The sequence below is a fragment of the Phaenicophaeus curvirostris genome, unplaced genomic scaffold, assembly GCF_032191515.1.
Source record: "Phaenicophaeus curvirostris isolate KB17595 unplaced genomic scaffold, BPBGC_Pcur_1.0 scaffold_69, whole genome shotgun sequence".
NCBI classification, from domain to species: domain Eukaryota; kingdom Metazoa; phylum Chordata; class Aves; order Cuculiformes; family Cuculidae; genus Phaenicophaeus; species Phaenicophaeus curvirostris.
Window position 1 is genome coordinate 126,599 of NW_027206691.1, and position 278,315 is coordinate 404,913.

At 52.6% G+C, this 278,315-nt stretch overlaps 12 protein-coding genes, 2 long non-coding RNA genes and 3 pseudogenes across 16 annotated transcripts; 5 read left to right on the forward strand and 12 right to left on the reverse strand.

Moving 5' to 3' along the window:
- Nucleotides 1-6,815: 6,815 nt before the first annotated feature.
- LOC138734200 (glucose-6-phosphate exchanger SLC37A2-like) lies at nucleotides 6,816-14,250 on the reverse strand (annotated as a pseudogene).
- LOC138734274 (glucose-6-phosphate exchanger SLC37A2-like) lies at nucleotides 10,166-10,887 on the reverse strand (the record flags this gene model as incomplete). Its single annotated transcript, XM_069881878.1, has 4 exons — nucleotides 10,166-10,293; nucleotides 10,385-10,447; nucleotides 10,526-10,616; nucleotides 10,738-10,887. Coding segments are annotated over 4 exons (432 nt in total), but the record flags the coding sequence as incomplete, so codon positions are not given.
- LOC138734270 (transmembrane protein 218-like) lies at nucleotides 14,248-16,624 on the forward strand. The gene is made up of 3 exons (XM_069881876.1): nucleotides 14,248-14,364; nucleotides 14,453-14,555; nucleotides 16,252-16,624. The coding sequence occupies exons 1-3, from the start codon at nucleotides 14,249-14,251 to the stop codon at nucleotides 16,384-16,386; spliced, it is 354 nt and encodes a 117-aa protein (XP_069737977.1). The 5' UTR covers nucleotide 14,248; the 3' UTR covers nucleotides 16,387-16,624.
- An 11,603-nt stretch (nucleotides 16,625-28,227) lies between these two features.
- Nucleotides 28,228-30,826, forward strand: LOC138734265 (transmembrane protein 218-like). The gene is made up of 4 exons (XM_069881857.1): nucleotides 28,228-28,344; nucleotides 28,433-28,535; nucleotides 30,275-30,458; nucleotides 30,683-30,826. The coding sequence occupies exons 1-3, from the start codon at nucleotides 28,229-28,231 to the stop codon at nucleotides 30,407-30,409; spliced, it is 354 nt and encodes a 117-aa protein (XP_069737958.1). The 5' UTR covers nucleotide 28,228; the 3' UTR covers nucleotides 30,410-30,458; nucleotides 30,683-30,826.
- Nucleotides 30,827-36,492: 5,666 nt separating this feature from the next.
- Nucleotides 36,493-59,258, reverse strand: LOC138734202 (glucose-6-phosphate exchanger SLC37A2-like; the record flags this gene model as incomplete). The annotated part of the gene is made up of 24 exons (XM_069881775.1): nucleotides 36,493-38,425; nucleotides 48,890-48,987; nucleotides 49,096-49,174; nucleotides 49,645-49,718; nucleotides 50,004-50,052; nucleotides 50,913-50,998; nucleotides 51,465-51,527; nucleotides 51,606-51,696; nucleotides 51,818-52,000; nucleotides 52,876-52,913; nucleotides 53,326-53,492; nucleotides 53,576-53,652; nucleotides 54,091-54,226; nucleotides 54,424-54,502; nucleotides 54,944-55,017; nucleotides 55,612-55,747; nucleotides 56,214-56,276; nucleotides 56,355-56,445; nucleotides 56,567-56,749; nucleotides 57,625-57,662; nucleotides 58,075-58,241; nucleotides 58,325-58,401; nucleotides 58,840-58,975; nucleotides 59,173-59,258. Coding segments are annotated over 24 exons (2,553 nt in total), but the record flags the coding sequence as incomplete, so codon positions are not given.
- Nucleotides 40,518-47,556, reverse strand: LOC138734188 (glucose-6-phosphate exchanger SLC37A2-like). Its single transcript, XM_069881764.1, has 14 exons — nucleotides 47,374-47,556; nucleotides 47,162-47,252; nucleotides 47,021-47,083; nucleotides 46,469-46,554; nucleotides 44,898-45,137; nucleotides 44,383-44,459; nucleotides 44,133-44,299; nucleotides 43,683-43,720; nucleotides 42,625-42,807; nucleotides 42,413-42,503; nucleotides 42,272-42,334; nucleotides 41,720-41,805; nucleotides 40,815-40,859; nucleotides 40,518-40,526 (listed from the first exon to the last, which is right to left on the reverse strand). The coding sequence occupies exons 1-14, from the start codon at nucleotides 47,554-47,556 to the stop codon at nucleotides 40,518-40,520; spliced, it is 1,422 nt and encodes a 473-aa protein (XP_069737865.1).
- Nucleotides 59,259-59,972: 714 nt separating the features above from the next.
- LOC138734203 (glucose-6-phosphate exchanger SLC37A2-like) lies at nucleotides 59,973-66,247 on the reverse strand. Its single transcript, XM_069881776.1, has 15 exons — nucleotides 66,065-66,247; nucleotides 65,853-65,943; nucleotides 65,712-65,774; nucleotides 65,160-65,245; nucleotides 64,442-64,515; nucleotides 64,302-64,315; nucleotides 63,922-64,000; nucleotides 63,589-63,724; nucleotides 63,074-63,150; nucleotides 62,824-62,990; nucleotides 62,374-62,411; nucleotides 61,316-61,498; nucleotides 61,104-61,194; nucleotides 60,963-61,025; nucleotides 59,973-60,496 (listed from the first exon to the last, which is right to left on the reverse strand). Exons 1-15 carry the CDS (start codon nucleotides 66,245-66,247, stop codon nucleotides 60,351-60,353), a joined length of 1,491 nt encoding a protein of 496 aa, XP_069737877.1. The 3' UTR covers nucleotides 59,973-60,350.
- A 949-nt stretch (nucleotides 66,248-67,196) lies between these two features.
- On the reverse strand, nucleotides 67,197-81,631 carry LOC138734252 (glucose-6-phosphate exchanger SLC37A2-like). The gene is made up of 16 exons (XM_069881840.1): nucleotides 81,524-81,631; nucleotides 73,666-73,747; nucleotides 73,492-73,579; nucleotides 73,112-73,190; nucleotides 72,779-72,914; nucleotides 72,264-72,340; nucleotides 72,014-72,180; nucleotides 71,564-71,601; nucleotides 70,506-70,688; nucleotides 70,294-70,384; nucleotides 70,153-70,215; nucleotides 69,601-69,686; nucleotides 68,692-68,740; nucleotides 68,333-68,406; nucleotides 67,784-67,862; nucleotides 67,197-67,675 (listed from the first exon to the last, which is right to left on the reverse strand). The coding sequence occupies exons 1-16, from the start codon at nucleotides 81,580-81,582 to the stop codon at nucleotides 67,374-67,376; spliced, it is 1,653 nt and encodes a 550-aa protein (XP_069737941.1). The 5' UTR covers nucleotides 81,583-81,631; the 3' UTR covers nucleotides 67,197-67,373.
- On the reverse strand, nucleotides 79,854-145,712 carry LOC138734249 (coiled-coil domain-containing protein 15-like). Of its 2 annotated transcripts, none has more exons than XR_011339543.1 (13): nucleotides 145,611-145,712; nucleotides 116,248-116,369; nucleotides 107,339-107,387; nucleotides 96,844-96,993; nucleotides 95,837-96,019; nucleotides 94,485-94,589; nucleotides 90,607-90,771; nucleotides 89,391-89,510; nucleotides 87,559-87,662; nucleotides 84,613-84,792; nucleotides 84,391-84,539; nucleotides 83,288-83,591; nucleotides 79,854-79,892 (listed from the first exon to the last, which is right to left on the reverse strand). XR_011339543.1 is itself a non-coding variant. In XM_069881837.1 (13 exons), exons 2-13 carry the CDS (start codon nucleotides 116,298-116,300, stop codon nucleotides 83,232-83,234), a joined length of 1,491 nt encoding a protein of 496 aa, XP_069737938.1. In that variant the 5' UTR covers nucleotides 116,301-116,369; nucleotides 145,611-145,712; the 3' UTR covers nucleotides 83,205-83,231. The 2 variants fall into 2 exon arrangements, 1 of the variants encoding a protein (XP_069737938.1); XM_069881837.1 differs by lacking the exon at nucleotides 79,854-79,892 and having other exon boundaries at nucleotides 83,205-83,346; nucleotides 83,474-83,591.
- Nucleotides 145,713-145,912: 200 nt separating this feature from the next.
- LOC138734286 (uncharacterized) lies at nucleotides 145,913-147,616 on the forward strand. The gene is made up of 2 exons (XR_011339551.1): nucleotides 145,913-146,009; nucleotides 147,318-147,616. It is a non-coding gene; the product is annotated as an uncharacterized lncRNA (long non-coding RNA).
- Nucleotides 147,617-149,147: 1,531 nt separating this feature from the next.
- On the reverse strand, nucleotides 149,148-151,272 carry LOC138734182 (uncharacterized). Of its 2 annotated transcripts, XR_011339541.1 has the most exons (3): nucleotides 151,202-151,272; nucleotides 150,924-151,009; nucleotides 149,148-149,403 (listed from the first exon to the last, which is right to left on the reverse strand). It is a non-coding gene; the product is annotated as an uncharacterized lncRNA (long non-coding RNA). The 2 variants fall into 2 exon arrangements; XR_011339540.1 differs by lacking the exon at nucleotides 151,202-151,272 and having other exon boundaries at nucleotides 150,924-151,078.
- Nucleotides 151,273-161,525: 10,253 nt separating this feature from the next.
- LOC138734255 (transmembrane protein 218-like) lies at nucleotides 161,526-164,123 on the forward strand. Its single transcript, XM_069881842.1, has 4 exons — nucleotides 161,526-161,642; nucleotides 161,731-161,833; nucleotides 163,572-163,755; nucleotides 163,980-164,123. Exons 1-3 carry the CDS (start codon nucleotides 161,527-161,529, stop codon nucleotides 163,704-163,706), a joined length of 354 nt encoding a protein of 117 aa, XP_069737943.1. The 5' UTR covers nucleotide 161,526; the 3' UTR covers nucleotides 163,707-163,755; nucleotides 163,980-164,123.
- A 6,256-nt stretch (nucleotides 164,124-170,379) lies between these two features.
- LOC138734204 (glucose-6-phosphate exchanger SLC37A2-like) lies at nucleotides 170,380-181,457 on the reverse strand (annotated as a pseudogene).
- Nucleotides 179,150-179,870, reverse strand: LOC138734189 (glucose-6-phosphate exchanger SLC37A2-like; the record flags this gene model as incomplete). Its single annotated transcript, XM_069881765.1, has 4 exons — nucleotides 179,150-179,277; nucleotides 179,368-179,430; nucleotides 179,509-179,599; nucleotides 179,721-179,870. Coding segments are annotated over 4 exons (432 nt in total), but the record flags the coding sequence as incomplete, so codon positions are not given.
- Nucleotides 181,458-182,493: 1,036 nt separating the features above from the next.
- On the reverse strand, nucleotides 182,494-186,308 carry LOC138734205 (glucose-6-phosphate exchanger SLC37A2-like; annotated as a pseudogene).
- Nucleotides 186,309-188,649: 2,341 nt separating this feature from the next.
- LOC138734264 (transmembrane protein 218-like) lies at nucleotides 188,650-191,204 on the forward strand. Its single transcript, XM_069881856.1, has 4 exons — nucleotides 188,650-188,766; nucleotides 188,855-188,957; nucleotides 190,653-190,836; nucleotides 191,061-191,204. The coding sequence occupies exons 1-3, from the start codon at nucleotides 188,651-188,653 to the stop codon at nucleotides 190,785-190,787; spliced, it is 354 nt and encodes a 117-aa protein (XP_069737957.1). The 5' UTR covers nucleotide 188,650; the 3' UTR covers nucleotides 190,788-190,836; nucleotides 191,061-191,204.
- Nucleotides 191,205-197,067: 5,863 nt separating this feature from the next.
- Nucleotides 197,068-214,125, reverse strand: LOC138734251 (glucose-6-phosphate exchanger SLC37A2-like). The gene is made up of 18 exons (XM_069881839.1): nucleotides 214,018-214,125; nucleotides 206,164-206,245; nucleotides 205,990-206,077; nucleotides 205,609-205,687; nucleotides 205,276-205,411; nucleotides 204,761-204,837; nucleotides 204,511-204,677; nucleotides 204,061-204,098; nucleotides 203,003-203,185; nucleotides 202,791-202,881; nucleotides 202,650-202,712; nucleotides 202,098-202,183; nucleotides 201,189-201,237; nucleotides 200,831-200,904; nucleotides 200,281-200,359; nucleotides 200,075-200,172; nucleotides 198,738-198,802; nucleotides 197,068-197,334 (listed from the first exon to the last, which is right to left on the reverse strand). Exons 1-18 carry the CDS (start codon nucleotides 214,074-214,076, stop codon nucleotides 197,319-197,321), a joined length of 1,530 nt encoding a protein of 509 aa, XP_069737940.1. The 5' UTR covers nucleotides 214,077-214,125; the 3' UTR covers nucleotides 197,068-197,318.
- Between the last annotated feature and the right edge of the window lie 64,190 nt (nucleotides 214,126-278,315).

Here is a 278,315-nt window from a genome sequence, read left to right on the forward strand (position 1 = left end):
AGGGAGCCAAAGGATCTTGGTTGCTGCTGCCCTAAAATAGAAAACTATTGCTCATGCTAGCGCTGAAGGCAGTAGTTGACTCCAATACCTTTCTGCTCGAGGGGTGTGAAATGTTTTTCATGTTGTTCAGCAGCAGCAATGGAGTCAAATCTCACTTTCCCCCTGCTTTGCCCTGCCTGAGCCATCCCTTAATAGCCACGGTTTATTTTCTTGCATGAACTCTCAAGGCTTTTAACTTGCTTGCAGGAAGAAAGCATTTCGCTGTCCCAGGGTGTCGTGCAACAGTTTCAGAGCAGGGAAGGAGCCTTCACCATCCACACTGCGCCAACAAGTGGTTCCCCAGGTGCCCGTGGTAGCTGGGTGAGGTCAGTTGTACTACAGCTTGTGTTTCTCAGCTCCGGAGGGATGAAGCGGCTCGGCCTTTCACGGTTGAGCAGGCAGCAGCTATTGCTGTGAGGTTGAAGCCAAGCGTGAGACGGTGCGGCATCCCTGAGCTGCGTTTGGGGCCAATACAGCTAAAAAGCCAAGGGCAAGGCACTCCACTCTCACAGAGTTTTATTTCTTCCCATTTTAGAGATTATTTTGCTTTTTTTTCATTTTGAACTGAAGTAAACAAAAGAACCAGTCCTGTCCTGCTGGCTGTCAGTGACAAAATATTGCTATCGGAACATGAAAAATGAATAAGGCAGAGCTAGTGGGCTCGGAGATGACACTTGCCCTGCAGAAAATGCCCCAGCACTCAGGAGCACCTGGCTCAGTCAGCCAAAACCATGTAAGTACATCTCAAACAAAAGCAGAGGAGAGATGTCTCTGCTTTTTTGAGCTCCATAAACTCTCAATCCTTTCCTATCCCAAAGCCTATGTCCAAGGGAGTCAAACTATCGTGTTAAGGAACATGCTGAGCATTTATGCAACACAAGCGCATCAGGTCTCCTGGTGATTTTGAAGTTATGCCTGAAACAAAATTCATATTTAATTCATCATCTTAATAACACTGATGAACACGAGGCAGGTCTTGCAGCTTGCTCCAGCTCTGCCGTGCCTCTATTCTGTGTTTGTGTGGATTCAGAGAGCCTCGGTGAGGCTACGACACCAAACCATGCTGGCCAGAGACAGCGGCGTTTTGCCAGGCTTCAAGTCCCACAAATGGAGAAACCATGGCAAAAGCAGCTGGGGCACTAAAGAAAACAGCCCTAAAAGTAGAGGTGTGAATCTTCTTCTAGTTTCACGCTGTAAATTAACCCACGATATTTGCTTTTTCCATCCCCTTAACCTGTTTGTGACTAAAATCACTCACAAGGCTGATCGTGCTGCGGGGGAATACGGGAAGAGTGAAATGCTGTGCTGCAGAAGGACGTGGGAGCTCTGGCAAGAGGAGGCTGTTTCGACACTTCACCCAAAATCCTATTGATGGGGGAAAGAGCCCCATGTGCTCTCGCCCCCCAAGGACATTTCCAGCTCCATCTTCATCCTTCACCATCCTCGGCAGTGCCTGGATGAACGCAGCAGCCTGGCTCTCTCTGTGTATTTATTTATTCTGGGCCATTCTGCTCCTCCCCATGCAGGGGCTTTCCAGACAGTTCCTGTTTATTTTTGGGAAAGGAAAGACCACGTCAAGGAATTGGTATGAGCTGGAGCTGCTCTCCAACCAGCCCCAAACGGTGATGTTTTTGCTGCCGCCCCCCACCCAACCTTTCAGCTCCTTTGCTTACACATCCGCCTCCGTCTATGTTGCCTTCGGAGGGCGTTGCCTTCGGAGGCGTGGCGACCTGGTTCAGGAACAGCACGGTGACCAGACCCAGGTCACTCGGTCCATGAGCTCACAGACACCAATGTGGTGGATGGCAAATGGCGTTTATTGATATGTAACACAGCCTTATATAGCCTGGGCGTACGACGTCACTTCCGTCCGCTTACATCATGAACTAATACGCAATTGGCTCTCCGGAGCGGGTCCTACCTCTCCGTACATCGTGAGATCTTCCGACCGCCGGGCCTTAGCTACCCCCATTTCCCCCTCCCTATGCTTAACGAAATAGCCAAAAAATTATAAAATATAAAAATCTTAGCAAATATAAAATCTTAACAATATATAATCTTACCAAATTTAAATAAATTAACAAATATAAAAATCTTAACAAGTCTCAAATATAACATCAAAAGTCTAAATTTAAAATATAAAGTCTAAAATGTGTAAACAACAGTTTCATAGTAACAAACACTTGGCACACTTGGGCCAATGGTAACTTAAATGTAACTGGGTGTAGCGCTAACCCAATACCTTCTTAAAGCAGCTGCTGGTGTTCTACAAACATAATGTTAACCTTCGCTGGCCAGCTCTTAACAAATGACGCAAGCTTACTCAATATACAGGGTCTAAAGACCAATACCAATATGATTATTACAATCAGCCCTAAAATCAAAATTACACAAACAGATAGCAGCCCCTTCCCATAGAGGCTACGTCGCCGTTGTTTGGATTCTGCCGGTGCGGAACTCCCAGGCGCGGACAGGATGCTTGTCGACTTGTCCCCTCCTGCCACCGGGGCATACGGGTTACAAGGGCATCTGATAATCTGATCCTGTGGACAGAAACTCGCAGTTTTCGTTAGCTTTATCGTGTAAGTCCGGTTTAATAGACTTAAGCGGGCACCACTTAATTTTACCATCTTTCTTGATAGCAGCATACCCTCGCCCTGTCAGGACTAGCCTCCACCCTTGTTCCCATTCTCCCAGCTCATTTCTAATTGTGACCAACGGGCCTTCCTCTAACGCTCGGGTGGCCCAATGTTTTTGGGTGGGGCTATTCACCTCTTCCCCCCGGGGGAACTGATTTAGTGCTAGCAGAGCAGTCGCTAGCAGGCGTGCTTGGTCTCCCAGGGGAACGGCATTAACAAAACCTTCCGGTTTTGCTAATACCTCTAATTTAGATTTCAGCGTTTGATTTGCTCGTTCGACTATGGCTTGTCCTGTGCTATTATACGGGATGCCGTGTATTAAGGTGATACCCCACTTCCAAGCAAATGCCTGGACTGATTTGGAGACAAAGTTCGGACCATTGTCCGTTTTGATCTGATTAGGGATGCCAAGCCATGCCACAGCCGTCAGCCAATGTTGGATGGTCGCTTTGGAGTCGGTCTTAAGGTGTTGCGTAGCTACAATGACTCCGCTATATGTGTCTATGGTTACTGCCAGCCATGCTCGAGGTTTCAGCAACTGACAGAGCGTGAAATCCGTCTGCCACACCTCGGAGGCCTTAAGGCCTCTGGGGTTGACTCCACTGGACCACAATGGTGCTTTCTGACAGTGGGGACACGTGGCTACTATGTGTTTCGCGTCAGTAACTGAAATCCCACACCTCTTTGCTAGCGCTTTAGCTCCAATATGGAGAGACTCATGCAGCTGACGGGCATCTCTTAGCGTCCACAGTCCTTTCGCTGCGGCGTCTGCTTTGTCATTACCGGTTTGGAAGAACCCTTTGATTGGGTTATGGCTATTGACGTGGATGACCGATATGGTACCCTTTCGGGAAAGAAGTGCTTCTTCTAACATTAAAGCTGCTGTGGATGTTGACACGCCAGGCCCCGACATGGCTAAGCAAAGCTTGGCCACGAACATCGAGTCAGTCACTATGTTGAGGTGTTCCATTGGGAACAGTCCGCACGCTAGTACTACGGCCGTCACTTCTAGCTGCTGGACTGAAAGCGCACGATCGGTCATTTTAATGCAGTGCCATTCTCCTTCCGATTGCCATACTGCTGCGACACTAGCTGGTCCACCTGACTTTCTGACGGCGCTGCGATCAAAATATCGTCCATGTATTGAATGATTGTCGCGGTCGGGTCACTGCGCCGAACCGGTGCTAACGCTCGATCCACCGTAATTTGGCAAATAGTAGGCGAGTTGATCATTCCTTGAGGCAGCACTTTCCACTGAAAGCGCAAGTTGGGGCGTTGGCTATTTGGGAACACGACAGAAAAAGCAAACCGCTCCTTATCTGCCTCATGTAGAGGTATTGAGAAAAAACAGTCCTTAATATCAAGGACAGCACAAGGTTGTCCTTCCGGTATCATAGAGTTCATGGGCAACAGCGTTTGGACAGGACCCATTGGTTGAATTTTCTCGTTTACCTCACGCAGGTCATGGAGGAGACGAAACCCCTCGCCGGTTCGTTTGGGTATTACGAAAACTGGGGTGTTCCATGGGCTAGTGGAAGGCTCTATATGACCTCGTTGTAGTTCACGGTCAATTAGCTCAAGAAGAGCATCCATTCGAGGCTTCGACAGGGGCCACTGCTCGACCCATACTGGGTCGGACGATTTCCACTTCAGTTTAATTGGTGGAAGTGGGTATGCGGCAGTGGCCCTTATGGTAAATTTGTCACTCTGGCTTTTAATAGGGCTAGAGCGTCCCTTCCCAGCAGGGGTGGGACTCCCGACACAACATATGGGAAGAGGGTAATAGTTTTCTCCGGCCCCTTTTCGGTGTGAAGCGTTATTGCTGTCGGTTTAGCGCTCTTCCGAGCTCGGGTTAATCCCCCAACTCCACCCACCATAGGGGCGTCTTCCAATTTCCAACGTGGGGGCCAACTCGTCTCGGGAATAACTGTAACGTCCGCTCCGGTATCGATCAAAAAGGGGACACTAATGGTGGTGCCATTTAGGGTATTATAAAGGGAACAAGTCCCCCACACCACTGGTGGGTTATCACACTTCACTGCCAGGGCCACCCTGGGGTCTCGCCCCCAGAGGGTGGTCCTTGCTGTCCCTGAGATAAGGGCAGGTTCGACTGGACCGCTGGTTGAGCCATAAAGTTGGTTGCTTCTCGGGGGGGCTGCAGGTTCGGGGGCGCTTCGCCCCATTCGGGGTTGGCAAGTTGGGCCGCCTGGTGTCCCAAGTGGGAGAGAGCCGTGCGCGGCCCAGGTGCCCTCTCCCCGCCCCGTTTCCCTGAGTTTTAGAGCTGCATTCCTTGGCAAAATGCCCTTTATCCGCAATTGCTTCAACAATCGCTTGTACGTCCTTAGGGTTTATTGGCGAGTGGACCCTCTGTCCCCTCTGTCACCCGGACCGGGAACGCCAGCGTGGCCCATGGGGCCCAATCGGCACATGCCATCTTTATTTTTCTCCAATCCGTGAGAGGGATTTGTCCCCCTCTCGGCTTTTCTTTAATTCGAGTGGGGATGTGTCGGCTTTTAACTCTATGCACCCCCACCTCCTCCTCTGAGCTCGAGTCGGCTGTGACCCCCCCGCCCCGACTAGTGTCCGAGCCGGACCTCGCCTGACCGGCCACTGCCGGGCCCCGAGCTCTTTTTGTCGGGCCCCGGCCCCGCCCACCTCCCTTGCGGAGGGGCCGCTCCCTCCCCCCGGCTCGCCCCGCCTGCTGCTCGGAGCAGACGGACGCTCTGACTGGCTCCCCGCCCCTCGCGCGCACCACCCTTCTCTCTCACGTTCTCCTCCCCCTCACGCTCGCACGCGCCATTCAATTCCAGCGCCTCCTCCCTGTTCCCGCCGGGAACATTCCCGCCCCGCCTTTCCCTTTCCCGCTCGGCGCCATCTTGGGCCGCAGGAGGTGGCGTCTCTCCGAGATTTCCTCGGGCTCTGCTTTTCCAGCGGCGCCCCTGGCCTCCTCGGCCAACCCCCCGCAGAAGGATTCCGCTCGTTTCTGTCGCCGCCGCCGCCGCCGCCGGCAATGAGTGACCCTAAGATGTTGCCAACGGAGGTGTGCGAGTTCCAGATGCCCATGATGAAACAGGGACCAGGACCAGGGTGCAATACGCCGGAGAATCGCTCACTTTCCCTTCCCGAACCAATTCTTGACGCACGCCACGACGGAAGGCCAGCTGGTCGTTTGCACCAGCCCATTGCAGACCTAGCAAGAGACGAGCAGCATCACACGGCACTGTTGGCACCCGGCGAGCACCGACTGGATCCATGGAGCGCAGCCCTTCCGCTGCTTCGGGCAACTGGGCTCAAAACCAGCCCCCCCATCCCAAAGCTGGCCAGAAAATGCTTGGTTTGGGTATTTTTTGGGCAGTAAAATCCAGAGCCTGGGCATCTCTGGCGCAGAGAGACCTGCATGATGATGAAGTACCAGAAGACGTGGACATTCCAGAAGTAGCTGAGGCCGAAGACAGCGGTGAAGAGCCCGCTCAGCACCATCCCCTCCGACGGGTGGTACCGCAGCGGGAGGCGCTCCCCGAAAATGCCGCTGCGGAGAGAGGGAAGAGTGCCGACAGGGGCCGTCACGGGCGATGCTGCCGATGGGCGGCACCACACCACGTCAGTGCCCGAATCCCAGGGGGATCCCAGCACCTAGCTGCTTTCCCATTAGCACGACCTGAGGGAAACCAGTTTGGGACTGCAAACTGGTGTGCAGAGGAGAAGGGGTGCAAAGGCCTTGGGTACCTGATAAACATCCCAATGGCATAGGCCACCCGGAAGGCATTATCCAGCGCCCCAAAAAGCTCATTGTCCCCATCTGCAAAAGAAATACCAGGGCCACATCAGCCAGGCTGCCATCCTGTTTCCCTCGCTGTGGCCACTGGCTGGTCCTCATCCCCCATCCCCAAAACTCTTCTCCCCGGGGAGGGGCAGCTCTTGGGCCGTGGCCAGGCGCCAGCGGCTTTGGCACCCGGTCCCGATTTCACCACTCGCTGCTGCCCTTTGGCCCGGGGACACAGGGCACATTAATTACCTCCGGGTGCCTAATGAGCAGCCGGCCCCCTGCCAAAACCTCTGGCCGTGACCCGGCTCGGGGTGACGGGGGCGCTCAGCCTTACCGAAGGGTGCCCAGCTGCTATCAACATGTAGAAGACATTATTCCAGCCGGTGGGGGAGATGAGCCCTGCAAGCAGTGGCCATGGGAGCGGCGATGACCAGCATCACACAGCATGTGGTGGCTCTGCCGCCGGTGTAGTCAGAGACGAGGCCGGCAAAGATCCCACCTGCAAGAAGGAGTCACAGGGAGCAATTTCCATCAAAGCCAGGGTTGTCCCCAAGCCATCCCCGATGCACCCCAACCACCCAGGCACAAACCTAAAATGCCCCCTACGTCAAAATGAGTCGACAAGTACCCAGCTTCCTTGGCCCCAAAATGAGCTGCAAGGGAGAGAAGAGGGGTGAGAAGATGCTGTCCTTGCCACGCTTGCTCCTGCCTCACCCTCCCCAAGAGCTCACCGACATTCACGATGTAGAGGGGCAGCCAGTAGAGGAAGGTGTAGCTCACCACCTTGGCGAAGAGCAGGCAAAGGGAGAACTCCACCACACCCTGCGAGGACAGGAGGAGACATCAGAGGAGCTTCTTTCTCCCACTGTTGATGGGGTGAGCTGCCCTGGCTTTGCTCTTCCCTCCGTCCCCATCACAACACAAGCAGCATCCCATGACTCACAGGTATCCGGAGCGCCCCGAGGAAGCTGATGGCTTCAGGCTCCTCGGCTGGTTCCTTGGGGCTGTTGGAGTGATCCCCGCTGCTTTGGCCTGAGACTTTCAGTGGCCCCTCGTGGGAGGTGACTGCTTCAGGGTCCTTCTCTTTGGAGAGAAAAACCTCTGGCCGTGACCCGGCTCGGGGTGACGGGGGCGCTCAGCCTTACCGAAGGGTGCCCAGCTGCACCACGAGCTGCTGTTGGAGTCATTGTGGGGGTTCGGACCCAAGGCTGAGCAGTTGGGGTGCAGCTGGCTCTGCGGGGAGAGAGAATGGGTGAATCTCAAGACCCCCCCATCCCCATGTCTCCTCTCCCCGTGCCTCGGGTGAGGTGGGAGCGAACCTTGACGATGCTGATGGGTTTTCGGGAGAGGTGGTAGCTGGTGGTAGCTAGTTTTCTCCGGCCCCTTTTCGGTGTGAAGCGTTATTGCTATCGGTTGAGCGCTCTTCCGAGCTCGGGTTAATCCCCCAACTCCACCCACCATAGGGGCGTCTTCCAATTTCCAACGTGGGGGCCAACTCGTCTCGGGAATAACTGTAACGTCCGCTCCGGTATCGATCAAAAAGGGGACACTAATGGTGGTGCCATTTAGGGTATTATAAAGGGAACAAGTCCCCCACACCACTGGTGGGTTATCACACTTCACTGCCAGGGCCACCCTGGGGTCTCGCCCCCAGAGGGTGGTCCTTGCTGTCCCTGAGATAAGGGCAGGTTCGACTGGACCGCTGGTTGAGCCATAAAGTTGGTTGCTTCTCGGGGGGGGCTGCAGGTTCGGGGACGCTTCGCCCCATTCGGGGTTGGCAAGTTGGGCCGCCTGGTGTCCCAAGTGGGAGAGAGCCGTGCGCGGCCCAGGTGCCCTCTCCCCGCCCCGTTTCCCTGAGTTTTAGAGCTGCATTCCCTGTCAAAATGCCCTTTATCCGCAATTGCTTCAACAATCGCTTGTACGTCCTTAGGGTTTATTGGCGAGTGGACCCTCTGTCCCCTCCGTCACCCGGACCGGGAACGCCAGCGTGGCCCATGGGGCCCAATCGGCACATGCCATCTTTATTTTTCTCCAATCCGTGAGAGGGATTTGTCCCCCTCTCGGCTTTTCTTTAATTCGAGTGGGGATGTGTCGGCTTTTAACTCTATGCACCCCCACCTCCTCCTCTGAGCTCGAGCCGGTTGTGACCCCCCCGCCCCGACTAGTGTCCGAGCCGGACCTCGCCTGACCGGCCACTGCCGGGCCCCGAGCTCTTTTTGTCGGGCCCCGGCCCCGCCCACCTCCCTTGCGGAGGGGCCGCTCCCTCCCCCCGGCCCGCCCCGCCTGCTGCTCGGAGCAGACGGACGCTCTGACTGGCTCCCCGCCCCTCGCGCGCACCACCCTTCTCTCTCACGTTCTCCTCCCCCTCACGCTCGCACGCGCCATTCAATTCCAGCGCCTCCTCCCTGTTCCCGCCGGGAACATTCCCGCCCCGCCTTTCCCTTTCCCGCTCGGCGCCATCTTGGGCCGCAGGAGGTGGCGTCTCTCCGAGATTTCCTCGGGCTCCGCTTTTCCAGCGGCGCCCCGGCCTCCTCGGCCAACCCCCCGCAGAAGGATTCCGCTCGTTTCTGTCGCCGCCGCCGCCGGCGATGAGTGACCCTAAGATGTTGCCAACGGAGGTGTGCGAGTTCCAGATGCCCATGATGAAACAGGGACCAGGACCAGGGTGCAATACGCCGGAGAATCGCTCACTTTCCCTTCCCGAACCAATTCTTGACGCACGCCACGACGGAAGGCCAGCTGGTCGTTTGCACCAGCCCATTGCAGACCTAGCAAGAGACGAGCAGCATCACACGGCACTGTTGGCACCCGGCGAGCACCGACTGGATCCATGGAGCGCAGCCCTTCCGCTGCTTCGGGCAACTGGGCTCAAAACCAGCCCCCCCATCCCAAAGCTGGCCAGAAAATGCTTGGTTTGGGTATTTTTTGGGCAGTAAAATCCAGAGCCTGGGCATCTCTGGCACAGAGAGACCTGCATGATGATGAAGTACCGAAGGACGTGGACATTCCAGAAGTAGCTGAGGCCGAAGACAGCGGTGAAGAGCCCGCTCAGCACCATCCCCTCCGACGGGTGGTACCGCAGCGGGAGGCGCTCCCCGAAAATGCCGCTGCGGAGAGAGGGAAGAGTGCCGACAGGGGCCGTCACGGGCGATGCTGCCGATGGGCGGCACCACACCACGTCAGTGCCCGAATCCCAGGGGGATCCCAGCACCTAGCTGCTTTCCCATTAGCACGACCTGAGGGAAACCAGTTTGGGACTGCAAACTGGTGTGCAGAGGAGAAGGGGTGCAAAGGCCTTGGGTACCTGATAAACATCCCAATGGCATAGGCCACCTGGAAGGCATTATCCAGCGCCCCAAAAAGCTCATTGTAGTTGTCCCCATCTGCAAAAGAAATACCAGGGCCACATCAGCCAGGCTGCCATCCTGTTTCCCTCGCTGTGGCCACTGGCTGGTCCTCATCCCCCATCCCCAAAACTCTTCTCCCCGGGGAGGGGCAGCTCTTGGGCCGTGGCCAGGCGCCAGCGGCTTTGGCACCCGGTCCCGATTTCACCACTCGCTGCTGCCCTTTGGCCCGGGGACACAGGGCACATTAATTACCTCCGGGTGCCTAATGAGCAGCCGGCCCCCTGCCAAAACCTCTGGCCGTGACCCGGCTCGGGGTGACGGGGGCGCTCAGCCTTACCGAAGGGTGCCCAGCTGCTATCAACATGTAGAAGACATTATTCCAGCCGGTGGGGGAGATGAGCCCTGCAAGCAGTGGCCATGGGAGCGGCGATGACCAGCATCACACAGCATGTGGTGGCTCTGCCGCCGGTGTAGTCAGAGACGAGGCCGGCAAAGATCCCACCTGCAAGAAGGAGTCACAGGGAGCAATTTCCATCAAAGCCAGGGTTGTCCCCAAGCCATCCCCGATGCACCCCAACCACCCAGGCACAAACCTAAAATGCCCCCTACGTCAAAATGAGTCGACAAGTACCCAGCTTCCTTGGCCCCAAAATGAGCTGCAAGGGAGAGAAGAGGGGTGAGAAGATGCTGTCCTTGCCACGCTTGCTCCTGCCTCACCCTCCCCAAGAGCTCACCGACATTCACGATGTAGAGGGGCAGCCAGTAGAGGAAGGTGTAGCTCACCACCTTGGCGAAGAGCAGGCAAAGGGAGAACTCCACCACACCCTGCGAGGACAGGAGGAGACATCAGAGGAGCTTCTTTCTCCCACTGTTGATGGGGTGAGCTGCCCTGGCTTTGCTCTTCCCTCCGTCCCCATCACAACACAAGCAGCATCCCATGACTCACAGGTATCCGGAGCGCCCCGAGGAAGCTGATGGCTTCAGGCTCCTCGGCTGGTTCCTTGGGGCTGTTGGAGTGATCCCCGCTGCTTTGGCCTGAGACTTTCAGTGGCCCCTCGTGGGAGGTGACTGCTTCAGGGTCCTTCTCTTTGGAGAGAAAAACCTCTGGCCGTGACCCGGCTCGGGGTGACGGGGGCGCTCAGCCTTACCGAAGGGTGCCCAGCTGCACCACAAGCTGCTGTTGGAGTCATTGTGGGGGTTCGGACCCAAGGCTGAGCAGTTGGGGTGCAGCTGGCTCTGCGGGGAGAGAGAATGGGTGAATCTCAAGACCCCCCCATCCCCACGTCTCCTCTCCCCATGCCTGGGGTGAGGTGGGAGCGAACCTTGACGATGCTGATGGGTTTTCGGGAGAGGTGGTAGCTGGTGTAGCAGAGGAAGGTCAGCACGAGCGTCAGGCCCCGATACCTGCGGGATGGAGAGACCAGAGGGGTCAGGGTTGAGGGATGGGGATGGGTGGCAAAGCCCAGCCCAGTGGGGATGTCTCAGCTCCAGCCTTGAATTATTCATGCTTTTCATTCCCAGATCTAAAATCCATGCTTTTTGGAGAAAATTATCCAGTGAGGGGGATGAGAGGCAATGCTCCCATTAATCTCAGCCAGGATGAATCTGCTCGGGGTACGGATGCAGATTTAGGGTGCACACAGGGCCCCATCACTGTTTAACCTGCAGGGTCTTAGAAACACATTGGAAAAAAACACATAGAATCGTGGAATGATTTGGGTTGGAAGGGACCTCAAACCCATCCAGTTCCACCCCTGCCATGGGCAGGGACACCTCCCACTGGATCAGGGGCTCCAAGCCCCATCCAACCTGACCTTGAACCAGGGATGGGAAAGCCACAACTTCTTCTGGACAACCTGGGCCAGGGCCTCCCCACCCTCAGCGTGAAGAATTTCTTCCTAATGTCTAATCTAAATCTTCCCCCTTCCAATTTAAAGCCATTCCCCCTCATCCTATCATTCCAGATCTCTGTGAAAAGCCCCTCCCCAGTTTTCCTGGAGGCCCTTTCAGCACTGGAAGCTGCTCTAAGGTCTCCCCAGAGCCTTCTCTTCTCCAGGCTGAACAACCCCAACTCTCAGCCTGTCCTCACGGCAGAGAAGCTCCAGCTCTTGGATCATCTCCGTGGCCTCCTCTGGGCCTGTTCCAACAGTTCCATCTCCTTCTTATGTTGAGGATTCCAGAACTGGACACAGCACCAGGGTCATTCTTGCTTGTTTCCCTGACAAGATCCCCCTGACACCGAAGGGGACTCTGGTGCCGATCAGGGAGCCGAACCCTCTCAGCCGAGCCGGGAGGGAGGTGCCCAGTGCGGCCAGAGGCCCAGGATGCGGTGTAAGGGCTGTTGGGTTTCTGTGGGGGCACCGAGTGGTGTTTCCACCTCCTCAAGCTGCCATCCCGGCAAACCACAGGGTGAGCAAGCGCTTTCCCAGCGTCACGGGTGGAAACAGGGCACGAGCCGGTGGCTGATTCATCACGTCTGGTGTTAACCAAAAATAGCGTTGGGGGGAGGTATGGCCTGAGCAACATCCAGTTCCTCCACCTTGTCCTCTTTGCTTGAATAAAATGCAGGAAAATAGCGGGGAAACGGGGCCTGGGCTTGGGGCTGCTGCTCCCAGCAAAGCTGAGGGATAAAGCCTGGAGAATCCCAAATAGGATCCAGCACCTTCCAGAGCGGGATGAGCATCCCCGAGGGATTTAGGGCACTCCTGTGTTTAGGGAAGGGTTTGCAGAGGGTTTTACGGCAGCGCAAAGGATGTGAGCGGCCGGGGCAGCTGTGGCTCTGGGCGATGTCACGGGGTTGCTCCACGTTTAGAAAAAAAAAAAATAAAAGAAGGAAAAAAAAAGTTTTAGCCTGTCCTGCTCTTAACCGCAGCTTCACTTCACAGCACTGCAGGGATTCAAGGTACCCAGTGCAGTGCCCGGCGACTGCGCCAAAGCCAAAGAATTCCTGGTTCCCAGTCCAGAGGGAGAAGAACCTCCCTGGACCTGCTGGTCACACCGTTTCTGATCCAAGCCAAGATGCCATTGGCCTTCTTGGCCACCTGGGCCACTGCTGGCTCGTGTTCAGTCCCTGTCAACCAACACCCCCAGGTCCCTCTCCTCCAGGCAGTTTCCAGCCAGACCTCCTAGTCTGGAGCTGCTCAGGGTTGTTGTGCCCCAAGTGCAGGACCCGGCATTTGGCCTTGTTAAACCTCATCCCATTGGTCTCAGCCCACGGATCCAGCCTGTTCAGATCCTTTTGGAGCCTCCCGACCCTCCAGCAGATCCAGCTTCCACCCAGCTTAGTGTTGTCCGCAAACTTTATGCAGAGACGCTGAGTGCATCGACAAAGCTCAGCCGTGAAGCCCCCAGCGTGCCCGTCTCACAGCAGCACAAAGCTCGGCCACGTCCCGCCGTGTTTGCATTAACCAAATTGGCCCAGTTTTGTCCCTAAATAGCAAAACTCCTTGGATTTGGGGGGTTGAAGCCTGTCTCGAGCAGAGATGCTCCTGGCAGCAGGGTGGACAGGAGCTAGCAGCGATGGCAACGAGCAACGCGGGGTTCGTAAAACACAGACCAGTCTGACACGGGGGGCAGGAGGGTGGGGAATTGCCATTCCATGGGGAGCACCTTCCAGGAGCAGGACAGGGACACTGGCACGAGGGGCTGGTGAGCTCCGTGCTGCCGGGAGACATGGGATCAGGTTCAGGAACGGGATCGGCATTAGGACTGACACCAGGATCAGGACCAGAACCTGGATGGGGATTGGGCCCAGGATGGGATGGGGAGTGGGACCAGGATGGGGACTGGGACTGGACAGACATAGGGATGGGGATGGGGATAGGAACAGGGACCAGGAGCGGGATGGGGACTGGGAGGGAGATAGGGATTGGGACTGGGATAGGAATCAGGACCGGGATAAGGATTGGGATCAGGACCAGAACAGGGATTGGGATGGGGATCAGGATGGAGATCGGGACAGGACTGAGATCTTGATGAAGACCTGGATGGGGACCGGGATAGGGACTGCGATGGGGTCCAGGATGGTGATGGGGCTGGGGCTTGGGCTGGGGCTGGAGATGGGACCCAGGATGGGGCTGGGGTCCAGGATAGGGATGGGGATGTGGTCCGGGATGGGGATGGGGGGATGCGGATGCGGGATGGGGTCCGGGATGGGGTCCGGGATGGGGTCCAGGCTGGCGCTGGGGCTGGGGCTGAGGTCCGGCTCCGCTCCGCGCGCCGCCCGTGTCCCCAATGGGGAGCGCCGGGCAGGCGCAGGGCGGCGCTGATTGGCTGCGGGAGGGCGAAGCCGTGGCCGGGGCAGCGGAGAGCGGCGCTGATTGGCTGCGGCGGGCGGGGCGGTTGCTAGGGGGAGCGGCGGGCGGCGCTGATTGGCTGCGGCGGGCGGGGCGGTTGCTAGGGGGAGCGGCGGGCGGCGCTGATTGGCTGCGGCGGGCGGGGCGGAAGCGGCGGGCGGCATGGCGGGCGGCGCGGCGGGGCCGGCGCTGGGCCCGGGGGTGCTGGCGCTGCAGCTGCTGTGGGCGCTGGCGCTGCTGCTGGCGCTGTCGCTGTTCCGGGCGGCCGGGCGGGCGCGGTGAGCGGGGCGCGGTGAGCGGGGCGGGGGCCGGAGCCGGGGCCGCCCCGAGCCCGCCCCGAGCCCCGTGCCGCCCGCCCGCCCGCAGGTCGGTGGCGGCGGGGGCGGCGCTGGGGGCCTCGGCGGTGACGGCCGCGCTGCTGCTCTGGCCCCGTGGGCAGGAGGGGCCCGTGCCGAGCGGAGCTCGGGAGGTGAGAGCGGGGCTGGGGCTGCCCTGGAACGGGGGGGACAGCAGAGCCCGGGGAAGGGACACCTCCCGCTGGGTCAGGGGCTCCGAGCCCCATCCAGCCCGGCCTTGGGACACCCTAAGGGATGGGGCAGCCACAGCTTCCCTGGGCAACCTGGGCCAGGGCCTCCCCACCCGCACAGCAAAACATCTGAGGTTTAACAAGGCCCCGTGCCAGGTAGTTTTGATAATTTTCCTCCTAACTTGGCAGCTTTTCACTTCCCTCAGCTCTTTTTTCTGCTTTAAAGGCCAGTAACAGCAGATCATCTCTTCCATAGGTCACTACAGCACCCAAGCACAGATCCTGCTTTGTTTTTATCCAGCCCCTTGCCCGCACTGTCAGGCGCAGGATCTCCCCCAGTTGTGGGTCGTATTGGGCTGGCTGTGCACCCGCTGCCTGTGCTGCCATCCTGAGCTTTCCCGGAGCTCATGAAGTTTTGTGGCGTTTTAGGTGCTGTTTCCTCTGTTCTATTATTAATGCACATTAATTATTGCTCTTCTCGGTCCTGATCTGTGTAAATCCCTACTAAAGAGACTTGAAAGTTTTTCCTTTTCCCTGCTTTCATGGGATCTCCTCATGCAAAGGTTGGGAGCAAGATGAAGGGTGCCTGAGCACGTGTTTGTGCCTGGGAGGCCAACAGAAATTGAAAGGTTTTTTTTTTTTTTGGCTCTTCAATTGGAGTGGACCTGCCCTGCCTATCAATAATACATGACCTGGGCTTTCTGCACCAAAAGTCTGCTAATTGGCTAATTAAAAAGCAAAACGTGCAGCAGGAGCCAACGCGTCGGTCGCAAGAGAGTCTTTCTGCAGCAACACCAAGGCTGAGCGTGCGCTAATGTGACTGAGACAGCTGAGCTGGGGGTGGGTGAGGCTCTGGGGCAGCCTCAGGAGCGAAGAGGGTGATTTCATAACCAGCCACCTCCTGGCTGCCTTCTCATTGTGTCTCACGTTGCTACTGTATCTTCTTTTTTTTTTTAATCTTTTGTGTTTTTTTTCTCCCATTTCCCTTCTAAAAGGGGTGAACTGCGCAGTTCCGTGTAGTGCTGGGAGATTTGTGGCTGGGGAGAGCTGCTGCAGGTTTTTACTCTTCTTCCCTGTGTTGCTTCTTCCCTGTGATTCTTCTTCCAGTCATTTGTCACACACCCCGCTTCCCACAGAAAGCACCTGCATCAGGAGTGAAAAGTGATGGGGGAAAACTGGGGAACCCTAAAGATTTTCCTCCTGGGGTAGGTGATTCTCTTTTCCAGGACGTGGCGTGCTCCCTCTAGGCTCCCAGAGCAGACTGAGACTTAGTGCTCTGCACCTTCCTCACATGGGGAGAAGGAGGAGGAGCAGGCACTGAGCTCTTCTCTCTGGACCCGAGGGAATGGCAAGAAGATGCCAGGGGAGGGTTAGATTGGACATTAGGAAAAGGTTCTTTCCCCAGAGGCTGGTGGAGCACTGGAACAGCTCCCAGGGAAACAGTCTCAAGCCTGACAATAGTCCAGAAGCGTTTTGCCACTGCCCTCAGCCCCACGGTGTGAATCGTGGGGTTGTCCTGTGCAGTGACAGGAGTTGGACTCAATCAACTTTGTGAGTCCCTTCCACCTCAGGACATTCCATGATTCTATGAGGTTGTAATGTGTGTTGTGGTCTTTATTTTTTTTCCCACTCTCTGCAGATCGTGGACACTTTCTTGATTGGCCGCTTCGTTCTCCTGGCCGTGATGAGCCTGGTCTTTCTTGGGTCCCTGTTCCTGCTCCTCATTTACTACCTCATGGAGCCAGTCTATGCCAAACCGCTGCACAGCAGGTAGCAGCAGCTGGAGGCAGCAAGCCCTGGGAAGAGGAAATCCCAATTTCACGGTAATAAACCAGGAAGGGAGGCCAGGAAACTCTTCTGGAGGTGAACACGTTGTTTTTTTCTGAGCTCAGAAAGAGCCAGCAAAGTGGCAAAGTGTGTTGCTAGCACCCAGCACTGCGTCTTTCTTCTTCAGAAGCAGAGTTTGGACTGAGCATGAGCGCCTTCTTCTCCAGAGACTCTGCAGACTGCAAAGGTGCTTTTAACCTCTCTCTTTTCTCTTTTACAGGAAAGTTGAAATCTGTGCACTTTGCAGTAGGTTTGATTCAGTGAACTGAACTGAGCTGAGATGGTTTGTTATTACCTACGCGAGATGTCTTGTTATCGTTCCTTTTCCACCTTTGTTTAATAAAACTCTCTGAGAAACTCCTAACTCAGTCTTTTTTCTCCCAGAATGTCACCTTTCAGTGACCATGTCTCTGTGTGGGGCTGTGGATTGCTGGGGACAGTCCCTTTGGCCGTTTCTCCTCTGTTGTCTCTGTAATTGGCCCTGTTCAGGCTTCCTGCAGTATTCCCAGGAACAAGCTGAGTGTTCCGGCTTCATGTGATGGGGGAATTGAAACAGGGAATTATTCCCTGTTACTTGCAGCTGGAGGGTCAAAGGGAGGTATTTCCAGGCTGTCTGGAAACCTGAGGCTTTGGAGTGGGGACAGAACAATATGCAAAATAATGCCAAAATGGGCAAATTAAAATTCCCCCCTCCATAAGGACCCAGGGGAAAGCCAGGTCCTGCCTCACTGCACTAAACAATCCTGCCAGCCCACAAAAAAAACCCTCTTGCCCCTCAGGGACTGTGCTGATAGCTGGGTCTCCTGTGTGTTTCAGGAGCCCAAGGTGTTATCCTGGAGCAGGGAGCCAAAGGATCTTGGTTGCTGCTGCCCTAAAATAGAAAACTATTGCTCATGCTAGCGCTGAAGGCAGTAGTTGACTCCAATACCTTTCTGCTCGAGGGGGGTGAAATGTTTTTCATGTTGTTCAGCAGCAGCAATGGAGTCAAATCTCACTTTCCCCCTGCTTTGCCCTGCCTGAGCCATCCCTTAATAGCCACGGTTTATTTTCTTGCATGAACTCTCAAGGCTTTTAACTTGCTTGCAGGAAGAAAGCATTTCGCTGTCCCAGGGTGTCGTGCAACAGTTTCAGAGCAGGGAAGGAGCCTTCACCATCCACACTGCGCCAACAAGTGGTTCCCCAGGTGCCCGTGGTAGCTGGGTGAGGTCAGTTGTACTACAGCTTGTGTTTCTCAGCTCCGGAGGGATGAAGCGGCTCGGCCTTTCACGGTTGAGCAGGCAGCAGCTATTGCTGTGAGGTTGAAGCCAAGCGTGAGACGGTGCGGCATCCCTGAGCTGCGTTTGGGGCCAATACAGCTAAAAAGCCAAGGGCAAGGCACTCCACTCTCACAGAGTTTTATTTCTTCCCATTTTAGAGATTATTTTGCTTTTTTTTCATTTTGAACTGAAGTAAACAAAAGAACCAGTCCTGTCCTGCTGGCTGTCAGTGACAAAATATTGCTGTCGGAACATGAAAAATGAATAAGGCAGAGCTAGTGGGCTCGGAGATGACACTTGCCCTGCAGAAAATGCCCCAGCACTCAGGAGCACCTGGCTCAGTCAGCCAAAACCATGTAAGTACATCTCAAACAAAAGCAGAGGAGAGATGTCTCTGCTTTTTTGAGCTCCATAAACTCTCAATCCTTTCCTATCCCAAAGCCTATGTCCAAGGGAGTCAAACTATCGTGTTAAGGAACATGCTGAGCATTTATGCAACACAAGCGCATCAGGTCTCCTGGTGATTTTGAAGTTATGCCTGAAACAAAATTCATATTTAATTCATCATCTTAATAACACTGATGAACACGAGGCAGGTCTTGCAGCTTGCTCCAGCTCTGCCGTGCCTCTATTCTGTGTTTGTGTGGATTCAGAGAGCCTCGGTGAGGCTACGACACCAAACCATGCTGGCCAGAGACAGCGGCGTTTTGCCAGGCTTCGAGTCCCACAAATGGAGAAACCATGGCAAAAGCAGCTGGGGCACTAAAGAAAACAGCCCTAAAAGTAGAGGTGTGAATCTTCTTCTAGTTTCACGCTGTAAATTAACCCACGATATTTGCTTTTTCCATCCCCTTAACCTGTTTGTGACTAAAATCACTCACAAGGCTGATCGTGCTGCGGGGGAATACGGGAAGAGTGAAATGCTGTGCTGCAGAAGGACGTGGGAGCTCTGGCAAGAGGAGGCTGTTTCGACACTTCACCCAAAATCCTATTGATGGGGGAAAGAGCCCCATGTGCTCTCGCCCCCCAAGGACATTTCCAGCTCCATCTTCATCCTTCACCATCCTCGGCAGTGCCTGGATGAACGCAGCAGCCTGGCTCTCTCTGTGTATTTATTTATTCTGGGCCATTCTGCTCCTCCCCATGCAGGGGCTTTCCAGACAGTTCCTGTTTATTTTTGGGAAAGGAAAGACCACGTCAAGGAATTGGTATGAGCTGGAGCTGCTCTCCAACCAGCCCCAAACGGTGATGTTTTTGCTGCCGCCCCCCACCCAACCTTTCAGCTCCTTTGCTTACACATCCGCCTCCGTCTATGTTGCCTTCGGAGGGCGTTGCCTTCGGAGGCGTGGCGACCTGGTTCAGGAACAGCACGGTGACCAGACCCAGGTCACTCGGTCCATGAGCTCACAGACACCAATGTGGTGGATGGCAAATGGCGTTTATTGATATGTAACACAGCCTTATATAGCCTGGGCGTACGACGTCACTTCCGTCCGCTTACATCATGAACTAATACGCAATTGGCTCTCCGGAGCGGGTCCTACCTCTCCGTACATCGTGAGATCTTCCGACCGCCGGGCCTTAGCTACCCCCATTTCCCCCTCCCTATGCTTAACGAAATAGCCAAAAAATTATAAAATATAAAAATCTTAGCAAATATAAAATCTTAACAATATATAATCTTACCAAATTTAAATAAATTAACAAATATAAAAATCTTAACAAGTCTCAAATATAACATCAAAAGTCTAAATTTAAAATATAAAGTCTAAAATGTGTAAACAACAGTTTCATAGTAACAAACACTTGGCACACTTGGGCCAATGGTAACTTAAATGTAACTGGGTGTAGCGCTAACCCAATACCTTCTTAAAGCAGCTGCTGGTGTTCTACAAACATAATGTTAACCTTCGCTGGCCAGCTCTTAACAAATGACGCAAGCTTACTCAATATACAGGGTCTAAAGACCAATACCAATATGATTATTACAATCAGCCCTAAAATCAAAATTACACAAACAGATAGCAGCCCCTTCCCATAGAGGCTACGTCGCCGTTGTTTGGATTCTGCCGGTGCGGAACTCCCAGGCGCGGACAGGATGCTTGTCGACTTGTCCCCTCCTGCCACCAGGGCATACGGGTTACAAGGGCATCTGATAATCTGATCCTGTGGACAGAAACTCGCAGTTTTCGTTAGCTTTATCGTGTAAGTCCGGTTTAATAGACTTAAGCGGGCACCACTTAATTTTACCATCTTTCTTGATAGCAGCATACCCTCGCCCTGTCAGGACTAGCCTCCACCCTTGTTCCCATTCTCCCAGCTCATTTCTAATTGTGACCAACGGGCCTTCCTCTAACGCTCGGGTGGCCCAATGTTTTTGGGTGGGGCTATTCACCTCTTCCCCCCGGGGGAACTGATTTAGTGCTAGCAGAGCAGTCGCTAGCAGGCGTGCTTGGTCTCCCAGGGGAACGGCATTAACAAAACCTTCCGGTTTTGCTAATACCTCTAATTTAGATTTCAGCGTTTGATTTGCTCGTTCGACTATGGCTTGTCCTGTGCTATTATACGGGATGCCGTGTATTAAGGTGATACCCCACTTCCAAGCAAATGCCTGGACTGATTTGGAGACAAAGTTCGGACCATTGTCCGTTTTGATCTGATTAGGGATGCCAAGCCATGCCACAGCCGTCAGCCAATGTTGGATGGTCGCTTTGGAGTCGGTCTTAAGGTGTTGCGTAGCTACAATGACTGCGCTATATGTGTCTACGGTTACTGCCAGCCATGCTCGAGGTTTCAGCAACTGACAGAGCGTGAAATCCGTCTGCCACACCTCGGAGGCCTTAAGGCCTCTGGGGTTGACTCCACTGGACCACAATGGTGCTTTCTGACAGTGGGGACACGTGGCTACTATGTGTTTCGCGTCAGTAACTGAAATCCCACACCTCTTTGCTAGCGCTTTAGCTCCAATATGGAGAGACTCATGCAGCTGACGGGCATCTCTTAGCGTCCACAGTCCTTTCGCTGCGGCGTCTGCTTTGTCATTACCGGTTTGGAAGAACCCTTTGATTGGGTTATGGCTATTGACGTGGATGACCGATATGGTACCCTTTCGGGAAAGAAGTGCTTCTTCTAACATTAAAGCTGCTGTGGATGTTGACACGCCAGGCCCCGACATGGCTAAGCAAAGCTTGGCCACGAACATCGAGTCAGTCACTATGTTGAGGTGTTCCATTGGGAACAGTCCGCACGCTAGTACTACGGCCGTCACTTCTAGCTGCTGGACTGAAAGCGCACGATCGGTCATTTTAATGCAGTGCCATTCTCCTTCCGATTGCCATACTGCTGCGACACTAGCTGGTCCACCTGACTTTCTGACGGCGCTGCGATCAAAATATCGTCCATGTATTGAATGATTGTCGCGGTCGGGTCACTGCGCCGAACCGGTGCTAACGCTCGATCCACCGTAATTTGGCAAATAGTAGGCGAGTTGATCATTCCTTGAGGCAGCACTTTCCACTGAAAGCGCAAGTTGGGGCGTTGGCTATTTGGGAACACGACAGAAAAAGCAAACCGCTCCTTATCTGCCTCATGTAGAGGTATTGAGAAAAAACAGTCCTTAATATCAAGGACAGCACAAGGTTGTCCTTCCGGTATCATAGAGTTCATGGGCAACAGCGTTTGGACAGGACCCATTGGTTGAATTTTCTCGTTTACCTCACGCAGGTCATGGAGGAGACGAAACCCCTCGCCGGTTCGTTTGGGTATTACGAAAACTGGGGTGTTCCATGGGCTAGTGGAAGGCTCTATATGACCTCGTTGTAGTTCACGGTCAATTAGCTCAAGAAGAGCATCCATTCGAGGCTTCGACAGGGGCCACTGCTCGACCCATACTGGGTCGGACGATTTCCACTTCAGTTTAATTGGTGGAAGTGGGTATGCGGCAGTGGCCCTTATGGTAAATTTGTCACTCTGGCTTTTAATAGGGCTAGAGCGTCCCTTCCCAGCAGGGGTGGGACTCCCGACACAACATATGGGAAGAGGGTAATAGTTTTCTCCGGCCCCTTTTCGGTGTGAAGCGTTATTGCTGTCGGTTTAGCGCTCTTCCGAGCTCGGGTTAATCCCCCAACTCCACCCACCATAGGGGCGTCTTCCAATTTCCAACGTGGGGGCCAACTCGTCTCGGGAATAACTGTAACGTCCGCTCCGGTATCGATCAAAAAGGGGACACTAATGGTGGTGCCATTTAGGGTATTATAAAGGGAACAAGTCCCCCACACCACTGGTGGGTTATCACACTTCACTGCCAGGGCCACCCTGGGGTCTCGCCCCCAGAGGGTGGTCCTTGCTGTCCCTGAGATAAGGGCAGGTTCGACTGGACCGCTGGTTGAGCCATAAAGTTGGTTGCTTCTCGGGGGGGGCTGCAGGTTCGGGGACGCTTCGCCCCATTCGGGGTTGGCAAGTTGGGCCGCCTGGTGTCCCAAGTGGGAGAGAGCCGTGCGCGGCCCAGGTGCCCTCTCCCCGCCCCGTTTCCCTGAGTTTTAGAGCTGCATTCCTTGGCAAAATGCCCTTTATCCGCAATTGCTTCAACAATCGCTTGTACGTCCTTAGGGTTTATTGGCGAGTGGACCCTCTGTCCCCTCCGTCACCCGGACCGGGAACGCCAGCGTGGCCCATGGGGCCCAATCGGCACATGCCATCTTTATTTTTCTCCAATCCGTGAGAGGGATTTGTCCCCCTCTCGGCTTTTCTTTAATTCGAGTGGGGATGTGTCGGCTTTTAACTCTATGCATCCCCACCTCCTCCTCTGAGCTCGAGTCGGCTGTGACCCCCCCGCCCCGACTAGTGTCCGAGCCGGACCTCGCCTGACCGGCCACTGCCGGGCCCCGAGCTCTTTTTGTCGGGCCCCGGCCCCGCCCACCTCCCTTGCGGAGGGGCCGCTCCCTCCCCCCGGCCCGCCCCGCCTGCTGCTCGGAGCAGACGGACGCTCTGACTGGCTCCCCGCCCCTCGCGCGCACCACCCTTCTCTCTCACGTTCTCCTCCCCCTCACGCTCGCACGCGCCATTCAATTCCAGCGCCTCCTCCCTGTTCCCGCCGGGAACATTCCCGCCCCGCCTTTCCCTTTCCCGCTCGGCGCCATCTTGGGCCGCAGGAGGTGGCGTCTCTCCGAGATTTCCTCGGGCTCCGCTTTTCCAGCGGCGCCCCGGCCTCCTCGGCCAACCCCCCGCAGAAGGATTCCGCTCGTTTCTGTCGCCGCCGCCGCCGCCGCCGGCGATGAGTGACCCTAAGATGTTGCCAACGGAGGTGTGCGAGTTCCAGATGCCCATGATGAAACAGGGACCAGGACCAGGGTGCAATACGCCGGAGAATCGCTCACTTTCCCTTCCCGAACCAATTCTTGACGCACGCCACGACGGAAGGCCAGCTGGTCGTTTGCACCAGCCCATTGCAGACCTAGCAAGAGACGAGCAGCATCACACGGCACTGTTGGCACCCGGCGAGCACCGACTGGATCCATGGAGCGCAGCCCTTCCGCTGCTTCGGGCAACTGGGCTCAAAACCAGCCCCCCCATCCCAAAGCTGGCCAGAAAATGCTTGGTTTGGGTATTTTTTGGGCAGTAAAATCCAGAGCCTGGGCATCTCTGGCGCAGAGAGACCTGCATGATGATGAAGTACCAGAAGACGTGGACATTCCAGAAGTAGCTGAGGCCGAAGACAGCGGTGAAGAGCCCGCTCAGCACCATCCCCTCCGACGGGTGGTACCGCAGCGGGAGGCGCTCCCCGAAAATGCCGCTGCGGAGAGAGGGAAGAGTGCCGACAGGGGCCGTCACGGGCGATGCTGCCGATGGGCGGCACCACACCACGTCAGTGCCCGAATCCCAGGGGGATCCCAGCACCTAGCTGCTTTCCCATTAGCACGACCTGAGGGAAACCAGTTTGGGACTGCAAACTGGTGTGCAGAGGAGAAGGGGTGCAAAGGCCTTGGGTACCTGATAAACATCCCAATGGCATAGGCCACCCGGAAGGCATTATCCAGCGCCCCAAAAAGCTCATTGTCCCCATCTGCAAAAGAAATACCAGGGCCACATCAGCCAGGCTGCCATCCTGTTTCCCTCGCTGTGGCCACTGGCTGGTCCTCATCCCCCATCCCCAAAACTCTTCTCCCCGGGGAGGGGCAGCTCTTGGGCCGTGGCCAGGCGCCAGCGGCTTTGGCACCCGGTCCCGATTTCACCACTCGCTGCTGCCCTTTGGCCCGGGGACACAGGGCACATTAATTACCTCCGGGTGCCTAATGAGCAGCCGGCCCCCTGCCAAAACCTCTGGCCGTGACCCGGCTCGGGGTGACGGGGGCGCTCAGCCTTACCGAAGGGTGCCCAGCTGCTATCAACATGTAGAAGACATTATTCCAGCCGGTGGGGGAGATGAGCCCTGCAAGCAGTGGCCATGGGAGCGGCGATGACCAGCATCACACAGCATGTGGTGGCTCTGCCGCCGGTGTAGTCAGAGACGAGGCCGGCAAAGATCCCACCTGCAAGAAGGAGTCACAGGGAGCAATTTCCATCAAAGCCAGGGTTGTCCCCAAGCCATCCCCGATGCACCCCAACCACCCAGGCACAAACCTAAAATGCCCCCTACGTCAAAATGAGTCGACAAGTACCCAGCTTCCTTGGCCCCAAAATGAGCTGCAAGGGAGAGAAGAGGGGTGAGAAGATGCTGTCCTTGCCACGCTTGCTCCTGCCTCACCCTCCCCAAGAGCTCACCGACATTCACGATGTAGAGGGGCAGCCAGTAGAGGAAGGTGTAGCTCACCACCTTGGCGAAGAGCAGGCAAAGGGAGAACTCCACCACACCCTGCGAGGACAGGAGGAGACATCAGAGGAGCTTCTTTCTCCCACTGTTGATGGGGTGAGCTGCCCTGGCTTTGCTCTTCCCTCCGTCCCCATCACAACACAAGCAGCATCCCATGACTCACAGGTATCCGGAGCGCCCCGAGGAAGCTGATGGCTTCAGGCTCCTCGGCTGGTTCCTTGGGGCTGTTGGAGTGATCCCCGCTGCTTTGGCCTGAGACTTTCAGTGGCCCCTCGTGGGAGGTGACTGCTTCAGGGTCCTTCTCTTTGGAGAGAAAAACCTCTGGCCGTGACCCGGCTCGGGGTGACGGGGGCGCTCAGCCTTACCGAAGGGTGCCCAGCTGCACCACAAGCTGCTGTTGGAGTCATTGTGGGGGTTCGGACCCAAGGCTGAGCAGTTGGGGTGCAGCTGGCTCTGCGGGGAGAGAGAATGGGTGAATCTCAAGACCCCCCCATCCCCACGTCTCCTCTCCCCATGCCTGGGGTGAGGTGGGAGCGAACCTTGACGATGCTGATGGGTTTTCGGGAGAGGTGGTAGCTGGTGTAGCAGAGGAAGGTCAGCACGAGCGTCAGGCCCCGATACCTGCGGGATGGAGAGACCAGAGGGGTCAGGGTTGAGGGATGGGGATGGGTGGCAAAGCCCAGCCCAGTGGGGATGTCTCAGCTCCAGCCTTGAATTATTCATGCTTTTCATTCCCAGATCTAAAATCCATGCTTTTTGGAGAAAATTATCCAGTGAGGGGGATGAGAGGCAATGCTCCCATTAATCTCAGCCAGGATGAATCTGCTCGGGGTACGGATGCAGATTTAGGGTGCACACAGGGCCCCATCACTGTTTAACCTGCAGGGTCTTAGAAACACATTGGAAAAAAACACATAGAATCGTGGAATGATTTGGGTTGGAAGGGACCTCAAACCCATCCAGTTCCACCCCTGCCATGGGCAGGGACACCTCCCACTGGATCAGGGGCTCCAAGCCCCATCCAACCTGACCTTGAACCAGGGATGGGAAAGCCACAACTTCTTCTGGACAACCTGGGCCAGGGCCTCCCCACCCTCAGCGTGAAGAATTTCTTCCTAATGTCTAATCTAAATCTTCCCCCTTCCAATTTAAAGCCATTCCCCCTCATCCTATCATTCCAGATCTCTGTGAAAAGCCCCTCCCCAGTTTTCCTGGAGGCCCTTTCAGCACTGGAAGCTGCTCTAAGGTCTCCCCAGAGCCTTCTCTTCTCCAGGCTGAACAACCCCAACTCTCAGCCTGTCCTCACGGCAGAGAAGCTCCAGCTCTTGGATCATCTCCGTGGCCTCCTCTGGGCCTGTTCCAACAGTTCCATCTCCTTCTTATGTTGAGGATTCCAGAACTGGACACAGCACCAGGGTCATTCTTGCTTGTTTCCCTGACAAGATCCCCCTGACACCGAAGGGGACTCTGGTGCCGATCAGGGAGCCGAACCCTCTCAGCCGAGCCGGGAGGGAGGTGCCCAGTGCGGCCAGAGGCCCAGGATGCGGTGTAAGGGCTGTTGGGTTTCTGTGGGGGCACCGAGTGGTGTTTCCACCTCCTCAAGCTGCCATCCCGGCAAACCACAGGGTGAGCAAGCGCTTTCCCAGCGTCACGGGTGGAAACAGGGCACGAGCCGGTGGCTGATTCATCACGTCTGGTGTTAACCAAAAATAGCGTTGGGGGGAGGTATGGCCTGAGCAACATCCAGTTCCTCCACCTTGTCCTCTTTGCTTGAATAAAATGCAGGAAAATAGCGGGGAAACGGGGCCTGGGCTTGGGGCTGCTGCTCCCAGCAAAGCTGAGGGATAAAGCCTGGAGAATCCCAAATAGGATCCAGCACCTTCCAGAGCGGGATGAGCATCCCCGAGGGATTTAGGGCACTCCTGTGTTTAGGGAAGGGTTTGCAGAGGGTTTTACGGCAGCGCAAAGGATGTGAGCGGCCGGGGCAGCTGTGGCTCTGGGCGATGTCACGGGGTTGCTCCACGTTTAGAAAAAAAAAAAATAAAAGAAGGAAAAAAAAAGTTTTAGCCTGTCCTGCTCTTAACCGCAGCTTCACTTCACAGCACTGCAGGGATTCAAGGTACCCAGTGCAGTGCCCGGCGACTGCGCCAAAGCCAAAGAATTCCTGGTTCCCAGTCCAGAGGGAGAAGAACCTCCCTGGACCTGCTGGTCACACCGTTTCTGATCCAAGCCAAGATGCCATTGGCCTTCTTGGCCACCTGGGCCACTGCTGGCTCGTGTTCAGTCCCTGTCAACCAACACCCCCAGGTCCCTCTCCTCCAGGCAGTTTCCAGCCAGACCTCCTAGTCTGGAGCTGCTCAGGGTTGTTGTGCCCCAAGTGCAGGACCCGGCATTTGGCCTTGTTAAACCTCATCCCATTGGTCTCAGCCCACGGATCCAGCCTGTTCAGATCCTTTTGGAGCCTCCCGACCCTCCAGCAGATCCAGCTTCCACCCAGCTTAGTGTTGTCCGCAAACTTTATGCAGAGACGCTGAGTGCATCGACAAAGCTCAGCCGTGAAGCCCCCAGCGTGCCCGTCTCACAGCAGCACAAAGCTCGGCCACGTCCCGCCGTGTTTGCATTAACCAAATTGGCCCAGTTTTGTCCCTAAATAGCAAAACTCCTTGGATTTGGGGGGTTGAAGCCTGTCTCGAGCAGAGATGCTCCTGGCAGCAGGGTGGACAGGAGCTAGCAGCGATGGCAACGAGCAACGCGGGGTTCGTAAAACACAGACCAGTCTGACACGGGGGGCAGGAGGGTGGGGAATTGCCATTCCATGGGGAGCACCTTCCAGGAGCAGGACAGGGACACTGGCACGAGGGGCTGGTGAGCTCCGTGCTGCCGGGAGACATGGGATCAGGTTCAGGAACGGGATCGGCATTAGGACTGACACCAGGATCAGGACCAGAACCTGGATGGGGATTGGGCCCAGGATGGGATGGGGAGTGGGACCAGGATGGGGACTGGGACTGGACAGACATAGGGATGGGGATGGGGATAGGAACAGGGACCAGGAGCGGGATGGGGACTGGGAGGGAGATAGGGATTGGGACTGGGATAGGAATCAGGACCGGGATAAGGATTGGGATCAGGACCAGAACAGGGATTGGGATGGGGATCAGGATGGAGATCGGGACAGGACTGAGATCTTGATGAAGACCTGGATGGGGACCGGGATAGGGACTGCGATGGGGTCCAGGATGGTGATGGGGCTGGGGCTTGGGCTGGGGCTGGAGATGGGACCCAGGATGGGGCTGGGGTCCAGGATAGGGATGGGGATGTGGTCCGGGATGGGGATGGGGGGATGCGGATGCGGGATGGGGTCCGGGATGGGGTCCGGGATGGGGTCCAGGCTGGCGCTGGGGCTGGGGCTGAGGTCCGGCTCCGCTCCGCGCGCCGCCCGTGTCCCCAATGGGGAGCGCCGGGCAGGCGCAGGGCGGCGCTGATTGGCTGCGGGAGGGCGAAGCCGTGGCCGGGGCAGCGGAGAGCGGCGCTGATTGGCTGCGGCGGGCGGGGCGGTTGCTAGGGGGAGCGGCGGGCGGCGCTGATTGGCTGCGGCGGGCGGGGCGGTTGCTAGGGGGAGCGGCGGGCGGCGCTGATTGGCTGCGGCGGGCGGGGCGGTTGCTAGGGGGAGCGGCGGGCGGCGCTGATTGGCTGCGGCGGGCGGGGCGGAAGCGGCGGGCGGCATGGCGGGCGGCGCGGCGGGGCCGGCGCTGGGCCCGGGGGTGCTGGCGCTGCAGCTGCTGTGGGCGCTGGCGCTGCTGCTGGCGCTGTCGCTGTTCCGGGCGGCCGGGCGGGCGCGGTGAGCGGGGCGCGGTGAGCGGGGCGGGGGCCGGAGCCGGGGCCGCCCCGAGCCCGCCCCGAGCCCCGTGCCGCCCGCCCGCCCGCAGGTCGGTGGCGGCGGGGGCGGCGCTGGGGGCCTCGGCGGTGACGGCCGCGCTGCTGCTCTGGCCCCGTGGGCAGGAGGGGCCCGTGCCGAGCGGAGCTCGGGAGGTGAGAGCGGGGCTGGGGCTGCCCTGGAACGGGGGGGACAGCAGAGCCCGGGGAAGGGACACCTCCCGCTGGGTCAGGGGCTCCGAGCCCCATCCAGCCCGGCCTTGGGACACCCTAAGGGATGGGGCAGCCACAGCTTCCCTGGGCAACCTGGGCCAGGGCCTCCCCACCCGCACAGCAAAACATCTGAGGTTTAACAAGGCCCCGTGCCAGGTAGTTTTGATAATTTTCCTCCTAACTTGGCAGCTTTTCACTTCCCTCAGCTCTTTTTTCTGCTTTAAAGGCCAGTAACAGCAGATCATCTCTTCCATAGGTCACTACAGCACCCAAGCACAGATCCTGCTTTGTTTTTATCCAGCCCCTTGCCCGCACTGTCAGGCGCAGGATCTCCCCCAGTTGTGGGTCGTATTGGGCTGGCTGTGCACCCGCTGCCTGTGCTGCCATCCTGAGCTTTCCCGGAGCTCATGAAGTTTTGTGGCGTTTTAGGTGCTGTTTCCTCTGTTCTATTATTAATGCACATTAATTATTGCTCTTCTCGGTCCTGATCTGTGTAAATCCCTACTAAAGAGACTTGAAAGTTTTTCCTTTTCCCTGCTTTCATGGGATCTCCTCATGCAAAGGTTGGGAGCAAGATGAAGGGTGCCTGAGCACGTGTTTGTGCCTGGGAGGCCAACAGAAATTGAAAGGTTTTTTTTTTTTTTGGCTCTTCAATTGGAGTGGACCTGCCCTGCCTATCAATAATACATGACCTGGGCTTTCTGCACCAAAAGTCTGCTAATTGGCTAATTAAAAAGCAAAACGTGCAGCAGGAGCCAACGCGTCGGTCGCAAGAGAGTCTTTCTGCAGCAACACCAAGGCTGAGCGTGCGCTAATGTGACTGAGACAGCTGAGCTGGGGGTGGGTGAGGCTCTGGGGCAGCCTCAGGAGCGAAGAGGGTGATTTCATAACCAGCCACCTCCTGGCTGCCTTCTCATTGTGTCTCACGTTGCTACTGTATCTTCTTTTTTTTTTTAATCTTTTGTGTTTTTTTTCTCCCATTTCCCTTCTAAAAGGGGTGAACTGCGCAGTTCCGTGTAGTGCTGGGAGATTTGTGGCTGGGGAGAGCTGCTGCAGGTTTTTACTCTTCTTCCCTGTGTTGCTTCTTTCCTCCGCGTTCACTGTTCCATGAGTGGCTTTTTTTTTCAGAGGAAAGAGATTCTTCTTCCAGTCATTTGTCACACACCCCGCTTCCCACAGAAAGCACCTGCATCAGGAGTGAAAAGTGATGGGGGAAAACTGGGGAACCCTAAAGATTTTCCTCCTGGGGTAGGTGATTCTCTTTTCCAGGACGTGGCGTGCTCCCTCTAGGCTCCCAGAGCAGACTGAGACTTAGTGCTCTGCACCTTCCTCACATGGGGAGAAGGAGGAGGAGCAGGCACTGAGCTCTTCTCTCTGGACCCGAGGGAATGGCAAGAAGATGCCAGGGGAGGGTTAGATTGGACATTAGGAAAAGGTTCTTTCCCCAGAGGCTGGTGGAGCACTGGAACAGCTCCCAGGGAAACAGTCTCAAGCCTGACAATAGTCCAGAAGCGTTTTGCCACTGCCCTCAGCCCCACGGTGTGAATCGTGGGGTTGTCCTGTGCAGTGACAGGAGTTGGACTCAATCAACTTTGTGAGTCCCTTCCACCTCAGGACATTCCATGATTCTATGAGGTTGTAATGTGTGTTGTGGTCTTTATTTTTTTTCCCACTCTCTGCAGATCGTGGACACTTTCTTGATTGGCCGCTTCGTTCTCCTGGCCGTGATGAGCCTGGTCTTTCTTGGGTCCCTGTTCCTGCTCCTCATTTACTACCTCATGGAGCCAGTCTATGCCAAACCGCTGCACAGCAGGTAGCAGCAGCTGGAGGCAGCAAGCCCTGGGAAGAGGAAATCCCAATTTCACGGTAATAAACCAGGAAGGGAGGCCAGGAAACTCTTCTGGAGGTGAACACGTTGCTTTTTTCTGAGCTCAGAAAGAGCCAGCAAAGTGGCAAAGTGTGTTGCTAGCACCCAGCACTGCGTCTTTCTTCTTCAGAAGCAGAGTTTGGACTGAGCATGAGCGCCTTCCTCTCCAGAGACTCTGCAGACTGCAAAGGTGCTTTTAACCTCTCTCTTTTCTCTTTTACAGGAGAGTTGAAATCCGTGCACTTTGCAGTAGGTTTGATTCAGTGAACTGAACTGAGCTGAGATGGTTTGTTATTACCTACGCGAGATGTCTTGTTATCGTTCCTTTTCCACCTTTGTTTAATAAAACTCTCTGAGAAACTCCTAACTCAGTCTTTTTTCTCCCAGAATGTCACCTTTCAGTGACCATGTCTCTGTGTGGGGCTGTGGATTGCTGGGGACAGTCCCTTTGGCCGTTTCTCCTCTGTTGTCTCTGTAATTGGCCCTGTTCAGGCTTCCTGCAGTATTCCCAGGAACAAGCTGAGTGTTCCGGCTTCATGTGATGGGGGAATTGAAACAGGGAATTATTCCCTGTTACTTGCAGCTGGAGGGTCAAAGGGAGGTATTTCCAGGCTGTCTGGAAACCTGAGGCTTTGGAGTGGGGACAGAACAATATGCAAAATAATGCCAAAATGGGCAAATTAAAATTCCCCCCTCCATAAGGACCCAGGGGAAAGCCAGGTCCTGCCTCACTGCACTAAACAATCCTGCCAGCCCACAAAAAAAACCCTCTTGCCCCTCAGGGACTGTGCTGATAGCTGGGTCTCCTGTGTGTTTCAGGAGCCCAAGGTGTTATCCTGGAGCAGGGAGCCAAAGGATCTTGGTTGCTGCTGCCCTAAAATAGAAAACTATTGCTCATGCTAGCGCTGAAGGCAGTAGTTGACTCCAATACCTTTCTGCTCGAGGGGGGTGAAATGTTTTTCATGTTGTTCAGCAGCAGCAATGGAGTCAAATCTCACTTTCCCCCTGCTTTGCCCTGCCTGAGCCATCCCTTAATAGCCACGGTTTATTTTCTTGCATGAACTCTCAAGGCTTTTAACTTGCTTGCAGGAAGAAAGCATTTCGCTGTCCCAGGGTGTCGTGCAACAGTTTCAGAGCAGGGAAGGAGCCTTCACCATCCACACTGCGCCAACAAGTGGTTCCCCAGGTGCCCGTGGTAGCTGGGTGAGGTCAGTTGTACTACAGCTTGTGTTTCTCAGCTCCGGAGGGATGAAGCGGCTCGGCCTTTCACGGTTGAGCAGGCAGCAGCTATTGCTGTGAGGTTGAAGCCAAGCGTGAGACGGTGCGGCATCCCTGAGCTGCGTTTGGGGCCAATACAGCTAAAAAGCCAAGGGCAAGGCACTCCACTCTCACAGAGTTTTATTTCTTCCCATTTTAGAGATTATTTTGCTTTTTTTTCATTTTGAACTGAAGTAAACAAAAGAACCAGTCCTGTCCTGCTGGCTGTCAGTGACAAAATATTGCTATCGGAACATGAAAAATGAATAAGGCAGAGCTAGTGGGCTCGGAGATGACACTTGCCCTGCAGAAAATGCCCCAGCACTCAGGAGCACCTGGCTCAGTCAGCCAAAACCATGTAAGTACATCTCAAACAAAAGCAGAGGAGAGATGTCTCTGCTTTTTTGAGCTCCATAAACTCTCAATCCTTTCCTATCCCAAAGCCTATGTCCAAGGGAGTCAAACTATCGTGTTAAGGAACATGCTGAGCATTTATGCAACACAAGTGCATCAGGTCTCCTGGTGATTTTGAAGTTATGCCTGAAACAAAATTCATATTTAATTCATCATCTTAATAACACTGATGAACACGAGGCAGGTCTTGCAGCTTGCTCCAGCTCTGCCGTGCCTCTATTCTGTGTTTGTGTGGATTCAGAGAGCCTCGGTGAGGCTACGACACCAAACCATGCTGGCCAGAGACAGCGGCGTTTTGCCAGGCTTCGAGTCCCACAAATGGAGAAACCATGGCAAAAGCAGCTGGGGCACTAAAGAAAACAGCCCTAAAAGTAGAGGTGTGAATCTTCTTCTAGTTTCACGCTGTAAATTAACCCACGATATTTGCTTTTTCCATCCCCTTAACCTGTTTGTGACTAAAATCACTCACAAGGCTGATCGTGCTGGGGGGGAATATGGGAAGAGTGAAATGCTGTGCTGCAGAAGGACGTGGGAGCTCTGGCAAGAGGAGGCTGTTTCGACACTTCACCCAAAATCCTATTGATGGGGGAAAGAGCCCCATGTGCTCTCGCCCCCCAAGGACATTTCCAGCTCCATCTTCATCCTTCACCATCCTCGGCAGTGCCTGGATGAACGCAGCAGCCTGGCTCTCTCTGTGTATTTATTTATTCTGGGCCATTCTGCTCCTCCCCATGCAGGGGCTTTCCAGACAGTTCCTGTTTATTTTTGGGAAAGGAAAGACCACGTCAAGGAATTGGTATGAGCTGGAGCTGCTCTCCAACCAGCCCCAAACGGTGATGTTTTTGCTGCCGCCCCCCACCCAACCTTTCAGCTCCTTTGCTTACACATCCGCCTCCGTCTAGCACCCTGATTTCTCTTTTCTTTGCAATTAATGTGGAGCAGGAGGGTGGGCTTGGCTGAAATCCCAGCCTCTCAGTCACTGGTGAAGTTGTTGGGAGGTAGAGAGATGTGATAGCCAAGGTGCCCCACTCTGGTCCGGCTGCAAGCAAATAATCCCAGCTTTCCTCTTGCAGCGTGGGAATGCTGGGCGCTCCATATCGCACAGAGCCAGCCCTGTGGAGGGAAAAAAGCCTGCTAAATCCCACTGAGAGAAACCTTGTTGTGCCAAAGGGAGGTGTGTGCAAGATACCATGTGTGCCAGGAGGAGGGCGGCCAGGCTGCTTTCAAGTCAGGTGGGGAAACAGCCCTTTTCCCCTCCTAATTCCCTACCTGGCTCGTTAGAAAGAAGTAGGGATGCTCCTGCACTGGGATGCCAGGACCCGGCTTGTCACAGGCTTGAGAACAGCCCTTTCTCCCTGCTAAATTCCCTGTGTGGCTCATTAGAAACAAGCAGGGATGCTCCCATGCTAGGTTGCCCATCCCGGCCCCAAGCGATCCCAGGACAGCTGCTCCCTCCTGCTGGAGGCCAGGCAGTGAGTGGTGCTGGAGTGGAGATGGAGAGCAAGGGTCTGCAGGAGAAACTCCTCTCTGTGATTTAAGGTCCTTGAATGACAGCAATTCCTCACGCCTTGTGCTGCGCTCTGCCAGCGCTTAATTACCCTCACTGGTAAAAGCTGGCCTCTTATTTCCACCTTGACTTTGCTGACTTCAGCTTCCCTGCTGCTGAGCCCCGCTTTGCCTTTGGCTGCTAATTAAAAAGCCCTTCAGCGTTCGCTGGCTGCTCCTTGCATAGGTAATTACGGACCATGCCCCAGCCACCTCTTCACCTTCACGGCAGCCCAGCGCACCAGCCGTGTTCCTCCATAGCGTATGTAACCCCTTCCCAGGCTGCTTCTCGGCAAAACTCAGTTGAAAGAGCATCACCCGGGTGTTCATTATGGAAAAACAGCCAGGGATGTGTGCCGAAATGCCCACAGGAGAGCTGAGTGTGGGCATTGGGGAATAGGGATGTGTAGGAATCTCCTCGCATATGTCGTTGCCTGTGGAGAAGAGCCCTGGAGGTGGAAAATCACAGAATCATGGAATGGTTTGGCTTGGAAGGGACCTTAAAACCCATCCAGTTCCACCCCCTGCCATGGGCAGGGACACCTCCTGCTGGATCAGGGCCTCCAAGCCCCATCCAACCTGGCCTTGAACCCCTCCAGGGACGGGGCACCCACCACTGCTTCCCTGGAGAACCTGGGCCAGGGCCTGATGACCCTCACTGGAAAGCATTTCTTCCTCAGATCTCATCTCTTTCAGCTTAAAAATCCAGGTTTCCTGGGCAGCATGCTAGGAGAGCGGGGTCCATGGTTACCAAGGGAGCTCCCAATGAGATCATTTGGGGCATGAAATGAAGTTTTCCCACCCCCCAGGACAGCAGCAGACACGTGTTGGTGCTCTCCTGGCTCGCCCAGCCCCCTCGCCGTGATCCGTGGCAGCAGGATAGGCAGCAGGATAAGCAGCAGCCCCTTCTCCAGCAGAGGATGAACGAGACGAGGTGAGGCTCGCAGCCTTCTCCTGGAGGAGCTTGGCTCCATTTCAACAGCCCTTTGGCTGGGGCAACCCCAAGGGATCCCCCCCTGCCTTCCTGCCCGCCCCTCGCTCTCCAAAATCACAGCGAATCCGGGTTTTCTTTGGCATTTGGCTCCTTATTTGTTTCATGTTTCCAACCGCCGTGGGCTGTCTGCCCTTTCTCCTCGCTCCCGGCAACGCGGCCAAGGCTGCTCAGACTTTCCAAACATGAGCAGAGCATGGCCCAGGCCTAAATTTATCCTGGAAAAACTATGAGCAGCTGAATGAGCAGACAGGAGCGACGGTGGGAAAGAGGAAGAATAGGGGAAAAAAAGAGGAAGAAAGGGGGACAAAAAAAGCTAAACCAACTTGGTGTTGCAACGAGCTCCTCTACATGTCATGGGTCGTGGCATTTTTTGCTTGAAAATGTATTTCGATCCCTCTCTCCTCCTCCACAGTTGAGCAAAGTGAAAGCTCGGTCACACATGCACTAAAATAAGCGTTCTCAGCCCAGTGCTTGGGGCAGGGTGGCATCTTGGCCGGCACCATCGACCCTGGTGCCACCAGAGGCTGTATTTGCTGGTGATGCCATGGTGCCAGCCCCAGGGTGGGGATTATTTTGCTGAAAACAAGGGCAGTTGGGGAGTTTGCTTCTCTCTGCCTGCCCCATCATTTCTCCTGCATCTCCCCAGGGACCCGTGCACCACCAGCAAGTTTTCAAGCCCCACTGAGCATCTCCAGCCAGCGTGGAGGGAACCGAAGGCCATCACCATCCTCGCCAAGTGGCCTGTGCCCTGCGAGCCGATCCGTCACTGTGCAGGATTTCCAGGGAGCAGCTCCAACTGCTGCAGGTTTTCTTTTTGGTTTTTTTTTTTATTTTCCCCCCCACCTTTGCCCCTTCGCTGATGAAATCAGCACTTAATAAAATTACATCGGGCCCAGATGTTTTCTCCTCGGGTTAAGATCCAAGGAGGTGAAGTTAAGGGTTCAGAGTCAGACCGGGCATAAACGCTGCTCTGCCCTGGGTGCAGAGCCGGAGCCTGCATGGCACAACCTCTCCATGGCAAACAGGTTGGGAAACACACCCCATGGCTCAGGAATGCCCCGTGTGCCCTGGCTCCTCGCACATCAAAGCGGAGTCGCCTTGTGAGAGCACAGCTGGCCCCTGCCTTAATCCCAAACCACCTCGGCTCAGAGGAGCCTGCGTGGCCGGCAGGTTTAACCTCCCAGGGGCTCCTCAACATCTGTCCAACGGCTCCTCATAATTAGGACACAGCTAATGAAGATTATCAGCCACCCGCGCTGCACTGGACTTTAAGGCCCCTTCCAACCCAACCTATTACATCATTCTATGAAATTATGAAACACAGTAGTCGGGAAAAATGCCACTTTGGGGTTTGGGTTTTTGTCAGTGGGATGAGACAAGGAGCAAAACTATCTTGGTTTGGGCTCCATGGGATCTTCTCTATGTAGAATAAGTGGCACTTTGTTGGTGAGGCTGTGCCTTTAAGTGTTCTCTCAACTGAGAGAGCTGGGCTTGTTCAGCCTGGAGAAGAGAAGGCTCTGGGGAGACCTTAGAGCAGCTTCCAGTAATGAAAGGGGCTCCAAGAAAGCTGGGGAGGGGCTCTGGATCAGGGCGGGCAGGGAGAGGATGAGGGGGAACAGTTTTCAGCTGAAAGAGGGGAGATTGAGATGAAGAAATGTTTTCCTGTGAGGGTGGGGAGGTCCTGGCCCAGGTTGCCCAGAGCAGGGGTGGCTGCCCCATCCCTGGAGGGGTTCAAGGCCAGGTTGGATGGGGCTTGGAGCCCCTGATCCAGTGGGAGGTGTCCCTGCCCATGGCAGGGGTGGGACTGGATGGGCTTTGAGGTCCCTTCCAACCCAAACCATTCCGTGATTCGGCGCCGTCCTCCTGATCCAATATCCTGAAACACCAATTGCTGGGATGGTGCAGGCTTGCAAACAAGAGGCTCCATGTGAAGACAAGCAAGAAGAAGGGAGTGATCACCACCCCCAGGTTCATGCAGGCCTGGCCGAGCCCCACCAGGAAAGGGCACGGAGTGGCAACACAGTTTTTGCATGTTTTTATTAATAAACCGGCTGACGGTGAAGAATCGGCCCAGAAAACCGGCCAGCCGGGGCCCTCGGACGGCTCCTCACTGCTGCCCTCCTCCAAAGCAAACCCATGTTGGCTGTACAAGCCCATGGGGCCGTGCTTGAGGTTGTGCCTCGGCTCTGCCGAGACGAACACGCTCCTGCGTGCCCCAGCCTCTCTCCTCCCTCCAGGCCTTTCAGCTCAGGGCAGCTCGCAGGGGGAATGTCAAAACTCCTTAAACCTGCGGGGAGAGAAGCGGGCGGCTGAGTGCAGCAGGCGCCTTTTGTTGGCATCGGGATCGACGATGGGTGCAGCGCAGCTGCCAGAGGGATGGAAAGGAAGAACGGCTCTGCCGAGAAACCCCATCTGAACCACAAGCCCGGAGGAGAAGAAAGTTGCAAGGAGAAGACCGGGCCACCAATTTGTTTCTGGCCAAAGCTGAAGTGTCCCTCAAACCCCTCAGTGTTTGCGCCTTCTATCCGCAAGCTGCTCCAGAGAAAACGCGCTCCCCAAAGCCCTCTGAGGTGCTGCAGTATTGCTGTAAATGGAACCAGCTGCTTCCCCCAGCACAGGGTTTTGGTGCAGACGAGGACAGTGCCAACCCAGCCAGGACAGTCCTGGCCCCAACCAGCCCCAGCGCAGGGGAGCGGAGCACCACAGCCCTCCACCGGCGGCCGGCAAAGGAGGTTTGGGCCGCACTTACCACAGCGCGAGGCCCAGATTATTGGTCTTTCACCTGCAAACACAAGACACAAAGGACCAAATGTTCCTGGGGGTCCAACACCCCATTGCCAGGGCTGGCGGTGGCCTCGTCCCCTTGGTGCTCCCAGGGGTTTGGTGGCGACTGGAGCTGGGCCAGTGCTCATTAACTGGATGATCTTTAAGGTCCCTTCCAACCTAAACCATTCGACCATTCTGTAATTTCACGTTATTCACACCCTTGATGCAGTGATTTGGCCCACGCATTTGATTAGCGAGCCCACACTCTGCGTAATCAAGCTCATTAGCATGGATGGGCAAAATGCTCAGCCTATACATTTGGCTGTTTCAAGTGCGTTAATCAATGTTTTGCTAATTGGGCATCCAGGCTTATGTCTTGTAAGTCACTCGGAGACAGGGATGTGCTGCCCACCCGCACATCTGCAGTCTCTCCCCCAGCCATCATGATTGCATCCTTTGATTCCCAAATCTTGATCTCAGCCCTTAAATTATCAGCAGAGCAGCCGTTTCTAGGCTGAGCCTGCCAAGCGAAACTTGAAATCACAGTGAATCAGGCTTGCGTTTGCATTTAATCCTCAGGGCTCAAGTAGGGATACTCACATCAAGCTACTTCCCATCCAGCACTGACTCTGTTAGCTGCACGCTAGAGCTACAAAGACACAAGGATGGCTTGTTTAGCATCAAGAGAGTTTCATGGGGTGTGGATGGCTAAAATCCCCCAGGTACTGCCCTGGCCAGAGGTGGGAATGTCTTTGTGCCCACAGGAGGGAGATGTTGGGCAGGCGGTGACACGAAGCCCAGTGTGACGCCCACACGGAGATGCAGCAATGACAGCAAGGGATAACAAACATCTTTCTGGAGTTGCAGCAGTGCCGTGTTTTGGCATCGCGGGGCCAGAGGCCACCACGGGGCAGTACGTACGTACCCTCTCTTCCTCACCATGCAGCCACACCACCCGCGAACCTCTTTGACCACCACACGAACGAGGAGCTGCAGGAGGAAAAGTGGAGGATCATGATGGGACCGATGGCTCTGTAGCCACCAGCCTCGGCATGAGTGTCTGTATTGCTGGGAGATAAGTTTTAAGGCTCTTCCCAGGGAAGATCATAGAATCGTAGAATAACCAGGTTGGAAAAGACCCAACCATTCCTATCAAACACTAAACCATGTCCCTCAACACCTTGTCCACCCGTCCCTTAAACACCTCTATGGAAGGTGACTCAAGCCCCTCCCTGGGCAGCCTGTTCCAGTGCCCAATGACCCTTTCTGTGAAATTTTTTTTCCTGATGTCCAGCCTAAACCTCCCCTGTTGGAGCTTGAGGCCATTCCCTCTCATCCTGTCCCCTGTCACTTGGGAAAAGAGGCTAGCTCCCTCCTCTCCACAACCTCCTTTCAGGTAGTTGGAGAGAGCAATGAGGTCTCCCCTCAGCCTCCTCTTCTCCAGGCTAAACACCCCCAGCTCTCTCAGCCGTTCCTCAGAAGGCCTGTTCTCCAGCCCTTTCACCAGCTTTGTTGCTCTTCTCTGGACTCGCTCCAGAGCCTCAACATCCTTCTTGTGGGGAGGGGCCAGAACTGAACACAGGATTTGAGGAGCGGTCTCACCAGTGCCGAGTCCAGAGGGAGAAGAACCTCCCTGGACCTGCTGGTCACACCGTTTCTGATCCAAGCCAAGATGCCATTGGCCTTCTTGGCCACCTGGGCCACTGCTGGCTCCTGTTCAGTCGCTGTCAACCAACACCCCCAGGTCCCTCTCCTCCAGGCAGTTTCCAGCCAGACTTCTCCTAGTCTGGAGCTGCTCAGGGTTGTTGTGCCCCAAGTGCAGGACCTGGCATTTGGCCTTGTTAAACCTCATCCCATTGGACTCAGCCCAGCGGTCCAGCCTGTTCAGATCCCTTTGGAGCCTCCCTACCCTCCAGCAGATCCAGCTTCCACCCAGCTTAGTATCATCCGCAAACCTGCTCAGGGTGCCCTCGATGCCTTCATCCAGGTCATTGATAAAGACATTGAACAGGGCTGGACCCAGCACTGAGCCCTGGGGACACCACTTGGAACTGGATCTAAACCCATGTGTGAAAGCGGTCGTTGGGAAAAGCCAAGTGGGTGGTGGCAAAGGTTTGGAGTCCATACGGGGCTTTGCAATTTGTCCTGTGCCTGGCTGTCTCCCAAGGGCTATCCCTGCCCTCTGCCAGCAAGCAGGCGGCTAAAATGGAGCCCTCGAGTGTGCAGGGTAGCAAAACAAATCCTGCTGGGAAAGGACGTACCAGGCAAGCCAAGACATCAGCTGCTATCAACATGTAGAAAACATTATTCCAGCCGGTTGGGGAGATGAGCCCTGCAAGCAGCGGCCCTAGTGCTGCACCTGCAAGGGCACATGAGGCAAGTTAGGCGACAGGGAAGAAGGGACCGGGACCCCCAGCACCATGGCACCAGGGGAAGTCAGTGCTCAGCATCCTTTGGGCGTACAGACCTACAGATCCTGTGCCATCGATGATGGCTGTGACGGTAGAAAGTGCTTTGGCGTTCCCTTTGAGAGACTCATGGGTTCCCTGTTGGGATGAAGGACTAAAATGTAAGGAGGAAAAGTGGCTTTGGGGTCCGGCAGCTGGCAAGTCCTAGTGTGAGGCCATTCCCGATAGCAATTCCCAAGTATCGGACCCAGCCGTGGATGGGAAGATCAAACTTGGATGCTGCCTGCAGCCAAACCATGACAAAACCCAGACTGCCACCACTGGGCAGCAATCACAGGTCACATCCCAGTCCATTTTCCCACCAGGATTGTGCATGGAGGGAGATGCAGTGGGGCCAAAGCAGAGTCATGCAGCCAAGGTGGAAAATTAATAGGAGAAAAGCCATGTTTAAAGGAGGGTGTGGACCACAGCCCAGGGTGTGACAGCCTGGCCTTTCTCTGCTGGGCTTTGCAGGCGCTGGAGAACAAAGCTGGAAAGCAGAAACCACAGCAAACACTCCTCCAGGAAAGAGGGAGTGGGCTTTGGGTGGGTACAAGGCACGCTTCTTACCAAATCTGCTGAGACCGCTGTTGTGATGAGAGCATAAGGCCTGTTAACCAGAGCACCACAGACGATCAGCATCGCTGCGAGGAACAAGATGGCCAGAGAGATTAAGTGCAGGGGGCAAAAGGACGTCGGTCCCTCACCCCTGGTCTGTGTGCAGATGCTGCCATCGCACACATCTGCCACCTGCTCATCTCTGTTTTCCCCAGGAGCTCCCACCTGGCAGGCAGCGAATGCTCAACCAGCACCACCCGCCCCCTCATTCTAGACTGAGAGCCCAGCTTGAGAGAAGAAATAAAGGCAGGCGAGTCTGCAGCATCTCCCACCGCCCCTTCAGAGACGGCTGCGCTGAGGAGCCACTTACCTACTGACGTGCCGATGCCCTTCTGGCCAACATGGTTATACAGGAACAGCTGGAAGAGACACGAGATGTACCGGTTATGGCTATCCCAGCTGTTTTCCCAGCTGTTTTCCTTGGACCGGCACCCTGGGGACAGGATGCACAAGCTGGGGATCTGAACTATTGTTGGTGCCAAGGTTTGCGGCCCCCCTCACCTATGCGGGGTTTGGAAAGAAGAGCACCAGCCAGGATGGGAGCCGAGCCCCTGGCTCCGCATCCTGCTGTCTGCCTGCCAGATTAAATACCTGGCAAACAGAGGTGCTGCTGAGATTTATGGCCCGGCAAGGCTCACGCGCTGGCAGGAGCCAGATGGTAATTTGCCCCCCTGGTGCTGTTGGGGGATGTGGAGGCGATGTGGCCTCTCTGCTTTTCAGTGTGCTCCTACTTCAGCTGGTAGAGGTCTGCAACCCAGAGCCAGCCAGGCTTGGCTTACAGGTAATTAGCTGTGGGTTTGTGGCAGCAAAGCCAAATGAGCTCCGTGCGGGTGCTCAAGAAGGATGTCCTGGCCAAAGAAAGTGGAGCACAAGGCTGTCAGCATGAGGGCTTTGGGGATGCAGAGCAAAGAGATGAAAGCTGGGCTGCTCAGTGGGACACCCAAGGCTTTAAGACAAGACAGGGTTATGGCAGGACGGAGGGAAAAAACCCTAAGGGGTTTTACTTTAGCTGTCAGGGACTAAACAAGCCCCTCCGAGCCCCCAGATCTGGAGATCCACCCTGGGAACATCTAGGCACGTGGATTATCCCAGCTCTTATCTCAGCCGAGTGTGTGACCAGCTCATCCCAGGCGCTTGGGAAGAGGAAGGCGGCCGTGACTCAAAGGAACTGGAGGAGAAGAAACCCTTGTGACTGTTTTTTCCCCACATGACAACGCACCATGGGAGCGGCGACGACCAGCATCACACAGCATGTGGTGGCTCTGCCGCCGGTGTAGTCAGAGACGAGGCCGGCAAAGATCCCACCTGCAAGAAGGAGTCACAGGTGTTGCTCAAGCTGCACCAACAGCAAAGCTTTGCCCTGGTTTACTCAAAAATTCTATGGGATGCTGTGCTGTGGTGCTGTTTCATCCCACAGCTTTTGAGCGAGACATCCCCAAGGTTAAAAATAACAATATCAGAGTGAGGAGCTTTGGTTTATTCACACCGCTTTCTCCCTGCAGATGTTTCTATACACCTGCACACAGCTCTCATCCCTTCCGCGCTTCTGAGGTATTATTTAGGAGAAAGCTGAGCCTGAGCAAGCAAGATCCAAGGAAAGCTGTTGTGATGGTCAACGGGATGGCAAAGGTGAGGGGCATTTTATGCCTGCAGAATGCAGCTTGCAACACTGAATAAACCTCACTGCAGTGCTTCATGGAGAGCAATTCCCATCAAAGCCAGGGTTGTCCCCAAGCCATCCCCGATCCACCCCAACCACCCAGGCACAAACCTAAAATGCCCCCGACGTCAAAAAGAGTCGACAAGTCCCCAGCTTCCTTGGCCCCAAAATGAGCTGCAAGGGAGAGAAGAGGGGTGAGAAGATGCTGTCCTTGCCACGCTTGCTCCTGCCTCACCCTCCCCAAGAGCTCACCGACATTCACGATGTAGAGGGGCAGCCAGTAGAGGAAGGTGTAGCTCACCAGCTTGGCAAAGAGGAGGCAAAGGGAGAACTCCACCACACCCTGCGAGGACAGCAGGAGACATCAGAGGAGCTTCTTTCTCTCTCTGTTGATGGGGTGAGCTGCCCTGGCTTTGCTCTTCCCTCCGTCCCCATCACAACACAAGCAGCATCCCATGACTCACAGGTATCCGGAGTGCCCCGAGGAAGCTGATGGCTTCAGGCTCCTCAGCTGGTTCCTTGGGGCTGTTGGAGTGATCCCCGCTGCTTTGGCCTGAGACTTTCAGTGGCCCCTCATGGGAGGTGACTGCTTCAGGGTCCTTCTCTTTGGAGGCCACCCCTCCAACATCCTCCTCATCGGAGGCCATCTAAAAGCAAGGCGAAAGCGGGAGATGTGGCTCTCGTTGCTGCAAGGGGCTGAACCATCAGAGAGGCCAGGAGGTGACCCTGAGGATGCTCAGACCACGGTAGCAGTGAGCATCCTGTGCAATAACTGAACACCACTCCAATTTCTGACATTATAGAATCGTAGAATCATAGAATAACCAGGTTGGAAGAGACCCACCGGATCATCGAGTCCAACCATTCCTATCAAACACTAAACCATGTCCCTCAGCACCTCATCCACCTGCACCTTAAACACCTCCAGGGAAGGCGAGTCAACCCCCTCCCTGGGCAGACGGTTCCGTTGCCTAATGACCCTTTCTGTGAAGAATTTTTTCCTCATGTCCAGCCTAAATCTCCCCTGGTGGAGCTTGAGGCCATTCCCTCTTGTCCTGTCCCCTGTCACTTGGGAGAAGAGCCCAGCTCCCTCCTCTCCACAACCTCCTTTCAGGGAGTTGCAGAGAGCAATAAGGTCTCCCCTCAGCCTCCTCTTCTCCAGGCTAAACACTCCCAGCTCTCTCAGCCGTTCCTCAGAAGGCCTGTTCTCCAGCCCCCTCACCAGCTTTGCTGCTCTTCTCTGGACTCGCTCCAGAGCCTCAACATCCTTCTTGTGGGGAGGGGCCCAGAACTGAACACCGGTTTCGAGGAGCGGTCTCACCAGTGCCGAGTCCAGAGGGAGAAGAACCTCCCTGGACCTGCTGGTCACACCGTTTCTGATACAAGCCAAGATGACATTGGCCTTCTTGGCCACCTGGGCACACTGCTGGCTCACGTTCAGTCACTGTGACACTCGGGTTGCTTTGCTCTAAACTGAGCAACCCGGCCCAGTACGAGCCCGTTGGGAATCAAAGGAACTCACGTGATGCATAGGTGGGTTGCAGCCAACATCCTCGGAATCTGGAGGGAGAAAGGAGATCCTGTGAGAGCCTGGACCAGCCCTGCTCCAGCACCTCATGCGCTGCAAGGGAGAAATATGGGGCTGCAATCCCCCCAGGGCTGGGCTGTGTCTCTGGCGCCCGCTTCCTGGCAGCGAAAAGTCCTGGTCAGATCCCAAAGGGCTTCCCAAATGGTTCCTACAAAGACAGGCCAAGAGGAGCGTGTGGCACAGGGCGCTGGGCCTGCCTGGGTGATCCCAAAGGATACTGAGCATCTCTGTGGTGGCCGGCTCCACATCCCTGCTTGTCACAAGCTGCAAAGTATTTGGGTTGCCCAAAACACTCAGAGCTGGGTCAGGAGAAAAATTATAGCCCTGCCTGCTGATCTTGCTGTTCCACCAGGCATCTGCTGTGCCCCAGATTGTGCCACTCACACTCCACAAGGAAGAAGAAGGAGATGATGCCCATGATAGCGATGACGATGCCAGGCACAACGAAGGAGAAACCCCAGGCAGAGGAAACCCAGACGCCGGCGACGAGTGACCCTAAGATGTTGCCAACGGAGGTGTGCGAGTTCCAGATGCCCATGATGAAACCTCTCCTGGCAGGGACAGAGCTGGGGTTGGCATCGCCAGGGCCAACAGGGACCAGGACCAGGGTGCAATACGCCGGAGAATCACTCACTTTCCCTTCCCGAACCAATTCCCGACGCACGCCACGACAGAAGGCCAGCCGGTCGTTTGCACCAGCCCATTGCAGACCTAGCAAGAGACGAGCAGCATCACACGGCACTGTCGGCACCCGGCGAGCACCCACTGGATCCATGGAGCGCAGCCCTTCCGCTGCTTCGGGCAACTGCGCTCAAAACCAGCCCCCCCATCCCAAAGCTGGCCAGAAAATGCTTGGTTTGGGTATTTTTTTTCCTGCTGGGGCAATCCCGGAGCCTTTTGCATTGTTCCCATGGCTAAATCGGGAGCGGCTGGGGTTGCCAAACCGGCCGCCCGCCCTGCTCGGCTGGACCGGCGCGCCCGGTGGTTTCAGCGCCCACGCTACTCGTAACCGGGTTTTGCGGGGAGTGGAAATGCCCGTCGTGCTCCCGCATGAAACTGGGCCACCCTGATCCCTAAGAGCCACCAGAAAACTGGGATACGGCCAGGGCAGTAAAATCCAGAGCCTGGGCATCTCTGGCGCACACAGACCTGCATGATGATGAAGTACCAGAGGACGTGGATATTCCAGAAGGAGACGAGGCCGAAGAGCGCGGTGAAGAGCCCGCTCAGCACCATCCCCGCCGACAGGTGGTACCGCAGCGGGAGGCGCTCCCCAAAAATGCCGCTGCGGAGAGAGGGAAGAGTGCCGACAGGGGCCGTCACGGGCGATGCTGCCGATGGGCGGCACCACACCACGTCAGTGCCCGAATCCCAAGGGGATCCCAGCACCTAGCTGCTTTCCCGTTAGCACGACCTGATGGAAACCAGTTTGGGACTGCAAACTGGTGGGCAGAGGACAAGGGGTGCAAAGGCCTTGGGTACCTGATAAACATCCCAATGGCATAGGCCACCAGGAAGGCATTATCCAGCGCCCCAAAAAGCTCATTGTAGTTGTCCCCATCTGCAAAAGAAATATCAGGGCCACATCAGCCAGGCTGCCATCCTGTTTCCCTCGCCGTGGCCACTGGCTGGTCCTCATCCCCCATCCCCAAAACTCTTCTCCCCGGGGACGGGCAGCTCTTGGGCCGTGGCCAGGCGCCAGCGGCTTTGGCACCCGGTCCCGATTTCACCACTCGCTGCTGCCCTTTGGCCCGGGGACACAGGGCACATTAATTACCTCCGGGTGCCTAATGAGCAGCCGGCCCCCTGCCAAAACCTCTGGCCGTGACCCGGCTCGGGGTGACGGGGGCGCTCAGCCTTACCGAAGGGTGCCCAGCTGCTATCAACATGTAGAAGACATTATTCCAGCCGGTGGGGGAGATGAGCCCTGCAAGCAGCGGCCCTAGTGCACAAGCTGGGGACCTGAACTATTGTTGGTGCCAAGGTTTGCGGCCCCCCTCACCTATGCGGGGTTTGGAAAGAAGAGCACCAGCCAGCATGGGAGCCGAGCCCCTGGCTCCGCATCCTGCTGTCTGCCTGCCAGATTAAATACCTGGCAAACAGAGGTGCTGCTGAGATTTATGGCCCGGCAAGACTCACGCGCTGGCAGGAGCCAGATGGTAATTTGCCCCCCTGGTGCTGTTGGGGGATGTGGAGGCGATGTGGCCTCTCTGCTTTTCAGTGTGCTCCTACTTCAGCTGGTAGAGGTCTGCAACCCAGAGCCAGCCAGGTTTGGATTACAGGTAATTAGCTGTGGGTTTGTGGCAGCAAAGCCAAATGAGCTCCGTGCGGGTGCTCAAGAAGGATGTCCTGGCCAAAGAAAGTGGAGCACAAGGCTGTCAGCATGAGGGCTTTGGGGATACAGAGCAAAGAGATGAAAGCTGGGCTGCTCAGTGGGACACCCAAGGCTTTAAGACAAGACAGGGTTATGGCAGGACGGAGGGAAAAAACCCTAAGGGGTTTTACTTTAGCTGTCAGGGACTAAACAAGCCCCTCCGAGCCCCCAGATCTGGAGATCCACCCTGGGAACATCTAGGCACGTGGATTATCCCAGCTCTTATCTCAGCCGAGTGTGTGACCAGCTCATCCCAGGCGCTTGGGAAGAGGAAGGCGGCCGTGACTCAAAGGAACTGGAGGAGAAGAAACCCTTGTGACTGTTTTTTCCCCACATGACAACGCACCATGGGAGCGGCGACGACCAGCATCACACAGCATGTGGTGGCTCTGCCGCCGGTGTAGTCAGAGACGAGGCCGGCAAAGATCCCACCTGCAAGAAGGAGTCACAGGTGTTGCTCAAGCTGCACCAACAGCAAAGTTTTGCCCTGGTTTACTCAAACATTCTATGGGATGCTGTGCTGTGGTGCTGTTTCATCCCACAGCTTTTGAGCGAGACACCCCCAAGGTTAAAAATAACAATATCAGAGTGAGGAGCTTTGGTTTATTCACACCGCTTTCTCCCTGCAGATGTTTCTATACACCTGCACACAGCTCTCATCCCTTCCACGCTTCTGAGGTATTATTTAGGAGAAAGCTGAGCCTGAGCAAGCAAGATCCAAGGAAAGCTGTTGTGATGGTCAACGGGATGGCAAAGGTGAGGGGCATTTTATGCCTGCAGAATGCAGCTTGCAACACTGAATAAACCTCACTGCAGTGCTTCATGGAGAGCAATTCCCATCAAAGCCAGGGTTGTCCCCAAGCCATCCCCGATCCACCCCAACCACCCAGGCACAAACCTAAAATGCCCCCGACGTCAAAAAGAGTCGACAAGTCCCCAGCTTCCTTGGCCCCAAAATGAGCTGCAAGGGAGAGAAGAGGGGTGAGAAGATGCTGTCCTTGCCACGCTTGCTCCTGCCTCACCCTCCCCAAGAGCTCACCGACATTCACGATGTAGAGGGGCAGCCAGTAGAGGAAGGTGTAGCTCACCAGCTTGGCGAAGAGAAGGCAAAGGGAGAACTCCACCACACCCTACGAGGACAGCAGGAGACATCAGAGGAGCTTCTTTCTCCCTCTGTTGATGGGGTGAGCTGCCCTGGCTTTGCTCTTCCCTCCGTCCCCATCACAACACAAGCAGCATCCCATGACTCACAGGTATCCGGAGCGCCCCGAGGAAGCTGATGGCTTCAGGCTCCTCAGCTGGTTCCTTGGGGCTGTTGGAGTGATCCCCGCTGCTTTGGCCTGAGACTTTCAGTGGCCCCTCATGGGAGGTGACTGCTTCAGGGTCCTTCTCTTTGGAGGCCACCCCTCCAACATCCTCCTCATCGGAGGCCATCTAAAAGCAAGGCGAAAGCGGGAGATGTGGCTCTCGTTGCTGCAAGGGGCTGAACCATCAGAGAGGCCAGGAGGTGACCCTGAGCATGCTCAGACCACGGTAGCAGTGAGCATCCTGTGCAATAACTGAACACCACTCCAATTTCTGACATTATAGAATCGTAGAATCATAGAATAACCAGGTTGGAAGAGACCCACCGGATCATCGAGTCCAACCATTCCTATCAAACACTAAACCATGTCCCTCAGCACCTCATCCACCTGCACCTTAAACACCTCCAGGGAAGGCGAGTCAACCCCCTCCCTGGGCAGACGGTTCCGTTGCCTAATGACCCTTTCTGTGAAGAATTTTTTCCTCATGTCCAGCCTAAATCTCCCCTGGTGGAGCTTGAGGCCATTCCCTCTTGTCCTGTCCCCTGTCACTTGGGAGAAGAGCCCAGCTCCCTCCTCTCCACAACCTCCTTTCAGGCAGTTGCAGAGAGCAATAAGGTCTCCCCTCAGCCTCCTCTTCTCCAGGCTAAACACCCCCAGCTCTCTAAGCTATTCCTCAGAAGGCCTGTTCTCCAGCCCCCTCACCAGCTTTGCTGCTCTTCTCTGGACTCGCTCCAGAGCCTCAACATCCTTCTTGTGGGGAGGGGCCCAGAACTGAACACCGGTTTCGAGGAGCGGTCTCCCCAGTGCCGAGTCCAGAGGGAGAAGAACCTCCCTGGACCTGCTGGTCACACCGTTTCTGATCCAAGCCAAGATGCCATTGGCCTTCTTGGCCACCTGGGCCCCTGCTGGCTCATGTTCAGTCGCTGTCAACCAACACCCCCAGGTCCCTCTCCTCCAGGCAGTTTCCAGCCAGACTTCTCCTAGTCTGGAGCTGCTCAGGGTTGTTGTGCCCCAAGTGCAGGACCCGGCATTTGGCCTTGTTAAACCTCATCCCATTGGACTCTGCCCAGCGATCCAGCCTGTTCAGATCCCTTTGGAGCCTCCCTACCCTCCAGCAGATCCAGCTTCCACCCAGCTTAGTATCATCCGCAAACCTGCTCAGGGTGCACTCGATGCCTTCATCCAGGTCATTGATAAAGACATTGAACAGGGCTGGACCCAGCACTGAGCCCTGGGGACACCACTTGGAACTGGATCTAAACCCATGTGTGAAAGCGGTCGTTGGGAAAAGCCAAGTGGGTGGTGGCAAAGGTTTGGAGTCCATACAGGGCTTTGCAATTTGTCCTGTGCCTGGCTGTCTCCCAAGGGCTATCCCTGCCCTCTGCCAGCAAGCAGGCGGCTAAAATGGAGCCCTCGAGTGTGCAGGGTAGCAAAACAAATCCTGCTGGGAAAGGACGTACCAGGCAAGCCAAGACATCAGCTGCTATCAACATGTAGAAAACATTATTCCAGCCGGTGGGGGAGATGAGCCCTGCAAGCAGCGGCCCTAGTGCTGCACCTGCAAGGGCACATGAGGCAAGTTAGGCGACAGGGGAGAGGGGACCGGGACCCCCAGCACCATGGCACCAGGGGAAGTCAGTGCTCAGCATCCTTTGGGCGTACAGACCTACAGATCCTGTGCCATCGATGATGGCTGTGACGGTAGAAAGTGCTTTGGCGTTCCCTTTGAGACACTCATGGGTTCCCTGTTGGGATGAAGGACTAAAATGTAAGGAGGAAAAGTGGCCTTGGGGTCCGGCAGCTGGCAAGTCCTAGTGTGAGGCCATTCCCGATAGCAATTCCCAAGTATCGGACCCAGCCGTGGATGGGAAGATCAAACTTGGATGCTGCCTGCAGCCAAACCATGACAAAACCCAGACTGCCACCACTGGGCAGCAATCACAGGTCACATCCCAGTCCATTTTCCCACCAGGATTGTGCATGGAGGGAGATGCAGTGGGGCCAAAGCAGAGTCATGCAGCCAAGGTGAAAAAGTAATAGGAGAAAAGCCATGTTTAAAGGAGGGTGTGGACCACAGCCCAGGGTGTAACAGCCCGGCCTTCTCTGCTGGGCTTTGCAGGCGCTGGAGAACAAAGCTGGAAAGCAGAAACCACAGCAAACACTCCTCCAGGAAAGAGGGAGTGGGCTTTGGGTGGGTACAAGACACGCTTCTTACCAAATCTGCTGAGACCGCTGTTGTGATGAGAGCATAAGGCCCGTTAACCAGAGCACCGCAGACGATCAGCATCACTGCGAGGAACAAGATGGCCAGAGAGATTAAGTGCAGGGGGCAAAAGGACGTCGGTCCCTCACCCCTGGTCTGTGTGCAAATGTTGCCATCGCACACATCTGCCACCTGCTCATCTCTGTTTTCCCCAGGAGCTCCCACCTGGCAGGCAGCGAATGCTCAACCAGCACCACCCGCCCCCTCATTCTAGACTGAGAGCCCGGCTTGAGAGAAGAAATAAAGGCAGGTTGAGTCTGCAGCATCTCCCACCGCCCCTTCAGAGACGGCTGCGCTGAGGAGCCACTTACCTACTGACGTGCCGATGCCCTTCTGGCCAACATGGTTATACAGGAACAGCTGGAAGAGACACGAGATGTACCGGTTATGGCTATCCCAGCTGTTTTCCCAGCTGTTTTCCTTGGACCGGCACCCTGGGGACAGGATGCACAAGCTGGGGACCTGAACTATTGTTGGTGCCAAGGTTTGCGGCCCCCCTCACCTATGCGGGGTTTGGAAAGAAGAGCACCAGCCAGCATGGGAGCCGAGCCCCTGGCTCCGCATCCTGCTGTCTGCCTGCCAGATTAAATACCTGGCAAACAGAGGTGCTGCTGAGATTTATGGCCCGGCAAGACTCACGCGCTGGCAGGAGCTAGATGGTAATTTGCCCCCCTGGTGCTGTTGGGGGATGTGGAGGCGATGTGGCCTCTCTGCTTTTCAGTGTGCTCCTACTTCAGCTGGTAGAGGTCTGCAACCCAGAGCCAGCCAGGTTTGGATTACAGGTAATTAGCTGTGGGTTTGTGGCAGCAAAGCCAAATGAGCTCCGTGCGGGTGCTCAAGAAGGATGTCCTGGCCAAAGAAAGTGGAGCACAAGGCTGTCAGCATGAGGGCTTTGGGGATGCAGAGCAAAGAGATGAAAGCTGGGCTGCTCAGTGGGACACCCAAGGCTTTAAGACAAGACAGGGTTATGGCAGGACGGAGGGAAAAAACCCTAAGGGGTTTTACTTTAGCTGTCAGGGACTAAACAAGCCCCTCCGAGCCCCCAGATCTGGAGATCCACCCTGGGAACATCTAGGCACGTGGATTATCCCAGCTCTTATCTCAGCCGAGTGTGTGACCAGCTCATCCCAGGCGCTTGGGAAGAGGAAGGCGGCCGTGACTCAAAGGAACTGGAGGAGAAGAAACCCTTGTGACTGTTTTTTCCCCACATGACAACGCACCATGGGAGCGGCGACGACCAGCATCACACAGCATGTGGTGGCTCTGCCGCCGGTGTAGTCAGAGACGAGGCCGGCAAAGATCCCACCTGCAAGAAGGAGTCACAGGTGTTGCTCAAGCTGCACCAACAGCAAAGCTTTGCCCTGGTTTACTCAAACATTCTATGGGATGCTGTGCTGTGGTGCTGTTTCATCCCACAGCTTTTGAGCGAGACATCCCCAAGGTTAAAAATAACAATATCAGAGTGAGGAGCTTTGGTTTATTCACACCGCTTTCTCCCTGCAGATGTTTCTATACACCTGCACACAGCTCTCATCCCTTCCGCGCTTCTGAGGTATTATTTAGGAGAAAGCTGAGCCTGAGCAAGCAAGATCCAAGGAAAGCTGTTGTGATGGTCAACGGGATGGCAAAGGTGAGGGGCATTTTATGCCTGCAGAATGCAGCTTGCAACACTGAATAAACCTCACTGCAGTGCTTCATGGAGAGCAATTCCCATCAAAGCCAGGGTTGTCCCCAAGCCATCCCCGATCCACCCCAACCACCCAGGCACAAACCTAAAATGCCCCCGACGTCAAAAAGAGTCGACAAGTCCCCAGCTTCCTTGGCCCCAAAATGAGCTGCAAGGGAGAGAAGAGGGGTGAGAAGATGCTGTCCTTGCCACGCTTGCTCCTGCCTCACCCTCCCCAAGAGCTCACCGACATTCACGATGTAGAGGGGCAGCCAGTAGAGGAAGGTGTAGCTCACCAGCTTGGCAAAGAGGAGGCAAAGGGAGAACTCCACCACACCCTGCGAGGACAGCAGGAGACATCAGAGGAGCTTCTTTCTCTCTCTGTTGATGGGGTGAGCTGCCCTGGCTTTGCTCTTCCCTCCGTCCCCATCACAACACAAGCAGCATCCCATGACTCACAGGTATCCGGAGCGCCCCGAGGAAGCTGATGGTTTCAGGCTCCTCAGCTGGTTCCTTGGGGCTGTTGGAGTGATCCCCGCTGCTTTGGCCTGAGACTTTCAGTGGCCCCTCATGGGAGGTGACTGCTTCAGGGTCCTTCTCTTTGGAGGCCACCCCTCCAACATCCTCCTCATCGGAGGCCATCTAAAAGCAAGGCGAAAGCGGGAGATGTGGCTCTCGTTGCTGCAAGGGGCTGAACCATCAGAGAGGCCAGGAGGTGACCCTGACGATGCTCAGACCACGGTAGCAGTGAGCATCCTGTGCAATAACTGAGCACCACTCCAATTTCTGACATTATAGAATCGTAGAATCATAGAATAACCAGGTTGGAAGAGACCCACCGGATCATCGAGTCCAACCATTCCTATCAAACACTAAACCATGTCCCTCAGCACCTCATCCACCTGCACCTTAAACACCTCCAGGGAAGGCGAGTCAACCCCCTCCCTGGGCAGACGGTTCCGTTGCCTAATGACCCTTTCTGTGAAGAATTTTTTCCTCATGTCCAGCCTAAATCTCCCCTGGTGGAGCTTGAGGCCATTCCCTCTTGTCCTGTCCCCTGTCACTTGGGAGAAGAGCCCAGCTCCCTCCTCTCCACAACCTCCTTTCAGGGAGTTGCAGAGAGCAATAAGGTCTCCCCTCAGCCTCCTCTTCTCCAGGCTAAACACTCCCAGCTCTCTCAGCTATTCCTCAGAAGGCCTGTTCTCCAGCCCCCTCACCAGCTTTGCTGCTCTTCTCTGGACTCGCTCCAGAGCCTCAACATCCTTCTTGTGGGGAGGGGCCCAGAACTGAACACCGGTTTCGAGGAGCGGTCTCCCCAGTGCCGAGTCCAGAGGGAGAAGAACCTCCCTGGACCTGCTGGTCACACCGTTTCTGATACAAGCCAAGATGACATTGGCCTTCTTGGCCACCTGGGCACACTGCTGGCTCACGTTCAGTCACTGTGACACTCGGGTTGCTTTGCTCTAAACTGAGCAACCCGGCCCAGTACGAGCCCGTTGGGAATCAAAGGAACTCACGTGATGCATAGGTGGGTTGCAGCCAACATCCTCGGGATCTGGAGGGAGAAAGGAGATCCTGTGAGAGCCTGGACCAGCCCTGCTCCAGCACCTCATGCGCTGCAAGGGAGAAATATGGAGCTGCAATCCCCCCAGGGCTGGGCTGTGTCTCTGGCGCCCGCTTCCTGGCAGCGAAAAGTCCTGGTCAGATCCCAAAGGGCTTCCCAAATGGTTCCTACAAAGACAGGCCAAGAGGAGCGTGTGGCACAGGGCGCTGGGCCTGCCTGGGTGATCCCAAAGGATACTGAGCATCTCTGTGGTGGCCGGCTCCACATCCCTGCTTGTCACAAGCTGCAAAGTATTTGGGTTGCCCAAAACACTCAGAGCTGGGTCAGGAGAAAAATTATAGCCCTGCCTGCTGATCTTGCTGTTCCACCAGGCATCTGCTGTGCCCCACATTGTGCCACTCACACTCCACAAGGAAGAAGAAGGAGATGATGCCCATGATAGCGATGACGATGCCAGGCACAACGAAGGAGAAACCCCAGGCACAGGAAACCCAGACGCCGGCGACGAGTGACCCTAAGATGTTGCCAACGGAGGTGTGCGAGTTCCAGATGCCCATGATGAAACCTCTCCTGGCAGGGACAGAGCTGGGGTTGGCATCGCCAGGGCCAACAGGGACCAGGACCAGGGTGCAATACGCCGGAGAATCACTCACTTTCCCTTCCCGAACCAATTCCCGACGCACGCCACGACAGAAGGCCAGCCGGTCGTTTGCACCAGCCCATTGCAGACCTAGCAAGAGACGAGCAGCATCACACGGCACTGTCGGCACCCGGCGAGCACCCACTGGATCCATGGAGCGCAGCCCTTCCGCTGCTTCGGGCAACTGCGCTCAAAACCAGCCCCCCCATCCCAAAGCTGGCCAGAAAATGCTTGGTTTGGGTATTTTTTTTCCTGCTGGGGCAATCCCGGAGCCTTTTGCATTGTTCCCATGGCTAAATCGGGAGCGGCTGGGGTTGCCAAACCGGCCGCCCGCCCTGCTCGGCTGGACCGGCGCGCCCGGTGGTTTCAGCGCCCACGCTACTCGTAACCGGGTTTTGCGGGGAGTGGAAATGCCCGTCGTGCTCCCGCATGAAACTGGGCCACCCTGATCCCTAAGAGCCACCAGAAAACTGGGATACGGCCAGGGCAGTAAAATCCAGAGCCTGGGCATCTCTGGCGCACACAGACCTGCATGATGATGAAGTACCAGAGGACGTGGATATTCCAGAAGGAGACGAGGCCGAAGAGCGCGGTGAAGAGCCCGCTCAGCACCATCCCCGCCGACAGGTGGTACCGCAGCGGGAGGCGCTCCCCAAAAATGCCGCTGCGGAGAGAGGGAAGAGTGCCGACAGGGGCCGTCACGGGCGATGCTGCCGATGGGCGGCACCACACCACGTCAGTGCCCGAATCCCAAGGGGATCCCAGCACCTAGCTGCTTTCCCGTTAGCACGACCTGATGGAAACCAGTTTGGGACTGCAAACTGGTGGGCAGAGGACAAGGGGTGCAAAGGCCTTGGGTACCTGATAAACATCCCAATGGCATAGGCCACCAGGAAGGCATTATCCAGCGCCCCAAAAAGCTCATTGTAGTTGTCCCCATCTGCAAAAGAAATATCAGGGCCACATCAGCCAGGCTGCCATCCTGTTTCCCTCGCCGTGGCCACTGGCTGGTCCTCATCCCCCATCCCCAAAACTCTTCTCCCCGGGGACGGGCAGCTCTTGGGCCGTGGCCAGGCGCCAGCGGCTTTGGCACCCGGTCCCGATTTCACCACTCGCTGCTGCCCTTTGGCCCGGGGACACAGGGCACATTAATTACCTCCGGGTGCCTAATGAGCAGCCGGCCCCCTGCCAAAACCTCTGGCCGTGACCCGGCTCGGGGTGACGGGGGCGCTCAGCCTTACCGAAGGGTGCCCAGCTGCTATCAACATGTAGAAGACATTATTCCAGCCGGTGGGGGAGATGAGCCCTGCAAGCAGCGGCCCTAGTGCACAAGCTGGGGACCTGAACTATTGTTGGTGCCAAGGTTTGCGGCCCCCCTCACCTATGCGGGGTTTGGAAAGAAGAGCACCAGCCAGCATGGGAGCCGAGCCCCTGGCTCCGCATCCTGCTGTCTGCCTGCCAGATTAAATACCTGGCAAACAGAGGTGCTGCTGAGATTTATGGCCCGGCAAGACTCACGCGCTGGCAGGAGCCAGATGGTAATTTGCCCCCCTGGTGCTGTTGGGGGATGTGGAGGCGATGTGGCCTCTCTGCTTTTCAGTGTGCTCCTACTTCAGCTGGTAGAGGTCTGCAACCCAGACCCAGCCAGGTTTGGATTACAGGTAATTAGCTGTGGGTTTGTGGCAGCAAAGCCAAATGAGCTCCGTGCGGGTGCTCAAGAAGGATGTCCTGGCCAAAGAAAGTGGAGCACAAGGCTGTCAGCATGAGGGCTTTGGGGATACAGAGCAAAGAGATGAAAGCTGGGCTGCTCAGTGGGACACCCAAGGCTTTAAGACAAGACAGGGTTATGGCAGGACGGAGGGAAAAAACCCTAAGGGGTTTTACTTTAGCTGTCAGGGACTAAACAAGCCCCTCCGAGCCCCCAGATCTGGAGATCCACCCTGGGAACATCTAGGCACGTGGATTATCCCAGCTCTTATCTCAGCCGAGTGTGTGACCAGCTCATCCCAGGCGCTTGGGAAGAGGAAGGCGGCCGTGACTCAAAGGAACTGGAGGAGAAGAAACCCTTGTGACTGTTTTTTCCCCACATGACAACGCACCATGGGAGCGGCGACGACCAGCATCACACAGCATGTGGTGGCTCTGCCGCCGGTGTAGTCAGAGACGAGGCCGGCAAAGATCCCACCTGCAAGAAGGAGTCACAGGTGTTGCTCAAGCTGCACCAACAGCAAAGCTTTGCCCTGGTTTACTCAAAAATTCTATGGGATGCTGTGCTGTGGTGCTGTTTCATCCCACAGCTTTTGAGCGAGACATCCCCAAGGTTAAAAATAACAATATCAGAGTGAGGAGCTTTGGTTTATTCACACCGCTTTCTCCCTGCAGATGTTTCTATACACCTGCCCACAGCTCTCATCCCTTCCGCGCTTCTGAGGTATTATTTAGGAGAAAGCTGAGCCTGAGCAAGCAAGATCCAAGGAAAGCTGTTGTGATGGTCAACGGGATGGCAAAGGTGAGGGGCATTTTATGCCTGCAGAATGCAGCTTGCAACACTGAATAAACCTCACTGCAGTGCTTCATGGAGAGCAATTCCCATCAAAGCCAGGGTTGTCCCCAAGCCATCCCCGATCCACCCCAACCACCCAGGCACAAACCTAAAATGCCCCCGACGTCAAAAAGAGTCGACAAGTCCCCAGCTTCCTTGGCCCCAAAATGAGCTGCAAGGGAGAGAAGAGGGGTGAGAAGATGCTGTCCTTGCCACGCTTGCTCCTGCCTCACCCTCCCCAAGAGCTCACCGACATTCACGATGTAGAGGGGCAGCCAGTAGAGGAAGGTGTAGCTCACCAGCTTGGCAAAGAGGAGGCAAAGGGAGAACTCCACCACACCCTGCGAGGACAGCAGGAGACATCAGAGGAGCTTCTTTCTCTCTCTGTTGATGGGGTGAGCTGCCCTGGCTTTGCTCTTCCCTCCGTCCCCATCACAACACAAGCAGCATCCCATGACTCACAGGTATCCGGAGCGCCCCGAGGAAGCTGATGGTTTCAGGCTCCTCAGCTGGTTCCTTGGGGCTGTTGGAGTGATCCCCGCTGCTTTGGCCTGAGACTTTCAGTGGCCCCTCATGGGAGGTGACTGCTTCAGGGTCCTTCTCTTTGGAGGCCACCCCTCCAACATCCTCCTCATCGGAGGCCATCTAAAAGCAAGGCGAAAGCGGGAGATGTGGCTCTCGTTGCTGCAAGGGGCTGAACCATCAGAGAGGCCAGCAGGTGACCCTGACGATGCTCAGACCACGGTAGCAGTGAGCATCCTGTGCAATAACTGAGCACCACTCCAATTTCTGACATTATAGAATCATAGAATCATAGAATAACCAGGTTGGAAGAGACCCACCGGATCATCGAGTCCAACCATTCCTATCAAACACTAAACCATGTCCCTCAGCACCTCATCCACCTGCACCTTAAACACCTCCAGGGAAGGCGAGTCAACCCCCTCCCTGGGCAGACGGTTCCGTTGCCTAATGACCCTTTCTGTGAAGAATTTTTTCCTCATGTCCAGCCTAAATCTCCCCTGGTGGAGCTTGAGGCCATTCCCTCTTGTCCTGTCCCCTGTCACTTGGGAGAAGAGCCCAGCTCCCTCCTCTCCACAACCTCCTTTCAGGGAGTTGCAGAGAGCAATAAGGTCTCCCCTCAGCCTCCTCTTCTCCAGGCTAAACACTCCCAGCTCTCTCAGCTATTCCTCAGAAGGCCTGTTCTCCAGCCCCCTCACCAGCTTTGCTGCTCTTCTCTGGACTCGCTCCAGAGCCTCAACATCCTTCTTGTGGGGAGGGGCCCAGAACTGAACACCGGTTTCGAGGAGCGGTCTCCCCAGTGCCGAGTCCAGAGGGAGAAGAACCTCCCTGGACCTGCTGGTCACACCGTTTCTGATACAAGCCAAGATGACATTGGCCTTCTTGGCCACCTGGGCACACTGCTGGCTCACGTTCAGTCACTGTGACACTCGGGTTGCTTTGCTCTAAACTGAGCAACCCGGCCCAGTACGAGCCCGTTGGGAATCAAAGGAACTCACGTGATGCATAGGTGGGTTGCAGCCAACATCCTCGGGATCTGGAGGGAGAAAGGAGATCCTGTGAGAGCCTGGACCAGCCCTGCTCCAGCACCTCATGCGCTGCAAGGGAGAAATATGGAGCTGCAATCCCCCCAGGGCTGGGCTGTGTCTCTGGCGCCCGCTTCCTGGCAGCGAAAAGTCCTGGTCAGATCCCAAAGGGCTTCCCAAATGGTTCCTACAAAGACAGGCCAAGAGGAGCGTGTGGCACAGGGCGCTGGGCCTGCCTGGGTGATCCCAAAGGATACTGAGCATCTCTGTGGTGGCCGGCTCCACATCCCTGCTTGTCACAAGCTGCAAAGTATTTGGGTTGCCCAAAACACTCAGAGCTGGGTCAGGAGAAAAATTATAGCCCTGCCTGCTGATCTTGCTGTTCCACCAGGCATCTGCTGTGCCCCACATTGTGCCACTCACACTCCACAAGGAAGAAGAAGGAGATGATGCCCATGATAGCGATGACGATGCCAGGCACAACGAAGGAGAAACCCCAGGCAGAGGAAACCCAGACGCCGGCGACGAGTGACCCTAAGATGTTGCCAACGGAGGTGTGCGAGTTCCAGATGCCCATGATGAAACCTCTCCTGGCAGGGACAGAGCTGGGGTTGGCATCGCCAGGGCCAACAGGGACCAGGACCAGGGTGCAATACGCCGGAGAATCACTCACTTTCCCTTCCCGAACCAATTCCCGACGCACGCCACGACAGAAGGCCAGCCGGTCGTTTGCACCAGCCCATTGCAGACCTAGCAAGAGACGAGCAGCATCACACGGCACTGTCGGCACCCGGCGAGCACCCACTGGATCCATGGAGCGCAGCCCTTCCGCTGCTTCGGGCAACTGCGCTCAAAACCAGCCCCCCCATCCCAAAGCTGGCCAGAAAATGCTTGGTTTGGGTATTTTTTTTCCTGCTGGGGCAATCCCGGAGCCTTTTGCATTGTTCCCATGGCTAAATCGGGAGCGGCTGGGGTTGCCAAACCGGCCGCCCGCCCTGCTCGGCTGGACCGGCGCGCCCGGTGGTTTCAGCGCCCACGCTACTCGTAACCGGGTTTTGCGGGGAGTGGAAATGCCCGTCGTGCTCCCGCATGAAACTGGGCCACCCTGATCCCTAAGAGCCACCAGAAAACTGGGATACGGCCAGGGCAGTAAAATCCAGAGCCTGGGCATCTCTGGCGCACACAGACCTGCATGATGATGAAGTACCAGAGGACGTGGATATTCCAGAAGGAGACGAGGCCGAAGAGCGCGGTGAAGAGCCCGCTCAGCACCATCCCCGCCGACAGGTGGTACCGCAGCGGGAGGCGCTCCCCAAAAATGCCGCTGCGGAGAGAGGGAAGAGTGCCGACAGGGGCCGTCACGGGCGATGCTGCCGATGGGCGGCACCACACCACGTCAGTGCCCGAATCCCAAGGGGATCCCAGCACCTAGCTGCTTTCCCGTTAGCACGACCTGATGGAAACCAGTTTGGGACTGCAAACTGGTGGGCAGAGGACAAGGGGTGCAAAGGCCTTGGGTACCTGATAAACATCCCAATGGCATAGGCCACCAGGAAGGCATTATCCAGCGCCCCAAAAAGCTCATTGTAGTTGTCCCCATCTGCAAAAGAAATATCAGGGCCACATCAGCCAGGCTGCCATCCTGTTTCCCTCGCCGTGGCCACTGGCTGGTCCTCATCCCCCATCCCCAAAACTCTTCTCCCCGGGGAGGGGCAGCTCTTGGGCCGTGGCCAGGCGCCAGCGGCTTTGGCACCCGGTCCCGATTTCACCACTCGCTGCTGCCCTTTGGCCCGGGGACACAGGGCACATTAATTACCTCCGGGTGCCTAATGAGCAGCCGGCCCCCTGCCAAAACCTCTGGCCGTGACCCGGCTCGGGGTGACGGGGGCGCTCAGCCTTACCGAAGGGTGCCCAGCTGCTATCAACATGTAGAAGACATTATTCCAGCCGGTGGGGGAGATGAGCCCTGCAAGCAGCGGCCCTAGTGCACAAGCTGGGGACCTGAACTATTGTTGGTGCCAAGGTTTGCGGCCCCCCTCACCTATGCGGGGTTTGGAAAGAAGAGCACCAGCCAGCATGGGAGCCGAGCCCCTGGCTCCGCATCCTGCTGTCTGCCTGCCAGATTAAATACCTGGCAAACAGAGGTGCTGCTGAGATTTATGGCCCGGCAAGACTCACGCGCTGGCAGGAGCCAGATGGTAATTTGCCCCCCTGGTGCTGTTGGGGGATGTGGAGGCGATGTGGCCTCTCTGCTTTTCAGTGTGCTCCTACTTCAGCTGGTAGAGGTCTGCAACCCAGAGCCAGCCAGGTTTGGATTACAGGTAATTAGCTGTGGGTTTGTGGCAGCAAAGCCAAATGAGCTCCGTGCGGGTGCTCAAGAAGGATGTCCTGGCCAAAGAAAGTGGAGCACAAGGCTGTCAGCATGAGGGCTTTGGGGATACAGAGCAAAGAGATGAAAGCTGGGCTGCTCAGTGGGACACCCAAGGCTTTAAGACAAGACAGGGTTATGGCAGGACGGAGGGAAAAAACCCTAAGGGGTTTTACTTTAGCTGTCAGGGACTAAACAAGCCCCTCCGAGCCCCCAGATCTGGAGATCCACCCTGGGAACATCTAGGCACGTGGATTATCCCAGCTCTTATCTCAGCCGAGTGTGTGACCAGCTCATCCCAGGCGCTTGGGAAGAGGAAGGCGGCCGTGACTCAAAGGAACTGGAGGAGAAGAAACCCTTGTGACTGTTTTTTCCCCACATGACAACGCACCATGGGAGCGGCGACGACCAGCATCACACAGCATGTGGTGGCTCTGCCGCCGGTGTAGTCAGAGACGAGGCCGGCAAAGATCCCACCTGCAAGAAGGAGTCACAGGTGTTGCTCAAGCTGCACCAACAGCAAAGTTTTGCCCTGGTTTACTCAAACATTCTATGGGATGCTGTGCTGTGGTGCTGTTTCATCCCACAGCTTTTGAGCGAGACACCCCCAAGGTTAAAAATAACAATATCAGAGTGAGGAGCTTTGGTTTATTCACACCGCTTTCTCCCTGCAGATGTTTCTATACACCTGCACACAGCTCTCATCCCTTCCACGCTTCTGAGGTATTATTTAGGAGAAAGCTGAGCCTGAGCAAGCAAGATCCAAGGAAAGCTGTTGTGATGGTCAACGGGATGGCAAAGGTGAGGGGCATTTTATGCCTGCAGAATGCAGCTTGCAACACTGAATAAACCTCACTGCAGTGCTTCATGGAGAGCAATTCCCATCAAAGCCAGGGTTGTCCCCAAGCCATCCCCGATCCACCCCAACCACCCAGGCACAAACCTAAAATGCCCCCGACGTCAAAAAGAGTCGACAAGTCCCCAGCTTCCTTGGCCCCAAAATGAGCTGCAAGGGAGAGAAGAGGGGTGAGAAGATGCTGTCCTTGCCACGCTTGCTCCTGCCTCACCCTCCCCAAGAGCTCACCGACATTCACGATGTAGAGGGGCAGCCAGTAGAGGAAGGTGTAGCTCACCAGCTTGGCGAAGAGAAGGCAAAGGGAGAACTCCACCACACCCTACGAGGACAGCAGGAGACATCAGAGGAGCTTCTTTCTCCCTCTGTTGATGGGGTGAGCTGCCCTGGCTTTGCTCTTCCCTCCGTCCCCATCACAACACAAGCAGCATCCCATGACTCACAGGTATCCGGAGCGCCCCGAGGAAGCTGATGGCTTCAGGCTCCTCAGCTGGTTCCTTGGGGCTGTTGGAGTGATCCCCGCTGCTTTGGCCTGAGACTTTCAGTGGCCCCTCATGGGAGGTGACTGCTTCAGGGTCCTTCTCTTTGGAGGCCACCCCTCCAACATCCTCCTCATCGGAGGCCATCTAAAAGCAAGGCGAAAGCGGGAGATGTGGCTCTCGTTGCTGCAAGGGGCTGAACCATCAGAGAGGCCAGGAGGTGACCCTGACGATGCTCAGACCACGGTAGCAGTGAGCATCCTGTGCAATAACTGAGCACCACTCCAATTTCTGACATTATAGAATCATAGAATCATAGAATAACCAGGTTGGAAGAGACCCACCGGATCATCGAGTCCAACCATTCCTATCAAACACTAAACCATGTCCCTCAGCACCTCATCCACCTGCACCTTAAACACCTCCAGGGAAGGCGAGTCAACCCCCTCCCTGGGCAGACGGTTCCGTTGCCTAATGACCCTTTCTGTGAAGAATTTTTTCCTCATGTCCAGCCTAAATCTCCCCTGGTGGAGCTTGAGGCCATTCCCTCTTGTCCTGTCCCCTGTCACTTGGGAGAAGAGCCCAGCTCCCTCCTCTCCACAACCTCCTTTCAGGGAGTTGCAGAGAGCAATAAGGTCTCCCCTCAGCCTCCTCTTCTCCAGGCTAAACACTCCCAGCTCTCTCAGCTATTCCTCAGAAGGCCTGTTCTCCAGCCCCCTCACCAGCTTTGCTGCTCTTCTCTGGACTCGCTCCAGAGCCTCAACATCCTTCTTGTGGGGAGGGGCCCAGAACTGAACACCGGTTTCGAGGAGCGGTCTCCCCAGTGCCGAGTCCAGAGGGAGAAGAACCTCCCTGGACCTGCTGGTCACACCGTTTCTGATACAAGCCAAGATGACATTGGCCTTCTTGGCCACCTGGGCACACTGCTGGCTCACGTTCAGTCACTGTGACACTCGGGTTGCTTTGCTCTAAACTGAGCAACCCGGCCCAGTACGAGCCCGTTGGGAATCAAAGGAACTCACGTGATGCATAGGTGGGTTGCAGCCAACATCCTCGGGATCTGGAGGGAGAAAGGAGATCCTGTGAGAGCCTGGACCAGCCCTGCTCCAGCACCTCATGCGCTGCAAGGGAGAAATATGGAGCTGCAATCCCCCCAGGGCTGGGCTGTGTCTCTGGCGCCCGCTTCCTGGCAGCGAAAAGTCCTGGTCAGATCCCAAAGGGCTTCCCAAATGGTTCCTACAAAGACAGGCCAAGAGGAGCGTGTGGCACAGGGCGCTGGGCCTGCCTGGGTGATCCCAAAGGATACTGAGCATCTCTGTGGTGGCCGGCTCCACATCCCTGCTTGTCACAAGCTGCAAAGTATTTGGGTTGCCCAAAACACTCAGAGCTGGGTCAGGAGAAAAATTATAGCCCTGCCTGCTGATCTTGCTGTTCCACCAGGCATCTGCTGTGCCCCACATTGTGCCACTCACACTCCACAAGGAAGAAGAAGGAGATGATGCCCATGATAGCGATGACGATGCCAGGCACAACGAAGGAGAAACCCCAGGCAGAGGAAACCCAGACGCCGGCGACGAGTGACCCTAAGATGTTGCCAACGGAGGTGTGCGAGTTCCAGATGCCCATGATGAAACCTCTCCTGGCAGGGACAGAGCTGGGGTTGGCATCGCCAGGGCCAACAGGGACCAGGACCAGGGTGCAATACGCCGGAGAATCACTCACTTTCCCTTCCCGAACCAATTCCCGACGCACGCCACGACAGAAGGCCAGCCGGTCGTTTGCACCAGCCCATTGCAGACCTAGCAAGAGACGAGCAGCATCACACGGCACTGTCGGCACCCGGCGAGCACCCACTGGATCCATGGAGCGCAGCCCTTCCGCTGCTTCGGGCAACTGCGCTCAAAACCAGCCCCCCCATCCCAAAGCTGGCCAGAAAATGCTTGGTTTGGGTATTTTTTTTCCTGCTGGGGCAATCCCGGAGCCTTTTGCATTGTTCCCATGGCTAAATCGGGAGCGGCTGGGGTTGCCAAACCGGCCGCCCGCCCTGCTCGGCTGGACCGGCGCGCCCGGTGGTTTCAGCGCCCACGCTACTCGTAACCGGGTTTTGCGGGGAGTGGAAATGCCCGTCGTGCTCCCGCATGAAACTGGGCCACCCTGATCCCTAAGAGCCACCAGAAAACTGGGATACGGCCAGGGCAGTAAAATCCAGAGCCTGGGCATCTCTGGCGCACACAGACCTGCATGATGATGAAGTACCAGAGGACGTGGATATTCCAGAAGGAGACGAGGCCGAAGAGCGCGGTGAAGAGCCCGCTCAGCACCATCCCCGCCGACAGGTGGTACCGCAGCGGGAGGCGCTCCCCAAAAATGCCGCTGCGGAGAGAGGGAAGAGTGCCGACAGGGGCCGTCACGGGCGATGCTGCCGATGGGCGGCACCACACCACGTCAGTGCCCGAATCCCAAGGGGATCCCAGCACCTAGCTGCTTTCCCGTTAGCACGACCTGATGGAAACCAGTTTGGGACTGCAAACTGGTGGGCAGAGGACAAGGGGTGCAAAGGCCTTGGGTACCTGATAAACATCCCAATGGCATAGGCCACCAGGAAGGCATTATCCAGCGCCCCAAAAAGCTCATTGTAGTTGTCCCCATCTGCAAAAGAAATATCAGGGCCACATCAGCCAGGCTGCCATCCTGTTTCCCTCGCCGTGGCCACTGGCTGGTCCTCATCCCCCATCCCCAAAACTCTTCTCCCCGGGGAGGGGCAGCTCTTGGGCCGTGGCCAGGCGCCAGCGGCTTTGGCACCCGGTCCCGATTTCACCACTCGCTGCTGCCCTTTGGCCCGGGGACACAGGGCACATTAATTACCTCCGGGTGCCTAATGAGCAGCCGGCCCCCTGCCAAAACCTCTGGCCGTGACCCGGCTCGGGGTGACGGGGGCGCTCAGCCTTACCGAAGGGTGCCCAGCTGCTATCAACATGTAGAAGACATTATTCCAGCCGGTGGGGGAGATGAGCCCTGCAAGCAGCGGCCCTAGTGCACAAGCTGGGGACCTGAACTATTGTTGGTGCCAAGGTTTGCGGCCCCCCTCACCTATGCGGGGTTTGGAAAGAAGAGCACCAGCCAGCATGGGAGCCGAGCCCCTGGCTCCGCATCCTGCTGTCTGCCTGCCAGATTAAATACCTGGCAAACAGAGGTGCTGCTGAGATTTATGGCCCGGCAAGACTCACGCGCTGGCAGGAGCCAGATGGTAATTTGCCCCCCTGGTGCTGTTGGGGGATGTGGAGGCGATGTGGCCTCTCTGCTTTTCAGTGTGCTCCTACTTCAGCTGGTAGAGGTCTGCAACCCAGACCCAGCCAGGTTTGGATTACAGGTAATTAGCTGTGGGTTTGTGGCAGCAAAGCCAAATGAGCTCCGTGCGGGTGCTCAAGAAGGATGTCCTGGCCAAAGAAAGTGGAGCACAAGGCTGTCAGCATGAGGGCTTTGGGGATACAGAGCAAAGAGATGAAAGCTGGGCTGCTCAGTGGGACACCCAAGGCTTTAAGACAAGACAGGGTTATGGCAGGACGGAGGGAAAAAACCCTAAGGGGTTTTACTTTAGCTGTCAGGGACTAAACAAGCCCCTCCGAGCCCCCAGATCTGGAGATCCACCCTGGGAACATCTAGGCACGTGGATTATCCCAGCTCTTATCTCAGCCGAGTGTGTGACCAGCTCATCCCAGGCGCTTGGGAAGAGGAAGGCGGCCGTGACTCAAAGGAACTGGAGGAGAAGAAACCCTTGTGACTGTTTTTTCCCCACATGACAACGCACCATGGGAGCGGCGACGACCAGCATCACACAGCATGTGGTGGCTCTGCCGCCGGTGTAGTCAGAGACGAGGCCGGCAAAGATCCCACCTGCAAGAAGGAGTCACAGGTGTTGCTCAAGCTGCACCAACAGCAAAGTTTTGCCCTGGTTTACTCAAACATTCTATGGGATGCTGTGCTGTGGTGCTGTTTCATCCCACAGCTTTTGAGCGAGACACCCCCAAGGTTAAAAATAACAATATCAGAGTGAGGAGCTTTGGTTTATTCACACCGCTTTCTCCCTGCAGATGTTTCTATACACCTGCACACAGCTCTCATCCCTTCCACGCTTCTGAGGTATTATTTAGGAGAAAGCTGAGCCTGAGCAAGCAAGATCCAAGGAAAGCTGTTGTGATGGTCAACGGGATGGCAAAGGTGAGGGGCATTTTATGCCTGCAGAATGCAGCTTGCAACACTGAATAAACCTCACTGCAGTGCTTCATGGAGAGCAATTCCCATCAAAGCCAGGGTTGTCCCCAAGCCATCCCCGATCCACCCCAACCACCCAGGCACAAACCTAAAATGCCCCCGACGTCAAAAAGAGTCGACAAGTCCCCAGCTTCCTTGGCCCCAAAATGAGCTGCAAGGGAGAGAAGAGGGGTGAGAAGATGCTGTCCTTGCCACGCTTGCTCCTGCCTCACCCTCCCCAAGAGCTCACCGACATTCACGATGTAGAGGGGCAGCCAGTAGAGGAAGGTGTAGCTCACCAGCTTGGCGAAGAGAAGGCAAAGGGAGAACTCCACCACACCCTACGAGGACAGCAGGAGACATCAGAGGAGCTTCTTTCTCCCTCTGTTGATGGGGTGAGCTGCCCTGGCTTTGCTCTTCCCTCCGTCCCCATCACAACACAAGCAGCATCCCATGACTCACAGGTATCCGGAGCGCCCCGAGGAAGCTGATGGCTTCAGGCTCCTCAGCTGGTTCCTTGGGGCTGTTGGAGTGATCCCCGCTGCTTTGGCCTGAGACTTTCAGTGGCCCCTCGTGGGAGGTGACTGCTTCAGGGTCCTTCTCTTTGGAGGCCACCCCTCCAACATCCTCCTCATCGGAGGCCATCTAAAAGCAAGGCGAAAGCGGGAGATGTGGCTCTCGTTGCTGCAAGGGGCTGAACCATCAGAGAGGCCAGGAGGTGACCCTGACGATGCTCAGACCACGGTAGCAGTGAGCATCCTGTGCAATAACTGAACACCACTCCAATTTCTGACATTATAGAATCATAGAATCATAGAATAACCAGGTTGGAAGAGACCCACCGGATCATCGAGTCCAACCATTCCTATCAAACACTAAACCATGTCCCTCAGCACCTCATCCACCTGCACCTTAAACACCTCCAGGGAAGGCGAGTCAACCCCCTCCCTGGGCAGACGGTTCCGTTGCCTAATGACCCTTTCTGTGAAGAATTTTTTCCTCATGTCCAGCCTAAATCTCCCCTGGTGGAGCTTGAGGCCATTCCCTCTTGTCCTGTCCCCTGTCACTTGGGAGAAGAGCCCAGCTCCCTCCTCTCCACAACCTCCTTTCAGGCAGTTGCAGAGAGCAATAAGGTCTCCCCTCAGCCTCCTCTTCTCCAGGCTAAACACCCCCAGCTCTCTAAGCTATTCCTCAGAAGGCCTGTTCTCCAGCCCCCTCACCAGCTTTGCTGCTCTTCTCTGGACTCGCTCCAGAGCCTCAACATCCTTCTTGTGGGGAGGGGCCCAGAACTGAACACCGGTTTCGAGGAGCGGTCTCACCAGTGCCGAGTCCAGAGGGAGAAGAACCTCCCTGGACCTGCTGGTCACACCGTTTCTGATCCAAGCCAAGATGCCATTGGCCTTCTTGGCCACCTGGGCCCCTGCTGGCTCATGTTCAGTCGCTGTCAACCAACACCCCCAGGTCCCTCTCCTCCAGGCAGTTTCCAGCCAGACTTCTAGTCTGGAGCTGCTCAGGGTTGTTGTGCCCCAAGTGCAGGACCCGGCATTTGGCCTTGTTAAACCTCATCCCATTGGACTCTGCCCAGCGATCCAGCCTGTTCAGATCCCTTTGGAGCCTCCCTACCCTCCAGCAGATCCAGCTTCCACCCAGCTTAGTATCATCCGCAAACCTGCTCAGGGTGCACTCGATGCCTTCATCCAGGTCATTGATAAAGACATTGAACAGGGCTGGACCCAGCACTGAGCCCTGGGGACACCACTTGGAACTGGATCTAAACCCATGTGTGAAAGCGGTCGTTGGGAAAAGCCAAGTGGGTGGTGGCAAAGGTTTGGAGTCCATACAGGGCTTTGCAATTTGTCCTGTGCCTGGCTGTCTCCCAAGGGCTATCCCTGCCCTCTGCCAGCAAGCAGGCGGCTAAAATGGAGCCCTCGAGTGTGCAGGGTAGCAAAACAAATCCTGCTGGGAAAGGACGTACCAGGCAAGCCAAGACATCAGCTGCTATCAACATGTAGAAAACATTATTCCAGCCGGTGGGGGAGATGAGCCCTGCAAGCAGCGGCCCTAGTGCTGCACCTGCAAGGGCACATGAGGCAAGTTAGGCGACAGGGGAGAGGGGACCGGGACCCCCAGCACCATGGCACCAGGGGAAGTCAGTGCTCAGCATCCTTTGGGCGTACAGACCTACAGATCCTGTGCCATCGATGATGGCTGTGACGGTAGAAAGTGCTTTGGCGTTCCCTTTGAGACACTCATGGGTTCCCTGTTGGGATGAAGGACTAAAATGTAAGGAGGAAAAGTGGCCTTGGGGTCCGGCAGCTGGCAAGTCCTAGTGTGAGGCCATTCCCGATAGCAATTCCCAAGTATCGGACCCAGCCGTGGATGGGAAGATCAAACTTGGATGCTGCCTGCAGCCAAACCATGACAAAACCCAGACTGCCACCACTGGGCAGCAATCACAGGTCACATCCCAGTCCATTTTCCCACCAGGATTGTGCATGGAGGGAGATGCAGTGGGGCCAAAGCAGAGTCATGCAGCCAAGGTGAAAAAGTAATAGGAGAAAAGCCATGTTTAAAGGAGGGTGTGGACCACAGCCCAGGGTGTAACAGCCCGGCCTTCTCTGCTGGGCTTTGCAGGCGCTGGAGAACAAAGCTGGAAAGCAGAAACCACAGCAAACACTCCTCCAGGAAAGAGGGAGTGGGCTTTGGGTGGGTACAAGACACGCTTCTTACCAAATCTGCTGAGACCGCTGTTGTGATGAGAGCATAAGGCCCGTTAACCAGAGCACCGCAGACGATCAGCATCACTGCGAGGAACAAGATGGCCAGAGAGATTAAGTGCAGGGGGCAAAAGGACGTCGGTCCCTCACCCCTGGTCTGTGTGCAAATGTTGCCATCGCACACATCTGCCACCTGCTCATCTCTGTTTTCCCCAGGAGCTCCCACCTGGCAGGCAGCGAATGCTCAACCAGCACCACCCGCCCCCTCATTCTAGACTGAGAGCCCAGCTTGAGAGAAGAAATAAAGGCAGGTTGAGTCTGCAGCATCTCCCACCGCCCCTTCAGAGACGGCTGCGCTGAGGAGCCACTTACCTACTGACGTGCCGATGCCCTTCTGGCCAACATGGTTATACAGGAACAGCTGGAAGAGACACGAGATGTACCGGTTATGGCTATCCCAGCTGTTTTCCCAGCTGTTTTCCTTGGACCGGCACCCTGGGGACAGGATGCACAAGCTGGGGACCTGAACTATTGTTGGTGCCAAGGTTTGCGGCCCCCCTCACCTATGCGGGGTTTGGAAAGAAGAGCACCAGCCAGCATGGGAGCCGAGCCCCTGGCTCCGCATCCTGCTGTCTGCCTGCCAGATTAAATACCTGGCAAACAGAGGTGCTGCTGAGATTTATGGCCCGGCAAGACTCACGCGCTGGCAGGAGCCAGATGGTAATTTGCCCCCCTGGTGCTGTTGGGGGATGTGGAGGCGATGTGGCCTCTCTGCTTTTCAGTGTGCTCCTACTTCAGGTGATAGAGGTCTGCAACCCAGAGCCAGCCAGGTTTGGATTACAGGTAATTAGCTGTGGGTTTGTGGCAGCAAAGCCAAATGAGCTCCGTGCGGGTGCTCAAGAAGGATGTCCTGGCCAAAGAAAGTGGAGCACAAGGCTGTCAGCATGAGGGCTTTGGGGATACAGAGCAAAGAGATGAAAGCTGGGCTGCTCAGTGGGACACCCAAGGCTTTAAGACAAGACAGGGTTATGGCAGGACGGAGGGAAAAAACCCTAAGGGGTTTTACTTTAGCTGTCAGGGACTAAACAAGCCCCTCCGAGCCCCCAGATCTGGAGATCCACCCTGGGAACATCTAGGCACGTGGATTATCCCAGCTCTTATCTCAGCCGAGTGTGTGACCAGCTCATCCCAGGCGCTTGGGAAGAGGAAGGCGGCCGTGACTCAAAGGAACTGGAGGAGAAGAAACCCTTGTGACTGTTTTTTCCCCACATGACAACGCACCATGGGAGCGGCGACGACCAGCATCACACAGCATGTGGTGGCTCTGCCGCCGGTGTAGTCAGAGACGAGGCCGGCAAAGATCCCACCTGCAAGAAGGAGTCACAGGTGTTGCTCAAGCTGCACCAACAGCAAAGCTTTGCCCTGGTTTACTCAAAAATTCTATGGGATGCTGTGCTGTGGTGCTGTTTCATCCCACAGCTTTTGAGCGAGACACCCCCAAGGTTAAAAATAACAATATCAGAGTGAGGAGCTTTGGTTTATTCACACCGCTTTCTCCCTGCAGATGTTTCTATACACCTGCACACAGCTCTCATCCCTTCCACGCTTCTGAGGTATTATTTAGGAGAAAGCTGAGCCTGAGCAAGCAAGATCCAAGGAAAGCTGTTGTGATGGTCAACGGGATGGCAAAGGTGATGGGCATTTTATGCCTGCAGAATGCAGCTTGCAACACTGAATAAACCTCACTGCAGTGCTTCATGGAGAGCAATTCCCATCAAAGCCAGGGTTGTCCCCAAGCCATCCCCGATCCACCCCAACCACCCAGGCACAAACCTAAAATGCCCCCGACGTCAAAAAGAGTCGACAAGTCCCCAGCTTCCTTGGCCCCAAAATGAGCTGCAAGGGAGAGAAGAGGGGTGAGAAGATGCTGTCCTTGCCACGCTTGCTCCTGCCTCACCCTCCCCAAGAGCTCACCGACATTCACGATGTAGAGGGGCAGCCAGTAGAGGAAGGTGTAGCTCACCACCTTGGCGAAGAGCAGGCAAAGGGAGAACTCCACCACACCCTGCGAGGACAGCAGGAGACATCAGAGGAGCTTCTTTCTCCCTCTGTTGATGGGGTGAGCTGCCCTGGCTTTGCTCTTCCCTCCGTCCCCATCACAACACAAGCAGCATCCCATGACTCACAGGTATCCGGAGCGCCCCGAGGAAGCTGATGGCTTCAGGCTCCTCAGCTGGTTCCTTGGGGCTGTTGGAGTGATCCCCGCTGCTTTGGCCTGAGACTTTCAGTGGCCCCTCATGGGAGGTGACTGCTTCAGGGTCCTTCTCTTTGGAGGCCACCCCTCCAACATCCTCCTCATCGGAGGCCATCTAAAAGCAAGGCGAAAGCGGGAGATGTGGCTCTCGTTGCTGCAAGGGGCTGAACCATCAGAGAGGCCAGCAGGTGACCCTGAGCATGCTCAGACCACGGTAGCAGTGAGCATCCTGTGCAATAACTGAACACCACTCCAATTTCTGACATTATAGAATCGTAGAATCATAGAATAACCAGGTTGGAAGAGACCCACCGGATCATCGAGTCCAACCATTCCTATCAAACACTAAACCATGTCCCTCAGCACCTCATCCACCTGCACCTTAAACACCTCCAGGGAAGGCGAGTCAACCCCCTCCCTGGGCAGACGGTTCCGTTGCCTAATGACCCTTTCTGTGAAGAATTTTTTCCTGATGTCCAGCCTAAATCTCCCCTGGTGGAGCTTGAGGCCATTCCCTCTTGTCCTGTCCCCTGTCACTTGGGAGAAGAGCCCAGCTCCCTCCTCTCCACAACCTCCTTTCAGGGAGTTGCAGAGAGCAATAAGGTCTCCCCTCAGCCTCCTCTTCTCCAGGCTAAACACTCCCAGCTCTCTCAGCTATTCCTCAGAAGGCCTGTTCTCCAGCCCCCTCACCAGCTTTGCTGCTCTTCTCTGGACTCGCTCCAGAGCCTCAACATCCTTCTTGTGGGGAGGGGCCCAGAACTGAACACCGGTTTCGAGGAGCGGTCTCCCCAGTGCCGAGTCCAGAGGGAGAAGAACCTCCCTGGACCTGCTGGTCACACCGTTTCTGATACAAGCCAAGATGACATTGGCCTTCTTGGCCACCTGGGCACACTGCTGGCTCACGTTCAGTCACTGTGACACTCGGGTTGCTTTGCTCTAAACTGAGCAACCCGGCCCAGTACGAGCCCGTTGGGAATCAAAGGAACTCACGTGATGCATAGGTGGGTTGCAGCCAACATCCTCGGAATCTGGAGGGAGAAAGGAGATCCTGTGAGAGCCTGGACCAGCCCTGCTCCAGCACCTCATGCGCTGCAAGGGAGAAATATGGGGCTGCAATCCCCCCAGGGCTGGGCTGTGTCTCTGGCGCCCGCTTCCTGGCAGCGAAAAGTCCTGGTCAGATCCCAAAGGGCTTCCCAAATGGTTCCTACAAAGACAGGCCAAGAGGAGCGTGTGGCACAGGGCGCTGGGCCTGCCTGGGTGATCCCAAAGGATACTGAGCATCTCTGTGGTGGCCGGCTCCACATCCCTGCTTGTCACAAGCTGCAAAGTATTTGGGTTGCCCAAAACACTCAGAGCTGGGTCAGGAGAAAAATTATAGCCCTGCCTGCTGATCTTGCTGTTCCACCAAGCATCTGCTGTGCCCCAGATTGTGCCACTCACACTCCACAAGGAAGAAGAAGGAGATGATGCCCATGATAGCGATGACGATGCCAGGCACAACGAAGGAGAAACCCCAGGCACAGGAAACCCAGACGCCGGCGACGAGTGACCCTAAGATGTTGCCAACGGAGGTGTGCGAGTTCCAGATGCCCATGATGAAACCTCTCCTGGCAGGGACAGAGCTGGGGTTGGCATCGCCAGGGCCAACAGGGACCAGGACCAGGGTGCAATACGCCGGAGAATCACTCACTTTCCCTTCCCGAACCAATTCCCGACGCACGCCACGACAGAAGGCCAGCCGGTCGTTTGCACCAGCCCATTGCAGACCTAGCAAGAGACGAGCAGCATCACACGGCACTGTCGGCACCCGGCGAGCACCCACTGGATCCATGGAGCGCAGCCCTTCCGCTGCTTCGGGCAACTGCGCTCAAAACCAGCCCCCCCATCCCAAAGCTGGCCAGAAAATGCTTGGTTTGGGTATTTTTTTTCCTGCTGGGGCAATCCCGGAGCCTTTTGCATTGTTCCCATGGCTAAATCGGGAGCGGCTGGGGTTGCCAAACCGGCCGCCCGCCCTGCTCGGCTGGACCGGCGCGCCCGGTGGTTTCAGCGCCCACGCTACTCGTAACCGGGTTTTGCGGGGAGTGGAAATGCCCGTCGTGCTCCCGCATGAAACTGGGCCACCCTGATCCCTAAGAGCCACCAGAAAACTGGGATACGGCCAGGGCAGTAAAATCCAGAGCCTGGGCATCTCTGGCACAGACAGACCTGCATGATGATGAAGTACCAGAGGACGTGGATATTCCAGAAGTAGCCGAGGCCGAAGAGCGCGGTGAAGAGCCCGCTCAGCACCATCCCCGCCGACAGGTGGTACCGCAGCGGGAGGCGCTCCCCAAAAATGCCGCTGCGGAGAGAGGGAAGAGTGCCGACAGGGGCCGTCACGGGCGATGCTGCCGATGGGCGGCACCACACCACGTCAGTGCCCGAATCCCAAGGGGATCCCAGCACCTAGCTGCTTTCCCGTTAGCACGACCTGATGGAAACCAGTTTGGGACTGCAAACTGGTGGGCAGAGGACAAGGGGTGCAAAGGCCTTGGGTACCTGATAAACATCCCAATGGCATAGGCCACCAGGAAGGCATTATCCAGCGCCCCAAAAAGCTCATTGTAGTTGTCCCCATCTGCAAAAGAAATACCAGGGCCACATCAGCCAGGCTGCCATCCTGTTTCCCTCGCCGTGGCCACTGGCTGGTCCTCATCCCCCATCCCCAAAACTCTTCTCCCCGGGGACGGGCAGCTCTTGGGCCGTGGCCAGGCGCCAGCGGCTTTGGCACCCGGTCCCGATTTCACCACTCGCTGCTGCCCTTTGGCCCGGGGACACAGGGCACATTAATTACCTCCGGGTGCCTAATGAGCAGCCGGCCCCCTGCCAAAACCTCTGGCCGTGACCCGGCTCGGGGTGACGGGGGCGCTCAGCCTTACCGAAGGGTGCCCAACTGCACCACGAGCTGCTGTTGGAGTCATTGTGGGGGTTCGGACCCAAGGCTGAGCAGTTGGGGTGCAGCTGGCTCTGCGGGGAGAGAGAAGGGGTGAATCTCAAGACCCCCCCATCCCCACGTCTCCTCTCCCCATGCCTGGGGTGAGGTGGGAGCGAACCTTGACGATGCTGATGGGTTTTCGGGAGAGGTGGTAGCTGGTGTAGCAGAGGAAGGTCAGCACGAGCGTCAGGCCCCGATACCTGTGGGATGGAGAGACCAGAGGGGTCAGGGTTGAGGGATGGGGATGGGTGGCAAAGCCCAGCCCAGTGGGCATGTCTCAGCTCCAGCCTTGAATTATTCATGCTTTTCATTCCCAGATCTAAAATCCATGCTTTTTGGAGAAAATTATCCAGTGAGGGGGATGAGAGGCAATGCTCCCATTAATCTCAGCCCGGATGAATCTGCTCGGGGTGCGGATGCAGATTTAGGGTGCACACAGGGCCCCATCACTGTTTAACCTTCAGGGTCTTAGAAACACATTGGAAAAAAACACATAGAATCGTGGAATGATTTGGGTTGGAAGGGACCTCAAACCCATCCAGTTCCACCCCTGCCATGGGCAGGGACACCTCCCACTGCATCAGGGGCTCCAAGCCCCATCCAACCTGACCTTGAACCAGGGATGGGAAAGCCACAACTTCTTCTGGACAACCTGGGCCAGGGCCTCCCCACCCTCAGCATGAAGAAATTCTTCCTAATGTCTAACCTAAATCTTCCCCCTTCCAATTTAAAGCCATTCCCCCTCATCCTATCATTCCAGATCCCTGTGAAAAGCCCCTCCCCAGCTTTCCTGGAGGCCCTTTCAGCACTGGAAGCTGCTCTAAGGTCTCCCCAGAGCCTTCTCTTCTCCAGGCTGAACAACCCCAACTCTCAGCCTGTCCTCACGGCAGAGAAGCTCCAGCTCTTGGATCATCTCCGTGGCCTCCTCTGGGCCTGTTCCAACAGTTCCATCTCCTTCTTATGTTGAGGATTCCAGAAGTGGACACAGCACCAGGGTCATTCTTGCTTGTTTCCCTGACAAGATCCCCCTGACACCGAAGGGGACTCTGGTGCCGATCAGGGAGCCGAACCCGGCGCTGCAATCAAAATATCGTCCATGTATTGAATGATTGTCGCGGTCGGGTCACTGCGCCGAACCGGTGCTAACGCTCGATCCACCGTAATTTGGCAAATAGTAGGCGAGTTGATCATTCCTTGAGGCAGCACTTTCCACTGAAAGCGCAAGTTGGGGCGTTGGCTACTTGGGAACACGACAGAAAAAGCAAACCGCTCCTTATCTGCCTCATGTAGAGGTATCGAGAAAAAACAGTCCTTAATATCAAGGACAGCACAAGGTTGTCCTTCCGGTATCATAGAGTTCATGGGCAACAGCGTTTGGACAGGACCCATTGGTTGAATTTTCTCGTTTACCTCACGCAGGTCATGGAAGAGACGAAACCCCTCGCCGGTTCGTTTGGGTATTACGAAAACTGGGGTGTTCCATGGGCTAGTGGAAGGCTCTATATGACCTCGTTGTAGTTCACGGTCAATTAGCTCAAGAAGAGCATCCATTCGAGGCTTCGACAGGGGCCACTGCTTGACCTATACTGGGTCGGACGATTTCCACTTCAGTTTAATTGGTGGAAGTGGGTATGCGGCAGTGGCCCTTATGGTAAATTTGTCACTCTGGCTTTTAATAGGGCTAGAGCGTCCCTTCCCAGCAGGGGTGGGACTCCCGACACAACATATGGGAAGAGGGTAATAGTTTTCTCCGGCCCCTTTTCGGTGTGAAGCGTTATTGCTATCGGTTGAGCGCTCTTCCGAGCTCGGGTTAATCCCCCAACTCCACCCACCATAGGGGCGTCTTCCAATTTCCAACGCGGGGGCAAACTCGTCTCGGGAATAACTGTAACGTCTGCTCCGGTATCGATCAAAAACGGGACACTAATGGTGGTGCCATTTAGGGTATTATAAAGGGAACAAGTCCCCCACACCACTGGTGGGTTATCACACTTCACTGCCAGGGCCACCCTGGGGTCTCGCCCCCAGAGGGTGGTCCTTGCTGTCCCTGAGATAAGGGCAGGTTCGACTGGACCGCTGGTTGAGCCATAAAGTTGGTTGCTTCTCGGGGGGGGCTGCAGGTTCGGGGGCGCTTCGCCCCATTCGGGGTTGGCAAGTTGGGCCGCCTGGTGTCCCAAGTGGGAGAGAGCCGTGCGCGGCCCAGGTGCCCTCTCCCCGCCCCGTTTCCCTGAGTTTTAGAGCTGCATTCCTTGGCAAAATGCCCTTTATCCGCAATTGCTTCAACAATCGCTTGTACGTCCTTAGGGTTTATTGGCGAGTGGACCCTCTGTCCCCTCCGTCACCCGGACCGGGAACGCCAGCGTGGCCCATGGGGCCCAATCGGCACATGCCATCTTTATTTTTCTCCAATCCGTGAGAGGGATTTGTCCCCCTCTCGGCTTTTCTTTAATTCGAGTGGGGATGTGTCGGCTTTTAACTCTATGCATCCCCACCTCCTCCTCTGAGCTCGAGTCGGCTGTGACCCCCCCGCCCCGACTAGTGTCCGAGCCGGACCTCGCCTGACCGGCCACTGCCGGGCCCCGAGCTCTTTTTGTCGGGCCCCGGCCCCGCCCACCTCCCTTGCGGAGGGGCCGCTCCCTCCCCCCGGCCCGCCCCGCCTGCTGCTCGGAGCAGACGGACGCTCTGACTGGCTCCCCGCCCCTCGCGCGCACCACCCTTCTCTCTCACGTTCTCCTCCCCCTCACGCTCGCACGCGCCATTCAATTCCAGCGCCTCCTCCCTGTTCCCGCCGGGAACATTCCCGCCCCGCCTTTCCCTTTCCCGCTCGGCGCCATCTTGGGCCGCAGGAGGTGGCGTCTCTCCGAGATTTCCTCGGGCTCCGCTTTTCCAGCGGCGCCCCGGCCTCCTCGGCCAACCCCCCGCAGAAGGATTCCGCTCGTTTCTGTCCCTCCGTGAGCGGGTCGGGGTTTGAGGATTGAGGGGACGTATCACCCTCTCGCAAACATTTAGACTCTGCATGATCATCACCACGTGGGGGGTGCAGAGTCCGCGTGGCCGCCCCGACCCCCAATCCCGGGGTGGCCGGCAAACAGTCCCTGGCCGCCCTCCAGGTCTCCTGCTCCTGCGTGGCCTCCTGCAGGGCCTGTACGACTTTCCCCCACGACTTAAGGCTTCTCCCACAACCCGAGGACATCGCCTCCTCGGCTAACGCTTTGGTGCATTCATCCCGCACCTCGGGGTGGAGAATATCCACCGGCTGGTCAATGACCCCAAGCTCTGAAAGTCTCGCAATGGCGAGAATAAAATCTTTAGGCTTAAAATCTGTCTTATATAATTGCGATACGACCTTCACAAGGGCTTCCACCCTCCTTGCGGGTCCAGGAGCGTCCTCCCCGCCGGGCTGGTCCAGCCGCCCCGGCCGCCGTTCACACGATTCCAAGCGACTTCCCGATTCCCGGAGCTCCTCCCCGGCTCCCGGGTTTCGGCACCACTTGTTGCCTTCGGGGGGCGTTGCCTTCGGAGGCGTGGCGACCTGGTTCAGGAACGGCACGGCGACCAGACCCAGGTCACTCGGTCCACGAGCTCAACAGACACCAATGTGGTGGATGGCAAATGGCGTTTGTTGATGCGTAACACAGCCTTATATAGCCTGGGCGTACGACGTCACTTCCGTCCGCTTACATCGTGAACTAAACGCAATTGGCTACCCGGAGGGGGTCCTACCTTTCCGTACATCGCGAGATCTTCCGACCGCCGGGCCTTAGCTACCCACAAGGCGCTCCTCAACATCTGTCCAACGGCTCCTCATAATTAGGACACAGCTAATGAAGATTGTCAGCCACCCGCGCTGCACTGGACTTTAAGGCCCCTTCCAACCCAACCCATTACATCATTCTATGAAATTACGAAACGCAGTAGTCGGGAAAAATGCCACTTTGGGGTTTGGGTTTTTGTCAGTGGGATGAGACAAGGAGCAAAACTATCTTGGTTTGGGCTCCATGGGATCTTCTCTAGGTAGAATAAGTGGCACTTTGTTGGTGAGGCTGTGCCTTTAAGTGTTCTCTCAACTGAGAGAGCTGGGCTTGTTCAGCCTGGAGAAGAGAAGGCTCTGGGGAGACCTTAGAGCAGCTTCCAGTAATGAAAGGGGCTCCAAGAAAGCTGGGGAGGGGCTCTGGATCAGGGAGGGCAGGGAGAGGATGAGGGGGAACAGTTTTCAGCTGAAAGAGGGGAGATTGAGATGAAGAAATGTTTTCCTGTGAGGGTGGGGAGGTCCTGGCCCAGGTTGCCCAGAGCAGGGGTGGCTGCCCCATCCCTGGAGGTGTTCAAGGCCAGGCTGGATGGGGCTTGGAGCCCCTGATCCAGTGGGAGGTGTCCCTGCCCATGGCAGGGGTGGGACTGGATGGGCTTTGAGGTCCCTTCCAACCCAAACCATTCCGTGATTCGGCGCCATCCTCCTGATCCAATATCCTGAAATACCAATTGCTGGGATGGTGCAGGCTTGCAAACAAGAGGCTCCATGTGAAGACAAGCAAGAAGAAGGGAGTGATCACCACCCCCAGGTTCATGCAGGCCTGGCCGAGCCCCACCAGGAAAGGGCACAGAGTGGCAACACAGTTTTTGCATGTTTTTATTAATAAACCGGCTGACGGTGAAGAATCGGCCCAGAAAACCGGCCAGCCGGGGCCCTCGGACGGCTCCTCACCGCTGCCCTCCTCCAAAGCAAACCCATGTTGGCTGTACAAGCCCATGGGGCCGTGCTTGAGGTTGTGCCTCGGCTCTGCCGAGACGAACACGCTCCTGCATGCCCCAGCCTCTCTCCTCCCTCCAGGCCTTTCAGCTCAGGGCAGCTCGCAGGGGGAATGTCAAAACTCCTTAAACCTGCGGGGAGAGAAGCGGGCGGCTGAGTGCAGCAGGCGCCTTTTGTTGGCATCGGGATCGACGATGGGTGCAGCGCAGCTGCCAGAGGGATGGAAAGGAAGAACGGCTCTGCCGAGAAACCCCATCTGAACCACAAGCCCAGAGGAGAAGAAAGTTGCAAGGAGAAGACCGGGCCACCAATTTGTTTCTGGCCAAAGCTGAAGTGTCCCCCAAACCCCTCAGTGTTTGCGCCTTCTATCCACAAGCTGCTCCAGAGAAAACGCGCTCCCCAAAGCCCTCTGAGGTGCTGCAGTATTGCTGTAAATGGAACCAGCTGCTTCCCCCAGCACAGGGTTTTGGTGCAGACGAGGACAGTGCCAACCCAGCCAGGACAGTCCTGGCCCCAACCAGCCCCAGCGCAGGGGAGCGGAGCACCACAGCCCTCCACCGGCGGCCGGCAAAGGAGGTTTGGGCCGCACTTACCACAGCGCGAGGCCCAGATTATTGGTCTTTCACCTGCAAACACAAGACACAAAGGACCAAATGTTCCTGGGGGTCCAACACCCCATTGCCAGGGCTGGCGGTGGCCTCGTCCCCTTGGTGCTCCCAGGGGTTTGGTGGCGACTGGAGCTGGGCCAGTGCTCATTAACTGGATGATCTTTAAGGTCCCTTCCAACCTAAACCATTCGACCATTCTGTAATTCACGTTATTCACACCCTTGATGCAGTGATTTGGCCCACGCATTTGATTAGCGAGCCCACACTCTGCGTAATCAAGCTCATTAGCATGGATGGGCAAAACGCTCAGCCTATACATTTGGCTGTTTCAAGTGCGTTAATCAATGTTTTGCTAATTGGGCATCCAGGCTCATGTCTTGTAAGTCACTTGGAGACAGGGATGTGCTGCCCACCCGCACATCTGCAGTCTCTCCCCCAGCCATCATGATTGCATCCTTTGATTCCCAAATCTTGATCTCAGCCCTTAAATTATCAGCAGAGCAGCCGTTTCTAGGCTGAGCCTGCCAAGCGAAACTTGAAATCACAGTGAATCAGGCTTGCGTTTGCATTTAATCCTCAGGGCTCAAGTAGGGATACTCACATCAAGCTATTCCCGTCCAGCACTGGCTCTGTTAGCTGCACTCTAGGGCTACAAAGACACAAGGATGGCTTGTTTAGCATCAAGAGAGTTTCATGGGGTGTGGATGGCTAAAATCCCCCAGGTACTGCCCTGGCCAGAGGTGGGAATGTCTTTGTGCCCACAGGAGGGAGATGTTGGGCAGGCGGTGACACGAAGCCCAGTGTGACGCCCACACGGGGATGCAGCAATGACAGCAAGGGATAACAAACATCTTTCTGGAGTTGCAGCAGTGCCGTGTTTTGGCATCGCGGGGCCAGAGGCCACCACGGGGCAGTACGTACGTACCCTCTCTTCCTCACCATGCAGCCACACCACCCGCGAACCTCTTTGACCACCACACGAACGAGGAGCTGCAGGAGGAAAAGTGGAGGATCATGATGGGACCGATGGCTCTGTAGCCACCAGCCTCGGCATGAGTGTCTGTATTGCTGGGAGATAAGTTTTAAGGCTCTTCCCAGGGAAGATCATAGAATCATAGAATAACCAGGTTGGAAAAGACCCAACCATTCCTATCAAACACTAAACCATGTCCCTCAACACCTTGTCCACCCGTCCCTTAAACACCTCCAGGGAAGGTGACTCAACCCCCTCCCTGGGCAGCCTGTTCCAGTGCCCAATGACCCTTTCTGTGAAAATTTTTTTCCTGATGTCCAGCCTAAACCTCCCCTGGTGGAGCTTGAGGCCATTCCCTCTCATCCTGTCCCCTGTCACTTGGGAGAAGAGCCCAGCTCCCTCCTCTCCACAACCTCCTTTCAGGGAGTTGGAGAGAGCAATGAGGTCTCCCCTCAGCCTCCTCTTCTCCAGGCTAAACACCCCCAGCTCTCTCAGCCGTTCCTCATAAGGCCTGTTCTCCAGCCCCCTCACCAGCTTTGCTGCTCTTCTCTGGACTCACTCCAGAGCCTCAACATCCTTCTTGTGGGGAGGGGCCCAGAACTGAACACAGGATTCGAGGAGCGGTCTCCCCAGTGCCGAGTCCAGAGGGAGAAGAACCTCCCTGGACCTGCTGGTCACACCGTTTCTGATACAAGCCAAGATGCCATTGGGCTTCTTGGCCACCTGGGCCACTGCTGGCTCATGTTCAGTCGCTGTCAACCAACACCCCCAGGTCCTTCTCCTCCAGGCAGTTTCCAGCCAGACTTCTCCTAGTCTGTAGCTGCACAGGGTTGTTGTGCCCCAAGTGCAGGACCCGGCATTTGCCCTTGGTAAACCTCTTGCCACTGGACTCAGCCCAGCGGTCCAGCCTGTTCAGATCCCTTTGGAGCCTCCCGACCCTCCAGCAGATCGACACTTCCACCCAGCTTAGTGTCGTCTGCAAACCTGCTCAGGGTGCACTCGATGCCTTCATCCAGGTCATTGATGAAGACATTGAACAGGGCTGGACCCAGCCCTGAGGAACCCCACTTGTCACTGGCCTCCAGCTGGAGTTAACTCCATTTCCCACCACTCTCTGGGCCCGGCCATCCAACCAGTTTTCCACCCAGGAGAGAGTGCGCCTGTCCAGGCCTGAGGTGACAGTTTCTCAAGCAGAATGCTGTGAGAAACTGTGTCAAAGGCTTTGCTGAAGTCCAGGAAGATCCATCCACAGCCTTTCCCTCATCCAGCAGCCGAGTCACTTTGTCATAGAAGGCGATCAGGTTAGTCTGGCAAGAGCTGCCTTTTGTGAACCCGTGTGGACTGGGCCTGATCACCCGGTTCTCTTGCATGTGCTTCATGATGGCACTCCAGATCACCTGCTCCAGTGCCTCTAACCTGGTCCCCTCTCCTGGTCCTCCTATCCTGGTTCTTCTATCCCGGTTTCCCTATCCCGGTCCCCGCTCGCTGGCTGTCCTGGTTCCCATCCCAGTTCCCCTCTCCCTGTTCCCATCATGGTCCCCGTCTCCTGGTCTCGCTCCCCCTATCCCAGTTCCCTTATCCCGGTGTCTCTATCCCGTCTCCTGGTCCCGGTTCCCTCCTCCCCGTCCGCGGTCCCGGTGCCCCTCACCGGCTGTCCCGGGGCAGGGCTCGCAGCAGCCGCACCCCGGGGGCGAGCGGTGCCCTCATGCCGCCGCTGCCGGGGCCTCCGCCGCCCCCGGGGCCCCCGCCGCCCCTTTTCAGGGCTCCGGCCCCGCCTCCCCTCGCGGCCCCGGGGCGGGTCCCGCGGGAACCGCCGGCTCTCGCCCCTCCGCTCCCCAGAAAGGCTCGGCCTGAGCTGCCTGCAGCCCGGGGCTTTGGGGAGCCCCGCTCCCCTTCTCCCTGGGGTCTCACACCGGGAGGGAGAAATCCCCGCTCTCCAACAAGGATCCCGAGGATGTCAAGCGAGGGACAGACCGTGGGCTCGAGGCTCAGCGATGGTTTGATTTTAGCAGTTCCTCTGGACCGAGATGCGGTGCAGGAGCCGCTCGGGCAAGGTGGAAAGTGGGGGGTCCCCAGGACGCGAGCGAGGCCTTGGGGTCCTGCCAAGGAAACGCTTAGACTCACAGAATCACCAGGTTGGAAAGGACCCACCGGATCATCGAGCCCAACCGTTCCCATCGACCGCTAACCCATGTCCCTCAGCACCTCATCCACCCATCCCTCAAACCCCTCCAGGGAAGGGGACTCCCCCCTCTCCCAGGAACAGCTGCCCCAGCAGAGCCCTGCCCTGAAATCAGCTCAAAAACGCATTTGCAGCTTCAGCCTTTCGCTTCCCTGGCCCTGCCGCGTGCAAAAAACCTCCCAGGCCGGATCCTGCCCTGCACGATTCCGCCTCGACGCCCCCGATTCAGTCTGCGGTGCCTTCCCCTGACGCACACGCTGGTTAATAAATAGCACCAGCCACCGCAAATGGGCCGGTGACTAATGATTGTCCAGCGTGAGCGGGGAACAGAGGAGCATCCCTCGCCACGGCTCAGCGCCTCCGCTACCTCTGGACCGGGGTCGCGGGTTTGCTTCGCACCAGGCGGCATCGGAAGAGGGAAAAGAAATCAGGCGGCACACTCAGCCCCCCATCCTTCCTGCCATGGTTAATACTGGAGAGGTGGCAGGAGGGGGCCAAAGAGCAGCAAATATTAATGCTGGGCTAGGGTGCAACTTCCATCCAGGAACACGGTACCCGCACGTGTCATTCTTCCAGGGAGAAATGGGTGGATTTTAAACATGGAGAGAAACAGCAGCATCCCCAGCGCTTGGTAAAAATGACCGTGCTCCAGCAGCGTGCGCCGAGGGGCGGGGGCAGCACAGCAGAGCCCCGCTCACCCCCAGAGCAAACACCTTTTTCCTAGGAAAAAGCTTCTTTCCCTAGTTAAATAGAGGCTGGAGGAGTGCAAGCTGGGTGGAGGGGAGTGGAGGAGAGGTCCTCGCCAGGAAGAAAGGGAAGGAGCAATAAAGAGCCAGCTCTGGAGCGTGACTGGAGCGGCACGGGCTGGTAGGAGCCATAGGGAAATGGAGAAAAGGGAGTGGGAAGGAAGAGTCACCTTCCCTAGAGGTGTTAAAAAAGGGTGTAGATGTGGCACTTCAGGACATGGTTTAATAGGCACGGTGGGGCTGGGCTGACACTTGGACTGGAGGAGCTTAAAGGATTTTTCCAACCTTAACCATTCCATGATTCTAAGAGGTTAGAAACTAGGAGGGTCTCTAACTCTAGGAGCTGTTCACCCCCTCTACCTCATCTCTCCTCCTTTCACACTCCTGCTGAGACAAACAACCCTTGAAAAGAGTTTATTCCACAAAATTCAAGTGCTGGCCTCTAAACCAGCCCCACAATCGGCTCCTTCACACCAACCCTCACCCGTGCATCTGGTCCGGCCAAGCACACGTGGATCAGAGCAGGAGAGGTGCAGCTCAAACCTGAGCAAAGGAGCAGAAACACAAAGGTGCCATTGTGGATGGAGTGGAGGGAGCAGGCAGGACCGGGCTCTCTGCCTCCAGCAGCCCCGAAACCCAGGGGGCTGGGTACTACAGCTGCTCCCCTCACCGAGGCTGCCCCAGGCGAGCGCAGAGCACGGCCAGGTCTCGGAAGGGAAGCCTTGCTGACGGGGTCCTGTCCATGGGGGCGCAGGACGAGATGAGGGACTGCAGAGCACGGCTGTAAGCTGAGGGACACAGAGGCAGCATTAGCAGATCAGCATTTCACTTACGACCTGTGACTGGGGCCAGCTTCAGCCTTTTACCATAGAGCAGCTGTTCTTTTAAGATAAATCAACATTGTTTTAGCTTTCCACAGGCTTGTTTGCACGTTCTGCACAGCCCTGATCACAAAGCAGTATGCCAACCAAAGCTGGAAAGCCAAAGATTCTTATAAAGCCCCAATTTCTCTATTACTTTCCCTCTAAAAGACAAGTCCCAGTTGCTCAGCCAGGTATTTTTCCAGGCTGTGCTCAAGATCAGAGTCCTCAGCACAGATAGGACATGGATCTGGCCAGAGGAACCCACAGAGATCTGAGGGCTGGAGCATCTCCCATATGAGGACAGGCTGGGAGAGGTGGGGTTGTTGAGCTTGGGGAGAGAAGGCTCTAGGGAGACCTTAAGAGCAGCTTCCAGTCCTGAAAGGGGCTCCAGGAAAGCTGGGGTGGGGCTCTTGATCAGGGAGGGCAGGGAGAGGATGAGGGCAAGGCTTTTGAGCTGAAAGAGGGGAGATTGAGATGCGATCTTAGGAAGAAATGTTTTGCTGTGAGGGTGGGGAGGCCCTGGCCCAGGCTGCCCAGAGCAGTGGTGGCTGCCCCATCCCTGGAGGGGTTCAAGGCCAGGTTGGACGGGGCTTGGAGCCCCTGATCCAGTGGGTGGTGTCCCTGCCCATGACAGGGGGTGGGACGGGATGGGCTTTGTGGTCCCTTCCAACCCAACCCTTTCCATGACCAGTGCCTCTTCCTCCTCAAAAGCAGGAGCTCCTACCTTTGTGGTTTTTATAGAAGACACAGTTGTTAGCACAGGTATCCGGGTGGGAGTCCCAGAAATCAGACCCGCAGAAGCACAGTGGGGGCAAGTCGATGTTACAGAGTTTTATCTTCTCCCTTATCTGAGCTCTTAGAGCTTCAATGTACCTGCCAGGGATAAAATGTTCGCACTCTGCAAGTAACGCCCAGCTCTGCGCAAGGAGGGGGGATCCAGCCATACCTCACGTGCTCCTTATTCCGCTGCTGGTTTTCCTTAGTCTTTTTCCCTCTCCTCTCCTCCAGTTTGAGCCGGGCCAGGGTTTCGCAGGCTCCCATTCCCAGGGTGGGCTCTGGCTGCTCAGTCATCTCCTGCATCCTCTTCTCTTCCACTCGGCGCTCATTTTCCTTCTTGCTCTTAATCCTGTGGGCACACACATGCTTAAGGAAGAAGCTTCCCCACCCCAAACCTCCATTCCTCACTAGTCCCCATCTGTAAGATCAGGGCAAGGAGATGGAGATGCTGCTTTTGCCCAAACAACCCCCAGCAGGCAAAATGAACTCTGCACCAATTGCAGCATTGACTTCCTAACAACTTGAAATATAAAATGGTCAAAAATACTTCCCAAGCCTCCTTTTCCTGATATGGAAATATGAGCCTGTGAACGCTCTCCTGCCCTTGACCTCCTCCCACCTGCTACTTTTTTCATCACCCTGGACTTCTCCTTCCAGCTCCCTGCTGCATCACATGCACACATGCTTCTGTTATGAAGTGCCCACTGCAAGTCCCCAAAAGAGCTGCTCCTTCCAAAACCAAGAGCCATGTCTAGACTTTCAATAAACACCAGGAAGGACCAACAGCTCAGCTTCCCCACTTCTAATTTCCCCTGATTTTGGGGCACCCGGGATCCCGCTGTAAGCTGTCCTTGCAGCTTCTGGGATGGGGGCACAACAGAAGAGCGCTGGGTACAACAGAGAAGCTCCAAGGATCCCGCATCTACTCCAAAACAGGATTTAAGAGGCATTTTTAACCAAATCTTCCTCTGTTTCCTCCACCTGCCTTGCACCTACACGGCACTCCAGCCCTGGTGGAGGCAGCTGGGCTGTACAAGCCACGCCAAAGGCACAGCCCATTCCCTTGACAAGCGGCAATTACAGAGCACAAAGGCTTTAAGCTGAAGCATCTGCCATTTCGTTCCCTCTGACAAGTACCAAATGCAATAACACATTACAGTCAAAGGCATTAAAATAAAAAAATCCAGGCTGGGTAGGAGCCAGAGGGAGGACACGCAATCGAATGAGGCATTGGGATGGTCCTCCGTTTATGGGGTCAAATCTTGACATCAAGAAGGAAAGTGCTTAAGCCAAACATCTCCAGTCAAGTTATAAACTCAAAAATGTTTTTTAAATGAAGTGGTAATAGAGCCTTAACTACTCCCCCATAAATCTTCTGCTACAGAAACCAAGGCCAAGGCCAACTTAAGGCTTTACACTAAGTAATTACAAAACCAGCTCTTTTCCATGTACTCTCCAAGCAGCTTTCGGCTCGAGCAGTGCCCCTGCAACCAAGACAACACATGCAATGAATGGTATCGCACTAACTCGGAACTCCCTGGTGTCTCGCCAGCACTTGCAGGGCAGGAGAAGGTCTCTGTAGCTCCCCAGTGCCAATTTAAATGTCAAGAATGCAGCAGGAGGAGCCTTTCTTTAGCCCTGCAATTCCTCTCCAAAAAGTGACCATGAAAATCCTGCCCCTGGGTGCCTGCCCTGCTCCCACAGAGCCTGGAGAGGACGCGGTCAGACCTCCATCGTTTTATTTTATGGCAAGGCAGAGACAAAAAAAACCCAAAACAAGCAATCAAACCAACCCACCCCTAAAGTGTCTTTCCTATTTTGGTGTGAGCTTGCAGAGCTCCTCCTTAAGGAGGTCCCGGAAAGGGAGATGACTGAACACCAAAACAAGGGCTGATACTTTTACACAGATAACGTTCTCAACTCTGGAACAAAAGCTGGGAAATCTTTTTATTACACTATATACGTTTATAGCTGTGAGGGTGAAGGGTCTGGCATTAAAGGACCCAGAGATAAAGACCAGCTTAATGACGTGACCTCGCCTCAAAGTTTCTAAACACAGACTGTAGCATGGAGCAGGAACTGGCTGCCCAGGGAGGTGGCAGAGTCCCCATCCCCAGAGGTGTTTAAAAAGCAGATAGATGAGGTGCCTGGGGACATGATTTAGTAGTGGACAGGTACAGTTAGAGTTGGTGATCTTTAAGGTCTTTTCCAACCTATTGATTCTACAACTCTTTGATAGTAGCTTGGGGTCAGTTCCCAGGGGTCACAGTTTGGTAAGCTAGGACTCTCCCAGCCCAGTGGTTCAGCTCCTAACTCCTATCCACAATGCACTGGGACACAAAGTAAAGAGAGAAGCCCTGAGCACCTCTGAAGGGCTCGACACATCCCAAGGGTTACCCTTGGGCTGCTGGTTGAATAAATCCCACCCCAGGGCTCACAGACTGGGCACTGAAATAAACCCAGGGGACGAGGCAGGCTTTCCACCTGGCATTTGTATGGTGGACCTTCTCTCAACATACTCTCCGATTTCTAAAAAGCTGATAAAAGTGGTGGTTTTAACCCATTGGGGGCAGCTTGCAGCCAGAGGCAGAATGCTGCCCATGATATAGCAGGGTCCTATGAAGCTGGATAGTCTTCTCAGAGCCTCTGCATTTCATAGAATCATGGAAAGGGTTGGGTTGGAAGGAACCTAAAAGCCCATCCGGTTCCACCCCCTGCCACAAGCAGGGACACCTCCCACTGAACCAGGTTGCTCCAAGCCCCATCCAACCTGGCCTTGAACCCCTCCAGGGATGGGGCAGCCACCACTGCTCTGGGCAGCCTGGGCCAGGGCCTCCCCACCCTCACAGCAAAACATTTCTTCCTAACATTTCTCTCATTCAATCTCTCTTCTCACAGCTGAAAACTGTCCTCCCTCATCCTGCCCCTGCACTCCCTGACCAAGAGCCCTTGCCCAGCTGCCCTGTAGCCCCCTTTGGGTGCAGAAGTGCTTTCCAAAACATCACTGCCTGTTCCCACCAGCCAAGCACACAAGACCTTTCCAGCTGCAAGAATGGCCCTGCCAGCAATGACGAAGCCGATACCAAGGGGTTGGTGCTCAGCCACATGTACTCACTCAGCGATTCTCTTCTGCCTCTCCCTCTGCCTCTGCTGTTCCCTCACTTGCTCTCGCTCGATGCTCATGAAGAGGCGCCTGTAACTCAGGTACTCGTTCTTGCGCTGCAGGAAAGAAGAGGCACCTTAGAGAAGGAGGCTGCGATTGATGTCAAGTGACATCAGCCCTCAGCTTGATTTCTGGAGCACATCTGTCAGGACAGAAACCTCGCTCCTTCCCCAGATCCTCAAATGTCTCCTACTGCATGTGCCCTGGGACAGAGAAGCTGAAGAGATGGCAGTTAGCTAGGAGAGGACTAAGACATCTTGGAGTATTAGAGGGCATTGTACCAGCATCCCTCAACTGAACCTTCGTATGGATGGAAGCTCTGCCACCTGAGAAATTTCTGAACACTCACTTTACTGTTGGTAGAAGAGCCAATTCCCACTTGAACCCTCTTTACCAGAGCGCTAAAAGCTACAGGCCCAGGATTTTGACCCACCTTGGGACTGGTGGTCCTCTGCGCTTCACTGGAAGCCTGTACCTCCAGAAAAACCAAACGTACAACACCGAGCTGGACCCACTGCGAGCAGAAGAACCACAGAGGTGGCAGGGTTGCTGAGACAAATCCACAAGCCCTGCAGGGAACAACTCCTATACAGACACTTGAACATGAAGAGGTTTAATGTCTGGGCTTCTACTTAATCCCACAGATGCACAAGGGCAGGGAAACCTCCTGGCTGACACTCACACCTCAAGTCCTCCCATGGGAATCAGTGGGTACGCAGCGAGTCTGAACTCCACAAGGCCAGAAAGCCTAAAGCACAGATTTTTCCTCATCAACACCAAGAGTTTTGGGCTGCGTTCATCCATCTCGCTCAGTGGAGAGAGCCCTGCACAGCTGGAGATAAAGGAGCAGGAGGGATTGCCAGGCTGAAAGGGGAGAGAGCTGGGTGGAAAAACCCAATGCGGAAGAGAGAACTGCAAAACCAGTTATCTCAGTGTGGATCAGAGCCAAGGAGATAAAAAGCAAGGGGCAGAGGGAGCCGCTCAGTGAAGGAACAGCTTGACAGGCCCCAGCTGCTGTCACGCTGTCCAGAAACCACAACCGGATTGCAGATCAGCTGGTTGGAAAAATGCATGTAAGGAACAAAAAAACCAGGCAGTTCCTACAAAGTCCTATGGAGTTTTACAGCGTGAGCTGCAGGAAAGCCGACTAGGGAAGAGGGAAGTGTTCTTCTTCACATCTGAAAGCAAGAGGAAAATAAAAGTCACTTCCTTTACGCATCCAAAAGAAACATCTTCTCTTTCATCACCTACATTAGCACGAGGCAAACAGTCCCTGACACAGGCTGGAAAGCCCTGGTCACTCTCTGTGCTGGAAAGCAACCAGCCTGGTGCCTGCTTGGTGCCGATATGGCAGAAAGCTTTGTATTCTCAGCCTTACACCCAAATAAGATAAAGGGAGGTTTGTTCTTCCCTTTTTTAAGCATTTTTGGCAGCTTCCATCTCTCTCCATGCAACAGAAAGCAATACTTTTGGTTTGCCAGGCAAATTAAATGAAGCCTGTTTCTCCTCCAGCCCTTCCGTGTTATTCAGACCCCGGATTCGGCAGCAGGAGCACGTGATGGTCACTCTTACAGTCACAGCAGACCTTTAGAAAAGAACTCCGTAGCTTTGCCCGTGACCTGAGACACCATCAGCCCCAGCAAACTCATGAACCTAGCAAATGCTTCATACATTAAGGCTGCTCTTGAGGCTTCTTATCTGAGCTGGCAGCTACCACTGTTCTCAACACCTTCCAGTCCTGAAACAGAGACAAAACAAAGAGGACTTGGCTCCAGCAGACAAACCTGTTTCTTGGTTTCCTCTTGGTCTACACCATCCCAGAGTAGGAGGGGAGGCGGGTAATTGGTGTGAGGCCTCTGGGGAGGCTCGGGCGAGCTCGGGTCCTTCACTGATCCATCGCAGAACTGGAAGACAATGCAAAAGAGTAGAATCAGCACCCTCACAAACAAGTTTCTCATCTTCCCCCAGCAAAACACTTCTCCACGCACAACCCCTACAGTCATCAACAGGGTAACTCACCCCCTTTTTCGGGATATAGGTTGGCTACAGAAATGAGAGAAACGTGTGACACCTCCATGTCAAAGCTTGAGCACCAAAGCTTTATCAAAACACGCCCAAAGGTATCCCTGGAGGAGGTTCCCTGTTTAGTTTAAAACTGGATTCATACCTCCCCTCCTCAAACTTTCATTCTGAACTTTGTGAAGTGAAACAAAAATGACAGTAACAGAAGTGTCAAGAGAGCCATGCCCCAAAAGCTCAGTGTAAACCTCTGCCTTCTTCCGTCTGCTCAGTATTTGTGAAGCCAGTATTTCTGCTCCTGGCTGAAATCCCTAGCAAGCCCTACAGGATCTGCCAACTACTCCAGGTAATCAGAGCAAAGCATTTCCACACCTCAGATGTTAACAAAAGAGGAATCAATAAATACATGAGCTCAGTCCTCACAAACAGACAGAATGGGGCTGCCTCAAAGGGAGGTGTTTCCCCAGCCCCTGAGGCACAGGAATCACCACAGCAGTGATTCCCCAGTTTCCCCCTTCTGATGCAGAGCTTTTTGCTCTCTTTTCTAGGAGGTTTCTGGCTGATAGACGCAGCACCCCCAGCTCTCCCACCCGCTGCTGCCTGCAAGCGGGGCAGCCGGAGCAGAGGTGCTGCAGGTCCTGCTGGCTGCACTTCGCGGTTCACAGTTAAGCACACAATGCAATTGCACCCTCACTTTCAGATTTCCGCTGAGTGCCAGCCAACTGGCACCAGGAGGCAGGCACAAATAAAACCCCTTTGGAAGCCAAAGCTGAAAGACGAAAGCAGTGAAACAGAAGCCATCAATCTTGCTTAGCTCCAACATCGCTCTCAAACCTGTTTGGATGACAGTAGGCTCAAGAGTTAACCAGGCCTGAGGGAGGAACTGCTCTACTCCAGCAGCAGCCTCGCCACCTCTGCTGAAATAAACCAAATGATTTAAACCCTTTAAGACCAACTGGCCCAGCCCTGTACAAGTCTTACCTTTTCAAATTCAGTTTTGATGTAGAAGTCATCATCGTGCTCAGCCCGATGCGGGTCTGTCCTCTGGTCCTGCAGTTCAGCTGGAAGATCGTGGTGTCCTGTGAGAAGCAGTTCCTCATTCTCATCTGCTGCGGGCATTGTGGAAGTCTTGCAAGACTCTGGTTTCTGGAGAAGGGAGGAGACGAGTGTAAACATGGAACTGAACTGCAGCTGCTTTGGTGCCTAGGGCAAACTCAACACCCTCGCACACGGGTAAGAGGTAGCTTTAACCCAAGGGCGGCTTGTTCTGCAGAACAGCTGAGATCTGGCAAGCAGCAACACAACGTGTTTGAGTATCACTGCAGGGCACAAGAGCCAGAAAATCACAGTTTAGCAGGGCAACTTGTGATTACGTTCTCATCAACCGCACAAACAGAAGGAGGGATGTGTGGGGCAAAGGAAAGACAAGGAGAAAACCTCTTCAGTTTTGCAACTGCAAGGAGCTGGGGTGTGATGGGATCTCCGGAGCGACGCTCGGGTGGGTAACACACTCCTTCAGATGGTGAGTGGGCAGGCTCCCCACTGGCAGTTAACAATGTTTTGAGATGCAGCAGATTGTTTCCTACAAACTAAAAAACTGAAATGCCAGAAGCAAGCTTGGAGCCAGAATGGTTTTTTTCCTTGCCTGCGTCTGTTCAGGAAGAAAAGAACAGGATTGCAGAGAGAGGGAGAGGATGGATCAAGGGAGGAGAGCAGGTCACGCCAGGGATCCCTCGAGATGGCTCTGACGCCACCAGAAGATGATGGAAGGATGGAGGAGAGCCCAGAGTTAGTCTGAACATGAAATTATTTGACAGGCTTAGAAGAATTCCCATCAACCCTGTTTTGATGGAAACAACACAAAAAGAACTTCTTTGGTGAGGAAAAGGGAATAGAAAAGAACCGTTACTGCTTTGTAAGGATGCGCTGAAGTCCTGAATGTAGAAGGAAATGAAACTGTGGGGAAAAAAAAACAAACAACTTTGGTGAGTGATTAGTAAAAGAAAACAATTTGGGACCTACAGCAGTCTGCCAGCCCCAAAAGGCAAAGCAGCTGAAGACCTGGTGAACAGGATCATCTGAAAAACAGGACAGGTCATTTCCATGCAATGGAAACCTACGTATCCGCTTGGGAAAGGGGGGAGAAACTTGGAATGGTTTTGACCTGAAAAGTCTCTGGGAGAGAGGAAGAGCAATGATTTGGGGAACATGGATCACCAGCTGCAGGGAATGCAACTCTGGAGAAGGGAGGAGGAAAAAGAGGAAGGCAGAAGCTAGGCCTGAAGGAGAAGTAGCAGCTCCTTTACACTAAGCAAGCGAAAACGGCCTGGCCAGAGGGAAGAGACAAGCGGTGCAGCGTGAGAAAGCCCTGGCCGAGCCCCGGGCTCCTTCTGTGCCCATGATTCACGCGAGAACGGAGGAAGTGGAACACAGGTTAGATTATTGAAGGAATCATGCAGGAGACAACACAAGCACGTGGGGACAAAACAACAAAACAAGTGTCAGAAAGGCCAAAGCTCTAAGTAGAATATGAAAGATCAAGGTAACAAGTCAGCTTTAGTAAGAGAGACTAAAGGACACACTCCTCAAGGAGGGTAGCTATCAGAGGACACGAGCAGCAGCAGCATTTTATCCTTCTGGGCACCAGCAGTCAGCCCAGGGCACACTCTGAGCTCACAACAGCAGCCAGAACAACATTGGATTATCATTGGGAAGGAGAAGTCCAACTATTCTGCGGAGCTGAGGTTTTTCAGCAGGCAGGACCTGCCCTCGGTTACTGCCAGGAGAGGCAGACAAGCTGCTGAGAGGACCCACCTGCCCCACAGGAAGCCCAGTTCATCACAAAAGGGCACAAGGAGTGTCTGTGTTTAAACAGAGGAAACACCAAAGATAAGCTCTTGAGACTAAAATCTTAGCTGGAAAAACAAGAGGAAATCACTTTGCAAACTGCCTGTAAGGTGCTAGAAAAAGAGATAAGCAGCAGCCAGCATAAATGCATCAAGGGCAAGTCATGGCTAGCTGGTCTGAATTTCTCCCGTACCCAAAGAGGCCTCAGGCAAAGTCCAGCAACAATCTTGATTTTAACTTCACTTTTGACTTCCAGCTCAGCTTTCGATGCAGCCTATTCAGCACTTGTGTAAGGAAATGCCTGTTAGATGGAGCTGTTACATCGGAGGTGCAATATTGACTAAAAACACCATCCAGATGCAGCCTCGGGAGTTCCCTGCACAAAAATAAAGACATAATTAAATGGGCCCTGCTTGATGATTTCAATACCAGCCTGGATGATGGCAGCACCTTGATTACATTTGCTGGCTCCACCGAGCTTGAAGTTGCAGAATTATTTGAGAACAGGCTAAAAATGTTTGGGTTCAACCTAAAGAAATCAGTTGGAATGGACAGCACAAGGGAATTCCACAAGGACGAATGTGAAGGGCAAGACAGGGCACTCTGGAGCAATTATCAGGGCACTTAAGCCCCTGGCAGCCTTTTGCATCTGAAGAGAAGGGAATAAGCTCCTGTCCCGCTGAGCTGCAAACACAGCCAACCTTCAGACCAGGAGAAAGAATCAGATTAATATTAGAGCTTTTTCATCTCTAGTATCTTAGAGTAATAAAAGAGTAACGCAATAAATCAATAAATTCTTTCTAGAATTAATTGCCTGGGGAAGCTGTTCAGTCCTCTTTCCCCAAGGTTTGAGAGCAGAGTTGAGCAGGCTCAGGCAGGAAAATGGCCCAGGATTCCTGCCAGCTGCGATGACTTGCCACTGGACTCTGGTTTGCACGGGCAGTGACTCTATTATCCATGGGAGGTTTTAGTGCTGCTAATAGCCAAGTAAGGAATCACTCCACCTTGCTGAGCAGTCTGAACACACTGAGGACAGGATGTATCTTTAGTGTCTGAGATAGACAGGAGGCTTTGGAACCCGTATTTACACTGTTTCTGTAAAGTTTGTTTGCAAAGCTGACTGCCTTGAACAGAAATCCAACAGCACGTGGAGGAGGAAGAGACAGGCTAGCCCTTACATAAAAGGTATTTTCTAGACAACAGCCAGCCAAGAGCTACTTCACCTTTGATGAACCCAAGAAAGAGACGGGAATGAAGAATTGCAAGATGGGCAGGAAACTGGCTCCAGAGAAGGCAATATGACAAAATATCAGGTTGGGTTGCTGCTGGTGTTCTCCAGGCTGGACAAAGGATGGCAGTTTAAGAAAGGTCTTGGCACAGAAAGCAAGATAATAGCTTGGGCGGGGGGCGGGGAAGCTGTACTTGAGAACTGGAGTGATAAAAGTAAGATGAAATTCAGCAGAATAAAAAGCGAGGCACTGGGGACTGACCTCCTCACATGGGTACTGGGTACTGCTTCAAGGAAAGCAGACGCCTGCCAACAATTCCCTACCAGAAACCAGCCCTGGATGCAGAAAACCCTCCAGATCTTTGCCACCCAGAGCAAACAAGGGATTGATGCGATGGGAAAATTTGTTGAGTTTCCTTTAAGAAATAAAGCCACCTAAGGGGAGGGCTGGTCATCACATGCCTCCCAGATACCCAGATCATAATCTCAGCCTTTAAAGAGGTTTTTTTGCATTCTAGCTGCCTTATTTATTTCTTGTTAGTTTGCAAAGAGAGATGTTTTCACCCACTTCATTCTGCTGCCTTGTCTGAAAGGCAGCAGGAACACAGCCCTTGGGCCACCAAAATCCAGGGGCTGATCATCAGGCGGGTTAAGAAAGCCCAGTTTGTTTCACTTTTGCTGGAGATTCACTGGACTTTTCTTTGGATTTCCTACTTAGAGACAGATCTTCAACAGTCTGCAAGGTTAACTCCTCTCACCCTGCCCCAGGCACTCCCCCACTCACCTCTTGCCTCCAGACACCACCGGGGAGTCGAGGAGAACCCGTTCCTTGGGACACAGTTTTGCAAGACGCCAGCCTGCGCCGAACTTGCTTCATGGTTTTGCTAAGCTGCCATTCAAAGCGAAGGTTCAAAGACAAGACCAAAGAGGAGGTCACTGGCTGCTTTCTGGGAGGGCTATGCCGAGGTGAGCTGCACAGATGAAATCACCTGATGGACCCTGCTCCAATCAAGGTGCTTTCCCAAGGCAGCACAACAAAACACACAATCAGCCTCGCAGCTGGCTATAAGATAACCTGCAACCCCAGGTCTCTTTCAGAGCTACCCCAGTGCCTTGAAACCCTGGCCCAGGCACAGGAAAGGACTCGGTTACAGCTCATCCACTCCCAAATCGCCTTGCTGAGATGTCAAAAGTCCCCGATGGTCCTGCCCAGTGTCCAAACAAAAAGTGAATGCTCCAAGGGAAGCAGCGCTTGAACCAGAATAACTCCAGCTCCTAGGTGAACACACATGCCATCTAAAACACCAGGTGCACCACATAATCACTATTAAAACCAGCTTAAAAGAGTCCCCAAGGCAGGCTTTTCAAGATCTCGTGATCCCATATTCCTTTTCCACAGGACACAGGCTGCAAGGAGGTGGCACCACCTAGTGCCTCCTCTCCGACACAACCACCCTGCGTGCGGATGGAAAATACGCTGTATGGACAAGCAGCAGTGCAAGGACAACCACGGCATCCTCCAGGACAGCATTTACTCTCAGTTTTGAGGCTCTGATAAGAGCTACAGAGGAGTACAACAGGATGCACACAATCACCGTAAAGGTCTTCTCCATCCAAAACCATTCTATGAAGAAATCAGAGTGAAAGTGTAAGCCCACTCTTCATTCAGTACAAAAAATAAAAATAGGGATGTGTTGGAAAAGAGAATCACAGAATGGTTTGGGTTGGAAGGGAACTCAAAGCCCATCCAGTTGCACCCCTGCCATGGACAGGGACACCTCCCACTGGATCAGGGGCTCCAAGCCCCATCCAACCTGGCCTTGAACCCCTCCAGGGATGGGGCAGCCACCACTGCTCTGGGAAACCTGCGCCAGGGCCTCCCCACCCTCACAACAAAACATTTCTCCCTAAGATCTCATCTCAATCTCCCCTCTTTCAGCTCAAAACCGTTCCCCTCGTCCTCTCTCTGCCCTCCCTGATCCAGAGCCCCTCCCCAGCTTTCCTGGAGCCCCTTTCAGGATGGAAGCTGCTCTAAGGTCTCCCTGGTGCCTTCTCTTCTCCAGGCTGAACAACTTCTATTTCAAACCACAAGCATGATGAAGTTGGGATGAAGAATGCAGGAGGGGAGCGGCTCACCTGGGTGGCTTGCTGCAGAAACGGCTCGCTTGGCATCCCTTGCTGCTGTGCCAGGCTGGCACAAGCGCCGGGACCACAGATGGGGGGCACAGGGCAGCTCCGGAACAGGCATGTGTTCTTCCTGGGAGTCAAGCGCAGCGCAGAGTCTGAGTACTGCACAGCAATGCTGCTCTCCCTCTCTGCCTGCCTAGACACAGACCCCAGCGTTAGAAAGCCACGTGCAAATCCCTAACCATCGCCTAGCAGGACATGGCACGTGCTGCGTGAGAGCTGCTGGCTCAGTTTGGTGGCATTTCTTGGGATGGACATTTTTGTTTGCCATGCCGAGAGGGGCACGAAGGCACCTGTGGGCTTTCAGTCTGGAGCAGAGCTCGCAGAGTTACATGAGGACATCCTCACTCAGCCATGCCTCCCAAACCCTGAAAAGAGCCCAAACATCCCAGTGGGGCCAACACTGTTGCCATTTCAGTGCGCTCCCTTTTTGTTCCACAGTCAGCTTCTGGCAAGGGTTCCTGGCAGTTGTTTAAGAGTAGAAAGGATTAAATATATTCACAGGATAACCTAGAAAAAGCCCACAGGGAACCAGGAATGTGGAGACAGCCAGAACGTGTTGCTTGTGAAATATCTGATTATCCTGGAACAGGGATAGCAGAAATGTGCTGTTACAACCCAGAAACATCCACATCACTCACAACTCTGGCCTGGCTGTTTTTTAACCCCACGCAATACTGCACAGGGCACTGAGATTCTGTTCTGCTGCCCAAGAGAGGCGGCGACCTTTCTGCAGGGAGGCAAAGGGCTTGTAAAACACTTTCAGCACCAGGGCGAGCCAAGGTGTCACGCTGACTTTGCCTGAAGAGACACACAGGCTCTGCCGTGGCCACGCATTGTCTCACCTTTCCACATTTACACCCTGACAGCAGGCTTTTTTTTTCCTGATTTACACTGGTTTCAGAGGAGTTTCTCCTCCAAGACTCCACGTGAGGCAGGGCCAAAGATCTGCTTACCGCTTCATAGGATTTCTGCAGCTGCTGCTTTCTTCGCATCCTGACCTGCTGGTTTACCCGCTGCTTCACCTCCCCCTGGAAACGCCTCAGGCTGGCTGCCTTCTCCCGCTGCTGCTCCTTCAGCTCTGCCTCCACCCGAGACGCTGAATCCTGCAAGAGGTGAAAGCAGTCTTCACAAGATTTCTGCTACACAGCATCATTACAGCAGCTTGTATTCTATCTTCCCTTCCCACACCTGCATCTACAAGCCAGGCAACCAGCACCCAGAGCAAACTTCACCATGTTTCATTTCAAAATCTATGCAGAAACAGCTTGGATAATGTCTTGGAGTTATTATGAGCTTGGATCGAACCTAGCCAGCCAGATACAGCGTGCACACCTCCTCCTTTAACATGCTGCAATGCACACCGAAGGAAAAAAAGGAGGCAGCCTCACACAGCAGCTCCCAGCTCTTGCTGCCACAAAAGGATGCTCAAATCAAATGCTGAGTTGGGGTTGTTCAGCCTGGAGAAGAGAAGGCACTAGGGGGACCCTAGAGCAGCTTCCAGTCCTGAAAGCGGCTCCAGGAAAGCTGGGGAGGGGCTCTGGATCAGGGAGTGCAGGGATAGGATGAGGAGAACGGTTTTGAGCTGACAGAGGGGAGATTGAGATGAGATTCTAGGAAGAAATGTTTTGCTGTGAGGCTGGGGAGGCCCTGGTGCAGGTTGCCCAGAGCAGTGGTGGCTGCCCCCTCCCTGGAGGTGCTCAAGGCCAGGATGGATGGGGCTTGGAGCAACCACATCCAGTGGGAGCTATGGCCCTGCTCACGGCAAGGTGGAACTGCATGGACTTTTAGGTTCCTTCCAACTCAAACAATTCCATAATTCTATGAAACACCCAAAGCCCAGACTCTGATCCCATTAATGCTCCGCAAGGCTGGATGTGTATCAGGGCAGAAGTTTACAGAGCATGTAGCTGCTCCAAGAATGTTTTTATCTGAAGATTAGGAAAAAAAAAAAAATCAGAGTCTTGTACAGTTCTCACTTTGAAGCCTTTGCAGGCAGTTCTGCTGCTACTACGACAGCGTAAAGCAAACCAGTATTGCTCTCCTGCTCTTACCACAGTGAGGGGAGAGGAAAGGAGCAAGTCTGAAAATCAACTTAGCAAATGCTGAGTCGGATGCTTCCTGCATCCCGCTGAATGCCAGGAACACCACCAGCAGCAAAGCCAGGGCAGTACAATCACCCAAAAGCAGAAGGTGGGGAGAAACCAGCACTGTTAACACTGAAACCAAGACAGAGCAGCACGAAACGAAGCTGGTGAAGGGGCTGGAGAACAGGCCTTCTGAGGAGCGGCTGAGAGAGCTGGGGGTGTTTAGCCTGGAGAAGAGGAGGCTGAGGGGAGACCTCATTGCTCTCCACAACTACCTGAAAGGCGGTTGTGGAGGGGAGGGTGATAACCTCTTCTCCCAAGTGACAGGGGACAGGACAAGAGGGAATGGCCACAAGCTCTGCCAGGGGAGGTTTAGGCTGGACATTAGGAAAAAATTTTTCACAGAAAGGGTCATTGGGCACTGGCAGAGGCTGCCCAGGGAGGGGGTTGAGTCACCTTCCCTGGAGGTGTTTAAGGCACGGCTGGATGAGGTGCTAAGGGACATGGTTTAGTGTTTGATAGGAACGGTTGGACTCGATGATCCGGTGGGTCTCTTCCAACCGGGTTATTCTATGAGTCTATGAAACGGCGCCACAGGCAACTTGCTTCTCTCCCTGGCATCTGTCTTACCAGCAGTTCCAATGGAAGAGATATGAATCATTGACTCATAGAACGGTTTGGGTTGGAAGGGACCTCAAAGCCCATCCAGTCCCACCCCCTGCCATGGGCAGAGACACTGCCCACTGGATCAGGGGCTCCAAGCCCCATCCAACCTGGCCTTGAACCCTCCAGGGATGGAGCAGCCACCACTGCTCTGGGCAGCCTGGGCCAGGGCCTCCCCCCTCAGTGTGAAGAATTCCTGCCTAATGTCCAATCTAAATCTTCCCCCATTCCAATTTAAAGCCACAACCCCTCATCCTGTCACTCCAGGCCCTAACAAAAAGCCCTTCTACAGCTTTCCTGGAGACTCTTTCAGTACTGGAAGCTGCTTTACGGTCTCCCTGTAGCCTTAATACCATCTGCTGATGTATAAAAAGATATTAAACATGCTGCAATGACTCTGCACACCTTCAGCTACACCCGAGAGCTCCCGTGCTGCGGGGGAGAACTGGGAGCACCCAGGTCCCCCCGAGCAGTCAAGAAGACTTTGGCTTCCCTAGAAGTTCCACAGTGCAGAGATGGATGTTGCGTGGAATATGGAGATGATTCATTTCCATGTATTATCTCAACCTTTAGGATTTAAATTACAATATGGAAATAAATCATCTCCGAAGGGCAGGAGCTTCTGTAACATTAAGACATTAATTACAGGGGACTGAACTCATCATCCTGTATCTAACGCACTTTTAGTCCTCCTATAATAATCCTCAAAGCAGAAATCCCCAAGATAAGCACCGATAAGAGTTTTTAAGTGTTTCTAATGGGGCACAGCAGAGATTGACTCCAGACCCTGAAACTTTCAACTTTGGTTTTTTTTTTAAATCAGCAACATGGAACAAATTCCCAGCTCCCTGACACCCTTCACGGATGAATGGGAAGGCAAAGCACAGCATCGATGCCTGGGGGGAACCAGGCACCCAGGTTCAGCATGGGCACCTCAAACCGAGCTACAGTGCAGAAGTCCAAACCCAGCACCAACAAACCAAGGGGCACACGGGAACAGCAACAAACAACTCACTGAGAGGGGCACAAACCTGCTAAATTTTAGCTGTGCTGAGAGGCAGCATCTAGGAATTCACTGAAAATCACAGAGTCGTGGAATGTTTGGGTTGGAAGGGACCTTAAAGCCCATCCAGTTCCACCCCTGCCATGGGCAGGGACACCTCCCACTGGATCAGGGGCTCCAAGCCCCATCCAACCTGGCCTTGAACCCCTCCAGGGATGGGGCAGCCACCACTGCTCTGGGAAACCTGGGCCAGGGCCTCACTGTCCTCATTGTGAAGAATTTCTTCCCAACGTCCAATCTAAATCTTCCTCCTCCCAATTTAAAGCCATTGCCCCTCATCCTATCCCTGCACTCCCTGATCAAGAGCCCCTCTCCAGCTTTCTGGAGCCCCTTTCAGCACTGGAAGCTGCTCCAAGGTCTCTGTGGGGACTTCTCTTCTCCAGCCTGAACAACCCCAACTCTCTCAGCCTGGCCACGTACAGGAGGTTCTCCAGCCCTCAGATCATCTCCGTGGCCTCCTCTGGACTCACTCCAACAGCTCCATGTCCTCCCTGTGCTGACGACTCCAGAACTCGATGCAGAGCTCCAGGTGGCCTCTCCCCAGAGCAGAGCAGAGGGGCAGAATCCCCTCCTTCACCCTGCTGGGATTCCCATATTTCCACAGCTTCTCTCTCACTGCATCCCACCAGGAGAAAGATGAGGGACAGGACCCAGGCTGGTTGCTGCTTAAAAATATAATTTTCACTCGTTTTTCTGGTTCCAGCAGCAGATGTAAAACTGCAGCATTACAGAACAGGATGCAAACCAGTGCTTTTGGAGCCACTGCTGGTCTGTAAGGCAAGTTTTCCATCCCAAACTCCAGCATCCTGGGTTTGGACACCCTCGCCACCTCTGCATCACCCCCAAAATTCTCTCTTTGTTTTTTTTGTCTTTTTTCCCCAAGCCTGGTCTCCAGCCCCGCGCGGGGAATAAGTGCAATTATCTCGCCTTGCCACATTTTGCCAGCTCTGCCTGAGGTTTAATTAAAGCCAAGCAAAAAACACAGAGGAGAAGCGCTCTGCTCTGATATCACCCCAGCACGCGTGGCAGGGAGGTGGAGAATGGGGAAAAAAATGGGAAGAAAATAAAACCTTTATCATAGACTTTGTAATTCTGCAACCCTGGATATTGCTCCTTCACCATATTTCCTTAAAAAAATACATATATATCTGGGTATGCATGCACACAGCAGTGTGTATGCACATATACAGGGATGCCAGGATCCGCGCACTCCCTCTCTCTATAAAATATATCTATAAATGCACCCTAATCCCCTATAATCTCCTTGAATTATACCCAAACCCTCCTCCTCGCAGGTGACCTTTCCACAAAGGCTGTTTCTATGCCAACAGCATTGTTTGAGCCAGGCAAGAGAAAAAAATACACCATAATAATCTTTAATTTGTGCTTAATTCAGTGCCTTCACCAGTGGGCAGGAGCCAGGTGTTGCCAGCAAGGCCCATCATGGCAAAAAAATCCCACCATGGCAAAAAACTTAATACTAAAAACAATTAATATATATGCAGTAAGGTGGGGGAGATCTTATCACTGTCTACAACTCCCTGAAAGGAGGTTGTGGTGAGGTGGGTGCTGGTCTCTTCTCCCAAGTGATAAGGGACAAGATGAGAGCTAATGGCCTCAAGTTGCCCCAGGGCAACTTGACACCTGGTTGGACAACAGGAAATATTTCTTCACCAAAAGGGTTCTCGGGCTCTGGCAGAGGCTGCCCAGGGAGGCGGTGGAGTGTCTCCCTGGAGGATTTAAAAGCTGGGCAGACAAGGTACTCAGAGATGATTCACTAGAGGACAGGGACAGCTGGAATCGATGATCTCAAGGTCTTTTCCATCCAAGTGATTCTATGACCCCAACACCTTCGCGGGACTTGGGAGGGAAGAGATTTCCCTTTGACTCCATTGTGTATAATGCCAATCGAAGAGAATAAAACTACTGGTTGCCTTAGGAACATAAACTCCCAAGCTTGAAAAGACCAGAATTGAACCCAGCACTAATTATTCCTGTTCTGAAACACAAGTTTTGGCATCTACATTTTGGTGGGGCTAGGGGTTCGGCAATGAAAACCTGATTGTCCCAACCCAGGTGGAGGACCTTGGCCCTTGGCCTTGTTGGACCTCAAGAGCTTCAAATTAATAATAAGGATTAATCCCAAACTGAGGGATCCTGTCACCATCTGGCCTCAGAGCCAGCGCTCAGCACCAGCTCCAGGACGCATCCCAGTGTCCGGGCAAGGAGCTCAGCCCCTAGGGCCAAGAGACAGAATCACAGACTCCCTAGGCTGGAAAAGACCTTCAAGATCATCAAGTCCAACCATTCCTGTCCACAACTGAATCATATTCCTAAGCAAAACAGAAGAGAAACTTCTGACTTTCATCCAGAAAAGCACTCACAAGGCTTCATTTGATTTCCTCAAACAAAACTGACATCAATTAACAAATATTCAATTGTACAAATAGGGCCTCAGCACTAACAGGGCTCGGCCAGAGCAGCATCAAGGGCTTTGACCAGGCTTAAAGCAGCTTTAGGAGTCAGTGGCTGTGGAACTGCTCAGCCCGAGCAGGGAAAACCATGCACAGAGGACAACGGTGATTTTTCACGTCATAATAAGCGACAAATATGGGGTGGCATTGAGGGGAGAGGCAGGGGGGAAACTACGAGCGGTGATGAAAGGGTTTGGAATGGAAAGGGAGCAAGGGAAATCCCTCACCCCAGAGACATTCCCAGCACTGAGCCGGAGTTCAAGGCAACACAGGAGAGGGAATTCCTCGCGGCAGCAAAACACGGAGTTACTGGAACTAATTTGCTGGTGACAGCAATAAATCAACTTTACACCAGGACCTGAGACTGAAAGTAGGAAGGGATTGCGATGGGATGAAAAGCAGGGCCTGTAGGTTCTCAGAGCAGCTCCTGCAGGTTCCCAGTTCCCAGTTCTGTGCCTGCAGCTTTAGACAACTCTCGGATCCAACATGGTTTCACAGTTTTCCACCTTTCCCATATGATGTGTATTTGCATTTTTTGCAGCTCTGCAATGAAATCTCATTTTGCTTCCCTCTTCAACTTTGCAGTGTGAGGCATGTTTGGGTTTGGGGTTTTTTTTTTGCACTTCTGCAACTCTCCATCGCCCCAGCCCTTCCCCTGGGAGCTCTGCACCCTTTCCACTGCCTCCATCGCTCATGTTAAGCTTCCTGCAAAACTCAGCCTGGTACTTTTGAAATCCCAGGTGTGAGGGTCAGCACTGCCCTGTTGTGTGCACAAATGACTGTTCCCAGTGTTCTTTTTCCTAAACTAGGGGGGGATTCTGCCTAATTTAATTTCCCTTAAGCAAACAGGCCATGATCCCACTGCATTTTGAGGGGAAAAAGCTCTGTTTTGGGTTATTTCCAGATCTAAGTGGGATGCTACGTCACACGCAGAAGAAAGAGCAAGGATTTACTTAACCAAGAGGTTCTTTCCTTTTGCAGCAACATCCCCCCATCAAAAAAAAACCTTATTTGGGGAAGAAACAAGCCTCTGTGCCAACAAAGAGTGATTTTCACCCAAATTCCTAGCCAGGACGTGAGGCCTGGCCACCTGCATGGCTCTGCCAAAAAAAACTAACCAATCACAGAATCATAGACTCATGGAATGGTTTGGGTTGGAAGGGACCTCAAAGCCCATCCTGTTCCACACCTGCCATGGGCAGGGACACCTCCCACTGGACCTCTGATCTAGATCCCCTCCTCAGCTTTTCTGGAGCCCCTTTCATTATTGGAAGCTGCTCTAAGGTCTCTCCAGAGCTTTGCCTTCTCCAGGATGAACAACCCCAACTCTCCCAGCCTGTCCTCATAGCAGAGGTTCTCCAGCCCCTGGATTACCCCCGTTTCCATCTCCAGACCCGTTCCAGCAGTTCCTTCTTAAGTTTGGGATTCCAGAACTGGGCATAGGGCCCCAGGTGGGATCTCAAGAGAGAACCGATAAACCAAGGGAAACAAGGAAAAGCCAAAGAAAAGCAAGGAAAAAAAGGAAGGAAAATTAAAGAAAAGTCAAGGAAAAGCTAAATAAGAAAGCAAAAAAAGCAAGGAAAAGCAAAAAAAAGCAAGCTCATCAGAGCAGTTTGGGGTCAAAAAGGTTGAAATCAGCTTCCTCAAGCCCCTTTCGCGTCGCCCCACAATCCCTCGCTGTCCCCCAGTGGGTTTGTGCAAACAGCACCGCCCGGCAGCGCCAGAGAAGATCTGCTGCGGGTACGGGGCAGGGAGAGAGGCTGCGCCCGGGGCCCCACACCGGCAGTGATTCTGCAGTTTGGGGAAGCTGAGAGCTGGATTTGGGGACAATCTTTTACTTCTCTGTGTCTAAGAATATGATTTTCCTGGTGTCACAGGAAGGGAAAATCCTGCTGCTGAAACCAAAGCGAGTGTGGTGAATGGATTGGATGCGGTACGTGGTACAGCCAGAGTTAATTTGTCTTCTTTGTAGTGATGCAGCCAGAAAATTCAAGGTCTGGGTATGACAGAGAGCGAGGGGAGAGGCCACAACATCATCTAATTCCCGTATATATAGAGAGAGACACTATTTAGTTATATTTATATAGTCTATTAGTTATTATTCTAATAATATATTATATACTAATGCCATGTATGATGGCGTGGTGTGGTATGATATGACATGACTTGATATGATATGACGTGACATGACACGACACGACACGACACGACATGACATGACATATAGGAAAAATGAATATTTTACTGTCTATTTTTCCCCTATAAGATAATACGCATAATGTATTCTGTATTATTCCAATATATCATAAATTCTTCTGTTGTGTTGTGTTATGTTATGTTACATTATGTTATGTTGTAGTTCTGGAATCCCCAACATAAGAAGGAGGAGATGGAACTGTTGGAACAGGTCCAGAGGAGGCCATGGAGATGATCCAAGGGCTGGAGCACCTCTGCTATGAGGACAGGCTGAGAGAGTTGGGGTTGTTCAGCCTGGAGAAGAGAAGGCTCCAAGGTGATATTAGAGCTGCTTCCAGCATGGAAAAGGGGTCCAGAAAAGCTGGGGAGGGGCTTCTTATAAGGGCCTAGAGTGACAGGATGAGGGGGAACAGCTTTAAATTGGAGAGGGGAAAGGTTTAGATTGGACATTATGAAGAAATTCTCCACACTGAGGGTGGGGAGACACTGGCCCAGGTTGCCCAGAGCAGTGGTGGCTGCCCCATCCCTGAAGGTGTTCAAGGACAGGTTGGATGGGGCTTGGAGCAACTTGATCCATCCCACGGCAGGGCTGGAACTAGATGGGCTTTGAGGTCCCTTCCAACTCAAACCATTCTGTCATTCCATGATTCTGTGATTCTACATATAGCATGGCAGGTCATGATATGATATGATGTGATGTGATGTGATGTGAATTAATGTGATATGAAATGATAGCAATAAAGAGGATGGAATATCCCTGTATGTGGGTATATATATACTATAATGGGTATAATACAGAATATATTATGTATATTATGTATTTTAATATATGTCATATAGGTGTATTTATATATACATGAGCTTCATTATTTTTCTGGGGCGCTTAGAGGGTGAAAGGGTCTTTTCCCAGCACCACCTGATGAGAGACGGAGGCAGCATGCAAGGACCCAGGAGGCTCCTGTGGGATAGAGGGGAAAGAGCTGCTTTTGGGAAAAGACAGCTCTTGCACAAGAGGAAAACCTCAGTAGTTTGCAACCCCTGGCACCAAACCCACTTCTCTTTCCCCTCAGCAAACCCCACTGCCTCGCTCCAAGGATGTTTTCAGTGCTCTAAAATAGTTCAGATGCTCCTGATGGAAAAAAAAGGGGGGATTTTCCTTATTGACCATCATCCTTGCAGACAAAATCAGGTGCCTTTCCCCACCCTGAGTTTTTCCTCATATGCCTTTTTTACCCCTTCCTTAATAAAATCCAAGCCAATAAAGTGAAGATGAAAATACAGTCATTAGGATTGATAACGCTCATTAAAACTGGCTGGGGAGGAAAGCACGAGTCCACTTCAGAGAAGTAAGGGGGGGAAATGTAAATTCTCCTGCATGGAAAGAGGATATTTCCTTAATCGCCCCAATCAAACACCGGCACAATTATCTGTGGCCAACCCAACGGGTTAAAATTATCCTCTTCATCTCCGGACACAGTAAGGAGCCGAAAAATGTTTCATTTTAATAAAAATGAAATCTGGACCCTGCAGAAACCAGCTTCACTAATGATGTGTTTACACAGAAAAAGACAATTTCTATTTAATGGTGATTACTAGCAAGAAGAAATTAAACTTCCCGGAGTAGATGGGTTAGAGATAATGGGAAGAAAAGAAAGTTATTGAGGGGGTGTAAATCAGGGGGGCTGAATCTGCATGTGATGCTCACTGGGAACGCATCCCTGCCTCCCGAGGCTAGTGTGTGTGGCTTTGTGCGCAGAAAACATGGTTATTTTGCATTGAGGACCTTTGTGCACGTGTGTGCTTCTGCACTGAGGTAAATATGGGTGTGCACGCACGTGCAGGTACGCAAATGCAAAGGTGCATGCAAGCAAGCACTTCCAAACATGCATCTGCAAACACAGACTCCTAGAATCACGGCATGAGTTGGGTTGGAAGGGACCTCAAAGCCCATCCAGTTCCAACACTTGCATGGACACCTCCCGCTGGATCAGGGGCTCCAAGCCCCATCCAGCCTGGCCTTGAACCCCTCCAGGGATGGGGCAGCCACCCCTGCTCTGGGCAACCTGGGCCAGGCCCTCCCCACCCTCACAGTAAAACATTTCTCCCCAAGATCTCATCTTAATCTCCCTTCTTCCAGCTCAAAACCATTCCCCTTGTCCTCTCCCTGCCCTCCCTGATCAAGAGACCCTCCCCAGCTTTCCTGCATCCCCTTTACATACTGGAAGCTGCTCTAAGGTGTCCCCAGATCCTCCTCTTCTCCAGGCTGAACAACCTCAACATGCACGCACACACACAAACCCGCACACACGGACATGCACACACACAAATGCACATGTGAGCACGAACTCACACATGCAAACATGCACTTGCAGTCACGCGCATGCAAGTGCATGCACATGCCCAGGAGCCTTCGCAGTAAAATCCTGATGGGTTTCTGCACATGCACCTCGCCAGGTCCCAGAGCAATGCTCCCAGGTGTCTGGGGTAACTTTTTTACTCCCACAATAGAATAAAAGAGCAAAACAGTGTCTGAAGGGCAGAATTCCAGGCTCTGCCTCATCACGGTATGGGTGCTCTTCCTTCCAGTTAATTTTTTTTCAATTATTCTTTTCTTCCAGGGCAAAAATTATCACTTTTTTCTTCCCAAAAGGCCAAGCCAAGATAAGATCTTTTCCCATTTGGCTCCTGCACAGGATGAAACAAGTTTTTGGTTCCACTTTGTGCCACGGCCGTTCCCACACCAACCTGTGCAAACCCATCCTGGGGCAAAACCATTTTGACATCGGGCTTTAACGTCTGCTCTTTCATAAAGCAGACCAAACATCTGCAGAACAAGCCCAGATGTGAGTCGTTCCCCCCCCCAATTCAGGAATTTCAGCTCCCAGGCACATAATAAGGCAGCGTCTGGGATGGTTTAATAATAGTAAAATTAAAATTGTTAGCAAAGCATAATGAAGAATGTACTCACAAGGAGGTTTGCAAAGAAAAACCAACCCTGAGATGAAGTCTCCGGGGAACTGTTGGTTCAGAGGAACAGTAAACAACGTGCAGAAATGCAACTTAATTATCTTTACAACCAGTGTACGCAACCGGCTGCTGCAGCTTTCGAGGGATGCGGGAGCAGCAAGGTGCCTGCATCCCCGTGCTGAAACCCCTTCAAAATAGGGAGAAAAAGGCTTTTTGCACAGCGCAGCTTGAATGTCAAGTTAAATGATGAAGTGTGGCAGCTCTGGCTCAGCGTTGGTGATGCTCAGACAATCACAAAATCATGGAATGGTTTGGGTTGGAAGGGACCTTAAAGCCCATCCAGATCCACCCTCTGGAACCTCCCACTGGATCAGGGGTTCCACGCTCCATCCAACCTGGCCTTGAACCCCTCCAGGGATGGGGCAGCCACCACTGCTCTGGGCAACCTGGGCCAGGGTGTCCCCATCCTCACACAAAAACATTTCTCCCTAAGATCTCATCTCAATCTCCCCTCTTCCAGCTGAAAACGGTTCCCCTCATCTTGTCCCTGCCCGCCCTGGGCGAGAGCCCCTCCCCAGCTTTCCTGCAGTCCCTTTCAGAACTGGAAGGCTTCATCCCATTTTCTCATTCACCTGGGCAAAACACAGCTTGTTGGCAATTATTTTGCTCTGTTTGTTTTTTTACTCTCATTATGGGAAGAAAAGTAAACACTTGGCTTGAATCTGATCAGGTCTGACCGCACACATGACCACATCCCCCCCACATTAACACCAGCCGGGGATCTGCCACCCTGCATCACTCACACAGCCAGGATGTTCCACTGTGAAAAACTGCTGAAAAAAACGGGGAATGGGGCATAAGACCTCCTACATTCAGCTCTTCACCCTATGCTCGAGAAAATCCAGACGTAGATTGAGTCTTTTACGAAGCACAACCCCCCTGCACTTCACTTTTGCATCAGCGAATGCTAAAATATCCAGCCAGAAGTAGATAAAAGCAGCAAGATGCCACACGTGGTGGATCGGGGAGGGCAAGGGTCTGGTTTTTGCAAAGACTTAGTCTAGGCTGGAGCAGCTCAGAGGAAGCTAAGAGCAGTGGGATGAGCCAGCCCCATCATAGCCATCGGAAGCGTATTTCTATATATATATTTACCTGTATAAGTTGGAAAATATGTTACATTTAAACTGAGGATGCTGGTGGAGATGCCGGCTAGGAGCAAAGCAAGGTTTACAATTGAAGCATGAGGACTGACTAGGATCAGATCAAGCATGCTGGAGAGGACCAAACCAGAGATGTTGGCTAGGATCAAACCAAGGATGCTGGAGAACATCAAACCGAAGATGTTGGCTAGGATCAAACCAAGGATGTTGGAGACGATCAAAGCAAGGATGGCAGATAAATTCAAACTTGTTGGTTCAAGCTGAAGAAAAGACGCTGTGTAGAACTGTACCAAGGCCACCAGCTAAAATCAAAGCAAGGATGCTGGGTAGGATCAAAGCAAGGATGCTGGGCAGAATTAAGTTCAGGACACTAGAATCAAGCCATGGGTGCTGGCACTTATCTAACCAAGGCTGCTGGCTACATACAAACCAAAGATGCTCACAAGGGTCAAAGCGAGGACACTGGCTTAGGATAGTACCTAGGAGCAAACTGAAAATTATGGCTAGAACTGATGCAAGCTAGAAGCAAACCAACAACGCTGGCTGGGATTCAACTAAGGATGCTGGTCAAAATCAAACAGAGGATGCTAACTAAAACCAAACTAAGGATGCTGGGTCAGATCAATGCAAGGATGCTGGCTGGGACTGAACCAAGGACCATAGCTAAAATCGAGCCAAAGATGGTGGGTCGGACTAAGGCGAAGATGCTGTCTAGGACCAACTCACAGACGTGAGCTGACATCAAACCAGCAGTGCTGGCTGGCCTTGAACCAAGTCCACAAGCTAAACACAAAGTGAAGACGCTGGCTAAGACCAAAGCAAGGACACTGGCTAAAAGCAAAGCTTGGTGACTCTCCATTTTGATCCAACTTTAATAAAAATGCAACTTTTTTCATCTCCTCCAGCTGCCAGTAGCCCATCAAGGCTCCATGCCGCTCCACAGCCCCTCTGGCGAGGCAGTGATGGGGGTTTATTAACCTGACTGAACTAGCTGGGAAAAACAGAGATGCTTTCTGGAACAGCTCAGGTCCCAAAAGATCCCTCCTGCTCGTGGCTCCAGAGCTAAGGCAGCCTCGGGATATCTGCATCATGCTGCCTGCGTGGTGCAGGCACGACTGTGAGTCAGCTCTACTCAAAACCCCACAGGCTGTTCCTTGCTGGCACATGTTTTGTCAGCAACAAGTCATTTGCTGCCACTGTTGAACTCATCACACAGCCCCGGCGCATGAACCTGGCGAGATTTTATAGAATCATGGAATGGTTTGGGCTGGAAGGGACCTTAAAGCCCATCCAGTTCCACCCCTGCCATGGGCAGGGACACCTCCCACTGGATCAGGGGCTCCAAGCCCCATCCAACCTGGCCTTGAACCCCTCCAGGGGTGGGGCAGCCACCCCTGCTCTGGGCAACCTGGGCCAGGGCCTCCCCACCCTCAGTGTGAAGAATTTCTTCCTAATGTGCAATCTAAATCTCCCCTCTTTCAGTTCAAAACCGTTCCCATCATTGTATCTCTGCACTCCCTGACCAAGAGCCCCTCCTCAGCTTTCCTGGAGCCCCTTTCAGCACTGGAAGTTGCTCTCAGGTCTCCCAGAAGCCTTCTCTTCTCTTCTGTAGACTGAACAACCCCATCTCTCTCAGGCTGGTCTCATACAGGAGGTTCTCCAGCCTTTGGATCATCTCCATGGCCTCCTCTGGACTCGCTCCAACAGCTGCATGTCCGTCCTGTGCTGAGGACTCCAGCACTGGACCCCAGGCTCCAGGTTGGGTCTCACCAGAGCAGAGCAGAGGGGCAGAACTCCCTCCCTCACCCTGCCGGTTCCACTGGTTTGGACGCAGCCCAGGACACGGTTTGGCTTTCTGGGCTGTGAGCACACATTGCTGGCTCAGTTTTGGTCAAACGGTGTTTTTTACCCCAAATGCCTTGCAAAACACACACTAATAATTCCTACCTCAAAATCAGGGTTTGGCTCTTCATTACTGATGCTCCTCGTTGAGGGATTCAGCTTTTATCAGAGGCTTCTAGCAAGCCCAAATGTGTCCCAAGAGCTCGTTATCCTCACTTGCTCCCCAAAACCCAGCCTTTAGTTCCCGAGCTCATTAGAAAAGCTCAACGTCCAGGGTTTTGGGGAGGTTTGTGGGGGCTTTTGACACCCGTTTGTATTGGTAACCCACTATTTGCATGGCTGAGTAATTCAGTCCAGCCACGTCCTTTACCCACCCTCCAAAAAAATTAATACTTGTTATTTTAAATTCAATTAACTGCTTTTTTAACTCTGTATTTTTTTAAAAATTAATTCTTTTTCTCAGAAACAGCAGATTTTTCATCACTTCCTGGGCTAGATATAACCCCAGAAGTAACTCCAGGACAGAGAAAGCTGCAAAATACGGTGTTTTCCCTGTAAATCTAATAGCAATGCAACAGCTGGAGGGGAAAATGGTCCCAAACCCCACACCCAGATGACACCCAGTTTGCAAACAGGACAGAAAATAATTCCTCTGCTGAGCTTTGAAGCCAATGAAGTCACTTTACAACAATTTTCTGCCCCAAGATGAAGATAAATTAAGCCCCAGGTGTCACTAAAGCCATGTTCAATGTTGCATCCTATAAAAATATTAATTGCAAAATGGTTTTATAATTATTCTAATAAGGCTGTAGCTGCGGTATGATGAGATGTGATGCTCTGCAACCAGACCAGGCGCTTTTTTTTCCCATGCATTTGAGCGCCGAAAAGCTGCGATCTGGAGCCAGGGAGTTTTGGACGTGCAGTTATACGAGCTCTGTGCTTAATGACGGGTGCCTAATCAAGGCTGGGGAGCACTGGCTTCGTCAGGAGCCCCTGTGCCAAGTCTGCCCTGTTTTTTTGGGGGGAGGTGAGCATCCCTGGCCGTCTGGTTGCTCAGCCCAGCAAGGTCAGGTCTGCAATAATGAAGGATTTTGGCTCATTGGGTTGCAGCATCCTCATCCCATCAGGGCTGCTTTGTGCTCCGCATCAAAATAATCCCTAATAATAATATCCCAAATCAATTTGCCAATCAAACTGGTGTTTGTGTTCCCAGGGAAGGAAAAACTCTCTTAAATTCCTTGGAAACAAGAAGGGATGAAACAGGGAGGAGCGCGAGCCCCAAGCAGAGATGTTAAATAGGATGAGGAGGATGCTTGCAAAACAGGGATGAAGGCGTCTGTCCTGGCTGGCTGCTGAATAGCGAAGCGCCCCAATAGGACAGGGCAAAAATTAGCAAGAGCCATCAACTTAACGAAGTGAAGGTCTGGTGTCATCCCAGCGCAGGGTTAATGGAGCTCTGCAGCAGCAGCTGGCAGCCGCCTTCACAAAACATGCAGGATTTTGCCCCAAATCAGAAGCCGAACCACGCTGGATGTGAGGTGAGGATGCAAACGGCTGCACATCATCGCAGCCAGGTGTTGGTCGTTGCTTTCCCCTCTGCTGGGTGTATGACCTCCACCAAAATCTATCAAAGGGAGAGATTTTTGCAGAGATGAGCCTGAATTTGCACACATCTTGGATGCTTGAGCATCATCCAGCGCAAAGTGCCACCCTTGCCATCACCCAAAATTTTGCCATCCCAATTTTAGAGGTTTTTCTGCTTTCTAAATCTAAAATCACAGTTCAGGTCAGATAAAGCCAATCTAAGGTTCCCCCAGAAACAGTGTCATCATAAGTTCCCCAGTTTTGCAAAGCTGTTTGGCACCTACATGCGTTTCAGAAGGCTGCATGCCTTAAAAATGCCATTTTTCTAGGAAAGATCCCACTGCACACACCTTGCTAGAAGGTCAGTCAGATCTGTAAAAAGAGAAATGTTCTTGAGACCTTTGAGATCATTGAGTCCAACCATCCAGGTCCACTGCTAAATTGTATCCCTGAGCACCTCATATGCCTGGTCTTCAAACCCCGCCAGGGACGGGGATGCCACCACGGTCTGAGAGCCCTTTCAGTGAAGGTGTTTTTCCTGCTGTCCAACCTAAACCTGCCCTGGTGCAACCTGAGGCCGTTTCCTCTCGTCCTATCACCCATCACTTGGGAGAAGAGCCCAGCACCCACCTCACCACAATCTCCTTTCAGGAGCTTCAGAGAGCGACAAGGTCTCCCCTCAGCCTCCACTTCTCAACAGCCCCAGTTCCCTCGGCTTCTCCTCACAACCCTTGTTCTCCAGACCCTTCCCCAGCTCCATTCCCTTCTCCGGATGCGCTTCAGCCCCTCAAGGTCCTTCTTGGAGTGAGGATTTGAGGTGTGGTCTCACCTAATTGCAGAAGACCAGTGTTATAATAACGATCCAGTGGACAGATGTAATGTACCCACTATACCCAATACATATCCAGTACAAATATCCCACCTTCTGGTAGCATTAACCCTTTCAACTCCTGGGTTTTATCTGCTTTATCAAACTTCTGTACCTTTCTCAAAAATCCCTACTTTTCTTTAGTTTTTGGCTTTTTCCCCTCCACCACAACGGCGATAATTCACATATTTCTATGATGAGCAATCTCCAGAGTAAAGCATTTTCCCCTCCATTTTGAGGTGTCCCTTGTACCTTGCTTCCAAAAATAGCTATTTTTTGCAGATCTAGCAGGCCTGATGCTTACCGAAGTGATGTGGCCATTTCAACCTGAGTTTTACCCATTTTTCAACACCTACCCAAACTCCTGCTCACTCAAGTGGTGCCTCTGGCTCTGAGTATTTCCCTTAACTGGAAATTTTCCATTTTGGAAGCTTTTTCCATCAGTTCCCAGACGGATTTTGCTTTGCTGTGAAGCCTCACTCCTGTGCTAATGATGTCTGTGTTGGGGCGCTTCGGCCCCGAGCATCCTGCTATGGCCAAGGGTTCCAATTTGTCTTTTTTAGCCAAAAAAATAAAGTCCTAGTGGGAGTGAACGCTTTTTTTTTTTTTTTTTTCCAAATAAAAAACCCGGAGTCTCAGCTTCCAACTCCACGTGGTACCAGGATGGATCCCACCTCCAGCCCAGCCCCTGGACCACAACTGCATCCAGCAAAAGAAAGGGAAAGGACGGGGAAAATGGAAAAAAAGGAAGGTTGGGGAAAATTGGAAAAAAAATTGAAAAGAAGTTTTTATAAATAAAAATAATGCTGAAATAGTATCTGTTTAAGGAGAGAAAATCCAGCAAGCCTTCAGGCTTCAAAGAAAAAACCAAAAAGCTTTCCCTCTGCCCCTGGCTGCTGGGCCAATAATACTGGTAGCAGAAACAGATATTTTATGGCAATAAATCAATGATATTGCTATATATATCTGTATGAGTATTGCTATTATAAATAACCTACACTATATAATATATAGGGACATAAGGATTATATAATAATTATAATAACTATATAATAATAATAATAATAAAGGATGGGATGGCATACAGAGGCACCTGGACAGGCTGGAGAAGTGGGGCTGCACGAACCTTATGAGGTTCAGCAAGGCCAACTGCAAGGTCCTACATCCGGGTCAGGGAAATCCTCGATTTCAATACAGGATGGGAGATAATGTGATTGGGAGCAGCCCTGAGGAGAAGGACTTGGGGTGCTGGGGAACGAGAAGCTCCACATGAGGCAGCAACAGGCGCTCAGCCCAGAAACCAACCACGTCCCAGGCTGCAGCCACAGCAGTGGGAGCAGCAGGTCAACAGAAGGGATTCTGCCCCTCTATTCCTCTCTTGTAAGACCTCATCTGGAGTATTATGTACCCTTCTGGAATCCTCAGCATGGAGAGGGAGCTGTTGGAATGGGTGCAGAGGGGGCCATGAAGATGATTGGAGGGCTGGAGCACCTCCCATACAAGGACAGGCTGAGAGAGTTGGGGTTCTCAGCCTGGAGAAGACAAGGCTCCAAGGAGACATTATAGTGACCTTCCAGTACCTGAAGGGGATACAAGAAAACTGGGGGGGTTCTGTTTACAAATGCATAGAGCGATAGGACTGGGGGCATAAACTGGAGAGGGGCAGATTTGGACTAGACATAAGGAAGAATTTCTTCACAACGACAGTGGGGAGGCCCTGGAACAGGTTACTCAGGGAAGCTGTGATTGGGGATGAGAAGCTCCACATGAGCGGATGAAGTGCTCTTGCAGCCCAGAAACCACCTGTGTCCTGGGCTGCATCGCAAGAAGCATGGCCAGTGGGGTTGGGGAGGGGATTCTGCTGCTCTGCGCTGCTTTGCTCTGCTCTGGTGAGACCCCACCTGGAGTCCTGTGTCCAGTTCTGGAGTCCCCAGCATAAGAGGGACATGGAGCTGTTGGAACAGGTCCAGAGGAGACCACAGAGATGATCCAAAGCCTGTGAGGACAGGCTGAGAGAGTTGAGGTTGTTCAGCCTGGAGAAGAGAAAGCTATGGGGAGGCCTTCAAGCAGCTTCCAGTGCCTGAAGGGAGCTACACAAAAGCTGTGGAATTGTAGAATTCCAAGATTCTATGAATACGGACTCACTATTTATCAAGCATTGTTTATTGATACACTGCTTATGGAATGACAGAATCTTGGAATCATGCCATGCTTTGAGTTGGAAGGGACCTTAAAGCCCATCCAGTTCCACCCTCTGCCGTGGGCAGGGACACTTCCCACTGGATCAGGGGCCCAAGCCCCATCCAACCTGGCCTTGAACCCCTCCAGGGATGGGGCAGCCACCACTGCTCTGGGCAACCTGGGCCAGGGCCACCCTGTCCTCAGTGTGAAGAATTTCTTCCCAACGTCCAATCTAAATCTTCCCCCTCCCAATTTAAAGCCATTGCCCCTCATCCTATCCCTGCACTCCCTGATCACGAGCCTCCCTCCAGCTTTCTGGAGCCCCTTTCAGCACTGGAAGCTGCTCCAAGGTCCCTATGGGGCCTTCTCTTCTCCAGCCTGAACAACCCCAACCCTCTCAGCCTAACCTTATATCAAACACTAGATATTTCTATAACACAGAATTATGTAATGTAGTTAATTATAAATATGTGTATGTCATGCTAATATGTTATTACAGCAGCGTTATATCACAGATACATTATATATTATAGTAATACATTATTATACAGCAACGTTATTATATTACTAGGTATCATGTATTTTTATAATATATAAATATACACATTATATTTATAGCCATAAATAGAGCCTATCATTAGATATAGCAAAAGGAAAAGGGAAGGATGCCAGCTTTTGCAAGCCAGCAGGAATTTAGAGGGACAACACATGTAAAAAAATCAAATAAAGCCCTGGAAGGTTCTAGCTTGGATACGGGGACACTCCACGTGCATCACGGTGCTGCTGCAAATACCCTGGTCCCTACCACCCACCCAACACCAACCCAGAGCCAACCCCCTGTAACCTGAGGAAGGTTATCCCGTAAAATCAAAGAAGCTATTTAAACATCTTTTCTCTCCCCTTTTTTTTTTTCGCCCAGAGCCGGAGCTGGGAATCCATTAGCCTTTAATGAAGTGAAACCCTCATCTTGCCGGAGCCACCTCATTTAGCGCAATTGTTTCGCAGCCATTACGGAAAGACAATTACAAGGAAGCGGCGAGAGTAATTGGAAATGCTGGCGGGAGTTGGGCGAAATGATAATAAATAAAAATATTCCCCCTAATAAGCTTGCCAGGAGGGGGGTGGGCTGGAGAAAATCAACATAATTAGAACTGAACCTCAGCGAGGAAAAATAGACAGCAGGGTGGCGAGCGCTCAGCACGCAGAAGAGGGGGAAAAGTGGAGAAAACTTCATTTTTTGTCCCAAAACCAGCAGGAAAAAAATACTTTTCCTACCTGTTCAAAGCTATCGGCTGCAAAAATGGGTTGGAAAGGTGGATGCTGCCCATGGGGATGCAGGTGATGCTCCTCTGCTACCCAGCCCAAGACGGGTTTGCTCTTCCATATTCTGCTCCAGGCTGAAATTAAAGCAAAAACAAGGCTTAAAAATGTGATGGTTTTGCTGGCGGGACAGCTTGGAGGAGCACCATCAGGTAACAGGGATTTCTCCACCACAGACGGGGGTTTTGGGGCAATTTGCAAAGAAATACCATTATTTTAGACAAAGGCTGTATTATTGCACTAGTCACTGAGAATAAATGAGCATTACGGATGGCATCTGGGGGTCTTTGCTTTGAAAAGGAAAGAAAAAGGGTAATTCTCATTCAAAACCCTGCACAAGCGGCCAGCAGTGGGTTCCTTGCTTGCTTCTAGAACCCCAGCTTCTTCCCCCAAAATAAGCTTTGTTTCCTGCACAAGCATCCTGGCTCTGTCCCCATCCTCATCCCACCTTGATGTTGCTCTAACAGCTCCTCCAAAGTAGTGGGCAGCCAAAAAAATCCTTTAAATTGGGACTTCATACCCAAAAAAGCCAGTCAGATGGGGGCTTGGAGCAAAAAAAAGTCCAAACCTCACCATTTAGGCAGCAATTTGCAGCAAAAAAGATCTTTAAATTGCAGGTTTGCATCCAAAAAAGCCATTCAGGCAGGGAAATGCAACAAAACAGGGAACAGGAAAAAAAGTTCTTTAAACGGGGATTTGCAGCAAAAAAGTCCTTCAACAAAGTGTTTGCACCAAAAAGAGGAATTTGAACAGAGGTTTGCATCCCAAAAAGCCTATAAAACGGGATCTGCACCAAAAAGTGCCTTCAAACAGGGGTTTTATACCAAAACAGGGCTTTGCAACAAAAAAAAAGTCCTTCAAAAACTCTTTTCCTCCCAAAAAGCCTCCCCAGCACCTTCCCCCTTCGCTCCCATTCTCCATCCGTGCAGTATCTGCCCCAAAATTCAGCTCAGCTGTGGGGGAAAACCCCCTCAGGAATTCTGGTTCTTCCTATAATTTCTTTCCTGCTTGGAGTCTGCAATCCCGCCGGGGTGCACAGGGCGACCAACGGCGGAGCGAGCATCCCAAGCTCTGAGTTGGATGCTCCCAAACATAAAATACCTCCCAAAATAATAAAATACCCCCCAAAAATTAATAAAATAGCCTCCAAAATAATAAAATATCCCAAATAAGTAACAAAATACCCCCCAATTAATAAAATACCCTCCAAAATATTTAAACACCTTGAATAAATAACAAAATACCCCCAAAATAATAAAATGTCCCAAATAAATGACAAAATCACCTCCCAAATAATAAAAGATCCAAATTCAATAAGAGAATACTGCCCAAAATAATAAAATAACCTGAATAAATAACAAAATACCCCCAAATAATAAAATAACCTGAATAAATAACAAAATAACCCCCCAAATAATAAAATACCCTGAGTAAATAACAAAATACCACCCAAAATAATAAAATATCCTGTGTAAATTACAAAATAACACCTCAAATAATAAAATATCCTGAATAAATAACAAAATAACCCCGCAAAACAATCAACCACCCCAAATCCCGGCTCCAGCCCTCAGGAGCGAAGGTGACTTTCATTTAAAAGCCACACACGCTTTTTTCCTCGCCAACCTCTGGCCGGATCGTTATCACAGAGCGCGATCGCAGATAAAACAGTTCCATTTCATTTTATTTTCCTTATAGCAGGACCTTTCCGCGGTGCGGGACCCCCTCCCCACTCCCATGGAAGTCGCCTCACGCTGAGAGTTAATGTTTCGATGATGTATATATTTTTCGCTAACGTATATCTTTTTTTAACGTTAATTTTCCATATTTCTCCTCGGTCACCAATTATTTTGCTCTCACAGGGGTGATCGCGATCCTTCCTTCGCCTTTCTGCCTTCCGTAAGGCACAGGTGACGCTCAGGCCACAATACCACGAATTAACATCATATTAAATAGTATTATATTGTATGAAGCATTACTAGATCTTATTAAATATCATTCATTATCATTGAATGTTACTTAATATCCTGCAAAGCTGCATGCACAAATTTAGGAGCTGCAAAAGACCTCTGCTGCCGAGCTGGGATGCCGCAGTGGATACCAGTGGGAGACGCCGGGTGAAGTTCCTGCAGAATAAGGGAAAATTGGTCGATTTTGGAGTTTTTTAGCTCATGGATGGTAGAGGAAGGGAGAGGGAGGCAGCCGTGGTGGCTGTAGGGCGCTGGAATGGGAATATGGATGGAGAAGAACTTGAGGCGTGCAGGGAGCGAGCAGGGGAACAGCAGAGAACCATAGAATTGTTTAGGTTGGAAAAGACCTTGAAGATCACAGAGCTCAACTAGAAACCCAGCACTGCCAAGCCACCACTCAACCATGGCCCTGAGTACCACATCTACACAGCTTTTAAACACCTCCAAGGATGGAGACTCCACCACTACCCTGGGCAGCCTCTGCCAGGGCTTCACCGCTCTGTCAACAAAGAAATTTTTCCTAATATCCAACGTAAACCTTCCCCGGTGCAACTTAAGGCCATTTCCTCTCATCCTACCTCTTGTTACTTGGGAGAAGAGACCAGCATCCACCTCACCACAACCTGCTTTCCAGGAGCTGCAAGAGCGATTAGGTCTTCCTTCAGCCTCCTCATCTCCAGACCAAACAGCTCCAGGTCCCTCACCAGTCTCCAGACCCCAGGGCTCCAGCTCCTTCCCCAGCTCCATTCCCTTCTCCAGACGTGCTCCAGTCTCTCAATGTCCTTCTTCTAGCTAGAGGCCCAAAACTGAACCCAGGATTCGAGGTGCAGCCTCAGCAGAGCCGAGTCCAGGGGGACGATCCCTGCCCTGCTCCTGCTGGCCACCCCATGGCTGATCCAAGCCAGGATGCTGTTGCCCTTCTTGCCCACCTGGGCCACTGCTGGATCATGTTCAGCTGCTGTCAGCCAACAGCCCCAGGTCCCATGGGGCAGCTTTCCAGCTGCTCTTCCCCAAGCCTGGAGCATTGCTTCAGGTTGTTGTGTCCCAAGTGCAAGACCCTGCACTTGGCCTTGTTGAACCTCATCCCACTGGTCTCAGCCCATGGATCCTGTCCCGATCCCTCTGCAGAGCCTCCCTGCCCTCCGGCTGATCAACTCTTCCACTCAACTTGGTGTCATCTGCAAACTGACTGAGGGAGCACTCAATCCTCTCATCCAGATCATGGATGAAGATGTTGAACAGAACCTGCCCCAGCTCAGATACCTGGCGACACCACTTGTGACCGGTCGCCGATGGGCTTCAGCTCTGTTCCCCACAATTCTCTGGGCTCAGTCTTCTTTTTACCCAGCAAGAGCACACCTGTCCAAGCCATGAGCAGATGGTTTCTCGAGAAGAATGCCATGAGAAACAGTGTCCAAGGCTTCACTGAAGTCCAGGCAGACATCATTCACAGCCTTTCCCTTGTCCACCAGGCGGGTCATCTGGTCATGGAAGAAGATCAGATTGGTCAGGCTGGACCTGCTCTTCATGAACTGCCGGCTGTGCTTGATCCCTGGTTGGCCTGCACTTGCCTGGTGAGCCCCTCAAGATGAACCACTCCATGACCTTTCCCAGCATTATGAGGCCAGGCTGAGAAGCCTGCAGGTCTCCCGATCCCCCTTCCAGCCCTTCTTGTAGATTGGCGTCACATTGGCAGCCTCCAGTCTGGGACCTCCCTGGTCAGCCAGGACTGCGGATAAATGATGGAGAGAGGCTCGGCAAACTCCTTCACCAGCTCCCTCGGTGCTCTCAGATGGACCCCATTTGGTCCCACTGAGTGTCCAGGTGGTGTAACAGGTCACGAACTGCTTCCTCCTGGATTAGGGGCAGGGGGTTTATCCTCCTCCCCATCCCCGTCTTCCAGCTCAGAGGGCTGGGTGCTCAGAGAACAACCGGCCTGACTGCGAAAGACTGAGGTGAACAAGGCATTCAGCACCTCAGCCTCTTCCTCGTCCTCTGTCACTGGGTTTCCCCCCACATCCACACAAGGCTGGAGATTCTCCTCAGCCACCGTTTGCTGCTGATCTAATTATAGAAACATTTTTTATTGTCCTTCACCTCAGCAGCCAGATTAGCTTCTAGTAGGGCTTTGGCCCTTCTAATTATCTCCCTGCACAACATCACAACATCTTTGTAGCCCTCCTGAGTTCCCTGCTCCTGCTTCCAAAGACCATAAACTCTCCCCAGAGGGTGGTGGAGCACGGGAACAGCTCCCAGGGAAGCAGTCACAGCACCAAGCCTGACAATATTCCAGAAGCCTTTGGCCAATGCTCTCAGACACATGGTGTGGATGTTGGGGTTGTCCTGCGTGGGGACAGGAGCTGGACTCCATGAGCCTTATGAGTCCCTTCTGACTCAGGACATTCTGTGATTCTATGATAAAGAGACCAAAGTCTACCCTCCAGCAGCCCAAGGTGGCCATTCTGCTGAACCCTCCTCACTTCTCCAAGAACTAAGAACTCCATCATTTCATGATCCCTGTGCCCAAGGTGGCCTCCAACCACCATGTGCGTGGGAGGATCATAGAATTGTTAAGGTTGGAAAAGACCTCTAAGCTCATCCAGTCCAATCATCAGCCCAGCCTCACCGTGCCCACTAAATCATATCTTCAAGTGCAACATCTACACATTTTTTGAACTCCTCCAGAAAAGGAGACTCCACCACTGCCCTGGGCAGCCTCTGTCAATAGAAATATTTTCCTAATCTCCAGTCTAAACTTCCTCTGGCACAACCTGAGGCCATTTCCTCTCATCCTGTCCCTTCTCACTTGGGAGAAGAGACCTGCACCCACCTCACCACAAACTCCTCTCCTGGAGCTGGAGAGAGCAATGAGATCTCTCCCCAGCCTCCTCTTCTCCAGACTCAACAGCCTCAGGTCCCTCAGCTGTTCCTTGTAAGACTTGTCCTCCAGCCCCTTTCCCAGGCTCATTGCCCTAAGGATGGATGAACGGGAGGCTGAGGCAAGGAGGTGTGCAAGGGGGTGTGCAGGGATGGGTGGATGGGTGATCAGGATGGGTGATCAGGAGTGTGAAGTGTGGAGGGAAGCATCCATGGGAGCTGGGAATAGGATGGGAGTGGGAAAGGGGTTTACATGGGCGCATACATAGAGAACGCACATGGCACCTGGGACTGAGCATGGGTGGGAGCTCAAGGTGTGCAAGGAAGCGTGCATGGGAGCTGCGAGTAGTCGTGGATGGGAAAAGGATTGTGCGTAGGAGACTACAAGGAGAATGCACAGGAATGCACATGGGACCTAGAACTGTGCATGGAGGTCTGCAAGGAATTAGAATCAAAGAATAATAGAATCACTAGGTAGGAAAAGACCTTTGAGATCATCCAGTCCAACCATACCTGCCCACTACTGAACCAGATCCCTTTTAAACCCCTCCAGGGATGGTGACTCCATCACCTCCCTGGGCAGCCTCTGCCCATGCCCAAGAACCCTTTCAGTGAAGACATTTTCCCTGATGTCCAATCTGAACCTGCCCTGGTGCAAGTTGAGCCCATTTTGTCTCATCCTACAACCAGCACCCACCCCCCGACAACCTCCTTCCCTGGAGCTGGAGCTGGAGAGAGCACTGAGGTCCCCCATCAGCCTCCTCTTCTCCAGGTTAAACAGCCCCAGGTCCCTCAGCTGCTCCTCATAACCCTTGTTCTCCAAACTGCACGTGGATGGGAGCTTGAGATGTGCAAGGAAGCAAGCACAGAAGGGAGCTGGAAGCGTGCACAGGAACATGCCAAGGAACATGCCCAGGAGAAGAAGCACAAGGAGCAGGACAGGAGCTGGGAGCGTGCCCAGGGCAGTGGTGGGACTGCAGATGGGAGCATGTGTGTGTGGGGAGCCTGCAGGGAATGCACCCAGGAGGCTCTCCCAGCACGTAGCCACAAACAGGAATGACACAAAGAGAAAAAGAGGCTTGTAGGAAATGTGCAAAAAAGCTGATTTTCAACAACATTTTCTTTCTTCTCCTTCCAGGAGAAGCAAAAGCCAAAGCCACGTTCAACAGTATAAAACTACATGTTTGGGTTTTATTCCCATTTAAGTGTACATCCGAGCCACCGCCAAACACTCCAGTGGCACCAAATTTTGCTGCCAAAATCTGAAATTTCACTCAACAGCACCCCTTTGCCCAAGGGGTCTCTCGGCGCCCACTCAAAATCCCATGGGATTTGCCAGATTTGGGAAAATCCACAGCACTCCTGCCGCCACCAACCGGCCAGTGATGCTTTGAGAAGGCACGGCATCACCTTCGCACAGATGCGACGCTGGGGCAGTGAGCAGCCCTGAACTACTACTACTACTACTGCTACTACTACTATTATTATTGTTGTTGTTGTTGTTGTTGTTGTTGTTATTATTATTATTATGGGGTAATTTCTGTGTGAAAATGTAGAGTGAATCAACATCACAGCTGTTGGCACACTGGGCTATCAGTTCCAAGCAAAGTGCAAGAGAACTGGCTGTGCAGTAATATCTATATATAAAAATACATATACAGTTATATATTATACAGAGAATTATATAAGTTTATGGTATAAATAACATATAAATATACATAAACATATAGTTATGTATTCTATATCATGTATATATGTATTATCATGTATGTTATATATTATATATCATGTATATTTACATATATTTATATAACTGTATATTTATTGTACTTGTTAAACATATATTAGATATTATAAATAAATTATAAACAGATGGAGTTAATATAGTTTATTCTACATATTTACTATAAAATTATATATTCTCTATCTTATGTATTACCTATGTTATCCATTATATACAATAAAAATTGGGCTAATATAGTTTATCATATAGTTAAACTATATAGTTTATCATAAACTATACTAATATGATAACATATAATATAATGATATATAAGATACAATAACATATAAATAATATAATTGTTCATTTCTTAGAGTTTTATATATACTGTATTATATATGATACAGAGGCATAGATATCAAAGCATAGAGGCATGGAGCCCAATGGGATGAGGTTTAACAAGGCCAAATGCCGGGTCCTGCACTTGGGGCACAACAACCCTGAGCAGCTCCAGACTAGGAGAAGTCTGTCTAGGAAGCTGCCTGGAGGACAGGGACCTGGGGGTGTTGGTTGACAGTGACTGAACATGAGCCAGCAGTGGCCCAGGTGGCCAAGAAGGCCAATGGCATCTTGGCTTGGATCAGAAACGGCGTGGCCAGCAGGTCCAGGGAGGTTCTTCTCCCTCTGGACTCGGCACTGGTGAGACCGCTCCTCGAATCCTGTGTTCAGTTCTGGGCCCCTCACCACAAGAAGGATGTTGAGGCTCTGGAGCGAGTCCAGAGAAGAGCAACAAAGCTGGTGAGGGGGCTGGAGAACAGGCCTTATGAGGAATGGCTGAGAGAGCTGGGGGTGTTTAGCCTGGAGAAGAGGAGGCTGAGGGGAGACCTCATTGCTCTCTGCAACTGCCTGAAAGGAGGTTGTGGAGAGGAGGGAGCTGGCCTCTTCTCCCAAGTGACAGAGGACAGGACAAGAGGGAATGGCCTCAAGCTCCACCAGGGGAGATTTAGGCTGGACATTAGGAAAAAATTCTTCACAGAAAGGGTCATTGGGCACTGAAACAGGCTGCCCAGGGAGGGGGTTGAGTCACCTTCCCTGGAGGTGTTTAAGGGATGGGTGCACGAGGTGCTAAGGGGCATGGTGTAGTGTTTTATAGGAATGGTTGGACTGGATGATCCGGTGGGTCTCTTCCAACCTGGTTATTCTATGATTCTATGATATCCTATACACTATATTATATAGATTATGGATACATAATATGGGTGCTGTATCATCTATATGACTATAATACCTACATATCATACGAGGTCCAGCACAAAGCAAACCCTGAGGCTGCGCCTGTAACTCTTTAATTAACAAATTAAGGCCACCCGCTCCAACCACGCTCACAGCGCTCCCGCACACAGTGCCGCCAGTGTCCAGTGCCATCCCACACAGTGTCTCCTGGAAGAGCGTTGAGGATCTCCATTGGTTTGGTTCTCACACCTCCTACCAACAGAGCATGGGCTCCTCGGAGCCCTGACGGGGTCTGTGGGCAGAGGTGGCTGGGATGGGGACCAGGGTGGGTGCTCAGCACCGCAATGTTGGTGTGAGATGCTTCTCAGGTGGCACAGGGTCTGGTGCAACCTCACTCACATACAACGACATTTCCGACCGAGGGTACAGAAACATCTTCATTGAACACGCGCCCAACGGCATGGTGTGAAGTGATGGAGCTGAGCCCTGTCTGGCTGAGACAGGTCAGGTTGTGACCTATCTCTCTGTCTCTGCCCTCCCAGTCCAGGTTCCCAAGCTCAAGGGTCACTCTGAGTCCATGTCAGACCTCGTACATGATGAATACAGAGATTTAATGCCGTTTTATGTACACACAAACAGTAAAACAGAGATGACACAGATGATATAGACAATATAGTTTACATGGATACTAATAGAATCATAGAATCATGGAATGGTTTGAGTTGGAAGGGACCTTAAAGATCATCTAATTCCAACCCTTCCACCATGGGCAGGGACACCTCTCACTGGATCAGCGGCTCCAAGCCCCATCCAACCTGGCCTTGAACACCTCCAGGGATGGAGCAACAACAACTGCTCTGGGCAACCTGGACCAGGGCTTCTCCACCTTAAGCGTGAAGAAATTCACGCTAATGTCTAGTCTAAATCTGTCCCTCTCCAATTTAAAACCATTCCTCCTCATCCTATCACTCCAAGCCTTTACAAAAAAGCCTCTCCCCAGCTTTCCTGGAACCCCTTTCAGGGCAGGAAGCTGCTCAAGGTCTCCCTCTAACCTTCTCGAGCCTGGAACGATCTGATTGCATGCAACCCCCATAGACAAGTTTTTATGTGTTTTTATACAAATATATATATAATGCAAATATGTATGAAAATATATATATGGGCAGAAACATAGTTATTATTTATCTATTAGCTCTTACTCATTCTTATAGAGTACGCATCATACATCATATATTGTATATAGGACCATAGAATGGTTTGGATTGGAAGGGACCTCAAAGCCCACCCAGTTCCACCCTCTGGAACCTCCCACTGGATCAGGGGCTCCAAGCCTCATCCAACCTGGCCTTGAGCACCTCCAGGGACAGGGCAGCCACTCCTGCTCTGGGCAACCTGGGCCAGGGCCTCCCCACCCTCACAGCAGAACATTTCTTCCTGAGATTTCATCTCAATCTCCCCTCTTTCAGCTCAAACCTGCTCCCCCTCCTCCTATCCCTGAACACCCTGATCAAGAGTCCCTCCCCAGCTCTCCTGCAGCCCCTTTCAGTTCTGGAAGCTGCTCTAAGGTCTCCCCAAAGCCTTCTCTTCTCCAGGCTGAAGAACCCAAACTCTCAGCCTGTCCTCACAGCAGAGGTGCTTCAGCCCTCGCATCATCCTAGTTTCCTCCTCCGGACCCGTTCCAACAGTTCCATCTTCTTCTTATCTTGGGGATTCCAGAACCGGACACAGGACTCCAGGTTGGGTCTCACCAGAGCGGAGCAGGGAGCAGAATCCCCTCCCTCCCTGCTGGTCCCAGCTCATGTGGAGCTTCTCCCCCAGCATTCTGTTCTATATTCTACTGTATACTGTACATCGACTATACGTATGATACGTATTTTATGCAAAATCTGTGGTTCAGCCCACAGTTTAAATAAAATTCATACGCTTTATGTCAAAACCTCTGCTTCAGCACTTAAAGATACTCCAGAAGCTGCAAAAAGACCCTAAATCTTTGCTCTCTGCAGCAAGACATCCCCACACGGGCAGTGCATCCCTCTCCCCATCTAAATTCACATTCTTTACACTCATTTTATGACACAGCTGAGATTTATTTCCAGGATCAGGATCTTGCACACAAGTCATTAATGGGGATCATTTTTCCTTTCACAGAAATATAGACTAATAACAGTATTTGAGATTTCAAGATATAATATCTCAGTCCCATTTCTCAATTCATATATCGTGAGGAATACTCATATTTGAGATATGCGAGAGCATCTCATTTATAGGATCGATTTTATTCCATCCTATTCTATTTAATCTGAAGCAAATTTGCTCAGAGATTCCACAGGGGCTGGTGGAAATGGGGATTCTTAGGATTAAAAAACAGCATTGCGATACAGATATAATATCCAACCTAACTGCACAATTTCCATCAAATGGGATTTGCCTGAATTTGCGAGAATTTCCTTCCTGAAACTCCTGAATTAATTTTCCTGAATTTCCTGAAATTAATGAATTCATTTTCCTAGATTTATTGAATTTACTGAATTTATTTTCCTGAATTTCCTTTCTTCATTTTCCTAAATTTCCTGATTTTGCAGGATTTTGCTCTCCCGGTGTTGTGGCTCTTTGAAGAAAATCCAGTTTATTCTGAAATAAATCCGCCTGTTGCTGAAACATCCTCAAACCCCAGTGAAAAATTCTGGAGCTATTTTAGAGCCTCAAAACCCCATTCTGATTTTTCCCAATCAACCAATCCTAGAGAAGCCAAAACCCTTCTGAATTTGGTACTTTGCAACCACAAACACATCAATTGTTTGATGCATGAGGATCCCAATGCACAGCTGCACTAGAGCAAAAAAGGGGATGGAGGGAGTGACTCCTCTGTATTTTGGGGGAATGGAAAAGCTTTTTTAGGGTTGCAAAAAATTAATTAATCTGCCAAGGCGATGTTTGTATCCCGTGTCCCCGTGGGCTTTTTTGCAAGCCGAGTGGAAAGGTTGATTTAGCCAGCAGCGGCAACGGCTTCACAAACATTTCCCCCTATCCTGCAGGGAGAACCACACCGACCAAAAGGAGATTTAATTAGCAAAAATCTCGTTAGCCAAACGAAATTATCCGTAAGACAATACTCCTCTGGACAGGGGGTATGATTAAACAAAGCCATTAATTGAGAACGGCGCTCCAGCAGTCAGCTCGTCTCAAGGCTGGGGGGGCGTTTTGGAGAGGGAGGGAGGTGTTAATGGTGAGACCCCTCCGTGCTCCTCGAAAAGCCCTTGAGCATCTCATCAGTGCCTTGATTGCATCATGCAAATTGCAAGCCAGCACGCGCCGACCCACCGCCTGTTTTTTAGTTTCACTGCCCCCCAAAATAGGAAAAAAACCCGTATTTTGGAGGCGCATGGGCAGGAATCCCCGAATTTAGGTTGGGGGCCAGATTGGTACCCACCAGACCAGCGCACCTGCTGAGCACTGTGATGCAAACTCTATTGTTTAAAGTTATTTTAAGATATTTTAGTATTAATTCCAGCTCTTACTCAAGGTTTTTCACCCTAAGGCTGCAGGCGTGTTCACACTGGTCCCTAATGATGCCTGGGAGTGCCGCAGCTTCCACATGTCGTAACGCTAACAGCGTTCGTTTAGACAGCACAGCACTACAGGGAAAGCTAAAATAGCTGATAGCACAAGCTGCCGTGCTTAATAATTCCCCGTGATTTAAAATCGGAGGTTATAACAACTGGTTGGAGGAGAGGAACGTCACTGTTCTCTTAACCTTTTGCTTTATTAGTGTATTACAGAGCCACCTATAAAAAGCATCAATTCAAGGCAAGAGGAGCCTTACCTTTTCCAGGAATTGCTCCAGAACCCCTTAAAATGGAGGAAAAAAAGGAAAAACCTCATAAAATAAGCACCCAGTGAGCACTCAGGGTTTATACACTCATATATATATGAATGGTCAGGGAACTCGTGCCTGTGCCGCCCCAGCAGTATCCTCCATCTCCAATTTGTAGCATTCCTAAAATGAAACTTTTTCTCCCCGCCATCCCAAGCAACGCCTGGAGGAAAGATGCAATATTGCCACCACCATCCCAAAACATCAGGAATTTGGGGTTTTTTTGGAGCAGTGTGAAGATGAACTCAGAGCAAACAGTTCAGGGAGGCATCGGGTACTGGGGCAGCGAGACAACGGAGTGGGCTGACAGCGGATGCTGAAGGAATGACTCACCTGTGCCGGCGGCAGGAGCAAGTAATTAAGAAATCCCAATTAAATCCAAGCCAGCAGAGCCTTGCGACCACAGAAGCGGGTATGCAAACACCCCTGCTAACAGCACCCTCTAATTCTGGACAAATCCACGGTTTCAATACAGGCTGGAGGATGATGTGATTGAGAGCAGCCCTGAGGAGAGGAACCTGGGATGCTGGGGATGAGAAGCTCCACTTGAGCTTTCAGGAAGAAATATTCTGCCGTGAGGGTGGGGAGGCCCTGGCCCAGGCTGCCCAGAGCAGGGGTGGCTGCCCCATCCCTGGAGGGTTCAAGGCCAGGTTGGATGGGGCTTGGAGCCCCTGATCCAGTGGGAGGTGTCCCTGCCCATGGGAGTGGTAGAACTGGATGGGCTTTAGATCCCTTCCAACCCAAACCATTCCATGATTCTGTATCATATTCCCCAAAATACACATATAGTTAATATTATACTATAAAACATTAATTTATATATATCAGCGACTATAATATTGTACAATATTTCCCCTATTTATTATATTCCCCAATACATTCACTCAACATATTCCTTAATACCATATATATATAAAATACATATTGTATTCCTCAATACAAATACATATGGGTAATGCAATATAATATGTATTTTATAAAAGTCCCCATAAACACACACATATATATATAATATATTATAATATATAACATTACCCAATCTATTCCCCCAATCTATTTATCGACATTATAGATAAATTAAAAATATATTTACTATTCCTCAATAAATACATGTTCCCTCTTCCTCATACAGGATAACCCTGCAACAAAGCAGGATGCCCATCAAAGCAAGGAGCCACCAGCACCAGGTGTTCCTAAGCCATAATATTCCCATTTTTTTGCCCAAGCACACACCCCAGCCACATGTTGACAGCTGCTCACCGGGACGGATGTCACCCCAAACTCTCCTTCCTCACTCTCCACCAGCTGATCAGCGCAGCTGCAGTGGGGTTTCTAATTAAATTTATGCTTTTTTTAGCCTTACTTATTTTTTTATTTAATTTATTTGATTTTTATATTATATTTAATATTTTTTTACTTTGAATTTAGTTTTAATGGGGGATGACGGAGAGGGAGCAAAACTGGAGGTGGGACCCATGTCCCAGAGGTAATGCTCCAGCTTTGCACACCACCAAGGACCAAGATGCTTGCGGGATGCACTCAGAGCAGCATCTCCCTTCTTGCTGGTTTTGGCCTCAGTGCTTCATCGTCCACGCAACCTCACAGCAAAAAACCTCCCCATTTTCACTAAACGCCATGAAGACTCCCCAGTTTGCCCCACATTTAACAGAGAAGCAACTCAGCAGCTGCAATTAATGCAATTACTTGGAATTTTTCTTGCAATATCCATCAATTTTTCCACCTCCCAGGCTCAGCTTCATGTTGCCCAATTTCTGTTTTCACTTTGCTACAAGTTTTGAACAAAACCCACTCAATTTTTTTGCAGGCCAGGGGGGTTTGTACTGGAATGATGTCCCAAAGATCCCACCCTCGGTACACAAAAAAAGCCTTGAAAATGTTTCTAGTTTCATCAGAAAATCAGATTTTGCCAAAACACTCTGTTCTTACAGAAAACCACTGATGGGCACAGAGGCAGGTGGGAATCGTGGATCCTGGGCATCAAATGTGATGAGAAATTCATTTTTGGAAGAGACAGGAGTGCCCGAGTCGGCAGCACAGGACGTGTTCCGCTTGCTTTGGGAACTGCAGCACTAAAAGCGAGATGGTGGCTGCTGGGGACTGGAATTTGGGTGCCCTGCAGGGACCACTGCTAGTCAGGGCGCCCTGCTTGGGTCTTTAGTTTTCTTTAATTCAGGTGCCCTGCGAGCATCTTTGCTGATTTGGGTACCACGCCACGGTCTTTGCTAATTCAGGTGCCAGCCCAGGGCTGTTTCTGATCTGGGTGCCCTACAAGGCTCATTGCTAATTCGAGTGCCCTGCTGGGAGTCTCTAATACGGGTGCCCTAAGAGCATCTTGGCTAATTAGAGCGCCCTGCAATGGTCTTTGCCAATTTGAGTGCCCCACCAGGGTTGTCGCTAATTTGAGGTCATTCATTTGGATGCCCTGCAAGCACCCTTGCTGATCTGGGTGCCTGGCTGGGGGCTTTATTTTGGGTGCCCTGCAAGGGTCTTTGCTAATTTGGGTGCCCTCTTGGGGTCCCTCATTTGACCCCCAAACCCCGTGAGAAGCAGACAATGAGCATCCTTGGAAGGGGTACCCAGACAGCTCCCGGGATGCCTCGCTGGCATCAGCGCATCCCGAAATCCCACCCGCAGCCCCCGCGCTGCATTAACAGCTCATATATTTCTAATTGAACAAACCTAATGGGGGAAGGCGCTGGCGGGGAGGGGGGAAAAATGGGTAATGGCCATCAGGCCAGCAATAAACCAAAATTAATGGTCCGTGGGCAGAAATCATGTCCACTTAACACCGGCTTTGGAGCTCTAATAGGATAATGGAACACTGAGGGGGTCGCTCTGTATGGGGCTGCGTACAGCTCTGCCCAAGCCCCCGCACCCTCCAGAGCGAGAAGATTTTGGGAGGTGAGTGGAGAGAGCAGGAGCATCCTTCCTTCCCCTGGACGGAAGAGCTACCAGCATCCCACAGGAGTTGGGTGCTTTTCAGGTGCTCCAGCCTCCGGGAGCACAGCTCAGAGGGCAACACTGCTGGGATCACCTTGCTGGGGCTGTGCCCAGAGCTGGTGGGTATTCTCCTTTTATTTTCTTTTTTTTTATTTATTTCACCTTTTTTGGTTTATTTTCCTTCCTTAAAAATTATTTTTCATATTTCTTCTTTCTTTTCTTTTCTCTGTTTTTCCAATTCTTAGTTTCCTTTTTTTCCAATTTTCCTTTTATTCATTATCTCTTCACTTTCTTTTTTTTATGAATTTTCTTTCTCCTTTTCTTTTTTCTTTTTTTTCCCTTGAGAAAGAAAAACTCAACAACACCCATGCCACATCAGAGGGAAAAATACCACCCAAACCTTTAACACACCAGCATCCCCAGCAAGCTGGCAGCACTGCGGCCATGCTGCCAGGGAATTCCCAATCCCTATTTTCAGCACCTCCCATCCAACCCTTTTCCCAAGCCTGCTACGCTCCACTGAAAACATCATTATTTCAGGATTTTTGCTCACCCTGGGATGAAAAACCAAGTGTACAAACACCCCCATTCCTGGGAGAGAGGAGTGGGGAGGAGGCACACACGCAACAGCCCCTTTGGATTAAGAAAAAACACACCACAAAAAACTTTTGCTGGGGAAGTTTGAGCAAAGCCCTAAATTCCAGGCAAACAAGGATTAAAAGCGGATATGGAGTATTTATATGATGTTGTGGAAAAACAGATGCAACAGTCCGGCAGACATCACCAGAACTTTTAAAACCTAAAATACACAATGGGGAAAATCCATGTTTTCCAATCCAGCCAGAAAAAACAGTGAAAACAGTGGGTAACTGGTAACACAACAGTGCTGGCCAGGTTTTTCTCTCCAATCATCCCAAAACCCATCTGTCATCCCCACCTCTGTCCGCAAGACAACTGCCCTCCAATGCCGAACCACCCATGGAGGATCGAGAGCTTTCTCCTATGAGAAAAACCCATTTTTTCTCCTAAAAAATGCCAGGAGGAGATAATTATTAAAAACTGCTCCTGCTGTTGAGGAGCCATTTAGGGTCAGAGAAGGATGAGGATTAGGGATCTCCCTGGGCTGGACCAAGGATAGAATCATAGAATCATAAAATCACCAGGCTGGAAAAGACCCACCGGATCATCGAGTCCAACCATTCCCATCAATCACTAACCCATGTCCCTCAGCACCTCGTCCACCCATCCCTTAAACACCTCCAGGGAAGGTGACCCAATCCCCTCCCTGGGCAGCCTGTTCCAGTGCCCAATGACCCTTTCTGTGAAAATTTTTTTCCTGATGTCCAGCCTAAATCTCCCCTGGCGGAGCCTGAGGCCATTCCCTCTCGTCCTGTCCCCTGTCACCTGGGAGAAGAGCCCAGCTCCCTCCTCTCTACAACCTCCTTTCAGGGAGTTGGAGAGAGCAATGAGGTCTCCCCTCAGCCTCCTCTTCTCCAGGCTAAACACCCCCAGCTCTCTCAGCCGCTCCTCATAAGGCCTGTTCTCCAGCCCCCTCACCAGCTTTGTTGCTCTTCTCTTGACTCGCTCCAGAGCCTCAACATCCTTCTTGTGGTGAGGGGCCCAGAACTGAACACAGGATTCGAGGAGCGGTCTCACCAGTGCCGAGTCCAGAGGGAGAAGAACCTCCCTGGACCTGCTGGTCACACCGTTTCTGATCCAAGCCAAGATGCCACTGGCCTTCTTGGCCACCTGGGCCACTGCTGGCTCATGTTCAGTCACTGTCAACCAACACCCCCAGGTCCTTCTCCTCCAGGCAGTTTCCAGCCAGACTTCTCCTAGTCTGTAGCTGCTCAGGGTTGTTGTGCCCCAAGTGGAGGACCTGGCATTTGGCCTTGGTAAACCTCATGCCATTGGACTCAGCCCAGCGGTCCAGCCTGTTCAGATCCCTTTGGAGCCTCCCGACCCTCCAGCAGATCCACACTTCCACCCAGCTTAGTGTCGTCCGCAAACTTGCTAAGGGTCCACTCGATGCCTTCATCCAGGTCATTGATAAAGACATTGAACAGGGCTGGACCCAGCACTGAGCCCTGGGGAACCCCACTTGTCACTGGCCTCCAGCTGGAGTTAACTCCATTTCCCACCACTCTCTGCGCCCTCCAGCCAACCAGTTTTCCACCCAGGAGAGTGTGTGCCTCTCCAGGCCTGAGGTGACAGTTTCTCAAGCAGAATGCTGGGAGAAACTGTGTCAAAGGCTTTACTGAAGTCCAGGAAGATCCATCCACAGCCTTTCCCTCATCCAGTCGTTGAGTGACTTGTACTTGTCATAGAAGGCGACCAGGTTAGTTTGGAAAGACCTGCCTTTTGTGAACCCGTGTGGACTGGGCCTGATCACCTGGTTTTCTTGCATGTGCTTCATGATGGCACTCAAGATCACCTGTTGCATGACCCATTCATGTCCCATGATGCTCAGGGATGCTCCAGTTCCCTGTGCACAGAGGAAAAAGTAAGCACCAAGCATGGATAGACTCAAATCCCAGACCTTTCCCACAAGGATTCAGGCTATCCATACGGAAACCTCAACCAGGATTGCAGACACAAGCTGTTTTCATCCCCCCCAAAGCAAAACGAGGAGTGAGTAGCCACTCATCTAAATAAAACTGGGATATAAGCAAGGGATGCGCTGGTTTGGCTGCACCATGCACACACCAAGGCTTGTGCTACCTCGCTGAGGAATGGCAGGGCTGCACCACAGCGCGGTTATTTTGGGATGGGATAGCGTTTCACCAACCGTCCCCCTCGGTTTCATGTGACACTGACCTAGCATCCCAAAAATAAACAAGCAACCGCTCCCCTGTCTTAAAGGGAATAGAAGCATAAATGTTAAATACAATAACAAGCACTCAAATAATTCATATCAACGATTTCACTTATTTTAGGTTATTAATAGGAAGAAGAATAAAGTACAATAAGGTCAAAAAGAACTTTGGATTTCAGCAAATAGTTGGATGTCCCATAAATGAAAGATGCAGTGGACACAGTGATGCTGCTGAGATCTGGAGCTGGAGGTCACGGAGGGATTTTGGGGGGAGTTTACCCTCTATTTGGGGAGTTATCCCATGTAAATAAATAAATAAATAAAAAGCATCGCTATCCGGGCAGGACTGGCTCCCACCAGTCACGTATTCAGGATTTTCTTACCCAAAGCAGAGGCAAAACCGAGATGCTCCATGTGCCAAAACAGGAAAAACTGTTGGGAAAATCATTGTTCCCTGTTTTTTTTTTCTTGTTTGCTGTCTGCAACGAGCCCAATGGGGATTGCTGCTATTTGGGGCCAAAAATCTTTAATTTAGGATTATCTCCTCCTCCAGCTCCCTAGAGCTGCTTATTATTAAGCGTTAACATAATTTCCTATTATATATGTTATATTACATATTAAAAGAATTTTGCTAAAATAGCCCAATTTCTCCATTGAAAACGATCATTTATCTGCTAGAAAATAGTTTGCGGCTCTCGTGGGAGACACACATCAAATCTTGCAGCTAAAACCTGCTCAGCAGCAACACTCAGAGTTATTTTTTACTCTGTTTCTGCAGCTTTAGAGACCTCACCTCTTCTTTATTTACTTCCCTTGCTTCCAAACAGGACATAAAGTTCAAAATTTGTGTTGTAACAAAAAAACATAACAGCACGAGGGCAAAGATAGTCCCAGGAATGTGAGCATCCGTGATGCTCGCATGCTTGAATGCTCGCGGGAAGCCTGCTGGGAGCGCATGCGTGCATCCAAGCGGTGCTTGTCCCAGGAAATCGCTGTCAGACAGAGCACTGGGATGCTTAACTCGCATTGGAAAAGTTATTTTTATTTATGAGTATCCGAGTGGGTCAAGCGCCATCTCGCAGCTCGCTGGTGGAGGATGTTGAGATGCTCTTCCTCCCCTGGAGCTGCGATGGGGAATACGACACACCCCCAGCGCTTGCTCCTGCATGGTGGTTGCCTGTTATAGACCAACCACTCCATAATTTCCTATTATAAACCAATCGGTCCATAGTTTTCCATTATAAATCACTCCATAATTTCCTATTATAAACCAATCAATCAACAATTTCCTATTGTCGATTGATAATTTCCTATTATAAACCAACCAATCAATAATTTCCTATTATAAACCAATCAATCAACAATCTGCTATTATAAATCAATCTATAATTTCCTATTACAGACCAATCAATCAATAATTTCCTATTATAAACCAATCAATCAGCAATCTTCTTTCATAAATCAACCTATAATTTCCTGTTACAGACCAATCAATCAATAATTTCCTATTATGAACACACCAATCAATAATTCCCTATTATAAATCAATCAATCAACAATTTTATATTATAAATCAATCAAAAATTTCCTATTGTGAACCAGTCCATCAATGATTTCCTATTATAAACCAATCAAGCTGTGATTTTCTATTATAAATCAATCCACCGATAGTTTTTTATCGCAAGTCAATTAGAATTAACTCAAATTTAATTGGATTTAGGCTCAATCACTGCCAGGCTAAGTGACCCCACGCACGCCCCGTCCAAAAAGGCGGCATTTATAGCCATCCCATCTCATCCCCTCCGCCCTCAGCCCCGGCGATTAATTAAATTAGCACAAAGAGGGGCTTGTTGAGCGTCCCGGCCTCGCGAAGTCGGCTGTCGGACAGGAAACAAAGGGTGGAATTCTGTCTGGTTGGCTGCGGGGCGCTGCGTGTCCCGGGGGTCTCCAGCCCCACAAGCGGCAGCGATGCCAGAGGGTGGGAAACCAGCCAGGGCGCGATGTGGGGCTGCGGCCGTGGGGCACGGGGGGGCCCGCAGAGGGGCTTCACCACAGGGGCTTTGCTGAGGGGTCTCCTCTGAGGGACCTCTGGTGAGAGGGTTTTGCCAAAGGGGTGTCTGCTGAGGGAGCTTTGCCGAAGGGGTCTCTGCTGAGGGATGTCTTCTTGAGGGGTCTCATCTGAGGGGGCTTTGATGAGGGCTCTCAGATGAGGGATTTTGGCTGAGGGGTCTCCTCTGAGGGGTCTCTGCTGAGAGGGCTTTGCCAAGGGGTCTCTGCTGAGGGAGCTTTGCTGAAGGGGTCTTTGCTGAGGGATGTCTTCTGAGGGGTCTCTGCTGAGAGGGCTTTGCTGACAGGTCTTGGCTGAGGGGGCTCCTTTGAGGGGGTCTTGGGCTGAGGGGTCTCTGCTGAGAGGGCTCTGATGAGCGATCTCTCCTGAGGAGGCTTCACAATGGGGGCTTGGCTGAGGGGCCTCTGCCTAGCAGTGTCCTCTGAGAGGTCTTCGCTGAGGGGGCTTCACAATGGGGGGTCTGCTGAAGGGTCTCTGCGGAGTGGTCTCGTCTGAGAGAGCTTTGCTGAGGGGTCTCCTCTGAGAGGTCTCTGCTGAGGGGTCTCCTATGAAGGGTCCCGGCTGAAGGGTCTCAGCTGAAGGGGCACTGCAAACCCCACTTTAGGGCTGCAGTGCTGATTCAGGTGCCTTTCTTTTGCTGCCAGCCTCCATCCTAACATGGGTTGAACTAGTAAAGGCAGCGGGCAGGGAAAGGGGAACCCAAACAGCCGAGCTCTCCCCAAGCGATCACAGGAGTGTGAGAGCGCTTCTGCATTGAGCCCCTCTCCAAGCACAATTAATTCAGGGCAAAAAAAGCTTCCAGTAATTCCCGCAGGGATAACAGCGCCGGGAATTTCACTAGCTTTCCCCTGCCGAGCGAAATCCCAACATAAATGGTTGCAGGGAAAATAACCCCCTCCACGATGTCTCTACCTTGAGATAACCTTGGCTACTTTCCAGCTGTTCTGCTATTAAAGATGGTACTAAAGCACTTTATTTGGTGCTTTCAGCATCAAAATTCTCACCAGCTCCTTCAGCCGTGCTGTTTAGGACAGGAACTTCAAAAGGAGAGGAAATGGAAGAAAACCAAACAATGGTTTTGGAGGTTGTTTAGGTAAGGAGGAATGATTTAGAGTGGCATTGGGTGGGATTAATGTGTAACAGGTTATATTAACCAGAAGGAAAAGCTAGGATAGCTCTCAGGATGAGGACAAAATGCCAAAATGGTCATAAAGAGTGAAACACAACTCAATAAAAAGCAGTGGGTGCAACAGCAGGGCTTGAAGGGGTCAGGTTTGCATAGGGGAAAAGAGTGGGGATGGGGAATATGTTGATGATGAGGATGGGTTTGGGGTGAGTCACACACAAAAGCTGCAGGAGTATCACTAAAGATGTATGAGCACCCGTAACACTGCGCCAGCACTCCTACAATGTGATGAGCATCCCTAAAATTCCCCCAGCATCCTCAAAATTGGAATGAGCATCTCTACAATTGCACCAGCATACATAAAAATTGCATCAGCATCCCTAAAACTGCACCAGCATCCATAAAAATCACATCAGTGTCCCTGAAATTAAGCCTCCTCAAAAGTGGGACGAGCATCACCAAAATTACCATAGCGTCCCTAAAACTCACATGAGCATCCCTAAAACTGGCCCAGTATCCTTAAAACCATACCAGCATCACTGAAATTGGATAAGTAAACTTAAAATAAATGAGCATCCCTAAAACTGCACCGGCATCCCTAAAAGTCACACCAGTACCCCTGATATTGCAGCCTCCTCAGAAGTGGGAATAGCATCACCTAAATTACCCTAGCACCCCTAAAATTTGCATGAGCATCCATAAAACTGCACCGGTACCCCTATAATTTGATGAGCATCCCTAAAATTGCATCATCGTCAAAACTGGAGTGAGCACCCCTGTAACTGCACCAGCGTCACTAAAAATGCATCAGCATCCCTAAAATTGCACCAGCCTTCATAAACCCATACCAGCATCACTAAAATTGGTTAAGCAACACTAAAAATGGACGAGCATCCCTATAACTGCACCAGCATCCCTAGAAATCACATTTCAAGGGTACTTTCCAGTATCCCTGAAATTGAGCCTTCTCAGAAGTGGGATGAGCAACACCAAAAATTGTCCCAGCATCCCTAAAAATCACATAAGCATCCCTAAAACTGCAGCAGCATCCCCGGTACGAGGTGGGAAGGTGGGGAGAGCCGCGGTGAGGCTGCCTTGCCAGCGCTGATAGGGGTTTTAATTATGGGCTCATTACGAGCATCACAGTTATCAGATGAAGCCTCCTCCAGCCGAGCATCCCCGGGGAGCGAGCAGAACCCCGAACCCAGCGGGACCTGGCTCTGCTAATGAAGGGGAGAAGGGAAGGCGACTGCCAGCCAAGGGCCTCCTAGCTCCTATCCCGGGAAAAGCAATGGATGGGGCAGGAAGTCATGCATCTCCTGGAATATAACAAATCTTTTCTATAGAAGTATTTATTTAGGAGGACAAATACAGCAGGCACTGCGTCCTGTTCTTCCCCATCAGCTTCAAAACCCATGGAGAGACAAGGTGGAGGATGCTCCAGCCTGAGCCTGGCAAATAAAGCCGGAACTAAAATTTGAGCTGGATTAAATCGGTTAAGACTCTGCCTGGAATCTGCTCTTAAACCTGGTTTATCAAAGACAGCTCATTACGTGTCAGACCTTGACTATTTATTATTGATTGCTTCTTACTATTTATTTTATTTCTTCTTACTTAATTCTTACTATTTATTAATTGTCTGCTATGTATTATTTATTTATTACTTAATTATTATTACTAAGTCCTTTGCCATCCTGCTGACACAGCCCCCTGGTTTACAGAACGATTTGCTGGAAGCCAAACAGCGCTGGTGGGCTCAATATTGGCCAAAAGGACCATTTCCATCTACTGAACAACTCCCAAATGCATTTAAAACGCTGGTTTTAGAGGTTACAACGTGCTCCAGAAACCAAGGGGTGGCCATGGCAGATCAGCGCCTGACAAAATGTCCCACTTAATTTTTTTTATGGTGATTAATTAATTGCCGGAGTTAAGAGATGCTGGATCTGGCACTGAGATATAAAGAAACCAATTTCTGCACATAAATGCACTAAAAGACCTTTCCAGACACTTTGTATAAATGGGATTTTCTTGGGATTGAGATAATAAATAATAATAATTTTTAACTCCTCAAGCAAAGTCCATGGGCTTGGAATCCAGACGCGGGGTTTAATCATTTTATCTCAAGAAGTGAGTCCTGAGGAGAAGCAAGGTCAGGGAGAGGATGCGAAAGGAGGGACCATGAACGCAGGATGCAGGATGCTCCAGAGGGGACCCCCACCCGCCACCTCTGCGATGATTATTTGTAATTATTGATTACGAGCAGATCCAGGGGCTGATACAATGGAAGACCTGAAGGGAGTTTGGCTTATCAGCCTCGCTCGTAGAGGGTCTTCCCTTTGGTAAGAGGTAGCAGAAAGTGCCTGGAAAATAGGGAATAAACCAGAAAATAGAGGGGGGGGATGAGAAAAATCAAGCAAGTCAAAGCGTCTTTTTCTGGGAAAGGCACCAAACACCCAAATCTCACCAGGCGACAGTGGCCGGATGGAGAAACCAGCAGCACACAACAATAAATTCCCTTTAAGTATATTGCTGGGGAGCATTAAAAATGTCCCAAGCGGTTTCCATCCCCCAGGGCAGGGGGAACTGGCTGCAGGAGCAGGGAGCTGGCAATCACGGCTCTAAAACTCGCTGGAGACGCTGCGAGTTGTGTTCGAAACCATTGTAAGAGTTTTATAAACTGCACGGTGCCTCTTGCATACAGGGAGCGATGCGGCGGCTCCTGCCTCCGCTAGAGAATCACAGGGATAACGCGCTGATCTGATCAGGGGGAACGGAACCAGAGACATGAAATAATGAGCGGGAGTTTAATTCCTTGGAGAAGTTGTGAGTGGGGGGGATTCCAGCAGCCTCCGCAGCATGGGATGGGGGCTGCTGGCCAGGGCAGCCAGGGTGCAGCCAGGGAGGGGGTGAGGGAAGAGGGAAAAGGTAAAAATGAAAGAAAAAAGGGCAAACAAAGAATGGAAAAGGGGGGAAAAAGGGGGGGATGAAAATGGGAAAAAAAAAAAAAGGCTGAAGCAAATAGGCCAAAAATAAAAGAAAAAAAGGAAAAGAGAAAAAGAAAAAAAAGGGGGGAAGAAAAAAGGGGGAAAAGTAAAAAAAAATGGGGCGAAGAGGGGAAAGGAAAGAGGGAATGGGGAGGGGAGATGGGGGAATGGGAGGGGGAATGGGAGAGGAAAGGGAAGGGAGGAGAAAAGAGTGATGGGGAAAAAGGGGGGGAAGGAGGAAAAAAGGAAGAAGAGGGAAAGGAAGGGAAGGGTAAGAGGGAAAATGAAGGAAAAGGGGCAGACTGAAAGGGGAAAGGAAAAAAATTGAAAAGGGGAGGAAAGAGGGGGAAAGGATAGGGAAAAGTGCAGGAAAGGGGAGGAATGGGAGGGGGAAGCGGAGGGAAAAGGGGCACAGGGTCAGTGCTCGGCTCCCAGCCAGGGCCCCCCAGATTCCCGGGTCCAACCCTGCTTTCCAGAGCCATCCTTGACCAAATATAAATTTGGGATGAAATCAAACAGGAATCACTCCCCGCGGTCGGGGCTGTTGTTGGTTGGTTTTAGGGGATACGTGGACAGGAGGAAGCAGCGAAAGGGAGAACCGACCCCAAAACATGGGGGGTTGCTTGCAAATTTCTCATGGTTTTGGCAATCTGTTATTAAAGGCAAACGCTCCCCTGAGCATCCCGGGGCGAGGAGCTCGCAAAGCTCTCCTCCTGTGCGCCCCTGCGCTCGGGGCTCCTGGAGAACAGCAGCAGCGCTGCCTCCGTGCTGGAATTGCCGGAGCCTTTGGGGGTGCCGGGAGATTTGGGGTTCTGCTGCCTGGATTATCCTAGGGTGGGACGGGGCGCACAGTGTGCGATGCTGGAAGGCTGCCGGAGCACTAGATGGAAAAGAAAATTCAATAGGAAAACATAAGATAAAATAATAAATATTTTTTTAAAAAAAGAAATAAAAAGTTTAAAAAATAAAATGCAAAATAAAAAAAAAATAAAAAATAAATGCTTTGACGTGGTGCTTAAGGACCTGGTTGAGTGGTGGACTTGGGAAAGGGAGGTTTATGGTTGGACTCGATGATCGTAAAGGTCTTTTCCAACCTGAGTGATTCCGTGATTCCATGGAAATAAAATAAAATAAAATAAAATAAAATAAAATAAAATAAAATAAAATAAAATAAAATAAAATAAAATAAAATAAAATAAAATAAAATAAAATAAAATCTAAACAAACAAAGAAGTAAATAAATGGAACTTTGAGGGTGACGGAAAATGCTTTCGAGCTGGAACAGCCCTGAGCTGGAGCTCCCAGCCAGCCGCAGCCTCTCCCCAAGCCTCAGCTCCCCCCACTCAGTTCCCCAGGAGCAGCTGCATCGCCTCAGCCGCGCAGAGCATCTCATCCCACTGGAGCAGCCCTGACCCAAACCCAGCCCTTTGTGGCCTCTCCACCAAGAAGAAAAAAGCCAAAATAACCCGCCAGGAGCTCGCAGATGTTTCCCAACGGCAGATTTAACCAGAGGCGCGGACAAAGGAGGGGCATTTCGCCCTTCGGGAGAGGGAAGGCCACAAAAATACGAGATAATCAGGCACGGAGGAGAGGCGAGGCCAAATTCCCACCTTATTTACACAGCTGCCACACACAGCTGGGCAAAGGCAACCTCATCCCAACGGGATCACGGCTGCATCCCAACCAGATCGTGGCTCCATTCCGTCCCAGAGGGCTTGTGTTTCCCCTAGGGATCACCTGGAGCATCAACTGGGTCCTTGCAAGACTGGGGATGGGGACAAACCTGGGTCTGAATTTAATCGGGAATTAATTCTCGTCCCTCCAAATTATTACTTTGAGCTGATGTCTTAACAATATGATTAATTCATACGAAATAATTCATTTTTCTTCTAATTAGAGAGAAGTTGTTAACACTTTCTTTGGTGGCAGTGAAAATTATTTGGGAATCAAGTCATTTGATGGCGACTAGGATACTAAATTCCAGTGAGAGTTGTGTGGATCCAGCAAATTATCCCACTAAGACCCTGAAAACAAGCAGCTTTTCCATGTCCCGGTGAGATCAGGATGGAGAATCCCTGGGATGGGGTGCTAGGATGCGTCGAGGGTACCCGCAAACTGGAACAGAGGATGTTGACGCTCACTCCACTGGGGTCAGGAAGGCCCAGTCTCCCCTCACTTATCCCTAACCGTGGCAAAAGTTTCCGCTCGACTTCAGGAGTTTGTTGCTCAAATCTGATATTTCCACAGGGAAAAAAGCCAGACATCAGAAAGAAGGATTTATCCAGAGCCAGGGGAGGGAGCTCAGCACCACAAAATTCTCCGGGCAGTGTTTGAATCAATCCTCGCCCGCTCTGTGCCACGCTTGCCACCAGCATCCCTGCCCATCGCCCCCCAGCCCATCGCCATCACTAATTGCACTAATTATTTTAAGGCAGAGCAGCTCCCAGGAAAAACAAATTCGGCCAAACTGGGGGGGTCCCGGCATGCCAGGCTGTTGTTCTCCACGTCCTCAGGAAACATCCCTGGGGATCCATCGCACATCTCTAACCTGACGACGCAGGAAGCGGGATGCGGGTGGGACCCGGAGGCGCAATCCGGCCCCCCGACTCCCTCAGGGTGGGGATGGGCGAGTGAAGGATGCTCTTCCCAATGAGACTGCGCCGCTGCCTAAGTTTTCTGGGAGGAAACAAACCCAAACCCTATTATCGCCCGGGGACTGATGGATGCTGCTGGTCAACTAGAAAAACAACATTAAGTAATCTGAAAGTTCACCAGAAAAGCAAAACTCAACCAAGATCCAAAGCTGCCTCATGTCCAGGACTCCTTTTATCCGGGAGTTGGGAGAAAAGGTTATTCCCAGGTGATCCAGTGGAATAAAACTCTCCCCCCACAATACAACTTTCTGTATCTACTTAAAATAAAAAGAGATTTCCTTAAAGCAAAGGAGATTTCCTTTAAAATAAGGTATTTCCTTAAAAGGGGAATTCCTTTAAAAAATATATTTCCTTAGGCAAAAAAGAGATCACCTTAAAAACAATTTCCTTAAAAAGAAAAAAATATTTCCTTAAAAAAGAGGGAGATTTCCTTTCCCTGCCAGAAATGACGGAGAGAGAGAAAGGAAGCTGTTCCCGCACGCCCCACACTGATGCGGGAGAGCACTTTCATCCTCTTCTCCCCCAGCCCATGGAGCCGGGGGTGTCTGGGGTCAGATCCACAGGACACGTTATCGCTCTCGTGCTCACATGAAGCATGAAGGGGTCACAGACCCCCCGATACTGTTACAGGGTCGGGGGGAAGGCTGCAAATTGCCCTAAACTCCCTCATTTTGGGATGCTGGGGAGCGCAACATCTCCTTCCCTGCCTGATGCTGCCAGCTCCCCTATTAACCTTGCCTGTAACTAGCCTCAAGCAATTAACTTTTGCCCCTAATGGAGGGATCTTAGCACAGGGAGTGAAATAAAATGGGAGGGAGGGGGGAAAAAAAGAAGCAGGAATCCCAATCCCATCATCCGGCTGCTCGGTATGGGCTAAACTCCCCAAAACGGTGTTGTTTTTTGACCCAAATCACCTAAAAATCCAATTTGTAGACCCAAATCCCTCTCCCCATCCATGCAGGGCTGCAAACAGCCCCTGAACCATCAGGCCCTAGAGGTTTTGGAGTAGGGCTTCTTCCTGCACCCCCTTTTTCCGCCACGGGGAAAGATGCCAAAAACACCGAGTCAGCGCTTTGGGAGGCACAACGCCCGAAAGTTTCACCGGAGCTGGATCTGCAGAGCCGCACGCCACTTCTTCCACAACTTTGTAGGATTTAAAGGTAAAATAAGTCTAAAAAAAGCAAATTGAAGCGGTTTCTCCTCCCGTTCTCTGCCTCGCCCCGGCAGACGGCTGCCCCCGCATCCCAGCCAAAAATAATCCATCCCCCCCTTTCCCTTAATCCCATCGCCCGGCTGGGAGTTTGGAAATATCCTGCCAGGTTTAGGGTTTCCCGTTACCCGGCGGGCGGTGAGATAGAGGGAAAAAAGATCCTTGGGAGCAAGAAAAACTGGGAAGAATCCAAACAAAGAGCAGGAGCCAGAGTGCAGGTTGAGCTTCAGTGCCCGCCAAGGACTGCGACGGAGCAGAGGGACACGGATCCCTCAGCAAAACTTCCCGAGCCGCACAGTGCTGCCGGCAGAGCCACCCTCTTGCAGATGGAAACACACTCCAGAATTCAAAGGCCGTTCAAACTTATCCGAATTAGTCCCCCAAAGCGCCCCCAGCATCACTGCGCAGCTCCCTACGCGGAATGCTGCGGCATTTGTCCAGCGCCACCGGCACGGGAGGGATGGGACAGGGGGCACAGAGGCGTCCGGGGAAAATGGGGGGCACTGGGAGAACTGGGTGCAACGGGGAGAAGGGAGCAGGAGGGGAACTGGAGGACACCGGGAGAACTGGGTGCAGTGGGGAACTGGGGGGCACTGGGAGAACTGGGGGGCAGGAGGGAGAACTGAGGACAGTGAGGAACAGGGGAGCACGAGGGAAACCAGGGAGCACTGGGAGAATGGGGTGCAGCTGGGGAGCTGGGGGAACAGGGATAAATGGGTGCAGCAGGGGAAGGAGCACAAGGGGAACTGGGTGTAGTGGGACACGGGAGCAGGAGGAGAACTGGGAGAAGTGGGTGCAGTGGGAGACAGGGGAGCACAAGAATTGGTAGCGCTGGGTGCAGTGGGGGATAGGGGAGAAGCAGAAATGGGAGACACTGGGAGAACTGGGAGGAGTGTGGACAGGGGAGAAGGAGGGAACTGGGAGGCACTGGGAGAACTGGGTGCCACAGAGGACAAGGGAGCACAGGGGCTCCCCTGGGAGAAGCGGGCACTGCGGGTGCTCGGGGGGGTGGCCAGGGGGCCCCCAGCCAAGCCGGTGGCTGCGGACAAACCCCCCAGCCGGGGCCGGGGGGAGGGAGAGCAACTTTCCAGCTGGGAAAAGCAAGGTGGGGGGCTGAAGGGGGACGACCCCCTTAGGGAGGGCTGGGGCAGCGACTCTAGTGGGGTGCAGACCCAGCTGGGGGGCTGGAACCCGAGGCCTCTGCAGGCATAGGAGGGGGCACAACCGGCCAGGGGGCTCCGAACCGGCTGGGGGCTCCAACCCCAGGGGTCTCGGTAACCGGTCATAGGGGCTTCAGAGGGCTCTGCAAGCGGTCGGGGGTGGGGGCTGCAACCTGGCTTGGGGGTCTGCGGGCACTGGAGGGGGACGGCAGCCGGCCAGAGGGGCTGCAGAGGGGACTGGTCGGTAGAGCACGAGACTCCCCGAGGGCTCTGCAACCGGCCCGGGGATGGGGGCGAACCGGCTGGGGGGCTGCGACCGCCAGGGACTCCGCAAGGCCCGGGGCAGGGGGGCTGCAAGCCTCCCGCGGGCACCGGAGCCGGCCGGGGGCGGGGGTCACCGCAGCTCCCCGGGAACCTCCGCAACCGACCGGGGCTGGGGGGGGAACGGGGCACCCGCGAGGGAGGGAGGGAGGGAGGGAGGGAGGGAGGGAGGGAGAGGAGGCAGGCGGCGCGGTGCTGCCCGCACCGGGGAGGTGAAGCCGGGGGGGGATGTCCCGGTCCCCGCCGCACGTGCCCCGGCGCCCGGGCCGCTTTGTCCGCGGCGCACGGCGCGGCTCCGCCCGCCCCCGCGCGGCGGCCGCCGGTGAGTGACAGCCCTACCTGCCCGCCAATCTTCATCACACCGACACCGGCCTGACAGCGCGGCCGCCGCTCGCCGCCCGCCCGGCCCCGCCGCGCCGCCGCGGGAACCGCCCCGCGCCCGCCCCGCCCCCCGCCGGCCATGACCCGTCCCCATTGGACGCGCCCCGTCTGGCCACGCCCCCTCCTCCGCCATAGGCCACGCCCCCTCCGCTCCGCGCCCCTCGCTGCCCACGGCGCGTTCCCATTGGCCTCGCCTGGCCACGCCCCCGACGCGGAGTGTGACCACGCCCCCTCCCGCAGGCCACGCCCCCTCCGGGCCGAGTCCCGCGGTGCTCCCGCTGGCCACGCCCCCGGCCGCCCTCCGCCGCGATTGGAAACGGCCCCGACCAACCGCGCCTCCTGCGGCCTCTCGCCCGGGTAAGGACCCCCCTGGCCGCGCCTCCACCGCCGCGACCGGACACGCCCCCGTGGCCACGCCCCCTGCTTCCCGCGGCCCGTCCCCCCCTCTGTGCCCTTAGCCCCGCCCCCTCACCCGGACCCCTCAGCCGTAGCCCCGCCCCCTCATCGATCGGCTCCCTTTAGCCACGCCCCTCAGCCAGTCAAGCCCCTCGCTTAGCCCCCGGCGTCTGGCCACGCCCCCGGCCACGCCCCCTGCCGGCCGGCGCCTCTTCCCCGCCCTCTACCCCCGAGCGGCCCCTGACCAGTAGGCTCCCCCCCCCCAACATCTGGGGACCCCCCAGGACATCCTGAGAGCGGCCCCGGCTGCCTTTGCCCCCAAACCTACTTCCCCCCATCTCATTTTCCCCTCTGCTGCATTTGCCTCCCCCCAGTCTGCCCCCCCAGCGCCGATTGGCACTGACAACTGCCACAACCACAGCCCCCTCTGAAGGTGCCTCCCCGCCATCCAGGTCACCAACAGCCCTGGGAGTCACCACAACCCCAGCACCATTTTTAAACCAGAGAGGGGCAGATGTAGAGTGGACATAAAGAAGAAATTCTTCACGCTGAGGGTGGGGAGGCCCTGGCCCAGGCTGCCCAGAGCAGGGGTGGCTGCCCCATCCCTGGAGGGGTTCAAGGCCAGGCTGGATGGGGCTTGGAGGCCCTGATCCAGTGGGAGGTGTCCCTGCCTATGGTAGGGGGTGGGACTGGATGGGCTTTGAGGGCCCTTCCAACCCAAACTATTCTGTGATTCTATGATCTTTACAGTCAGGGCACCCCAAAAGCCCCTTCCTTGAGGAAAACACTCCAGTGGTGGGAGCATCCCTCAATCACTGTTAATTGTGGGGGGATTTCAGATGGAGTTCTCCCCAGTTTTCGTCCACGCCTCCCCCTTCTTCTCCCAAGGACCTGGGGGTGGAATTACGGAATTATGAAATGGTTTGCACTGGAAAGGACCTTAAGCCCATCCAGTCCCACCCCCTGCATTGGGCAGGGACACCTCCCACTGGATCAGAGGCTCCAAGCCCCGTCCAACCTGGCCTTGAACCCCTCCAGGGATGGGGCAGCCGCCACTGCTCTGGGCAACCGGGGCCAGGGCCTCCCCACCCTCACAGCAAAACATTTCTTCCTAAGATCTCATCTCAATCTCCCCTCTTTCAGCTCAAAACCATTGCCTCTTGCCCTGTCCCTGCACTCCCTGATCCAGAGCCCCTCCTCAGCTTCCCTGCAGCCCCTTTCAGGACTGGAAGCTGCTCTAAGATGTCCGTGCACCCTTCTCTTCTCCAGGCTGAACAACCACAGCTCTTTCAGTCTGTCCTCATAGCAGAGGTGCTCCAGCCCTCAGGTCATCTCTGCGACCTCCTCTGGACCTGTTCCAACAGCTCCATCTCATCCTTTTACCTGGAGTCCCTTTCACTGGGAGCACTGAGAGCACTGGGTTCTGCAGCCAAATTTCCACACGCTCTATTCCAGCAGGCACAGGGATAGGTATTTTTCATCTCAGTCCTGGCCACAGTTTGGTTTCTCCCAATTTTCCATCCCCTTCCCCAATAAAAACTGCTGTCAAAGCTGTGTTTGATACAAAATGCTGAGTTTCTGCCCATTTCCTAAGGAATATTGCGTGGGAAAGAGAATCCCTTGAAACAGCCCTGGAATTCTTCTGGGATTGGGTTAAAATCTGCTCCAGGGAGTTACAGCGAGATGCACGACCCAGCGGCAAGAAATGATGCGCAAGGGATGGCTGTGGGGTCAAGATGTGATGGGAAAGGTGAAAAAGGAGGTTGTGGTGAGGTGGGTGCTGGTCTGTTCTCCCAAGTGATGGGTGATAGGATGAAATAAAATGGCCTCAAGCTGCACCTGGACAGGTTGAGACTGGATATTAGGAAATGTTTCTTCCCGGAAAGCATTCTCGGGCACTGGCAGAGGCTGCCAGGGAGGTGGTGGAGTCCCCATCTCTGAAGGGGTTTAAAAGCCTGGTAGATGAGGTGCTCAGGGATGATTCACTAGAGGACAGGGATGGTTGGACTCAATGATCACAAAGGTCTTTTCCAACCAAGAGGGCAGGTGCACACGGGGCGTAGTTTAAGCCCCATCAGTGCTGATAATGCCCAAGTGCTCAATATTTTGGTGTTCTCCTGATCCTTCCAGTGCCAGCAGCAACAAGCAGCCCATGTTTGCTCCTCAAGCATACCACATTTGCTCTGCAAGCAACCTAAGGGAATTCCTCAAGCATCCTGTGTTTGTTTCGCAAGCATCCCAAGTTCGCTTCTCAAGCATCCCAAGTTAATTCCTCCAGCAGCCCACGTTCACTCCTCGAGCATCCCAAGAGAATTCCTTGAGCATCCCATGTTTGCTCCTCAAGCACCCCATGTTCACTCCTCAAGCACCCCATGTTCACTCCTCCAACACCCCTCTTTCTTCTTCCCAAGCTTTGGTTGCCAAACACCAAAGTGATTCTTCCACTGGTTTCAGAAACTCATGTTCATCCTCCAGGAAAAGTAGCCTGCTCTGGATTATTCCTCCACAAGTGCAAAAGCTGCTTCTTCCCTGGAGAGTTTTTTTTCCAGAGGTTAATTAACATCCCTGGTTTAAAACAATGGCACCTGATTTCCCAGTGGAATTGGCTCCACTCCAGCATCTGGCCAGGGGATCTCACTGTAGCTTTTTTTGGTGGTAAGTTGAAAGTCCCCTGCACTCAGTCTGGGGGGTTTCGCTCCAAAAAAGGCATCTTTCTGCTGTACCAGGTCACCCCTAGATGGTTCCTTATTTTTGGTCCGATCTTGTCCCACCAGCCCTGAGCTCCCCCCACACCTGCCTGGTGGGAGAGTGGATTTTTGGCAGCATCCCTGCTGGAATCAGAGAATCAGAGAATTGTTAAGGTTAGAAAAGCCCTCCAAGCTCATCCAGTCCAACCGTCATCCTAACCCCAACGTGCCTGCCCAACTATGTCCTGAGGTGTCACGACCACGTGGTTTTTGAACACCTCCAGGGATGGCGACTCCACCACTGCCCTGGGCAGCCTCTGCCAGGGCTTCACTGCTCTGTCAGCACACTCAGAGTTGGTGCCTTACGTATCTAATTACCACAAACTAATCAGTGCTTATTGAACAGCCCCCGGACGGTTCCTTCTCCAAAGTGACAAGCACTTGGAGCAAGTTTACTAAAATATTAAACACTTGGCAAGAGCGGAAACATCGAAAAGCAGCGATATTTACATTTTTACATAATGGGCTTTAGGAGGAAACAAATTACATAAAATACAGTGGTTTCTTCTCCATCGTTTGACTGCTCCTCCATAAATAATTCAATTCTCTTTCCAAGATTGCATTATTGCTCGTGTCGGGTTTCTCTGAGAAAACTGTGACGGGATACTCTGAAAAATACATAAGAGTGAAGCCGAGTGAATTATTAAAGGACAGATCTTAAAGCCAGGACAGAGTTTTCGGATGCAGCCCCAGCCGGAGCACCTACAGCCGAGCCTGGCTCACACAGACCAATGGGCTGGAGGGAGAAGAGATCCCCTCCAACGGCAAGTTGGCTGTGTGGGAGGATATCTGACCTCCTCGGGAGTTAAAGGATGCTCAAAAGAGATCCCTAAGGAAAATTGAGGGCTTGTTTTGGAGGAGATGCTGCTCCAGACAGTCCTAGCTTGGAGGGTGGTGTTACCCACCAGCCCTGCATCCCTGCAGCTCGGGCGCTGTGTTGCAGTCATAGAATCATAGAATCATAGAATCACCTGGTTGGAAAACACCCACCGGATCGTCGAGTCCAACCATTCCCATCAAACACTAAACCATGTCCCTCAGCACCTCGTCCACCCGTCTTTTAAACCCCTCCAGGGAAGGTGACTCAACCCCCTCCCTGGGCAGCCTCTGCCAGTGCCTAATGACCCTTTCTGTGAAAAATTTTTTCCTAATCTTCAGCCTGACCCTCCCCGGCGGAGCTTGAGGCCATTCCCTCTCGTCCTGTCCCCTGTCCCTTGGGAGAAGAGCCCAGCTCCCCCGTCTCCACAACCTCCTTTCAGGTAGTTGTAGAGAGCAATGAGAGCAACGAGTCACAGAACCATGAAATAGTTTGGGTTGGAAGGGACCTCAAAGCCCATCCATTTCCAACCCCTGCCACGGGCAGGGACACTTGCCCACTGAATCAGGGGCTCCATGCCCCACCCAACCTGGCCTTAAATAATAAGAGAATGAACCCAAAAGATTTACAGAACCAAGGCAACAGCATCATTTTTGAAGCCACCATACATCCTGAATAGTCTCAGACACACAAACAAGAGCAAGTATCACTACACAGGTTTGACAACTATTAATAGATAAATCCACAGGAGAATATAATTAAAGGCTTTATCCAATGGCACAAGGAGGATGTATTAGGAATAACTGATCGATGCTGGGATGGTTTGATATTCCCGGAGGTTTCCCCATGCAAGGTTAAATAAAATCAAAGCTTTTTTCTTGTGCGGGACTGATGGATCAATAATAAAGGAAACCAGAGCCAAAGGAAAGACATTTTCCTTGTTGCTGGCTCTGCCAAGCAGCCAGGCTTGAGCAGAAAACACTGTAAAAAAAGAGATTACTCAAGCCTGGTGCTGGCTGAGCTGGGGTTAATGATGGCTCGCTAATAATGACATTTTGGGATCCTTCTGGAGGGAAATGCTGGACAAATGACAAGTTACACAGATTTTATAGGAACCCCTCCACTGCCAGCTCCCTCCTTTTTAATGTTGAATTTCAAGGTGCAAGAAGCTCAGGGCTGGCTCTTGCTGCTCCTGCACACTCTCCCACGCAAAGTTACTGCAAGCATCCCACTGATGGATCCTTTCTCAAGCATTTCCAAGAACAAAAACAACAACAAAAAAGGAAGATCTGGATGTTTAAAGCATCTTACCTCCAGCACTTGGAGTCTGCTGCCCGAAGAGAATACTGGTCAGTTGAAATGGGCTGGAGGGATACGCACCAGGGGGATAAACAAACCTAAAGGATCATAAAATTACACCTTGTACAAACACTGGTAAAACAAAACCTAGAGCTGGTGAATGAGCTGAGTCATGTGAAGCAATAATCACCACCCCACATGTTATTTTGCACTTGGATCTCGGTGGTGGCTGGGTACCAGCCAGCAGAAGTGACATTCAAATTCTGGCTCCACCTGAGATGTTCCCTCACCTTGGCTGGGGTTCAGCATCCCTTCCCCACCTCCGCTGTGGTTCGGTCCCTATGGGAGTTCAGTCACAGCATCTCTTTCCCAAGCAATGCTGTGCAGCACCACGCACTGGCCCAGCTTTGGAGGAGCCAGTGGAGGGGGAAGCAGCGAGATGGCCACAACTCTTTAAAGATGCAAATTGAGAAGCAGCCATCATAGCCAGAGAGCTCTGTTAATTCTCTTATGAGTATGCAGATTTCGACACTGACTTTTCCTAGGCTTATTTGTTTTATTTAGCAATAAATTTAATGCTGGCTGCCTGAAGCAAGGGGACAGATGGACTATAAACTTGGAATTTTGAGTAGCTTTTCTCCCTCAGGTTGGTGTCATCTTTGATCTCTCCTGAAATTACATCTAGGAGAGTTTGCAGGAATTGAATTCAACTTTTTTTACAGCCCCCAAAGCCATTTGATCAGCCACCTTTTCATTTTTTTGTTTTGTACGAGTTACCCAGAAGGATCTTAAATGCCAGGGAAATGATTCCTGCCCTGGGCTGCTGGAGTTTCCTCAGGGACTTCTGGCGGACTTGTGTCCCGGTTCAGCTCGGACCTGGCCCCATCGGCAGCGAAACACGAGCGGCTGTGATCCTGATCGCCCACATCCAGGGAAAGAGAAATGAGAGAGAGACTTGTTGGCTGGAAACTAAAACAGCTTTAATGGAACAACAAGAAGAATGAAAATACTGAATAAGAAAATAATAAAAGATATACAAATGTACAAAATCTACGCCCCTGATGACTACATCGGTTTGGGGTCCCTGCTCCTGTCTGCCCCTCCCTGCAGGTGCAACCCTTTCCCACCCCTTTCACTTAGGACGTTCCACCAACCTGAGGATGGCCTTCGCCTCTGTAGGGGCAGCCGTAAGCAATGGCTTTTCTGCATCCCAATGTTACTGTGGTGATAATCATAAACTTTAAGTGTTATGACTTCTAGAGACAGACACTGCCTGAAAACTGTGCAGCTGAAGTGAAAAATGTGCAGTTGAAGTGGTGGAGCCTCCTTCCCTGGAGGAGTTCAAAAACCATGTGTTCAGGGCGCTTCGGGTCATGGTTTAGTCAGCACGGTGGGGTTGGTTTGGCAGTTGAACTGGATGAGCTTAGAGGTCTTTTCCAACCTTAATGATTCCATGATTTTATGATTCTGTGATTAAGTTTCAGAAAATGGAGTTACTTACACAGACGAGGCTGAGCTGAGAAGTTAAAAAATTGGTTCTGCTTTAGCTCAAACCAGAACAACATGAGGAAATCAAAGCACCACATAACATCTCATCTGCAGGCAAAAGCAATTAAAATAAGTTTTATGCACCCATTGGGTCACAAAGATCCCCCCCGCCCGAGGATAAAAGAAAATGGTGTCCTTGGAGAACATTGGCATGTGGTGCTGGAAGGATCACAGAGTCACGATGCAGCAGAAAGGACTAGCCTTCTATTTTTTTTTTTTTTGTCATCCACCAGCAATTAAAAACTCAGGATGGAGGAGAGGGGAAACACCTGGGAGGTCAGTGCAGACCTGGGAATTCCCCAGGAGCTGGGTCACCTCCACCTTGGGGTTGTCCACACATGGTAGGACGAAGCCATGTGTTGATTGAGCGCTGTTCTGGCCAGATCCAGAACATCCTTTCTGCCAATGACCCTGAGCTGTGTGAAAATCCAAAATGTCATTTTGGGGTGTAAAAGCCACATCCCTCATACTCAGGACTCGGAGAGAGGAGAGCTTAAGGGCAACCCTGTGACTTTTGAAGGAAGCTCCCAGGAGCCAGGCAGGGCTTTGACCTTGCTGCTCCAAGCCCAGCCTGTTCCCACCAGGACTCATTTCCCTGCCGCCACACACAAATACGGAAAGGAATTCAATTTTTGAAAGAAACCCCAACAACAGCAGCAGCCGCATCGTTGCCACGCTGCCGCCTGGGAACTGCAGAAAAATCGATCTACGTCAAATGAAAAGGGGTGAGAGCAAGGTGTTGCAAGGAGCGGAGGATAAAACTGTAATTAAAACTGCCAACACGGTTGGCTGCCAAAAGAAATCAGAGTCTTGGGAACAGCAGCCACTGCCAGGCACGTGGCCCACAGGTCTGGGCCATTTTAGCAGCTGTTGGTTGCTCACGGCCACCCAACGCCCCGTGGACAGACAGCGCCCGTCAGTGTCGCCAATCCTTTCCAATAAGGAGACATTATTGACCGCTTAATTGCGATGGAATTACTACAGATGAACATATTATGGGCACATTAAAGTCTAATGAGTGGCCGGTGATTAATGCCATTACGAGGAATACCAAAAGAACTAATGGTGATGAGCCACTTAAAAGTGAAGTGTCAAGAGTTCCATTATCAATGACTGCATGGTTTCTCAGCTAAAAACTCCTGGGTTGGAAGGAGGAAGAGGTGGAAATGGGTAAAGGCAAGAGGTTTCCAGAAGCAATGACACAAGGAGGTCCCCTGTTGATGATCTTTTAAGGATAAGATTGATGGGCAATAGCGTTTCTTGGAGAAACGTATGAGAAGTACAGTTTTCTTGGAAAAGCATCTCAGCGTGGGCTTTAGCACCTTTAAGAATGCCATTATAAAACCAAATTATATCATTTAGCATCTCCCCAGACCCTGTTCTCGCCTTCCTTTCTCTCCTCAACCTTGTATAAATTTTCCATCAGTCCTTTAACTCCTGCCTTTAGCTTTGCCTCTGCTCCATCACTTGCAGCACCCAGAGAGGGTTCTACAACCCAATTTAAATCTCTCTGGTAGTTTCTCTCCTCCTTCCTCTACTTGGCTGGATCTGATTTTGTCACGATATCACTGAGCAGTTTGGATCCCACAGGGAAATGTCCTTCCATGTGGGCACGGTGACATTTCAGTAACCCCAGAATAGAGGACAAATACAGGACCTTTTTCTGTAGGGTTTTTAGGGAAATCACTGTGCACTTGCTTTAACTCCGGAGAGCCAAGTATCAAAAAGCCTGATATACAAACTGACTGGACCGAATTTAAATTGCATTTATTTTTAAAAGTCACTAAACCAAAAAAAGGACCGATTTCCTCACACTTGGGAGTCTTCTGAACCATAACGAGTGATGACTGGGACCTCTTCTCTTCCTCCATCCGCCTTCCCCAAGCGCTTCTTGGTATGAGTCAGACTTGTCCCGACATGGGAAACGCTTTCATTCTTTCACCTCCCACCACCCGGGGCCTCTTTTGGGGCTTTTAGAGTCATTGCCTCTTGCTGGGATGGGATTTATTTTTATTTTAAAAGTGACTTCCTATCCCATTTTATTATTTTTCAAACATGGCAGGATTTGTTCTGTTTGAAGTCTTCCATCCTCATTTCCCGTCAGGACGATTAAAATTGATTTCTGCCATCAGCAGGAGAAAGATAATCCAAAGCGGGAGAGCGCCGGATCCCCACCGGAGCCATTACAAACTCTCTCCTAGCGTTTTAACTTTCTTTTCTTGGGTATTTCTCTTCGGAAAAGGGCAATTTAGTGCTTCTCAGCCACACGCCTCCTCCAAGAAGTTGGGGAGATGTGTTTAACCTCATGTGTTTCCACAGCAGAGAGCGGATAAGGGGATTTAAATAGCTCTTGTTTACCACTGCTGCCCTCCCGGAGGTTTATTTAGAGGGGTAATTGGATCCTCTCGACGCCTTCACTTTGCTTTCTCGGGCTCCGCATCCTCTGAGCCCATCCCTGCACCTGTCCCAGTTTGTATCTGGGCAAACTGAAACGGGATGTGTTTTCCCCAGTGCGTTAAGCTGGGTGGTTCCCAGCACAGCCGGGGGCTTTGCAGAAGGAGGACGAAGGTATTGGGGCTGGAAAACCATCTCCAAAGTACAAAACCTCCAGCTGCTGAGGGAGATGTGGAAATAAAGGGCACAGAGGGCAGGTCGCATGTCGGGATGTAGCTGTGCCCGCATTTGCACACCTCTTGAGTCTGTTAAACCCAGAACAGCCTAAATAAAAAAAAAATCAATTAAAATAATTAAAATAAATTAAATAAGTTTTAAAAATCAATTAAATAAAAATTTTTAAATCAATTGAATAAATTTAAAAATCATAAATCACTTAAACTTCGAATATCCTAAATAAATTTTGAAATACGCCAAAACACCCTAAAATATAAAGAGCATCTTTTCAGGCCGGAGGATCCCGGGGCCCCACAACTACCTTGTTCCTGCACAAGTCTGTAGCAAACCTCTGTAAGCAAATATATGCAAATGAGAGGGGTTGGTGGTTCCTATTGCTCCTTGGGGGGAGATGATGGGTTTGCACCAACACCACAAAAGCCTGGCTTTCCCTGGTTGCTCTCCCTGGGCTCCCAGCCCACAAGAAGCCACCTCAAAGAGGGGTCCCCAGCCAGGTCCCCACCATCCACCGGCCTCCCCACCACGAGACTTAAACACCTTTACAAGAGAGCAATTTAACGCCATCCCCGGCTTAAGCTCCATATCTACCGGGCGTGAAATTAGTTCCAGCAAGCTGCAAATTTGCCGCTAATAAAAATATTTAGCAATTCACTAGTCTTTAAATCAGGAGCAGAGTATTTTCCTGCTTGCATCAACGCCTGTTTCTTTTTAATTCTAATATGGGAGCGTCAGGGAGCTCCAGCTGTAAAACTGCAAGTCTGACAACTGCGCAAAGAGCTTTAAATCAATTCCTCCAGCACTTCCAAACTCTGCTGCCGAGGGTTTGATCACAACAGCATTTGATATGAGATCACTTTGGTAATTTTTGTCCATGAGGATGAGCCAGGCAGGGTGGATTTGCAGGTTTTAACCCAAAAAAGACCATCTTAACCCAACCCCACCCCGTTTCCGGAGGCCGCTCCTTGAGTGGCGTCTTACAGAAGAGCTTTGATCCATCTGATCCTGCTTTGCAGCCCTTGAAGGAAAGTGACCTCTCTAACCCCACCAGGCCAAGTGTTTAATTAGCCCTGGTGCTAATTGCATCTCTCCGTCCAGCCCATTTTGTCTGATTCCAACACAAGGATCTTGTTCATACCTTTGCCAGGAAATCTTATCTTTCTCTTGAGCAAGGATATCTGTGGTGATGCTGCACCCTTTGAATCATTCCCAGGCAGCATCTCCCACCCACCGGCCACCACCTGAACTCTTTGTGTCCAACTAAACCCTTTGCGCTGGGTTTTGCTGGGCTGTGAGCATCCAGTAGCACCAAGATAACTCTGCTTCTCCTTATTTATAGCTCAGCATCACTTTGAGGCTGGATGGCACCTCGATTATCCATATATGTTGGACCAAACAGATTGGATTAATTGTTAACACGCTGTTTGTCACCAGTTTGAGGTGTCCTGTCCATAGCAAGGGTGTGGGTGCAAATCAAAAGTCTTGGAGGAACTCAATGTGCTGACAACCCCAACACCAGCCGGAATCCTGTAAAGAAACACCACAGAGATAAAGATTCTCCCAGAGTCAGGGAATCGCTGCAAACAGCGTGAAAATCCTCAATTCCTGTTGCTTCCCTGAACGTTCTATGGTCAGCGTTGCTTTTCCCCTCCTTTTTTCCCCAGGTGCAACACAGCTCTGACACAAAGCAGGAACCAACACCAAATCCTAGCACGGAAAAGCAGGGAAAAAAGCTTGGTTTAGGACAACAATGACTTATTCTTTGGCCATAAAACCTAAGCTTTGCATTCAACTGCCCCGGTACGACCAACCGCTGCGCAAGCATCTCTGGTGCCGGCGGAGGCTGAGCTAAAGAAGAGGGCATTTACGATGATGTGGGTCATTGCACATAGGTTGAAGTCTTTTCTAAGGAAGGTCACACCAATGAGGTTGATTTTCCCAGTTACCTTCTCCTAATTTGTTGTGGAGAGGAGGGTGCTGGGCTCTTCTCCCAAGTGACAGGGGACAGGATGAGAGGGAATGGCCTCAAGCTCCAACAGGGGAGGTTTAGGCTGAACATTAGGAAAAAATTTTTCACAGAAAGGGTCATTGGGCACTGGAACAGGCTGCCCAGGGAGGGGGTTGAGTCACCTCCCCTGGAGGGGTTTAAAAGACGGGTTGATGAGGTGCTGGGGGGCATGGTTTAGCGATTGATGGGGATGGTTGGACTCGAAGATCCGGTGGGTCCTTTCCAACCTAGTGATTCTATGATTCTATGATTCTATATCAAGACAAGAGGGATTTCCATTTTAAACCCACTTTTTCTGCCTGCTTTTACATCCTGTTTCTTCCTCATCGCTCTCGCCCATCAGATTCTGACTGGCATGGTCGGAGCGGTGACTCCACGCTGGTGCTTGCGGCTCACCCACCAGTTAACCTGAAAAAAGTAAATGCCTAGATATATTCAGTTTTCCTCTCAACTACTTGGAGTCTGATGATATTTTGACTGCATGAAATGTCACGTAACCGCTGTTTCCCTTCTGTCATTTCTTGCAATGGGAGGAATAAAACAGCGATTAATTACGCTGTGTGGCACCGACCTGCCTTCTGCTGTGCTGGAATCAAAGGTGCCAGTGTGACACCAACCGGTTCGGCAACCAGGGTGCACGCTGTCTGCGACACGTGCTTTGCTTGGCATCGCATAGGATCTGCCTGCCAACACAGCAAAAGGGTATGTTTGGTAGCAAACTCCTTCCCGCACCACCTCGAGCCATTAATCCCACCAGAGAGGGCTTTTTTCCCTCTGTAAAGCCCCCACTGGCAATGTCCATCTTCACCGTCATCTCCCCAGCCCTTCCCTTCCATGATTCCCCAATGGCAATCCAAAATAAATTTCCTCCTGCTGCTTGAGAAATTCCCTTTGCTTTTCTCTGTTCTCCCATTTCTTTGCAGTTTTGGACCCCAGTAGTTTGTAAAACCCCAAATTTCATCTTCAAGGCCCTGTTTTCATAGAAACCCTTGTCCTTCTGCCGGTCCTTTTCCATCTGTTGTTTTGCCATCTAAAAATTATATTTTTTGGCCATCAACCAATGAGACCTTTCCTTTATCGAATGTCCTCTTCTACCTTTTGTCTGCAGCTTTTACAACAGCATCTTTGACCTTTTCCCATTTTTATTGGCTTTTTTCAGTATTTAGACTCCTTCATCTCCTCTTGGTTCTGCTTCATAGTCTCTTGATGCCATCAATGACAATGTAAAGCAAGTCCAAAAGCTGGAATCATCCAGCTATTTAAACCACTTCTGGACCATTCTATGGCCCAGATATTTGTTCAGATGTTGAATAATATATCTGACCTATGCTTCAGCAGCTGGGCTTCTAGCCATGCGGCTTGTTGGTTTTAATCCTACCTGTTGTATCCATCAGAGCTGGGTTGATGGCAATTCAAGCACTAAGATTGTGAGATGAAAATCTCAGCAGCCCAAGAGACTCCCAAATCAGAGAATCGTGGAATGGTTTAGGTTGGAAGGGACCTCAAAGCCCATCCAGTTCCAACCCACTGGATCAGGGGATCCAAGTCCCATCGAACCTGTCCTTGAACACCTCCAGGGATGGGGCAGCCACCACTGCTCTGGGCAACCTGGGCCAGGGCCTCCCCACCCTCACAGGAAAACATTTCTCCCTAACATCTCATCTCAATCTCCCCTCTTTCAGCTCAAAACCATTCCCATCATCCTCTCCCTGCACTCTCTGATCTGGAGTCCCTCCCCAGATTTCCTGGAGCCCCTTTCAGTACTGGAAGCTGTTCTAAGTTCTCCTGGAACCTTCTGTTCTCCAGGCTGAACAACCTCAACTCTCTCAGCCTGTCCTCATAGCAGAGGTGCTCCAGCTCTTGGACCATCTCCGTGGCCTCCCCTGGACTCCATGTCCTTGCTGTGCTGAGGACTCCAGAACTGTACACAAGACTCCAGGTTGAGTCTCACCAGGGCAGAGCAGAGGGGCAGAATCCCCTCCCTGGCCCTGCTGGTCCCATGGCTTTGGGTGCAGCCCAGGACACAGTTTGACTTTCTGGGCTGTGAGTGCACGTTGCTGGTTCATGTGGAGATTCTCCTCCCCCAGCACCCCAGGTCCTTCTCCTCAGGGCTGCTCCCAGTCCATTCTCAGCTCAGCCTGGATTTGTGCTTGGGGTTGCTCTGACCCCAGTGCAGGACCTTGGCCTCATTGAACTCCACGAGATTCGCACAGCCCTGCCTTTCCAGCCTGTCCAGGTCCCTCTCGATGCCATCCCTGCCCTCCAGTGTGTTGGCAATACCACACAACTTGGTGTCATTGGCCAACCTGATAAGTGTGCCCTCAATCTCACCATCCGTGTCTGGGACAAAGATGTTAACACCGTTATTTGTTTCTTTACTGGGCACACGTGGTGTTGCAGCTGGGCTGTGCCTTTCTTTGAGACAAAAGATGAATCCACGGGTAAGGAATTAGAATCATAGAATCATAGAATAACCAGGTTGGAAAAGACCCACCGGATCGTCGAGTCCAACCATTCCTATCAAACACTAACCCATATCCCTCAGCATCTTGTCCACCCGTCCCTTAAACACCTCCAGGGAAGGTGACTCAACCACCTCCCTGGGCAGCCTGTTCCAGTGCCCAATGACCCTTCCCGTGAAATACTTTTTCCTAATGTTCAGACTGAACCTCCCCTGGCAGAGCTTGAGGCCATTCCCTCTTGTCCTGTCCCCTGTCACTTGGGAGAAGAGGCCAGCTCCCTCCTCTCCACAACCTCCTTTCAGGTAGTTGGAGAGAGCAATGAGGTCTCCCCTCAGCCTCCTCTTCTCCAGGCTAAACATCCCCAGCTCTCTCAGCCGTTCCTCAGAAGGCCTGTTCTCCAGCCCCCTCACCAGCTTTGTTGCTCTTCTCTGGACTCGCTCCAGAGCCTCAACATCCTTCTTGTGGTGAGGGGCCCAGAACTGAACACAGGATACGAGGAGCGGTCTCACCAGTGCTGAGTCCAGAGGGAGAAGAACCTCCCTGGACCTGCTGGTCACACCGTTTCTGATCCAAGCCAAGATGCCATTGGCCTTCTTGGCCACCTGGGCCACTGCTGGCTCGTGTTCAGTCGCTGTCAACCAACACCCCCAGGTCCCTCTCCTCCAGGCAGTTTCCAGCCAGACTTCTCCTAGTCTGGAGCTGCTCAGGGTTGTTGTGCCCCAAGTGCAGGACCCGGCATTTGGCCTTGTTAAACCTCATCCCATTGGTCTCAGCCCACGGATCCAGCCTGTTCAGATCCTTTTGGAGCCTCCCGACCCTCCAGCAGATCCAGCTTCCACCCAGCTTAGTGTTGTCCGCAAACTTTATGCAGAGACGCTGAGTGCATCGACAAAGCTCAGCCGTGAAGCCCCCAGCGTGCCCGTCTCACAGCAGCACAAAGCTCGGCCACGTCCCGCCGTGTTTGCATTAACCAAATTGGCCCAGTTTTGTCCCTAAATAGCAAAACTCCTTGGATTTGGGGGGTTGAAGCCTGTCTCGAGCAGAGATGCTCCTGGCAGCAGGGTGGACAGGAGCTAGCAGCGATGGCAACGAGCAACGCGGGGTTCGTAAAACACAGACCAGTCTGACACGGGGGGCAGGAGGGTGGGGAATTGCCATTCCATGGGGAGCACCTTCCAGGAGCAGGACAGGGACACTGGCACGAGGGGCTGGTGAGCTCCGTGCTGCCGGGAGACATGGGATCAGGTTCAGGAACGGGATCGGCATTAGGACTGACACCAGGATCAGGACCAGAACCTGGATGGGGATTGGGCCCAGGATGGGATGGGGAATGGGACCAGGATGGGGACTGGGACTGGAGAGACATAGGGATGGGGATGGGGATAGGAACAGGGACCAGGAGCGGGATGGGGACTGGGAGGGAGATAGGGATTGGGACTGGGATAGGAATCAGGACCGGGATAAGGATTGGGATCAGGACCAGAACAGGGATTGGGATGGGGATCAGGATGGAGATCGGGACAGGACTGAGATCTTGATGAAGACCTGGATGGGGACCGGGATAGGGACTGCGATGGGGTCCAGGATGGTGATGGGGCTGGGGCTTGGGCTGGGGCTGGAGATGGGACCCAGGATGGGGCTGGGGTCCAGGATAGGGATGGGGATGTGGTCCGGGATGGGGATGGGGGGATGCGGATGCGGGATGGGGTCCGGGATGGGGTCCGGGATGGGGTCCAGGCTGGCGCTGGGGCTGGGGCTGAGGTCCGGCTCCGCTCCGCGCGCCGCCCGTGTCCCCAATGGGGAGCGCCGGGCAGGCGCAGGGCGGCGCTGATTGGCTGCGGGAGGGCGAAGCCGTGGCCGGGGCAGCGGAGAGCGGCGCTGATTGGCTGCGGCGGGCGGGGCGGTTGCTAGGGGGAGCGGCGGGCGGCGCTGATTGGCTGCGGCGGGCGGGGCGGAAGCGGCGGGCGGCATGGCGGGCGGCGCGGCGGGGCCGGCGCTGGGCCCGGGGGTGCTGGCGCTGCAGCTGCTGTGGGCGCTGGCGCTGCTGCTGGCGCTGTCGCTGTTCCGGGCGGCCGGGCGGGCGCGGTGAGCGGGGCGCGGTGAGCGGGGCGGGGGCCGGAGCCGGGGCCGCCCCGAGCCCGCCCCGAGCCCCGTGCCGCCCGCCCGCCCGCAGGTCGGTGGCGGCGGGGGCGGCGCTGGGGGCCTCGGCGGTGACGGCCGCGCTGCTGCTCTGGCCCCGTGGGCAGGAGGGGCCCGTGCCGAGCGGAGCTCGGGAGGTGAGAGCGGGGCTGGGGCTGCCCTGGAACGGGGGGGACAGCAGAGCCCGGGGAAGGGACACCTCCCGCTGGGTCAGGGGCTCCGAGCCCCATCCAGCCCGGCCTTGGGACACCCTAAGGGATGGGGCAGCCACAGCTTCCCTGGGCAACCTGGGCCAGGGCCTCCCCACCCGCACAGCAAAACATCTGAGGTTTAACAAGGCCCCGTGCCAGGTAGTTTTGATAATTTTCCTCCTAATTTGGCAGCTTTTCACTTTCCTCAGCTCTTTTTTCTGCTTTAAAGGCCAGTAACAGCAGATCATCTCTTCCATAGGTCACTACAGCACCCAAGCACAGATCCTGCTTTGTTTTTATCCAGCCCCTTGCCCGCACTGTCAGGCGCAGGATCTCCCCCAGTTGTGGGTCGTATTGGGCTGGCTGTGCCCCCGCTGCCTGTGCTGCCATCCTGAGCTTTCCCGGAGCTCATGAAGTTTTGTGGCGTTTTAGGTGCTGTTTCCTCTGTTCTGTTATTAATGCACATTAATTATTGCTCTTCTCGGTCCTGATCTGTGTAAATCCCTACTAAAGAGACTTGAAAGTTTTTCCTTTTCCCTGCTTTCATGGGATCTCCTCATGCAAAGGTTGGGAGCAAGATGAAGGGTGCCTGAGCACGTGTTTGTGCCTGGGAGGCCAACAGAAATTGAAAGGTTTTTTTTTTTTTGGCTCTTCAATTGGAGTGGACCTGCCCTGCCTATCAATAATACATGACCTGGGCTTTCTGCACCAAAAGTCTGCTAATTGGCTAATTAAAAAGCAAAACGTGCAGCAGGAGCCAACGCGTCGGTCGCAAGAGAGTCTTTCTGCAGCAACACCAAGGCTGAGCGTGCGCTAATGTGACTGAGACAGCTGAGCTGGGGGTGGGTGAGGCTCTGGGGCAGCCTCAGGAGCGAAGAGGGTGATTTCATAACCAGCCACCTCCTGGCTGCCTTCTCATTGTGTCTCACGTTTCTACTGTATCTTCTTTTTTTTTTTAATCTTTTGCGTTTTTTTTCTCCCATTTCCCTTCTAAAAGGGGTGAACTGCGCAGTTCCGTGTAGTGCTGGGAGATTTGTGGCTGGGAAGAGCTGCTGCAGGTTTTTACTCTTCTTCCCTGTGTTGCTTCTTTCCTCCGCGTTCACTGTTCCATGAGTGGCTTTTTTTTTCAGAGGAAAGAGATTCTTCTTCCAGTCATTTGTCACACACCCCGCTTCCCACAGAAAGCACCTGCATCAGGAGTGAAAAGTGATGGGGGAAAACTGGGGAACCCTAAAGATTTTCCTCCTGGGGTAGGTGATTCTCTTTTCCAGGACGTGGCGTGCTCCCTCTAGGCTCCCAGAGCAGACTGAGACTTAGTGCTCTGCACCTTCCTCACATGGGGAGAAGGAGGAGGAGCAGGCACTGAGCTCTTCTCTCTGGACCCGAGGGAATGGCAAGAAGATGCCAGGGGAGGGTTAGGTTGGACCTTAGGAAAAGGTTCTTTCCCCAGAGGCTGGTGGAGCACTGGAACAGCTCCCAGGGAAACAGTCTCAAGCCTGACAATAGTCCAGAAGCGTTTTGCCACTGCCCTCAGCCCCACGGTGTGAATCGTGGGGTTGTCCTGTGCAGTGACAGGAGTTGGACTCAATCAACTTTGTGAGTCCCTTCCACCTCAGGACATTCCATGATTCTATGAGGTTGTAATGTGTGTTGTGGTCTTTATTTTTTTTCCCACTCTCTGCAGATCGTGGACACTTTCTTGATTGGCCGCTTCGTTCTCCTGGCCGTGATGAGCCTGGTCTTTCTTGGGTCCCTGTTCCTGCTCCTCATTTACTACCTCATGGAGCCAGTCTATGCCAAACCGCTGCACAGCAGGTAGCAGCAGCTGGAGGCAGCAAGCCCTGGGAAGAGGAAATCCCAATTTCACGGTAATAAACCAGGAAGGGAGGCCAGGAAACTCTTCTGGAGGTGAACACGTTGGTTTTTTCTGAGCTCAGAAAGAGCCAGCAAAGTGGCAAAGTGTGTTGCTAGCACCCAGCACTGCGTCTTTCTTCTTCAGAAGCAGAGTTTGGACTGAGCATGAGCGCCTTCCTCTCCAGAGACTCTGCAGACTGCAAAGGTGCTTTTAACCTCTCTCTTTTCTCTTTTACAGGAGAGTTGAAATCCGTGCACTTTGCAGTAGGTTTGATTCAGTGAACTGAACTGAGCTGAGATGGTTTGTTATTACCTACGCGAGATGTCTTGTTATCGTTCCTTTTCCACCTTTGTTTAATAAAACTCTCTGAGAAACTCCTAACTCAGTCTTTTTTCTCCCAGAATGTCACCTTTCAGTGACCATGTCTCTGTGTGGGGCTGTGGATTGCTGGGGACGGTCCCTTTGGCCGTTTCTCCTCTGTTGTCTCTGTAATTGGCCCTGTTCAGGCTTCCTGCAGTATTGCCAGGAACAAGCTGAGTGTTCCGGCTTCATGTGATGGGGGAATTGAAACAGGGAATTATTCCCTGTTACTTGCAGCTGGAGGGTCAAAGGGAGGTATTTCCAGGCTGTCTGGAAACCTGAGGCTTTGGAGTGGGGACAGAACAATATGCAAAATAATGCCAAAATGGGCAAATTAAAATTCCCCCCTCCATAAGGACCCAGGGGAAAGCCAGGTCCTGCCTCACTGCACTAAACAATCCTGCCAGCCCACAAAAAAAACCCTCTTGCCCCTCAGGGACTGTGCTGATAGCTGGGTCTCCTGTGTGTTTCAGGAGCCCAAGGTGTTATCCTGGAGCAGGGAGCCAAAGGATCTTGGTTGCTGCTGCCCTAAAATAGAAAACTATTGCTCATGCTAGCGCTGAAGGCAGTAGTTGACTCCAATACCTTTCTGCTCGAGGGGGGTGAAATGTTTTTCATGTTGTTCAGCAGCAGCAATGGAGTCAAATCTCACTTTCCCCCTGCTTTGCCCTGCCTGAGCCATCCCTTAATAGCCACGGTTTATTTTCTTGCATGAACTCTCAAGGCTTTTAACTTGCTTGCAGGAAGAAAGCATTTCGCTGTCCCAGGGTGTCGTGCAACAGTTTCAGAGCAGGGAAGGAGCCTTCACCATCCACACTGCGCCAACAAGTGGTTCCCCAGGTGCCCGTGGTAGCTGGGTGAGGTCAGTTGTACTACAGCTTGTGTTTCTCAGCTCCGGAGGGATGAAGCGGCTCGGCCTTTCACGGTTGAGCAGGCAGCAGCTATTGCTGTGAGGTTGAAGCCAAGCGTGAGACGGTGCGGCATCCCTGAGCTGCGTTTGGGGCCAATACAGCTAAAAAGCCAAGGGCAAGGCACTCCACTCTCACAGAGTTTTATTTCTTCCCATTTTAGAGATTATTTTGCTTTTTTTTCATTTTGAACTGAAGTAAACAAAAGAACCAGTCCTGTCCTGCTGGCTGTCAGTGACAAAATATTGCTATCGGAACATGAAAAATGAATAAGGCAGAGCTAGTGGGCTCGGAGATGACACTTGCCCTGCAGAAAATGCCCCAGCACTCAGGAGCCCTGGCTCAGTCAGCCAAAACCATGTAAGTACATCTCAAACAAAAGCAGAGGAGAGATGTCTCTGCTTTTTTGAGCTCCATAAACTCTCAATCCTTTCCTATCCCAAAGCCTATGTCCAAGGGAGTCAAACTATCGTGTTAAGGAACATGCTGAGCATTTATGCAACACAAGCGCATCAGGTCTCCTGGTGATTTTGAAGTTATGCCTGAAACAAAATTCATATTTAATTCATCATCTTAATAACACTGATGAACACGAGGCAGGTCTTGCAGCTTGCTCCAGCTCTGCCGTGCCTCTATTCTGTGTTTGTGTGGATTCAGAGAGCCTCGGTGAGGCTACGACACCAAACCATGCTGGCCAGAGACAGCGGCGTTTTGCCAGGCTTCGAGTCCCACAAATGGAGAAACCATGGCAAAAGCAGCTGGGGCACTAAAGAAAACAGCCCTAAAAGTAGAGGTGTGAATCTTCTTCTAGTTTCACGCTGTAAATTAACCCACGATATTTGCTTTTTCCATCCCCTTAACCTGTTTGTGACTAAAATCACTCACAAGGCTGATCGTGCTGCGGGGGAATACGGGAAGAGCGAAATGCTGTGCTGCAGAAGGACGTGGGAGCTCTGGCAAGAGGAGGCTGTTTCGACACTTCACCCAAAATCCTATTGATGGGGGAAAGAGCCCCATGTGCTCTCGCCCCCCAAGGACATTTCCAGCTCCATCTTCATCCTTCACCATCCTCGGCAGTGCCTGGATGAACGCAGCAGCCTGGCTCTCTCTGTGTATTTATTTATTCTGGGCCATTCTGCTCCTCCCCATGCAGGGGCTTTCCAGACAGTTCCTGTTTATTTTTGGGAAAGGAAAGACCACGTCAAGGAATTGGTATGAGCTGGAGCTGCTCTCCAACCAGCCCCAAACGGTGATGTTTTTGCTGCCGGCCCCCACCCAACCTTTCAGCTCCTTTGCTTACACATCCGCCTCCGTCTATGTTGCCTTCGGAGGGCGTTGCCTTCGGAGGCGTGGCGACCTGGTTCAGGAACGGCACGGTGACCAGACCCAGCTCACTCGGTCCATGAGCTCACAGACACCAATGTGGTGGATGGCAAATGGCGTTTATTGATACGTAACACAGCCTTATATAGCCTGGGCGTACGACGTCACTTCCGTCCGCTTACATCATGAACTAATACGCAATTGGCTCTCCGGAGCGGGTCCTACCTTTCCGTACATCGTGAGATCTTCCGACCGCCGGGCCTTAGCTACCCCCATTTCCCCCTCCCTATGCTTAACGAAATAGCCAAAAAATTATAAAATATAAAAATCTTAGCAAATATAAAATCTTAACAATATATAATCTTACCAAATTTAAATAAATTAACAAATATAAAAATCTTAACAAGTCTCAAATATAACATCAAAAGTCTAAATTTAAAATATAAAGTCTAAAATGTGTAAACAACAGTTTCATAGTAACAAACACTTGGCACACTTGGGCCAATGGTAACTTAAATGTAACTGGGTGTAGCGCTAACCCAATACCTTCTTAAAGCAGCTGCTGGTGTTCTACAAACATAATGTTAACCTTCGCTGGCCAGCTCTTAACAAATGACGCAAGCTTACTCAATATACAGGGTCTAAAGACCAATACCAATATGATTATTACAATCAGCCCTAAAATCAAAATTACACAAACAGATAGCAGCCCCTTCCCATAGAGGCTACGTCGCCGTTGTTTGGATTCTGCCGGTGCGGAACTCCCAGGCGCGGACAGGATGCTTGTCGACTTGTCCTCTCCTGCCACCGGGGCATACGGGTTACAAGGGCATCTGATAATCTGATCCTGTGGACAGAAACTCACAGTTTTCGTTAGCTTTATCGTGTAAGTCCGGTTTAATAGACTTAAGCGGGCACCACTTAATTTTACCATCTTTCTTGATAGCAGCATACCCTCGCCCTGTCAGGACTAGCCTCCACCCTTGTTCCCATTCTCCCAGCTCATTTCTAATTGTGACCAACGGGCCTTCCTCTAACGCTCGGGTGGCCCAATGTTTTTGGGTGGGGCTATTCACCTCTTCCCCCTGGGGGAACTGATTTAGTGCTAGCAGAGCAGTCGCTAGCAGGCGTGCTTGGTCTCCCAGGGGAACGGCATTAACAAAACCTTCCGGTTTTGCTAATACCTCTAATTTAGATTTCAGCGTTTGATTTGCTCGTTCGACTATGGCTTGTCCTGTGCTATTATACGGGATGCCGTGTATTAAGGTGATACCCCACTTCCAAGCAAATGCCTGGACTGATTTGGAGACAAAGTTCGGACCATTGTCCGTTTTGATCTGATTAGGGACGCCAAGGCATGCCACAGCCGTCAGCCAATGTTGGATGGTCGCTTTGGAGTCGGTCTTAAGGTGTTGCGTAGCTACAATGACTCCGCTATATGTGTCTACGGTTACTGCCAGCCATGCTCGAGGTTTCAGCAACTGACAGAGCGTGAAATCCGTCTGCCACACCTCGGAGGCCTTAAGGCCTCTGGGGTTGACTCCACTGGACCACAATGGTGCTTTCTGACAGTGGGGACACGTGGCTACTATGTGTTTCGCGTCAGTAACTGAAATCCCGCACCTCTTTGCTAGCGCTTTAGCTCCAATATGGAGAGACTCATGCAGCTGACGGGCATCTCTTAGCGTCCACAGTCCTTTCGCTGCGGCGTCTGCTTTGTCATTACCAGTTTGGAAGAACCCTTTGATTGGGTTATGGCTATTGACGTGGATGACCGATATGGTACCCTTTCGGGAAAAAAGTGCTTCTTCTAACATTAAAGCTGCTGTGGATGTTGACACGCCAGGCCCCGACATGGCTAAGCAAAGCTTGGCCACGAACATCGAGTCAGTCACTATGTTGAGGTGTTCCATTGGGAACAGTCCGCACGCTAGTACTACGGCCGTCACTTCTAGCTGCTGGACTGAAAGCGCACGATCGGTCATTTTAATGCAGTACCATTCTCCTTCCGATTGCCATACTGCTGCGACACTAGCTGGTCCACCTGACTTTCTGACGGCGCTGCGATCAAAATATCGTCCATGTATTGAATGATTGTCGCGGTCGGGTCACTGCGCCGAACCGGTGCTAACGCTCGATCCACCGTAATTTGGCAAATAGTAGGCGAGTTGATCATTCCTTGAGGCAGCACTTTCCACTGAAAGTGCAAGTTGGGGCGTTGGCTATTTGGGAACACGACAGAAAAAGCAAACCGCTCCTTATCTGCCTCTTGTAGAGGTATCGAGAAAAAACAGTCCTTAATATCAAGGACAGCACAAGGTTGTCCTTCCGGTATCATAGAGTTCATGGGCAACAGCGTTTGGACAGGACCCATTGGTTGAATTTTCTTGTTTACCTCACGCAGGTCATGGAGGAGATGAAACCGCTCGCCGGTTCGTTTGGGTATTACAAAAACTGGGGTGTTCCATGGGCTAGTGGAAGGCTCTATATGACCTCGTTGTAGTTCACGGTCAATTAGCTCAAGAAGAGCATCCATTCGAGGCTTCGACAGGGGCCACTGCTCGACCCATACTGGGTCGGATGATTTCCACTTCAGTTTAATTGGTGGAAGTGGGTATGCGGCAGTGGCCCTTATGGTAAATTTGTCACTCTGGCTTTTAATAGGGCTAGAGCGTCCCTTCCCAGCAGGGGTGGGACTCCCGACACAACATATGGGAAGAGGGTAATAGTTTTCTCCGGCCCCTTTTCGGTGTGAAGCGTTATTGCTATCGGTTGAGCGCTTTTCCGAGCTCGGGTTAATCCCCCAACTCCACCCACCATAGGGGCGTCTTCCAATTTCCAACGCGGGGGCAAACTCGTCTCAGGAATAACTGTAACATCTGCTCCGGTATCGATCAAAAAGGGGACACTAATGGTGGTGCCATTTAGGGTATTATAAAGGGAACAAGTCCCCCACGCCACTGGTGGGTTATCACACTTCACTGCCAGGGCCACCCTGGGGTCTCGCCCCCAGAGGGCGGTCCTTGCTGTCCCTGAGATAAGGGCAGGTTCGACTGGACCGCTGGTTGAGCCATAAAGTTGGTTGCTTCTCGGGGGGGGCTGCAGGTTCGGGGGCGCTTCGCCCCATTCGGGGTTGGCAAGTTGGGCCGCCTGGTGTCCCAAGTGGGAGAGAGCCGTGCGCGGCCCAGGTGCCCTCTCCCCGCCCCGTTTCCCTGAGTTTTAGAGCTGCATTCCTTGTCAAAATGCCCTTTATCCGCAATTGCTTCAACAATTGCTTGTACGTCCTTAGGGTTTATTGGCGAGTGGACCCTCTGTCCCCTCTGTCACCCGGACCGGGAACGCCAGCGTGGCCCATGGGGCCCAATCGGCACATGCCATCTTTATTTTTCTCCAATCCGTGAGAGGGATTTGTCCCCCTCTCGGCTTTTCTTTAATTCGAGTGGGGATGTGTCGGCTTTTAACTCTATGCACCCCCACCTCCTCCTCTGAGCTCGAGTCGGCTGTGACCCCCCCGCCCCGACTAGTGTCCGAGCCGGAACTCGCCTGACCGGCCACTGCCGGGCCCCGAGCTCTTTTTGTCGGGCCCCGGCCCCGCCCACCTCCCTTGCGGAGGGGCCGCTCCCTCCCCCCGGCCCGCCCCGCCTGCTGCTCGGAGCAGACGGACGCTCTGACTGGCTCCCCGCCCCTCGCGCGCACCACCCTTCTCTCTCACGTTCTCCTCCCCCTCACGCTCGCACGCGCCATTCAATTCCAGCGCCTCCTCCCTGTTCCCGCCGGGAACATTCCCGCCCCGCCTTTCCCTTTCCCGCTCGGCGCCATCTTGGGCCGCAGGAGGTGGCGTCTCTCCGAGATTTCCTCGGGCTCCGCTTTTCCAGCGGCGCCCCGGCCTCCTCGGCCAACCCCCCGCAGAAGGATTCCGCTCGTTTCTGTCGCTGCCGCCGGCGGCGATGAGTGACCCTAAGATGTTGCCAACGGAGGTGTGCGAGTTCCAGATGCCCATGATGAAACAGGGACCAGGACCAGGGTGCAATACACCGGAGAATCGCTCACTTTCCCTTCCCGAACCAATTCCCGACGCACGCCACGACAGAAGGCCAGCCGGTCGTTTGCACCAGCCCATTGCAGACCTAGCAAGAGACGAGCAGCATCACACGGCACTGTTGGCACCCGGCGAGCACCGACTGGATCCATGGAGCGCAGCCCTTCCGCTGCTTCGGGCAACTGGGCTCAAAACCAGCCCCCCCATCCCAAAGCTGGCCAGAAAATGCTTGGTTTGGGTATTTTTTGGGCAGTAAAATCCAGAGCCTGGGCATCTCTGGCGCAGAGAGACCTGCATGATGATGAAGTACCAGAAGACGTGGACATTCCAGAAGTAGCTGAGGCCGAAGACAGCGGTGAAGAGCCCGCTCAGCACCATCCCCTCCGACACTGGTACCGCAGCGGGAGGCGCTCCCCGAAAATGCCGCTGCGGAGAGAGGGAAGAGTGCCGACAGGGGCCGTCACGGGCGATGCTGCCGATGGGCGGCACCACACCACGTCAGTGCCCGAATCCCAAGGGGATCCCAGCACCTAGCTGCTTTCCCGTTAGCACGACCTGACGGAAACCAGTTTGGGACTGCAAACTGGTGTGCAGAGGAGAAGGGGTGCAAAGGCCTTGGGTACCTGATAAACATCCCAATGGCATAGGCCACCCGGAAGGCATTATCCAGCGCCCCAAAAAGCTCATTGTAGTTGTCCCCATCTGCAGAAGAAATACCAGGGCCACATCAGCCAGGCTGCCATCCTGTTTCCCTCGCCGTGGCCACTGGCTGGTCCTCATCCCCCATGCCCAAAACTCTTCTCCCCGGGGAGGGGCAGCTCTTGGGCCGTGGCCAGGCGCCAGCGGCTTTGGCACCCGGTCCCGATTTCACCACTCGCTGCTGCCCTTTGGCCCGGGGACACAGGGCACATTAATTACCTCCGGGTGCCTAATGAGCAGCCGGCCCCCTGCCAAAACCTCTGGCCGTGACCCGGCTCGGGGTGACGGGGGTGCTCAGCCTTACCGAAGGGTGCCCAGCTGCTATCAACATGTAGAAGACATTCTTCCAGCCCGTGGGGGAGATGAGCCCTGCAAGCAGCGGCCCTAGTGCTGCACCTGCAAGGGCACATGAGGCAAGTTAGGGGACAGGGGAGAAGGGACCGGGACCCCCAGCACCATGGCACCAGGGGAAGTCAGTGCTCAGCATCCTTTGGGCGTACAGACCTACAGATCCTGTGCCATCGATGATGGCTGTGACAGTAGAAAGTGCTTTGGCGTTCCCTTTGAGAGACTCATGGGTTCCCTGTTGGGATGAAGGACTAAAATGTAAGGAGGAAAAGTGGCCTTGGGGTCCGGCAGCTGGCAAGTCCTAGTGTGAGGCCATTCCCGATAGCAATTCCCAAGTATTGGACCCAGCCGTGGATGGGAAGATCAAACTTGGACGCTGCCTGCAGCCAAACCATGACAAAACCCAGACTGCCACCACTGGGCAGCAATCACAGGTCACGTCCCAGTCCATTTTCCCACCAGGATTGTGCATGGAGGGAGATGCAGTGGGGCCAAAGCAGAGTCATGCAGCCAAGGTGGAAAAGTAATAGGAGAACCACGAGCTGCTGTTGGAGTCATTGTGGGGGTTCGGACCCAAGGCTGAGCAGTTGGGGTGCAGCTGGCTCTGCGGGGAGAGAGAAGGGGTGAATCTCAAGACCCCCCCATCCCCATGTCTCCTCTCCCCGTGCCTGGGGTGAGGTGGGAGCGAACCTTGACGATGCTGATGGGTTTTCGGGAGAGGTGGTAGCTGGTGTAGCAGAGGAAGGTCAGCACGAGCGTCAGGTCCCGATACCTGCGGGATGGAGAGACCAGAGGGGTCAGGGTTGAGGGATGGGGATGGGTGGCAAAGCCCAGCCCAGTGGGGATGTCTCAGCTCCAGCCTTGAATTATTCATGCTTTTCGTTCCCAGATCTAAAATCCATGCTTTTTGGAGAAAATTATCCAGTGAGGGGGATGAGAGGCAATGCTCCCATTAATCTCAGCCAGGATGAATCTGCTCGGGGTGCGGATGCAGATTTAGGGTGCACACAGGGCCCCATCACTGTTTAACCTGCAGGGTCATAGAAACACATTGGAAAAAAACACATAGAATCGTGGAATGATTTGGGTTGGAAGGGACCTCAAACCCATCCAGTTCCACCCCTGCCATGGGCAGGGACACCTCCCACTGGATCAGGGGCTCCAAGCCCCATCCAACCTGACCTTGAACCAGGGATGGGAAAGCCACAACTTCTTCTGGACAACCTGGGCCAGGGCCTCCCCACCCTCAGCGTGAAGAATTTCTTCCTAATGTCTAATCTAAATCTTCCCCCTTCCAATTTAAAGCCATTCCCCCTCATCCTATCATTCCAGATCTCTGTGAAAAGCCCCTCCCCAGCTTTCCTGGAGGCCCTTTCAGCACTGGAAGCTGCTCTAAGGTCTCCCCAGAGCCTTCTCTTCTCCAGGCTGAACAACCCCAACTCTCAGCCTGTCCTCACGGCAGAGAAGCTCCAGCTCTTGGATCATCTCCATGGCCTCCTCTGGGCCTGTTCCAACAGTTCCATCTCCTTCTTATGTTGAGGATTCCAGAAGTGGACACAGCACCAGGGTCATTCTTGCTTGTTTCCCTGACAAGATCCCCCTGACACCGAAGGGGACTCTGGTGCCGATCAGGGAGCCGAACCCTCTCAGCCGAGCCGGGAGGGAGGTGCCCAGTGCGGCCAGAGGCCCAGGATGCGGTGTAAGGGCTGTTGGGTTTCTGTGGGGGCACCGAGTGGTGTTTCCACCTCCTCAAGCTGCCATCCCGGCAAACCACAGGGTGAGCAAGCGCTTTCCCAGCGTCACGGGTGGAAACAGGGCACGAGCCGGTGGCTGATTCATCACTTCTGGTGTTAACCAAAAATAGCGTTGGGGGGAGGTATGGCCTGAGCAACATCCAGTTCCTCCACCTTGTCCTCTTTGCTTGAATAAAATGCAGGAAAATAGCGGGGAAACGGGGCCTGGGCTTGGGGCTGCTGCTCCCAGCAAAGCTGAGGGATAAAGCCTGGAAAATCCCAAATAGGATCCAGCACCTTCCAGAGCGGGATGAGCATCCCCGAGGGATTTAGGGCACTCCTGTGTTTAGGGAAGGGTTTGCAGAGGGTTTTACGGCAGCGCAAAGGATGTGAGCGGCCGGGGCAGCTGTGGCTCTGGGCGATGTCACGGGGTTGCTCCACGTTTAGAAAAAAAAAAATAAAAGAAGGAAAAAAAAAGTTTTAGCCTGTCCTGCTCTTAACCGCAGCTTCACTTCACAGCACTGCAGGGATTCAAGGTACCCAGTGCAGTGCCCGGCGACTGCGCCAAAGCCAAAGAATTCCTGGTTCCCAGTCCAGAGGGAGAAGAACCTCCCTGGACCTGCTGGTCACACCGTTTCTGATCCAAGCCAAGATGCCATTGGCCTTCTTGGCCACCTGGGCCACTGCTGGCTCGTGTTCAGTCGCTGTCAACCAACACCCCCAGGTCCCTCTCCTCCAGGCAGTTTCCAGCCAGACCTCCTAGTCTGGAGCTGCTCAGGGTTGTTGTGCCCCAAGTGCAGGACCCGGCATTTGGCCTTGTTAAACCTCATCCCATTGGTCTCAGCCCACGGATCCAGCCTGTTCAGATCCTTTTGGAGCCTCCTGACCCTCCAGCAGATCCAGCTTCCACCCAGCTTAGTGTTGTCCGCAAACTTTATGCAGAGACGCTGAGTGCATCGACAAAGCTCAGCCGTGAAGCCCCCAGCGTGCCCGTCTCACAGCAGCACAAAGCTCGGGCACGTCCCACCGTGTTTGCATTAACCAAATTGGCCCAGTTTTGTCCCTAAATAGCAAAACTCCTTGGATTTGGGGGGTTGAAGCCTGTCTCAAGCAGAGATGCTCCTGGCAGCAGGGTGGACAGGAGCTAGCAGCGATGGCAACGAGCAACGCGGGGTTCGTAAAACACAGACCAGTCTGACACGGGGGGCAGGAGGGTGGGGAATTGCCATTCCATGGGGAGCACCTTCCAGGAGCAGGACAGGGACACTGGCACGAGGGGCTGGTGAGCTCCGTGCTGCCGGGAGACATGGGATCAGGTTCAGGAATGGGATCGGCATTAGGACTGACACCAGGATCAGGACCAGAACCTGGATGGGGATTGGGCCCAGGATGGGATGGGGAGTGGGACCAGGATGGGGACTGGGACTGAAGAGACATAGGGATGGGGATAGGAACAGGGACCAGGACCGGGATGGGGACTGGGAGGGAGATAGGGATTGGGACTGGGATAGGAATCAGGACCGGGATAAGGATTGGGATCAGGCCGTGATGAGTTCCAGATGCCCATGATGAAACAGGGACCAGGACCAGGGTGCAATACGCCGGAGAATCACTCACTTTCCCTTCCCGAACCAATTCCCGACGCACGCCACGACAGAAGGCCAGCCGGTCGTTTGCACCAGCCCATTGCAGACCTAGCAAGAGACGAGCAGCATCACACGGCACTGTCGGCACCCGGCGAGCAACGACTGGATCCATGGAGCGCAGCCCTTCCGCTGCTTCGGGCAACTGGGCTCAAAACCAGCCCCCCCATCCCAAAGCTGGCCAGAAAATGCTTGGTTTGGGTATTTTTTGGGCAGTAAAATCCAGAGCCTGGGCATCTCTGGCGCAGAGAGACCTGCATGATGATGAAGTACCAGAAGACGTGGACATTCCAGAAGTAGCTGAGGCCGAAGACAGCGGTGAAGAGCCCGCTCAGCACCATCCCCGCCGACAGGTAGTACCGCAGCGGGAGGCGCTCCCCGAAAATGCCGCTGCGGAGAGAGGGAAGAGTGCCGACAGGGGCCGTCACGGGCGATGCTGCCGATGGGCGGCACCACACCACGTCAGTGCCCGAATCCCAAGGGGATCCCAGCACCTAGCTGCTTTCCCGTTAGCACGACCTGACGGAAACCAGTTTGGGACTGCAAACTGGTGGGCAGAGGAGAAGGGGTGCAAAGGCCTTGGGTACCTGATAAACATCCCAATGGCATAGGCCACCCGGAAGGCATTATCCAGCGCCCCAAAAAGCTCATTGTAGTTGTCCCCATCTGCAAAAGAAATACCAGGGCCACATCAGCCAGGCTGCCATCCTGTTTCCCTCGCCGTGGCCACTGGCTGGTCCTCATCCCCCATGCCCAAACCTCTTCTCCCCGGGGAGGGGCAGCTCTTGGGCCGTGGCCAGGCGCCAGCGGCTTTGGCACCCGGTCCCGATTTCACCACTCGCTGCTGCCCTTTGGCCCGGGGACACAGGGCACATTAATTACCTCCGGGTGCCTAATGAGCAGCCGGCCCCCTGCCAAAACCTCTGACCGTGACCCGGCTCGGGGTGACGGGGGCGCTCAGCCTTACCGAAGGGTGCCCAGCTGCTATCAACATGTAGAAGACATTATTCCAGCCGGTGGGGGAGATGAGCCCTGCAAGCAGCGGCCATGGGAGCGGCGACGACCAGCATCACACAGCATGTGGTGGCTCTGCCGCCGGTGTAGTCAGAGACGAGGCCGGCAAAGATCCCACCTGCAAGAAGGAGTCACAGGGAGCAATTTCCATCAAAGCCAGGGTTGTCCCCAAGCCATCCCCGATGCACCCCAACCACCCAGGCACAAACCTAAAATGCCCCCGACGTCAAAATGAGTCGACAAGTCCCCAGCTTCCTTGGCCCCAAAATGAGCTGCAAGGGAGAGAAGAGGGGTGAGAAGATGCTGTCCTTGCCACGCTTGCTCCTGCCTCACCCTCCCCAAGAGCTCACCAACATTCACGATGTAGAGGGGCAGCCAGTAGAGGAAGGTGTAGCTCACCAGCTTGGCGAAGAGCAGGCAAAGGGAGAACTCCACCACACCCTGCGAGGACAGCAGGAGACATCAGAGGAGCTTCTTTCTCCCACTGTTGATGGGGTGAGCTGCCCTGACTTTGGTCTTCCCTCCGTCCCCATCACAACACAAGCAGCATCCCATGACTCACAGGTATCCGGAGCGCCCCGAGGAAGCTGATGGCTTCAGGCTCCTCAGCTGGTTCCTTGGGGCTGTTGGAGTGATCCCCGCTGCTTTGGCCTGAGACTTTCAGTGGCCCCTCGTGGGAGGTGACTGCTTCAGGGTCCTTCTCTTTGGAGAGAAAAACCTCTGGCCGTGACCCGGCTCGGGGTGACGGGGGCGCTCAGCCTTACCGAAGGCTGCCCAGCTGCACCACGAGCTGCTGTTGGAGTCATTGTTGGGGTTCGGACCCAAGGCTGGGCAGTTGGGGTGCAGCTGGCTCTGCGGGGAGAGAGAAGGGGTGAATCTCAAGACCCCCCCATCCCCATGTCTCCTCTCCCCGTGCCTGGGGTGAGGTGGGAGCGAACCTTGACGATGCTGATGGGTTTTCGGGAGAGGTGGTAGCTGGTGGTAGCTAGTTTTCTCCGGCCCCTTTTCGGTGTGAAGCGTTATTGCTATCGGTTGAGTGCTCTTCTGAGCTCGGGTTAATCCCCCAACTCCACCCACCATAGGGGCGTCTTCCAATTTCCAACGCGGGGGCCAACTCGTCTCGGGAATAACTGTAACGTCTGCTCCGGTATCGATCAAAAAGGGGACACTAATGGTGGTGCCATTTAGGGTATTATAAAGGGAACAAGTCCCCCACGCCACTGGTGGGTTATCACACTTCACTGCCAGGGCCACCCTGGGGTCTCGCCCCCAGAGAGCGGTCCTTGCTGTCCCTGAGATAAGGGCAGGTTCGACTGGACCGCTGGTTGAGCCATAAAGTTGGTTGCTTCTCGGGGGGGCTGCAGGTTCGGGGGCGCTTCGCCCCATTCGGGGTTGGCAAGTTGGGCCGCCTGGTGTCCCAAGTGGGAGAGAGCCGTGCGCGGCCCAGGTGCCCTCTCCCCGCCCCGTTTCCCTGAGTTTTAGAGCTGCATTCCTTGTCAAAATGCCCTTTATCCGCAATTGCTTCAACAATCGCTTGTACGTCCTTAGGGTTTATTGGCGAGTGGACCCTCTGTCCCCTCCGTCACCCGGACCGGGAACGCCAGCGTGGCCCATGGGGCCCAATCGGCACATGCCATCTTTATTTTTCTCCAATCCGTGAGAGGGATTTGTCCCCCTCTCGGCTTTTCTTTAATTCGAGTGGGGATGTGTCGGCTTTTAACTCTATGCACCCCCTCCTCCTCCTCTGAGCTCGAGTCGGCTGTGACCCCCCCGCCCCGACTAGTGTCCGAGCCGGACCTCGCCTGACCGGCCACTGCCGGGCCCCGAGCTCTTTTTGTCGGGCCCCGGCCCCGCCCACCTCCCTTGCGGAGGGGCCGCTCCCTCCCCCCGGCCCGCCCCGCCTGCTGCTCGGAGCAGACGGACGCTCTGACTGGCTCCCCGCCCCTCGCGCGCACCACCCTTCTCTCTCACGTTCTCCTCCCCCTCACGCTCGCACGCGCCATTCAATTCCAGCGCCTCCTCCCTGTTCCCGCCGGGAACATTCCCGCCCCGCCTTTCCCTTTCCCGCTCGGCGCCATCTTGGGCCGCAGGAGGTGGCGTCTCTCCGAGATTTCCTCGGGCTCCGCTTTTCCAGCGGCGCCCCTGGCCTCCTCGGCCAACCCCCCGCAGAAGGATTCCGCTCGTTTCTGTCGCTGCCGCCGCCGGCGATGAGTGACCCTAAGATGTTGCCAACGGAGGTGTGCGAGTTCCAGATGCCCATGATGAAACAGGGACCAGGACCAGGGTGCAATACGCCGGAGAATCACTCACTTTCCCTTCCCGAACCAATTCCCGACGCACGCCACGACAGAAGGCCAGCCGGTCGTTTGCACCAGCCCATTGCAGACCTAGCAAGAGACGAGCAGCATCACACGGCACTGTTGGCACCCGGCGAGCACCGACTGGATCCATGGAGCGCAGCCCTTCCGCTGCTTCGGGCAACTGGGCTCAAAACCAGCCCCCCCATCCCAAAGCTGGCCAGAAAATGCTTGGTTTGGGTATTTTTTGGGCAGTAAAATCCAGAGCCTGGGCATCTCTGGCACAGAGAGACCTGCATGATGATGAAGTACCAGAAGACGTGGACATTCCAGAAGTAGCTGAGGCCGAAGACAGCGGTGAAGAGCCCGCTCAGCACCATCCCCGCCGACAGGTGGTACCGCAGCGGGAGGCGCTCCCCGAAAATGCCGCTGCGGAGAGAGGGAAGAGTGCCGACAGGGGCCGTCACGGGCAATGCTGCCGATGGGCGGCACCACACCACGTCAGTGCCCGAATCCCAAGGGGATCCCAGCACCTAGCTGCTTTCCCGTTAGCACGACCTGACGGAAACCAGTTTGGGACTGCAAACTGGTGTGCAGAGGAGAAGGGGTGCAAAGGCCTTGGGTACCTGATAAACATCCCAATGGCATAGGCCACCTGGAAGGCATTATCCAGCGCCCCAAAAAGCTCATTGTAGTTGTCCCCATCTGCAGAAGAAATACCAGGGCCACATCAGCCAGGCTGCCATCCTGTTTCCCTCGCCGTGGCCACTGGCTGGTCCTCATCCCTCATCCCCGAAACTCTTCTCCCCGGGGAGGGGCAGCTCTTGGGCCGTGGCCAGGCGCCAGCGGCTTTGGCACCCGGTCCCGATTTCACCACTCGCTGCTGCCCTTTGGCCCGGGGACACAGGGCACATTAATTACCTCCGGGTGCCTAATGAGCAGCCGGCCCCCTGCCAAAACCTCTGGCCGTGACCCGGCTCGGGGTGACGGGGGCGCTCAGCCTTACCGAAGGGTGCCCAGCTGCTATCAACATGTAGAAGACATTATTCCAGCCCGTGGGGGAGATGAGCCCTGCAAGCAGCGGCCATGGGAGCGGCGATGACCAGCATCACACAGCATGTGGTGGCTCTGCCGCCGGTGTAGTCAGAGACGAGGCCGGCAAAGATCCCACCTGCAAGAAGGAGTCACAGGGAGCAATTCCCATCAAAGCCAGGGTTGTCCCCAAGCCATCCCCGATGCACCCAACCACCCAGGCACAAACCTAAAATGCCCCCGACGTCAAAATGAGTCGACAAGTCCCCAGCTTCCTTGGCCCCAAAATGAGCTGCAAGGGAGAGAAGAGGGGTGAGAAGATGCTGTCCTTGCCACGCTTGCTCCTGCCTCACCCTCCCCAAGAGCTCACTGACATTCACGATGTAGAGGGGCAGCCAGTAGAGGAAGGTGTAGCTCACCAGCTTGGCGAAGAGGAGGCAAAGGGAGAACTCCACCACACCCTGCGAGGACAGCAGGAGACATCAGAGGAGCTTCTTTCTCCCACTGTTGATGGGGTGAGCTGCCCTGACTTTGCTCTTCCCTCCGTCCCCATCACAACACAAGCAGCATCCCATGACTCACAGGTATCCAGAGCGCCCCGAGGAAGCTGATGGCTTCAGGCTCCTCAGCTGGTTCCTTGGGGCTGTTGGAGTGATCCCCGCTGCTTTGGCCTGAGACTTTCAGTGGCCCCTCGTGGGAGGTGACTGCTTCAGGGTCCTTCTCTTTGGAGAGAAAAACCTCTGGCCGTGACCCGGCTCGGGGTGACGGGGGCGCTCAGCCTTACCGAAGGCTGCCCAGCTGCACCACGAGCTGCTGTTGGAGTCATTGTGGGGGTTCGGACCCAAGGCTGAGCAGTTGGGGTGCAGCTGGCTCTGCAGGGAGAGAGAAGGGGTGAATCTCAAGACCCCCCCATCCCCACGTCTCCTCTCCCCGTGCCTGGGGTGAGGTGGGAGCGAACCTTGACGATGCTGATGGGTTTTCGGGAGAGGTGGTAGCTGGTGTAGCAGAGGAAGGTCAGCACGAGCGTCAGGCCCCGATACCTGTGGGATGTAGAGACCAGAGGGGTCAGGGTTGAGGGATGGGGATGGGTGGCAAAGCCCAGCCCAGTGGGGATGTCTCAGCTCCAGCCTTGAATTATTCATGCTTTTTGTTCCCAGATCTAAAATCCATGCTTTTTGGAGAAAATTATCCAGTGAGGGGGATGAGAGGCAATGCTCCCATTAATCTCAGCCAGGATGAATCTGCTCGGGGTGCGGATGCAGATTTAGGGTGCACACAGGGCCCCATCACTGTTTAACCTGCAGGGTCTTAGAAACACATTGGAAAAAAACACATAGAATCGTGGAATGATTTGGGTTGGAAGGGACCTCAAACCCACCCAGTTCCACCCCTGCCATGGGCAGGGACACCTCCCACTGCATCAGGGGCTCCAAGCCCCATCCAACCTGACCTTGAACCAGGGATGGGAAAGCCACAACTTCTTCTGGACAACCTGGGCCAGGGCCTCCCCACCCTCAGCGTGAAGAATTTCTTCCTAATGTCTAATCTAAATCTTCCCCCTTCCAATTTAAAGCCATTCCCCCTCATCCTATCATTCCAGATCTCTGTGAAAAGCCCCTCCCCAGCTTTCCTGGAGGCCCTTTCAGCACTGGAAGCTGCTCTAAGGTCTCCCCAGAGCCTTCTCTTCTCCAGGCTGAACAACCCCAACTCTCAGCCTGTCCTCACGGCAGAGAAGCTCCAGCTCTTGGATCATCTCCGTGGCCTCCTCTGGGCCTGTTCCAACAGTTCCATCTCCTTCTTATGTTGAGGATTCCAGAAGTGGACACAGCACCAGGGTCATTCTTGCTTGTTTCCCTGACAAGATCCCCCTGACACCGAAGGGGACTCTGGTGCCGATCAGGGAGCCGAACCCTCTCAGCCGAGCCGGGAGGGAGGTGCCCAGTGCGGCCAGAGGCCCAGGATGCGGTGTAAGGGCTGTTGGGTTTCTGTGGGGGCACCGAGTGGTGTTTCCACCTCCTCAAGCTGCCATCCCGGCAAACCACAGGGTGAGCAAGCGCTTTCCCAGCGTCACGGGTGGAAACAGGGCACGAGCCGGTGGCTGATTCATCACTTCTGGTGTTAACCAAAAATAGCGTTGGGGGGAGGTATGGCCTGAGCAACATCCAGTTCCTCCACCTTGTCCTCTTTGCTTGAATAAAATGCAGGAAAATAGCGGGGAAACGGGGCCTGGGCTTGGGGCTGCTGCTCCCAGCAAAGCTGAGGGATAAAGCCTGGAAAATCCCAAATAGGATCCAGCACCTTCCAGAGCGGGATGAGCATCCCCGAGGGATTTAGGGCACTCCTGTGTTTAGGGAAGGGTTTGCAGAGGGTTTTACGGCAGCGCAAAGGATGTGAGCGGCCGGGGCAGCTGTGGCTCTGGGCGATGTCACGGGGTTGCTCCACGTTTAGAAAAAAAAAAATAAAAGAAGGAAAAAAAAAGTTTTAGCCTGTCCTGCTCTTAACCGCAGCTTCACTTCACAGCACTGCAGGGATTCAAGGTACCCAGTGCAGTGCCCGGCGACTGCGCCAAAGCCAAAGAATTCCTGGTTCCCAGTCCAGAGGGAGAAGAACCTCCCTGGACCTGCTGGTCACACCGTTTCTGATCCAAGCCAAGATGCCATTGGCCTTCTTGGCCACCTGGGCCACTGCTGGCTCGTGTTCAGTCGCTGTCAACCAACACCCCCAGGTCCCTCTCCTCCAGGCAGTTTCCAGCCAGACCTCCTAGTCTGGAGCTGCTCAGGGTTGTTGTGCCCCAAGTGCAGGACCCGGCATTTGGCCTTGTTAAACCTCATCCCATTGGTCTCAGCCCACGGATCCAGCCTGTTCAGATCCTTTTGGAGCCTCCTGACCCTCCAGCAGATCCAGCTTCCACCCAGCTTAGTGTTGTCCGCAAACTTTATGCAGAGACGCTGAGTGCATCGACAAAGCTCAGCCGTGAAGCCCCCAGCGTGCCCGTCTCACAGCAGCACAAAGCTCGGGCACGTCCCACCGTGTTTGCATTAACCAAATTGGCCCAGTTTTGTCCCTAAATAGCAAAACTCCTTGGATTTGGGGGGTTGAAGCCTGTCTCAAGCAGAGATGCTCCTGGCAGCAGGGTGGACAGGAGCTAGCAGCGATGGCAACGAGCAACGCGGGGTTCGTAAAACACAGACCAGTCTGACACGGGGGGCAGGAGGGTGGGGAATTGCCATTCCATGGGGAGCACCTTCCAGGAGCAGGACAGGGACACTGGCACGAGGGGCTGGTGAGCTCCGTGCTGCCGGGAGACATGGGATCAGGTTCAGGAATGGGATCGGCATTAGGACTGACACCAGGATCAGGACCAGAACCTGGATGGGGATTGGGCCCAGGATGGGATGGGGAGTGGGACCAGGATGGGGACTGGGACTGAAGAGACATAGGGATGGGGATAGGAACAGGGACCAGGACCGGGATGGGGACTGGGAGGGAGATAGGGATTGGGACTGGGATAGGAATCAGGACCGGGATAAGGATTGGGATCAGGCCGTGATGAGTTCCAGATGCCCATGATGAAACAGGGACCAGGACCAGGGTGCAATACGCCGGAGAATCACTCACTTTCCCTTCCCGAACCAATTCCCGACGCACGCCACGACAGAAGGCCAGCCGGTCGTTTGCACCAGCCCATTGCAGACCTAGCAAGAGACGAGCAGCATCACACGGCACTGTCGGCACCCGGCGAGCACCGACTGGATCCATGGAGCGCAGCCCTTCCGCTGCTTCGGGCAACTGGGCTCAAAACCAGCCCCCCCATCCCAAAGCTGGCCAGAAAATGCTTGGTTTGGGTATTTTTTGGGCAGTAAAATCCAGAGCCTGGGCATCTCTGGCGCAGAGAGACCTGCATGATGATGAAGTACCAGAAGACGTGGACATTCCAGAAGTAGCTGAGGCCGAAGACAGCGGTGAAGAGCCCGCTCAGCACCATCCCCTCCAACAGGTAGTACCGCAGCGGGAGGCGCTCCCCGAAAATGCCGCTGCGGAGAGAGGGAAGAGTGCCGACAGGGGCCGTCACGGGCGATGCTGCCGATGGGCGGCACCACACCACGTCAGTGCCCGAATCCCAAGGGGATCCCAGCACCTAGCTGCTTTCCCGTTAGCACGACCTGACGGAAACCAGTTTGGGACTGCAAACTGGTGTGCAGAGGAGAAGGGGTGCAAAGGCCTTGGGTACCTGATAAACATCCCAATGGCATAGGCCACCAGGAAGGCATTATCCAGCGCCCCAAAAAGCTCATTGTAGTTGTCCCCATCTGCAGAAGAAATATCAGGGCCACATCAGCCAGGCTGCCATCCTGTTTCCCTCGCCGTGGCCACTGGCTGGTCCTCATCCCCCATGCCCAAAACTCTTCTCCCCGGAGAGGGGCAGCTCTTGGGCCGTGGCCAGGCGCCAGCGGCTTTGGCACCCGGTCCCGATTTCACCACTCGCTGCTGCCCTTTGGCCCGGGGACACAGGGCACATTAATTACCTCCGGGTGCCTAATGAGCAGCCGGCCCCCTGCCAAAACCTCTGACCGTGACCCGGCTCGGGGTGACGGGGGCGCTCAGCCTTACCGAAGGGTGCCCAGCTGCTATCAACATGTAGAAGACATTATTCCAGCCGGTGGGGGAGATGAGCCCTGCAAGCAGCGGCCCTAGTGCACAAGCTGGGGACCTGAACTATTGTTGGTGCCAAGGTTTGCGGCCCCCCTCACCTATGCGGGGATTGGAAAGAAGAGCACCAGCCAGGATGGGAGCCGAGCCCCTGGCTCCGCATCCTGCTGTCTGCCTGCCAGATTAAATACCTGGCAAACAGAGGTGCTGCTGAGATTTATGGCCCGGCAAGGCTCACGCGCTGGCAGGAGCCAGATGGTAATTTGCCCCCCTGGTGCTGTTGGGGGATGTGGAGGCGATGTGGCCTCTCTGCTTTTCAGTGTGCTCCTACTTCAGCTGGTAGAGGTCTGCAACCCAGAGCCAGCCAGGCTTGGCTTACAGGTAATTAGCTGTGGGTTTGTGGCAGCAAAGCCAAATGAGCTCCGTGCGGGTGCTCAAGAAGGACGTCCTGGCCAAAGAAAGTGGAGCACAAGGCTGTCAGCATGAGGGCTTTGGGGATGCAGAGCAAAGAGATGAAAGCTGGGCTGCTCAGTGGGACACCCAAGGCTTTAAGACAAGACAGGGTTATGGCAGGACGGAGGGAAAAAACCCTAAGGGGTTTTACTTTAGCTGTCAGGGACTAAACAAGCCCCTCCGAGCCCCCAGATCTGGAGATCCACCCTGGGAACATCTAGGCACATGGATTATCCCAGCTCTTATCTCAGCCGAGTGTGTGACCAGCTCATCCCAGGCGCTTGGGAAGAGGAAGGCGGCCGTGACTCAAAGGAACTGGAGGAGAAGAAACCCTTGTGACTGTTTTTTCCCCACATGACAACGCACCATGGGAGCGGCGACGACCAGCATCACACAGCATGTGGTGGCTCTGCCGCCGGTGTAGTCAGAGACGAGGCCGGCAAAGATCCCACCTGCAAGAAGGAGTCACAGGGAGCAATTTCCATCAAAGCCAGGGTTGTCCCCAAGCCATCCCCGATGCACCCCAACCACCCAGGCACAAACCTAAAATGCCCCCGACGTCAAAATGAGTCGACAAGTACCCAGCTTCCTTGGCCCCAAAATGAGCTGCAAGGGAGAGAAGAGGGGTGAGAAGATGCTGTCCTTGCCACGCTTGCTCCTGCCTCACCCTCCCCAAGAGCTCACCGACATTCACGATGTAGAGGGGCAGCCAGTAGAGGAAGGTGTAGCTCACCACCTTGGCGAAGAGCAGGCAAAGGGAGAACTCCACCACACCCTGCGAGGACAGCAGGAGACATCAGAGGAGCTTCTTTCTCCCTCTGTTGATGGGGTGAGCTGCCCTGGCTTTGCTCTTCCCTCCGTCCCCATCACAACACAAGCAGCATCCCATGACTCACAGGTATCCGGAGCGCCCCGAGGAAGCTGATGGCTTCAGGCTCCTCGGCTGGTTCCTTGGGGCTGTTGGAGTGATCCCCGCTGCTTTGGCCTGAGACTTTCAGTGGCCCCTCGTGGGAGGTGACTGCTTCAGGGTCCTTCTCTTTGGAGAGAAAAACCTCTGGCCGTGACCCGGCTCGGGGTGACGGGGGCGCTCAGCCTTACCGAAGGGTGCCCAGCTGCACCACGAGCTGCTGTTGGAGTCATTGTGGGGGTTCGGACCCAAGGCTGAGCAGTTGGGGTGCAGCTGGCTCTGCGGGGAGAGAGAATGGGTGAATCTCAAGACCCCCCCATCCCCACGTCTCCTCTCCCCGTGCCTGGGGTGAGGTGGGAGCGAACCTTGACGATGCTGATGGGTTTTCGGGAGAGGTGGTAGCTGGTGTAGCAGAGGAAGGTCAGCACGAGCGTCAGGCCCCGATACCTGTGGGATGGAGAGACCAGAGGGGTCAGGGTTGAGGGATGGGGATGGGTGGCAAAGCCCAGCCCAGTGGGGATGTCTCAGCTCCAGCCTTGAATTATTCATGCTTTTCGTTCCCAGATCTAAAATCCATGCTTTTTGGAGAAAATTATCCAGTGAGGGGGATGAGAGGCAATGCTCCCATTAATCTCAGCCAGGATGAATCTGCTCGGGGTGCGGATGCAGATTTAGGGTGCACACAGGGCCCCATCACTGTTTAACCTGCAGGGTCTTAGAAACACATTGGAAAAAAACACATAGAATCGTGGAATGATTTGGGTTGGAAGGGACCTCAAACCCATCCAGTTCCACCCCTGCCATGGGCAGGGACACCTCCCACTGCATCAGGGGCTCCAAGCCCCATCCAACCTGACCTTGAACCAGGGATGGGAAAGCCACAACTTCCTCTGGACAACCTGGGCCAGGGCCTCCCCACCCTCAGCGTGAAGAATTTCTTCCTAATGTCTAATCTAAATCTTCCCCCTTCCAATTTAAAGCCATTCCCCCTCATCCTATCATTCCAGATCTCTGTGAAAAGCCCCTCCCCAGCTTTCCTGGAGGCCCTTTCAGCACTGGAAGCTGCTCTAAGGTCTCCCCAGAGCCTTCTCTTCTCCAGGCTGAACAACCCCAACTCTCAGCCTGTCCTCACGGCAGAGAAGCTCCAGCTCTTGGATCATCTCCGTGGCCTCCTCTGGGCCTGTTCCAACAGTTCCATCTCCTTCTTATGTTGAGGATTCCAGAAGTGGACACAGCACCAGGGTCATTCTTGCTTGTTTCCCTGACAAGATCCCCCTGACACCGAAGGGGACTCTGGTGCCGATCAGGGAGCCGAACCCTCTCAGCCGAGCCGGGAGGGAGGTGCCCAGTGCGGCCAGAGGCCCAGGATGCGGTGTAAGGGCTGTTGGGTTTCTGTGGGGGCACCGAGTGGTGTTTCCACCTCCTCAAGCTGCCATCCCGGCAAACCACAGGGTGAGCAAGCGCTTTCCCAGCGTCACGGGTGGAAACAGGGCACGAGCCGGTGGCTGATTCATCACTTCTGGTGTTAACCAAAAATAGCGTTGGGGGGAGGTATGGCCTGAGCAACATCCAGTTCCTCCACCTTGTCCTCTTTGCTTGAATAAAATGCAGGAAAATAGCGGGGAAACGGGGCCTGGGCTTGGGGCTGCTGCTCCCAGCAAAGCTGAGGGATAAAGCCTGGAGAATCCCAAATAGGATCCAGCACCTTCCAGAGCGGGATGAGCATCCCCGAGGGATTTAGGGCACTCCTGTGTTTAGGGAAGGGTTTGCAGAGGGTTTTACGGCAGCGCAAAGGATGTGAGCGGCCGGGGCAGCTGTGGCTCTGGGCGATGTCACAGGGTTGCTCCACGTTTAGAAAAAAAAAAAATAAAAGAAGGAAAAAAAAAGTTTTAGCCTGTCCTGCTCTTAACCGCAGCTTCACTTCACAGCACTGCAGGGATTCAAGGTACCCAGTGCAGTGCCCGGCGACTGCACCAAAGCCAAAGAATTCCTGGTTCCCAGTCCAGAGGGAGAAGAACCTCCCTGGACCTGCTGGTCACACCGTTTCTGATCCAAGCCAAGATGCCATTGGCCTTCTTGGCCACCTGGGCCGCTGCTGGCTCGTGTTCAGTCCCTGTCAACCAACACCCCCAGGTCCCTCTCCTCCAGGCAGTTTCCAGCCAGACTTCTCCTAGTCTGGAGCTGCTCAGGGTTGTTGTGCCCCAAGTGCAGGACCCGGCATTTGGCCTTGTTAAACCTCATCCCATTGGTCTCAGCCCACGGATCCAGCCTGTTCAGATCCTTTTGGAGCCTCCCGACCCTCCAGCAGATCCAGCTTCCACCCAGCTTAGTGTTGTCCGCAAACTTTATGCAGAGACGCTGAGTGCATCGACAAAGCTCAGCCGTGAAGCCCCCAGCGTGCCCGTCTCACAGCAGCACAAAGCTCGGCCACGTCCCGCCGTGTTTGCATTAACCAAATTGGCCCAGTTTTGTCCCTAAATAGCAAAACTCCTTGGATTTGGGGGGTTGAAGCCTGTCTCGAGCAGAGATGCTCCTGGCAGCAGGGTGGACAGGAGCTAGCAGCGATGGCAACGAGCAACGCGGGGTTCGTAAAACACAGACCAGTCTGACACGGGGGGCAGGAGGGTGGGGAATTGCCATTCCATGGGGAGCACCTTCCAGGAGCAGGACAGGGACACTGGCACGAGGGGCTGGTGAGCTCCGTGCTGCCGGGAGACATGGGATCAGGTTCAGGAACGGGATCGGCATTAGGACTGACACCAGGATCAGGACCAGAACCTGGATGGGGATTGGGCCCAGGATGGGATGGGGAGTGGGACCAGGATGGGGACTGGGACCGGAGAGACATAGGGATGGGGATGGGGATAGGAACAGGGACCAGGAGCGGGATGGGGACTGGGAGGGAGATAGGGATTGGGACTGGGATAGGAATCAGGACCGGGATAAGGATTGGGATCAGGACCAGAACAGGGATTGGGATGGGGATCAGGATGGAGATCGGGACAGGACTGAGATCTTGATGAAGACCTGGATGGGGACCGGGATAGGGACTGCGATGGGGTCCAGGATGGTGATGGGGCTGGGGCTTGGGCTGGGGCTGGAGATGGGACCCAGGATGGGGCTGGGGTCCAGGATAGGGATGGGGATGTGGTCCGGGATGGGGATGGGGGGATGCGGATGCGGGATGGGGTCCGGGATGGGGTCCGGGATGGGGTCCAGGCTGGCGCTGGGGCTGGGGCTGAGGTCCGGCTCCGCTCCGCGCGCCGCCCGTGTCCCCAATGGGGAGCGCCGGGCAGGCGCAGGGCGGCGCTGATTGGCTGCGGGAGGGCGAAGCCGTGGCCGGGGCAGCGGAGAGCGGCGCTGATTGGCTGCGGCGGGCGGGGCGGTTGCTAGGGGGAGCGGCGGGCGGCGCTGATTGGCTGCGGCGGGCGGGGCGGTTGCTAGGGGGAGCGGCGGGCGGCGCTGATTGGCTGCGGCGGGCGGGGCGGAAGCGGCGGGCGGCATGGCGGGCGGCGCGGCGGGGCCGGCGCTGGGCCCGGGGGTGCTGGCGCTGCAGCTGCTGTGGGCGCTGGCGCTGCTGCTGGCGCTGTCGCTGTTCCGGGCGGCCGGGCGGGCGCGGTGAGCGGGGCGCGGTGAGCGGGGCGGGGGCCGGAGCCGGGGCCGCCCCGAGCCCGCCCCGAGCCCCGTGCCGCCCGCCCGCCCGCAGGTCGGTGGCGGCGGGGGCGGCGCTGGGGGCCTCGGCGGTGACGGCCGCGCTGCTGCTCTGGCCCCGTGGGCAGGAGGGGCCCGTGCCGAGCGGAGCTCGGGAGGTGAGAGCGGGGCTGGGGCTGCCCTGGAACGGGGGGGACAGCAGAGCCCGGGGAAGGGACACCTCCCGCTGGGTCAGGGGCTCCGAGCCCCATCCAGCCCGGCCTTGGGACACCCTAAGGGATGGGGCAGCCACAGCTTCCCTGGGCAACCTGGGCCAGGGCCTCCCCACCCGCACAGCAAAACATCTGAGGTTTAACAAGGCCCCGTGCCAGGTAGTTTTGATAATTTTCCTCCTAATTTGGCAGCTTTTCACTTTCCTCAGCTCTTTTTTCTGCTTTAAAGGCCAGTAACAGCAGATCATCTCTTCCATAGGTCACTACAGCACCCAAGCACAGATCCTGCTTTGTTTTTATCCAGCCCCTTGCCCGCACTGTCAGGCGCAGGATCTCCCCCAGTTGTGGGTCGTATTGGGCTGGCTGTGCCCCCGCTGCCTGTGCTGCCATCCTGAGCTTTCCCGGAGCTCATGAAGTTTTGTGGCGTTTTAGGTGCTGTTTCCTCTGTTCTGTTATTAATGCACATTAATTATTGCTCTTCTCGGTCCTGATCTGTGTAAATCCCTACTAAAGAGACTTGAAAGTTTTTCCTTTTCCCTGCTTTCATGGGATCTCCTCATGCAAAGGTTGGGAGCAAGATGAAGGGTGCCTGAGCACGTGTTTGTGCCTGGGAGGCCAACAGAAATTGAAAGGTTTTTTTTTTTTTTGGCTCTTCAATTGGAGTGGACCTGCCCTGCCTATCAATAATACATGACCTGGGCTTTCTGCACCAAAAGTCTGCTAATTGGCTAATTAAAAAGCAAAACGTGCAGCAGGAGCCAACGCGTCGGTCGCAAGAGAGTCTTTCTGCAGCAACACCAAGGCTGAGCGTGCGCTAATGTGACTGAGACAGCTGAGCTGGGGGTGGGTGAGGCTCTGGGGCAGCCTCAGGAGCGAAGAGGGTGATTTCATAACCAGCCACCTCCTGGCTGCCTTCTCATTGTGTCTCACGTTGCTACTGTATCTTCTTTTTTTTTTAATCTTTTGTGTTTTTTTTCTCCCATTTCCCTTCTAAAAGGGGTGAACTGCGCAGTTCCGTGTAGTGCTGGGAGATTTGTGGCTGGGGAGAGCTGCTGCAGGTTTTTACTCTTCTTCCCTGTGTTGCTTCTTCCCTGTGATTCTTCTTCCAGTCATTTGTCACACACCCCGCTTCCCACAGAAAGCACCTGCATCAGGAGTGAAAAGTGATGGGGGAAAACTGGGGAACCCTAAAGATTTTCCTCCTGGGGTAGGTGATTCTCTTTTCCAGGACGTGGCGTGCTCCCTCTAGGCTCCCAGAGCAGACTGAGACTTAGTGCTCTGCACCTTCCTCACATGGGGAGAAGGAGGAGGAGCAGGCACTGAGCTCTTCTCTCTGGACCCGAGGGAATGGCAAGAAGATGCCAGGGGAGGGTTAGATTGGACATTAGGAAAAGGTTCTTTCCCCAGAGGCTGGTGGAGCACTGGAACAGCTCCCAGGGAAACAGTCTCAAGCCTGACAATAGTCCAGAAGCGTTTTGCCACTGCCCTCAGCCCCACGGTGTGAATCGTGGGGTTGTCCTGTGCAGTGACAGGAGTTGGACTCAATCAACTTTGTGAGTCCCTTCCACCTCAGGACATTCCATGATTCTATGAGGTTGTAATGTGTGTTGTGGTCTTTATTTTTTTTCCCACTCTCTGCAGATCGTGGACACTTTCTTGATTGGCCGCTTCGTTCTCCTGGCCGTGATGAGCCTGGTCTTTCTTGGGTCCCTGTTCCTGCTCCTCATTTACTACCTCATGGAGCCAGTCTATGCCAAACCGCTGCACAGCAGGTAGCAGCAGCTGGAGGCAGCAAGCCCTGGGAAGAGGAAATCCCAATTTCACGGTAATAAACCAGGAAGGGAGGCCAGGAAACTCTTCTGGAGGTGAACACGTTGGTTTTTTCTGAGCTCAGAAAGAGCCAGCAAAGTGGCAAAGTGTGTTGCTAGCACCCAGCACTGCGTCTTTCTTCTTCAGAAGCAGAGTTTGGACTGAGCATGAGCGCCTTCCTCTCCAGAGACTCTGCAGACTGCAAAGGTGCTTTTAACCTCTCTCTTTTCTCTTTTACAGGAGAGTTGAAATCCGTGCACTTTGCAGTAGGTTTGATTCAGTGAACTGAACTGAGCTGAGATGGTTTGTTATTACCTACGCGAGATGTCTTGTTATCGTTCCTTTTCCACCTTTGTTTAATAAAACTCTCTGAGAAACTCCTAACTCAGTCTTTTTTCTCCCAGAATGTCACCTTTCAGTGACCATGTCTCTGTGTGGGGCTGTGGATTGCTGGGGACAGTCCCTTTGGCCGTTTCTCCTCTGTTGTCTCTGTAATTGGCCCTGTTCAGGCTTCCTGCAGTATTCCCAGGAACAAGCTGAGTGTTCCGGCTTCATGTGATGGGGGAATTGAAACAGGGAATTATTCCCTGTTACTTGCAGCTGGAGGGTCAAAGGGAGGTATTTCCAGGCTGTCTGGAAACCTGAGGCTTTGGAGTGGGGACAGAACAATATGCAAAATAATGCCAAAATGGGCAAATTAAAATTCCCCCCTCCATAAGGACCCAGGGGAAAGCCAGGTCCTGCCTCACTGCACTAAACAATCCTGCCAGCCCACAAAAAAAACCCTCTTGCCCCTCAGGGACTGTGCTGATAGCTGGGTCTCCTGTGTGTTTCAGGAGCCCAAGGTGTTATCCTGGAGCAGGGAGCCAAAGGATCTTGGTTGCTGCTGCCCTAAAATAGAAAACTATTGCTCATGCTAGCGCTGAAGGCAGTAGTTGACTCCAATACCTTTCTGCTCGAGGGGGGTGAAATGTTTTTCATGTTGTTCAGCAGCAGCAATGGAGTCAAATCTCACTTTCCCCCTGCTTTGCCCTGCCTGAGCCATCCCTTAATAGCCACGGTTTATTTTCTTGCATGAACTCTCAAGGCTTTTAACTTGCTTGCAGGAAGAAAGCATTTCGCTGTCCCAGGGTGTCGTGCAACAGTTTCAGAGCAGGGAAGGAGCCTTCACCATCCACACTGCGCCAACAAGTGGTTCCCCAGGTGCCCGTGGTAGCTGGGTGAGGTCAGTTGTACTACAGCTTGTGTTTCTCAGCTCCGGAGGGATGAAGCGGCTCGGCCTTTCACGGTTGAGCAGGCAGCAGCTATTGCTGTGAGGTTGAAGCCAAGCGTGAGACGGTGCGGCATCCCTGAGCTGCGTTTGGGGCCAATACAGCTAAAAAGCCAAGGGCAAGGCACTCCACTCTCACAGAGTTTTATTTCTTCCCATTTTAGAGATTATTTTGCTTTTTTTTCATTTTGAACTGAAGTAAACAAAAGAACCAGTCCTGTCCTGCTGGCTGTCAGTGACAAAATATTGCTATCGGAACATGAAAAATGAATAAGGCAGAGCTAGTGGGCTCGGAGATGACACTTGCCCTGCAGAAAATGCCCCAGCACTCAGGAGCCCTGGCTCAGTCAGCCAAAACCATGTACGTACATCTCAAACAAAAGCAGAGGAGAGATGTCTCTGCTTTTTTGAGCTCCATAAACTCTCAATCCTTTCCTATCCCAAAGCCTATGTCCAAGGGAGTCAAGCTATCGTGTTAAGGAACATGCTGAGCATTTATGCAACACAAGCGCATCAGGTCTCCTGGTGATTTTGAAGTTATGCCTGAAACAAAATTCATATTTAATTCATCATCTTAATAACACTGATGAACACGAGGCAGGTCTTGCAGCTTGCTCCAGCTCTGCCGTGCCTCTATTCTGTGTTTGTGTGGATTCAGAGAGCCTCGGTGAGGCTACGACACCAAACCATGCTGGCCAGAGACAGCGGCGTTTTGCCAGGCTTCGAGTCCCACAAATGGAGAAACCATGGCAAAAGCAGCTGGGGCACTAAAGAAAACAGCCCTAAAAGTAGAGGTGTGAATCTTCTTCTAGTTTCACGCTGTAAATTAACCCACGATATTTGCTTTTTCCATCCCCTTAACCTGTTTGTGACTAAAATCACTCACAAGGCTGATCGTGCTGGGGGGGAATACGGGAAGAGCGAAATGCTGTGCTGCAGAAGGACGTGGGAGCTCTGGCAAGAGGAGGCTGTTTCGACACTTCACCCAAAATCCTATTGATGGGGGAAAGAGCCCCATGTGCTCTCGCCCCCCAAGGACATTTCCAGCTCCATCTTCATCCTTCACCATCCTCGGCAGTGCCTGGATGAACGCAGCAGCCTGGCTCTCTCTGTGTATTTATTTATTCTGGGCCATTCTGCTCCTCCCCATGCAGGGGCTTTCCAGACAGTTCCTGTTTATTTTTGGGAAAGGAAAGACCACGTCAAGGAATTGGTATGAGCTGGAGCTGCTCTCCAACCAGCCCCAAACGGTGATGTTTTTGCTGCCGGCCCCCACCCAACCTTTCAGCTCCTTTGCTTACACATCCGCCTCCGTCTAGCACCCTGATTTCTCTTTTCTTTGCAATTAATGTGGAGCAGGAGGGTGGGCTTGGCTGAAATCCCAGCCTCTCAGTCACTGGTGAAGTTGTTGGGAGGTAGAGAGATGTGATAGCCAAGGTGCCCCACTCTGGTCCGGCTGCAAGCAAATAATCCCAGCTTTCCTCTTGCAGCGTGGGAATGCTGGGCGCTCCATATTGCACAGAGCCAGCCCTGTGGAGGGAAAAAAGCCTGCTAAATCCCACTGAGAGAAACCTTGTTGTGCCAAAGGGAGGTGTGTGCAAGATACCATGTGTGCCAGGAGGAGGGCGGCCAGGCTGCTTTCAAGTCAGGTGGGGAAACAGCCCTTTTCCCCTCCTAATTCCCTACCTGGCTCGTTAGAAAGAGGTAGGGATGCTCCTGCACTGGGATGCCAGGACCCGGCTTGTCACAGGCTTGAGAACAGCCCTTTCTCCCTGCTAAATTCCCTGTGTGGCTCATTAGAAACAAGCAGGGATGCTCCCATGCTAGGTTGCCCATCCCGGCCCCAAGCGATCCCAGGACAGCTGCTCCCTCCTGCTGGAGGCCAGGCAGTGAGTGGTGCTGGAGTGGAGATGGAGAGCAAGGGTCTGCAGGAGAAACTCCTCTCTGTGATTTAAGGTCCTTGAATGACAGCAATTCCTCACGCCTTGTGCTGCGCTCTGCCAGCGCTTAATTACCCTCACTGGTAAAAGCTGGCCTCTTATTTCCACCTTGACTTTGCTGACTTCAGCTTCCCTGCTGCTGAGCCCCGCTTTGCCTTTGGCTGCTAATTAAAAAGCCCTTCAGCGTTCGCTGGCTGCTCCTTGCATAGGTAATTACGGACCATGCCCCAGCCACCTCTTCACCTTCACGGCAGCCCAGCGCACCAGCCGTGTTCCTCCATAGCGTATGTAACCCCTTCCCAGGCTGCTTCTTGGCAAAACTCAGTTGAAAGAGCATCACCCGGGTGTTCATTATGGAAAAACAGCCAGGGATGTGTGCCGAAATGCCCACAGGAGAGCTGAGTGTGGGCATTGGGGAATAGGGATGTGTAGGAATCTCCTCGCATATGTCGTTGCCTGTGGAGAAGAGCCCTGGAGGTGGAAAATCACAGAATCATGGAATGGTTTGGCTTGGAAGGGACCTTAAAACCCATCCAGTTCCACCCCCTGCCATGGGCAGGGACACCTCCTGCTGGATCAGGGCCTCCAAGCCCCATCCAACCTGGCCTTGAACCCCTCCAGGGACGGGGCACCCACCACTGCTTCCCTGGAGAACCTGGGCCAGGGCCTGATGACCCTCACTGGAAAGCATTTCTTCCTCAGATCTCATCTCTTTCAGCTTAAAAATCCAGTTTTCCTGGGCAGCATGCTAGGAGAGCGGGGTCCATGGTTACCAAGGGAGCTCCCAATGAGATCATTTTGGGCATGAAATGAAGTTTTCCCACCCCCCAGGACAGCAGCAGACACGTGTTGGTGCTCTCCTGGCTCGCCCAGCCCCCTCGCCGTGATCCGTGGCAGCAGGATAGGCAGCAGGATAAGCAGCAGCCCCTTCTCCAGCAGAGGATGAACGAGACGAGGTGAGGCTCGCAGCCTTCTCTTGGAGGAGCTTGGCTCCATTTCAACAGCCCTTTGGCTGGGGCAACCCCAAGGGATCCCCCCCTGCCTTCCTGCCCACCCCTCGCTCTCCAAAATCACAGCGAATCCGGGTTTTCTTTGGCATTTGGCTCCTTATTTGTTTCATGTTTCCAACCGCCGTGGGCTGTCTGCCCTTTCTCCTCGCTCCCGGCAACGCGGCCAAGGCTGCTCAGACTTTCCAAACATGAGCAGAGCATGGCCCAGGCCTAAATTTATCCTGGAAAAACTATGAGCAGCTGAATGAGCAGACAGGAGCGGCGGTGGGAAAGAGGAAGAATAGGGGAAAAAAAGAGGAAGAAAGGGGGACAAAAAAAGCTAAACCAACTTGGTGTTGCAACGAGCTCCTCTACATGTCATGGGTCGTGGCATTTTTTGCTTGAAAATGTATTTCGATCCCTCCCTCCTCCTCCACAGTTGAGCAAAGTGAAAGCTCGGTCACACATGCGCTAAAATAAGCGTTCTCAGCCCAGTGCTTGGGGCAGGGTGGCATCTTGGCCGGCACCATCGACCCTGGTGCCACCAGAGGCTGTATTTGCTGGTGATGCCATGGTGCCAGCCCCAGGGTGGGGATTATTTTGCTGAAAACAAGGGCAGTTGGGGAGTTTGCTTCTCTCTGCCTGCCCCATCATTTCTCCTGCATCTCCCCAGGGACCCGTGCACCACCAGCAAGTTTTCAAGCCCCACTGAGCATCTCCAGCCAGCGTGGAGGGAACCGAAGGCCATCACCATCCTCGCCAAGCTGCCTGTGCCCTGCGAGCCGATCCGTCACTGTGCAGGATTTCCAGGGAGCAGCTCCAACTGCTGCAGGTTTTCTTTTTGGTTTTTTTTTTTTATTTTCCCCCCTACCTTTGCCCCTTCGCTGATGAAATCAGCACTTAATAAAATTACATCGGGCCCAGATGTTTTCTCCTCGGGTTAAGATCCAAGGAGGTGAAGTTAAGGGTTCAGAGTCAGACCGGGCATAAACGCTGCTCTGCCCTGGGTGCAGAGCCGGAGCCTGCATGGCACAACCTCTCCATGGCAAACAGGTTGGGAAGCACACCCCATGGCTCAGGAATGCCCCGTGTGCCCTGGCTCCTCGCACATCAAAGCGGAGTCACCTTGTGAGAGCACAGCTGGCCCCTGCCTTAATCCCAAACCACCTCGGCTCAGAGGAGCCTGCGTGGCCGGCAGGTTTAACCTCCCAGGGGCTCCTCAACATCTGTCCAACGGCTCCTCATAATTAGGACACAGCTAATGAAGATTATCAGCCACCCGCGCTGCACTGGACTTTAAGGCCCCTTCCAACCCAACCTATTACATCATTCTATGAAATTATGAAACGCAGTAGTTGGGAAAAATGCCACTTTGGGGTTTGGGTTTTTGTCAGTGGGATGAGACAAGGAGCAAAACTATCTTGGTTTGGGCTCCATGGGATCTTCTCTAGGTAGAATAAGTGGCACTTTGTTGGTGAGGCTGCGCCTTTAAGTGTTCTCTCAACTGAGAGAGCTGGGGTTGTTCAGCCTGGAGAAGAGAAGGCTCTGGGGAGACCTTAGAGCAGCTTCCAGTAATGAAAGGGGCTCCAAGAAAGCTGGGGAGGGGCTCTGGATCAGGGAGGGCAGGGAGAGGATGAGGGGGAACAGTTTTCAGCTGAAAGAGGGGAGATTGAGATGAAGAAATGTTTTCCTGTGAGGGTGGGGAGGTCCTGGCCCAGGTTGCCCAGAGCAGGGGTGGCTGCCCCATCCCTGGAGGGGTTCAAGGCCAGGCTGGATGGGGCTTGGAGCCCCTGATCCAGTGGGAGGTGTCCCTGCCCATGGCAGGGGTGGGACTGGATGGGCTTTGAGGTCCCTTCCAACCCAAACCATTCCGTGATTCGGCGCCATCCTCCTGATCCAATATCCTGAAATACCAATTGCTGGGATGGTGCAGGCTTGCAAACAAGAGGCTCCATGTGAAGACAAGCAAGAAGAAGGGAGTGATCACCACCCCCAGGTTCATGCAGGCCTGGCCGAGCCCCACCAGGAAAGGGCACGGAGTGGCAACACAGTTTTTGCATGTTTTTATTAATAAACCGGCTGACGGTGAAGAATCGGCCCAGAAAACCGGCCAGCCGGGGCCCTCGGACGGCTCCTCACCGCTGCCCTCCTCCAAAGCAAACCCATGTTGGCTGTACAAGCCCATGGGGCCGTGCTTGAGGTTGTGCCTCGGCTCTGCCGAGACGAACACGCTCCTGCATGCCCCAGCCTCTCTCCTCCCTCCAGGCCTTTCAGCTCAGGGCAGCTCGCAGGGGGAATGTCAAAACTCCTTAAACCTGCGGGGAGAGAAGCGGGCGGCTGAGTGCAGCAGGCGCCTTTTGTTGGCATCGGGATCGACGATGGGTGCAGCGCAGCTGCCAGAGGGATGGAAAGGAAGAACGGCTCTGCCGAGAAACCCCATCTGAACCACAAGCCCAGAGGAGAAGAAAGTTGCAAGGAGAAGACCGGGCCACCAATTTGTTTCTGGCCAAAGCTGAAGTGTCCCCCAAACCCCTCAGTGTTTGCGCCTTCTATCCACAAGCTGCTCCAGAGAAAACGCGCTCCCCAAAGCCCTCTGAGGTGCTGCAGTATTGCTGTAAATGGAACCAGCTGCTTCCCCCAGCACAGGGTTTTGGTGCAGACGAGGACAGTGCCAACCCAGCCAGGACAGTCCTGGCCCCAACCAGCCCCAGCGCAGGGGAGCGGAGCACCACAGCCCTCCACCGGCGGCCGGCAAAGGAGGTTTGGGCCGCACTTACCACAGCGCGAGGCCCAGATTATTGGTCTTTCACCTGCAAACACAAGACACAAAGGACCAAATGTTCCTGGGGGTCCAACACCCCATTGCCAGGGCTGGCGGTGGCCTCGTCCCCTTGGTGCTCCCAGGGGTTTGGTGGCGACTGGAGCTGGGCCAGTGCTCATTAACTGGATGATCTTTAAGGTCCCTTCCAACCTAAACCATTCGACCATTCTGTAATTCACGTTATTCACACCCTTGATGCAGTGATTTGGCCCACGCATTTGATTAGCGAGCCGGCACTCTGCGTAATCAAGCTCATTAGCATGGATGGGCAAAATGCTCAGCCTATACATTTGGCTGTTTCAAGTGCGTTAATCAATGTTTTGCTAATTGGGCATCCAAGCTCATGTCTTGTAAGTCACTCGGAGACACGGATGTACTGCCCACCCGCACATCTGCAGTCTCTCCCCCAGCCATCATGATTGCATCCTTTGATTCCCAAATCTTGATCTCAGCCCTTAAATTATCAGCAGAGCAGCCGTTTCTAGGCTGAGCCTGCCAAGCGAAACTTGAAATCACAGTGAATCAGGCTTGCGTTTGCATTTAATCCTCAGGGCTCAAGTAGGGACACTCACATCAAGCTACTTCCCATCCAGCACTGACTCTGTTAGCTGCACGCTAGAGCTACAAAGACACAAGGATGGCTTGTTTAGCATCAAGAGAGTTTCATGGGGTGTGGATGGCTAAAATCCCCCAGGTACTGCCCTGGCCAGAGGTGGGAATGTCTTTGTGCCCACAGGAGGGAGATGTTGGGCAGGCGGTGACACGAAGCCCAGTGTGACGCCCACACAGAGACGCAGCAATGACAGCAAAGGATAACAAACATCTTTCTGGAGTTGCAGCAGTGCCGTGTTTTGGCATCGCGGGGCCAGAGGCCACCACGGGGCAGTACGTACGTACCCTCTCTTCCTCACCATGCAGCCACACCACCCGCGAACCTCTTTGACCACCACACGAACGAGGAGCTGCAGGAGGAAAAGTGGAGGATCATGATAGGACCGATGGCTCTGTAGCCACCAGCCTCGGCATGAGTGTCTGTATTGCTGGGAGATAAGTTTTAAGGCTCTTCCCAGGGAAGATCATAGAATCGTAGAATAACCAGGTTGGAAAAGACCAAACCATTCCTATCAAACACTAAACCATGTCCCTCAACACCTTGTCCACCCGTCCCTTAAACACCTCCAGGGAAGGTGACTCAACCCCCTCCCTGGGCAGCCTGTTCCAGTGCCCAATGACCCTTTCTGTGAAAATTTTTTTCCTGATGTCCAGCCTAAACCTCCCCTGGTGGAGCTTGAGGCCATTCCCTCTCATCCTGTCCCCTGTCACTTGGGAGAAGAGCCCAGCTCCCTCCTCTCCACAACCTCCTTTCAGGGAGTTGGAGAGAGCAATGAGGTCTCCCCTCAGCCTCCTCTTCTCCAGGCTAAACACCCCCAGCTCTCTCAGCCGTTCCTCAGAAGGCCTGTTCTCCAGCCCTTTCACCAGCTTTGTTGCTCTTCTCTGGACTCGCTCCAGAGCCTCAACATCCTTCTTGTGGTGAGGGGCCCAGAACAGAACACAGGATTCGAGGAGCGGTCTCACCAGTGCCGAGTCCAGAGGAAGAAGAACCTCCCTGGACCTGCTGGTCACGCCGTTTCTGATCCAAGCCAAGATGCCATTGGCCTTCTTGGCCACCTGGGCCACTGCTGGCTCCTGTTCAGTCGCTGTCAACCAACACCCCCAGGTCCCTCTCCTCCAGGCAGTTTCCAGCCAGACTTCTCCTAGTCTGGAGCTGCTCAGGGTTGTTGTGCCCCAAGTGCAGGACCCGGCATTTGGCCTTGTTAAACCTCATGCCATTGGTCTCAGCCCAGCGGTCCAGCCTGTTCAGATCCCTTTGGAGCCTCCCTACCCTCCAGCAGATCCAGCTTCCACCCAGCTTAGTATCATCCGCAAACCTGCTCAGGGTGCACTCGATGCCTTCATCCAGGTCATTGATAAAGACATTGAACAGGGCTGGACCCAGCACTGAGCCCTGGGGACACCACTTGGAACTGCATCTAAACCCATGTGTGAAAGCGGTCGTTGGGAAAAGCCAAGTGGGTGGTGGCAAAGGTTTGGAGTCCATACAGGCCTTTGCAATTTGTCCTGTGCCTGGCTGTCTCCCAAGGGCTATCCCTGCCCTCTGCCAGCAAGCAGGCCGCTAAAATGGAGCCCTCGAGTGTGCAGGGTAGCAAAACAAATCCTGCTGGGAAAGGACGTACCAGGCAAGCCAAGACATCAGCTGCTATCAACATGTAGAAAACATTATTCCAGCCGGTTGGGGAGATGAGCCCGGCAAGCAGCGGCCCTAGTGCTGCACCTGCAAGGGCACATGAGGCAAGTTAGGCGACAGGGGACAGGGGACCGGGACCCCCAGCACCATGGCACCAGGGGAAGTCAGTGCTCAGCATCCTTTGGGCGTACAGACCTACAGATCCTGTGCCATCGATGATGGCTGTGACGGTAGAAAGTGCTTTGGCGTTCCCTTTGAGAGACTCATGGGTTCCCTGTTGGGATGAAGGACTAAAATGTAAGGAGGAAAAGTGGCTTTGGGGTCCGGCAGCTGGCAAGTCCTAGTGTGAGGCCATTCCCGATAGCAATTCCCAAGTATCGGACCCAGCCGTGGATGGGAAGATCAAACTTGGATGCTGCCTGCAGCCAAACCATGACAAAACCCAGACCGCCACCACTGGGCAGCAATCACAGGTCACATCCCAGTCCATTTTCCCACCAGGATTGTGCATGGAGGGAGATGCAGTGGGGCCAAAGCAGAGTCATGCAGCCAAGCTGGAAAATTAATAGGAGAAAAGCCATGTTTAAAGGAGGGTGTGGACCACAGCCCAGGGTGTGACAGCCCGGCCTTTCTCTGCTGGGCTTTGCAGGCGCTGGAGAACAAAGCTGGAAAGCAGAAACCACAGCAAACACTCCTCCAGGAAAGAGGGAGTGGGCTTTGGGTGGGTACAAGGCACGCTTCCTACCAAATCTGCTAGGACCGCTGTTGTGATGAGAGCATAAGGCCCGTTAACCAGAGCACCGCAGACGATCAGCATCGCTGCGAGGAACAAGATGGCCAGAGAGATTAAGTGCAGGGGGCAAAAGGACGTCGGTCCCTCACCCCTGGTCTGTGTGCAGATGCTGCCATCGCACACATCTGCCACCTGCTCATCTCTGTTTTCCCCAGGAGCTCCCACCTGGCAGGCAGCGAATGCTCAACCAGCACCACCCGCCCCCTCATTCTAGACTGAGAGCCCAGCTTGAGAGAAGAAATAAAGGCAGGTGAGTCTGCAGCATCTCCCACCGCCCCTTCAGAGACGGCTGCGCTGAGGAGCCACTTACCTACTGACGTGCCGATGCCCTTCTGGCCAACATGGTTATACAGGAACAGCTGGAAGAGACACGAGATGTACCCGTTATGGCTATCCCAGCTGTTTTCCCAGCTGTTTTCCTTGGACCGGCACCCTGGGGACAGGATGCACAAGCTGGGGACCTGAACTATTGTTGGTGCCAAGGTTTGCGGCCCCCCTCACCTATGCGGGGTTTGGAAAGAAGAGCACCAGCCAGGATGGGAGCCGAGCCCCTGGCTCCGCATCCTGCTGTCTGCCTGCCAGATTAAATACCTGGCAAACAGAGGTGCTGCTGAGATTTATGGCCCGGCAAGGCTCACGCGCTGGCAGGAGCCAGATGGTAATTTGCCCCCCTGGTGCTGTTAGGGGATGTGGAGACGATGTGGCCTCTCTGCTTTTCAGTGTGCTCCTACTTCAGGTGGTAGAGGTCTGCAACCCAGAGCCAGCCAGGCTTGGATTACAGGTAATTAGCTGTGGGTTTGTAGCAGCAAAGCCAAATGAGCTCCGTGCGGGTGCTCAAGAAGGACGTCCTGGCCAAAGAAAGTGGAGCACAAGGCTGTCAGCATGAGGGCTTTGGGGATGCAGAGCAAAGAGATGAAAGCTGGGCTGCTCAGTGGGACACCCAAGGCTTTAAGACAAGACAGGGTTATGGCAGGACGGAGGGAAAAAACCCTAAGGGGTTTTACTTTAGCTGTCAGGGACTAAACAAGCCCCTCCGAGCCCCCAGATCTGGAGATCCACCCTGGGAACATCTAGGCACGTGGATTATCCCAGCTCTTATCTCAGCCGAGTGTGTGACCAGCTCATCCCAGGCGCTTGGGAAGAGGAAGGCGGCCGTGACTCAAAGGAACTGGAGGAGAAGAAACCCTTGTGACTGTTTTTTCCCCACATGACAACGCACCATGGGAGCGGCGACGACCAGCATCACACAGCATGTGGTGGCTCTGCCGCCGGTGTAGTCAGAGACGAGGCCGGCAAAGATCCCACCTGCAAGAAGGAGTCACAGGTGTTGCTCAAGCTGCACCAACAGCAAAGCTTTGCCCTGGTTTAGTCAAAAATTCTATGGGATGCTGTGCTGTGGTGCTGTTTCATCCCACAGCTTTTGAGCGAGACATCCCCAAGGTTAAAAATAACAATATCAGAGTGAGGAGCTTTGGTTTATTCACACCGCTTTCTCCCTGCAGATGTTTCTATACACCTGCACACAGCTCTCATCCCTTCCACGCTTCTGAGGTATTATTTAGGAGAAAGCTGAGCCTGAGCAAGCAAGATCCAAGGAAAGCTGTTGTGATGGTCAACGGGATGGCAAAGGTGAGGGGCATTTTATGCCTGCAGAATGCAGCTTGCAACACTGAATAAACCTCACTGCAGTGCTTCATGGAGAGCAATTCCCATCAAAGCCAGGGTTGTCCCCAAGCCATCCCCGATCCACCCCAACCACCCAGGCACAAACCTAAAATGCCCCCGACGTCAAAAAGAGTCGACAAGTCCCCAGCTTCCTTGGCCCCAAAATGAGCTGCAAGGGAGAGAAGAGGGGTGAGAAGATGCTGTCCTTGCCACGCTTGCTCCTGCCTCACCCTCCCCAAGAGCTCACCGACATTCACGATGTAGAGGGGCAGCCAGTAGAGGAAGGTGTAGCTCACCACCTTGGCGAAGAGCAGGCAAAGGGAGAACTCCACCACACCCTGCGAGGACAGCAGGAGACATCAGAGGAGCTTCTTTCTCCCTCTGTTGATGGGGTGAGCTGCCCTGGCTTTGCTCTTCCCTCCGTCCCCATCACAACACAAGCAGCATCCCATGACTCACAGGTATCTGGAGCGCCCCGAGGAAGCTGATGGCTTCAGGCTCCTCAGCTGGTTCCTTGGGGCTGTTGGAGTGATCCCCGCTGCTTTGGCCTGAGACTTTCAGTGGCCCCTCATGGGAGGTGACTGCTTCAGGGTCCTTCTCTTTGGCGGCCACCCCTCCAACATCCTCCTCACTGGAGACCATCTAAAAGCAAGGCGAAAGCGGGAGATGTGGCTCTCGTTGCTGCAAGGGGCTGAACCATCAGAGAGGCCAGGAGGTGACCCTGAGGATGCTCAGACCACGGTAGCAGTGAGCATCCTGTGCAATAACTGAACACCACTCCAATTTCTGACATTATAGAATCGTAGACTCATAGAATAACCAGGTTGGAAGAGACCCACCGGATCATCGAGTCCAACCATTCCTATCAAACACTAAACCATGTCCCTCAGCACCTCATCCACCTGCACCTTAAACACCTCCAGGGAAGGCGAGTCAACCCCCTCCCTGGGCAGACGGTTCCGTTGCCTAATGACCCTTTCTGTGAAGAATTTTTTCCTGATGTCCAGCCTAAATCTCCCCTGGTGGAGCTTGAGGCCATTCCCTCTTGTCCTGTCCCCTGTCACTTGGGAGAAGAGCCCAGCTCCCTCCTCTCCACAACCTCCTTTCAGGCAGTTGCAGAGAGCAATAAGGTCTCCCCTCAGCCTCCTCTTCTCCAGGCTAAACACCCCCAGCTCTCTAAGCTATTCCTCAGAAGGCCTGTTCTCCAGCCCCCTCACCAGCTTTGCTGCTCTTCTCTGGACTCGCTCCAGAGCCTCAACATCCTTCTTGTGGGGAGGGGCCCAGAACTGAACACCGGTTTCGAGGAGCGGTCTCACCAGTGCCGAGTCCAGAGGGAGAAGAACCTCCCTGGACCTGCTGGTCACGCCGTTTCTGATCCAAGCCAAGATGACATTGGCCTTCTTGGCCACCTGGGCACACTGCTGGCTCACGTTCAGTCACTGTGACACTCGGGTTGCTTTGCTCTAAACTGAGCAACCCGGCCCAGTACGAGCCCGTTGGGAATCAAAGGAACTCACGTGATGCATAGGTGGGTTGCAGCCAACATCCTCGGGATCTGCAGGGAGAAAGGAGATCCTGTGAGAGCCTGGACCAGCCCTGCTCCAGCACCTCATGCGCTGCAAGGGAGAAATATGGGGCTGCAATCCCCCCAGGGCTGGGCTGTGTCTCTGGCGCCCGCTTCCTGGCAGCGAAAAGTCCTGGTCAGATCCCAAAGGGCTTCCCAAATGGTTCCTACAAAGACAGGCCAAGAGGAGCGTGTGGCACAGGGGGCTGGGCCTGCCTGGGTGATCCCAAAGGATACTGAGCATCTCTGTGGTGGCCGGCTCCACATCCCTGCTTGTCACAAGCTGCAAAGTATTTGGGTTGCCCAAAACACTCAGAGCTGGGTCAGGAGAAAAATTATAGCCCTGCCTGCTGATCTTGCTGTTCCACCAGGCACCTGCTGTGCCCCACATTGTGCCACTCACACTCCACAAGGAAGAAGAAGGAGATGATGCCCATGATAGCGATGACGATGCCAGGCACAACGAAGGAGAAACCCCAGGCACAGGAAACCCAGACGCCGGCGACGAGTGACCCTAAGATGTTGCCAACGGAGGTGTGCGAGTTCCAGATGCCCATGATGAAACCTCTCCTGGCAGGGACAGAGCTGGGGTTGGCATCGCCAGGGCCAACAGGGACCAGGACCAGGGTGCAATACGCCGGAGAATCACTCACTTTCCCTTCCCGAACCAATTCCCGACGCACGCCACGACAGAAGGCCAGCCGGTCGTTTGCACCAGCCCATTGCAGACCTAGCAAGAGACAAGCAGCATCACACGGCACTGCCGGCACCCGGCGAGCACCCACTGGATCCATGGAGCGCAGCCCTTCCGCTGCTTCAGGCAACTGGGCTCAAAACCAGCCCCCCCATCCCAAAGCTGGCCAGAAAATGCTTGGTTTGGGTATTTTTTTTCCTGCTGGGGCAATCCCGGAGCCTTTTGCATTGTTCCCGTGGCTAAATCGGGAGCAGCTGGGGTTGCCAAACCGGCCGCCCACCATGCTCGGCTGGACCGGCGCGCCCGGTGGTTTCAGCGCCCACGCTACTCGTAACCGGGTTTTGCGGGGAGTGGAAATGCCCGTCGTGCTCCCGCATGAAACTGGGCCACCCTGATCCCCAAGAGCCACCAGAAAACTGGGATACGGCCAGGGCAGTAAAATCCAGAGCCTGGGCATCTCTGGCACAGACCGACCTGCATGATGATGAAGTACCAGAGGACGTGGATATTCCAGAAGTAGCCGAGGCCGAAGAGCGCGGTGAAGAGCCCGCTCAGCACCATCCCCGCCGACAGGTAGTACCGCAGCGGGAGGCGCTCCCCAAAAATGCCGCTGCGGAGAGAGGGAAGAGTGCCGACAGGGGCCGTCACGGGCGATGCTGCCGATGGGCGGCACCACACCACGTCAGTGCCCGAATCCCAGGGGGATCCCAGCACCTAGCTGCTTTCCCATTAGCACGACCTGACGGAAACCAGTTTGGGACTGCAAACTGGTGTGCAGAGGAGAAGGGGTGCAAAGGCCTTGGGTACCTGATAAACATCCCAATGGCATAGGCCACCAGGAAGGCATTATCCAGCGCCCCAAAAAGCTCATTGTAGTTGTTCCCATCTGCAAAAGAAATATCAGGGCCACATCAGCCAGGCTGCCATCCTGTTTCCCTCGCCGTGGCCACTGGCTGGTCCTCATCCCCCATCCCCAAAACTCTTCTCCCCGGGGAGGGGCAGCTCTTGGGCCGTGGCCAGGCGCCAGCGGCTTTGGCACCCGGTCCCGATTTCACCACTCCCTGCTGCCCTTTGGCCCGGGGACACAGGGCACATTAATTACCTCCGGGTGCCTAATGAGCAGCCGGCCCCCCTGCCAAAACCTCTGGCCGTGACCCGGCTCGGGGTGACGGGGGCGCTCAGCCTTACCGAAGGGTGCCCAGCTGCACCACAAGCTGCTGTTGGAGTCATTGTGGGGGTTCGGACCCAAGGCTGAGCAGTTGGGGTGCAGCTGGCTCTGCGGGGAGAGAGAAGGGGTGAATCTCAAGACCTCCCCATCCCCACGTCTCCTCTCCCCATGCCTGGGGTGAGGTGGGAGCGAACCTTGACAATGCTGATGGGTTTTCGGGAGAGGTGGTAGCTGGTGTAGCAGAGGAAGGTCAGCACGAGCGTCAGGCCCCGATACCTGCGGGATGGAGAGACCAGAGGGGTCAGGGTTGAGGGATGGGGATGGGTGGCAAAGCCCAGCCCAGTGGGCATGTCTCAGCTCCAGCCTTGAATTATTCATGCTTTTCATTCCCAGATCTAAAATCCATGCTTTTTGGAGAAAATTATCCAGTGAGGGGGATGAGAGGCAATGCTCCCATTAATCTCAGCCAGGATGAATCTGCTCGGGGTGCGGATGCAGATTTAGGGTGCACACAGGGCCCCATCACTGTTTAACCTGCAGGGTCTTAGAAACACATTGGAAAAAAACACATAGAATCGTGGAATGATTTGGGTTGGAAGGGACCTCAAACCCATCCAGTTCCACCCCTGCCATGGGCAGGGACACCTCCCACTGGATCAGGGGCTCCAAGCCCCATCCAACCTGACCTTGAACCAGGGATGGGAAAGCCACTTCTTCTGGACAACCTGGGCCAGGGCCTCCCCACCCTCAGCGTGAAGAATTTCTTCCTAATGTCTAATCTAAATCTTCCCCCTTCCAATTTAAAGCCATTCCCCCTCATCCTATCATTCCAGATCCCTGTGAAAAGCCCCTCCCCAGCTTTCCTGGAGGCCCTTTCAGCACTGGAACCTGCTCTAAGGTCTCCCCAGAGCCTTCTCTTCTCCAGGCTGAACAACCCCAACTCTCAGCCTGTCCTCACGGCAGAGAAGCTCCAGCTCTTCGATCATCTCCGTGGCCTCCTCTGGGCCTGTTCCAACAGTTCCATCTCCTTCTTACGTTGAGGATTCCAGAAGTGGACACAGCACCAGGGTCATTCTTGCTTGTTTCCCTGACAAGATCCCCCTGACACCGAAGGGGACTCTGGTGCCGATCAGGGAGCCGAACCCGGCGCTGCAATCAAAATATCGTCCATGTATTGAATGATTGTCGCAGTCGGGTCACTGCGCCGAACCGGTGCTAACGCTCGATCCACCGTAATTTGGCAAATAGTAGGCGAGTTGATCATTCCTTGAGGCAGCACTTTCCACTGAAAGCGCAAGTTGGGGCGTTGGCTACTTGGGAACACGACAGAAAAAGCAAACCGCTCCTTATCTGCCTCATGTAGAGGTATCGAGAAAAAACAGTCCTTAATATCAAGGACAGCACAAGGTTGTCCTTCCGGTATCATAGAGTTCATGGGCAACAGCGTTTGGACAGGACCCATTGGTTGAATTTTCTCGTTTACCTCACGCAGGTCATGGAGGAGACGAAACCCCTCGCCGGTTCGTTTGGGTATTACAAAAACTGGGGTGTTCCATGGGCTAGTGGAAGGCTCTATATGACCTCGTTGTAGTTCACGGTCAATTAGCTCAAGAAGAGCATCCATTCGAGGCTTCGACAGGGGCCACTGCTTGACCTATACTGGGTCGGACGATTTCCACTTCAGTTTAATTGGTGGAAGTGGGTATGCGGCAGTGGCCCTTATGGTAAATTTGTCACTCTGGCTTTTAATAGGGCTAGAGCGTCCCTTCCCAGCAGGGGTGGGACTCCCGACACAACATATGGGAAGAGGGTAATAGTTTTCTCCGGCCCCTTTTCGGTGTGAAGCGTTATTGCTATCGGTTGAGCGCTCTTCCGAGCTCGGGTTAATCCCCCAACTCCACCCACCATAGGGGCGTCTTCCAATTTCCAACGCGGGGGCAAACTCGTCTCGGGAATAACTGTAACGTCTGCTCCGGTATCGATCAAAAACGGGACACTAATGGTGGTGCCATTTAGGGTATTATAAAGGGAACAAGTCCCCCACACCACTGGTGGGTTATCACACTTCACTGCCAGGGCCACCCTGGGGTCTCGCCCCCAGAGGGCGGTCCTTGCTGTCCCTGAGATAAGGGCAGGTTCGACTGGACCGCTGGTTGAGCCATAAAGTTGGTTGCTTCTCGGGGGGGGCTGCAGGTTCGGGGGCGCTTCGCCCCATTCGGGGTTGGCAAGTTGGGCCGCCTGGTGTCCCAAGTGGGAGAGAGCCGTGCGCGGCCCAGGTGCCCTCTCCCCGCCCCGTTTCCCTGAGTTTTAGAGCTGCATTCCTTGGCAAAATGCCCTTTATCCGCAATTGCTTCAACAATCGCTTGTACGTCCTTAGGGTTTATTGGCGAGTGGACCCTCTGTCCCCTCCGTCACCCGGACCGGGAACGCCAGCGTGGCCCATGGGGCCCAATCGGCACATGCCATCTTTATTTTTCTCCAATCCGTGAGAGGGATTTGTCCCCCTCTCGGCTTTTCTTTAATTCGAGTGGGGATGTGTCGGCTTTTAACTCTATGCACCCCCTCCTCCTCCTCTGAGCTCGAGTCGGTTGTGACCCCCCCGCCCCGACTAGTGTCCGAGCCGGACCTCGCCTGACCGGCCACTGCCGGGCCCCGAGCTCTTTTTGTCGGGCCCCGGCCCCGCCCACCTCCCTTGCGGAGGGGCCGCTCCCTCCCCCCGGCCCGCCCCGCCTGCTGCTCGGAGCAGACGGACGCTCTGACTGGCTCCCCGCCCCTCGCGCGCACCACCCTTCTCTCTCACGTTCTCCTCCCCCTCACGCTCGCACGCGCCATTCAATTCCAGCGCCTCCTCCCTGTTCCCGCCGGGAACATTCCCGCCCCGCCTTTCCCTTTCCCGCTCGGCGCCATCTTGGGCCGCAGGAGGTGGCGTCTCTCCGAGATTTCCTCGGGCTCCGCTTTTCCAGCGGCGCCCCGGCCTCCTCGGCCAACCCCCCGCAGAAGGATTCCGCTCGTTTCTGTCCCTCCGTGAGCGGGTCGGGGTTTGGGGACTGAGGGGACGTATCACCCTCTCGCAAACATTTAGACTCTGCATGATCATCACCACGTGGGGGGTGCAGAGTCCGCGTGGCCGCCCCGACCCCCAATCCCGGGGTGGCCGGCAAACAGTCCCTGGCCGCCCTCCAGGTCTCCTGCTCCTGCGTGGCCTCCTGCAGGGCCTGTACGACTTTCCCCCACGACTTAAGGCTTCTCCCACAACCCGAGGACATCGCCTCCTCGGCTAACGCTTTGGTGCATTCATCCCGCACCTCGGGGTGGAGAATATCCACCGGCTGGTCAATGACCCCAAGCTCTGAAAGTCTCGCAATGGCGAGAATAAAATCTTTAGGCTTAAAATCTGTCTTATATAATTGCGATACGACCTTCACAAGGGCTTCCATCCTCCTTGCGGGTCCAGGAGCGTCCTCCCCGCCGGGCTGGTCCAGCCGCCCCGGCCGCCGTTCACACGATTCCAAGCGACTTCCCGATTCCCGGAGCTCCTCCCCGGCTCCCGGGTTTCGGCACCACTTGTTGCCTTCGGGGGGCGTTGCCTTCGGAGGCGTGGCGACCTGGTTCAGGAACGGCACGGGGACCAGACCCAGGTCACTCGGTCCACGAGCTCATAGACACCAATGTGGTGGATGGCAAATGGCGTTTGTTGATGCGTAACACAGCCTTATATAGCCTGGGCGAACGACGTCACTTCCGTCCGCTTACATCGTGAACTAAACGCAATCGGCTACCCGGAGGGGGTCCTACCTTTCCGTACATCGCGAGATCTTCCGACCGCCGGGCCTTAGCTACCCACAAGGCGCTCCTCAACATCTGTCCAACGGCTCCTCATAATTAGGACACAGCTAATGAAGATTATCAGCCACCCGCGCTGCACTGGACTTTAAGGCCCCTTCCAACCCAACCCATTACATCATTCTATGAAATTACGAAACGCAGTAGTCGGGAAAAATGCCACTTTGGGGTTTGGGTTTTTGTCAGTGGGATGAGACAAGGAGCAAAACTATCTTGGTTTGGGCTCCATGGGATCTTCTCTAGGTAGAATAAGTGGCACTTTGTTGGTGAGGCTGCGCCTTTAAGTGTTCTCTCAACTGAGAGAGCTGGGGTTGTTCAGCCTGGAGAAGAGAAGGCTCTGGGGAGACCTTAGAGCAGCTTCCAGTAATGAAAGGGGCTCCAAGAAAGCTGGGGAGGGGCTCTGGATCAGGGAGGGCAGGGAGAGGATGAGGGGGAACAGTTTTCAGCTGAAAGAGGGGAGATTGAGATGAAGAAATGTTTTCCTGTGAGGGTGGGGAGGTCCTGGCCCAGGTTGCCCAGAGCAGGGGTGGCTGCCCCATCCCTGGAGGGGTTCAAGGCCAGGCTGGATGGGGCTTGGAGCCCCTGATCCAGTGGGAGGTGTCCCTGCCCATGGCAGGGGTGGGACTGGATGGGCTTTGAGGTCCCTTCCAACCCAAACCATTCCGTGATTCGGCGCCATCCTCCTGATCCAATATCCTGAAATACCAATTGCTGGGATGGTGCAGGCTTGCAAACAAGAGGCTCCATGTGAAGACAAGCAAGAAGAAGGGAGTGATCACCACCCCCAGGTTCATGCAGGCCTGGCCGAGCCCCACCAGGAAAGGGCACGGAGTGGCAACACAGTTTTTGCATGTTTTTATTAATAAACCGGCTGACGGTGAAGAATCGGCCCAGAAAACCGGCCAGCCGGGGCCCTCGGACGGCTCCTCACCGCTGCCCTCCTCCAAAGCAAACCCATGTTGGCTGTACAAGCCCATGGGGCCGTGCTTGAGGTTGTGCCTCGGCTCTGCCGAGACGAACACGCTCCTGCATGCCCCAGCCTCTCTCCTCCCTCCAGGCCTTTCAGCTCAGGGCAGCTCGCAGGGGGAATGTCAAAACTCCTTAAACCTGCGGGGAGAGAAGCGGGCGGCTGAGTGCAGCAGGCGCCTTTTGTTGGCATCGGGATCGACGATGGGTGCAGCGCAGCTGCCAGAGGGATGGAAAGGAAGAACGGCTCTGCCGAGAAACCCCATCTGAACCACAAGCCCAGAGGAGAAGAAAGTTGCAAGGAGAAGACCGGGCCACCAATTTGTTTCTGGCCAAAGCTGAAGTGTCCCCCAAACCCCTCAGTGTTTGCGCCTTCTATCCACAAGCTGCTCCAGAGAAAACGCGCTCCCCAAAGCCCTCTGAGGTGCTGCAGTATTGCTGTAAATGGAACCAGCTGCTTCCCCCAGCACAGGGTTTTGGTGCAGACGAGGACAGTGCCAACCCAGCCAGGACAGTCCTGGCCCCAACCAGCCCCAGCGCAGGGGAGCGGAGCACCACAGCCCTCCACCGGCGGCCGGCAAAGGAGGTTTGGGCCGCACTTACCACAGCGCGAGGCCCAGATTATTGGTCTTTCACCTGCAAACACAAGACACAAAGGACCAAATGTTCCTGGGGGTCCAACACCCCATTGCCAGGGCTGGCGGTGGCCTCGTCCCCTTGGTGCTCCCAGGGGTTTGGTGGCGACTGGAGCTGGGCCAGTGCTCATTAACTGGATGATCTTTAAGGTCCCTTCCAACCTAAACCATTCGACCATTCTGTAATTCACGTTATTCACACCCTTGATGCAGTGATTTGGCCCACGCATTTGATTAGCGAGCCGGCACTCTGCGTAATCAAGCTCATTAGCATGGATGGGCAAAACGCTCAGCCTATACATTTGGCTGTTTCAAGTGCGTTAATCAATGTTTTGCTAATTGGGCATCCAGGCTCATGTCTTGTAAGTCACTTGGAGACAGGGATGTGCTGCCCACCCGCACATCTGCAGTCTCTCCCCCAGCCATCATGATTGCATCCTTTGATTCCCAAATCTTGATCTCAGCCCTTAAATTATCAGCAGAGCAGCCGTTTCTAGGCTGAGCCTGCCAAGCGAAACTTGAAATCACAGTGAATCAGGCTTGCGTTTGCATTTAATCCTCAGGGCTCAAGTAGGGATACTCACATCAAGCTATTCCCGTCCAGCACTGGCTCTGTTAGCTGCACTCTAGGGCTACAAAGACACAAGGATGGCTTGTTTAGCATCAAGAGAGTTTCATGGGGTGTGGATGGCTAAAATCCCCCAGGTACTGCCCTGGCCAGAGGTGGGAATGTCTTTGTGCCCACAGGAGGGAGATGTTGGGCAGGCGGTGACACGAAGCCCAGTGTGACGCCCACACGGGGATGCAGCAATGACAGCAAGGGATAACAAACATCTTTCTGGAGTTGCAGCAGTGCCGTGTTTTGGCATCGCGGGGCCAGAGGCCACCACGGGGCAGTACGTACGTACCCTCTCTTCCTCACCATGCAGCCACACCACCCGCGAACCTCTTTGACCACCACACGAACGAGGAGCTGCAGGAGGAAAAGTGGAGGATCATGATGGGACCGATGGCTCTGTAGCCACCAGCCTCGGCATGAGTGTCTGTATTGCTGGGAGATAAGTTTTAAGGCTCTTCCCAGGGAAGATCATAGAATCATAGAATAACCAGGTTGGAAAAGACCCAACCATTCCTATCAAACACTAAACCATGTCCCTCAACACCTTGTCCACCCGTCCCTTAAACACCTCCAGGGAAGGTGACTCAACCCCCTCCCTGGGCAGCCTGTTCCAGTGCCCAATGACCCTTTCTGTGAAAATTTTTTTCCTGATGTCCAGCCTAAACCTCCCCTGGTGGAGCTTGAGGCCATTCCCTCTCATCCTGTCCCCTGTCACTTGGGAGAAGAGCCCAGCTCCCTCCTCTCCACAACCTCCTTTCAGGGAGTTGCAGAGAGCAATGAGGTCTCCCCTCAGCCTCCTCTTCTCCAGGCTAAACACCCCCAGCTCTCTCAGCCGTTCCTCATAAGGCCTGTTCTCCAGCCCCCTCACCAGCTTTGTTGCTCTTCTCTGGACTCACTCCAGAGCCTCAACATCCTTCTTGTGGGGAGGGGCCCAGAACTGAACACAGGATTCGAGGAGCGGTCTCACCAGTGCCGAGTCCAGAGGGAGAAGAACCTCCCTGGACCTGCTGGTCACACCGTTTCTGATACAAGCCAAGATGCCATTGGGCTTCTTGGCCACCTGGGCCACTGCTGGCTCATGTTCAGTCGCTGTCAACCAACACCCCCAGGTCCTTCTCCTCCAGGCAGTTTCCAGCCAGACTTCTCCTAGTCTGTAGCTGCACAGGGTTGTTGTGCCCCAAGTGCAGGACCCGGCATTTGCCCTTGGTAAACCTCTTGCCACTGGACTCAGCCCAGCGGTCCAGCCTGTTCAGATCCCTTTGGAGCCTCCCGACCCTCCAGCAGATCGACACTTCCACCCAGCTTAGTGTCGTCTGCAAACCTGCTCAGGGTGCACTCGATGCCTTCATCCAGGTCATTGATGAAGACATTGAACAGGGCTGGACCCAGCCCTGAGGAACCCCACTTGTCACTGGCCTCCAGCTGGAGTTAACTCCATTTCCCACCACTCTCTGGGCCCGGCCATCCAACCAGTTTTCCACCCAGGAGAGAGTGCGCCTGTCCAGGCCTGAGGTGACAGTTTCTCAAGCAGAATGCTGTGAGAAACTGTGTCAAAGGCTTTGCTGAAGTCCAGGAAGATCCATCCACAGCCTTTCCCTCATCCAGCAGCCGAGTCACTTTGTCATAGAAGGCGATCAGGTTAGTCTGGCAAGAGCTGCCTTTTGTGAACCCGTGTGGACTGGGCCTGATCACCCGGTTCTCTTGCATGTGCTTCATGATGGCACTCCAGATCACCTGCTCCAGTGCCTCTAACCTGGTCCCCTCTCCTGGTCCTCCTATCCTGGTTCTTCTATCCCGGTTTCCCTATCCCGGTCCCCGCTCGCTGGCTGTCCTGGTTCCCATCCCAGTTCCCCTCTCCCTGTTCCCATCATGGTCCCCGTCTCCTGGTCTCGCTCCCCCTATCCCAGTTCCCTTATCCCGGTGTCTCTATCCCGTCTCCTGGTCCCGGTTCCCTCCTCCCCGTCCCCGGTCCCGGTGCCCCTCACCGGCTGTCCCGGGGCAGGGCTCGCAGCAGCCGCACCCCGGGGGCGAGCGGTGCCCTCATGCCGCCGCTGCCGGGGCCTCCGCCGCCCCCGGGGCCCCCGCCGCCCCTTTTCAGGGCTCCGGCCCCGCCTCCCCTCGCGGCCCCGGGGCGGGTCCCGCGGGAACCGCCGGCTCTCGCCCCTCCGCTCCCCAGAAAGGCTCGGCCTGAGCTGCCTGCAGCCCGGGGCTTTGGGGAGCCCCGCTCCCCTTCTCCCTGGGGTCTCACACCGGGAGGGAGAAATCCCCGCTCTCCAACAAGGATCCCGAGGATGTCAAGCGAGGGACAGACCGTGGGCTCGAGGCTCAGCGATGGTTTGATTTTAGCAGTTCCTCTGGACCGAGATGCGGTGCAGGAGCCGCTCGGGCAAGGTGGAAAGTGGGGGGTCCCCAGGACGCGAGCGAGGCCTTGGGGTCCTGCCAAGGAAACGCTTAGACTCACAGAATCACCAGGTTGGAAAGGACCCACCGGATCATCGAGCCCAACCGTTCCCATCGACCGCTAACCCATGTCCCTCAGCACCTCATCCACCCATCCCTCAAACCCCTCCAGGGAAGGGGACTCCCCCCTCTCCCAGGAACAGCTGCCCCAGCAGAGCCCTGCCCTGAAATCAGCTCAAAAACGCATTTGCAGCTTCAGCCTTTCGCTTCCCTGGCCCTGCCGCGTGCAAAAAACCTCCCAGGCCGGATCCTGCCCTGCACGATTCCGCCTCGACGCCCCCGATTCAGTCTGCGGTGCCTTCCCCTGACGCAAACGCTGGTTAATAAATAGCACCAGCCACCGCAAATGGGCCGGTGACTAATGATTGTCCAGCGTGAGCGGGGAACAGAGGAGCATCCCTCGCCACGGCTCAGCGCCTCCGCTACCTCTGGACCGGGGTCGCGGGTTTGCTTCGCACCAGGCGGCATCGGAAGAGGGAAAAGAAATCAGGCGGCACACTCAGCCCCCCATCCTTCCTGCCATGGTTAATACTGGAGAGGTGGCAGGAGGGGGCCAAAGAGCAGCAAATATTAATGCTGGGCTAGGGTGCAACTTCCATCCAGGAACACGGTACCCGCACGTGTCATTCTTCCAGGGAGAAATGGGTGGATTTTAAACATGGAGAGAAACAGCAGCATCCCCAGCGCTTGGTAAAAATGACCGTGCTCCAGCAGCGTGCGCCGAGGGGCGGGGGCAGCACAGCAGAGCCCCGCTCACCCCCAGAGCAAACACCTTTTTCCTAGGAAAAAGCTTCTTTCCCTAGTTAAATAGAGGCTGGAGGAGTGCAAGCTGGGTGGAGGGGAGTGGAGGAGAGGTCCTCGCCAGGAAGAAAGGGAAGGAGCAATAAAGAGCCAGCTCTGGAGCGTGACTGGAGCGGCACGGGCTGGTAGGAGCCATAGGGAAATGGAGAAAAGGGAGTGGGAAGGAAGAGTCACCTTCCCTAGAGGTGTTAAAAAAGGGTGTAGATGTGGCACTTCAGGACATGGTTTAATAGGCACGGTGGGGCTGGGCTGACACTTGGACTGGAGGAGCTTAAAGGATTTTTCCAACCTTAACCATTCCATGATTCTAAGAGGTTAGAAACTAGGAGGGTCTCTAACTCTAGGAGCTGTTCACCCCCTCTACCTCATCTCTCCTCCTTTCACACTCCTGCTGAGACAAACAACCCTTGAAAAGAGTTTATTCCACAAAATTCAAGTGCTGGCCTCTAAACCAGCCCCACAATCGGCTCCTTCACACCAACCCTCACCCGTGCATCTGGTCCGGCCAAGCACACGTGGATCAGAGCAGGAGAGGTGCAAACCTGAGCAAAGGAGCAGAAACACAAAGGTGCCATTGTGGATGGAGTGGAGGGAGCAGGCAGGACCGGGCTCTCTGCCTCCAGCAGCCCCGAAACCCAGGGGGCTGGGTACTACAGCTGCTCCCCTCACCGAGGCTGCCCCAGGCGAGCGCAGAGCACGGCCAGGTCTCGGAAGGGAAGCCTTGCTGACGGGGTCCTGTCCATGGGGGCGCAGGACGAGATGAGGGACTGCAGAGCACGGCTGTAAGCTGAGGGACACAGAGGCAGCATTAGCAGATCAGCATTTCACTTACGACCTGTGACTGGGGCCAGCTTCAGCCTTTTACCATAGAGCAGCTGTTCTTTTAAGATAAATCAACATTGTTTTAGCTTTCCACAGGCTTGTTTGCACGTTCTGCACAGCCCTGATCACAAAGCAGTATGCCAACCAAAGCTGGAAAGCCAAAGATTCTTATAAAGCCCCAATTTCTCTATTACTTTCCCTCTAAAAGACAAGTCCCAGTTGCTCAGCCAGGTATTTTTCCAGGCTGTGCTCAAGATCAGAGTCCTCAGCACAGATAGGACATGGATCTGGCCAGAGGAACCCACAGAGATCTGAGGGCTGGAGCATCTCCCATATGAGGACAGGCTGGGAGAGGTGGGGTTGTTGAGCTTGGGGAGAGAAGGCTCTAGGGAGACCTTAAGAGCAGCTTCCAGTCCTGAAAGGGGCTCCAGGAAAGCTGGGGTGGGGCTCTTGATCAGGGAGGGCAGGGAGAGGATGAGGGCAAGGCTTTTGAGCTGAAAGAGGGGAGATTGAGATGCGATCTTAGGAAGAAATGTTTTGCTGTGAGGGTGGGGAGGCCCTGGCCCAGGCTGCCCAGAGCAGTGGTGGCTGCCCCATCCCTGGAGGGGTTCAAGGCCAGGTTGGACGGGGCTTGGAGCCCCTGATCCAGTGGGTGGTGTCCCTGCCCATGACAGGGGGTGGGACGGGATGGGCTTTGTGGTCCCTTCCAACCCAACCCTTTCCATGACCAATGCCTCTTCCTCCTCAAAAGCAGGAGCTCCTACCTTTGTGGTTTTTATAGAAGACACAGTTGTTAGCACAGGTATCCGGGTGGGAGTCCCAGAAATCAGACCCGCAGAAGCACAGTGGGGGCAAGTCGATGTTACAGAGTTTTATCTTCTCCCTTATCTGAGCTCTTAGAGCTTCAATGTACCTGCCAGGGATAAAATGTTCGCACTCTGCAAGTAACGCCCAGCTCTGCGCAAGGAGGGGGGATCCAGCCATACCTCACGTGCTCCTTATTCCGCTGCTGGTTTTCCTTAGTCTTTTTCCCTCTCCTCTCCTCCAGTTTGAGCCGGGCCAGGGTTTCGCAGGCTCCCATTCCCAGGGTGGGCTCTGGCTGCTCAGTCATCTCCTGCATCCTCTTCTCTTCCACTCGGCGCTCATTTTCCTTCTTGCTCTTAATCCTGTGGGCACACACATGCTTAGGGAAGAAGCTTCCCCACCCCAAACCTCCATTCCTCACTAGTCCCCATCTGTAAGATCAGGGCAAGGAGATGGAGATGCTGCTTTTGCCCAAACAACCCCCAGCAGGCAAAATGAACTCTGCACCAATTGCAGCATTGACTTCCTAACAACTTGAAATATAAAATGGTCAAAAATACTTCCCAAGCCTCCTTTTCCTGATATGGAAATATGAGCCTGTGAACGCTCTCCTGCCCTTGACCTCCTCCCACCTGCTACTTTTTTCATCACCCTGGACTTCTCCTTCCAGCTCCCTGCTGCATCACATGCACACATGCTTCTGTTATGAAGTGCCCACTGCAAGTCCCCAAAAGAGCTGCTCCTTCCAAAACCAAGAGCCATGTCTAGACTTTCAATAAACACCAGGAAGGACCAACAGCTCAGCTTCCCCACTTCTAATTTCCCCTGATTTTGGGGCACCCGGGATCCCGCTGTAAGCTGTCCTTGCAGCTTCTGGGATGGGGGCACAACAGAAGAGCGCTGGGTACAACAGAGAAGCTCCAAGGATCCCGCATCTACTCCAAAACAGGATTTAAGAGGCATTTTTAACCAAATCTTCCTCTGTTTCCTCCACCTGCCTTGCACCTACACGGCACTCCAGCCCTGGTGGAGGCAGCTGGGCTGTACAAGCCACGCCAAAGGCACAGCCCATTCCCTTGACAAGCGGCAATTACAGAGCACAAAGGCTTTAAGCTGAAGCATCTGCCATTTCGTTCCCTCTGACAAGTACCAAATGCAATAACACATTACAGTCAAAGGCATTAAAATAAAAAAATCCAGGCTGGGTAGGAGCCAGAGGGAGGACACGCAATCGAATGAGGCATTGGGATGGTCCTCCGTTTATGGGGTCAAATCTTGACATCAAGAAGGAAAGTGCTTAAGCCAAACATCTCCAGTCAAGTTATAAACTCAAAAATGTTTTTTAAATGAAGTGGTAATAGAGCCTTAACTACTCCCCCATAAATCTTCTGCTACAGAAACCAAGGCCAAGGCCAACTTAAGGCTTTACACTAAGTAATTACAAAACCAGCTCTTTTCCATGTACTCTCCAAGCAGCTTTCGGCTCGAGCAGTGCCCCTGCAACCAAGACAACACATGCAATGAATGGTATCGCACTAACTCGGAACTCCCTGGTGTCTCGCCAGCACTTGCAGGGCAGGAGAAGGTCTCTGTAGCTCCCCAGTGCCAATTTAAATGTCAAGAATGCAGCAGGAGGAGCCTTTCTTTAGCCCTGCAATTCCTCTCCAAAAAGTGACCATGAAAATCCTGCCCCTGGGTGCCTGCCGTGCTCCCACAGAGCCTGGAGAGGACGCGGTCAGACCTCCATCGTTTTATTTTATGGCAAGGCAGAGACAAAAAAAACCCAAAACAAGCAATCAAACCAACCCACCCCTAAAGTGTCTTTCCTATTTTGGTGTGAGCTTGCAGAGCTCCTCCTTAAGGAGGTCCCGGAAAGGGAGATGACTGAACACCAAAACAAGGGCTGATACTTTTACACAGATAACGTTCTCAACTCTGGAACAAACGCTGGGAAATCTTTTTATTACACTATATACGTTTATAGCTGTGAGGGTGAAGGGTCTGGCATTAAAGGACCCAGAGATAAAGACCAGCTTAATGACGTGACCTCGCCTCAAAGTTTCTAAACACAGACTGTAGCATGGAGCAGGAACTGGCTGCCCAGGGAGGTGGCAGAGTCCCCATCCCCAGAGGTGTTTAAAAAGCAGATAGATGAGGTGCCTGGGGACATGATTTAGTAGTGGGCAGGTACAGTTAGAGTTGGTGATCTTTAAGGTCTTTTCCAACCTATTGATTCTACAACTCTTTGATAGTAGCTTGGGGTCAGTTCCCAGGGGTCACAGTTTGGTAAGCTAGGACTCTCCCAGCCCAGTGGTTCAGCTCCTAACTCCTATCCACAATGCACTGGGACACAAAGTAAAGAGAGAAGCCCTGAGCACCTCTGAAGGGCTCGACACATCCCAAGGGTTACCCTTGGGCTGCTGGTTGAATAAATCCCACCCCAGGGCTCACAGACTGGGCACTGAAATAAACCCAGGGGACGAGGCAGGCTTTCCACCTGGCATTTGTATGGTGGACCTTCTCTCAACATACTCTCCGATTTCTAAAAAGCTGATAAAAGTGGTGGTTTTAACCCATTGGGGGCAGCTTGCAGCCAGAGGCAGAATGCTGCCCATGATATAGCAGGGTCCTATGAAGCTGGATAGTCTTCTCAGAGCCTCTGCATTTCATAGAATCATGGAAAGGGTTGGGTTGGAAGGAACCTAAAAGCCCATCCGGTTCCACCCCCTGCCACAAGCAGGGACACCTCCCACTGAACCAGGTTGCTCCAAGCCCCATCCAACCTGGCCTTGAACCCCTCCAGGGATGGGGCAGCCACCACTGCTCTGGGAAACCTGCGCCAGGGCCTCCCCACCCTCACAGCAAAACATTTCTTCCTAACATTTCTCTCATTCAATCTCTCTTCTCACAGCTGAAAACTGTCCTCCCTCATCCTGCCCCTGCACTCCCTGACCAAGAGCCCTTGCCCAGCTGCCCTGTAGCCCCCTTTGGGTGCAGAAGTGCTTTCCAAAACATCACTGCCTGTTCCCACCAGCCAAGCACACAAGACCTTTCCAGCTGCAAGAATGGCCCTGCCAGCAATGACGAAGCCGATACCAAGGGGTTGGTGCTCAGCCACATGTACTCACTCAGCGATTCTCTTCTGCCTCTCCCTCTGCCTCTGCTGTTCCCTCACTTGCTCTCGCTCGATGCTCATGAAGAGGCGCCTGTAACTCAGGTACTCGTTCTTGCGCTGCAGGAAAGAAGAGGCACCTTAGAGAAGGAGGCTGCGATTGATGTCAAGTGACATCAGCCCTCAGCTTGATTTCTGGAGCACATCTGTCAGGACAGAAACCTCGCTCCTTCCCCAGATCCTCAAATGTCTCCTACTGCATGTGCCCTGGGACAGAGAAGCTGAAGAGATGGCAGTTAGCTAGGAGAGGACTAAGACATCTTGGAGTATTAGAGGGCATTGTACCAGCATCCCTCAACTGAACCTTCGTATGGATGGAAGCTCTGCCACCTGAGAAATTTCTGAACACTCACTTTACTGTTGGTAGAAGAGCCAATTCCCACTTGAACCCTCTTTACCAGAGCGCTAAAAGCTACAGGCCCAGGATTTTGACCCACCTTGGGACTGGTGGTCCTCTGCGCTTCACTGGAAGCCTGTACCTCCAGAAAAACCAAACGTACAACACCGAGCTGGACCCACTGCGAGCAGAAGAACCACAGAGGTGGCAGGGTTGCTGAGACAAATCCACAAGCCCTGCAGGGAACAACTCCTATACAGACACTTGAACATGAAGAGGTTTAATGTCTGGGCTTCTACTTAATCCCACAGATGCACAAGGGCAGGGAAACCTCCTGGCTGACACTCACACCTCAAGTCCTCCCATGGGAATCAGTGGGTACGCAGCGAGTCTGAACTCCACAAGGCCAGAAAGCCTAAAGCACAGATTTTTCCTCATCAACACCAAGAGTTTTGGGCTGCGTTCATCCATCTCGCTCAGTGGAGAGAGCCCTGCACAGCTGGAGATAAAGGAGCAGGAGGGATTGCCAGGCTGAAAGGGGAGAGAGCTGGGTGGAAAAACCCAATGCGGAAGAGAGAACTGCAAAACCAGTTATCTCAGTGTGGATCAGAGCCAAGGAGATAAAAAGCAAGGGGCAGAGGGAGCCGCTCAGTGAAGGAACAGCTTGACAGGCCCCAGCTGCTGTCACGCTGTCCAGAAACCACAACCGGATTGCAGATCAGCTGGTTGGAAAAATGCATGTAAGGAACAAAAAAAACAGGCGGTTCCTACAAAGTCCTATGGAGTTTTACAGCGTGAGCTGCAGGAAAGCCGACTAGGGAAGAGGGAAGTGTTCTTCTTCACATCTGAAAGCAAGAGGAAAATAAAAGTCACTTCCTTTACGCATCCAAAAGAAACATCTTCTCTTTCATCACCTACATTAGCACGAGGCAAACAGTCCCTGACACAGGCTGGAAAGCCCTGGTCACTCTCTGTGCTGGAAAGCAACCAGCCTGGTGCCTGCTTGGTGCCGATATGGCAGAAAGCTTTGTATTCTCAGCCTTACACCCAAATAAGATAAAGGGAGGTTTGTTCTTCCCTTTTTTAAGCATTTTTGGCAGCTTCCATCTCTCTCCATGCAACAGAAAGCAATACTTTTGGTTTGCCAGGCAAATTAAATGAAGCCTGTTTCTCCTCCAGCCCTTCCGTGTTATTCAGACCCCGGATTCGGCAGCAGGAGCACGTGATGGTCACTCTGACAGTCACAGCAGACCTTTAGAAAAGAACTCCGTAGCTTTGCCCGTGACCTGAGACACCATCAGCCCCAGCAAACTCATGAACCTAGCAAATGCTTCATACATTAAGGCTGCTCTTGAGGCTTCTTATCTGAGCTGGCAGCTACCACTGTTCTCAACACCTTCCAGTCCTGAAACAGAGACAAAACAAAGAGGACTTGGCTCCAGCAGACAAACCTGTTTCTTGGTTTCCTCTTGGTCTACACCATCCCAGAGTAGGAGGGGAGGCGGGTAATTGGTGTGAGGCCTCTGGGGAGGCTCGGGCGAGCTCGGGTCCTTCACTGATCCATCGCAGAACTGGAAGACAATGCAAAAGAGTAGAATCAGCACCCTCACAAACAAGTTTCTCATCTTCCCCCAGCAAAACACTTCTCCACGCACAACCCCTACAGTCATCAACAGGGTAACTCACCCCCTTTTTCGGGATATAGGTTGGCTACAGAAATGAGAGAAACGTGTGACACCTCCATGTCAAAGCTTGAGCACCAAAGCTTTATCAAAACACGCCCAAAGGTATCCCTGGAGGAGGTTCCCTGTTTAGTTTAAAACTGGATTCATACCTCCCCTCCTCAAACTTTCATTCTGAACTTTGTGAAGCGAAACAAAAATGACAGTAACAGAAGTGTCAAGAGAGCCATGCCCCAAAAGCTCAGTGTAAACCTCTGCCTTCTTCCGTCTGCTCGGTATTTGTGAAGCCAGTATTTCTGCTCCTGGCTGAAATCCCTAGCAAGCCCTACAGGATCTGCCAACTACTCCAGGTAATCAGAGCAAAGCATTTCCACACCTCAGATGTTAACAAAAGAGGAATCAATAAATACATGAGCTCAGTCCTCACAAACAGACAGAATGGGGCTGCCTCAAAGGGAGGTGTTTCCCCAGCCCCTGAGGCACAGGAATCACCACAGCAGTGATTCCCCAGTTTCCCCCTTCTGATGCAGAGCTTTTTGCTCTCTTTTCTAGGAGGTTTCTGGCTGATAGACGCAGCACCCCCAGCTCTCCCACCCGCCGCTGCCTGCAAGCGGGGCAGCCGGAGCAGAGGTGCTGCAGGTCCTGCTGGCTGCACTTCGCGGTTCACAGTTAAGCACACAATGCAATTGCACCCTCACTTTCAGATTTCCGCTGAGTGCCAGCCAACTGGCACCAGGAGGCAGGCACAAATAAAACCCCTTTGGAAGCCAAAGCTGAAAGACGAAAGCAGTGAAACAGAAGCCATCAATCTTGCTTAGCTCCAACATCGCTCTCAAACCTGTTTGGATGACAGTAGGCTCAAGAGTTAACCAGGCCTGAGGGAGGAACTGCTCTACTCCAGCAGCAGCCTCGCCACCTCTGCTGAAATAAACCAAATGATTTAAACCCTTTAAGACCAACTGGCCCAGCCCTGTACAAGTCTTACCTTTTCAAATTCAGTTTTGATGTAGAAGTCATCATCGTGCTCAGCCCGATGCGGGTCTGTCCTCTGGTCCTGCAGTTCAGCTGGAAGATCGTGGTGTCCTGTGAGAAGCAGTTCCTCATTCTCATCTGCTGCGGGCATTGTGGAAGTCTTGCAAGACTCTGGTTTCTGGAGAAGGGAGGAGACGAGTGTAAACATGGAACTGAACTGCAGCTGCTTTGGTGCCTAGGGCAAACTCAACACCCTCGCACACGGGTAAGAGGTAGCTTTAACCCAAGGGCGGCTTGTTCTGCAGAACAGCTGAGATCTGGCAAGCAGCAACACAACGTGTTTGAGTATCACTGCAGGGCACAAGAGCCAGAAAATCACAGTTTAGCAGGGCAACTTGTGATTACGTTCTCATCAACCGCACAAACAGAAGGAGGGATGTGTGGGGCAAAGGAAAGACAAGGAGAAAACCTCTTCAGTTTTGCAACTGCAAGGAGCTGGGGTGTGATGGGATCTCCGGAGCGACGCTCGGGTGGGTAACACACTCCTTCAGATGGTGAGTGGGCAGGCTCCCCACTGGCAGTTAACAATGTTTTGAGATGCAGCAGATTGTTTCCTACAAACTAAAAAACTGAAATGCCAGAAGCAAGCTTGGAGCCAGAATGGTTTTTTTCCTTGCCTGCGTCTGTTCAGGAAGAAAAGAACAGGATTGCAGAGAGAGGGAGAGGATGGATCAAGGGAGGAGAGCAGGTCACGCCAGGGATCCCTCGAGATGGCTCTGACGCCACCAGAAGATGATGGAAGGATGGAGGAGAGCCCAGAGTTAGTCTGAACATGAAATTATTTGACAGGCTTAGAAGAATTCCCATCAACCCTGTTTTGATGGAAACAACACAAAAAGAACTTCTTTGGTGAGGAAAAGGGAATAGAAAAGAACCGTTACTGCTTTGTAAGGATGCGCTGAAGTCCTGAATGTAGAAGGAAATGAAACTGTGGGGAAAAAAAAACAAACAACTTTGGTGAGTGATTAGTAAAAGAAAACAATTTGGGACCTACAGCAGTCTGCCAGCCCCAAAAGGCAAAGCAGCTGAAGACCTGGTGAACAGGATCATCTGAAAAACAGGACAGGTCATTTCCATGCAATGGAAACCTACGTATCCGCTTGGGAAAGGGGGGAGAAACTTGGAATGGTTTTGACCTGAAAAGTCTCTGGGAGAGAGGAAGAGCAATGATTTGGGGAACATGGATCACCAGCTGCAGGGAATGCAACTCTGGAGAAGGGAGGAGGAAAAAGAGGAAGGCAGAAGCTAGGCCTGAAGGAGAAGTAGCAGCTCCTTTACACTAAGCAAGCGAAAACGGCCTGGCCAGAGGGAAGAGACAAGCGGTGCAGCGTGAGAAAGCCCTGGCCGAGCCCCGGGCTCCTTCTGTGCCCATGATTCACGCGAGAACGGAGGAAGTGGAACACAGGTTAGATTATTGAAGGAATCATGCAGGAGACAACACAAGCACGTGGGGACAAAACAACAAAACAAGTGTCAGAAAGGCCAAAGCTCTAAGTAGAATATGAAAGATCAAGGTAACAAGTCAGCTTTAGTAAGAGAGACTAAAGGACACACTCCTCAAGGAGGGTAGCTATCAGAGGACACGAGCAGCAGCAGCATTTTATCCTTCTGGGCACCAGCAGTCAGCCCAGGGCACACTCTGAGCTCACAACAGCAGCCAGAACAACATTGGATTATCATTGGGAAGGAGAAGTCCAACTATTCTGCGGAGCTGAGGTTTTTCAGCAGGCAGGACCTGCCCTCGGTTACTGCCAGGAGAGGCAGACAAGCTGCTGAGAGGACCCACCTGCCCCACAGGAAGCCCAGTTCATCACAAAAGGGCACAAGGAGTGTCTGTGTTTAAACAGAGGAAACACCAAAGATAAGCTCTTGAGACTAAAATCTTAGCTGGAAAAACAAGAGGAAATCACTTTGCAAACTGCCTGTAAGGTGCTAGAAAAAGAGATAAGCAGCAGCCAGCATAAATGCATCAAGGGCAAGTCATGGCTAGCTGGTCTGAATTTCTCCCGTACCCAAAGAGGCCTCAGGCAAAGTCCAGCAACAATCTTGATTTTAACTTCACTTTTGACTTCCAGCTCAGCTTTCGATGCAGCCTATTCAGCACTTGTGTAAGGAAATGCCTGTTAGATGGAGCTGTTACACCGGAGGTGCAATATTGACTAAAAACACCATCCAGATACAGCCTCGGGAGTTCCCTGCACAAAAATAAAGACATAATTAAATGGGCCCTGCTTGATGATTTCAATACCAGCCTGGATGATGGCAGCACCTTGATTACATTTGCTGGCTCCACCGAGCTTTAAGTTGCAGAATTATTTGAGAACAGGCTAAAAATGTTCGGGTTCAACCTAAAGAAATCAGTTGGAATGGACAGCACAAGGGAATTCCACAAGGACGAATGTGAAGGGCAAGACAGGGCACTCTGGAGCAATTATCAGGGCACTTAAGCCCCTGGCAGCCTTTTGCATCTGAAGAGAAGGGAATAAGCTCCTGTCCCGCTGAGCTGCAAACACAGCCAACCTTCAGACCAGGAGAAAGAATCAGATTAATATTAGAGCTTTTTTATCTCTAGTATCTTAGAGTAATAAAAGAGTAACGCAATAAATCAATAAATTCTTTCTAGAATTAATTGCCTGGGGAAGCTGTTCAGTCCTCTTTCCCCAAGGTTTGAGAGCAGAGTTGAGCAGGCTCAGGCAGGAAAATGGCCCAGGATTCCTGCCAGCTGCGATGACTTGCCACTGGACTCTGGTTTGCACGGGCAGTGACTCTATTATCCATGGGAGGTTTTAGTGCTGCTAATAGCCAAGTAAGGAATCACTCCACCTTGCTGAGCAGTCTGAACACACTGAGGACAGGATGTATCTTTAGTGTCTGAGATAGACAGGAGGCTTTGGAACCCGTATTTACACTGTTTCTGTAAAGTTTGTTTGCAAAGCTGACTGCCTTGAACAGAAATCCAACAGCACGTGGAGGAGGAAGAGACAGGCTAGCCCTTACATAAAAGGTATTTTCTAGACAACAGCCAGCCAAGAGCTACTTCACCTTTGATGAACCCAAGAAAGAGACGGGAATGAAGAATTGCAAGATGGGCAGGAAACTGGCTCCAGAGAAGGCAATATGACAAAATATCAGGTTGGGTTGCTGCTGGTGTTCTCCAGGCTGGACAAAGGATGGCAGTTTAAGAAAGGTCTTGGCACAGAAAGCAAGATAATAGCTTGGGCGGGGGGCGGGGAAGCTGTACTTGAGAACTGGAGTGATAAAAGTAAGATGAAATTCAGCAGAATAAAAAGCGAGGCACTGGGGACTGACCTCCTCACATGGGTACTGGGTACTGCTTCAAGGAAAGCAGACGCCTGCCAACAATTCCCTACCAGAAACCAGCCCTGGATGCAGAAAACCCTCCAGATCTTTGCCACCCAGAGCAAACAAGGGATTGATGCGATGGGAAAATTTGTTGAGTTTCCTTTAAGAAATAAAGCCACCTAAGGGGAGGGCTGATCATCACATGCCTCCCAGATACCCAGATCATAATCTCAGCCTTTAAAGAGGTTTTTTTGCATTCTAGCTGCCTTATTTATTTCTTGTTAGTTTGCAAAGAGAGATGTTTTCACCCACTTCATTCTGCTGCCTTGTCTGAAAGGCAGCAGGAACACAGCCCTTGGGCCACCAAAATCCAGGGGCTGATCATCAGGCGGGTTAAGAAAGCCCAGTTTGTTTCACTTTTGCTGGAGATTCACTGGACTTTTCTTTGGATTTCCTACTTAGAGACAGATCTTCAACAGTCTGCAAGGTTAACTCCTCTCACCCTGCCCCAGGCACTCCCCCACTCACCTCTTGCCTCCAGACACCACCGGGGAGTCGAGGAGAACCCGTTCCTTGGGACACAGTTTTGCAAGACGCCAGCCTGCGCCGAACTTGCCTCATGGTTTTGCTAAGCTGCCATTCAAAGTGAAGGTTCAAAGACAAGACCAAAGAGGAGGTCACTGGCTGCTTTCTGGGAGGGCTATGCCGAGGTGAGCTGCACAGATGAAATCACCTGATGGACCCTGCTCCAATCAAGGTGCTTTCCCAAGGCAGCACAACAAAACACACAATCAGCCTCGCAGCTGGCTATAAGATAACCTGCAACCCCAGGTCTCTTTCAGAGCTACCCCAGTGCCTTGAAACCCTGGCCCAGGCACAGGAAAGGACTCGGTTACAGCTCATCCACTCCCAAATCGCCTTGCTGAGATGTCAAAAGTCCCCGATGGTCCTGCCCAGTGTCCAAACAAAAAGTGAATGCTCCAAGGGAAGCAGCGCTTGAACCAGAATAACTCCAGCTCCTAGGTGAACACACATGCCATCTAAAACACCAGGTGCACCACATAATCACTATTAAAACCAGCTTAAAAGAGTCCCCAAGGCAGGCTTTTCAAGATCTCGTGATCCCATATTCCTTTTCCACAGGACACAGGCTGCAAGGAGGTGGCACCACCTAGTGCCTCCTCTCCGACACAACCACCCTGCGTGCGGATGGAAAATACGCTGTATGGACAAGCAGCAGTGCAAGGACAACCACGGCATCCTCCAGGACAGCATTTACTCTCAGTTTTGAGGCTCTGATAAGAGCTACAGAGGAGTACAACAGGATGCACACAATCACCGTAAAGGTCTTCTCCATCCAAAACCATTCTATGAAGAAATCAGAGTGAAAGTGTAAGCCCACTCTTCATTCAGTACAAAAAATAAAAATAGGGATGTGTTGGAAAAGAGAATCACAGAATGGTTTGGGTTGGAAGGGAACTCAAAGCCCATCCAGTTGCACCCCTGCCACGGACAGGGACACCTCCCACTGGATCAGGGGCTCCAAGCCCCATCCAACCTGGCCTTGAACCCCTCCAGGGATGGGGCAGCCACCACTGCTCTGGGAAACCTGCGCCAGGGCCTCCCCACCCTCACAACAAAACATTTCTCCCTAAGATCTCATCTCAATCTCCCCTCTTTCAGCTCAAAACCGTTCCCCTCGTCCTCTCTCTGCCCTCCCTGATCCAGAGCCCCTCCCCAGCTTTCCTGGAGCCCCTTTCAGGATGGAAGCTGCTCTAAGGTCTCCCTGGTGCCTTCTCTTCTCCAGGCTGAACAACTTCTATTTCAAACCACAAGCATGATGAAGTTGGGATGAAGAATGCAGGAGGGGAGCGGCTCACCTGGGTGGCTTGCTGCAGAAACGGCTCGCTTGGCATCCCTTGCTGCTGTGCCAGGCTGGCACAAGCGCCGGGACCACAGATGGGGGGCACAGGGCAGCTCCGGAACAGGCATGTGTTCTTCCTGGGAGTCAAGCGCAGCGCAGAGTCTGAGTACTGCACAGCAATGCTGCTCTCCCTCTCTGCCTGCCCAGACACAGACCCCAGTGTTAGAAAGCCACGTGCAAATCCCTAACCATCGCCTAGCAGGACATGGCACGTGCTGCGTGAGAGCTGCTGGCTCAGTTTGGTGGCATTTCTTGGGATGGACATTTTTGTTTGCCATGCCGAGAGGGGCACGAAGGCACCTGTGGGCTTTCAGTCTGGAGCAGAGCTCGCAGAGTTACATGAGGACATCCTCACTCAGCCATGCCTCCCAAACCCTGAAAAGAGCCCAAACATCCCAGTGGGGCCAACACTGTTGCCATTTCAGTGCGCTCCCTTTTTGTTCCACAGTCAGCTTCTGGCAAGGGTTCCTGGCAGTTGTTTAAGAGTAGAAAGGATTAAATATATTCACAGGATAACCTAGAAAAAGCCCACAGGGAACCAGGAATGTGGAGACAGCCAGAACGTGTTGCTTGTGAAATATCTGATTATCCTGGAACAGGGATAGCAGAAATGTGCTGTTACAACCCAGAAACATCCACATCACTCACAACTCTGGCCTGGCTGTTTTTTAACCCCACGCAATACTGCACAGGGCACTGAGATTCTGTTCTGCTGCCCAAGAGAGGCGGCGACCTTTCTGCAGGGAGGCAAAGGGCTTGTAAAACACTTCCAGCACCAGGGCGAGCCAAGGTGTCACGCTGACTTTGCCTGAAGAGACACACAGGCTCTGCCGTGGCCACGCATTGTCTCACCTTTCCACATTTACACCCTGACAGCAGGCTTTTTTTTTCCTGATTTACACTGGTTTCAGAGGAGTTTCTCCTCCAAGACTCCGCGTGAGGCAGGGCCAAAGATCTGCTTACCGCTTCATAGGATTTCTGCAGCTGCTGCTTTCTTCGCATCCTGACCTGCTGGTTTACCCGCTGCTTCACCTCCCCCTGGAAACGCCTCAGGCTGGCTGCCTTCTCCCGCTGCTGCTCCTTCAGCTCTGCCTCCACCCGAGACGCTGAATCCTGCAAGAGGTGAAAGCAGTCTTCACAAGATTTCTGCTACACAGCATCATTACAGCAGCTTGTATTCTATCTTCCCTTCCCACACCTGCTTCTACAAGCCAGGCAACCAGCACCCAGAGCAAACTTCACCATGTTTCATTTCAAAATCTGTGCAGAAACAGCTTGGATAATGTCTTGGAGTTATTATGAGCTTGGATCGAACCTAGCCAGCCAGATACAGCGTGCACACCTCCTCCTTTAACATGCTGCAATGCACACCGAAGGAAAAAAAGGAGGCAGCCTCACACAGCAGCTCCCAGCTCTTGCTGCCACAAAAGGATGCTCAAATCAAATGCCGAGTTGGGGTTGTTCAGCCTGGAGAAGAGAAGGCACCAGGGGGACCCTAGAGCAGCTTCCAGTCCTGAAAGGGGCTCCAGGAAAGCTGGGGAGGGGCTCTGGATCAGGGAGTGCAGGGATAGGATGAGGAGAACGGTTTTGAGCAGTCAGAGGGGAGATTGAGATGAGATTCTAGGAAGAAATGTTTTGCTGTGAGGCTGGGGAGGCCCTGGTGCAGGTTGCCCAGAGCAGTGGTGGCTGCCCCCTCCCTGGAGGTGCTCAAGGCCAGGATGGATGGGGCTTGGAGCAACCACATCCAGTGGGAGCTATGGCCCTGCTCACGGCAAGGTGGAACTGCATGGACTTTTAGGTTCCTTCCAACTCAAACAATTCCATAATTCTATGAAACACCCAAAGCCCAGACTCTGATCCCATTAATGCTCCGCAAGGCTGGATGTGTATCAGGGCAGAAGTTTACAGAGCATGTAGCTGCTCCAAGAATGTTTTTATCTGAAGATTAGGAAAAAAAAAAAAATCAGAGTCTTGTACAGTTCTCACTTTGAAGCCTTTGCAGGCAGTTCTGCTGCTACTACGACAGCGTAAAGCAAACCAGTATTGCTCTCCTGCTCTTACCACAGTGAGGGGAGAGGAAAGGAGCAAGTCTGAAAAATCAACTTAGCAAATGCTGAGTCGGATGCTTCCTGCATCCCGCTGAATGCCAGGAACACCACCAGCAGCAAAGCCAGGGCAGTACAATCACCCAAAAGCAGAAGGTGGGGAGAAACCAGCACTGTTAACACTGAAACCAAGACAGAGCAGCACGAAACGAAGCTGGTGAAGGGGCTGGAGAACAGGCCTTCTGAGGAGCGGCTGAGAGAGCTGGGGGTGTTTAGCCTGGAGAAGAGGAGGCTGAGGCGAGACCTCAATGCTCTCCACAACTACCTGAAAGGCGGTTGTGGAGGGGAGGGTGATAACCTCTTCTCCCAAGTGACAGGGGACAGGACAAGAGGGAATGGCCACAAGCTCTGCCAGGGGAGGTTTAGGCTGGACATTAGGAAAAAATTTTTCACAGAAAGGGTCATTGGGCACTGGCAGAGGCTGCCCAGGGAGGGGGTTGAGTCACCTTCCCTGGAGGTGTTTAAGGCACGGCTGGATGAGGTGCTAAGGGACATGGTTTAGTGTTTGATAGGAACGGTTGGACTCGATGATCCGGTGGGTCTCTTCCAACCGGGTTATTCTATGAGTCTATGAAACGGCGCCACAGGCAACTTGCTTCTCTCCCTGGCATCTGTCTTACCAGCAGTTCCAATGGAAGAGATATGAATCATTGACTCATAGAACGGTTTGGGTTGGAAGGGACCTCAAAGCCCATCCAGTCCCACCCCCTGCCATGGGCAGAGACACTGCCCACTGGATCAGGGGCTCCAAGCCCCATCCAACCTGGCCTTGAACCCTCCAGGGATGGAGCAGCCACCACTGCTCTGGGCAGCCTGGGCCAGGGCCTCCCCCCTCAGTGTGAAGAATTCCTGCCTAATGTCCAATCTAAATCTTCCCCCATTCCAATTTAAAGCCACAACCCCTCATCCTGTCACTCCAGGCCCTAACAAAAAGCCCTTCTACAGCTTTCCTGGAGACTCTTTCAGTACTGGAAGCTGCTTTACGGTCTCCCTGTAGCCTTAATACCATCTGCTGATGTATAAAAAGATATTAAACATGCTGCAATGACTCTGCACACCTTCAGCTACACCCGAGAGCTCCCGTGCTGCGGGGGAGAACTGGGAGCACCCAGGTCCCCCCGAGCAGTCAAGAAGACTTTGGCTTCCCTAGAAGTTCCACAGTGCAGAGATGGATGTTGCGTGGAATATGGAGATGATTCATTTCCATGTATTATCTCAACCTTTAGGATTTAAATTACAATATGGAAATAAATCATCTCCGAAGGGCAGGAGCTTCTGTAACATTAAGACATTAATTACAGGGGACTGAACTCATCATCCTGTATCTAACGCACTTTTAGTCCTCCTATAATAATCCTCAAAGCAGAAATCCCCAAGATAAGCACCGATAAGAGTTTTTAAGTGTTTCTAATGGGGCACAGCAGAGATTGGCTCCAGACCCTGAAACTTTCAACTTTGGTTTTTTTTTTAAATCAGCAACATGGAACAAATTCCCAGCTCCCTGACACCCTTCACGGATGAATGGGAAGGCAAAGCACAGCATCGATGCCTGGGGGGAACCAGGCACCCAGGTTCAGCATGGGCACCTCAAACCGAGCTACAGTGCAGAAGTCCAAACCCAGCACCAACAAACCAAGGGGCACACGGGAACAGCAACAAACAACTCACTGAGAGGGGCACAAACCTGCTAAATTTTAGCTGTGCTGAGAGGCAGCATCTAGGAATTCACTGAAAATCACAGAGTCGTGGAATGTTTGGGTTGGAAGGGACCTTAAAGCCCATCCAGTTCCACCCCTGCCATGGGCAGGGACACCTCCCACTGGATCAGGGGCTCCAAGCCCCATCCAACCTGGCCTTGAACCCCTCCAGGGATGGGGCAGCCACCACTGCTCTGGGAAACCTGGGCCACAGCCTCACTGTCCTCATTGTGAAGAATTTCTTCCCAACGTCCAATCTAAATCTTCCTCCTCCCAATTTAAAGCCATTGCCCCTCATCCTATCCCTGCACTCCCTGATCAAGAGCCCCTCTCCAGCTTTCTGGAGCCCCTTTCAGCACTGGAAGCTGCTCCAAGGTCTCTATGGGGACTTCTCTTCTCCAGCCTGAACAACCCCAACTCTCTCAGCCTGGCCGCGTACAGGAGGTTCTCCAGCCCTCAGATCATCTCCGTGGCCTCCTCTGGACTCACTCCAACAGCTCCATGTCCTCCCTGTGCTGACGACTCCAGAACTCGATGCAGAGCTCCAGGTGGCCTCTCCCCAGAGCAGAGCAGAGGGGCAGAATCCCCTCCTTCACCCTGCTGGGATTCCCATATTTCCACAGCTTCTCTCTCACTGCATCCCACCAGGAGAAAGATGAGGGACGGGACCCAGGCTGGTTGCTGCTTAAAAATATAATTTTCACTCGTTTTTCTGGTTCCAGCAGCAGATGTAAAACTGCAGCATTACAGAACAGGATGCAAACCAGTGCTTTTGGAGCCACTGCTGGTCTGTAAGGCAAGTTTTCCATCCCAAACTCCAGCATCCTGGGTTTGGACACCCTCGCCACCTCTGCATCACCCCCAAAATTCTCTCTTTGTTTTTTTTGTCTTCTTTTTTCCCCAAGCCTGGTCTCCAGCCCCGCGCGGGGAATAAGTGCAATTATCTCGCCTTGCCACATTTTGCCAGCTCTGCCTGAGGTTTAATTAAAGCCAAGCAAAAAACACAGAGGAGAAGCGCTCTGCTCTGATATCACCCCAGCACGCGTGGCAGGGAGGTGGAGAATGGGGAAAAAAATGGGAAGAAAATAAAACCTTTATCATAGACTTTGTAATTCTGCAACCCTGGATATTGCTCCTTCACCATATTTCCTTAAAAAAATACATATATATCTGGGTATGCATGCACACAGCAGTGTGTATGCACATATACAGGGATGCCAGGATCCGCGCACTCCCTCTCTCTATAAAATATATCTATAAATGCACCCTAATCCCCTATAATCTCCTTGAATTATACCCAAACCCTCCTCCTCGCAGGTGACCTTTCCACAAAGGCTGTTTCTATGCCAACAGCATTGTTTGAGCCAGGCAAGAGAAAAAAATACACCATAATAATCTTTAATTTGTGCTTAATTCAGTGCCTTCACCAGTGGGCAGGAGCCAGGTGTTGCCAGCAAGGCCCATCATGGCAAAAAAATCCCACCATGGCAAAAAACTTAATACTAAAAACAATTAATATATATGCAGTAAGGTGGGGGAGATCTTATCACTGTCTACAACTCCCTGAAAGGAGGTTGTGGTGAGGTGGGTGCTGGTCTCTTCTCCCAAGTGATAAGGGACAAGATGAGAGCTAATGGCCTCAAGTTGCCAGGGCAACTTGACACCTGGTTGGACAACAGGAAATATTTCTTCACCAAAAGGGTTCTCGGGCTCTGGCAGAGGCTGCCCAGGGAGGCGGTGGAGTGTCTCCCTGGAGGATTTAAAAGCTGGGCAGACAAGGTACTCAGAGATGATTCACTAGAGGACAGGGACAGCTGGAATCGATGATCTCAAGGTCTTTTCCATCCAAGTGATTCTATGACCCCAACACCTTCGCGGGACTTGGGAGGGAAGAGATTTCCCTTTGACTCCATTGTGTATAATGCCAATCGAAGAGAATAAAACTACTGGTTGCCTTAGGAACATAAACTCCCAAGCTTGAAAAGACCAGAATTGAACCCAGCACTAATTATTCCTGTTCTGAAACACAAGTTTTGGCATCTACATTTTGGTGGGGCTAGGGGTTCGGCAATGAAAACCTGATTGTCCCAACCCAGGTGGAGGACCTTGGCCCTTGGCCTTGTTGGACCTCAAGAGCTTCAAATTAATAATAAGGATTAATCCCAAACTGAGGGATCCTGTCACCATCTGGCCTCAGAGCCAGCGCTCAGCACCAGCTCCAGGACGCATCCCAGTGTCCGGGCAAGGAGCTCAGCCCCTAGGGCCAAGAGACAGAATCACAGACTCCCTAGGCTGGAAAAGACCTTCAAGATCATCAAGTCCAACCATTCCTGTCCACAACTGAATCATATTCCTAAGCAAAACAGAAGAGAAACTTCTGACTTTCATCCAGAAAAGCACTCACAAGGCTTCATTTGATTTCCTCAAACAAAACTGACATCAATTAACAAATATTCAATTGTACAAATAGGGCCTCAGCACTAACAGGGCTCGGCCAGAGCAGCATCAAGGGCTTTGACCAGGCTTAAAGCAGCTTTAGGAGTCAGTGGCTGTGGAACTGCTCAGCCCGAGCAGGGAAAACCATGCACAGAGGACAACGGTGATTTTTCACGTCATAATAAGCGACAAATATGGGGTGGCATTGAGGGGAGAGGCAGGGGGGAAACTACGAGCGGTGATGAAAGGGTTTGGAATGGAAAGGGAGCAAGGGAAATCCCTCACCCCAGAGACATTCCCAGCACTGAGCCGGAGTTCAAGGCAACACAGGAGAGGGAATTCCTCGCGGCAGCAGAACACGGAGTTACTGGAACTAATTTGCTGGTGACAGCAATAAATCAACTTTACACCAGGACCTGAGACTGAAAGTAGGAAGGGATTGCGATGGGATGAAAAGCAGGGCCTGTAGGTTCTCAGAGCAGCTCCTGCAGGTTCCCAGTTCCCAGTTCTGTGCCTGCAGCTTTAGACAACTCTCGGATCCAACATGGTTTCACAGTTTTCCACCTTTCCCATATGATGTGTATTTGCATTTTTTGCAGCTCTGCAATGAAATCTCATTTTGCTTCCCTTTTCAACTTTGCAGTGTGAGGCATGTTTGGGTTTGGGGTTTTTTTTTTGCACTTCTGCAACTCTCCATCGCCCCAGCCCTTCCCCTGGGAGCTCTGCACCCTTTCCACTGCCTCCATCGCTCATGTTAAGCTTCCTGCAAAACTCAGCCTGGTACTTTTGAAATCCCAGGTGTGAGGGTCAGCACTGCCCTGTTGTGTGCACAAATGACTGTTCCCAGTGTTCTTTTTCCTAAACTAGGGGGGGATTCTGCCTAATTTAATTTCCCTTAAGCAAACAGGCCATGATCCCGCTGCATTTTGAGGGGAAAAAGCTCTGTTTTGGGTTATTTCCAGATCTTAGTGGGATGCTACGTCACACGCAGAAGAAAGAGCAAGGATTTACTTAACCAAGAGGTTCTTTCCTTTTGCAGCAACATCCCCCCATCAAAAAAAAACCTTATTTGGGGAAGAAACAAGCCTCTGTGCCAACAAAGAGTGATTTTCACCCAAATTCCTAGCCAGGACGTGAGGCCTGGCCACCTGCATGGCTCTGCCAAAAAAAACTAACCAATCACAGAATCATAGACTCATGGAATGGTTTGGGTTGGAAGGGACCTCAAAGCCCATCCTGTTCCACACCTGCCATGGGCAGGGACACCTCCCACTGGACCTCTGATCTAGATCCCCTCCTCAGCTTTTCTGGAGCCCCTTTCATTATTGGAAGCTGCTCTAAGGTCTCTCCAGAGCTTTGCCTTCTCCAGGATGAACAACCCCAACTCTCCCAGCCTGTCCTCATAGCAGAGGTTCTCCAGCCCCTGGATTACCCCCGTTTCCGTCTCCAGACCCGTTCCAGCAGTTCCTTCTTAAGTTTGGGATTCCAGAACTGGGCATAGGGCCCCAGGTGGGATCTCAAGAGAGAACCGATAAACCAAGGGAAACAAGGAAAAGCCAAAGAAAAGCAAGGAAAAAAAGGAAGGAAAATTAAAGAAAAGTCAAGGAAAAGCTAAATAAGAAAGCAAAAAAAGCAAGGAAAAGCAAAAAAAAGCAAGCTCATCAGAGCAGTTTGGGGTCAAAAAGGTTGAAATCAGCTTCCTCAAGCCCCTTTCGCGTCGCCCCACAATCCCTCGCTGTCCCCCAGTGGGTTTGTGCAAACAGCACCGCCCGGCAGCGCCAGAGAAGATCTGCTGCGGGTACGGGGCAGGGAGAGAGGCTGCGCCCGGGGCCCCACACCGGCAGTGATTCTGCAGTTTGGGGAAGCTGAGAGCTGGATTTGGGGACAATCTTTTACTTCTCTGTGTCTAAGAATATGATTTTCCTGGTGTCACAGGAAGGGAAAATCCTGCTGCTGAAACCAAAGCGAGTGTGGTGAATGGATTGGATGCGGTACGTGGTACAGCCAGAGTTAATTTGTCTTCTTTGTAGTGATGCAGCCAGAAAATTCAAGGTCTGGGTATGACAGAGAGCGAGGGGAGAGGCCACAACATCATCTAATTCCCGTATATATAGAGAGAGACACTATTTAGTTATATTTATATAGTCTATTAGTTATTATTCTAATAATATATTATATACTAATGCCATGTATGATGGCGTGGTGTGGTATGACATGACATGATATGATGTGACGTGACATGACATGACACAACACGACACGACACGACATGACATGACATATAGGAAAAATGAATATTTTACTGTCTATTTTTCCCCTATAAGATAATACGCATAATGTATTCTGTATTATTCCAATATATCATAAATTCTTCTGTTATGTTATGTTACATTATGTTATGTTGTAGTTCTGGAATCCCCAACATAAGAAGGAGGAGATGGAACTGTTGGAACAGGTCCAGAGGAGGCCATGGAGATGATCCAAGGGCTGGAGCACCTCTGCTATGAGGACAGGCTGAGAGAGTTGGGGTTGTTCAGCCTGGAGAAGAGAAGGCTCCAAGGTGATATTAGAGCTGCTTCCAGCATGGAAAAGGGGTCCAGAAAAGCTGGGGAGGGGCTTCTTATAAGGGCCTAGAGTGACAGGATGAGGGGGAACAGCTTTAAATTGGAGAGGGGAAAGGTTTAGATTGGACATTATGAAGAAATTCTCCACACTGAGGGTGGGGAGACACTGGCCCAGGTTGCCCAGAGCAGTGGTGGCTGCCCCATCCCTGAAGGTGTTCAAGGACAGGTCGGATGGGGCTTGGAGCAACTTGATCCATCCCACGGCAGGGGTGGAACTAGATGGGCTTTGAGGTCCCTTCCAACTCAAACCATTCTGTCATTCCATGATTCTGTGATTCTACATATAGCATGGCAGGTCATGATATGATATGATATGATATGATGTGATGTGATGCGAATTAATGTGATATGAAATGATAGCAATAAAGAGGATGGAATATCCCTGTATGTGGGTATATATATACTATAATGGGTATAATACAGAATATATTATGTATATTATGTATTTTAATATATGTCATATAGGTGTATTTATATATACATGAGCTTCATTATTTTTCTGGGGCGCTTAGAGGGTGAAAGGGTCTTTTCCCAGCACCACCTGATGAGAGACGGAGGCAGCATGCAAGGACCCAGGAGGCTCCTGTGGGATAGAGGGGAAAGAGCTGCTTTTGGGAAAAGACAGCTCTTGCACAAGAGGAAAACCTCAGTAGTTTGCAACCCCTGGCACCAAACCCACTTCTCTTTCCCCTCAGCAAACCCCACTGCCTCGCTCCAAGGATGTTTTCAGTGCTCTAAAATAGTTCAGATGCTCCTGATGGAAAAAAAAGGGGGGGATTTTCCTTATTGACCATCATCCTTGCAGACAAAATCAGGTGCCTTTCCCCACCCTGAGTTTTTCCTCATATGCCTTTTTTACCCCTTCCTTAATAAAATCCAAGCCAATAAAGTGAAGATGAAAATACATTCATTAGGATTGATAACGCTCATTAAAACTGGCTGGGGAGGAAAGCACGAGTCCACTTCAGAGAAGTAAGGGGGGGAAATGTAAATTCTCCTGCATGGAAAGAGGATATTTCCTTAATCGCCCCAATCAAACACCGGCACAATTATCTGTGGCCAACCCAACGGGTTAAAATTATCCTCTTCATCTCCGGACACAGTAAGGAGCCGAAAAATGTTTCATTTTAATAAAAATGAAATCTGGACCCTGCAGAAACCAGCTTCACTAATGATGTGTTTACACAGAAAAAGACAATTTCTATTTAATGGTGATTACTAGCAAGAAGAAATTAAACTTCCCGGAGTAGATGGGTTAGAGATAATGGGAAGAAAAGAAAGTTATTGAGGGGGTGTAAATCAGGGGGGCTGAATCTGCATGTGATGCTCACTGGGAACGCATCCCTGCCTCCCGAGGCTAGTGTGTGTGGCTTTGTGCGCAGAAAACATGGTTATTTTGCATTGAGGACCTTTGTGCACGTGTGTGCTTCTGCACTGAGGTAAATATGGGTGTGCACGCACGTGCAGGTACGCAAATGCAAAGGTGCATGCAAGCAAGCACTTCCAAACATGCATCTGCAAACACAGACTCCTAGAATCACGGCATGAGTTGGGTTGGAAGGGACCTCAAAGCCCATCCAGTTCCAACACTTGCATGGACACCTCCCGCTGGATCAGGGGCTCCAAGCCCCATCCAGCCTGGCCTTGAACCCCTCCAGGGATGGGGCAGCCACCCCTGCTCTGGGCAACCTGGGCCAGGCCCTCCCCACCCTCACAGTAAAACATTTCTCCCCAAGATCTCATCTTAATCTCCCTTCTTCCAGCTCAAAACCATTCCCCTTGTCCTCTCCCTGCCCTCCCTGATCAAGAGACCCTCCCCAGCTTTCCTGCATCCCCTTTACATACTGGAAGCTGCTCTAAGGTGTCCCCAGATCCTCCTCTTCTCCAGGCTGAACAACCTCAACATGCACGCACACACACAAACCCGCACACACGGACATGCACACACACAAATGCACATGTGAGCACGAACTCACACATGCAAACATGCACTTGCAGTCACGCGCATGCAAGTGCATGCACATGCCCAGGAGCCTTCGCAGTAAAATCCTGATGGGTTTCTGCACATGCACCTCGCCAGGTCCCAGAGCAATGCTCCCAGGTGTCTGGGGTAACTTTTTTACTCCCACAATAGAATAAAAGAGCAAAACAGTGTCTGAAGGGCAGAATTCCAGGCTCTGCCTCATCACGGTATGGGTGCTCTTCCTTCCAGTTAATTTTTTTTCAATTATTCTTTTCTTCCAGGGCAAAAATTATCACTTTTTTCTTCCCAAAAGGCCAAGCCAAGATAAGATCTTTTCCCATTTGGCTCCTGCACAGGATGAAACAAGTTTTTGGTTCCACTTTGTGCCACGGCCGTTCCCACACCAACCTGTGCAAACCCATCCTGGGGCAAAACCATTTTGACATCGGGCTTTAACGTCTGCTCTTTCATAAAGCAGACCAAACATCTGCAGAACAAGCCCAGATGTGAGTCGTTCCCCCCCCCAATTCAGGAATTTCAGCTCCCAGGCACATAATAAGGCAGCGTCTGGGATGGTTTAATAATAGTAAAATTAAAATTGTTAGCAAAGCATAATGAAGAATGTACTCACAAGGAGGTTTGCAAAGAAAAACCAACCCTGAGATGAAGTCTCCGGGGAACTGTTGGTTCAGAGGAACAGTAAACAACGTGCAGAAATGCAACTTAATTATCTTTACAACCAGTGTACGCAACCGGCTGCTGCAGCTTTCGAGGGATGCGGGAGCAGCAAGGTGCCTGCATCCCCGTGCTGAAACCCCTTCAAAATAGGGAGAAAAAGGCTTTTTGCACAGCGCAGCTTGAATGTCAAGTTAAATGATGAAGTGTGGCAGCTCTGGCTCAGCGTTGGTGATGCTCAGACAATCACAAAATCATGGAATGGTTTGGGTTGGAAGGGACCTTAAAGCCCATCCAGATCCACCCTCTGGAACCTCCCACTGGATCAGGGGTTCCACGCTCCATCCAACCTGGCCTTGAACCCCTCCAGGGATGGGGCAGCCACCACTGCTCTGGGCAACCTGGGCCAGGGTGTCCCCATCCTCACACAAAAACATTTCTCCCTAAGATCTCATCTCAATCTCCCCTCTTCCAGCTGAAAACGGTTCCCCTCATCTTGTCCCTGCCCGCCCTGGTCGAGAGCCCCTCCCCAGCTTTCCTGCAGTCCCTTTCAGAACTGGAAGGCTTCATCCCATTTTCTCATTCACCTGGGCAAAACACAGCTTGTTGGCAATTATTTTGCTCTGTTTGTTTTTTTACTCTCATTATGGGAAGAAAAGTAAACACTTGGCTTGAATCTGATCAGGTCTGACCGCACACATGACCACATCCCCCCCACATTAACACCAGCCGGGGATCTGCCACCCTGCATCACTCACACAGCCAGGATGTTCCACTGTGAAAAACTGCTGAAAAAAACGGGGAATGGGGCATAAGACCTCCTACATTCAGCTCTTCACCCTATGCTCGAGAAAATCCAGACGTAGATTGAGTCTTTTACGAAGCACAACCCCCCTGCACTTCACTTTTGCATCAGCGAATGCTAAAATATCCAGCCAGAAGTAGATAAAAGCAGCAAGATGCCACACGTGGTGGATCGGGGAGGACAAGGGTCTGGTTTTTGCAAAGACTTAGTCTAGGCTGGAGCAGCTCAGAGGAACCTATGGGCAGTGGGACGAGCCAGCCCCATCGTAGCCATCGGAAGCGTATTTCTATATATATATTTACCTGTATAAGTTGGAAAATATGTTACATTTAAACTGAGGATGCTGGTGGAGATGCCGGCTAGGAGCAAAGCAAGGTTTACAATTGAAGCATGAGGACTGACTAGGATCAGATCAAGCATGCTGGAGAGGACCAAACCAGAGATGTTGGCTAGGATCAAACCAAGGATGCTGGAGAACATCAAACCGAAGATGTTGGCTAGGATCAAACCAAGGATGTTGGAGACGATCAAAGCAAGGATGGCAGATAAATTCAAACTTGTTGGTTCAAGCTGAAGAAAAGACGCTGTGTAGAACTGTACCAAGGCCACCAGCTAAAATCAAAGCAAGGATGCTGGGTAGGATCAAAGCAAGGATGCTGGGCAGAATTAAGTTCAGGACACTAGAATCAAGCCATGGGTGCTGGCACTTATCTAACCAAGGCTGCTGGCTACATACAAACCAAAGATGCTCACAAGGGTCAAAGCGAGGACACTGGCTTAGGACAGTACCTAGGAGCAAACTGAAAATTATGGCTAGAACTGATGCAAGCTAGAAGCAAACCAACGACGCTGGCTGGGATTCAACTAAGGATGCTGGTCAAAATCAAACAGAGGATGCTAACTAAAACCAAACTAAGGATGCTGGGTCAGATCAATGCAAGGATGCTGGCTGGGACTGAACCAAGGACCATAGCTAAAATCGAGCCAAAGATGGTGGGTCGGACTAAGGCGAAGATGCTGTCTAGGACCAACTCACAGATGGGAGCTGACATCAAACCAGCAGTGCTGGCTGGCCTTGAACCAAGTCCACAAGCTAAACACAAAGTGAAGACGCTGGCTAAGACCAAAGCAAGGACACTGGCTAAAAGCAAAGCTTGGTGACTCTCCATTTTGATCCAACTTTAATAAAAATGCAACTTTTTTCATCTCCTCCAGCTGCCAGCAGCCCATCAAGGCTCCATGCCGCTCCACAGCCCCTCTGGCGAGGCAGTGATGGGGGTTTATTAACCTGACTGAACTAGCTGGGAAAAACAGAGATGCTTTCTGGAACAGCTCAGGTCCCAAAAGATCCCTCCTGCTCGTGGCTCCAGAGCTAAGGCAGCCTCGGGATATCTGCATCATGCTGCCTGCGTGGTGCAGGCACGACTGTGAGTCAGCTCTACTCAAAACCCCACAGGCTGTTCCTTGCTGGCACACGTTTTGTCAGCAACAAGTCATTTGCTGCCACTGTTGAACTCATCACACAGCCCCGGCGCATGAACCTGGCGAGATTTTATAGAATCATGGAATCATGGAATGGTTTGGGCTGGAAGGGACCTTAAAGCCCATCCAGTTCCACCCCTGCCATGGGCAGGGACACCTCCCACTGGATCAGGGGCTCCAAGCCCCATCCAACCTGGCCTTGAACACCTCCAGGGGTGGGGCAGCCACCCCTGCTCTGGGCAACCTGGGCCAGGGCCTCCCCACCCTCAGTGTGAAGAATTTCTTCCTAATGTGCAATCTAAATCTCCCCTCTTTCAGTTCAAAACCGTTCCCATCATTCTATCTCTGCACTCCCTGACCAAGAGCCCCTCCTCAGCTTTCCTGGAGCCCCTTTCAGCACTGGAAGTTGCTCTCAGGTCTCCCAGAAGCCTTCTCTTCTCTTCTGTAGACTGAACAACCCCATCTCTCTCAGGCTGGTCTCATACAGGAGGTTCTCCAGCCTTTGGATCATCTCCATGGCCTCCTCTGGACTCGCTCCAACAGCTGCATGTCCTTCCTGTGCTGAGGACTCCAGCACTGGACCCCAGGCTCCAGGTTGGGTCTCACCAGAGCAGAGCAGAGGGGCAGAACTCCCTCCCTCACCCTGCCGGTTCCACTGGTTTGGACGCAGCCCAGGACACGGTTTGGCTTTCTGGGCTGTGAGCACACATTGCTGGCTCAGTTTTGGTCAAACGGTGTTTTTTACCCCAAATGCCTTGCAAAACACACACTAATAATTCCTACCTCAAAATCAGGGTTTGGCTCTTCATTACTGATGCTCCTCATTGAGGGATTCAGCTTTTATCAGAGGCTTCTAGCAAGCCCAAATGTGTCCCAAGAGCTCGTTATCCTCACTTGCTCCCCAAAACCCAGCCTTTAGTTCCCGAGCTCATTAGAAAAGCTCAATGTCCAGGGTTTTGGGGAGGTTTGTGGGGGCTTTTGACACCCGTTTGTATTGGTAACCCACTATTTGCATGGCTGAGTAATTCAGTCCAGCCACGTCCTTTACCCACCCTCCAAAAAAATTAATACTTGTTATTTTAAATTCAATTAACTGCTTTTTTAACTCTGTATTTTTTTAAAAATTAATTCTTTTTCTCAGAAACAGCAGATTTTTCATCACTTCCTGGGCTAGATATAACACCAGAAGTAACTCCAGGACAGAGAAAGCTGCAAAATACGGTGTTTTCCCTGTAAATCTAATAGCAATGCAACAGCTGGAGGGGAAAATGGTCCCAAACCCCACACCCAGATGACACCCAGCTTGCAAACAGGACAGAAAATAATTCCTCTGCTGAGCTTTGAAGCCAATGAAGTCACTTTACAACAATTTTCTGCCCCAAGATGAAGATAAATTAAGCCCCAGGTGTCACTAAAGCCATGTTCAATGTTGCATCCTATAAAAATATTAATTGCAAAATGGTTTTATAATTATTCTAATAAGGCTGTAGCTGCGGTATGATGAGATGTGATGCTCTGCAACCAAACCAGGCGCTTTTTTTTCCCATGCATTTGAGCGCCGAAAAGCTGCGATCTGGAGCCAGGGAGTTTTGGACGTGCGGTTATACGAGCTCTGTGCTTAATGACGGGTGCCTAATCAAGGCTGGGGAGCACTGGCTTCGTCAGGAGCCCCTGTGCCAAGTCTGCCCTGTTTTTTTGGGGGGAGGTGAGCATCCCTGGCCGTCTGGTTGCTCAGCCCAGCAAGGTCAGGTCTGCAATAATGCAGGATTTTGGCTCATTGGGTTGCAGCATCCTCATCCCATCAGGGCTGCTTTGTGCTCCGCATCAAAATAATCCCTAATAATAATATCCCAAATCAATTTGCCAATCAAACTGGTGTTTGTGTTCCCAGGGAAGGAAAAACTCTCTTAAATTCCTTGGAAACAAGAAGGGATGAAACAGGGAGGAGCGCGAGCCCCAAGCAGAGATGTTAAATAGGATGAGGAGGATGCTTGCAAAACAGGGATGAAGGCGTCTGTCCTGGCTGGCTGCTGAATAGCAAAGCGCCCCAATAGGACAGGGCAAAAATTAGCAAGAGCCATCAACTTAACGAAGTGAAGGTCTGGTGTCATCCCAGCGCAGGGTTAATGGAGCTCTGCAGCAGCAGCTGGCAGCCGCCTTCACAAAACATGCAGGATTTTGCCCCAAATCAGAAGCCGAACCACGCTGGATGTGAGGTGAGGATGCAAACGGCTGCACATCATCGCAGCCAGGTGTTGGTCGTGGCTTTCCCCTCTGCTGGGTGTATGACCTCCACCAAAATCTATCAAAGGGAGAGATTTTTGCAGAGATGAGCCTGAATTTGCACACATCTTGGATGCTTGAGCATCATCCAGCGCAAAGTGCCACCCTTGCCATCACCCAAAATTTTGCCATCCCAATTTTAGAGGTTTTTCTGCTTTCTAAATCTAAAATCACAGTTCAGGTCAGATAAAGCCAATCTAAGGTTCCCCCAGAAACAGTGTCATCATAAGTTCCCCAGTTTTGCAAAGCTGTTTGGCACCTACATGCGTTTCAGAAGGCTGCATGCCTTAAAAATGCCATTTTTCTAGGAAAGATCCCACTGCACACACCTTGCTAGAAGGTCAGTCAGATCTGTAAAAAGAGAAATGTTCTTGAGACCTTTGAGATCATTGAGTCCAACCATCCAGGTCCACTGCTAAATTGTATCCCTGAGCACCTCATATGCCTGGCCTTCAAACCCCGCCAGGGATGGGGATGCCACCACGGTCTGAGAGCCCTTTCACTGAAGGTGTTTTTCCTGCTGTCCAACCTAAACCTGCCCTGGTGCAACCTGAGGCCGTTTCCTCTCGTCCTATCACCCATCACTCGGGAGAAGAGCCCAGCACCCACCTCACCACAATCTCCTTTCAGGAGCTTCAGAGAGTGACAAGGTCTCCCCTCAGCCTCCACTTCTCAACAGCCCCAGGTCCCTCGGCTTCTCCTCACAACCCTTGTTCTCCAGACCCTTCCCCAGCTCCATTCCCTTCTCCGGATGCGCTTCAGCCCCTCAAGGTCCTTCTTGGAGTGAGGATTTGAGGTGTGGTCTCACCTAATTGCAGAAGACCGGTGTTATAATAACGATCCAGTGGACAGATGCAATGTACCCACTATACCCAATACATATCCAGTACAAATATCCCACCTTCTGGTAGCATTAACCCTTTCAACTCCTGGGTTTTATCTGCTTTATCAAACTTCTGTACCTTTCTCAAAAATCCCTACTTTTCTTTAGTTTTTGGCTTTTTCCCCTCCACCACAACAGCGATAATTCACATATTTCTATGATGAGCAATCTCCAGAGTAAAGCATTTTCCCCTCCATTTTGAGGTGTCCCTTGTACCTTGCTTCCAAAAATAGCTATTTTTTGCAGATCTAGCAGGCGTGATGCTTACCAAAGTGATGTGGCCATTTCAACCTGAGTTTTACCCATTTTTCAACACCTACCCAAACTCCTGCTCACTCAAGTGGTGCCTCTGGCTCTGAGTATTTCCCTCAACTGGAAATTTTCCATTTTGGAAGCTTTTTCCATCAGTTCCCAGACGGATTTTGCTTTGCTGTGAAGCCTCACTCCTGTGCTAATGATGTCTGTGTTGGGGCGCTTCGGCCCCGAGCATCCTGCTATGGCCAAGGGTTCCAATTTGTCTTTTTTAGCCAAAAAAATAAAGTCCTAGTGGGAGTGAATGCTTTTTTTTTTTTTTTCCAAATAAAAAACCCGGAGTCTCAGCTTCCAACTCCACGTGGTACCAGGATGGATCCCACCTCCAGCCCAGCCCCTGGACCACAACTGCATCCAGCAAAAGAAAGGGAAAGGACGGGGAAAATGGAAAAAAAGGAAGGTTGGGGAAAATTGGAAAAAAAATTGAAAAGAAGTTTTTATAAATAAAAATAATGCTGAAATAGTATCTGTTTAAGGAGAGAAAATCCAGCAAGCCTTCAGGCTTCAAAGAAAAAACCAAAAAGCTTTCCCTCTGCCCCTGGCTGCTGGGCCAATAATACTGGTAGCAGAAACAGATATTTTCTGGCAATAAATCAATGATATTGCTATATATATCTGTATGAGTATTGCTATTATAAATAACCTACACTATATAATATATAGGGACATAAGGATTATATAATAATTATAATAACTATATAATAATAATAATAAAGGATGGGATGGCATACAGAGGCACCTGGACAGGCTGGAGAAGTGGGGCTGCACGAACCTTATGAGGTTCAGCAAGGCCAACTGCAAGGTCCTACATCCGGGTCAGGGAAATCCTCGATTTCAATACAGGATGGGAGATAATGTGATTGGGAGCAGCCCTGAGGAGAAGGACTTGGGGTGCTGGGGAACGAGAAGCTCCACATGAGGCAGCAACAGGCGCTCAGCCCAGAAACCAACCACGTCCCAGGCTGCAGCCACAGCAGTGGGAGCAGCAGGTCAACAGAAGGGATTCTGCCCCTCTATTCCTCTCTTGTAAGACCTCATCTGGAGTATTACATACCCTTCTGGAATCCTCAGCATGGAGAGGGAGCTGTTAGAATGGGTGCAGAGGGGGCCGTGAAGATGATTGGAGGGCTGGAGCACCTCCCATGCAAGGACAGGCTGAGAGAGTTGGGGTTCTCAGCCTGGAGAAGACAAGGCTCCAAGGAGACATTATAGTGACCTTCCAGTACCTGAAGGGGATACAAGAAAACTGGGAGGGTTCTGTTTACAAATGCATAGAGCGATAGGACTGGGGGCATAAACTGGAGAGGGGCAGATTTGGACTAGACATAAGGAAGAATTTCTTCACAACGACAGTGGGGAGGCCCTGGAACAGGTTACTCAGGGAAGCTGTGGCTGCCCCATCCCTGGAGGTGTTCAAGGCCAGGTTGGATGGGCCTTGAGCAGTCTGATCTAGCGGAAGGTGTCCCTGTCTACAGCGGGGGTGGAACTGGACGGGCTCTGAGGTCCCTTCCAACCCAATCTATTCCATGACTCTATGAATTCTTAGCAATACAACAAGGAGAAGCGTAAGGTCCTACACCTGGATCAGGGTAACCTGCTATTTCAATACAGGATGGGGGAGCCGCCCTGACGAGAAGGACTCAGGGTGATTGGGGATGAGAAGCTCCACATGAGCGGATGAAGTGCTCTTGCAGCCCAGAAACCACCTGTGTCCTGGGCTGCATCGCAAGAAGCATGGCCAGTGGGGTTGGGGAGGGGATTCTGCTGCTCTGCGCTGCTTTGCTCTGCTCTGGTGAGACCCCACCTGGAGTCCTGTGTCCAGTTCTGGAGTCCCCAGCATAAGAAGGACATGGAGCTGTTGGAACAGGTCCAGAGGAGACCACAGAGATGATCCAAAGCCTGTGAGGACAGGCTGAGAGAGTTGAGGTTGTTCAGCCTGGAGAAGAGAAAGCTATGGGGAGGCCTTAAAGCAGCTTCCAGTGCCTGAAGGGAGCTACACAAAAGCTGTGGAATTGTAGAATTCCAAGATTCTATGAATACGGACTCACTATTTATCAAGCATTGTTTATTGATACACTGCTTATGGAATGACAGAATCTTGGAATCATGCCATGCTTTGAGTTGGAAGGGACCTTAAAGCCCATCCAGTTCCACCCTCTGCCGTGGGCAGGGACACCTCCCACTGGATCAGGGGCCCAAGCCCCATCCAACCTGGCCTTGAACCCCTCCAGGGATGGGGCAGCCACCACTGCTCTGGGCAACCTGGGCCAGGGCCACCCTGTCCTCAGTGTGAAGAATTTCTTCCCAATGTCCAATCTAAATCTTCCCCCTCCCAATTTAAAGCCATTGCCCCTCATCCTATCCCTGCACTCCCTGATCACGAGCCTCCCTCCAGCTTTCTGGAGCCCCTTTCAGCACTGGAAGCTGCTCCAAGGTCCCTATGGGGCCTTCTCTTCTCCAGCCTGAACAACCCCAACTCTCTCAGCCTAACCTTATATCAAACACTAGATATTTCTATAACACAGAATTATGTAATGTAGTTAATTATAAATATGTGTATGTCATGCTAATATGTTATTACAGCAGCGTTATATCACAGATACATTATATATTATAGTAATGCATTATTATACAGCAACGTTATTATATTACTAGGTATCATATATTTTTATAATATATAAATATACACATTATATTTATAGCCATAAATAGAGCCTATCATTAGATATAGCAAAAGGAAAAGGGAAGGATGCCAGCTTTTGCAAGCCAGCAGGAATTTAGAGGGACAACACATGTAAAAAAATCAAATAAAGCCCAGGAAGGTTCTAGCTTGGATACGGGGACACTCCACGTGCATCACGGTGCTGCTGCAAATACCCTGGTCCCTACCACCCACCCAACACCAACCCAGAGCCAACCCCCTGTAACCTGAGGAAGGTTATCCCGTAAAATCAAAGAAGCTATTTAAACATCTTTTCTCTCCCCTTTTTTTTTTTCGCCCAGAGCCGGAGTTGGGAATCCATTAGCCTTTAATGAAGTGAAACCCTCATCTTGCCGGAGCCACCTCATTTAGCGCAATTGTTTCGCAGCCATTACGGAAAGACAATTACAAGGAAGCGGCGAGAGTAATTGGAAATGCTGGCGGGAGTTGGGCGAAATGATAATAAATAAAAATATTCCCCCTAATGAGCTTGCCAGGAGGGGGGTGGGCTGGAGAAAATCAACATAATTAGAACTGAACCTCAGCGAGGAAAAATAGACAGCAGGGTGGCGAGCACTCAGCACGCAGAAAAGGGGGAAAAGTGGAGAAAACTTCATTTTTTGTCCCAAAACCAGCAGGAAAAAAATACTTTTCCTACCTGTTCAAAGCTATCGGCTGCAAAAATGGGTTGGAAAGGTGGATGCTGCCCATGGGGATGCAGGTGATGCTCCTCTGCTACCCAGCCCAAGACGGGTTTGCTCTTCCATATTCTGCTCCAGGCTGAAATTAAAGCAAAAACAAGGCTTAAAAATGTGATGGTTTTGCTGGCGGGACAGCTTGGAGGAGCACCATCAGGTAACAGGGATTTCTCCACCACAGACGGGGGTTTTGGGGCAATTTGCAAAGAAATACCATTATTTTAGACAAAGGCTGTATTATTGCACTAGTCACTGAGAATAAATGAGCATTACGGATGGCATCTGGGGGTCTTTGCTTTGAAAAGGAAAGAAAAAGGGTAATTCTCATTCAAAACCCTGCACAAGCGGCCAGCAGTGGGTTCCTTGCTTGCTTCTAGAACCCCAGCTTCTTCCCCCAAAATAAGATCTGTTTCCTGCACAAGCATCCTGGCTCTGTCCCCATCCTCATCCCACCTTGATGTTGCTCTAACAGCTCCTCCAAAGTAGTGGGCAGCCAAAAAAATCCTTTCAATTGGGACTTCATACCCAAAAAAGCCAGTCAGATGGGGGCTTGGAGCAAAAAAAAGTCCAAACCTCACCATTTAGGCAGCAATTTGCAGCAAAAAAGATCTTTAAATTGCAGGTTTGCATCCAAAAAAGCCATTCAGGCAGGGAAATGCAACAAAACAGGGAACAGGAAAAAAAGTTCTTTAAACGGGGATTTGCAGCAAAAAAGTCCTTCAACAAAGTGTTTGCACCAAAAAGAGGAATTTGAACAGAGGTTTGCATCCCAAAAAGCCTATAAAACGGGATCTGCACCAAAAAGTGCCTTCAAACAGGGGTTTTATACCAAAACAGGGCTTTGCAACAAAAAAAAAGTCCTTCAAAAACTCTTTTCCTCCCAAAAAGCCTCCCCAGCACCTTCCCCCTTCGCTCCCATTCTCCATCCGTGCAGTATCTGCCCCAAAATTCAGCTCAGCTGTGGGGGAAAACCCCCTCAGGAATTCTGGTTCTTCCTATAATTTCTTTCCTGCTTGGAGTCTGCAATCCCGCCGGGGCGCACAGGGCGACCAACGGCGCGGTGAGCATCCCAAGCTCTGAGTTGGATGCTCCCAAACATAAAATACCTCCCAAAATAATAAAATACCCCCCAAAAATTAATAAAATAGCCTCCAAAATAGTAAAATATCCCAAATAAGTAACAAAATACCCCCCAATTAATAAAATACCCTCCAAAATATTTAAATACCTTGAATAAATAACAAAATATCCCCAAAATAATAAAATGTTCCAAATAAATGACAAAATCACCTCCCAAATAATAAAAGATCCAAATTCAATAAGAGAATACTGCCCAAAATAATAAAATAACCTGAATAAATAACAAAATAACCCCCCAAATAATAAAATACCCTGAGTAAATAACAAAATACCACCCAAAATAATAAAATATCCTGTGTAAATTACAAAATAACACCTCAAATAATAAAATATCCTGAATAAATAACAAAATAACCCCGCAAAACAATCAACCACCCCAAATCCCGGCTCCAGCCCTCAGGAGCGAAGGTGACTTTCATTTAAAAGCCACACACGCTTTTTTCCTCGCCAACCTCTGGCCGGATCGTTATCACAGAGCGCGATCGCAGATAAAACAGTTCCATTTCATTTTATTTTCCTTATAGCAGGACCTTTCCGCGGTGCGGGACCCCCTCCCCACTCCCATGGAAGTCGCCTCACGCTGAGAGTTAATGTTTCGATGATGTATATATTTTTCGCTAACGTATATCTTTTTTTAACGTTAATTTTCCATATTTCTCCTCGGTCACCAATTATTTTGCTCTCACAGGGGTGATCGCGATCCTTCCTTCGCCTTTCTGCCTTCCGTAAGGCACAGGTGACGCTCAGGCCACAATACCACGAATTAACATCATATTAAATCATATTAAATAGTATTATATTGTATGAAACATTACTAGATCTTATTAAATATCATTCATTATCATTGAATGTTACTTAATATCCTGCAAAGCTGCATGCACAAATTTAGGAGCTGCAAAAGACCTCTGCTGCCGAGCTGGGATGCCGCAGTGGATACCAGTGGGAGACGCCGGGTGAAGTTCCTGCAGAATAAGGGAAAATTGGTCGATTTTGGAGTTTTTTAGCTCATGGATGGTAGAGGAAGGGAGAGGGAGGCAGCCGTGGTGGCTGTAGGGCGCTGGAATGGGAATATGGATGGAGAAGAACTTGAGGCGTGCAGGGAGCGAGCAGGGGAACAGCAGAGAACCATAGAATTGTTTAGGTTGGAAAAGACCTTGAAGATCACAGAGCTCAACTAGAAACCCAGCACTGCCAAGCCACCACTCAACCACGGCCCTGAGTACCACATCTACACAGCTTTTAAACACCTCCAAGGATGGAGACTCCACCACTACCCTGGGCAGCCTCTGCCAGGGCTTCACCGCTCTGTCAACAAAGAAATTTTTCCTAATATCCAACGTAAACCTTCCCCGGTGCAACTTAAGGCCATTTCCTCTCATCCTACCTCTTGTTACTTGGGAGAAGAGACCAGCATCCACCTCACCACAACCTGCTTTCCAGGAGCTGCAAGAGCGATTAGGTCTTCCTTCAGCCTCCTCATCTCCAGACCAAACAGCTCCAGGTCCCTCACCAGTCTCCAAACGCCAGGGCTCCAGCTCCTTCCCCAGCTCCATTCCCTTCTCCAGACGTGCTCCAGTCTCTCAACGTCCTTCTTCTAGCTAGAGGCCCAAAACTGAACCCAGGATTCGAGGTGCAGCCTCAGCAGAGCCGAGTCCAGGGGGACGATCCCTGCCCTGCTCCTGCTGGCCACCCCATGGCTGATCCAAGCCAGGATGCTGTTGCCCTTCTTGCCCACCTGGGCCACTGCTGGCTCATGTTCAGCCGCTGTCAGCCAACAGCCCCAGCTTCTTTTCCATGGGGCAGCTTTCCAGCTGCTCTTCCCCAAGCCTGGAGCATTGCTTCAGGTTGTTGTGTCCCAAGTGCAAGACCCTGCACTTGGCCTTGTTGAATCTCATCCCACTGGTCTCAGCCCATGGATCCTGTCCCGATCCCTCTGCAGAGCCTCCCTGCCCTCCGGCTGATCAACTCTTCCACTCAACTTGGTGTCATCTGCAAACTGACTGAGGGAGCACTCAATCCTCTCATCCAGATCATGGATGAAGATGTTGAACAGAACCTGCCCCAGCTCAGATACCTGGCGACACCACTTGTGACCGGTCGCCGATGGGCTTCAGCTCTGTTCCCCACAATTCTCTGGGCTCAGTCTTCTTTTTACCCAGCAAGAGCACACCTGTCCAAGCCATGAGCAGATGGTTTCTCGAGAAGAATGCCATGAGAAACAGTGTCCAAGGCTTCACTGAAGTCCAGGCAGACATCATTCACAGCCTTTCCCTTGTCCACCAGGCGGGTCATCTGGTCATGGAAGAAGATCAGGTTGGTCAGGCTGGACCTGCTCTTCATGAACTGCCGGCTGTGCTTGATCCCTGGTTGGCCTGCACTTGCCTGGTGAGCCCCTCAAGATGAACCACTCCATGACCTTTCCCAGCATTATGAGGCCAGGCTGAGAAGCCTGCAGGTCTCCCGATCCCCCTTCCAGCCCTTCTTGTAGATTGGCGTCACATTGGCAGCCTCCAGTCTGGGACCTCCCTGGTCAGCCAGGACTGCGGATAAATGATGGAGAGAGGCTCGGCAAACTCCTTCACCAGCTCCCTCGGTGCTCTCAGATGGACCCCATTTGGTCCCACTGAGTGTCCAGGTGGTGTAACAGGTCACGAACTGCTTCCTCCTGGATTAGGGGCAGGGGGTTTATCCTCCTCCCCATCCCCGTCTTCCAGCTCAGAGGGCTGGGTGCTCAGAGAACAACCGGCCTGACTGCGAAAGACTGAGGTGAACAAGGCATTCAGCACCTCAGCCTCTTCCTCGTCCTCTGTCACTGGGTTTCCCCCCACATCCACACAAGGCTGGAGATTCTCCTCAGCCACCGTTTGCTGCTGATCTAATTATAGAAACATTTTTTATTGTCCTTCACCTCAGCAGCCAGATTAGCTTCTAGTAGGGCTTTGGCCCTTCTAATTATCTCCCTGCACAACATCACAACATCTTTGTAGCCCTCCTGAGTTCCCTGCTCCTGCTTCCAAAGACCGTAAACTCTCCCCAGAGGGTGGTGGAGCACGGGAACAGCTCCCAGGGAAGCAGTCACAGCACCAAGCCTGACAATATTCCAGAAGCCTTTGGCCAATGCTCTCAGACACATGGTGTGGATGTTGGGGTTGTCCTGCGTGGGGACAGGAGCTGGACTCCATGAGCCTTATGAGTCCCTTCTGACTCAGGACATTCTGTGATTCTATGATAAAGAGACCAAAGTCTACCCTCCAGCAGCCCAAGGTGGCCATTCTGCTGAACCCTCCTCACTTCTCCAAGAACTAAGAACTCCATCATTTCATGATCCCTGTGCCCAAGGTGGCCTCCAACCACCATGTGCGTGGGAGGATCATAGAATTGTTAAGGTTGGAAAAGACCTCTAAGCTCATCCAGTCCAATCATCAGCCCAGCCTCACCGTGCCCACTAAATCATATCTTCAAGTGCCACATCTACACATTTTTTGAACTCCTCCAGAAAAGGAGACTCCACCACTGCCCTGGGCAGCCTCTGCCAGGGCTTCACCACTCTGTCAATAGAAATATTTTCCTAATCTCCAGTCTAAACTTCCCCTGGCACAACCTGAGGCCATTTCCTCTCATCCTGTCCCTTCTCACTTGGGAGAAGAGACCTGCACCCACCTCACCACAAACTCCTCTCCTGGAGCTGGAGAGAGCAATGAGATCTCTCCCCAGCCTCCTCTTCTCCAGACTCAACAGCCTCAGGTCCCTCAGCTGTTCCTTGTAAGACTTGTCCTCCAGCCCCTTTCCCAGGCTCATTGCCCTAAGGATGGATGAACGGGAGGCTGAGGCAAGGAGGTGTGCAAGGGGGTGTGCAGGGATGGGTGGATGGGTGATCAGGATGGGTGATCAGGAGTGTGAAGTGTGGAGGGAAGCATCCATGGGAGCTGGGAATAGGATGGGAGTGGGAAAGGGGTTTACATGGGCGCATACATAGAGAACGCACATGGCACCTGGGACTGAGCATGGGTGGGAGCTCAAGGTGTGCAAGGAAGCGTGCATGGGAGCTGCGAGTAGTCGTGGATGGGAAAAGGATTGTGCGTAGGAGAACACAAGGAGAATGCACAGGAATGCACATGGGACCTAGAACTGTGCATGGAGGTCTGCAAGGAATTAGAATCAAAGAATAATAGAATCACTAGGTAGGAAAAGACCTTTGAGATCATCGAGTCCAACCATACCTGCCCACTACTGAACCAGATCCCTTTTAAACCCCTCCAGGGATGGTGACTCCATCACCTCCCTGGGCAGCCTCTGCCCATGCCCAAGAACCCTTTCAGTGAAGACATTTTCCCTGATGTCCAATCTGAACCTGCCCTGGTGCAAGTTGAGCCCATTTTGTCTCATCTTACAACCAGCACCCACCCCCCGACAACCTCCTTCCCTGGAGCTGGAGAGAGCAGTGAGGTCCCCCATCAGCCTCCTCTTCTCCAGGTTAAACAGCCCCAGGTCCCTCAGCTGCTCCTCATAACCCTTGTTCTCCAAACTGCACGTGGATGGGAGCTTGAGATGTGCAAGGAAGCAAGCACAGAAGGGAGCTGGAAGCGTGCACAGGAACGTGCCAAGGAACATGCCCAGGAGAAGAAGCACAAGGAGCAGGACAGGAGCTGGGAGCGCGCCCAGGGCAGTGGTGGGACTGCAGATGGGAGCATGTGTGTGTGGGGAGCCTGCAGGGAATGCACCCAGGAGGCTCTCCCAGCACGTAGCCACAAACAGGAATGACACAAAGAGAAAAAGAGGCTTGTAGGAAATGTGCAAAAAAGCTGATTTTCAACAAAATTTTCTTTCTTCTCCTTCCAGGAGAAGCAAAAGCCAAAGCCACGTTCAACAGTATAAAACTACATGTTTGGGTTTTATTCCCATTTAAGTGTACATCCGAGCCACCGCCAAACACTCCAGTGGCACCAAATTTTGCTGCCAAAATCTGAAATTTCACTCAACAGCACCCCTTTGCCCAAGGGGTCTCTCGGCGCCCACTCAAAATCCCATGGGATTTGCCAGATTTGGGAAAATCCACAGCACTCCTGCCGCCACCAACCGGCCAGTGATGCTTTGAGAAGGCACGGCATCACCTTTGCACAGATGCGACGCTGGGGCAGTGAGCAGCCCTGAACTACTACTACTACTACTACTACTACTACTACTACTACTACTACTACTACTACTACTACTGCTACTACTACTATTATTATTATTGTTGTTGTTGTTATTATTATTATTATGGGGTAATTTCTGTGTGAAAATGTAGAGTGAATCAACATCACAGCTGTTGGCACACTGGGCTATCAGTTCCAAGCAAAGTGCAAGAGAACTGGCTGTGCAGTAATATCTATATATAAAAAATATATATACAGTTATATATTATACAGAGAATTATATAAGTTTATGGTATAAATAGCATATAAATATACATAAACATATAGTTATGTATTCTATATCATGTATATATGTATTATCATGTATGTTATATATTATATATCATGTATATTTACATATATTTATATAACTGTATATTTATTGTACTTGTTAAACATATATTAGATATTATAAATAAATTATAAACAGATGGAGTTAATATAGTTTATTCTACATATTTACTATAAAATTATATATTATCTATCTTATGTATTACCTATGTTATCCATTATATACAATAAAAATTGGGTTAATATAGTTTATCATATAGTTAAGCTATATAGTTTATCATAAACTATAATAATATGATAACATATAATATAATGATATATAAGATACAATAACATATAAATAATATAATTGTTCATTTCTTAGAGTTTTATATATACTGTATTATATATGATACAGAGGCATAGATATCAAAGCATAGAGGCATAGAGCCCAATGGGATGAGGTTTAACAAGGCCAAATGCCGGGTCCTGCACTTGGGGCACAACAACCCTGAGCAGCTCCAGACTAGGAGAAGTCTGTCTAGAAAGCTGCCTGGAGGAGAGGGACCTGGGGGTGTTGGTTGACAGCGACTGAACATGAGCCAGAAGTGGCCCAGGTGGCCAAGAAGGCCAATGGCATCTTGGCTTGGATCAGAAACGGCGTGGCCAGCAGGTCCAGGGAGGTTCTTCTCCCTCTGGACTCGGCACTGGTGAGACCGCTCCTCGAATCCTGTGTTCAGTTCTGGGCCCCTCCCAACAAGAAGGATCTTGAGGCTCTGGAGCGAGTCCAGAGAAGAGCAACAAAGCTGGTGAGGGGGCTGGAGAACAGGCCTTATGAGGAACGGCTGAGAGAGCTGGGGGTGTTTAGCCTGGAGAAGAGGAGGCTGAGGGGAGACCTCATTGCTCTCTACAACTCCCTGAAAGGAGGTCGTGGAGAGGAGGGAGCTGGCCTCTTCTCCCAAGTGACAGGGGACAGGACAAGAGGGAATGGCCTCAAGCTCCACCAGGGGAGATTTAGGCTGGACATTAGGAAAAAATTCTTCACAGAAAGGGTCATTGGGCACTGGCAGAGGCTGCCCAGGGAGGGGGTTGAGTCACCTTCCCTGGAGGTGTTTAAGGGATGGGTGCACGAGGTGCTAAGGGGCATGGTGTAGTGTTTTATAGGAATGGTTGGACTGGATGATCCGGTGGGTCTCTTCCAACCTGGTTATTCTATGATTCTATGATATCCTATACACTATATTATATAGATTATGAATACATAATATGGGTGCTGTATCATCTATACGACTATAATACCTACATATCATACGAGGTCCAGCACAAAGCAAACCCTGAGGCTGCGCCTGTAACTCTTTAATTAACAAATTAAGGCCACCCGCTCCAACCACGCTCACAGCGCTCCCGCACACAGTGCCGCCAGTGTCCAGTGCCATCCCGCACAGTGTCTCCTGGAAGAGCGTTGAGGATCTCCATTGCTTTGGTTCTCACACCTCCTACCGACAGAGCATGGGCTCCTTGGAGCCCTGACGGGGTCTGTGGGCAGAGGTGGCCGGGATGGGGACCAGGGTGGGTGCTCAGCACCGCAATGTTGGTGTGAGATGCTTCTCAGGTGGCACAGGGTCTGGTGCAACCTCACTCACATACAAGGACATTTCCGACCGAGGGTACAGAAACATCTTCATTGAACACGCGCCCAACGGCATGGTGTGAAGTGATGGAGCTGAGCCCTGTCTGGCTGAGACAGGTCAGGTTGTGACCTATCTCTCTGTCTCTGCCCTCCCAGTCTAATGTCTAGTCTAAATCTGTCCCTCTCCAATTTAAAACCATTCCTCCTCATCCTATCACTCCAAGCCTTTACAAAAAAGCCTCTCCCCAGCTTTCCTGGAACCCCTTTCAGGGCAGGAAGCTGCTCAAGGTCTCCCTCCAACCTTCTCGAGCCTGGAACGATCTGATTGCATGCAACCCCCATAGACAAGTTTTTATGTGTTTTTATACAAATATATATATAATGCAAATATGTATGAAAATATATATATGGGCAGAAACATAGTTATTATTTATCTATTAGCTCTTACTCATTCTTATAGAGTACGCATCATACATCATATATTGTATATAGGACCATAGAATGGTTTGGATTGGAAGGGACCTCAAAGCCCACCCAGTTCCACCCTCTGGAACCTCCCACTGGATCAGGGGCTCCAAGCCTCATCCAACCTGGCCTTGAGCACCTCCAGGGACGGGGCAGCCACTCCTGCTCTGGGCAACCTGGGCCAGGGCCTCCCCACCCTCACAGCAGAACATTTCTTCCTGAGATTTCATCTCAATCTCCCCTCTTTCAGCTCAAACCTGCTCCCTCTCCTCCTATCCCTGAACACCCTGATCAAGAGTCCCTCCCCAGCTCTCCTGCAGCCCCTTTCAGTTCTGGAAGCTGCTCTAAGGTCTCCCCAAAGCCTTCTCTTCTCCAGGCTGAAGAACCCAAACTCTCAGCCTGTCCTCACAGCAGAGGTGCTTCAGCCCTCGCATCATCCTAGTTTCCTCCTCCGGACCCGTTCCAACAGTTCCATCTTCTTCTTATCTTGGGGATTCCAGAACCGGACACAGGACTCCAGGTTGGGTCTCACCAGAGCGGAGCAGGGAGCAGAATCCCCTCCCTCCCTGCTGGTCCCAGCTCATGTGGAGCTTCTCCCCCAGCATTCTGTTCTATATTCTGCTGTATACTGTACATCGACTATACGTATGATACGTATTTTATGCAAAATCTGTGGTTCAGCCCACAGGTTAAATAAAATTCATACGCTTTACGTCAAAACCTCTGCTTCAGCACTTAAAGATACTCCAGAAGCTGCAAAAAGACCCTAAATCTTTGCTCTCTGCAGCAAGACATCCCCACACGGGCAGTGCATCCCTCTCCCCATCTAAATTCACATTCTTTACACTCATTTTATGACACAGCTGAGATTTATTTCCAGGATCAGGATCTTGCACACGAGTCATTAATGGGGATCATTTTTCCTTTCACAGAAATATAGACTAATAACAGTATTTGAGATTTCAAGATATAATATCTCAGTCCCATTTCTCAATTCATATATCGTGAGGAATACTCATATTTGAGATATGTGAGAGCATCTCATTTATAGGATCGATTTTATTCCATCCTATTCTATTTAATCTGAAGCAAATTTGCTCAGAGATTCCACAGGGGCTGGTGGAAATGGGGATTCTTAGGATTAAAAAACAGCATTGCGATACAGATATAATATCCAACCTAACTGCACAATTTCCATCAAATGGGATTTGCCTGAATTTGTGAGAATTTCCTTCCTGAAACTCCTGAATCAATTTTCCTGAATTTCCTGAAATTAACGAATTCATTTTCCTAGATTTATTGAATTTACTGAATTTATTTTCCTGAATTTCCTTTCTTCATTTTCCTAAATTTCCTGATTTTGCAGGATTTTGCTCTCCCGGTGTTGTGGCTCTTTGAAGAAAATCCAGTTTATTCTGAAATAAATCCGCCTGTTGCTGAAACATCCTCAAACCCCAGTGAAAAATTCTGGAGCTATTTTAGAGCCTCAAAACCCCATTCTGATTTTTCCCAATCAACCAATCCTAGAGAAGCCAAAACCCTTCTGAATTTGGTACTTTGCAACCACAAACACATCAATTGTTTGATGCATGAGGATCCCAATGCACAGCTGCACTAGAGCAAAAAAGGGGATGGAGGGAGTGACTCCTCTGTATTTTGGGGGGATGGAAAAGCTTTTTTAGGGTTGCAAAAAATTAATTAATCTGCCAAGGCGATGTTTGTATCCCGTGTCCCCGTGGGCTTTTTTGCAAGCCGAGTGGAAAGGTTGATTTAGCCAGCAGCGGCAACGGCTTCACAAACATTTCCCCCTATCCTGCAGGGAGAACCACACCGACCAAAAGGAGATTTAATTAGCAAAAATCTCGTTAGCCAAACGAAATTATCCGTAAGACAATACTCCTCTGGACAGGGGGTATGATTAAACAAAGCCATTAATTGAGAACGGCGCTCCAGCAGTCAGCTCGTCTCAAGGCTGGGGGGGCGTTTTGGAGAGGGAGGGAGGTGTTAATGGTGAGACCCCTCCGTGCTCCTCGAAAAGCCCTTGAGCATCTCATCAGTGCCTTGATTGCATCATGCAAATTGCAAGCCAGCACGCGCCGACCCACCGCCTGTTTTTTAGTTTCACTGCCCCCCAAAATAGGAAAAAAACCCGTATTTTGGAGGCGCATGGGCAGGAATCCCCGAATTTAGGTTGGGGGCCAGATTGGTACCCACCAGACCAGCGCACCTGCTGAGCACTGTGATGCAAACTCTATTGTTTAAAGTTATTTTAAGATATTTTAGTATTAATTCCAGCTCTTACTCAAGGTTTTTCACCCTAAGGCTGCAGGCGTGTTCACACTGGTCCCTAATGATGCCTGGGAGTGCCGCAGCTTCCACATGTCGTAACGCTAACAGCGTTCGTTTAGACAGCACAGCACTACAGGGAAAGCTAAAATAGCTGATAGCACAAGCTGCCGTGCTTAATAATTCCCCGTGATTTAAAATCGGAGGTTATAACAACCGGTTGGAGGAGAGGAACGTCACTGTTCTCTTAACCTTTTGCTTTATTAGTGTATTACAGAGCCACCTATAAAAAGCATCAATTCAAGGCAAGAGGAGCCTTACCTTTTCCAGGAATTGCTCCAGAACCCCTTAAAATGGAGGAAAAAAAGGAAAAACCTCATAAAATAAGCACCCAGTGAGCACTCAGGGTTTATACACTCATATATATATGAATGGTCAGGGAACTCGTGCCTGTGCCGCCCCAGCAGTATCCTCCATCTCCAATTTGTAGCATTCCTAAAATGAAACTTTTTCTCCCCGCCATCCCAAGCAACGCCTGGAGGAAAGATGCAATATTGCCACCACCATCCCAAAACATCAGGAATTTGGGGTTTTTTTGGAGCAGTGTGAAGACGAACTCAGAGCAAACAGTTCAGGGAGGCATCGGGTACTGGGGCAGCGAGACAACGGAGTGGGCTGACAGCGGATGCTGAAGGAATGACTCACCTGTGCCGGCGGCAGGAGCAAGTAATTAAGAAATCCCAATTAAATCCAGGCCAGCAGAGCCTTGCGACCACAGAAGCGGGTATGCAAACACCCCTGCTAACAGCACCCTCTAATTCTGGACAAATCCACGGTTTCAATACAGGCTGGAGGATGATGTGATTGAGAGCAGCCCTGAGGAGAGGAACCTGGGATGCTGGGGATGAGAAGCTCCACTTGAGCTTTCAGGAAGAAATATTCTGCCGTGAGGGTGGGGAGGCCCTGGCCCAGGCTGCCCAGAGCAGGGGTGGCTGCCCCATCCCTGGAGGGTTCAAGGCCAGGTTGGATGGGGCTTGGAGCCCCTGATCCAGTGGGAGGTGTCCCTGCCCATGGGAGTGGTAGAACTGGATGGGCTTTAGATCCCTTCCAACCCAAACCATTCCATGATTCTGTATCATATTCCCCAAAATACACATATAGTTAATATTATACTATAAAACATTAATTTATATATATCAGCGACTATAATATTGTACAATATTTCCCCTATTTATTATATTCCCCAATACATTCACTCAACATATTCCTTAATACCATATATATATAAAATACATATTGTATTCCTCAATACAAATACATATGGGTAATGCAATATAATATGTATTTTATAAAAGTCCCCATAAACACACACATATATATATAATATATTATAATATATAACATTACCCAATCTATTCCCCCAATCTATTTATTGACATTATAGATAAATTAAAAATACATTTACTATTCCTCAATAAATACATGTTCCCTCTTCCTCATACAGGATAACCCTGCAACAAAGCAGGATGCCCATCAAAGCAAGGAGCCACCAGCACCAGGTGTTCCTAAGCCATAATATTCCCATTTTTTTGCCCAAGCACACACCCCAGCCACGTGTTGACAGCTGCTCACCGGGACGGATGTCACCCCAAACTCTCCTTCCTCACTCTCCACCAGCTGATCAGCGCAGCTGCAGTGGGGTTTCTAATTAAATTTATGCTTTTTTTAGCCTTACTTTTTTTTTTATTTAATTTATTTGATTTTTATATTATATTTAATATTTTTTTACTTTAGTTTTAATGGGGGATGACAGAGAGGGAGCAAAACTGGAGGTGGGACCCATGTCCCAGAGGTAATGCTCCAGCTTTGCACACCACCAAGGACCAAGATGCTTGCGGGATGCACTCAGAGCAGCATCTCCCTTCTTGCTGGTTTTCGCCTCAGTGCTTCATCGTCCACGCAACCTCACAGCAAAAAACCTCCCCATTTTCACTAAACGCCATGAAGACTCCCCAGTTTGCCCCACATTTAACAGAGAAGCAACTCAGCAGCTGCAATTAATGCAATTACTTGGAATTTTTCTTGCAATATCCATCAATTTTTCCACCTCCCAGGCTCAGCTTCGTGTTGCCCAATTTCTGTTTTCACTTTGCTACAAGTTTTGAACAAAACCCACTCAATTTTTTTGCAGGCCAGGGGGGTTTGTACTGGAATGATGTCCCCAAGATCCCACCCTCGGTACACAAAAAAAGCCTTGAAAATGTTTCTAGTTTCATCAGAAAATCAGATTTTGCCAAAACACTCTGTTCTTACAGAAAACCACTGATGGGCACAGAGGCAGGTGGGAATCGTGGATCCTGGGCATCAAATGTGATGAGAAATTCATTTTTGGAAGAGACAGGAGTGCCCGAGTCGGCAGCACAGGACGTGTTCCGCTTGCTTTGGGAACTGCAGCACTAAAAGTGAGATGGTGGCTGCTGGGGACTGGAATTTGGGTGCCCTGCAGGGACCACTGCTAGTCAGGGCGCCCTGCTTGGGACTTTAATTTTCTTTAATTCAGGTGCCCTGTGAGCATCTTTGCTGATTTGGGTACCACGCCACGGTCTTTGCTAATTCAGGTGCCAGCCCAGGGCTGTTTCTGATCTGGGTGCCCTACAAGGCTCATTGCTAATTCGAGTGCCCTGCTGGGAGTCTCTAATACGGGTGCCCTAAGAGCATCTTGGCTAATTAGAGCGCCTTGCAATGGTCTTTGCCAATTTGAGTGCCCCACCAGGGTTGTCGCTAATTTGAGGTCATTCATTTGGATGCCCTGCAAGCACCCTTGCTGATCTGGGTGCCTGCCTGGGGGCTTTATTTTGGGTGCCCTGCAAGGGTCTTTGCTAATTTGGGTGCCCTCTTGGGGTCTCTCATTTGACCCCCAAACCCCGTGAGAAGCAGACAATGAGCATCCTTGGAAGGGGTACCCAGACAGCTCCTGGGATGCCTCGCTGGCATCAGCGCATCCCGAAATCCCACCCGCAGCCCCGGCGCTGCATTAACAGCTCATATTTTGCTAATTGAACAAATCTAATGGGGGAAGGGGCTGGCGGGGAGGGGGGAAAAATGGGTAATGGCCATCAGGCCAGCAATAAACCAAAATTAATGGTCCGTGGGCAGAAATCATGTCCACTTAACACCGGCTTTGGAGCTCTAATAGGATAATGGAACACTGAGGGGGTCGCTCTGTATGGGGCTGCGTACAGCTCTGCCCAAGCCCCCGCACCCTCCAGAGCGAGAAGATTTTGGGAGGCGAGTGGAGAGAGCAGGAGCATCCTTCCTTCCCCTGGACAGAAGACCTGCCAGCATCCCACAGGAGTTGGGTGCTTTTCAGGTGCTCCAGCCTCCGGGAGCACAGCTCAGAGGGCAACACTGCTGGGATCACCTTGCTGGGGCTGTGCCCAGAGCTGGTGGGTATTCTCCTTTTATTTTCTTTTTTTTTATTTATTTCACCTTTTTTGGTTTATTTTCCTTCCTTAAAAATTATTTTTCATATTTCTTCTTTCTTTTCTTTTCTCTGTTTTTCCAATTCTTAGTTTCCTTTTTTTCCAATTTTCCTTTTATTCATTATCTCTTCTCTTTCTTTTTTTTATGAATTTTCTTTCCCCTTTTCTTTTTTCTTTTTTTTCCCTTGAGAAAGAAAAACTCAACAACACCCGTGCCACATCAGAGGGAAAAATACCACCCAAACCTCTAACACACCAGCATCCCCAGCAAGCTGGCAGCACTGCGGCCATGCTGCCAGGGAATTCCCAATCCCTATTTTCAGCACCTCCCATCCAACCCTTTTCCCAAGCCTGCTACGCTCCACTGAAAACATCATTATTTCAGGATTTTTGCTCACCCTGGGATGAAAAACCAAGTGTACAAACACCCCCATTCCTGGGAGAGAGGAATGGGGAGGAGGCACACACGCAACAGCCCCTTTGGATTAAGAAAAAACACACCACAAAAAACTTTTGCTGGGGAAGTTTGAGCAAAGCCCTAAATTCCAGGCAAACAAGGATTAAAAGCGGATATGGAGTATTTATATGATGTTGTGGAAAAACAGATGCAACAGTCCGGCAGACATCACCAGAACTTTTAAAACCTAAAATACACGATGGGGAAAATCCATGTTTTCCAATCCAGCCAGAAAAAACAGTGAAAACAGTGGGTAACTGGTAACACAACAGTGTTGGCCAGGTTTTTCTCTCCAATCATCCCAAAACCCATCTGTCATCCCCACCTCTGTCCGCAAGACAACTGCCCTCCAATGCCGAACCACCCATGGAGGATCGAGAGCTTTCTCCTATGAGAAAAACCCATTTTTTCTCCTAAAAAATGCCAGGAGGAGATAATTATTAAAAACTGCTCCTGCTGTTGAGGAGCCATTTAGGGTCAGAGGAGGATGAGGATTAGGGATCTTCCTGGGCTGGACCAAGGATAGAATCATAGAATCATAAAATCACCAGGCTGGAAAAGACCCACCGGATCATCGAGTCCAACCATTCCCATCAATCACTAACCCATGTCCCTCAGCACCTCGTCCACCCATCCCTTAAACACCTCCAGGGAAGGTGACCCAATCCCCTCCCTGGACAGCCTGTTTCAGTGCCCAATGACCCTTGCTGTGAAGAATTTTTTCCTAATGTCCAGCCTAAATCTCCCCTGGCGGAGCCTGAGGCCATTCCCTCTCGTCCTGTCCCCTGTCACTTGGGAGAAGAGCCCAGCACCCTCCTCTCCACAACCTCCTTTCAGGTAGTTGGAGAGAGCAATGAGGTCTCCCCTCAGCCTCCTCTTCTCCAGGCTAAACACCCCCAGCTCTCTCAGCCGCTCCTCATAAGGCCTGTTCTCCAGCCCCCTCACCAGCTTTGTTGCTCTTCTCTTGACTCGCTCCAGAGCCTCAACATCCTTCTTGTGGGGAGGGGCCCAGAACTGAACACAGGATTCGAGGAGCGGTCTCACCAGTGCCGAGTCCAGAGGGAGAAGAACCTCCCTGGACCTGCTGGTCACACCGTTTCTGATCCAAGCCAAGATGCCACTGGCCTTCTTGGCCACCTGGGCCACTGCTGGCTCATGTTCAGTCGCTGTCAACCAACACCCCCAGGTCCTTCTCCTCCAGGCAGTTTCCAGCCAGACTTCTCCTAGTCTGGAGCTGCTCAGGGTTGTTGTGCCCCAAGTGCAGGACCTGGCATTTGGCCTTGGTAAACCTCATGCCAATGGACTCAGCCCAGCGGTCCAGCCTGTTCAGATCCCTTTGGAGCCTCCCGACCCTCCAGCAGATCAACACTTCCACCCAGCTTAGTGTCGTCCGCAAACTTGCTAAGGGTGCACTCGATGCCTTCATCCAGGTCATTGATAAAGACATTGAACAGGGCTGGACCCAGCACTGAGCCCTGGGGACCCCACTTGTCACTGGCCTCCAGCTGGAGTTAACTCCATTTCCCACCACTCTCTGGGCCCTCCAGCCAACCAGTTTTCCACCCAGGAGAGTGTGCGCCTGTCCAGGCCAGAGGTGACAGTTTCTCAAGCAGAATGCTGGGAGAAACTGTGTCAAAGGCTTTGCTGAAGTCCAGGAAGATCCATCCACAGCCTTTCCCTCATCCAGTCGTCGAGTGACTTGTACTTGTCACAGAAGGCGACCAGGTTAGTTTGGAAAGACCTGCCTTTTGTGAACCCGTGTTGACTGGGCCTGATCACCTGGTTTTCTTGCATGTGCTTCATGATGGCACTCAAGATCACCTGTTGCATGACCCATTCATGTCCCATGATGCTCAGGGATGCTCCAGTTCCCTGTGCACAGAGGAAAAAGTAAGCACCAAGCATGGATAGACTCAAATCCCAGACCTTTCCCACAAGGATTCAGGCTATCCATACGGAAACCTCAACCAGGATTGCAGACACAAGCTGTTTTCATCCCCCCCAAAGCAAAACGAGGAGTGAGTAGCCACTCATCTAAATAAAACTGGGATATAAGCAAGGGATGCGCTGGTTTGGCTGCACCATGCACACACCAAGGCTTGTGCTACCTCGCTGAGGAATGGCAGGGCTGCACCACAGCGCAGTTATTTTGGGATGGGATAGCGTTTCACCAACCGTCCCCCTTGGTTTCATGTGACACTGACCTAGCATCCCAAAAATAAACAAGCAACCGCTCCCCTGTCTTAAAGGGAATAGAAGCATAAATGTTAAATACAATAACAAGCACTCAAATAATTCATATCAACGATTTCACTTATTTTAGGTTATTAATAGGAAGAAGAATAAAGTACAATAAGGTCAAAAAGAACTTTGGATTTCAGCAAATAGTTGGATGTCCCATAAATGAAAGATGCAGTGGACACAGTGATGCTGCTGAGATCTGGAGCTGGAGGTCACGGAGGGATTTTGGGGGGAGTTTACCCTCTATTTGGGGAGTTATCCCATGTAAATAAATAAATAAATAAAAAGCATCGCTATCCGGGCAGGACTGGCTCCCACCAGTCACGTATTCAGGATTTTCTTACCCAAAGCAGAGGCAAAAACGAGATGCTCCATGTGCCAAAACAGGAAAAACTGTTGGGAAAATCATTGTTCCCTGTTTTTTTTTTCTTGTTTGCTGTCTGCAACGAGCCCAATGGGGATTGCTGCTATTTGGGGCCAAAAATCTTTAATTTAGGATTATCTCCTCCTCCAGCTCCCTAGAGCTGCTTATTATTAAGCGTTAACATAATTTCCTATTATATATGTTATATTACATATTAAAAGAATTTTGCTAAAATAGCCCAATTTCTCCATTGAAAACGATCATTTATCTGCTAGAAAATAGTTTGCGGCTCTCGTGGGAGACACACATCAAATCTTGCAGCTAAAACCTGCTCAGCAGCAACACTCAGAGTTATTTTTTACTCTGTTTCTGCAGCTTTAGAGACCTCACCTCTTCTTTATTTACTTCCCTTGCTTCCAAACAGGACATAAAGTTCAAAATTTGTGTTGTAACAAAAAAACATAACAGCACGAGGGCAAAGATAGTCCCAGGAATGTGAGCATCCGTGATGCTCGCATGCTTGAATGCTCGCGGGAAGCCTGCTGGGAGCGCATGCGTGCATCCAAGCGGTGCTTGTCCCAGGAAATCGCTGTCAGACCGAGCACTGGGATGCTTAACTCGCATTGGAAAAGTTATTTTTATTTATGAGTATCCGAGTGGGTCAAGCGCCATCTCGCAGCTCGCTGGTGGAGGATGTTGAGATGCTCTTCCTCCCCTGGAGCTGCGATGGGGAATACGACACACCCCCAGCGCTTGCTCCTGCATGGTGGTTGCCCGTTATAGACCAACCACTCCATAATTTCCTATTATAAACCAATCGGTCCATAGTTTTCCATTATAAATCACTCCATAATTTCCTATTATAAACCAATCAATCAACAATTTCCTATTGTCGATTGATAATTTCCTATTATAAACCAACCAATCAATAATTTCCTATTATAAACCAATCAATCAACAATCTGCTATTAGAAATCAATCTATAATTTCCTATTACAGACCAATCAATCAATAATTTCCTATTATAAACCAATCAATCAGCAATCTTCTTTCATAAATCAACCTATAATTTCCTGTTACAGACCAATCAATAATTTCCTATTATGAACACACCAATCAATAATTCCCTATTATAAATCAATCAATCAACAATTTTATATTATAAATCAATCAATCAACAATTTTATATTATAAATCAATCAAAAATTTCCTATTGTGAACCAGTCCATCAATGATTTCCTATTATAAACCAATCAAGCTGTGATTTTCTGTTATAAATCAATCCACCGATAGTTTTTTATCGCAAGTCAATTAGAATTAACGCAAATTTAATTGGATTTAGGCTCAATCACTGCCAGGCTAAGTGACCCCACGCACGCCCCGTCCAAAAAGGCGGCATTTATAGCCATCCCATCTCATCCCCTCCGCCCTCAGCCCCGGCGATTAATTAAATTAGCACAAAGAGGGGCTTGTTGAGCGTCCCGGCCTCGCGAAGTCGGCTGTCGGACAGGAAACAAAGGGTGGAATTCTGTCTGGTTGGCTGCGGGGCGCTGCGTGTCCCGGGGGTCTCCAGCCCCACAAGCGGCAGCGATGCCAGAGGGTGGGAAACCAGCCAGGGCGCGATGTGGGGCTGCGGCCGTGGGGCACGGGGGGGCCCGCAGAGGGGCTTCACCACAGGGGCTTTGCTGAGGGGTCTCCTCTGAGGGACCTCTGGTGAGAGGGTTTTGCCAAAGGGGTGTCTGCTGAGGGAGCTTTGCCGAAGGGGTCTCTGCTGAGGGATGTCTTCTTGAGGGGTCTCATCTGAGGGGGCTTTGATGAGGGCTCTCAGATGAGGGATTTTGGCTGAGGGGTCTCCTCTGAGGGGTCTCTGCTGAGGGAGCTTTGCTGAAGGGGTCTTTGCTGAGGGATGTCTTCTGAGGGGTCTCTGCTGAGAGGGCTTTGCTGACAGGTCTTGGCTGAGGGGGCTCCTTTGAGGGGGTCTTGGGCTGAGGGGTCTCTGCTGAGAGGGCTCTGATGAGCGATCTCTCCTGAGGAGGCTTCACAATGGGGGCTTGGCTGAGGGGCCTCTGCCGAGCAGTGTCCTCTGAGAGGTCTTGGCTGAGGGGGCTTCACAATGGGGGGTCTGCTGAAGGGTCTCTGCGGAGTGGTCTCGTCTGAGAGAGCTTTGCTGAGGGGTCTCCTCTGAGAGGTCTCTGCTGAGGGGTCTCCTATGAAGGGTCCCGGCTGAAGGGTCTCAGCTGAAGGGGCACTGCAAACCCCACTTTAGGGTTGCAGTGCTGATTCAGGTGCCTTTCTTTTGCTGCCAGCCTCCATCCTAACATGGGTTGAACTAGTAAAGGCAGCGGGCAGGGAAAGGGGAACCCAAACAGCCGAGCTCTCCCCAAGCGATCACAGGAGTGTGAGAGCGCTTCTGCATTGAGCCCCTCTACAAGCACAATTAATTCAGGGCAAAAAAAGCTTCCAGTAATTCCCGCAGGGATAACAGCGCCGGGAATTTCACTAGCTTTCCCCTGCCGAGCGAAATCCCAACATAAATGGTTGCAGGGAAAATAACCCCCTCCACGATGTCTCTACCTTGAGATAACCTTGGCTACTTTCCAGCTGTTCTGCTATTAAAGATGGTACTAAAGCACTTTATTTGGTGCTTTCAGCATCAAAATTCTCACCAGCTCCTTCAGCCATGCTGTTTAGGACAGGAACTTCAAAAGGAGAGGAAATGGAAGAAAACCAAACAATGGTTTTGGAGGTTGTTTAGGTAAGGAGGAATGATTTAGAGTGGCATTGGGTGGGATTAATGTGTAACAGGTTATATTAACCAGAAGGAAAAGCTAGGATAGCTCTCAGGATGAGGACAAAATGCCAAAATGGTCATAAAGAGTGAAACACAACTCAATAAAAAGCAGTGGGTGCAACAGCAGGGCTTGAAGGGGTCAGGTTTGCATAGGGGAAAAGAGTGGGGATGGGGAATATGTTGATGATGAGGATGGGTTTGGGGTGAGTCACACACAAAAGCTGCAGGAGCATCACTAAAGATGTATGAGCACCCGTAACACTGCGCCAGCACTCCTACAATGTGATGAGCATCCCTAAAATTCCCCCAGCATCCTCAAAATTGGAATGAGCATCTCTACAATTGCACCAGCATACATAAAAATTGCATCAGCATCCCTAAAACTGCACCAGCATCCATAAAAATCACATCTGTGTCCCTGAAATTAAGCCTCCTCAAAAGTGGGACGAGCATCACCAAAATTACCATAGCGTCCCTAAAACTCACATGAGCATCCCTAAAACTGGCCCAGTATCCTTAAAACCATACCAGCATCACTGAAATTGGATAAGTAAACTTAAAATAAATGAGCATCCCTAAAACTGCACCGGCATCCCTAAAAGTCACACCAGTACCCCTGATATTGCAGCCTCCTCAGAAGTGGGAATAGCATCACCAAAATTACCCCAGCACCCCTAAAATTTGCATGAGCATCCATAAAACTGCACCGGTACCCCTATAATTTGATGAGCATCCCTAAAATTGCATCATCGTCAAAACTGGAATGAGCACCCCTGTAACTGCACCAGCGTCACTAAAAATGCATCAGCATCCCTAAAATTGCACCAGCCTTCATAAACCCATACCAGCATCACTAAAATTGGTTAAGCAACACTAAAAATGGACGAGCATCCCTATAACTGCACCAGCATCCCTAGAAATCACATTTCAAGGGTACTTTCCAGTATCCCTGAAATTGAGCCTTCTCAGAAGTGGGATGAGCAACACCAAAAATTGTCCCAGCATCCCTAAAAATCACATAAGCATCCCTAAAAATCACATAAGCATCCCTAAAACTGCAGCAGCATCCCCAGTACGAGGTGGGAAGGTGGGGAGAGCCGCGGTGAGGCTGCCTTGCCAGCACTGATAGGGGTTTTAATTATGGGCTCATTACGAGCATCACAGTTATCAGATGAAGCCTCCTCCAGCCGAGCATCCCCGGGGAGCGAGCAGAACCCCGAACCCAGCGGGACCTGGCTCTGCTAATGAAGGGGAGAAGGGAAGGCGACTGCCAGCCAAGGGCCTCCTAGCTCCTATCCCGGGAAAAGCAATGGATGGGGCAGGAAGTCATGCATCTCCTGGAATATAACAAATCTTTTCTATAGAAGTATTTATTTAGGAGGACAAATACAGCAGGCACTGCGTCCTGTTCTTCCCCATCAGCTTCAAAACCCATGGAGAGACAAGGTGGAGGATGCTCCAGCCTGAGCCTGGGAAATAAAGCCGGAACTAAAATTTGAGCTGGATTAAATCGGTTAAGACTCTGCCTGGAATCTGCTCTTAAACCTGGTTTATCAAAGACAGCTCATTACGTGTCAGACCTTGACTATTTATTATTGATTGCTTCTTACTATTTATTTTATTTCTTCTTACTTAATTCTTACTATTTATTAATTGTCTGCTATGTATTATTTATTTATTACTTAATTATTATTACTAAGTCCTTTGCCATCCTGCTGACACAGCCCCCTGGTTTACAGAACGATTTGCTGGAAGCCAAACAGCGCTGGTGGGCTCAATATTGGCCAAAAGGACCATTTCCATCTACTGAACAACTCCCAAATGCATTTAAAACGCTGGTTTTAGAGGTTACAACGTGCTCCAGAAACCAAGGGGTGGCCATGGCAGATCAGCGCCTGACAAAATGTCCCACTTAATTTTTTTTATGGTGATTAATTAATTGCCGGAGTTAAGAGATGCTGGATCTGGCACTGAGATATAAAGAAACCAATTTCTGCACATAAATGCACTAAAAGACCTTTCCAGACACTTTGTATAAATGGGATTTTCTTGGGATTGAGATAATAAATAATAATAATTTTTAACTCCTCAAGCAAAGTCCATGGGCTTGGAATCCAGACGCGGGGTTTAATCATTTTATCTCAAGAAGTGAGTCCTGAGGAGAAGCAAGGTCAGGGAGAGGATGCGAAAGGAGGGACCATGAACGCAGGATGCAGGATGCTCCAGAGGGGACCCCCACCCGCCACCTCTGCGATGATTATTTGTAATTATTGATTACGAGCAGATCCAGGGGCTGATACAATGGAAGACCTGAAGGGAGTTTGGCTTATCAGCCTCGCTCGTAGAGGGTCTTCCCTTTGGTAAGAGGTAGCAGAAAGTGCCTGGAAAATAGGGAATAAACCAGAAAATAGAGGGGGGGGATGAGAAAAATCAAGCAAGTCAAAGCGTCTTTTTCTGGGAAAGGCACCAAACACCCAAATCTCACCAGGCGACAGTGGCCGGACGGAGAAACCAGCAGCACACAACAATAAATTCCCTTTAAGTATATTGCTGGGGAGCATTAAAAATGTCCCAAGCGGTTTCCATCCCCCAGGGCAGGGGGAACTGGCTGCAGGAGCAGGGAGCTGGCAATCACGGCTCTAAAACTCGCTGGAGACGCTGCGAGTTGTGTTCGAAACCATTGTAAGAGTTTTATAAACTGCACGGTGCCTCTTGCATACAGGGAGCGATGCGGCGGCTCCTGCCTCCGCTAGAGAATCACAGGGATAACGCGCTGATCTGATCAGGGGGAACGGAACCAGAGACATGAAATAATGAGCGGGAGTTTAATTCCTTGGAGAAGTTGTGAGTGGGGGGGATTCCAGCAGCCTCCGCAGCATGGGATGGGGGCTGCTGGCCAGGGCAGCCAGGGTGCAGCCAGGGAGGGGGTGAGGGAAGAGGGAAAAGGTAAAAATGAAAGAAAAAAGGGCAAACAAAGAATGGAAAAGGGGGAAAAAAGGGGGGGATGAAAATGGAAAAAAAAAAAAAAAAAGGCTGAAGCAAATAGGCCAAAAATAAAAGAAAAAAAGGAAAAGAGAAAAAGAAAAAAAAGGGGAGAAGGAAAAAGGGGGGAAAGTAAAAAAAATGGGGCAAAGAGGGGAAAGGAAAGAGGGAATGGGGAGGGGAGATGGGGGAATGGGAGGAGGAAAGGGAGAGGAAAGGGAAGGGAGGAGAAAAGAGTGATGGGGAAAAAGGGGGGGAAGGAGGAAAAAAGGAAGAAGAGGGAAAGGAAGGGAAGGGTAAGAGGGAAAATGAAGGAAAAGGGGCAGACTGAAAGGGGAAAGGAAAAAAATTGAAAAGGGGAGGAAAGAGGGGGAAAGGATAGGGAAAAGTGCAGGAAAGGGGAGGAATAAAAGGGCCGCAGGGAGGACCCAGGAAACTACAGGCCTGTCAGTCTGACCTCAGTGCCAGGGAAAGTCATGGAACAGGTGATCTTGAGTGCTATCATGAAGCACATGCAAGAGAACCGGGTGATCAGGCCCAGTCAACATGGGTTCACTAAAGGCAGGTCTTGCCAGACTAACCTGATCGCCTTCTATGACAAAGTGACCCGGCTACTGGATGAGGGAAAGGCTGTGGATGGATCTTCCTGGACTTCAGCAAAGCCTTTGACACAGTTTCTCACAGCATTCTGCTTGAGAAACTGTCAGCCTCTGGCCTGGACAGGCGCACACTCTCCTGGGTGGAAAACTGGTTGGATGGCCGGGCCCAGAGAGTGGTGGTAAATGGTGTGAAATCCAGCTGGAGGCCAGTGACAAGTGGGGTTCCCCAGGGCTCAGTGCTGGGTCCAGCCCTGTTCAATGTCTTCATCAATGACCTGGATGAAGGCATCGAATGCACCCTTAGCAAGTTTGCGGATGACACTAAGCTGGGTGGAAGTGTCGATCTGCTGGAGGGTCGGGAGGCTCTGCAAAGGGATCTGAACAGGCTGGACCGCTGGGCAGAGTCCAATGGCATGAGGTTTAACAAGGCCAAATGCCGGGTCCTGCACTTGGGGCACAACAACCCTATGCAGTGCTACAGACTGGGAGAAGTCTGTCTAGAAAGCTGCCTGGAGGAGAGGGACCTGGGGGTGTTGGTTGACAGCCAACTGAATATGAGCCAGCAGTGTGCCCAGGTGGCCAAGAAGGCCAATGGCATCTTGGCTTGTATCAGAAACGGCGTGACCAGCAGGTCCAGGGAGGTTATCCTCCCTCTGTACTCGGCACTGGTGAGACCGCTCCTCGAATACTGTGTTCAGTTCTGGGCCCCTCACCACAAGAAGGATGTTGAGGCTCTGGAGAGAGTCCAGAGAAGAGCAACAAAGCTGGTGAAAGGGCTGGAGAACAGGCCTTATGAGGAGCGGCTGAGAGAGCTGGGGTTGTTTAGCCTGGAGAAGAGGAGGCTGAGGGGTGACCTCATTGCTCTCTACAACTACCTGAAAGGACGTTGTAGAGAGGAGGGTGCTGGCCTCTTCTCCCAAGTGACAGGGGACAGGACAAGAGGGAATGGCCTCAAGCTCCGACAGGGGAGGTTTAGGCTAGACGTTAGGAAAAAATTCTTTACGGAGAGGGTCATTGGGCACTGGAACAGGCTGCCCAGGGAGGTGGTTGAGTCACCTTCCCTGGAGGTGTTTAAGGCACGGGTGGATGAGGTGCTGAGGGATATGGTTTAGTGTTTGGTAGGAACGGTTGGACTCGGTGATCCGGTGGGTCTCTTCCAACCTGGTTATTCTGTGATTCTGTGATTCTGTGAATGGGAGGGGGAAGCGGAGGGAAAAGGGGCACAGGGTCAGTGCTCGGCTCCCAGCCAGGGCCCCCCAGATTCCCGGGTCCAACCCTGCTTTCCAGAGCCATCCTTGACCAAATATAAATTTGGGATGAAATCAAACAGGAATCACTCCCCGCGGTCGGGGCTGTTGTTGGTTGGTTTTAGGGGATACGTGGACAGGAGGAAGCAGCGAAAGGGAGAACCGACCCCAAAACATGGGGGGTTGCTTGCAAATTTCTCATGGTTTTGGCAATCTGTTATTAAAGGCAAACGCTCCCCTGAGCATCCCGGGGCGAGGAGCTCGCAAAGCTCTCCTCCTGTGCGCCCCTGCGCTCGGGGCTCCTGGAGAACAGCAGCAGCGCTGCCTCCGTGCTGGAATTGCCGGAGCCTTTGGGGGTGCCGGGAGATTTGGGGTTCTGCTGCCTGGATTATCCTAGGGTGGGACGGGGCGCACAGTGTGCGATGCTGGAAGGCTGCCGGAGCACTAGATGGAAAAGAAAATTCAATAGGAAAACATAAGATAAAATAATAAATATTTTTTTAAAAAAAGAAATAAAAAGTTTAAAAAATAAAATGCAAAATAAAAAAAAAATAAAAAATAAATGCTTTGACGTGGTGCTTAAGGACCTGGTTGAGTGGTGGACTTGGGAAAGGGAGGTTTATGGTTGGACTCGATGATCGTAAAGGTCTTTTCCAACCTGAGTGATTCCGTGATTCCATGGAAATAAAATAAAATAAAATAAAATAAAATAAAATAAAATAAAATAAAATAAAATAAAATAAAATAAAATAAAATAAAATAAAATAAAATAAAATAAAATCTAAACAAACAAAGAAGTAAATAAATGGAACTTTGAGGGTGACGGAAAATGCTTTCGAGCTGGAACAGCCCTGAGCTGGAGCTCCCAGCCAGCCGCAGCCTCTCCCCAAGCCTCAGCTCCCCCCACTCAGTTCCCCAGGAGCAGCTGCATCGCCTCAGCCGCGCAGAGCATCTCATCCCACTGGAGCAGCCCTGACCCAAACCCAGCCCTTTGTGGCCTCTCCACCAAGAAGAAAAAAGCCAAAATAACCCGCCAGGAGCTCGCAGATGTTTCCCAACGGCAGATTTAACCAGAGGCGCGGACAAAGGAGGGGCATTTCGCCCTTCGGGAGAGGGAAGGCCACAAAAATACGAGATAATCAGGCACGGAGGAGAGGCGAGGCCAAATTCCCACCTTATTTACACAGCTGCCACACACAGCTGGGCAAAGGCAACCTCATCCCAACGGGATCACGGCTGCATCCCAACCAGATCGTGGCTCCATTCCGTCCCAGAGGGCTTGTGTTTCCCCTAGGGATCACCTGGAGCATCAACTGGGTCCTTGCAAGACTGGGGATGGGGACAAACCTGGGTCTGAATTTAATCGGGAATTAATTCTCGTCCCTCCAAATTATTACTTTGAGCTGATGTCTTAACAATATGATTAATTCATACGAAATAATTCATTTTTCTTCTAATTAGAGAGAAGTTGTTAACACTTTCTTTGGTGGCAGTGAAAATTATTTGGGAATCAAGTCATTTGATGGCGACTAGGATACTAAATTCCAGTGAGAGTTGTGTGGATCCAGCAAATTATCCCACTAAGACCCTGAAAACAAGCAGCTTTTCCATGTCCCGGTGAGATCAGGATGGAGAATCCCTGGGATGGGGTGCTAGGATGCGTCGAGGGTACCCGCAAACTGGAACAGAGGATGTTGACGCTCACTCCACTGGGGTCAGGAAGGCCCAGTCTCCCCTCACTTATCCCTAACCGTGGCAAAAGTTTCCGCTCGACTTCAGGAGTTTGTTGCTCAAATCTGATATTTCCACAGGGAAAAAAGCCAGACATCAGAAAGAAGGATTTATCCAGAGCCAGGGGAGGGAGCTCAGCACCACAAAATTCTCCGGGCAGTGTTTGAATCAATCCTCGCCCGCTCTGTGCCACGCTTGCCACCAGCATCCCTGCCCATCGCCCCCCAGCCCATCGCCATCACTAATTGCACTAATTATTTTAAGGCAGAGCAGCTCCCAGGAAAAACAAATTCGGCCAAACTGGGGGGGTCCCGGCATGCCAGGCTGTTGTTCTCCACGTCCTCAGGAAACATCCCTGGGGATCCATCGCACATCTCTAACCTGACGACGCAGGAAGCGGGATGCGGGTGGGACCCGGAGGCGCAATCCGGCCCCCCGACTCCCTCAGGGTGGGGATGGGCGAGTGAAGGATGCTCTTCCCAATGAGACTGCGCCGCTGCCTAAGTTTTCTGGGAGGAAACAAACCCAAACCCTATTATCGCCCGGGGACTGATGGATGCTGCTGGTCAACTAGAAAAACAACATTAAGTAATCTGAAAGTTCACCAGAAAAGCAAAACTCAACCAAGATCCAAAGCTGCCTCATGTCCAGGACTCCTTTTATCCGGGAGTTGGGAGAAAAGGTTATTCCCAGGTGATCCAGTGGAATAAAACTCTCCCCCCACAATACAACTTTCTGTATCTACTTAAAATAAAAAGAGATTTCCTTAAAGCAAAGGAGATTTCCTTTAAAATAAGGTATTTCCTTAAAAGGGGAATTCCTTTAAAAAATATATTTCCTTAGGCAAAAAAGAGATCACCTTAAAAACAATTTCCTTAAGAAGAAAAAAATATTTCCTTAAAAAAGAGGGAGATTTCCTTTCCCTGCCAGAAATGACGGAGAGAGAGAAAGGAAGCTGTTCCCGCACGCCCCACACTGATGCGGGAGAGCACTTTCATCCTCTTCTCCCCCACCCCATGGAGCCGGGGGTGTTTGGGGTCAGATCCACAGGACACGCTATCGCTCTCGTGCTCACATGAAGCATGAAGGGGTCACAGACCCCCCGATACTGTTACAGGGTCGGGGGGAAGGCTGCAAATTGCCCTAAACTCCCTCATTTTGGGATGCTGGGGAGCGCAACATCTCCTTCCCTGCCTGATGCTGCCAGCTCCCCTATTAACCTTGCCTGTAACTAGCCTCAAGCAATTAACTTTTGCCCCTAATGGAGGGATCTTAGCACAGGGAGTGAAATAAAATGGGAGGGAGGGGGGAAAAAAAGAAGCAGGAATCCCAATCCCATCATCCGGCTGCTCGGTATGGGCTAAACTCCCCAAAACGGTGTTGTTTTTTGACCCAAATCACCTAAAAATCCAATTTGTAGACCCAAATCCCTCTCCCCATCCACGCAGGGCTGCAAACAGCCCCTGAACCATCAGGCCCTAGAGGTTTTGGAGTAGGGCTTCTTCCTGCACCCCCTTTTTCCGCCATGGGGAAAGATGCCAAAAACACCGAGTCAGCGCTTTGGGAGGCACAACGCCCGAAAGTTTCACCGGAGCTGGATCTGCAGAGCCGCACGCCACTTCTTCCACAACTTTGTAGGATTTAAAGGTAAAATAAGTCTAAAAAAAGCAAATTGAAGCGGTTTCTCCTCCCGTTCTCTGCCTCGCCCCGGCAGACGGCTGCCCCCGCATCCCAGCCAAAAATAATCCATCCCCCCCTTTCCCTTAATCCCATCGCCCGGCTGGGAGTTTGGAAATATCCTGCCAGGTTTAGGGTTTCCCGTTACCCGGCGGGCGGTGAGATAGAGGGAAAAAAGATCCTTGGGAGCAAGAAAAACTGGGAAGAATCCAAACAAAGAGCAGGAGCCAGAGTGCAGGTTGAGCTTCAGTGCCCGCCAAGGACTGCGACGGAGCAGAGGGACACGGATCCCTCAGCAAAACTTCCCCAGCCGCACAGTGCTGCCGGCAGAGCCACCCTCTTGCAGATGGAAACACACTCCAGAATTCAAAGGCCGTTCAAACTTATCCGAATTAGTCCCCAAAAGCGCCCCCAGCATCACTGCGCAGCTCCCTACGCGGAATGCTGCGGCATTTGTCCAGCGCCACCGGCACGGGAGGGATGGGACAGGGGGCACAGAGGCGTCCGGGGAAAATGGGGGGCACTGGGAGAACTGGGTGCAACGGGGAGAAGGGAGCAGGAGGGGAACTGGAGGACACCGGGAGAACTGGGTGCAGTGGGGAACTGGGGGGCACTGGGAGAACTGGGGGGCAGGAGGGAGAACTGGGGACAGTGAGGAACAGGGGAGCAGGAGGGGAACTGGGGAGCACTGGGAGAATGGGGTGCAGCTGGGGAGCTGGGGGAACAGGGATAAATGGGTGCAGCAG

What these genes read in the sequence shown, in the direction of transcription:
- LOC138734270 (XM_069881876.1), top strand. Translation starts at nt 14,249, where the DNA reads ATGGCGGGCGGCGCGGCGGGGCCGGCGCTGGGCCCGGGGGTGCTGGCG. An exon ending in CGGGCGGCCGGGCGGGCGCG is followed by an intron (nt 14,365 to 14,452) that starts GTGAGCGGGGCG and finishes GCCCGCCCGCAG; the next exon opens with GTCGGTGGCGGCGGGGGCGG. An exon ending in TGCCGAGCGGAGCTCGGGAG is followed by an intron (nt 14,556 to 16,251) that starts GTGAGAGCGGGG and finishes CACTCTCTGCAG; the next exon opens with ATCGTGGACACTTTCTTGAT.
- LOC138734265 (XM_069881857.1), top strand. Translation starts at nt 28,229, where the DNA reads ATGGCGGGCGGCGCGGCGGGGCCGGCGCTGGGCCCGGGGGTGCTGGCG. An exon ending in CGGGCGGCCGGGCGGGCGCG is followed by an intron (nt 28,345 to 28,432) that starts GTGAGCGGGGCG and finishes GCCCGCCCGCAG; the next exon opens with GTCGGTGGCGGCGGGGGCGG. An exon ending in TGCCGAGCGGAGCTCGGGAG is followed by an intron (nt 28,536 to 30,274) that starts GTGAGAGCGGGG and finishes CACTCTCTGCAG; the next exon opens with ATCGTGGACACTTTCTTGAT.
- LOC138734188 (XM_069881764.1), bottom strand. Translation starts at nt 47,556, where the DNA reads ATGGCCTCCGATGAGGAGGATGTTGGAGGGGTGGCCTCCAAAGAGAAG. An exon ending in TGGTCGTCGCCGCTCCCATG is followed by an intron (nt 45,138 to 46,468) that starts GTGCGTTGTCAT and finishes GAAAGCAGCTAG; the next exon opens with GTGCTGGGATCCCCTTGGGA. An exon ending in AATTGGTTCGGGAAGGGAAA is followed by an intron (nt 44,300 to 44,382) that starts GTGAGTGATTCT and finishes TGTCCCTGCCAG; the next exon opens with GAGAGGTTTCATCATGGGCA.
- LOC138734203 (XM_069881776.1), bottom strand. Translation starts at nt 66,247, where the DNA reads ATGGCCTCCGATGAGGAGGATGTTGGAGGGGTGGCCTCCAAAGAGAAG. An exon ending in TGGTCGTCGCCGCTCCCATG is followed by an intron (nt 64,516 to 65,159) that starts GTGCGTTGTCAT and finishes TTAATCTGGCAG; the next exon opens with GCAGACAGCAGGATGCGGAG. An exon ending in CTTCTTCTTCCTTGTGGAGT is followed by an intron (nt 62,412 to 62,823) that starts GTGAGTGGCACA and finishes TTCTCCCTCCAG; the next exon opens with ATCCCGAGGATGTTGGCTGC.
- LOC138734252 (XM_069881840.1), bottom strand. Translation starts at nt 81,582, where the DNA reads ATGAGGGCACCGCTCGCCCCCGGGGTGCGGCTGCTGCGAGCCCTGCCC. An exon ending in TGACGTCGGGGGCATTTTAG is followed by an intron (nt 69,687 to 70,152) that starts GTTTGTGCCTGG and finishes TCCTTCTTGCAG; the next exon opens with GTGGGATCTTTGCCGGCCTC. An exon ending in GGGCATCGGCACGTCAGTAG is followed by an intron (nt 68,407 to 68,691) that starts GTAAGTGGCTCC and finishes TGTTCCTCGCAG; the next exon opens with TGATGCTGATCGTCTGCGGT.
- LOC138734249 (XM_069881837.1), bottom strand. Translation starts at nt 116,300, where the DNA reads ATGGGCAGCATCCACCTTTCCAACCCATTTTTGCAGCCGATAGCTTTG. An exon ending in GTGGTGTCTGGAGGCAAGAG is followed by an intron (nt 90,772 to 94,484) that starts GTGAGTGGGGGA and finishes TCCCTTCTCCAG; the next exon opens with AAACCAGAGTCTTGCAAGAC. An exon ending in AAGAGGAAACCAAGAAACAG is followed by an intron (nt 87,663 to 89,390) that starts GTTTGTCTGCTG and finishes TCTTTCCTGCAG; the next exon opens with CGCAAGAACGAGTACCTGAG.
- LOC138734255 (XM_069881842.1), top strand. Translation starts at nt 161,527, where the DNA reads ATGGCGGGCGGCGCGGCGGGGCCGGCGCTGGGCCCGGGGGTGCTGGCG. An exon ending in CGGGCGGCCGGGCGGGCGCG is followed by an intron (nt 161,643 to 161,730) that starts GTGAGCGGGGCG and finishes GCCCGCCCGCAG; the next exon opens with GTCGGTGGCGGCGGGGGCGG. An exon ending in TGCCGAGCGGAGCTCGGGAG is followed by an intron (nt 161,834 to 163,571) that starts GTGAGAGCGGGG and finishes CACTCTCTGCAG; the next exon opens with ATCGTGGACACTTTCTTGAT.
- LOC138734264 (XM_069881856.1), top strand. Translation starts at nt 188,651, where the DNA reads ATGGCGGGCGGCGCGGCGGGGCCGGCGCTGGGCCCGGGGGTGCTGGCG. An exon ending in CGGGCGGCCGGGCGGGCGCG is followed by an intron (nt 188,767 to 188,854) that starts GTGAGCGGGGCG and finishes GCCCGCCCGCAG; the next exon opens with GTCGGTGGCGGCGGGGGCGG. An exon ending in TGCCGAGCGGAGCTCGGGAG is followed by an intron (nt 188,958 to 190,652) that starts GTGAGAGCGGGG and finishes CACTCTCTGCAG; the next exon opens with ATCGTGGACACTTTCTTGAT.
- LOC138734251 (XM_069881839.1), bottom strand. Translation starts at nt 214,076, where the DNA reads ATGAGGGCACCGCTCGCCCCCGGGGTGCGGCTGCTGCGAGCCCTGCCC. An exon ending in AACCCATCAGCATTGTCAAG is followed by an intron (nt 206,078 to 206,163) that starts GTTCGCTCCCAC and finishes CTCTCCCCGCAG; the next exon opens with AGCCAGCTGCACCCCAACTG. An exon ending in GCCATTGGGATGTTTATCAG is followed by an intron (nt 205,412 to 205,608) that starts GTACCCAAGGCC and finishes CTCTCTCCGCAG; the next exon opens with CGGCATTTTTGGGGAGCGCC.